Source organism: Ornithorhynchus anatinus, chromosome 1, assembly GCF_004115215.2.
Source record: "Ornithorhynchus anatinus isolate Pmale09 chromosome 1, mOrnAna1.pri.v4, whole genome shotgun sequence".
Classification (NCBI taxonomy): Eukaryota; Metazoa; Chordata; class Mammalia; order Monotremata; family Ornithorhynchidae; genus Ornithorhynchus; species Ornithorhynchus anatinus.
In genome coordinates, this window is record NC_041728.1 from 16,816 (window position 1) to 293,350 (window position 276,535).

General features: G+C 52.6%; 2 protein-coding genes and 1 non-coding gene across 5 annotated transcripts; 1 reads left to right on the forward strand and 2 right to left on the reverse strand.

Moving 5' to 3' along the window:
- Nucleotides 1-21,312: 21,312 nt before the first annotated feature.
- Nucleotides 21,313-64,927, reverse strand: RAB3C (RAB3C, member RAS oncogene family). Of its 2 annotated transcripts, none has more exons than XM_029072581.2 (5): nt 64,876-64,927; nt 51,742-51,969; nt 38,737-38,855; nt 25,393-25,517; nt 21,313-22,692 (listed from the first exon to the last, which is right to left on the reverse strand). In XM_029072581.2, the coding sequence occupies exons 1-5, from the start codon at nt 64,891-64,893 to the stop codon at nt 22,493-22,495; spliced, it is 690 nt and encodes a 229-aa protein (XP_028928414.1). In that variant the 5' UTR covers nt 64,894-64,927; the 3' UTR covers nt 21,313-22,492. The 2 variants fall into 2 exon arrangements, with proteins under 2 accessions (XP_028928414.1, XP_028928408.1); XM_029072575.2 differs by lacking the exon at nt 64,876-64,927 and adding an exon at nt 58,664-58,795.
- On the forward strand, nt 42,319-42,455 carry LOC114817436. The gene has a single exon (XR_003765297.1). It is a non-coding gene; the product is annotated as a small nucleolar RNA SNORA7 (small nucleolar RNA).
- Nucleotides 64,928-72,871: 7,944 nt separating the features above from the next.
- PDE4D (phosphodiesterase 4D) lies at nt 72,872-168,303 on the reverse strand. 2 transcript variants are annotated; one of them, XM_029058180.2, is made up of 15 exons: nt 168,164-168,303; nt 114,529-114,720; nt 112,818-112,854; nt 110,517-110,590; nt 107,745-107,794; nt 102,604-102,716; nt 101,129-101,222; nt 100,419-100,591; nt 99,090-99,188; nt 94,217-94,381; nt 92,831-92,930; nt 90,390-90,544; nt 87,432-87,554; nt 83,917-84,099; nt 72,872-77,969 (listed from the first exon to the last, which is right to left on the reverse strand). In XM_029058180.2, exons 1-15 carry the CDS (start codon nt 168,208-168,210, stop codon nt 77,484-77,486), a joined length of 2,091 nt encoding a protein of 696 aa, XP_028914013.1. In that variant the 5' UTR covers nt 168,211-168,303; the 3' UTR covers nt 72,872-77,483. The 2 variants fall into 2 exon arrangements, with proteins under 2 accessions (XP_028914013.1, XP_028914005.1); XM_029058172.2 differs by lacking the exon at nt 168,164-168,303 and adding an exon at nt 130,678-130,753.
- Between the last annotated feature and the right edge of the window lie 108,232 nt (nt 168,304-276,535).

Below are 276,535 nucleotides of genomic sequence, written 5' to 3' on the forward strand. Positions count from 1 at the left end.
CCCCTAGATGGGGACAGAGCGGTCGTCCTGACCTCCATCCACCAGATGGCGATAGAGAGGAAGTCGCTAGGCCAGGCGAGCCGTGCGCCCCAGATGGCAGCGCTATTGTGTTGCACCGGCTCAGCCTGACTGATCCCCGCCTGAGCAGGGAGAAAGGGTAAAGGGAGATGGGAGCAGGAGAAGCACCGTGGCCTACTGGAAAGACCACGCTCTACTCTATGAATGTTCTGGGTTCTAATTCTGCTGGGTGACCTTCGGCAAGTCATTTAACTCTTCTGTGCCTCAATCTCCTCAGATGGGAATTCAATACCTCTTCTCCCTCCTGCATAGACGGTGGGTCCCATGTGGGACAGGAACTGTTAATCTGTTATGATTAACTAACCAGGGCTTAGAACAGTGCCAGACACATCAATAGCACAAAACACAGTAATTTTAATAATAACAATAATACTATTATGAATAATAAGAATAACGTGAGCACAGCTGCAATAGTAGTGAGCCTTAAAGCCCTAGGGCCAATGGAGAACCATCCCTCTTCTCCTGGCAAGTCACTTTACACTTGCAGACCTCAAGCTGATTGAGGAGGAACTGATTGATAGGAAGATAATCCAGACAGCAGAGTGATGTATACACTGAAGCGGGGAGAGACAGGAGGTTGGGAGATCAGAAAGGATGCTGATGCAGTAATCCAGTCGGAATATGATGAGAGATTGTACCAACAAGGTAGTTGTTTGGATGGAGAGGAGAGGGCAGATCTTGGCGATGTTGTGAAGGTGAGACCAGCAGGTTTTGGTGACGGATTGGATGTGTGGGGTGAATGAGATGGCAGAGTCAAGGATGACGCCGAGGTTGCAGGTTTGTAAGACAGGAAGGATGGTAGTGCCGCCCACAGTGACGGGAAAGTCAGGGAGAGGACAGGGTTTCGGAGGAGGGAAGATAAGGAGCTCAGTCTTGGACATGTGGTGAGTGGACATCCAGGTGGAGGTGTCCTAAAGGCAGGAGGAGATACGAGCCTGGAGGGAGAGAGAGAGAACAGGGGAGGAGATGTAGATTTGGATGTCATCTGCGTAGAGATGATAGTTGAAGCCATGAAAGTGAATGAGTTCACCAAGGGAGTGAGTATAGATGAAGAATGGAAGGGGACCAAGAACTGACCTTTGAGGAACCCCTACAGTTAAGGGATGGAAGTGGAAGGAGGAGCCCAAGAAGGAGACTGAGAATGAACGGCCAGAGAGATAAGAGGAGAACCAGGAGAGGACGGAGCCCGTGAAGCCAAGGTTGGATAACCTGTTGAGGAGAAGGGGATGGTCGACAGTGTCAAAGGCAGCTGAGAGGTCGTGGAGAACTAAGATAGAGTAGGAGCCATTGGATTTGGCAAGTAGTAGGTCATTGGTGACCTTTGAGAGGGCAGTTTCGATGGAGTGGAGGGGACGGAAGCCAGATTGGAGGGGGTCCAGGAGAGAGTTGGAGGTGAGGAATTTGAGGCAACGAGTGTAGAAGACTCGGTCTATGAGTTTGGAAAGGAAGGGTAGGAGGGAGATGGGGCGATAAATGGAGGGGGCAGTGGAGTCAAGAGAGGATTAAGCCCCATTTTATAGAGGAGGGAACTGAGGCACAGAGAAGTTAAATGGCTTGCCCAAGGTCACACAGCAGACAAGTGGCGGAGCAGGGATTAAAACCCACATCATCTGACTCCCAACCCCATTCTCTTTCCACTAGGCCACACTGCTTCTCAGTGTTTCCCATGTGGGACTAGGGACCGTGTCCAATCCGATTTGCTTGGGCTCCCCCCAGAACTTGGCACATAGTAAACACTTTACAAATACCATAATTATTATTTATTATGATGATTATTATTAATTCTATTGCACTCTCCCAAGTGTACGTTAGCAGTGCTCAATACATACAGAAAGGACAACGTGATTGATCGATTGGTAACTTGATAAGCAGCTTTTGTGTGAAGCGTAACCTTCAGTGTGGCGTGGTCCAACTATCAACTAGGCCCCTGGGGGCCCGGACTTCCTGGCCCATCTCCTGGCTGCCCGTTGGTCCGAAACGGCCTCCCTCTCCAGCCTGGACCAGGGCAGCCTGCTGGGCCGTAACTAAGCATGGCCAGGCTGAGCTCACCGGCCTCAGGAGGGAAAGGCCCTGAGCTCACCACAGGCCACCCGCCCAATCGATCGATCGATCAGTTACATTACTTGAGTGCTTACTGTGCACCCACCAAGGCAGAGTCCAGGCCATCCACTAGCTGTGGCCAGGCAGAGGCCCGGGATCTTTAAAAACCACTGCCTCCGTGGGGGCTTCCCTGGTGAATCTCCAGCTCCTTGGCCGTGGCTTCCCATCAGCCATCCTTAATACTCCTGTGGAAGCCTTGTCTGACTGATTCTGGTGATAGTTCTTGCCTCATTTCACCTTTGTCTCTATGCTAGCAATTCATTTCTGCTTGTCTGCCCACTAGACTGTAACCTCAAGGGCAAGGACTGCACCTCTCACTTTTGACAAGTGTTTCAAATCTCTGGGATAGGTCCCCTGCACCCAATAAACCTGCCACTGCCGCCAGATAGAGACTGGACCAGAGTTTCCCAGTGGGACTCTGCTCTCTCTCTCAGGCTCCCTTCCAGAGATTCCCTCCTGCCAAATCCAGAAATCCAAGCCAGGGACCATATGGGCCAAATAACACATTTTTGCGAGGAGCTGTGCAAGCTGAAAAGGTCTCAAGCCACCAATCAATCGATTGGTGGTATTTATTGAGCACTTAATCAATCAATCAATCAATGGCATTTTTTGAGTATTTACTGTGTGCAGAACACTGTACAAAGAGCTTGGGAGAGTATAACAGAGTTGGTAGACACAGTCCCTGCCCACGAGAAGCTTCCAGTCGAAAGGGGAGACAGACATTAGTATAAATAAATAATTTATGGATATGTATATAACTGCTGTGGGATTGAGAATGGGGCGAATAAAGGATAGAGAACCAAGTGCATAGGTGATGCAGAAGGGAGAGAGAGTAGGGGAAATGAGAGCTTAGTCAGGGAAGGTTTCGGAGAAGACGGGATTTTTTACGGAGGCTTTGAAGGTGGGGTAAGCGGTGGTCCATCGGATAGCCTGGGGGTTATGTAACTTTCCCAGAGCAGAAAGGCCTGCTGCCACCTGAATGCCCTCAGGAGATCCCAGGAAGAGGTCAGCAGCTGGTCACCACAAAGTCTGACTGGCATCTGGCCAAGTGAAATCAGTGTGGAACTGACCGCAGAGCTTCCGAATGGCTTGGAGGGTTGTCCCGGACTGACCCCACTGAGAACCAACACACGTGGCTCTCCATTTGGATGGGTCTCCTTTGGGCATTAAATATTCGCTCTCTCGGTACTTATGTACAGATCTTGAAATTACAGATTATAAATTGTTTATTTATTGTAATGTCTGTCTCCCGCTCTAGACTGGAAGCTCACTGTGGTCAGGGAACCTAGTCTACCAAGTCTGTTCTATTGTGCTCTCTCAAGCGCTTAACACAGTGTTCTGCACATAGTAAGCCCTCAATATATACAACTGCTGATGAGGACAATGATGATGTCAAGGATGACGTGGACTTAGCTGGCAGTCGGGCTTTCATCTAGTTGCCCTGTGATCTCTAGGATCTGCCCTTTCCTTCCCGTCCAAACCGCCACCACTGCTGATCCAAGCACTGATTACATCTCACCTTAACTACTACTTCAGTCTCCTCGCTGACCTCCCTGCCTCCCGTCTCTCCCCTCTCCTATTCCTTACTTCGCTCTGCTGCCTGGATCATTTTTCTGTAAAAACATTTAATTCATGACTCCCCCCTCCTCAAGAATCTCCAGTGGTTGCCCATCCACCTCTGCATCAAACAGAAACTTCTTACCATCAGCTTTAGTATTATTAATAATAAAAATGGTATTTGTTAAGTGCTTAATATGTGCCAAGCACTGTACTAAGCGCTGGGGTAGACAGAAGATGATCAGGTTAGAAACAGTATGGCTTAGTGGAAAGAGAATGGGCCTGGGAGTCAGAGGTTGTGGGTTTTAAGCCCAGCTCCACCACTTGTCAGTTGTGTGACTTTGAGCAAGTCACTTAACTTCTCTGTGCCTCAGTGACCTCATCTGTAAAATGGGAATTAAGACTGTGAGCCCCACATGGGATAACTTGATAACCTTGTATCTACCCCAGCACTTAAAACAGTGCCCGGCACATAGAAAGCGCTTAGCAAATACCAAAAAAAAAAAGTCCCACATTGGCCTCATATTCCAAATAAGAGAACAAGGATTGAAACCCCATTTTGCAGATGAGGGAACTGAGGTCCAGATAAGCAAAGGGACTTGCTCAAGGTCACTCAGTAGACAAGTGTTGGAGCTGGGAGTAGAATCTAGGTCCTCTGACTCCCAGGCCCAGGCTCTTTCTACTAGGCCAGGATGCTTTAAGGCACTCAATCAGCTCTCCCTGTCCTATTTTATCTCAACGATCTACTACAACCCAGCCCCCACTCTTCACTTCTGTAACGTCAACGTACTCGTTGTACCTCGCTCTTGTCTATCCTTCCACTGGTCCCTAAACCTCTGACTCTCTGATCGATCGGTCTCATCAGGTATCACCCATTTGTCCTGTGCTCTGAGTGGAATGGTGCCTTCTTCCACCTAGGGTATCAACACACTGGCCCGATTGGTTTCGTCAACTCTCGCCTCGCTGCACCTCAAGTTTACAACACTATGTCCCAGTGCCTGTCCCCCGCTTGGCCCCCTCAGCCCCTCAGTTTTCATCAGAAAGCGGAATGAAGAAAAGTGGAAGTGCAGCAGCAGAGTGGCCAAGAGCACGGTCTCCCCGAGAGAGGTGCCCATGGGGATATCTGATTTGGGTGGCAATGGGGAAAGAACTGCCCTCAGTGGAGTACATGCTCGAGGGCAGACCCGCTCAACAGAAGGCCCTCGGCTTCACCCGAGCCACTCAGCGGGTCCAGCTCTTGCCGCCTCCCCGGGGTTCGGGGCTCTGCCGGGCCCCACCTGCCTCCTGAGCTTCAGGCGCGCACTCACAGCCTGTTAGCGCTCCTTTCTCGGAATGGGAGCTCTGAAGACACAATGGGATTTTCAGCCAGAATCGTGCTGACAGTATGGCATCTGTTACCTCAAGGGTGATGCTGGCCGGGAATATCGGTAGGACCCAGAGGAGTTTGCGTATCGTTACGGACAAGAAGTCCACACCGGGTCATTGGAGGGAGGGTTGGGAGTGGAAAGCCCAAGGTTAAGGATGTTATTCAGTTAATCATTTTATTGAGCACTTACTTTGCTCAGAGCACTGTACTAAGCAGTTGGGAGAGTACGATACAACAATAAAGCGTCATATTTCCTTTCCACAACGAGCTTACAGTCTAGGGGAGGGGGGAGACATAAATTAATCCAAATAAATAAAATAGCAGATATGTACATAAGTGCTGTGGGTCTGAGAGGGGGAGGAGCAAAGGGAGCAAGTCCAGGTGATGCAGAAAGGAGTGGGAGATGAGGAAAAGTGGGACTTAATCTGGGAGATGTGCCTTCATTAAGTCTTCGAAGGCAGTGTGGGGGAGAGTAATTGTTGGATTTGAGGAGGGAGGGTGTTCCAGGCCAGAGGCGGGATGTGGGCTAGGGGTTGGTAGTGAGACAGGCTAGATTGAGGCATAGTGTGAAGGTGAGAGGAATGAGTGGAGCCAATTGTGCGGGGACTGGGTTGTAGAAAGCACTTAGTACAGTGCTCTGCGCACAGTAAGCGCTCAATAAATATGATTGAATGAATGAAGGAGAGAAGCGAGGTGAGGTAGGGAGGAGCAAGGTGGTGAAGTGCTTTAAAGCCAATGGTGAAGAGTTTTTGTTTGAGGCAGAGGTGGATGAGCAACCACTGGAGTTTTTTGAGGAGCAGAGTGACATATCCTGAATGTTTCTGTAGAAAAATGATCCAGGAAGCAGAGTGACGCATGGACTCGCTTGGAGAGAGACAGGAGTCTGGGAGTTCAACAAGGAGGCTTATGCAGTAATGCAGGCAGGATAGGAGGAGCGATTGTACTGACATGGTAGTAGTTTGGACTGAGAGGAAAGGGAAGAGACAGAGAGGAGTCAAGGAAGACGCCAAGAATTAGAATGTGCATCCATTCCTGACTGTGAAGATGAGTGTCCAGGAGGCAGCTAGTGTCCTGTTGCTCCCAGCAGCTTGGGCTAGGTGGGCCGAGGGCAGGAGCAGGCTGCAGGACAGGGAGGGCTGAGGGGCTGGATGGGCTGAGGGGCTGGCTCCCTGACTCCTCTGTCCCTGCACTTGGTCACGGATGCTCTGCGGGGATATTTCCATCGAGCAGAAATGTCCTACTGAAAACGACTAAATGCAGAGGCTAAAGGGATGTTCTGCCAGGCTCTAAGTAGCCCTGTGAGGAAGGGGAACGAAGAGCTGATTGACCCTAAACTCATCCAGCCACGCCCAGACACTCCACTCACTCACCAAGAAGAAGCGCTGCCCAGTTGCCATCCAATTTTTGTCTTGGAGTTCTAGGAAAAGCTAGGAAAGAACACAACCAAGAGGAGGCCCACATCACATTCTCCTCCCTGTCTGCCCACCTGCCTGCCCACTTGACTGCCCGCCAGACTCCTGCCTGTTTAAGAAGAGTGCTACCTCCTTAATTTTTAAAGCCTGGAAGATAGTTGAATCCCTCCAAGTCTCACGTCAGGTCTGCCTGGGCTAGGGCCGGGACTTGAATGCCCAGAGAGTTAGGCTTCTGTCACTATTAATCCAAGGGTCCATTGGTTTCAAACCGCTATTATCACCTGACAGAATTGTCACTTCTCTCTTCTGACCCCACAGATGGTGACAGCTCTTATCTGCTTCCTGCCAAAGAGTGTTCACATCCAGCCAGAGGCTGCCCTCCTGCCTGCTGATTGGCTTTGGCCAGAGGGCGAATGACTGAGCACATTTAACAATCTAGAAGGATCTGATTAACACCTTCCCTCCGCCAGAGCTCTGGCAGTGTGCCAAAGAAAGAGCAGCAAATCGGGTTAACAATCTGAAAGAAGGAATTGTTTCTGGGAAAAGCAGAAGGAAAGAGAGAGCCCTGAGTCAAAGGCAGGCACAAATCGACTGAAAGAGGAGGAAGCCTCACAACAAAGAACCCAGATCTTGGTTGGCAGTTTAAAGACAGGTAAGACCACCTAAGTGGGGATGAGGAACGCGTAGGTGTGGCTGTGCACCTGTGTGCTGTAGAGGGGCTGGATAGCCGAAGATAGTAGGAAGAAAAAAGACAAATTCAATCACCAATAATAATTTCTTCTGTGAGTAGTAATGGAAGTAATAATCCTAGTAATAGAAGCTGGGCTCATTCTATTTGAGGATCCACTAGGTGCAATTCAAGGTACTAAGCACCTGGAAAGGACAAAATAAAAAGACACAAGGACCTTCCCCTCAAGAAGCTTACACTCTAATCGGGGAGACAGACAGAAAAATGTTCCTGAGTAATCAAAGGAAGCAACTGAATGTAGTAAGAGCATACAGAAAAGTGTCGAGGATGGGTATCAGTAAGTACATAAGGGGAGAGGGTGGCTGATGACTTCATACACTGGGGTGTTGGGAGTTAATAGGAGAAGGCTTGTTGGAGACTGTGAGGCTGTTGGGGGCTTTGAGATGAAGGGAGAGAGGCGGTCTGGAAGCCTCGAATGGGGACACTGTGGGCGGGGAAGGTGCCTGTTCATTGTTATATTGTGCTCTCCCAAGCTCTTAGTACAGTGCTCTACACACAGTAAGTGCTCGATAAAGAGGTCCAAACGAATGTTCCAGGCTGGCGGAACAGGATTCGGGAGGGGACGAAGGCGGGAGAGTTGAACGTGAGGTAGAGTTGAAAGGTGATCTTGGTAGAAGCCAAGAGAGTGGACGCGGGAGAAGCGGGTGGGGAGAGCAGATCTGAACGAAGAGGCAAATTGGTGGAGAGCCTTGAAGCCAAGTGAGAGGAGGTTTTGATGTGGAGAAACGTGGGGAGCCAGTGGAGGGTTTTGAGGAGAGGAGAGATGTAGACTTTGAAAAGATAAGCAGCACAGCAGGGTGTGGTAGTGACTGGAGTGGGGAGAGGCTGGAGGTATGAATAAAAACCAGCAGTGAGGAGGCTGATACCCAAGTCCAGCTGCAATGAGGCCAGGACATGGACCGGTTCGGTTCGGTACCGTCTGTGGGAAGAGGAAGGGGCGGATCCGCCAGACATCCTACGGAAAGACTGAGCAGCACTTGGCAGTAGATTGACTGTGAGTAGTAGAGAATAGCACCAAGGGTGCAGGCTTGTAGAGGAAGAGTAATAATAATAATAATAATGTTGGTGTTTGTTAAGTGCTTACTATGTGCCAAGCACTGTTCTAAGCACTGGGGTAGATACAAGGTAATCAGATTGTCCCACGTAGGGCTCACAGTCTTCATCCCCATTTTATAGATGAGGTCACTGAGGCACCGAGAAGCGAAGTGACTTGCCCAAGGTCGCACAGGTGACAAGCAGCGGAGCCGGGATTATAACCCATGACCTCTGACTCCCAAGCCCAGGCTCTTTCCACTAAGTCACGCTGCTTTGGGATTCTTCGGCATAAAGATGGTAGCCAAAGACCCGAGAGCGGGTGAGCTCCCCAAGACAGGGGACTGTAGACTGAGAAGAGGAGGAAACCCAGAGCTGAGCCTTGGGGTGGTGGGGGGAGGGAGGTCCACAGGGAACGGATGAGAGGCAGAAGAGGAGGTAAGAAGGGCAACTGAGAAGCAGCCATCAGGGAGGTATGAACCAGGTAGGAGCCCTGTTAGCACGACCCAGGCCTGATAGTGTTGGGAGGAGGAGGAGGAGGAGAAGGGGAGAAGGGGGACGTGGGAGAGGAGGAGGTGGGAGAGGAGGAGAAGGTGGGAGAGGAGGAGGAGGTGGGAGAGGAGGAGGAGGGAGACATTCAGAACACTTGGGCAAGCATCCTCAGAGCAAGATCTTGCAGAAACCAGTCTAGGGCACTGGGAATCGGGGCCAAGTCATGGAATTAAAAAAAAAATGTATGTGTTAAGCACTTAGCACATGTTGAACACTGTTCTGAGCCCTGGGATAGGTACAGTCCCTATCCCAGTAAGTAGGAGGGGAAACAGTTATTTAACCCCATTTTATAGTGGAAGAAATTTAGGCACATTGAAGTTAAATGACTTGCCCAATAATAGCAAAGTGACATGTGAAACTTTGCAGGAACAGGATGCATCTAAGTGCTTAGTACAGTGCTCCGAAGAGCAAGAGTTCAATAAACACGATTGAATGAACCAATCTTGTCAGCTTGTGATGGGCAGGGAATATGTCTACTATTTTTTAATGGCATTTTTTTAGTGCTTACTATGTGCCAAGCACTGCTCAAAGAACTGGGGTAGATACAAGATAATGAGGTTGGATGAGGTCCATGTCCCACATGGGGCTCATGGTCCTAATCCCCACCCCACAGATGAAGTAACTCAAATTCTGCCTCAAAATACCCAAGGAGCAATCCTGGCTCAGCCACATGACTGCTCCGTGACCTGGGGCAAGTCACTTCACTTCTCTGTGCCTCAGTCACCTCATCTGTAAAATGAATATTAAGATTGGGAGCTCCACATATCTGTGTGTCTATGTGATTGTGGCTGACCTCATTACCTTGTATCCACCCTAATGCTTAGAACAGTGCTTGGCACATAGTAAGCGCTTAACAAATACCATCACTCTCTGCTGTGGAAAGGCTCTGGAGGGGCTCCGTTCAGTACAAACTGAGAAATTAAAAAAAGGAACTGCCTTTAAATCCTAAAGAATTGACTCGCAAATATGGGAACCCATGGCCTGGCTCTTCCAGGTACCCGCCTCTCTGAGTTCCCCCTGGACCACGAACCTGGACCTTCTGGCCTACAGATCATCCCCCTGGTGCAAACACAGCTCATTGGACAGTGTGGCAGGCTCAGCCCCACTGAGGCAAGCACCACCCATCAGAGAGAGTGTGGTGGGCCCAGCACAAACCAGCCCAGCCCCACTGATGCTCTAAGGGAGCCTTCAGTCTAGCTGGGGAGACAGGCGCAAAACAATTGCACATGAAGGAGGAAAGAAAATGGAAAGACGGGTATGTGAAAGAGTAATTACTTAAAGAGTAGAATAATTAAAAGGGGGGGGGAAGGGCAGCAGTGGGGGAGGGAAGTAATGGGGAAGGAAGTAATGGGGGAGGGAAGTAGTGAGGAAGGGAAAAAGTGAAAGTGAGGGAGGGAAGAAGTGGGGAAGGGAAGCAGTAGGGGAAGGAAAGCAATGGGGAAAGAAGCAGTGGGGGAGCCAAACAGGAGTAATTAATGTTGGTATTTGTTAAGCGCTTACTATGTGCTGAGCACTGTTCTAAGCGCTGGGGTAGACATAGGGGAATCAGGTTGTCCCACGTGGGGCTCACAGTCTTAATCCCCATTTTACAGATGAGGGAACTGAGGCACAGAGAAGTTAAGTGACTTGCCCACAGTCACACAGCCGACAAGTGGCAGAGCTGGGATTTGAACTCATGAGCCCTGACTCCAAAGCCCGTGCTCTTTCCACTGCGCCACGCTAGCTTGGTGGGGCAGGGGGGGTGGGAAGAAGGAGTTGGGATGGAACGGATTGCGCTGAATGAACCTGAGCATCCAGCCTGGCTAGGATTCTCTGTTTCTGAGGAAAAACCAAATCCGAGGTCAAGCCAGAAGTCGAACCCAGGCTTAGGGACTCATTCATTCATTCTATTGTATTTATTGAGGCTTACTGTGTACAGAGCTTAACTGCTTCAGACCAGTGAGGTCTCATTCCTTTCAAAGAAGTTCATTATTTGGAATTCCATTCTCCCTGTACTACAAACAAGGCAGAAACCTCCCCGAGGGAGAAAATGGATTCTCCCGTCACAGATGCCTACTCACTGGGGCCACGGCTCCTCCAGCTGGGAGAGCCGCCCTCCTGGCTTTGCTCACCACGGCTCTCCGATGAGATGGGAGTCCCTCTGTCAGGGCTAGGAATCCCTAGATGGCAGGTCCCCAGCCCATGAGCTCTCGGAAGCCCCATAGTAATGATAATAATGATGCCATTTGTTAAGCCCTTACTATGTGCCAAGCACTATGCTAAACGCTGGGGTAGAAACAATATAATCAGGTTGTCCCAAGTAGGGCTCAGACTTAATCCCCATTTTACAGATGAGAGAACTGAGGCACAGATAAGTGGAGTGACTTGCCCAAAGTCACTCAGCTGATAAGTGGCAGAGCCAGGATGAGAATCCATGACCCCTGATTTCCAAACCCGGGCTCTTTCCACAAAGCCACGCTGCTTCTCTAGCCACCCCATCACTCCCAGCCCCAATCCCACCCTCATCCCCATCCCCTCGGGGCCTCAGTGAGGGATAGGCAGCTTCCTCTCCCTACCAACCTGGCTTGGCCTGGCCTAGGGTTGGCACCATGGCCCCATGGCAGAGCCAGTCTCACCCTGGCAGGGGGTGGCCAGGAGGGGCCGGGATCGACCTGGGGCCGGGCAGGCCAACGGGGGCTGCGGGTAGGCTTGCCCGGCTAGTGTCACCCCCCACCCCCTGCCCTCCTGTTGTGGGAGCCGGGGTAGCCACCTTGGAAACTCAGCTCCAGGGGAGAGATTTTTCTGCTCTCAGTCTGGCGAAACCCAGGTCAATGGGAGAATGGAGCAGGAACTCAGGGGGGATTTCCCCACACCTCACTATCAGAGAGGGCACTGCCACCACCTCCCCTCCCCCCTCACCACCCTCCAAACTGTCAGCTCCTTGTGGACAGGGACCACGACTGCCGACTCTGCTGTGTTGTGCTCTTCCAAGAGCTTAGTGCATTGCTCTTGACACAGTAAGCACTTAATATATACCATTGATTGGTTGGTAGATTAAATGATTGTTTTATCAAGCAATTAATCGAGAGCTCCCTGCAAGTCAGGCACAGTCCTACCTGATCAGGAGCAGTTCTCAAAGCTGGAACCTCATTCTGTGCCCCAAGAAGCTTATGGTCTAGCAGAGAAGAGCTCCAGGTGGAAGAGTAGAGAAACAGTGGAAACAACAGGGAAAGCTGATTCAGCTGGTGACAACCAAAGTCTGCAGAAGATGAGCCGACTGATGGATAGGTGGAATAAGTAAGGCCATGAACACAAAGAGCCAGGAACCTTGAAAGCCTCCTGGAGGTCATGTTTAGTTTAGGAGAACTCTGAAGGTGAGTGGCGTTTTGAAAAGAAAGGATTCCCGTGTGTCAGAGAAACTGCCCTCCTCCCTCACTCGCTTCATTTGGCAGAGGACCCCATCTTTGAGAGCAACAGGTTTGGAGAAGCTGCCTGGCCTAGTGGGTAGAGCATGGGCCTGGAAGTCAGAAGGACCTAGGTTCCAAACCCGGCTCTGCCCTCTGTCTGCTCGGTGATCTTGGGCAAGTCACTTCACTTCCCAGTCACCTATCTGTTCAATGAGGATCCAGACTGGGGGCCCCATGTAGGCTAGGGACTGGGTCCAATCCGATTTGCTTATATTCACTCCAGAACTTAGTATAGTGCCTGGCACATAGTAATCACTTAAAAAATACCGCAATTATTATCATGAAGAGGATCAGAGATTAGGTTCTTGTGCAAGGGAGGGAGGCAGTCGCGGGGAAATGCTAGCCTTGGGTCTTGGTGGCTGGGTGGGGCTTCGGGGTTGTGGTCAGGAGGGGGAGTCACCCCAACTCATCTGCTGGTCTTTCTCACCAGGGCTCATGGCCACCCAGGCAACTGTCCTGTGTGTCAGCTTTCTGCTGTGCCACTCTCCCCAGTCCCTCAGGGTTAAGAGCTGTGCATCCAAGATCCTGTGGGCAGAGGTGCCCTACCAAAAGAACATCTACCTCAACGAATGCGAGGTGCAGAAGAAGAGCCTCCCCAGCCTGCAGCGGTTCAACCTGTCCGCCGACCATCTGTGCACTCTGCCCGAGAGCTTCTTCCACCAAACCAACGACTGCATTCGTGTCTATCTGGAGGGGAATGGGATGACCAGGATCACAGGCTACTTCCTGGAAAAAGCCAACCTGAGTGCGGTGATTGTCAACTGCCAGTGCGAGTTCTCCAGGACCACGAAGAACTCCACATGTAAGGGGAAGCGGATGGGAGTCAGCCTCCGGACCTGCGGCCAAGACGCGGGCCCCTACATTGCCGGGGCCGGGACGCTGCTCCTGCTCTTGGCGCTGGGCGGACTGGGACTGGCCTGGTCCTGGAAGCACTGCCGCTCCGCCAGGCTCAACTTCCGGAGATTTCAGCGTGCTCCGGGGGGACCGGACACCCACACCAAGGCCCCGGACCCCGGCAACCCAGGGGGACACGCGGCTCCCACGGGGTCTGCCTCGGTGGCCTCTGGAGAGCAGGGGTGGCCCCCAGACCCCGAAGCCTCGGCCAACAGTTACGAGAACATCCAAGCTGGCCCTTTGAGACCCGAGGATGGGGTGGGCCCGGAGTTGTACGAGAACATCAGCCTGCCCAGTTGCTCCGACACCTTGTACAGCAATGTGGCCCAGTCGGACTACTGTTCCTTCCGGAAACCCCACACGGCTGGGCCGCCGCCATTGCCTGAGGACGAAATCTATATCCTCCCTGACTAGCCCTGCAGAAACACCTATCGCTTACCTTTCCACGAGGATGCAGGGATCAGCGCCGAGTGCCCCCCTTCTCTTCTTGACCTACCAGGAGACTCCACCCCATGGGGTCCTGGCCAGCATGGCAGAGAGGGCTAGCACACCCCTCCTAGAGCTGACAGCCAGAGCTTCTCACCGGGTGGCAGGGGGGCTCTTCTCACTGGGGCCTGGCTTGTTCTCAGTGTCTCTGGCCTCATCCCACTCCAGGCCACACTTTGCTCTGCAGCCTGTATCATTTTTCTAAAAAAACTGTTCCTTTGCAGGTCTCCCCCCTCCTCAAGGGCCTCCTATGGTTGCCCGTCAATCACCGCTTTCATTGGGAATTCCTCATCGTGGGATTCACGGCCCTCATTGAGCTCTCTCTCCCTCTTACTTGCCCCGGCTCCTGTCTCTCTACAGCCCGGCCCGCATACTTGGCTCCTCTAACACCAGCCTACTCACTGAGCCTCGCTCGCCTTACCTGCCATCGACCCCTCACTCACTCTCTCCTTCCCTCTGCTCCCGTCTGGAATTCCCTCTCCCTATATGTATGATAAATTGGCACTCTGCTCATTTGCAAAGCCACTCTGAAATCATATCTCCTCCAGGACACCCCTCTCCTGGCAAAGCTCTCATTCCCCTCCCCATCCCCACACCCTATTTTCCTCTCCTTTTCTTTCACCCCTGCACTTAGTCCCTCCCGCCTAAATCCTTAGGTCCTCCCTCCAATCCCACCCCCAGTGCATTTCTGAACAAATCCTCCTACTCAGTCTTTTTTTAATGGTATTTGTTAACCATTTACTATGCATCGGGCACTGTTCTAAGCACTGGGTTAGGTAAAAGATAATCAGGTTGGACCCAGTCCCTGTTCCACATGGAGCATTTTACAGATGAGGTAACTGAGGCCCAGAGAAATAAAGTGACTTGCTCAAGGTCACACAGCACTTGAGTGGTGGAGCGGGGATTAGAACCCAGGTTCTTTTGACTCCCAGGTCCATGCTTTATCCACTAAGCTATGCTGCTTATCCCGCTTTCTTCCTTTCCCTGTAATTTATTTTAATGTCTGTCTCCTCCATTTGTTTGTCAACTCCTTGAGTGCAGGAATCGAGTCTCCCAGCTGTATCATACACTCCCAAGCACTAAGCCCAGTGCTCTTCACAAAGTAAGCATTCAATAAATGCCATTGATTGGTTGCATTGATTGCACTGACTGAGGACATTGCAATTTATAGCCTACAGCTTGAACACCTACTCATCCACATCTTTGTAGCCTCTCTTTCGCAATAGAATCAGAGTCGTGAGGGGAAGCCCCAAGCGAGCGAGCCCACCATCACCCCAAAAACTAAGTTTTCACTGAACCAGTCAGCTCTGGGGGTCAGTTGGGCTGGGGCGGGGGCCACGGACAGCCCTAGGCTCCCCGCAGGATGGAGTGCGGACACTGGGAGCCTCGAACGGGGCCATGGTTTGGCCCAGGGCTCCCCGCAGGACCACGCGTGGACATTCAGAGGCCTGGACAGGAAGCAGGAGAGATGAGCTAGTCCCGGGTTCTCTGCAGGGTGGGGTATGGACCCTGCGAGGCCTGAGCAGGAAGCAGGGGAGATGAGCCAGTCCTGGGCTCTCTGCAGGGTGGGGTGTGGACTGGATTGGAGGCCTGGGGTTGTGATGAGTGGGATCGGGTTCATCCTGAAATCCCCCCAGGATAAAGCACGGAAACTGAGAATCCTGGGGCAAAGGGGGTGGTAGCGGTGGCTGGGGCCGGGTCAGTCCTGGAATCCCTGTAGGATGGAGTGTAGACACAGAGTCTTGGGTAGGGGTTGGAGGAGACAGGTCTGTTCTGGACTCCCTACAGGATGAAGCATGGACAGTGGGGGCCCTGGGGTGATGATAGAGGAGGCGGGTCAGTCTTGGACTCCCTGCAAGATGAAGTTTGGACACCGGGAGGCCTGGGGTAGTCAGAGATGGCAGATGACTACTGGGAAGCCACAGGGAGAGATCACCACCTGGAGACTTTCGAAGCTGCTGTCTTGCACCTCCTTCATTTGCTTCCTCCCATTTTCCACAGGGGGATTTTACTCCTGACTCTGAGCACATAAACCTGAACACATAATCCTCCCTGCCTGCCTGCCTGCCTGCCTGCCAGGAGGAAAAGAGTGGCAAGTGGAAAAACATCTCAGCGAGACAGAAAAATTCAGGAATATATATATATATTTATTTATTGTCATCTCAAAAATTCCCATGGAACAAAGAAGCCACTCACAAACCTACCACCCACTGAGGAACACGGTCTCACAGAGCTAAATTACACACAATTGAACTTCACACCTGAACAAAGCTGTGCAGTGTGCACATAGTCCTCTGCACCCACCCCCAAGCACAAGCCCCCAGGCACACACCCTGGAGCACACGCCCCGGGGACAGACACAGAGGAGCTGCCGCGGTGTTTCACACCCATCGGGATCGGCCGAACAATCAGAAGCAACGATGACGAGATGGGGGTCAGAGGAAGGGGATCCCGGATGTTTGCTCCCCCTGGCACTGGACAGGGACTCCAGAGAGCCATGTTTCAGGAGAGGTGGCATCTGGCACTGTTTTTCTCTTCTTTCCCTTCACGTTCACATGGAACCGGATCTGTGAGCCCCAGTCTCTGCCCCTGCCAGCTGGATGGCCGAATGACTCGCACAGCCAGGCTGAGCTCTCCCAGGACCATCTACTCCCCGTCTGGGTGGGGACGGAGTCTGGGGCAGAGCTCTCTCCTCTCATCTCGGGTATGGGGCTAAAGCTATCCCATTTCACCAACATCCCCGGTTTATCTGGGGACAGAAGGCAGAGTGACCATCTGCACCATGGCAGCATGGCCAGGCCCATGTCACTGGGCCGGGGCCCCCCCGCACCCTGCCACTGACGTTGAGATCAATGTTCTCGAGGCAAATGCCAGAAAGTAAAAGGTGTGAGGCATGGCCTCAGCTGTGGTGTGGGCCGACCTAGAGAAGAGTGTGTTGGGGACTAGTGGGCAGGGCAGGAAGATGACGGTGGCAGTGGGATGGCAGGTGGAAAGATGGTCGGGGGGATGGACGGGGTTGGTGGGCAGGATGATGACGGACGGGGGCAGCGAGGGTCAGAGGGGCATGTCTGAAATGATGAATATGCTTCCCCAAATTGGAATTTGGAAAAGAAAATGGAAGATTAATGAGCCTGATCCCCTTTGACTCTGAACCCATGATCCAAACAAACTTCCCGGAGAACTCCGGCCCCTGCTCCTGAGGAGGCAAACTGTTCAGGCACAGACCCAGGGCCAGGGCCACAACCCATAGGCAGACCCTCGCTTGTTGGCCCAGCCTAGGGCTTCAGAGCTGCTGGGATCGGGGGTGTTGACGAGTTTGGGCCACTCTTGGGCCACCCCCAGCCCCACCCCCTTGCCCACTGGTGCTCACCCAGAGTAGGTCCCGGAGGTGTGGGGAGCGGCGACCCTTTCCTGTGGTGGTCCCATCCACACACAGGCCCAGAGGGAGAGAATGTACTCACATCTGCCACGACCACGGGCTTGTCCCGAGCCTGCTGGCTGCTCTGTCTTCCGGCCCCGGGAGCCACTGTCCCGGAAGCCACTGCCCCAGTGCTCTGATCCAACAGGAGTGGGCCCAAGACCCCTTGGCCACCTGGAGGGTGGGGGAAGGAGGCCATCGTAGGCCCATCGTCATGGGGGTGGTACGGGCTAGCTGGGCCCCACCTAAAGGAGCACGGCCACAAATGGGGCCCCAAGCTGCTGGAGGAGGGAAGGGAGAAGGTGGCAGGGGGTGGGTGGCCTGAGGCAGCCATGGAGTCACTGAGGCTTGGGGAAAGAGTGGACTTCCCTCTGAGAAACCGGCCATCAGCCCCGACAGAGCAGGGTGGCAAGAACCCCGGTAGGCAGGGCCTGGCCACTGAGGAGAAGGGGGCCCAGACCCAGCTTTTTCTGGTGCCAGAACGAGGGGTCATCTGGAGCGCCACCCTTGAGGTCAGGGGACCGTGGGGACATCAGCCATTGCTCTGTTTCTCAGGCATGGACGTCTCCCCACCCCCACACCCACAACTCTCCTCGTGGAAGGAGGCTGTCCCGGCTGGGCCGGGGAGCGGGGCAACCGCTCCGACGCAACCGACCCCGATCGATACGCACAGACACGGGAGACGTCGGACCACATCATCTGACCCCCTCCTCGGCATCGCACACACTCACCGGAGAGGCGCTTTCATACTAGTTTATACACACTGAGAAAGTCATTAAATATTGCACTTATTGGCCCATGAACCCTCACTGTAGAGGTGTCGAAAAATAGAAAAGAAATCTATTTTTATAACATATTTCATGCAACATTTAAGACACTTCAGTTCCACAAACACCATTAAACAGCTGCACGTTCGGACACTCCCACCGTAGCACAGCACATCTGACAACAGCAACAACACAGTAGTAACAGGAACGACAGGGCTGACTGACAGCTTGGATTCGGCACTCTTAGGTCGGGGCAGAGGGGGCAGAGGGAAAATCAGTGAGCTTAAAATGCCAAAGAAATCTCAGATTTGATTTCCATGTGTCTTGATGGGGGAATGAAACCAAAAGAAACACAATCAGAACACACCGTCTGTCCCCCGCAATGGGGGGGAAGGGTGTGTGTGTGTGCGCACGCACGCGCATGTGCGCATGGCAGAACTGTGTACAGTATATCATCAGCTGTGTGTGTCCGGGTGGTGAACTTTAGGTTGTATGTGTGTGCGTACTGTACCATCAGCTCTGTGTGTACAACATTCCGTCAGCTCTGTATGCATGGGTACAGTAGTATCCGGAGTGTGTGCACGTGTGTACACAGTATACCATTCACTCTGTGCATGTGAATGGTTTCTCCTTATCTGCTGGAACAGTTCTCCTGGAGACCCTGACATGATCCTAGTAGATGCCACCTGGGTCTCCAATGAAGTCCCTCGGAGTATCTGGGGTGAGGGCCAGGGTAGGCTTGGTTTCTAGCAGCCTTGTCAGGGCCAGGTGAATGGGATTACGGATCCCAACAGGCCTCACCCCAGCTGCAGCACCAAAGTGGCACAGACCGGCCCTGCAGACCCCCACCCCAGAGGATGGCTCGAGACCCGCTCTCCCCTCCACCTTCCTCCGGGCTGACCTGGATGCTGATGGAAGACCTTCATGTCCCAGAATGTGTTGCAGAACCACACCCTTGGGATGTGGAAGGTTGAGAAACTCTGAACGGTTTAAGGGTGGGGAAGTGAGTGTGCCTTGGTGACTGAAGCCAGGTTTCCCAAAACCTCAGCCCCAAAGGCTGGGGCCAGATGAGGACGTGAAGAAGAGAACAGAGTTCCCGAGCTCTGGGCAGGTGTTGGGGACAGGTATGGCGCCAGGTCTTGGAATGAGGAAAACCATTTCTCCATAGGCATTGTCCCATAGCCAACTTGAAATCACACGAGGGTTGGGGGGGACGACCCTGAGAAAGGTAAACTGCGTAGATGCTACACTTCCAGGAAGTGACCGAATGACCTCCCAAGTCACCAGACTACCTGTCTCAAACAGCTGACCTTTGCCCATGGGAAATGAGACCTTGACTGACGCCCCCGGGACCTGGCGGACTGGGGTTGTCTCCAACAGCAGCACCAGGAGCATTCGAAGGAAGGGATTGTGTCTACCGACACTGCTCTATTGTACTTTCCCAAGTGCTTATTCAGTCCTCTAGACTGTAAGCTTGTGGCGGACAGGGAATTTGTCTGTTCTAATGGACTCACCCATGCACTTAGTAAAGTGCTCTGCACAAAGTAAGCACTCAATAAATACGATTGACTGCCCTGCACACAGTAAGAGCTCAATAAATGCCATTGATTGATTCATTGGAGGGAAGACATGCTGGTTGTCCTCATGGACACCGACCCAGCACAAAAATGGTGGAAATTGGGACGTGGCCCAAGATGGTCACCTCGAAGCCAATCGAAATGCCGCCACACCCTCCCCGGCAGCTGCTCCCCAAGAAAGGGCCGGGGGACCGCAGGCCTGCCGAGAGCCCCCCGAGGGTGGGGGAAAGGGGTCACCAGCAGCCTGCTGAGTCCTGGAGAGGGAGCTAGGGCCAGGGCTGGATGTCCCCCCACTTGCCTGATGGTCAACTGCTGTTGCTGCTATTGCAGCTGCTTCGGAACTGGGCCGAGTGGCCATGGCAGGGTGGGGGGAGGGAGGCGTGCAGTGCACACACCTTTCCAGCAGGCATGGAAGTTCCCGATCAGCTGTTCAGAAGCAATTCTCCACACTCCAGGGTGCCCTGTTTATCTAGAGCTTCTTTGATTCAGGGTCCCATTTACCAAAAGCCCTTGATTTATGTAACTCCTCCACCTGCTCCAGCCACCAGCTGGGGTGCAAGAGGCCATTCCGAGGGAGAAGAAGAGGGGAGAGAGGAATATGAGAGGAGATGAGGGGGAGAGAGGAGCGGAAGACAGGAGAGGGAGAGAGGAGAGTCTTATCCTCCACAGCCGCCTCCCTCCTTGGGAGCACTGAGTTCCCCAGTTTACAAACTCCACACCATCTCCAGCTGTCTCAACTATTCATGCTGCTACCAAACCAGAGAAACTTTCCAAATGGCAGGGGCTGTGATCTCGGCCATCACTCAACTCTCTTAAGCACTCAGTACAGTGCTCGGCACATAGTAGGTGCTCAATCAGTGCTATCATTTGGGAGTGTGATTTTCAAAACCAAAGGTTTATGGATACGATAAGACCCAGAACCCTAGCCCTTTGGGTGGCAATCCTATCAACCCAGTTTCTGGTGGTTTTTGGAGCCGATGTGGCTGTTTCCTTTTGCCCTCATGGGACTGGACTAGACAGGCCCGGACTGGGCAGGCCGGCCTGGACAAAAGCAGGCTGAGAGGAGATGGGCGTCTGCACGCAACAGCCGCTCCTCAGATCTCTCTCTCTCTCTTCTTTCTCTTCTCTCTCCCTCTGCCCCTCCCCTCCCACCCCTACCCACCAGCACAGAGACCTGGCAGAGGCACTATTAGGCAGGGGCCAGGGCCATTCAGAAATACCACCAGGACAGAACGGGAGCCCCTTTGGGACAAAGCAGGACTTCTGCTTCCCCGCTTCACTGTCTCCTCTCCCACTTGCAAAGGTGAAGTAAAGAAAGCAAGGCCTGGACCCAGGACACTAAAAAATCGCAACTCCGTGTGTGTGTGTGTGTGTGTGTGAGCACACGTTTGTGCATATGGGTGTGTGTGTGTGTGTGTGCGCGCGCACAAGCCTGCAATCTTCCTCCCCTTCCCTTCATGCCTGAGTACGGGGGCCGGGTGGTGCCAGTCCTTGCTTTCCATTTAGAGTGTGACCTCACAGAAGGCAGAAGCCCATCTCCATCAATGCAACCAGCCCCCACCCAGGCCCATGCTGCCACGACCAGGCAAGTGGATGGGGGTAGGCAGCGGAACAGGCCATCTGCTGTCACTTCCTCTGCCCTTTGCCCCATCCTATTTTCCAACGCGGGTCCAATTCTGGCTGCCCAGACCACTCCACACACACACACACACACACACACACACACACAGAGCCCCAGAGCGACCTTCCCTCGGGGCTGGCCCAGAGGTCGAGGGCTTTCCCTCACCTGATCATGGATAGTACAATTTCTCCCAGGGCCCCAGTGCGGGGATTCACATTTGACCAATAAACAGCACTGAAGGCAACTGAGAGGCGCACACAAAGTGAGACATGAATCTGGTCTAAAAACCAGTGACAGCTCTCCCTCCGGTGCTCCACTCCCACCCAGAATGATTTGGGAATGTATTTCCACGACCGCGTCTCCGGCCCCATCGGTGGCTTAGTCCTCTTCCCGAGAGACTCCTCTGGAACACAGCCCGTTCTCCTTCCGGTCGGGGAAAGGGAAAAGTCCAGCGTCTCTGGCGTGACACAGAATGACTCGGCGAGCTCTTCCCAGGTAGAACCTCAACATACTCCTGGAGGGGGTGGGGGGGGTTCAGATGGCGAAAACCCCAGAGGGACCAGCTCCAGAGAATCCATCCCACATGAACAAGCATCTGCTGGGGCGGACCGAGAGCTTGGCTGTCCGAGACCCGGTCGGGTGGCTGGCACATGCCAGGCGTTCCATCGCTCCCTCTGCAGACCTTCCTCCACAGAACTTCCTCACCAGAGCTTCCTCTAAACCCCGGTGCCAGTGGGACGCCAGACGTGGTTTTCCTTTTCTGGCTGCCTGTTGTTGGTCCCTCAGGAAAGAATTCTCTTCCTCCTGCTGCACCTTCTGTTGACGTGTGAAATTGGTTTCCCAACACCGAGTCACATGCTGAGTGAGAAGTGACTTTGGCCTTCCTGAGGGGTCAGTTCAAGTCCTGGAGGGGAAACAGGCTGGTCACACCGGAGGCATCTGGGAATCGGCCTTCAGCGTCGAGGGAAGCAAGTGGAGCATCTGGAAAGCCTTACTGTCCCAGGATTCCTTGAGGCCTGGGAGAGGTCGGCCACGTGAATAGGACCTGAGGACGTTGAAGCCAGAGCGGACTAGGCCAGGAGTGCTCTGTGGAGGCCCTGGCACCCACCGGACCGGTGGCACACACAACGGGGCAGAAGAACTGAAGCACGCTTAGTACAGTGCTCTGCACATAGTAAGCGCTCAATAAATACGATTGAATGAATGAATGAACGGAAGAGAGACTGAAAGAAAACTGCTGACCCGCACGTGCCCACCGCCGGGCACTGGATGAATCCAAGGTCACGAATCTTCGTACGCTGACAGAGGCATGGATGCAGCTGGCCAGAGGTGGACAAACAATGGGGTAGATCAACAAAACAGGCTGCTGGACCATTCACAGATGCTGTTTGGAGAGGACTGGGGGCGGGGCGGGGAGCGGGGGGAGCGGCCAGGGCCATTAGCAGCCGCAGCTGGAAGGCTGCGGGGGAGGGACGTCCTTTAGTCTCGTGCTCTGCTTCCCAGCGCCGGCGGCAGCAGCGATGGCGGGGTCGGCCTCCACGCTCTCGGACATCTTGTCGCAGATGATGTCCACCAGGCGCTCGAAAGTCTGCTTGACGTTGATGTTGTCCTTGGCGCTTGTTTCAAAAAACTCAAACCCTGAGGGGAAATAGATGCAGCTCGGTCACTCTTGGGCTCATCTGACACCCCTTACTCTCCTGTCTCCATCCCAGACTCTCCCCAGTGAGTGACCCAGCATGGACGTTCCTTCGTAGATCTGTTCAAACCCCTCAAGGACCTGCCTGTGCTTCCAGCTGCATAGTTCCCTGGGGCAATGGATTCCTGAAAGGTTTAGCCACCAACTTGCTTCCTGCAGTTTGTGCTGATCCTGTGTTCTTCATCCCCATTGAGGGCCCCTCACCCTGGGATGATATTAGGGAAGAGAACTGTGGGTTCGCCCTAACCCACCCCTTTTCTAGCTCTAAATTCAAAGTCTGCTCTAACTGAGCCTGTGTCAGCCCACCCTGGAGACCCCCGACTCTTCCAGTCGACCCTCGGGCAGAAGCTGCTCCTCCCCCTGAGCATTTTGCCGAAAGCTTCAGTCCTGGTTTCCAGGATTACATTTAGAAAGAAAAGTCGTAAAAATTCACAAATAATAATAATTATGGTATTTGTTAAGCACTTACTATGTGCCAAGCACTGTTCTGAGTGCTGAAGTAGATAGAGGGTAATCAGGCTGTCCCACGTGGGGTTCACAGTCTTAATCCCCATTTTACAGATGAGGTAACTGAGGCACAGAAAAGTTAAGTGACTTGCCCAAAGTCACACAGCTGACAAGTGGCAGAGCTGGGATTAGAACTCATGACCTCTTGGCTCCCAAGCCCGTGCTCTTTCCACTGAGCCACACTGCTTCTCTGTAAATGAATCCTGTAGCAACCACTAATAATGAGGGCAACACCAAATGAAATATCCAGGGACAATTCCAATTTAGTTGGTGCGCAGGCTCTCTAAGCCCCCCATTCTGGAACAACTGGGCTCTCTAGGCTCCTCCTTCTGGAACAAGTAGGATCTTTAGGCTTTCCCTTCTGGAACAACTGGGCTCTCTAAGCTTCCCCTCTGGAATGCTCACGCTCTCTAGACTCCCCTTCTGGAAGAGTTGGGCCCTCTAGGCCCCCTTTCTGCAACATCCAAATTTACTAAGCCCTCTTTTTGGAAAAACTGGAAACAGGATTGCCCGAAGTTTAACAAATGAGGAAAATTTTCTTCCAAAAATGACTTAAGATTCCCAAATGCTATTAGTACAATCAAAACTTGCATCTGCTTTGACCTTGATGATACTCTTACTGCTTTATTTTTCTATCACTGTAGGGGCGGGAAGAAAGAGCGCCTGAGTTTTACAGGAGACTTACTCCCCAGCACACAGTAAGCATTCAATAAATAGCACTGATCGATTGCTTGATTTCACCATTTCATGATCTCATCTTCAGCTTAGGAAGTTCCTAGCAGGCCCTGGGAGAATACTTCCCACCCATTTGGGAGATGAGCTGGACACTTTACTTTCAATTTTGAATATGCTGGGCTGGGCCTGAAGCTCTCTGTGGGAGGAACTGTGCTCCCACCTATGTGGATCTGAGCCTGAGCCTCTTGTCCACAGGTCAGATGAGGGTCTGAGCTCTGCCCATATCCCAGAAGGCCCACCCACCTGCCTGCTGGCCCGCCAATCCACCAGCTCGCCTGCCGGCCCAAAGCTCCACTCGTGCATTTTCTGCCTCCCACGCCCCAAGGACCACAGTCATCATCATCATTATCATCACCACCACATTGGACCAGGCACTGTGGTAGAGACAAGATTGTCAAATCAGGTATAGTCCTTAGCCCTTATGGGGCTCCCAATCTAAGAGGGAGGAAGAATAAGTATTTTATCCTCATTTTGCAGATGAGGTAACTGAGGTACAGAGGAATGGGGTGACTTGCCCAAGAACTCACAACAGACAAGTGGCCGAGCCAGGATTAGAACCCAGGTCCTCTGACTCCCAGGCCTAATCTCCTTCCACTAGGCTGTGCTGATTCTACGACATCTGCTCTCAGAGACAGATCCCGGGCAGTGGGGGGAAGCTTCTGTTGCAATCTGTGTCATAGACACCTTGGAGAGATTCCCCTCTACTTGTCCCCTCTTCATGGCTTTCGGAGAAGGTTGAGTGAGGGACCAGGGAAGAGCCAGACGAAGGGAATGGGGAAGAAGGCGCTCCCACCCGCTGGTTGCCATGACAAAGGCTGATGGTCCTGGAGCCAAAGAAATGCTCAGAAAAACACACCATCTACTCTGGATCCTGGGCCCTCTGGCAGACCAGGATGTCTCTGCCTCAGGCTCCCACCCACTGGCCAGAGACACATCCCCTTTCCTCCCACCAGGCAGAATCGCCAACTGTATGGAAATTGTATGGGCCACCCACACAAACGGCCCATCAGGCCTGAAGAAGATCTCAAGGCCCACGAACCCCGGCCGAACACCACCTCGGGGTAGTGCGGGGAAAAATCGAGATTGCTCCGCACACGGCCCAACGGCTTCAATGCCTGGAACCCGGCCCGCAGGGTGGTCGTGACTGCCACCCTGGGATAGCACTGGGAGAGATCTTGTTTGCTCCGCACACGACCCAGCGACTTCCCTGCGCGGAGCCCGGCCCCCGGGGACGCCACGGCATCGGGGGGAAACTAACAGATGACTCTATTTCCCAGAAGGGCGGGATCCAGGCCCTCGGCCCCTCGGCCCCACGGCCCAGGAGCCGCTCGACGAGCCTGGCCTCTGCTCCACGTCCCAGGAGGGGCCCGAGGCACCGCCGCCACCAGGGAGCTCCTCACCCAGCTGCTCGCCCAGGCGCCGGCCACGGTCGGAAGAGACCACCCGCTCCTCTTCCATGTCGCACTTGTTGCCGGCCAGGATGACTTGCGCATTGTCCCACGAGTATGTCTTGATCTGTGTTGACCTGGGGAGAGAAGGAAGAGGAAGGTGAAGGCAGCGGGTCACACACCAGCCTAAAGGTCCCGGAGCCCCGAGCGGAAGATAAGTGCAGGCCACAGCCCAGCCGTAGCCCCGGAGAGCAACACTCGGATGGCAGGGCGGCGGCGGTGGCAGAGACACCAGAGGCAGCTGCCTGGTTCCTCCACTCTGAGGCCCTTAGGTTGAGGGTGCCAGAAACTACTGCTTGACCAGGAGTGTCAGGACCCATTGTTTTGGTCAGGAGTACCACAGTCAATTGCTTTGGTCAGAAGAGCCACAGCCCATCGCTTTGGTCAGGAGAGCCATGGCCCATCGCTTTGGTCAGGAGAGCCACGGCCCATCTGTCCATCACTCGACCAGCTCTCCACCACCCACCTGGCCTCGCTGATCCCCTACTACAACCCAGCTTGCACTCTCCACTCCATTAATGCCAACCTACTCACTGGACCTCAAGCCTGCCTGTCTCTCCTCCGACCTCATGCTGGTGTCTGCCCTCTGTCCTAGAACTTCCTACCCCTCCTCACACCCATCAGACCACTGCTTTCCCCACCTTAAAACCCTTTCTAAAACCACATCTCCTCCAAAAGGCCTTCTCTGACAAAGCCTTCATTTCCCCACCCTATTCGCCGTCCCCTCTGCGTCGCCTGGGCTCTTGGGACTGTACCCCTTAAGCACTTGGATTCTCTCCCCAAACCCAGCCCCACATCCACCTTATGCCCTTTAATACTCACCCCACCCCAGCCCCACACCACATCTGTACATATCCTTATATTCTGCCGCTGTCCCTACCCCTACTTTATTTTAATACCTGTCTTCCCCTCTAGACTGTGAGCTCCTTGAGGGGAGGGATCATATTGTACTCTCCCAAGCACTTAGTACGGTGTTATGAATGCAGTAAGCATGCTATAAATACCACTGATTGACTGATCGGTCCTGGTACTCCTACCAGTCAATCGAGGACCAATCAATCAATCGGGAGCTCAGGGAGTGATCATCCAACCAGAAGCGCCGGGAACAATCGCCCGACCAGGAGCAGTGGGCGTGCTGCCATTTTCTTTGCACTTCCGTCCTGGAAGCGAGCAGCTCCCATTTCCCAAACCCACAGCTGGTTTTCACTGTTGGAAACCAGACAAAAATGACAGAGCCCTCCCAAGGCCCGGGTCATCCCAGCAGCACAGGGTCCACGGCTGGGACACTGACCCCATCCATCCCATCCCTCGGCGGCCCAGAGTTGGGGCTTGACAAATGCCACAGTGGTTTACATTCGTTAAGAGCGAGCTGGGCTAGAGGCTGGTTAGCTCCAGGGACAAACTCACTGCCTCAGCTTCAGCCTCGGGGGGATTCCCAGGCAAGCTGGTCATGGAGTGGTTTCCCAGACAACAGCCCGCCCCCGCCCCCCATGGGAGGGGCAGAGCAGAAGGGGTGGGAAGGGCAGCACCTGAGCCATCTGTTGCGGAGGCCCAGGACCCGTGGCAGAGAGGAGCCGGGATGCTGCCCTTCCTGGGCTTCTCCCGCCACTGATTTCCCAGTGAATTCCCTTCACTCAAACTCTGATTTCTCCCATTTGTCTCCTGTATCCCTGCTCCCCTGTGGGAAGACAGTGAGCATCATGCAGAGCTCAACTTCTCCTGCATCTGCCCTAGCAGAGCCCAACCCAGTCCAGCCCAGCTGAGCCCAACTCAGGGTAAACACTCCATGAATCTCTCAACTACAAACGTTTTTGACCCAGAGAGTCGATGGACATGCAGCATAGGCACTATCCTGGAGAAGCAGCAGACATATTGGACAGAGCACGGGCCTGGGAGTCAGAGGATCATGGCTTTTAATCCCAGCTCCGTCACTTGTCTGCTGTATGACTTTGGGTGAGTCACTTCACTTCTCTGTGCCTCAATTACCTCATCTGTAAAATGATAATTGAGACATGGGACAGGGACTGTCCAACACAATTTGCTTGTATCCACCCTAGTGCTTAGTACAGCACCTGGCACATATTTAGCGCTTAACAAATACCATCATTATTATCCCTGGCCACTGCTTTGGGGATGTGGTCTGGGTGAAGGGGGATGGCCTGGATGCTCTCTGGGCTGACCCATCCCTAGGAGACTCCCACTCTTGGCAGTGCTCTGTCCAGGCCCTTCCTCAGCCTCAGGTGCCCACAGTCTCCCCCAAATGCAAAGTCAGGGTTCCACACCCAGAGGCACCCCATAAAAACCAGTTGGGGTTGGGGGGCACTCTCAGGACTCCACACACAAAGGTATTCCATATAAAACAAATAGGGTTAGGGTTTAGGCAAAGTTGAGGCTCCACAGATAGAGGCATCCCACACATGCCACTGATCGGCTGTTGGGCATGAGGGTGGGGTAACACAGTCCCAGACTCCAATGCCTTCTCTGGAGCTACTAGAATCTTCATCCAAGGAAGCTCCATGCATGTACATGCATACACATGCACACTGCTTTATCCTAGCCATCAATCAGTACGTGCAGAGCACTGTACTGAGCGCTTGGGAGAGTTTGATGTAACAAAGTTGGTAGACACTTTCCGTGCCCACAAGGAGCTTCAGTCTAGCTTACACCATTTACTCACACCCAAACATGCATGCACACACTTTACCCTGAGTTGCTACCTACGTACACACAAACACACATAGCTTTGTCCTGTTACCACCCACACACATGCACACAAATATGTGGGCATATACAGGCACGAGCACACATATAGACACACATGCACACACCCTGCAGATACAATACTCTTCTATCTCCCCTCCTCCTTTCGCTGGCTGCCCCTGGATTTGCATTCTTTATTCCCTCACCCTCAGTCCCACAGCATTTATGTCCTTATCTGTAATTTTTTTCTATTAATGCCTGTCTCCCATTCTAGCCTGAAAAATGATAATAATAATAATAATAATAATAATGTTGGTATTTGTTAAGCGCTTACTATGTGCCGAGCACTGTTCTAAGCGCTGGGGTAGACACAGGGGAATCAGGTTGTCCCACGTGGGGCTCACAGTCTTAATCCCCATTTTACAGATGAGGTAACTGAGGCACCGAGAAGTTAAGTGACTTGCCCAAAGTCACACAGCTGACAAGTGGTAGAGCCGGGGTTCGAACCCATGACCTCTGACTCCAAAGCCCGTGCTCTTTCCAGTGAGCCACGCTGCTTCTCAATTATGGTATAGCGCTCACTATGTGCAAGGCATGGACTAAGCACACAGAGTGGATACAAGCAAATTGGGTAGGACACAGTGCCTGTCCTACGTGGGGCTCACAGTCTCTAAACTCCTCATGAGCAGGGAACCAACTCTGTTGTATTATACTCTCCCAAGTGCTTAGTACGGTGCTCTGCACACAGTATGCGCTCAATAAATACAATGGATTGATCGATTGATTGCCGCCTTCCCCGCCCCTGCCTTCCCCCAACCCCTGGTGCAGCCTGGGTGGACTTCGGGAGATCTGCAGGCCTGGCTGGAGGGGTCTGGAGTTAGTAAAACCATTCTGTTGTGTAGCCTGGGTGGGGTGTGACCACATCTCCCACACTGGAGACCGGCTGTTGTGCGGGTGATTCAGGGCGAATCACAATGACGTTAATGATGTCCGCTGTCACCATGGCAACCCCGCTCCTACCCCCTCAAGTCTGAGCGCACACAGCTTGGTGCAGGGTGGGGTGGGGCGGGTCATAGTGCTGCAGGGCAGGCAGCGACAGCAGCCTCCTTCAGACACACTGAACCCTGAGAGTGTTCAGAGGGGAGGAGGGCAGGCTTTCCTTAGGGGCCGGACCGGTTATCAGTAAAAGGACGACACACTCTGGGCATGCAGAGCCCTTAGAGAAGACGGAGGAAAAAGGAATCAAAGGCAATGACTCGTCCTCTTCCTCCTCATTCTCTTCCTTGGGGTGGTACCACCGGGGTTTACTGGCCAGCCTTGACGGCATTGCACTGTACTAGGCACTTGGCAGATACAACAAAAGCAGAAGGCTCGGGCTCGGACCACAAAGAGCTTCCATTTTTATATTCAGATCACGATCCTCATCCACCATATCATCATCCTGAGTGCAGAGAGCGGCAGCGGGCCCCCACCGTGTGCAGGGATTCTAGAAATCTCCAGAAAGCTGGGGTTAGGGAGAGAGAGAAGGCGAAACAGAAACTCTCCCCTGGACAACCATGGGGAGCTGCTCGCCCAGGCCCACACGTCCCCGCTCCGTGCAGCTACGTGGGGCCGGACTGGGCCAAGCTGCCGGGGGCTGAACTGGCCTGGAAAGGCAGGTTCCTTCTGCGCACTCCCATCAGCAATCCCCGATACCGTTTCGATCTCGTCGTCAACCCCTTGCTCACATCCTCCCTTCTCCTTCGTGTCCATCAGTCCACACTCTCCCCAACTTCAAAGCCCTCTTAAAAATCAAACCTCTTCCAAGAGGCTTCCCCCGACAGGGCTCTGATTTTTCCCATTCGCCCTCCATTTTACGTCACCTCTGCCCTTCCAACTGCACCCCTTTAGGGCTTGATATTCACCACATCCCCAGCCCTGCAGCACTGATGTGTGATATATACTCTCCCATTCCCCCATTAGCAATTTATTTCAATATCTCTCTTCCCAACTAGGTCTGGAGCTCCCTAAGGACAGAGAACATGTCTACCAACTCCATTGTAAAGTTCTCTCCCAAGTGCCTATTACAGTGGCCAGCACTCAGTAAGGGCTCAATAAATACCACTGATTGACGGATTGATCTAGACAAGCATCTGTTCAAGTGACAAATGGTTCACCTTGGAAGCCCAGAGTGCCGTTCTACTTGGAAAGATTTCTTCCCTATCTGGGGCGAAAAACGGGCCATTTCAGGGGCTGCTGGGACAGTGCTAACACAGTCCACATGACCCTGGACACAGGCCTCAGTCAGTGGACTCTTTCTCCCGCTCCAGCAGTCTCTGCCTTTCTCCTCACTGTTTAGCAGACAGGGGCCTGTAGGGGGTCTGTAAGGGATAGGGATATGGCAAAAGCAGGGGCCTGCCGGTGCTGCATTTTACCCCCAAGTGGAATCCATCAATCAATCAGTGGTATTTATTGAGTGGTTACTGTGTGCCGAGCATGGTATTAAGCGCTTGGGGGAGGACAAGACAGCAGAGATGGTAGACACGTGTCTTTCCCAGGAATCTTGTTCAGTGACGCTCTGGGCGAAAACAAGCAAACTGAATCTTTCACATCCTGAAGGAGGCTGGCAGGCAGGAGGCCAGGGTGCCGTGTTCTCCAGATCCATGTTCTTTCCCCAGGAATCCAGTGTGTCCTGAGGGAGGCTGGCGGGCGGGAGCCAGAATGCTGCATCCTCCGACTCCACGTCCTCTCTTTGGGAATCCACCGTGTCCTGAGGGAGGCCAGGTGCTGCATTCTCCAGCTCCATGTTCTCTGGCACCGTGTCTTCTGCCTGGGAATCCACTGTGTCCTTAGGATGGCTGCCAGGCAGGAGGCCGGGGCACTGGGTTCTCTGGCTCTGTGTTCTCTCCCTGGGAATCCACAGTGAACTGAGGGAGGACGATGGGCAGGAGGCTGAAGTGCTGCGATATCGAGCTCCATTTTCTCTCTCTCCAGGAATCCACCATGTCCTTAAGGAGGCTGGTGGGTGGGAGGCCAGGCCACTGCATTCTTCAGCTTCATGTGCTCCGGCTCTGTGTTCTCTCCTCGGGAATCCTCCGTGTCCCACGAGAGGCTTGGTGGGCAGGAGGCCGGGGCGCTACATCCTTCAGCGCTTTCCAGGCAAGGAGCCGAGTCTCGGGCCTGCCACAGGCACTGGCTCCTCTCCCTAGCAGCACTCCTGAGCTGAGCCTATCCTCCCACTCCAACCATCCACTCTCTGCCCCTGTAATTCCATACTAACTTACCTGTAACCAGAACAGAGAACCACAGAGGACAAGCCTTCAGATGTTCGCAGTGGGGGCTCAAGACAAATTTTCCCTTTGGCCCTGGAAGAGCAGCCTGCCTAAGCACCATGGAGTGTGCGCTGAATCTGAAATCCAGTCGTCTCCTGGTCGGGATCAAATTGAGAACATGGTGGTTTTGAAACACTGGAAACCAATCATTTAGGTTAGTTTCCAGTCCATGTCAAGGATGCGGTGACTCGCCATTTCCTTAGGCAGCCCAGGCGGGACTGAAACCAATCAATCAAGCCATTGTATTTACTGAGTGTTTAGGGTGTAGGGCACTGTCCTAAGCACCTGGGAGAATACAGTATAACAGAGTTGGTAGATACTTTCCCTGTCCACAGGGAGTTTACATTCTAGAGTGGGAGATGGTCATTAAAATGAATTATGGCTATGTATACCAATGCTGTGGGGCTGAGAGTGGGATGAATAAAGGGTGCAGAACCAAGTGCAAGAGAGACATGAGAGAGCGAGGGAGCAGGGGACACGGAGACTTGGTCGGGGAAGGCCTCTTGGAGGAGATGTGATTTTAATAAGGCTTTGAAGGTGGGGGAGAGTGACCGTCTGTAGTATGTGAAGGTGAAGGGAGTTACTGGCCAGAAGGAGGATGTGGGAGAAGGGGTTGGAGGCAAGATGGATAAGAACAAGATACAGTGAGTAGGTAGGCATTAGAGGAGTGAAGTGAGTGTGCTAGATTGTAGTAGGAAATCAAAGAGGTAAGATAAGAAGAGATCAGGAGATTGAGTGTTTTAAAGCTGATGGCAAGGAGTTTCTGTTTGATGCAGAGATGGATGGGCAATCCCTGGAGGTTTTTGAGGGGTGGGGAAACATGGATTGAACGGTTCCACAGAAAAATGAATCTTGCAGCAGAGTGACGTAAAGACTGGAGTGGGGAGAGACAAGAGGCAGGAAGATCAGCCAAGATTTTGATTCAGTAGTCAAGGTGGGATCAGATAAGTGCTTGGATCAATGTAGCAGCAGTTTGGATGGAGAGGAAAATGTGTATTTTAGCTATGTTGTGATGGTAGAGCAGGCAGAATTTGGTGACAGATCGACTATGAGAGAGACGAATTAAGGCTAATTTCAAGGTTACAGGCTTGTGAGGGAGGGAGAGTGGTGGTGCTGTCTAAAGTGATGGGAAAGTCATGGGGAAGACAGGGTTTGTGTGGGAATTTGAGTTGTTTTGAACATGTTAAGTTTGAGGTGTTAGTGGGACATCCAAGTAAAAATGTCCTGAAGGCAAATGAAAATGCAAGACTGCAGGAGAGGAGAAGGATCAGGGTTGGAAAGGTGGATTTGGGAATAATAATAATAATGATATTTGTTAAGTGCTTACTATGTGCCAAGCACTGTTCTAAGCACTGGGGTAGATACACGGTAATCAGGTTGTTCCTCGTGGGACACACAGTCTTAAACCCCATTTTACAGATGAGGTAATTGAGGCCCAGAGAAGTCAAAGTCACATAGCTGATAAGTGGCGGAGTCGGGATTGGAACCCATGACCTCTGACTCCCAACCCCGTGCTCGTTCCACTAAACCACACTGCTTAGAGGTGGTCGTTGAAGCCATGGGAGAGAATTAACTCTCCAACAAAGTGGGTGTAGAGAGAGAGAATAGAGGGGGACCTAGAACTGAGCCTCAAGGGACTCCCCACTGTTAGAGGGTGGGAGGCAGAGGAAGAACCTGTGAAAGAGATTGCAATGGTATGGCCAGAGAGATAGGAGGAATACCAGGAGAGGACAGGGTCAGTGAGGCCAAAGTTAGATAACGTTTCCAGGAGAAGAAAATGATCCACAATTTTGAAGGCAGCCGAGAGGCCGAGCTGATTAGGAAGGAATACAGGCCATTGGATTTGGCATAGAGGACATCATAGGTGACCTTAGGAGAGAGCAGTTTCTGTGAACTGGAGGTGGAGAGAGCCCAGACTGAAGGGGGTCAAGGAGTGAATTGAAGGAGAGGAAGTGGAGGCAGCAGGTGTACAAAACTTGCTCAAGAAGGTTGGCGAGGCATGGTAGGAGGAAGTTGGGGCAATAACTGGAGGGACCCATGGGATGAAGGGAGGGGTCTGTTTCAGAAAGGGGAGACATGAGCACGTTTGAAAGCAGGGGAGAAGAAGCCACTGGAGAGTGAATGGTTGAAGATGGAAATTGGTGAAGGAAGAAGGGAGGGGGCAAGTGTTTTGATAAGGGGCAAAGAGATGGTGTTGGAGGGACAGATGAAGGAGGTGGGAGAGGAGGTGGGAGATCTCCTCTTGAGATGCTGCTGGAAAAGACGGGAGACAAAGAAGGGGTAGGAGGAGAGAGGGAATAGAAAAGTGCAGGGGAGGAGCTGCCCCAAATCTACCTCCTGTTGGTTGGCAGGGCCAGGATCTTGTCAGTCAATCGTATTTATCGAATGCTTAATGCCGAGCACACAGCAAAGCCAGAATTAGAACCCAGGACCTTCTGATTTCCAGGCCCGTGCCCAAGCACTGTACTAAGCACTTGGGAGAGTACAATATAACAGTAAATACAGTCCTTGCCCTTAACGAGCTTACATTGGGTCAGCACACTGCAGGGTCAACCTCCCTGCTGTAGAGTGGGTGGAATAATAATAATAATGATGTCGGTATTCATTAAGCGCTTATTAGGTGCCGAGCACTGTTCTAAGCACTGGGGAAAATACAGGGTAATCGGGTTGTCCCACGTGGGGCTCACACACTTTTAATCCCCATTTTACAGATGAGGGAACTGAGGCACAGAGAAGTTAAGTGACTTGCCCACAGCTGACAAGTGGCGGAGCCGGGAGTCGAACTCATGACCTCTGACTCCGAAGCCCAGGCTCTTTCTACTGAGCCACGCTGTTGTGTCGCTAATCACAGTGGGCCACCGAGCTTCCCGGGGACTCCTACTCACTCGACCCGAGGGCCTTTCGGGGCTCACTTCGAAAACGCCAACGCTCCCTAAGGCTCTAAGCACTTTTCTGGACGCCCACTGTGTGCACGGAGCTGTCCTGAGTGCCCACGGTGCTGTCCTGGGTGCTGCTCTGAGCGCTGTCCTGGGTATCGTGAGGGGCACCTAAAGCGTGAAGGGTGTTGTCCCGGGCACGGTACTGAGAGCCCATTGGGCCTTTTCTCCGCTGAGTGCTGTGTCGGGTGCTTGGGATGCACACGAAGCATGACCCCTACCCTCTGGAAATCTACAGTCTAAAAGGGAAGGGGAGCAGACAGAAATTGAGGAACGTGTGGAGATGACAGCGTAAGAAGAAACATCGTAATGCACCGGCTAACAGACGCTGAATGTTGCTGAGGGGGCCGGAGGGAAGGCGTGTCTGAGATGACCAGAGCTTCCACAGCTGTTTCCATAGGAATTCCATGGGACTCCCAGTGGATTCCCTTTAGATTCTATGGGGTTCCTCCTCTGCCTAAGTTGGCATCCCCTAACTCCGCTCAGGCCTGGCTCCCCTTCTAGTCTCCATCTACACCCACTCCCTTGGAGAATTCATTCGCTCCCACTGCTTCAACTACCATCTCTAGGTAGATGATTTCCAAATCTTCAACTCCAGACCTGACCCCTCTCCTTCTCTGCAGGCTCACATTTCCTCATAATAATAGTAATAATAATAACGATGATATCTTAATAATGATGGTATTTGTTAAGCACTTACTAGGTGTCAAGCACTGTTTTAAGCGCTAGGGTAGATAGAAGCTAATCGGGTTGGACACAGCTGCTGTCTGTCATTGGACTCATACTCTTAATCCACATTTGACGGATGAGGTGACTGAGGCATTGAGAAGTGAAGTCACTTGCCCAAGACCATACAGAAGACAAGTGGCAGAGCCAGAATTAGAACCCAGGACCTTCTGATTTCCAGGCCCGTGCTCTATCCACTAGGCCACGCTGCCAAACCATCTTGACTACCACATCGGAATCCTTGCTTACCTCCCTGCCACCTGGGTCTCGCCACGCCGCTCCATACCTCATTCTGCTGCCTGCATAATTCTCTAAAAAAAAATGTTCACCATCTCTCCACTTGTCCAGAACTTCCAGTGGTTGTCCAACCACCTCTACCACTAGAAACTCCTTACTCTGAAGCACACAAACACCTTGTTCCCTCCTCTTGCCACAATGATTTCTACTACATTTCAGCCCGCTCTCTTCACTCTTCTAATGTTAACCTACTCACTGTTCCCCAATCTCACCTACCTCACTGCCGACCCTTTACCCTTATCCTGCCTCTGGCCTGGAACTCCCTTCTCCCCACTTTCAAAGCCTTCGTAAAATCACATCTCCTCCAAGAGGCCTTCCCCAACTAGGCTCTCATTTCCCCTACTGCCCTCTCCCTTCTGAGTCACCTTGCACTGGGATTTGTACCTTTTAAGCGCTTGATATTCACCCGTCTTCAGCCCCACAACACTTAGGTACATAGCCCTAATTTCCTAGTGGAAAAAGCAAGGCCCTGGGAGTCAGAGGCCTTGACTTCTAATTTCTGCTCCACCACTTTTGTCTGTTATGTGACCTTGGGTAAATTAACTTCTCTGTGCTTCAGTTAGCTAATCTGTAAAATGGGGATTAAAGCTGTGGGCCCCATGCGGGACATGGACTGTGTCCAACCTCAGTAGCTTGTATCTACCCCAGTGCTTAGCACAATGCTTAAAAAAAGGTTCTGCAAGATAAGCAAACCTCCTAACAGCAATCAAAACATTTGCTGTAGATAATGATCAGACACGCACACCACTAGCTGTGTTTTGGAAAGAACAAACTGGCGACTAGAACATCATGTACCTATAACACCAATTATTACCCACAATAAATAATTTAAGGTCAGGGACAATCAGCCATCTGCTGGGGAAAGGAGCCGCGGGTCAGGAAAGCAACGGCTTAGTTTGAGCCTGATGTAGCTTGGCTGTCTGTGGTGGGAAGCGTACAGAGTTACACCACCAAGCCCCGAGGATCAACAACACCGCTCTGTTTGAAGAGCAGATTTGCAGCAATTCATTCAGAGTCAACCCGCCTTCATTTCCTCCATAATCCATGCAGGGTTTCAGATATCATCAAAGACAGTGCCTCCCAAATCTGCTGCTACAATACCTGTAATTAACTCTCTAATTATTAGCCAACCCATACCCACTCCTGCTGCTGGTGGTTGCTGCTGCTGCTCCTGTCCGGGCTAAGAGAGAGCCAGGTAAGGCACGCAGCTCAAACTTCAGTGTCTCTGGTGGAAGCGAAAATGTCGAGCCCCCAGAGTGGCATCCAGTGAGAGATGGCAGCGATTACTAAAGGATGGGACTGGTCAGCTGGAAATGGAGTAGGCTTTTCTCATGAGGCAACAGCTCACTAAAGGCTGACTTGTTTGCCCGGCAACAGTTGATGGCCCAAAATGTAATCAACAAAATTTTTGCCAGAATTTCAAACTTGCATATCTTGAAGGTGGGGATTAGGAGTACTAAATCTATGGTATTCTCCCAAGTGCTCTGAACCAAGCTCTGCACAGAGTAAGTGCTCTGGCAATACTATTGACCAATTAGTTAACACTTCATTAGCTATAGAAGAGAGCACAGAAACAGTTTTTCCCTTTGAAGTGAATTCAACCCATGTGTGTGTGTGCATGTGTGCAGATGCACAGAGGTGAGAGAACTCAGGGGCCTTGGAACAACATTTGTGCTCCCATATCCTTTCCAAAAAGGCTTTCCAAGGGTGCTTTCCTCACGGGAGACACAGGAGCCTGCTTCTCATTTTAAGTCCAGGGCTCCCTCTCCCTCAGTTTCCCAGGTCAAAGGGCCTTCCTGACACGTCTGGACCATCTGAGCCTCAAGCAGGCACCAAAGTTAGAGCTCCAAATGTGTTATTTTTATAGACACCTTAAAAGTAACAACACATTAATTAGATAATCAAATAGAATAGAACACCAACCCACAACACCTTTCCACCTTCCCGAAAGGTTCCTTGTCCAGATGCTTTTCTGGCCCCATCCCCTCTTCTCTCAGTGAGTGCCTCATTCCAGCCGTACCCTCTCCAGAGTTACGGATGCCAGGGGTGGACCTGCTGTAGAGTCATGTGATCGTTTCTCCCCTTCAGGGATATGAGCTTCGCTCCTCTGGAACTCAACTCTGGAGCCAGAACCTCATGGGGGTCCTAACCCCCCAGGATTGCATCTCAGATCTCTCTCCGCACCCTGTGACCCCAGGGCACAACCCAGTGCCTGACACTGTCCGGGAGCCCATGGCGATCGACCTCAACCAGAGTCCATGGCGACCGACCGTAGCCGGGAGTCCGTGGCACTCCAACTCAGCCGGGGGCCCGCAGTGACTGACCTCTGCCAGAGCTCGGCTCACCCTCTCAAACCTACCTCTCCGCCAGAATTCCCTGCACCTGAGCTGAGAGAGGAACTGTCTGGAATCTGATAGTCAGAGACCACCAGCATCATCAAACACACTCGTTCTCCACTCCCATAGCAAACCAGATGTTTTAACTCCATATTCTGTGTTGGCCAAAGGGTTGTCGGCTGGGTCGGAGTTTCACCTCCCCAAGCCTGGAAAGTCCAGTTCCCCAAGACCAGGTCTAGATGCGTTCATCTCACTAGTCTAACCCAGGTGGCTCTGACGTCCTCTTGGTCCTAGTCCCAAATTCATCCATTCAATCAAATTTATTAAGCACTTAATGTGTGCAAAGCACTGTACTAAGTGTTTGGGAAAGAACAACACAACAATAGACAGTGACAATCCCTGCCCACAGTGAGCTCAAAGTCTAGAGGGGGGAGACAGATATCAATACAAATAAATAGAATTACAGATACATACATAAGTGCTATGGGGTGGGGAGCTGGGGGAAGAGCAAAGGGGGCAAGTTAGGGCAAAGCATAAGGGAGTGGGAGATAAGGAAAAGTGAGCTTAATTTGGGAAGGCCTCCTGGAGATGTGCCTTCAATAAGGCTCTGAAGAAGGGGGGAGTAATTGTCTGTTGGATTTGAGGAGGGAGGGTGTTCCAGGCCAGAGGCAGGACGTGGGCCAGGAGTCAGGGGTGAGACAAACGAGATGGAGGTACAGTGAGAAGGTTAGCACCAGAGGAGCAAAGTATGAGAGCTGGGTTGTAGAAGGAGAGAAGTGAGGTGAGGGGGCCTGGAAGTGGAGAAGCTGCCCAGAGAAGGGGTACTCATTTTCCCTCCTGGCCCAAAGCCAACCAGGATCTACTCTGGCGCCTCAGCTCTCGGGCTGGCCTGGCCCGTGCTGGGCAGACCTCGACACCTCACGGGGCATTGTTCCACAGTCACGAGTCTGCAGGAACAGGAAGGAAATGGGGGCAGGGCCCCTCACTCACCAGTCCTGCACGGCATTGAACGACTCCTCATTGGTGATGTCGTACATTAGGATGAAGCCCATGGCGCCGCGGTAATAGGCCGTAGTGATCGTTCTGTATCTCTCCTGCCCAGCCGTGTCCTACAAGGGAAAACCAGCCAGTCAGTCAGTCAGCCAAGTTTACTGAGGTCCCGGGGTTCCCAACATAGGACTTAGACAGCAGGGAGGGTGCAACAGATCCCTGCCCCCAACATACCGTACCCATCGGGTACGGGTACTTAGGACACCCGATGGGTACGGCATGGGCTGATGTGCTGGGAAATGTGCAACAGAGCCTATCGACAGGATCCCAACCCCCCAAAGGAATATACTGAGTGCCTCTAGTGTTCCCAGCACACGGAGAGCAGAGAAGCAGGCAATACTGTTGGTAGGCACGATCCCTGCCCCCATACCGCTCCCAGTCTAGTGGGGTAGACTGACCCAGAATACTCCACAGACAGGAAGAAGCCCTGGACAGGTGATGCTGTGCCCAGAGAGCAGGGCAGGTAACCCAGCACGGGCAGGAGGGGTACAGATGTGTGTTGCCTGTGGAGAAGCTTTAGGTAACTGGGATGAAAAAGACAGGAGAAGCTGTTGACCAGAGGGGGCTTTAGGGACAAGGTGGAGCATGCTTGGCCTTGGGGTGTTTTAAGGGAATTCTCTCCTGGTTTCGCGTCACTTCTTGGATGTTCCTCCCTGATGCTGGCATCACCAAGAAGAAAAACCCAACAATGCAAGCTGCACCCAACGTAGGGCCCTTTCCTGATGAGGGGAGAAACCGACCCCATCCTCACCAGGTCTGCCCAGTCTCAGCCCACCGCACTGCCTGGAGGTGAAGGAATGGAGGAAGGAGGGAAGGAGGGTTGAAGGAAGGGAGAGAGGGGCGGACAGAGAGAGGTTGCAGTGCACAGAGGGAAGGACAGGGGGAGGGTCTTGGCTCCAGCAGTCAGGGGAGCGGCTGAAGTCCCAGCCCAGTTGGTGTGACTGAGTGGGAAGAGCACGGGGGTTGGAGGTGGGAGATGCAGGTTTTTGTCCGAGCTCTTCCCTTGGCCCTGTGAGCGGTGGGCCTCTATAAACAGTGTAGCCGAGAGTCTCTCCCCATTTCCTGTCATTGGGCCTGGTGAAAGAGGGTCCCATTGATGACACTTTTTGCTTCCTGATTTCAGCTGAGACATGTCACATCTCAGAGTCTGAGGCAAGGATAAAGCTGGTCCTAGTAGTCCATGGCAATGTTGCCATGGTGACTCATCTTCCTGTAAATCAGAGCAGCCGCACCCAAAGAGCATTCAGTGGCCTCTTTCTCGTCCTCCTCCTCAGCCAGCGATACCCCCCACACCACCACCGACTACTCCACTGACAAAACTGAAACCATCAGGATTGAACCCGCCCCCCCGGCCCCCGCCGCCCCACCAAGCCCTCCACTTACCTCTCCAGGCTCACCCTCCTCCTGCCCTGCCCAACTCTCCCATCCTTCCTAGCTGTCTCCCAAGAAGAGATCTCCCACTTCCAAAATCTACACACTTCACCAGTGTCTCTGACCCCATTCCTTCTCACCCTATCCAGCCACTTGCCCCCTCCCTTCTCCCCTTCCTGATCTTGAACTGTTCACTTTCCAGTGCTCCTTCCCCGTGGTTTCAAACAGGCTCAGGGATCCCTATCCTAAAAAAGATCCTCCCTTACCTCCCCTCATCTCTCTCCTACCTTTCCTCTCCAAACTCCTGGAGCAAATTGTCTACATCTGCTGCCTGCACTTCATCTACTCCAATTCTCTCTCCTTGATGTCCTGCAAGCTGGCTTCCACTCTCTCCAAAGTCACCAATGACCTCCTCCTTGCCTACTCCAACAGACTCTACTCCTTGACCTCTCTCCTTGCCTTCGATATTCCAGATAAGCCCCTTCTCCTGGAAACACTATCCATCCTTGGTTTCACTGATGTTATCCTTTCCTGGTTCTCTTCCTATCTCTCTTAGTTAAGGGAGGGCATCCTCCTGAAGAAACCGTGATCCTCCCTGCTCCCAGCCACTCCCAGACTCTCCCTACAGCTGATGGGAAGATTGATGGAGAAAGCCTGTAGGGAATCCTACAACCCTCCGAAAAGGGGTTGGTCTACCTTCTGAATCCAGAGCTTCACCAGAGGCTGACAAGACTCCAAATCTCATCTCCACTGGCTTGAGGAGACACAAGGATAAAATTTGCTCTGGTTCTGAGATAACACGGGCTGTTTGTGGGGTAATGGAGGTTGCTGTCCCACTGGGTATCCAGGGGTCCATTCGTACACCAAGTAACAGGGGTTTTCCTCTTTCCCCCAGGAGATCAGGAGTCTCTCCTCTCTCCATCGGAAGGTGAGGTGTCACTGCTTTCTCTGCTGGTGGCCAAAGGGGTCTCTACCTCCACTAACTGCGCCATAGCTTTCAGAGGTGCAAGTTCTTCTCTGGGTCCCAGGGGAAGGCACCCAGAGTGGGAGCCGTGGTTTTGGAGCACTGTCTTAAGCACTTGGGAGAGTGAGCCGGTAGACAGTATCCCTCACCACAAGGAGCTTACGACTACAGGCGGGGAGATAGATGTTAAAATAAATTGTAGCTATGTCCATAAGTGCTGTGGGGCTGAGGATGGAGTGACTATCAAGTGCTTAAAAGGTACAGATCCAAGTGCAAGGGTGACACAGAAGGAATAGGGGAATTGAGGGCTTGGTTAGGGAAGGCCTCTTGGGGGAGTTGTGATTTTAATAAGGCTTTGAAGACAGCATTTGAGTGAGGGGGAGTTGTGTCCTGCATTCACCCTGTTCATCACTGCTCCCGCCATTCCAAGTGTGGGAGACCAGCTCTGTGTCTCCACAGTCTTCTTTCTCTACAATTACTGGATGGCAAAAGGAATCCCACAGTTCCTGGCTTTGCCAAGTGCTTCCCACCATGCTGAGCCCCACATGGTGCTGAGGCTTTTCTTCCTAAAAGGATGTTTATTCTACATGAACTTTCCGTGGTGGGGGTGAATGAGGGGTGTGGGGGTGGGAAGGGCTGTCATCTTGGATTTTCCTGCTGGGAGAAGCAAATACTTCCTTAAATCGAGGTGCCCCCTGAGCCCAGCTCTCCTACAGCAGGATGGCCTTGATGCCTTGCAGGCCAAATACCCACTGCTGCGGGGGATGCTTGGGCAGAAATGGGGGGCAGGGTCTCATCATCCCCAACGCCAAACCAGGGTGAGACCAGAGCAGCGGCAGCTACCAAATGCGGCAGAGGGGGCAAGTGGCATGTGGGCAGAGTGCCCAACGGACTAGGTGGGCATAGAGTCAGCCCCCACCCCACCCTAGCCTGAGCCACTCCCACGGCGCTGGCATGGGGAGTGAGAATGGCTCAGAGTCAATCGGTCAGAAAGGAAGGTGACGATGGGGATACTGAAAGAGATGGGGGCAGAGGTTGGTGGCCTGCTGCCTTTGGGCTCCAGGGGCCCTGGGAAGTACTGCATTCACTCTCTCTAGTCAAGCCAGACTCCATTCCTGACTGGGCCCACTAATTCTCATCCCCTGCCAGTGACTGCGGTACTAACTCCTTTGGTAAACGTGCTGAGACCCCTCTCGGGGTCACGCCTGGAGAGTTGCCAGTACTCTACCAGTGTCGGCTATGGGAGGGAGAGTCGAGCAGAGGCCTACCCGTTCCATTCCTAGCTTGGCCAGTGGCTAGCAAGTGGAAGGCACTCGCTACAAGTCAAAACTCACCCATGCTGGGCAGCAGCGGCACGGGAGAGAGTCAAGGGCAGAGACTCAAGTTTACTGCGCAGAAGGCAGCAATGGTAAACCACTTCCGCAATTTTACCAAGAAAACTCTATGGATCTACTACCAGAATGAATGCAGGTGGAGAGCAGGGCGTTCTGGGAGAGATGTGTCTGTGGTGTCGCTACGGGTCAGAAACGACTCGAGGAATAAGACAAGACAACCATGCTGAGAGCTAACTACGGTAACCTGGCTGGGCGCTCCTTTGGTAACCGCGCTAGGCTCTCCACTGTTAACCGCAATGGGAGCCTGGATGCTGAGAGCCTGGATGCTGATCACGCCAGTGGCCTCTCCACTAATCACACCAATGGTCCCTCTGGTGACCATGAGAGCGGGCCCAAAAGTGACCACCCCAGTGACTCTGTTACTGACCACATTGGCAGTCCCACTCATGACTGCACTCGTGACCACACTGGTGGCTTCTCTGGTGACCATGTTTATGGCCTCATCACTGACCACACCAGTGACCCATTGGTGACCTTGTTGGTGGCCTCATCACCGACCATACTAGTGGCCCAAGGCTTGTGGAGAACTATTTTCTGGGCAATGTGGGAGCCAATATGCCTGCTCCAACCCCCCGCTCCTCAGACTCCCAGCCCTGCACACACACCCTGTGCCTGTGGGCTCCAGCCCTGCCCTTCCACCAAAAACATCGGGGAACCGTTCCCCCATCCCATTGCTCTTCCTAAACAAGTCTGTCGGCTTTTGTCCAACCTGTGCCAAGGAGCCGCCAGGGAGAGGGAGGTGAGGTACAGTGGGAGCAGGACAGGGGTGTTGTAGGCTAGTGTTCGTGCAGGCATAAAGGCAGGGAATATCAAGCCACGAGCTGTGTCTCCAGACCGCATGATGCCTGTCCACACAGCAAGCGGCTGCTTTCAAATGTGTGTTCTCAGTGACAGCAAAGCGAATCCCTCCCAGGTCCTGCGGTTTGGACTTTCAAGGTCCTGTTTTTTCAATTGCTTTAGGCTTTGGCAAGAGGAGGAGAATCATGAATGCAAACGATATCACAAAATCTCAAGGAATGATCTAGTATCAAAATCTGTTTCCTAAACCTTTTTGGCCAATAAGGATTCTGTGGCACAAATGTCTTTTTGGGAAATAAAGTCTAACGGGAATCTAGAGAAAATGAAAACAACCTCCCTATTGTATGTGGGTGCCAGATGGTCAGCATGAAAACTGCTGTGTCTCATTACCCATTCCCTGCTCCCCAAGAAGAAATCAGGGCCGAGAATGCAGGCAGCTGTGGGCAGCATCAGAGGGGAAAGAAACAGAGACAAAAAGTGGAGAGAAAGAGACAAGCACACACATACAGAGAAGAGAGGCACAGAGAGAAGAGAAACAGAGAGGGAGAGGGAAGAGAGAAGAGTCAGAGGCAGGAGAGAGAAGAGAGGAGACAGACAAGAGAGGAAGAAGAGAGAAGGGAGAGAGAGAGAGAGAATCAGAGACAGGAGATTGATGAGAGAAAGAAGATAAGAGAGAGGAGAGAAAAGGGAGGTGGTAGGGAGGAAATGAGAAGGAAAGGGAAAGAGAGAAAAAGGGGGGGGGGAGAGAGAGAGAGAGAGAGAGAGAGCATGCACTCTCAAGGGAAAAGCAATCAGGGAAAAACATTTCTATCTGCAAAGCTCTCAACTCAAAATAACTCAGCCTTCCCTGCAAAGAGTCCAGGAAGGTAAGCAGGAGATGCTGATGAAAATTAGCATCTTTCCAGCCCCCACATGCCCTCATGGAGATGGTAAAAAAATGGATTGAGATAAGGCACCCTTGCCCCCCACCACACAATACCAGTGCCTGGGGCCAGCACTGCCCAGACACCCACATGGATGGAGACACCTGGCTGACCCTCCCACCAGCAACAAACCATGGAGAGTCATGAGGGAGAGGAAAAGGGTGCAACACCAGACCCCCAAGGGAAGGAGGAAGGAGCTGAGATCCGTGTCTTGGAGAAGGGAAGACTGAGATCAGATGAGAAGTCTTTACCATGACATAGTATCAAGCTGTCTTAACAATAGTAATAATACCTGTTAAGCACTCATTACGTACCAAGCGTAGTACTACACATCTCATCTATAAAATGAGGATTAAGACTGTGAGTCCCATGTGGGATACGGACTGTGTCCAACCTGATTAATGTGTATCTACCCCAGTGCTTACTACAGAGTCTTGCACATAGTAAATGCTTACATACCATTAAAACATACGTTAATATACATGTTAATCAGGCCAGACACAGAACCTGACCCCATGTGGGACTCTGAATCTAAGGGAGAGAAATGGGTATTGAATCTCCATTTTACAGATGAAGGAATTGAGGCACAGAGGGGTTAAGTGACTTGCCTAAAGTCACAAAGCAGACAAGTGGTGGAGCCAGGATTAGAACCAGGTCCTCTGATTCCCAGGCCCGTGCTCTCTCCACTAGGCAAAACTGCTTCTTGATTCTGTCTGATTCAGCTGAGGACAGTCCAAGAGGAACAGGCGTGACTTCCAGTGTGAGGGACTTGGGTTAGACTGAGGGAAAGCGGCAACTCTGAATCTGACTGTGAGGGAGGGTGGGAAGAGGCTTGCAGAGTTAGAGCTCTGTGAACACAGGCTGAGGGGGTAAAGGGCGCTCTGCCCAATGGACCTGGGAGTCAAAAGGTTGTGGGTTTTAATCCCCGCTCTGCCACTTGCCTGCTGTGTGACCTTGGGAAAACCATGTCACTTCTCTGTGCCTCAATTACTTCATGAGGAATGAGACCTTGAGCCCCATGTGGAACAGAGGCTGTATCCAACCCGATCTGCTTACATCCACCCCAGCTTAGTACATTGCCTGGCATACGGTAAGTGCCTAACTACCACAATTATTATCACTAAGCACTTGGGAGAGTACAATATGCAATGTAACAGACACATTCCCTGCCCACCATGAGCTCTCCGCACAGTTAAATGAAAATATTCATTTGTTTATTGAATAGTATTTATTGAGCACTTACCGTGTGCAGAGTACTGTACTAAGAGCTTGGAAGAGTACAATACAACAATCAACAGACATATTCCGTGCCCACAAGGAGCTCTGCGGCTTGACGCTACCTAACTCCAGCAAACTAAAGCAGGTGCCACTTTCTGAGGAGAATTCACCAAATCTAGGCCAAACGAGAAGTCCTGCAATGCGTCGGGGATACGGATCTGCCTTTCTGACCCTGCCGCGGTCATCATTGCCATCGCGGCTGTTACTCAGACCCCGCCACCAAGGCCGCTAATCAATAGATCAAAGTGCAAAAGTGAGCAGCAGTGCGGCTTAGTGGATAGAGCACGGGCCTGGGAGTCGGAAAGACTTGGGTTCTAAACCCAGCAGTGCCACTTGCCTACTGTGTGACCCTGGGCAAGTGACTTCACTTTTCTGGGCTTCAGTTGCCTCTTTTGTAAAATGGGAATTAAGAATGAGAGCCCCATATGGGACATGGTGGCGTCATCCTTGACTCCACTCTCTCATTCAACCCACATATTCAATCCGTCACCAAATCCTGTCAGTCACAACACCGCCAAGATCCGATCTTCCCTCTCCATCCAAACCGCTACCACGTTAGTACAATCGCGCATCCTATCCCGACTGGATTACTGCATCAGCCTCCTTTCTGACCTCTCAACCTCCTGCCTCTCCCTACTTCAGTCCATACTTCATTCCGCTGCCTAGTTTATCTTTCTACAGAAACGGTCAGGGCCTGTCACCGCCTTCCTCAAAAATCTCTAGTGGTTGCCTATCCAGCTCCGTATCAAACAAAAACTCCTCACTATTGGTTTTAAAGCTCTCCATCGCCTTGCCCCCTCCTACCTCACCTCCCTTCTCTTCTTCTCCATCCCAGCCCGCACACTCCACTCCTCTGCCGCCAACCTCCTCACTGTGCCTTGATCTCAACTGTCTCACGGCCAATCCCTGGCCCACAACCTTCCTCTGGCCTGGAACGCCCTCCCTCCTCAAATCCGCCAATCACTCTTCTCCCCTTCAAAGCCCTACTGAAGGCGCACCTCCTCCAGGAGGCCTTCCCAGACTAATACCCACTTTTCCTCAGCTCCCACTCCCTTCCACATCACCCTGACTCACTCCCCAGCTCACAGCACTGGTATATGAATGTATTTGTCTTTAATTCTATTTATTTATATTGATGCCTGTTTACTTACATTGTAGTCTGTCTCCCTGCTCTAGACTGTGAGCCTGCTGGGGGAACAGATGGTCTCTCTTTATTGCTGTATTGTTCTTTCCAAGCACTTAGTTCAGTGCTCTGCACACAGTAAGCGCTCAATAAATACGATTGAATGAATGAATGAACATGGACTGTGTCCAACCTGATTAGCTTGTATCTACCCCAGTGCATGAGAACTAATTCTCATGAAGTCACTGTCAGTGTGGGTGGACCGGGTACCTGCCCACTTAGTGATATTTGACAAATCAAAAGGGAAAGATAGTTGAGGAAAAGGAAGAAAAAAGGTCAAAAATGCAATTAAATCAGAAATCAGTCCATAAAGGAGCCCGAAGCAAGGGCCTCTCCCTCATTATCAGGAGGGAAGAGATCTGGCTGGAATGAGACGGTCCCTAGCTTTCCCCAAGGCCATTCCGCCCTGCGTCTGCCAGGGGAGGGGATGAGCGTCTGGAAACCTAAACCCTTTCACTCTCAGCTTTTCCTTGAAAGGAGAGGTTTCCTAGGCCCTGGGTTGCCTTGGCTGCTCCCGGCAGGGAACGGCTAGCTAAGGGCATGGAGCCCGCTGCTCAGCCTCCTGGCAGGGGCCGGTCAGTGGAGGGCAGGGGATAGGTCAGCCAGGGGCAGAGGGCCAGCCAGCCAGGACCTGGCTGCCGCTCAGTCTCAGGGGAATTGATCCACAGCACTGGGCTCAGGCGGAAACGAACCCATTTCCTCTCACGGTCTCTTCTTTTGTTCGCGGCTCTGCCGCCCTGCTCCGGCTAGAGGTTCAGAGGTCGTGGTCAGTACCAGAAACATCCGGCACAGATCCCAATGGCAGCCAGGCCCAGTCAGTCCCCCAGCCTGCAATCAGCAGCCCGGGTGGGCGGGGACATGAGCAAAGTCATCCAAGGCAGCAGCTCCACACACGGGTGCTTGGCCCCTCAACCCAGCCCCTCAGCCTGGCCCCTGGTCCTCCCCAGCAGCGAACCTGATTCAACCCAACAGGGTAGCTATCATGGCCCCTTCCCAGGTGCCCCATCCGAGCAGGGAAGGGTGGGGACAGCTTCCCTGGGGGCAGGACAGGCAGTGCGGCAGGACCGGATCCAAGGCCACCCCAAGCAGTCCGAAAACCACATCAGGTGGCCGGGCCGGCCGGGCCGACCCGGTCCACGCCAACCCAGGCTGGCCCAATGTCCCACAGCTCTGCCGGTCCTGACCCGAGCCGGGTTTCCAGGCCTGGGCTAATCCAGGCAGACGCTCGGTTGAGGTGGCGGCCTGCCAGGCCGGTCTGACTGATTAGCATCCAGCCTCCCTCCCCGCCGCAGGGAGGGAACACAGTTGCTTGGCAACGGCTGCTGAGAAACGGCTCTGGGGACCCGAGGCCCCTAGGTCTGCTCGAGCCGGAGCTGGATCGGAGGCAGCAACCTCACAGCCAGGCGAGGGGGTTGGGAGGGTGGGGGGAAGTGGGGCACGGCAGCATGCTGGGCAGGGAGCCAGCCAGCCCAAAGGAGATATGGTGGGGCCAAGCCGGCAGATGGGGGGTGGGGCATGAACCCACAGTGAAACAGTGCAGCTCTCAGGGCTAGGATAATGTTCATTCATTCAATCACATTTATTGAGTGCTGTGTGCAGAGCACTGTACTACACGCTTGGAAAGTATAATACAGCAAATAAAGAGAGACAATCCTTGCCTAAAAGGGGCTCACAGTCTAGAGGAGACAGACATCAACACAAGTAAACAGGCATCAATATAAATAGAATTATAGATATATACATATATACATAAGTGATGTGGGGTGGAGAGGGGGGGAAGAGCAAAGGGAGCAAGTCAGGGTGATGCGGAAGGGAGTGGGAGCTGAGGAAAAGTGGGGCTTAGTCTGGGAAGGCCTCCTGAAGAAGATGCGCCTTCAGTAGGCTTTGAAGCGGGGAAGAGTGATTGTCTGGCGGATTTGAGGCGGGAGGGTGTCCCAGGCCAGAGGAAGGATGTGGGCCAGGGGTCGGCGAGACAGAGGAGATCGAGGCACAGTGAGGAGGTTATCACCAGAGGAGCAGAGTGTACGGGCTGGGATGGAGGAGAGAAGGGAGGTGAGGGAGGAGGGGGCAGCAAAATCTCAGCTAGTGGCCCTCATCGGGGTTGGGGAGGAAGTGGGGAAGGCTGGGGGGAGGGGAAAGGGCTGCAGGCCTGGGACACCCAAATGGGGAGGACAGCTCAGATTGAGGTGGATCTAGGACGTCCCGCAGGTAAGATGAGCCAGCAATGGAAACAGGGACACAGAGATACAGAGAGCCAGGTGAACAAAGGAGAGCAAACCGCTATGCTCTAGATCATTCGCCAGGCAGAAGAATCATCACTTCCACTTACTGCCGGCTCAGGATCCGGTCGGCCCAGTGCCGGGTAGATTTGTCAGTGGAAAGATTCTGGCCCTTCGCTGCAGCTGCAGAATTTGCTCTTTTCTGGATTCATGGACATATCTGATGTAGTCGGTTTCCCTGGCAACTCTTTGCTCTTGCTCGATCTCTTTGTCCCCCTCCCTCCTTCCTTCCCTCTCTTAGGCAGGACAGGATTTCTTGAAGACCTGCCAAGGGTTGAGCACTATACTGAGCACTTGGGAAAGCATGAGCCACATTTCCTGCCCACAAGGCACTTCCACTCTAACAGGAGAGAGACTAAACTAGTTCAAACCCCATTTTCTCCTGCCTTTTCCCCAAGCGAAGCTCTCAGGCTTGCACGTGGCAGGCAGCATCTAATTTCCGCTGATCACATCTCGGCTCGGCCCTCTCTGTCAAACCTCCGTGGCTTTAAAAACGACCTGATAAGCTGCGCCTTGAGTACTTTCAGTTGTGACTTCTTCAAGCCATCTGTGTTACTCATTAAATCTTGATTTCAATTATTCTCGTTTGGGAGTGTGTTTCAGTTCTGGACACAACGGCCTCCCCAGAGTTCTCAAATGCAACCCAGTAGGAGATGTTAATCTCCTATCAGCCTTAGATCATTTTGAGCCCAGGAGGAGGCAGATCAGTCATTTTAGTGCTACAGCAAGCTCAATTTTGACCTCCTGAGGAGAAAGCCTCGGTGGGCCCTAAATGGAAAATAAACTTCCGCTAAAAGCCCCGGTGCACACAGTGAGGGTCTCGAGTCAGCTCTCCAGATCTCTTCCCTCATGGAATCACCAGGGTCCGGAGCACCCCCCGGGAGCCTCTCATGTTGAGAGTGGAGGCTCAGCTGGATCCCTGTACTGAGGTTCAGCAGTCTCCGCCCTGCCGCCCTTTCGCTCTAGGACACATGACCCCGGTGCAAGCCTGAGGCCCCGAGACTACCGCATTATTTGTTTTCCAAGAGGGCGCCCCGGGGCTCCAGGCGGTGGGAGCATAACAACCAATGGCACTGGAGCGGCGGGGGCCCACTAGCCAATCATGCCAGAGCCGCAGGGGCCTGCCAACCAATCGAGCCAGAGCGGTGGGGGCCCACGAGCCAGTGGAGTCCGAGCGGTGGGGGTCCGCCAACCAATCACGCCAGAGGCCTCCCGGGCAACCGCAATGCAGCCCCAACATGTTTCCTGCCCAGCTAAAGTCCTTTCCCCTAAGACCCCAGGGCTAACTGACCATTTCTGTTTGGTCGCCCCCGACAGACAGGGTGGGAACCATCAGACTTTATGACAGACGCCCTGGGCAGCCATCCCGATGACGGTGCCAGGGTTGGGCCCAGAAAGATGGATGAGGCAGAGTGACCACTGGAGAGCTCCAGCCATTAAGGATGGCCATTAGTCACCAGATCTGCATTAAGTCTTTATGTTGCAATTAAGTTATCATCTGTACCTATTTTATTAGTTACACTAATGCAGCACTCCCTTTTGGTTTTGCTTTCATCTCCTAAAAGAATTACTTTTTCATTCAGAGAAAAGCGGCACTTCTCCTCACTCCCATCCAACTCCCAGCATCTTGGACACTCTGTATTTCTTCCCAAGACCCTGTTACACTTTTGTACGCAATATTTATACTCTACTGGTTTCTCCAACCTGCAACTTATTTTACTGTCCACCTGACCTATCTGAAATTCAGCTCCCCTACCCGTCAGCTCCTTGAGGGCAAGCACCATGCCTACTAACACCACTATTCTCTCCCAAGCACTTTATATAATACTCTGCACATAAAGATACTCAATTAATGCTATTAATCCATTTAAGGTAAGGATGTACCATCCAACACCCTTGAGTCTTCCCTCTCTATCCCTGACTCCCTGCCAGTGACCCAGCATGGATCATCCAACACCTTTGACTTTCCCCTCTGCACCCCTAACTCTTCCTTTGGTAGCCCAGCACAGACCATCCAACACCCTGAACTCTTCTCTCTCATCTTTAATTCTCCCCCAGTGACTCGGCAGGGGCGTTTCAAACCCACTGACTCCTTCTCTATCCCTGACTGTCTCTCTACTGTGGGAATGTAGCAAATCTCTAATCAGGAGCGATTCCAAGAGACATGTTCTCATCATTTGGTTCTTTCCCAGGGAAATAGAAAATAGAATCAAGAAGACCAGCACCACCATCTCTGGCAGCCATGGCATCAGGCTCCAGACCGACACCAGATGGGGCTGGGAGGGTGACCCCTGCAATTACGACAGCATTTGTTGGGTGCAGGCTGGCTACCGGGCACAGGACACCCTATTTATCCCCCACCTATAATTCATTCCCTTATCTGTAATTGATTTAAAAGCCTTCCTCCCACTATAGTCTGTAAGCTTTCTGTGGACAGTGTGATTAGTTGGGGCAGGTAGGCTACCAACTACGTTATAATGTACTTTCCCAAGCACTGAGTACAGTGCTCTGCACACAGTAAATGCTCAATAAATACCACTGATTAACTGATTGATTGAACAGAACACAGAGACAGCAGGGAGTAGCCTCACACCCCCAACATGATCCCCATACTGCCTCATTGAGGAGTCCCACCAAAGCCCCCACACAAGCCCCACATCACCGAGAGCAGCTTCGACTTGGTTCCCAACAAAGCCCCAAAGTCGCCTGGGCCCCCACCCCCACCCAGCAAGGTGGACCTTTCCTCCAGACTCACCCAGATCTGGAGCTTGATTCTCTTCTCATTCTTGAAGACCGTCTTGACCTTGAAATCGATGCCCACGGTGCTGACAAATGCCGACGTGAAGGAGTCATCTGCGTAGCGAAACAGAAAAGAGGTCTTCCCCACGCTGCTGTTGCCGATGATGAGCAACTTGAACATGTAGTCGAAGTTCTGGTCTGATGCGTCTTTTTGGCCGAACCGGGAATCTTGGGCAGACGCCATCTGGGATGCAAATAATCAGTCGGTTGATCCGTCAAGGGTATTTATTGAGTCCTTACTGTGTGCAGAGTACTGTACAAAATGCTTGGGAGAGTATGGCACAAGAGAGTCAGTAGACACGATCCCTGCCCTCGAGGAGCTAACAGTCTAGTGGGGGAGTCGGATGCTAAAATTACAGATATAGGAAGAGACAGAATATATAAATCTGTACATAAGTGCCACGGGGGTGAGGTGAGTATCAAAGTGTTTAAAAGGTACAGATCTAAGTGAATAGGTGACCCAAAAGAGAGGGTGAATAGGGTAGGGAGAGGAGAGCTTAGTCAGACCAGGCTTCTTGAAGATGTGGTTGTCAGCCTCTGAAGATGGGGAAGAGTGATGATCTGTGAGATCTGAAGGAGAAGTGAACCCCAAGCAGGAGGGAGGTCATGGGCAAGGGGTTGACCGAGAGGAAGAGAGATGAGATCAAGGTATGAGATCAACACTACATAGTTGGTGTTAGAGTGAAGTGTTTGAGAGATGAACGAGGTGGAGGTAGGAGGGTGAAAACTGATTGAATGCCTTGAAGCAATGAGGAGGAGTTTCCATTTGACATGGAGATGGAAGGCAACTGCTGGAGATTTCTCAGGCATGGAGAGATCGGGCCCACACTGACCCCGATTCCAGCAGGGAATGGGGATGAAACTGTCCCAGCCCCAGGGGAATGGGGCTGACACTTTCCCAACCCCAAACTCTGCTCATGCTCTTCCCCTGCTGCCGGGCCCTGCTCGCCTCTGGTCAGTACTGGTCCCCAAGGAGGGTCGGGGACAAGAACTGACCCCAGTCATTTCCAGAGGACTTCATCAGCTGTATTGAGCAGGGCAGGTCTCAGTCCCAACAGGCTCCTTAAGGCAACGCTCGACCAGGATGGAGTGGTGGAGTGGTCAGAAATGACCCATCACTGAGAATGGCTTATTTCGTCTCAGAAAAAGACCATCTCCCAATGCAGAGCTAGACCCGTTGGCCTCCAGGGTGCTTGACCGGGGGCTCCACCTGCAAAAACGATGCTTGTTCACCAGTGTTCACTGGCATTCAAAATCGTTCATCAGTGCTCCCCAAGGTTCAACCCAGTGCTGCTGGTGGTGAGAGATCGGATGCACCCTCACAAGAAGGACACATAGAGCTCCAGCCACTGGACCCACGGGGGAGGTCGGGAGGAGAAGGGAGACGAGTCAGGCTCTCAGCTCCAAGGCAGCGGGAGCTTCCGTCCTGACACAGGGATGCAGGCTAAGCACCAAACTGCGAGAGACCCAGAGATCCCCGGGGTTCCCCGCACCCAGCCCAGCCGGAGCCAGGAGCTACAGCACAGTGACCGGGAGGCGGGAAAGGCTGGAGGGCAAGCCGAGGCCCCGCACATCTATGCACGTGCTGCTGAACATCTGCTACTACCAAAATGGGGTGAGGGAGCAAGGAGCCAACAGCACAGCGTCCCGATGCAAATGGCTAGAGAAGCAGCGGGGCTGAGTGGATCAAGCATGGGCCTGGGAGTCAGAAGGTCATGGGTTCTAATTCTGGCTCCACCAACTGTCTGCTGTGTGACCTTGGGCAAATCACTTCACTTCTCTGTACCTTAATTTCCTCATTTGTAAAATGGGAATTGAGACTGTGAGTCCCATGGGGGACAGGGACTGTGTCCAACCTGACTATCTTGTATCTAACCCAGCACTTAGTACAATGACTGGAACATAATAAGAGCTAAACAAGTACCAAAAAAAAAAAAAAAAACTAAACAGAAACTGCAGCAGTGAGGCAGGCAATGTATCAGAAACACTCTCAGCGCTTCATGGCTGCAACAAAATGGTGTCCTTCACTCCTTGCCTCGGGCCTAGACTGGACATTCCCTGAGGCCCGGGATTGAACCTACTAACTCCATTGTTCTTTCCCAGGCATTCGGTTTGATACTCTGCACACAATAGAAAATAAGTCCCTCAAGGGCTGGGATTGTGTCTATTGACTCTACTGTACTCTTCCAAGTGCTGGGTATAGCTCTACTGTTCACAGTAGATTGTAAATTCCTCAAGAGCAGGGATTATGCTTACTGACTCTGTTATTCTCTCCCATTCCCATAGTGTAGCTCTCTGAACCTCTTCTAATAATAATAATAATAATAATAATGTTGGTATTTGTTAAGCGCTTACTATGTGCCGAGCACTGTTCTAAGCGCTGGGGTAGACATAGGGGAATCAGGTTGTCCCACGTGGGGCTCACACACTTTTAATCCCCATTTTACAGATGAGGGAACTGAGGCACAGAGAAGTTAAGTGACTTGCCCACAGTCACACAGCCAACAAGTGGCAGAGCTGGGATTCGAACTCATGAGCCCTGACTCCAAAGCCCATGCTCTTTCCACTGAGCCACAAGAGCACTTGCTATTGATTGATCGATTGACTGACGTACAGTTCAGGCTAAGAAATACACATGGCCAGTGTCACGAGGAAGAGATCCAGGGATCTCCTATCCAACTAAGGACCCTAATCCACCCCCACGACCACCGCACCCCTGAATGTTGCAGGCAGGACCCCCTCATACCAACCGAAGATGAAATCTCATACAGATGGCAGGAGTGTCCCACCTGCTCCCCAACCACTGAACATCATCATCCCAGCCAACCACCACCAGCCACAGCCTGAATTTTGGAAGAAGCCAGCTCTGCTGCCATCAAAGCCACTGAAACAGAAAAGCAGCCAGACTCTTTGGCGATCTGGCAGGGATTGCCCAGGACATGGGGGCTCAGGGCTCAGAAGTCTGCATGGGCTTTTCCTCAGCAGGTGGAACCCGTGGGGAAGCCTCAAGCCTTCAGACAACTTCAGAATTACCAGCTTCAAAGGGAAGAGAAGAGCCAAATGGGGTAACACCCCAGCCCTCCACGCTCAACAAATACCACCAATTGATTGCTGGGAAGCAGCCATCTTTTTCTGCCATCGCCGCCAAAATCCTAGCCTGACTCGGGCAGCACCCAGGGCTCTGCTCCTCGGCCGCCCACCTACCCGCACCGAGCAATACGACGGGAGGAGCAGTGGCAATAGTGAGACCCTTTTGGGATGGGGGCTTTGCCTGATCTCGTAGTACCACCCCAACCCCGGGGCTTGGCACAGAGTAACTGCTGCACAGATCCCATCATTACGATCTTCATCTGCAACCTCCAGAACCCAGGGTCGTTACCCCGTTCCGCTACCTAGGCGATGGTTTCTGGCAGATGGACGGTGCGACCTCACACCGAGCCATAGGACAATGGGGCAGCTACGGGGTCTCCCCTCCTCTACGGCAGAGCAGGTGAGAGCTGCCTTTCTTCCTTCTCCAGGACATTCTCAGCTCAAGGAGGAGACACTGGACTCGGATAGCAAATATTTCCAGGCTGCAGCACTCAGGCCACACTCTGGGCTCTCCTTGTCGGGGGAACTTTTGCAGTCAGACTCAGCAGTTGCAAAAGAAAATGAGATCCCAGATGGCCGAGTCCCAGGAATCAATCGATGTTATTTACTGAGTGCTTAATATGCACAGAACTTCATTCAATCGTATTTATTAAGCACTTACTGTGGGCAGAGCACTGTCCTAGGTACTTGGAAAAGTACAATTAAAAAGTGACAATCCCTGCCCACAATGAGCTCACAGTCTGGGGGCGGGTAGGGGGAGGGGAGAAGGGCGGGGGAGGTAAAGACAGACATCTATAGAAATAAACAGATGTCAAAACAAATAAATACTATTAAAGATATATACATAAGTGCTGTGGGGCTGTGGGGGGAAAGAGCAAAGGGAGGAAGTCAAGGCGACGCAGAAGGAAGTGGGAGATGAGGAAAAGTGGGGGAAGACCTCTTGGAGGAGATGTGCCTTCAATAAGGCTTTGAAGCAGGGGAGAGTCGTCAAATTTGAGGAGGGAGGACATTCCAGGCCAGAGGCAGGACGTCGACCAGAGGTCAGTGGTGAGACAGGAGAGACAAGGCACAATGAGAAGGTTAGCACCAGAGGAGCAAGTGTGCGGGCTGGATTGTAGGAGAGAAGTGAGGTGAGGGAGGAGAGGGCAAGGTGATGGTGTTCTTTAAAGCCAATGGTGAGGAGTTTTTGTTTGATATGGAGGTGGATAGGCAATGCCTGGGGATTTTTGAGGAGGGGAGTGACATGTCCTGAATGTTTCTGTAGAAAGATGATCTGCGCAGCGGAGTGAAGTATGGACTGAAGTGGGGAGAGGCAGGAGGTTGGGAAGTCAGCAAGGAGGCTGACGACCCCCAGGAGGGATAGGATGAGTAACTGTATTAACGTGGTAGCAGTCTAGATGGAGAGAAAAGGGCAGATTTTAGCCTACCCTAATGCATCCTGGGAAGATCCGATCCCTGCCTTCAAGGTGCTCACAATCACGGGCCCGGTGGCCTTTGCCCTCGGGGTGGGAAAGGCAACAACTCGAGCATCTGGCACCTGGCATGGCCGGGGTGTGCGATCACCGTGGCCAAAAGGACCCCCGAGACGTTCCGGGAGGCAGGGACCCAGCCTCAGCCCCGGGTTCATCTCCCTAAACTGATTTATAATCAAGCCAGACCCCACCAGGAGCTCCCTGGGAGAAAACCGAAGAGCGGGCAGGGGTGAGGAGCGAGAAAGGGACGGTGGGGAGGCGGGTGGCTGCTGGGGGACAGGCCACACCTGGGGCAGGGCCTCCCAGGAGCCCCTCAGGCGGCCCCCGGAAGTCTTGCACTGGGCCGAGCGGCCTTCAGATGGGACAGAAAAGCCGATGTGACGCATTGCCCCGATTCCACTGGGCCATCCTGAATCTGGGACAAACAGCTCCATCGTGACGGTGGCGGGGTTTATGCGGAAGCGTCTCACCTGCCCCTCCATAAACCTTTGCTGAAAGCTCACTTCACACACTGCACTTTCCACCCCGACATCTTGCTGAGGGCCAACGTGAATTCACTGTAGCAGATTTTCCACTTAAAAATGACAGCGGTCAATCGTATTTATTGAGCGCTTACTGTGTGCACAGCATTGGACTAAGCGCTTGGGAGAGTACAATACAGCAGAATTAGCCGACCTCCCAATCCCGAATTTCGCCGAGTCCGAAATTCTACCTTTATATATCTGAGAGGGTATGCATTTTAAAAATTTCAAGTTCATGAGTCCAAGCATCCATAAACGACCCAATTCCGCGGGCCATCTTAAGACGAACTCATTTATTTCAATACTCAAGGGGCCGGCCGATTCCGCAGTTCTATTGTTTAAAAATATTCATGACTGTAGGCACGGAGTGAGAGGAAATTGGACAGCAACTGAAACCGTCCCTCCACAGTCAAGGATGTCTTGAAATGGGGCTTTAAAGCACCGCTCCTGCCTTGCTGCGGGCCCAAGCTCCCGCTGGGGGCTGGGCATCGGGGGCCTGCTCCAACGCAGTGCCCGCCGCAATGCCCCCCGCAATGCCCCCCGCAGCTCCCAGGTGCTCCAAGACAGAGGGATCTGAGCTTTCTTCCGATAATAATAATGATGATGGCATTTGTTAAGCGTTTACTACGTGCCAAGCACCAGGAGGTCTACTGAGAGCTCACCTCCTCCGGAAGGCCTTTCCAGCCTGAGCCCCCCCTTTCCCTCTGCACTGTGCTCATTCGTCTAGATCATTTATTCCCCTATTTATTTTGTGAATGAGGTGTACCTCTCCTTGATTCTATTTATCTTCAGGATGTTGTTTTATTTTGTTCTCTTGCGCTTTGCCGTCTCCCCCGTTTAGACGGCGAGCCCGTCATTGGGCAGGGACGGTCTCTATCTGGTGCCCAATTGTCCATTCCTAGCGCTTCGTCCAACGCTCTGCACATTCATTCATTCTTTCAATCGTATTTCTGGAGCGCTTACTATGTGCAGAGCACTGGACGACGCGCTTGAAATGGACAATTCGGCACCAGATAGAGACCCCCAGAGTAAGCGCTCCATAAATACGACTGAATGAATGAACGAGAGTCCATCCATCAATGCGGGAGCCAGAACTGAAGCCCCCCGGGCCCCCGGCGGAATCGGCCGACCCCATGAGTACTGAAATAAATGAGTTCGTCCTAAGATGGCCCGCGGAACTGTTGTCTTGGTAGCGTTATTAAGGGTCGTTTATGGATGCTTGGACTCATGAACTTGAAATTATTAAAATGCACACCCGTTCAGCTATAAAGGTAGAATTTCGGAGTCGGCCAAAATCGGGATTGGGAGGTCGGCTAAATCTGTTGTACTCTCCCAAGCGCTTAGTCCAATGCCGTGCATATAGTAAGCGCTCAATAACCGCACTCAAGCACCGCGGGCAGCGGGAGAGCCTGTGCCCACCGCCCAAACCTGGGCGCCATCGGTCTGCACGGACCGATCTGCGATGGACACCGTGATGGGCAGGGACTAATGAGCCATGGCGAAGCCCGCAGGGAGAGAGAGCTGGCCCCCCCAGGCCCTCCTCCGCCTTGCCCGCTGCTGGGAGCCGGGGAGCCGGGGAGCCGGGGAGCCGGGGAGCCGGGGAGCCGGGGAGCCGGGGAGCCGGTCCGCTGCACAGCTGCCCCGTTAGACTGGGAGCCCGTCATTAGGCAGGGATGGTCTCTATCGGTTGCCCGACTGTCCATCCCAAGCGCTCAGTGCAGTGCTCTGCACGTAGTAAGCGCTCAATAAATAGCCGGTCCCTCTGAGCCCTTCTGCCCCGCGCCGCCGGACCCACCTGCACGGGCGCTTCGTGCCGCATGGCCCCGGGCCTGGCTGTGGGCTGCAGGGCCGCGGGGCTGCCGATCGCTCGCCGCCAACGCGCTCGGCTCCCGCTCGGCTCCCCCTCGGCTCCGCTCGGCTCCCGCTCGTCGGGCGCGAGCACAGGCTTCGTCCCGCCCCGCGCGCGCGCACAGCCGGCCCCGGGACGCGCGCGCACTCCCTCCGCGCGGCCCCCCCCCCCCCGGGCGCGATCCCGCCGCAAGCGGCCGCGCATGCGCGCACCCAGGCATTTCCCCACTCTGCAACGAACGCGCGTTGCCCAGCCTCCTTCCTTCCTTCCCTTCCTCCCTTCCCTCCTTCCCTTCCTTCCCTCCTTTCCTTCCTTCCTTCCTTCATTCAGTAGTATTTATTGAGCGCTTACTATGTGCAGAGCAGTGGACTAAGCGCTTGGAATGAACAAGTCGGCATCAGATAGAGACGGTCCCTGCCGTTTGACGGGCTTACGGTCTAATCGGGGGAGACGGACAGACGAGAACGATGGCAATAAACAGCGTCGAGGGGAAGAACATCTCGTAAAAACAATGGCGACTAAATAGCATCGAGGCGATGTACATTTCATTAACAAAATAAATAGGGCGATGGAAATATATACAGTTGAGCGGACGAGTACAGTGCTGAGGGGATGGGAAGGGAGAGGGGGAGGAGCAGAGGGAAAGGGGGGAAAAGAGGGTTTAGCTGCGGAGAGGTGAAGGGGGGGGTGGCAGAGGGAGTAGAGGGAGACGAGGAGCTCAGTCTGGGAAGGCCTCTTGGAGGAGGTGAGTTTTAAGTAGGGTTTTGAAGAGGGGAAGAGAATTAGCCTGGCGGAGGTGAGGAGGGAGGGCGTGGCCCGGGGGTCGACGGCGGGATAGGCGAGACCGAGGGACGGCGAGGAGGTGGGCGGCGGAGGAGCGGAGCGTGCGGGGTGGGCGGTAGAAAGAGAGAAGGGAGGAGAGGTAGGAAGGGGCAAGGTGACGGAGAGCCTCGAAGCCTAGAGTGAGGAGTTTTTGTTTGCAGCGGAGGTCGATAGGCAACCACTGGAGGTGTTTAAGAAGGGGAGTGACATGCCCAGATCGTTTCTGCAGGAAGATGAGCCGGACGGCGGAGTGAAGAATAGACCGGAGCGGGGCGAGAGAGGAGGAAGGGAGGTCAGAGAGAAGGCCGACACGGTAGTCTAGCCGGGATATAACGAGAGCCCGTAACAGTAAGGTAGCCGTTTGGGTGGAGAGGGAAGGGCGGATCTTGGCGATATTGTAGAGGTGAAACCGGCAGGTCTCGGTAACGGATAGGATGTGTGGGGCGAACGAGAGAGACGAGTCAAGGACGACACCGAGATCGCGGGCCTGAGAGACGGGAAGGATGGTCGTGCCATCCACGGTGATAGAGAAGTCTCCCTCCCTCCCTCCCTCCCTCCCTCCCTCCCTCCCTCCCTCCCTCCCTCCCTCCCTCCCTCCCTCCCTTCCTCCCTTCCTTCCTTCCTTCCTTCCTTCCTTCCTTCCTTCCTTCCTTCCTTCCTTCCTTCCTTCCTTCCTTCCTTCCTTCCTTCCTTCCTTCCTTCCCTCCCTCCCTCCCTCCCTCCTGCGCTCCCTCCCTCCTTCCCTCCCTCCCTCCTTCCTTCCCTCCCTCATTCATTCAATAGTATTTATTGAGCGCTTACTATGTGCAGAGCACGGGACTAATAATGTTGGTATTTGTTAAGCACTTACTATGTAAAGAGCACTGTTCTAAGCGCTGGGGTAGATACAGGGTAATCAGGTTGTCCCACGTGGGAGCTCACAGTCTTCATCCCCATTTTACAGATGAGGGAACTGAGGCCCAGAGAAGTGAAGTGACTTTCCCACAGTCACACAGCTGACAAGTGGTGAAGCCGGAATTAGAACCCATGACCTCTGACTCCTAAGCCCGGGCTCTTTCCACTGAGCCACGACACTTCTCCGACTAAGCGCTTGGAATGTACAATTCAGCAACAGATAGAGACCATCCCTGCCCAATGATGGGCTCACAGTCTAATCGGGGTGGGGGGGGGGGGACAGATGGCCAAAAACAAGACAACACGATAAATAGAATCAAGGGGATGTACACCTCATGAACAAAATAAATAGGGTCATAAAAAATATACAAATGAGCACAGTGCTAAGGGGAGGGGAATAAAAATAATAATGTTGGTAGTTGTTAAGCGCTTACTATGTGCAGAGCACTGTTCTAAGCTCTGAGGTAAATACAGGGTAATCAGGTTGTCCTGCTTGGGGCTCACAGTCTTAATTCCCATTTTACAGATGAGGTCACTGAGGCCCAGAGAAGTGAAGTGACTTGCCCACGGTCACACAGCTGACAAGTGGCAGAGCTGGGATTCAAACCCATTACTTCTGACTCCCAAGCCCAGGCTCTTTCCACTGAGCCACGCTGCTTCTCATGAGCCACGCTGGAAGGGAGAGGGGAAGGAACAGAGGGAAAGGGGGCTTAGCTGAGGGGAGGTGAAGGGGGGAAGGGGAGGGAGCAGAGGGCAAAGGGGAAACTAGGTCTGGGAAGGCCTCATGAAGGAGGTGAGCTCTCGGTAGGGCCTTGAAGTGGGGAAGAGAGTGAGTTTGGCGGAGGTGAGGAGGGAGGGCATTCGAGGACAGTGGGGATACGTGGGCCAAGGGTCGAAGGCGGGATAGGAGTGAACGGGAGACGGTGAGGAGGTGAGCGTGCGGGGTGGGCAGGAGAAAGAGAGAAGGGAGTTGAGGTAGGAGGGGGCAAGGTGATGGAGAGCCTTGAAGCCCCGGCTGAGGAGTTTTTGTTTCTTGCGGAGGTTGATATATATTTTCAACTGTACTCAACTCAACTCAACTATATTTTCAACTCAACTGTATATATTTTCTCAACTGTATATATTTTCTCAACTGTATATATTTTCTCAACTGTATATATTTTCGTTACTCTATTTATTTTGTTAATGAATTGTACATCGCCTCGATTCTATTTAGTTGCCATTGTTTTTACGAGATGTTCTTCCCCTTGACTCTGTTTATTGCCATTGTTCTTGTCTGTCCGTCTCTCCCGATTAGACTGTAAGCCCGTCAAACGGCAGGGACTGTCTCTATCTGTTGCCGACTTGTTCATCCCAAGCGCTTAGTACAGTGCTCTGCACATAGTAAGCGCTCAATAAATACTATTGAATTATAAAAATTATTAAGTTGATAGGCAACCACTGGAGGTTTTTAAGAAGGGGAGTGACAAGGCTCAGCGGGGTCAGCTCCGTCTCCGGTCCCTCCCTCCCTATCCGTTCCTACCCTCAGCGACACAAGTAATAATAAAAACGGTGGTATTTGTTGAGCCCTTACTATGTGCCAAGCGCTGCTCTAAGCGCTGGAGTAGAAACAAGGTCATCAGGTTGTCCCCCGTGGAGCTCACAGTCTCAATGCCCATTTTACAGATGAAGTCACTGAGGCCCAAGGAAGTGAAGTGACTTTTTATTATTAAAAAGCTACGGAACAGAGCAAAAAGAAGGCCTTACATCTGACTGTCAAGAAAACAAAGATCATGACAACCGGAAGCTTTAACACATTAGTAGTGCATTATTAGTCCATTCACAAAGTCACACAGCTGGCAAGCAGCGGAGGCAGGATTAGAACTCCTGACCTCTGACTCCCAAGGCCAAGCTCTTTCCACTGAGCAACACTGCTTCTCTAAGTACTATTATCAAGTACCGTCCGGTCGTTTCCAATTCATAGCGACTGCATGGATAGACTTTCTCAATAACGTCCTATCTTCTGCCAGAATCCGCAACCTTTCTAACAGTTCTTCTGCTATGGTTAGGATGGTCTCTAGCCATTTAGCTGCCGGCCGGCCTCCTCCGCGTTTTCCCTGGACTTTTCCTAGCATCAGTGTCTTCTCCAGAGAATTAGTCCTCCTGATTATGTGTCCAAAATATGCTTATCTAAGTCGAGTCATTTGGCCTTCTGAAGACCGCTTCACTTTAATTTGGTCTAAAACCCATTTATTTGTCTTTCGGGCAGTCTGTGTTTTTCGCAAAAGCCTTCTCCCTCTCCACATTTCCAAAGGAGCAATGGAAAGAGCACGGGCTTGGGAGTCAGGGGACGTGGGTTCTAATTCCATCTCTGCCACTTGTCTGCTGTGAGACCTTGGGCAAGCCAGTGAACTTCTCTGGGCCTCAGTTCCCACCTCTATAAAATGGGAACTAAGACTGCGAGCCCCACGTGGGACAACCTGATTATCTTGTATTTACCCCAGCGCTTGGGACATAGTAAGCACTTAACAAATACCATTATGATTATTATTATTATCCCGTTTTTTTCACTCTCTAGCTTTCGGATCCATACATTGCCACAGGAAAGACCATAGAGTTGATGGTTGATGATTTGTATTTTTGTGGCAAGTTACATCAGCACATTTCATGACTTTTTCCAGGCTCTTCATAGCAAGTCTTTCTACCATTAATCTTCGGCGTATTTCTTGGCTGCTAGATCCTTTATTATTGACTATCGATCCCAGGAGAGAAAAATTGTCAACTGTTTCAATCTTCTCTCCATCCACTACTAATGTGTTAAAACTTCCAGTTGTCATGATCTTTCTTTTCTTGACACTCAGATGTTGGCCCATCTTTTTGTTCTGTTCCTTAGCTTTTTAATAATAAGCCCTTTGAATCTTCTTCACTTTCTGCTAGTAGGGTTGTATCATCAGCGTAAGGAATGTTGTTTATATCCTTCCTCCAATCTTTACTTCATCTTATCTGGCTTCTCTCATTAGGAATTCGGTGTAAAGTATGAAAAGATAAGGCGATAAGATACATCCTTGTCTTGCCCCAAGTACCACAGAAAATAAAGAAAAAAGGCGCCGACCAGGGTGGGCCAGGACGGATGTGAGGGCTGGGCCGGCGTGTCTCAAGGACAGGCCCACGGTCTGTCTTCCAGCTACTTCTCCCTCTGGCCAAGTCACCTTCTCTGGGCCTCAGTTTGCTTCTATGAACCGACTCCTTATCGTGGCAGGAGAGTTTGCGTACGCTGACGCCCTATAGGGCTACTTATAATGGAAAGGTCTAAGCCGAAGCGTCGGACAAAGTCGATTCACCTCTGCTGGACAGCAGGCGCATGGGAAAGAGTGAAAGGTGGATGATCAAGTGATCGAAACGCCGAGCAGAGACAACGGCAGAGACTCAAGTTTTGACTGCGCAAAGAAGGCAGTGGTAAACCACTTCCCATCTTTACCAAGGAAACTAGGGATAGAGACGCCAGAACCGATCCGTGACAGAGGATGGGATGCTCTGAAGAGGGTGCGTCCAAGGAGTCGCTATGAGTCGGAAACGACTCGACGGCATCGGAAGAGAAAACGGGAGCCTACTCCTGGCTCCCGGGATGTGGCGAGGGCGAAATGAGGTGACTCCCGGGAGAGCGCTTTGCGGGGAGGTGTCGAACGCAAACCAAGGCAGCCTCACGATTACCGTGACTGTTGTGTATGTTGTTGTTGTTGACCCCCGCTCCCCCAGGAGGAGCGCACTAAACCGAAGTGGCGGTGGTGGCAAATACCGAGGTGGGGCGGTGCTAGGGAGGCCGGGGGCCAGGAGGGGTGGATGGGGCTAAGGGAGGCAGGCTTGGGTCGGTCGGTGCAGCGTGGCTCAGTGGAAAGAGCCGGGCTTGGGAGGCAGAGGTCAGGGGTTCTAATCCCTCCTCCAGCGCTTGTCAGCTGGATGACCTTGGGCGAGTCACTTCACTTCTCTGTGCCTCAGTTACCCCATCTGTCAAATGGGGAGGAAGACTGTGAGCCCTACGTGGGACAACCCGATTGCCTTGTATCTACCCCAGCGCCTAGAGCAGTGCTTGGCGCATAGTAAACGCTTGACGAATACCAACATTATTTGGGTTATTATTAGGCGGGGCTAGGAGAGGCGGGCTTGGGTTGGTCGGTGCTGGGGAGGGCGGGGCTGGGAGAGGCGGAGCAGCCGGGGCGTCCCCCGAGGGCTCCCCGATATTCCCCGACAGACCCCCACCCCCGCACCGGAGCCTCCCATGGAGAGGAGAGGCAGAACCCCCCGGCCCGGCCCCGACAGCTGCGCCGGACGCCTCTCTCCTCCGGGGCCCAGCTGTCCGCCTGCTCGCTCGGTCGGGGTGAGTCGGGGTGGGTCGGGGTGGGGTCGGGGTGGGTCGGGGTGGGGTCGGGGTGGGTCGGGGTGGGTCGGGGTGGGTGGGTCCTCACCTTCCCGTAAAGCTCCATGGCAGGCGGGCGCGGGGAGCGGGGCCGGGGCGGGGCGGGGCGGGGCGGGCCGCTGCAGGAAGAGGTGGCCGGGCCAGGAGGCGGTGTTGGGCCGTGTGGTGGCCCAGCCCGGCTAACAACGGCAGCGGCCGACGAAGACAGCGAGCGGAGGGCGGAGGGCGGAGGGCGGAGGGCGGCCCGGCCCCCCTTGCAGCCACCGGGACCTCAGCCCAGTCCCCGCCCACGCCCAGGACCCTCCCCTCTCCCCTCCCCCTCTTCCCTTCTCCCCCCGGCCCGTCTCTCCACCCCGCCGGCCTATGGCCGTCCCTCCCTTCCCCATCCACCCCTCCCTCCCTTCCCCATCCACCCCTCCCTCCCTTCCCCACCCACCTCTCCCTCCCTTCCCAGCGTGGCTCAGTGGAAAGAGCCCGGGCTTGGGAGTCAGAGGTCATGGGATCCGAATCCCGGCTCTGCCACTTGTCAGCTGGGTGACTGTGGGCAAGTCACTTCACTTCTCTGGGCCTCAGTTACCTCATCTGGAAAATGGGCCGAAGACTGTGAGCCTCATGTGGGACAACATGATTACCCTCTATCTCCCCCAGCGCTTAGAACAGTGCTCTGCACATAGTAAGCGCTTAACAAATACCAACATTATTATTATTATTTTTATTCCCCACCCCACCCCTCCTTCCCTTTCCCACCCCTCTCTCCCTTCCCCACCCACCCTTCCCTTCCCCTCCCCACCCATCTCTCCCCCCATCTGCCCGATCTCTGAGGAGAGGAGCTGTGTGGTTGGGGTCCCCCGTCCATCGGGGAACTCTTCGCGGGACTCTTTGCACCCACCACGAGACCTCCACTGTGGCCCGGGGGCAAAAAGGCAATCGATCAATCAGTCACATTGATCACTTGCTACCTGCAGAATCGGAGGTGTTGACTGCACGGAGGGCTGGACTAAATGCTCGTATCTACTCATATCCTTACACTCTGCCGCTTCTCCTAACCGAAATTTGTTTTACTGTCCGTCTCCCCTTCTAGACTGTAAGGCCAGAGGTACTATTAATAGTAATTGTGGTCCTGGTTAAACTCTTACTATGTGCCAGGCACTGTCCTAATCGCTTATTGGGCACAGAGCACTGTACTAAGCACTTGGGAGAGCACAATGAAATGGAGGATTTTTATGGTACTTGTTAAGGGCTTATTGGTGCGAAGCACCATACTAAGCGCTGGGGTAGATTATAATCAGGTTGGACACAGTCCCTGTCAGGGGGCCCGTAGTCTAATCGGGGGCGGGGGGGGGGGAGGACAGGTATCAAATCCCCATTTTATAGATGAGGAAACTGAGGCACAGAGAAGTGAAGTGCCTTACCCGAGGTCACACAGCAAGTAAGTGGCACAATCGAAGCCAGGTCCTCTGACTCTCAGGCCTGTGTCCTTTCCAATAGATCGTGCTGCTTCCCCACTTCCTTTCCTCCAACTTCCTTCTTGATCCTCTACAATCCAGTATACACCCCCTTCAGTCCCCTGAGGCCACCCTCTCCCAGGTCATCAGGGACCTTTTTTCTGTCGAATCAAGTGGCCTCTCCTCTGCCCTAATCCTCCTCCTCCTCTCAACAGCCCCTTCTCCTGGAAACACTCTCACTTGGCTTAGCTCGACACCATCCTCCCCTGGTTCTCCTCCTCCCTCTCTGGCCCCTCCTTCCCCGGCTCTTTGGCCGGATCTTCCTCTGGCCCGCCCTCCGCTAACCACAGACATCCCTCAGGGCTCCATCCTGGGTCCCCAAGGCTTTGCACTTGCAGTTACTTCCTTGGGGATCTCTTCTGGTCCCACAGCCTCAGCTACCATCTCTCAGCAGACGCTTCCCCAATCTCCCCCTTCGGCTCTGACCTCTCTCCTTCTCTGCAGTCTCGCGTTTCCCCCTACCTTCAGGACATCTCCGTATGGATGTCCGGCCGGCTCCTCCAACTCGACGTCGAAAATTGAACTCATCTTTCCACCAGAATCCCATCCTCCACCAAGTTTTCTTGTAAGCCTTGACAGCTCCACTATCTTCCCCATTTCTGAAACCTGCCACCTTGGCGATCTGTTTGAGTCTGAGAGGGAGGAGTGGGTTTGTTACCAAACCCTGGTGATTTTTCCTCCATGCCATTTCTAGGACCCACCCTTCCTCTCCATCCGAGGGCACCCTCACTGATCCAAGCATTGGTCATAGTCCGACTTTGCTACTGCATGAGTCTCCACTTTGTATCCGTCCCACTTCCAGCCCAGCTCTTCGATGCCACGAACATACTTGTGTACTCCACAACATCCCATAGCACTTCTATTCATACTTTATTACCTGCCCCGTTATCTAACACTAACTTGTACTCATGCACCTTTCCAACCCCTCCCTCCTCCTGCCCCTTATTCGACTCTCCCATCTTTCCCAGCAGTATCTCGAAAGAGGATCTCCTGCCTCCTCTCAACATCAATCCCCTCCACCGGTGTCCCTGACACCTTCCTTTGCACCTTATCAAAACACTCAGCCCCTCTCTTCTTCCCTCCCTGATCATTATTTTCAACCATTCCTCTCCAATGGGCTTCTTCCCCACTGCTTTCAAACATACTCAAGTCTCCTCATCACCGCCCCCCCAAAAAAGACCCCTCCCTTGATGCCATGGTTCCTTCCCATTATCTCCCCTTCTCTCTCCTACCATTTCTCTCCAAACTCCTTGATCAAGCTGTCTACACCTGTTGATACCACTTCCCTCCAATTTTCTCCTTAACCTTCTTCGATCTGTCTGCCACTCCCTTCACTCCATGGAATCTGCCCTCTCAAAGGTCACTGATGATCTTCTTGCCCAATCCAGTGGCCTCTGCTCCATCCTAACTCCTTGATCTCTCAACTGCCTATGACACTGTCGACATGCCTTTCTGGAAACATTACTCAACCTCAGCTTCCTCTCCTGGTTCTCCCCCATCTCTCTGGCTGCTCATTCTCTGTCTCTTTTGTGGGCTCCTCCACTGCCTTCCAACCCCTGTGGGAGTCCCTCAAGGCTCAGTTCTGGGTCCCCTTCTACCTCCAGTTATACCCACTCCCTTGAAGAACTCATTCATTCCCATGGCTTTCACTTCCATTGCCACCTGGGTAATTCCCAAATCTACATTTACATCTTTCTTCTTCTCTGTAGTCTGGTATTTCCCCCTGCCTTCCAGACACCTGTACTTGGATGGGAAGCAGCGTGGCTCAGTGGAAAAGAGCCTGGGCTTCGGAGTCAGAGGTCATGAGTTCGACTCCCGGCTCTGCCACTTGTCAGCTGTGTGACTGTGGGCAAGTCACTTAACTTCTCTGTGCCTCAGTTACCTCATCTGTAAAAGGGGATTAACTGTGAGCCCCACGTGGGACAACCTGATTACCCTATATCTACCCCAGCGCTTAGAACAGTGCTCTGCACATAGTAAGCGCTTAACAAATACATTATGTCCCGCTGACGCCGCAAACTAAATTTGTCCACAACAGAACTCCCTCATCTTCCCACTCAAACCCTGTCCTTCCCACGACTCTTCCATCTCTGTAGACGGCACACGCATCCTCCCTGTGTCACAAGTCCATAAATTGACATTATCCTTGACTCAGCTCTCTCATTCAACTGGCATATTCAGTGTCCCCAAATCCTGTTGGTTCAAACTTCACAACATCGCTAAAATCTGACCTTTCCTCTCCATCCAAACTGCTACTTGGTTGATCCAAGCACTTGCCCTATCCCACCTTAACTTCTGCCTCAGTCTCCTCGCCGATCTCCGGACCGCTCCTGACTCCAGTCTACACTTTATGCTCCTGCCTGGATTTTTCTACAAAACCATTCGATTCTATGTCTTCCTGCTCCTCGAGAACCTCCGGTGGTTGCCCATCCACCTCCGCATCCAACAGAAACTCTCTCTTCCATAGGCTTTAGAGCACTCAATCATCTTATCCCCCTTACCTCACATCCCTGATTTCCTACTATAACCCAGCCCACCCACTTTGCTCCTCTAACTCCCAGCTTCTCACAGTCCCTCAATCTCATCTATCTTGCTGCTGACTTCTTGCTCGCTTCCCCTCCTGGCCTGGAACTCGCTCCCCCTTCATGTACACCTAACCACCACTCTCCACACCTTCAAAGCCTTATTATAATCACACCTCCTCCAAAAGGCCTTTCCCAAGTAAATCCTCATTTTCCCTACTCCCCCTCCCTTCTGTTTCACCCTCACACTTGATTCGTAACCTTTATTCACCCTACCCTCAGCCCCACAGCACTTTGGTACATATCCATGGTCATGGGTTCAAATCCCAGCTCTGCCACTTGTCAGCTGTGTGACTGTGGGCAAGTCACTTAACTTCTCTATGCCTCAGTTACCTCATCTGTAAAAATGGGGATTAAGACTGTGAGCCTCACGTGGGACAACCTGATTACCCTGTATCCACCCCAGCTCTTAGAACAGTGCTCTGCACATAGTAAGCGCTTAACAAATACCAACATTATTATCCATAATTTATCTTAATGTCCATTTCTCCTCTACACTCTAAGGTCGTTGTGGGCAGGGAATGTGTCCATTTATTATTAGCATTATACTCTCCCAAGTGCTTAGTACAGTGCTTTGCCCACAGTAAGCGCTCAATAAATACAATTGAATGAATGAATGAATGAATGAATGAATATGCTCCTTGTGGGCAGGGAACATGTCTACCAACTCTGTTCTATTCCACTCTATTTTACTCTCTTAAGTGCTCTGCACATAGTAAGGGCTCAATAAATTATTTATTCATATCCCAGTTTCTTTCTTCCATCTGTATTTTATTTTAGTGTCTGTTGCCCTCCCTGCTAGACTGTAAGCTCCTCAAGGGCAGGGACCATGTCCACCGACTCTATTACACTCTGCCGAGCACACAGTACAGGGCTCTGCCCACAGTAAGTAAAATACTCTTGACTGAGTGTCAAGAGCATTGACTGATGATGAATAGTTCCCTGTTTTGTAGGACTCAAAACTCTGCAGGGAAATTTCCTTCCTGTTTTCAATATGGCCTTCAGGAGCACCAGCTGAACCACACAGAGGGTTGAGGTAGGAAGCAATCCCAGTGACTTTCAGATCCATTACTTCTGGATGACTCAGACTCGGTTCTGGGGGTGCACGTGCGACGCACACGCGTGCACACAATTGTTGGGACTCAGCAAATACGTTGAGTGGAATTAGCCAACACAGCTGTGGGATATTGAAACGAGAGAGCAAACAAGCAAAAAGAAACCAAGCGCTAAACCAAACAGAGCATGTGCAGGCCAGGGCAGCGGGCACCTATCCGTTGGTTTAGAGCCACAGGGAGGGAGGACTCTGTCAACACTCTCTGGGCCCTGGGAAGCCTCATTTCATGATAAAACGCCTTTGTGCAAACTGGCCACAGATCTAACCACTTCCCTTCTAGCCTCAACAGCTGCCCCATCGCACAAGGAGCCCCCCTCTTCCAGCTCCCCCGTCGCCCGAGGAACCAACCGCGTGAGACCAGGGAGCGGAAAGCGGGGCTCGTTGGATTCACCGGCGCCCCTACGCCGTCCCCCAGCATCTCGTTGAAGGGCAGGTGATGTCCCACTCCAGGCTGGGAAAGCTCACGGGGCAGAGGTGATCCCAGTGTGCTCCCCTCCGCCCCTCTGAACCTGGCAGGAGCCCAGGGCCAAGCAGATGCCGGTGAACTGTTTTGGCGGGAGGAGGCAGGCACCACGGTCCTGGGAGGACCTCGAAGAGAGAGGTTGGCGCAGGGCAGAGTCCCGAAGGGCCCAGAGCTGCGTGAGGTGACTCTAAAGCTCGAGAGGTTGTGGGAGGTCCATGTGATCCCTATGTTCAAGGGAGTGGCTCTCGTGACCCCCCAGCTCAGAGATGTGCCCTCCAGAAGGCCCAGCTCAGAGGCGTGCCCCCCACCATGACCTCCTGGCAGCTCAGAGGGGTGGCAGAGCTCTCCTGCACCACCCAAAGGGCCTGGGGGTCCCGCCTCGGGAGATCCGAGCCCTCCAGCCCCCAGGGGTCCAACCACTACCGCCGCCACCACCTTCTGGTTGAGGTTGGCTCCGCCGCTCCAGATCTCTATTTTTTGCAACCCTGGGATGTCATTTGACTCTGTTTCCTTGGCTTCCCGCGGGTGCCGTGTTGTCACCCAGAGTCGGGACCCTGCTCCGAGTCTCCCGGACCCTGAGTCCATGGCACGGCAAGGAGGGGAGGCGGTCCCCCACGGCCACGACTCTTTAGGGTATTTTTCCCGCCCCATCACCTGGTAAGCGAACGGCTCCCAACCCATCCACTCACATACCCAGTTGCTCAAGCAGCATGGCATAGCGGATAGAGCATGGGCCTGTGGGGCAGAAGGTCATGGGTTCTAATCCCGGCCCCTCCATTCGTCTGCTCTGTGACCTTGAGCAAGTCACTTCTCTGTGCCTCAGTTACCTCATCTGTAAAATGGGGATTAAGACTGTGAGCCCCACGTAGGACAAACTGATGACCTTATATCCACCCCTCCATCCAGTGCTTAGAACAGTGCTCGCTCGGCACATGGTAAGCGCTTAACAGATACTATCGTCATCATCATCATCATTTGCTTGTATCCTCCCCAGTGCTTAGTACAGTGCTTGGTACATAGTAAGCACTTGGCAAGTACCACGAGCCCGGGCTCACGGACAGATCCACGTTTCTTCCACCTACCTGTAATTGCCATTAGCGTTGGTCTCCATCCGCTGGACTGGAAAGTCGAGGGCAGGAATTGAGACTACCAACTCTATTGCATTGTACTCTCTCAAACGCTCAGTACAGTGCTCTGCACAGAGACTTTCACTAAATATCACAGCCTGACCGATGACTTGATTCCCTTTCACAGGGAAAGGATCTGGAGTTCTTTCATAAATACTGAATTCCCATCAGGCAAAATTGCTGTTTTCTCTTTTGTTTGGATTCCCCCCTGCCTCCGCAAGGATTACAGAACTTCAAGCTCTACCCGCTCCTGTGCCTGCAAGGATCGGGCTGCCCAGGAGGGACCAGAGAGAGGGACAAGGATCCAGATTGAGATCTGGAATGCGCCACCCTCCCCCGAGTCCTCCCAGCCCCCCGCCCAGAGCAGGGGTATATATGGTTTAGGGCTGAAGAAAGGAGACCATCCCTGGACCTCGCTATCGGTGCTAGGGGGAGCGTTTCCTGGTTAGATTGAAACTGCACGCTCCACTCCAGACATGTTTACTAGAAATGGACTCCCTTGACTTGGTGATCTTGATTTAGCAGGGATTGTCTCTATCTGTTGCCAAATTGTACATTCCAAGCGCTTAGTACAGTGCTCTGCACATAGTAAGCGCTCAATAAATACTACTGAATGAATGAAGCAGCGTGGCTCAGTGGAAAGAGCACGGGCTTTCGAGTCAGAGGTCATGGGTTCAAATCCCGGCTCGGCCATTTGTCAGCTGGGTGACTTTGGGCAAGTCACTTAACCTCTCGGTGCCTCAATTACCTCATCTGGAAAATGGGGATTAAGACTGTGAGCCCCACGTGGGACAACCTTATTCCCTTGTGTCTACCCCAGCGCTTAGAACAGTGCTTGGCACATAGTAAGCGCTTAACAAATACCAACATTATTAATGATTTCCTGGGTGAGAAAAGAATTACCAGACTGGCAGACAGTCATGCTCCCGCAACCTGCACCGGGCACCTTCTCTCATCTACTCAGCTCCTTCTCCCCCTCCCTCCCATGCAACCACTGCACATCACGGCAGTTGACACGACCGCCACCGACGCAACCGTGGCAGCTCGCGACAGCCTCCGTGACCGACTGTTGCAGCAAATCCAGTCTTTTGGAGTCTCGCTTCCAAGAGAGCAGGCGAGCTCTGAGCTGCGGGGCCACCAAAGGCTCAGTTTCCGTCTCCATTCGGACCCCCGTTTCTGTCCAGTCGCGGCTGGTCTGAGTGCTCAGGGTCGCTCGGGCAAACGTATCGAGAAAAGCAGTCACGTGGACAGAGGCAGAATCAACCCATGCTTTTATTTCATTGCATATAAAAAAATCTCAGAGGAAGGTTACGGTGGTGGGCCCGGGGCCCGGGGGCTGGAGGAGAGACTGGGATCAGCATCTGCAGGGTCCACACAAGTCGCCACTCCACAGATAACCCAAGGGAAAACAAAATTAAAAACACGAACAATGTTCAGGTATTTGGTGGCTGTTACAGTGTCCCTTTCCTACCGTTTAAAACCACAGTAATTAAATTCCTTTGGGCCAGGGCTGCTAAGATCTACAGTTTGTGTCAAAAAAGGGAGATTATGTTTTTCCTTGAAAGAGAGCCTCCCCTCCCACCGACCAGTGCCCCTTCCCACAGGTGGACGGGTGGGCACTGGAGGAATGGGGACGGAGTGCCTGCCTGACTGCCCTCCTGCCCGCCGGTCCACGCTTCCCTTGCAGCGGCCCACGCCTCACCCCTATGTGCCCCCACACGCTGCCTAGGCCGCACGTGCCAGCGGAGGAAAGAGCTCGTCAGTACGACCGGTCCTATCTGATGGGTGTCTCCGGCCGCGGGCGCGGATGTCCGGCTCTGCGCGGGCACCAGGGAGTTGGTGAGCCCCAGGCACGGATGTCTGGCTGGGCGTGGGCACCCCCGGGAGTGGACGGACCTCGGGTGTGGATATCCGGCTGTGCGTGGCCACGCCAAGGAGTGGACGGGCTCTGGGCGTGAACGCCCTGCCGTGTATGGCCACTACAGGGAGGGGACGGGCTCCGGGCAAAGGCGTCCTGTTGTCCACGGACACCGGAGGGACGCAGAAAACGCCTCTGCCTCCCCGACTCCTACCATTCGGCTACCCAGTTGGTGAGCTGGAAACGGGAGTGCCTGGGGCTTTCCGTCCCGTGTGCTTATGGGAGTCAGGGCGGTGGAGCCCGCTGGCACAACCCCACGGCGCTGGCCCCGACCATGACCACTGGGGCGATTCCCGCCCGAGGGGGGCAGGGGTGGAGCTTGGGCTACGGGCAGACGGCTCCCGCCGGTCACCCGCTGGGTCAGAAACCGCCCGTCGGACGGCCCGGACCCCTGCTCCCACCTCCAAATGCAGCAAAAGAGAAGTAAATCGAGTCTAGAATTAAGGCACAGCCCTGGGACCAAAGCCCTGCCGCTTTGCGATCCATCTCGTCTCGTCGAACCTTCCATCCTCGAGCTCTAAAGGTGACGTCGTAGAATATCTAGTGCAGCAGCAGGAAAAAATTTCCAAGGAGTAAGTGTTCGCACGATTCATTCTCTCACCAAGAGTTTCCAAATATCTCCACACCACCCCGTCACGGGCGATGACTTATGAGAACTCAAAATTTACAATTAACATTACAGTATGTACATTACAATAAATACGTGGTTGTAAACAGACAAACGGGACTGTATTACAGATAAGGTCATTTGGTGAGAAGTCACACACTGCACAAAATAAATAATGCATTAAAAAATGATCACAAAGCCTTCTGCAAAATCCATTTCATTCAAGTTTTTCTGGCGGCATCTGCTCTGTCTACACGGTCATGTCACAGATTTGAGCAATGACACAAAGGAAACCGGCGCGGACGACCCAGTGCCGCCATGCTCGGGGACCGCACGGCTAACGCGCCTGGTGCAGGGAGACGGGGACGGGGTCGGGGACGACCGTTCTCTGCAGACCCGGATTTCTGCCCCTTCCGTTCTATAGGGCCCCCGTGTTGCATTTTCTTGCAGCAAAGGTTTTTTTTTTGTGAAGTCCTTTGTAGAGGATACCCTTTGGGGGAGAGGATGGGAGGGCAGGGGTACCCTTTGGGAATCCGTGCATGGAGCTGCGCCCTGAGGCTGCTGGGGGGTGGGGGGTGTGTGTGGGAGGGGGTTGGGCTGAGCCCCGTGGCTGCTGGGGGGGGGAATGGGGAAGTGGGGAGTGATGACCCAAGCCTTGAGGCTGCTGGAGGGTGGGGGAGGGAGCGTTGGCCGCGCCCAGAGGCCGCTGGGGGGAATGGAGAGGATGGTGCCCCCTGGCTGTGGGGGGAGGGGGTGGGGGGGCTGTACAGTGCATTTGATGCCCCCAGGCTCTTGGGGAGGGGGGTGGAGTAGTCACTGGCTCGCTGTGAAGCGATGCGTGCGCAGGATCGGTCTCCCGTTAGTGCAGGTCTAACCCGTTCGAGTGTCTGGTTTAGGGACGGCTATTGCTTTTTTCATTATTAAGATTCCAGGCACTCGGCAGGGCCTCTACAGGCTAAAGGGGTGGGGAAGCGGGGGTGGGGGGAAGGGGAAAAGGGGGCGGGCAGAGATCTCCTGGGAGAAGGGGAGCGGAGAAGAGCCGCGGCCCTAACGACAGCGCGGCAGCATCCCCGTCTCACCTCTCCCCAGGGTGGCGACCTCTTCTGCCAGATCAAGACCGAAAAAATCAAACCGCAGGCTGGACGGCAGCCAATCCCCGCTCCACTCCCCATCCCCGCCCCCGGCCCTGGCCCTGCCCATCCGGCCCGGCGCCTCGAAGCTCCCGTTTTCACTGGACAGACCGGGCTCCTCGCAACCTAGGGATCTGACCCCCAGCCGACCCCTGCTCCTGGACAGGAGCTGCGGCCACCCCAACTCCCGCCGGTCAGTCGCGGCCAAAGCTGGGGCGTCCCTCGCACGGAGGTAGACAGCAGGTGTGCTGACCTCCTCCCCCCACCCCTTCCTCCACCCACCGCCCAGGTTCTTCCAGGCAGATGCTACATTGTAAAAAGACCCATTTTTCCGGGCCCACCGTCTTCTCTCCTCTCCCCTAGCTAGTCCCCATCCGATCCCAGATGGGGACAAGGACGGACTCCGACCCCGACTCATGGCGGTGCCTACGGGGGCAGAACCCAGGCGGAATGAGACAGCGGAAGCCCCGGGACCCAGTCGATTCCATTTACAAACTGGGTGGGACTGGTGCGAGGCCACCAGTCAAGTCCGGTCCGAGCCGGGCTTGCTTTCTGGAGCCATCTGACCCCTCCGCCCCTTGGCACCCCGACCACGGCCGCCGTACAAGCGGTTTCTCCCAGAAGAGAGGCTGGATGAGTCAGCCGTGTCTGGTCGGGGACGCTGGCTCGTCCGGGGGGCACAGATTCCCCGCTGCCCATCCCAGGCCAGCGTGGGGCTCCCGAATAGCCTCTGGCAGTGGCTGGCCAGGCCGGGGTTGGGGTCCCAGTTCGTTCTCCTACATTACGGGCCAGCTTGGGCGTGAGCTGAAACGGTGGAAGGGCCAGGGCCCTGGGATCACCGGCAGTAGAAGCACTCATGTGGCTCCGGGCCCTCCGTTGCGCACCCACCCCCCCGCCCAAAACCGGATCGAGCACGACAAACATCCCGGTCAGAGCGGTCCTTCCGGCATATGACCCAACTGAGCCTCAGAAGAGACCGGCGGGAAAATCCCTGCCACCCCAGTGCTCCCTGGAAACCCGCCTCCCCACCCGCAACAATGCCCAGGGTGAGCCATGCGTTCCCGAGACCCTCCTGACCGCGAGTCAGATGGGCAGCAGAGGCTCCGGGAACCAGAAAGATGGGCGGACAGACAGATGGACAGATAGGTGGAGCTGGTCTAGAAGGATGAAACGGAAGCCAGGTCACCTGGCTCCTCTCGAAAGGCTTCCGACCGGCTGCCGCCCCCACGGAGGTCACCCGGATACCAAACGCAAATCGCTACAGGTCGGTTATTTGCTGTGAAAATCTAAGGTGCAAAAAAAATTCTAAAATTAGAAATATAATCCAGTGTAGCACAGATCTGTCTTCAAAGCTCGCCAGTCACTCCATGGAAAAGACAACCGGTGGCCGACGAAGGTTCTGTATGTACCCTGTCTGTCTATTCTACAGAATCGCCCCTCCATCCGCCTCGCTACAGAAGGCCTCGGTCCTTGGATGCGGCCCCGAGGAGCGGCGGGCCCCGCATCCCCGGGGCGGGTGGGCAGGCGGGCAGGTGGGCGTCAGGAAGACTTGGAGTGAGAAAATGCCTCTGTCTCTGCAGCTCATCATCTTCTTCCGACTGGCAGCGGGTGAGCAAAAGCCCAGGTGGGTGGCGAGGCCCCACCTCCGACACCCTCCCGCTGCGGTCCTGCGTCCGGTCGGAACGCTCCTGCTCGGAACGCCCCTGTTAGCTGCTCCCCTTTGTGTAGCTCCTGGGACTTAAAAACAAACTCAAAGATAAAGTAAAAGAGCCGCCGGGTAGGGCACATTGAGCTCTCCGGACGGCACCGAGGAGTGACCTGTGCCTGCCTGCCTGACCAGACCCCTTAGCCGCCGGCTGGTCAGAGGGCTGCCGCGGGCACAGTGGCCACCGCGGGCACAGCGGCCATCGCGGGCAAGCGGCCACCGCGGGCATGCCCCCCCTCGCCACTCGCTCCGCTGCCTGCCACAGGGGTGAAGATTGCGGATACAATATTCCTGAGTGCCAAACTGAGGGATCAAGGTCAGGGTTGCTCAACAAGCTTCCCGGCAGGTGACACTAAGGCGTGACCACGGCGGGGGGCAGGGGGGAGGGTGGCCACGGCGGGGACATGGAGATATGTCTGATTTAAAAAGACAGAAAGAGGGGGATGGGGGCAGGGCGGGGGAACAACGAGGGGACAGAGGAGGAGACAGGGTCAATCTTCACACTGTTACGTGTCAGGGCAACCATCTCGTTCTAACACACAAGGTTCCATCTGATCCTGCTCCTCCTCCTCCACCTCTTCCTCCTCCTCCTCTTCCTTCTTCTCTTTCTCCTGCTCCTGCTCCTGCTCCTCCCGGCCCTCGGCCTCCTCGCCCACCTGTTCGTCCAATGGGTTCTCAGTGGATTCTGAGTCCTGGGTACAGAGAGTCTTGGAGTCGCTGCAGCTGGTGTCTTCTTCCACCTGGCTCCCACTGTCCTTCTCCGTGTCCGTCTCACCATCCTCCTCCAGGGCCAGCTCGAATTGGAATTTCTCCGCTGGGCCCTGCAAACCCTCTTCCAGGTCATCGGGGGCTGGAGAGGGGCTCTGCGGGATTGTGCTCTGGTACCATTCGCGATTGTCCTCGAGGGTGTCCAAGATATCCTGGGCATCGGGGTGGACCAGATCGGCCCAGGTCTCCCAGAGAGGATGAACTATGTAGTCTATGAACCCCACCTGTCCCAGGGCAGAGGCAAAACAGGATGGTGAGACACGGAAAACAAGGACCAGATCACAGACTGGGTCACCCCATCTCGCAAACGGTACAATCGGGATGGGAGACAAGGAAAACATGGACTGAGTCATGGTCCCACTCCACTTTTTTTTTCAAGTATTTGTTAAGCACTTACTACGTGTCAAACGCCATTCTAAGTATTGGGGTAGATTTAAACTAATCATGTCAGACACAGTCTATGTCCCACATGGGGTTCACAGTCTTAATCTCCATTTTAGGGATGAGGTAACCGAGGCCCAGAGAAGTTAAATGACTTGCCCAACATCACACAGCAGACAAGTGGCGGAGCTGGGATTAGAACCCAAGTCCTCTGACTCCCAGGCCTGTACTGTGCTCTCTCCACTAGGCCATGCTGCTTCTATCTGTGAAAAAGTCAGTGAAGGTCAGGAGAAGTAGCTTGGCCAAGTGGAAAGAGCACGAGCCTGGCAGAGGACCTGGGTTCTAATCCCACCTCTGCCACTTGCCTGCTGTGTGAGCTTGGGCACGTCGCTTCACTTTTCTGGGCTTCAGTTTCCTCTGTGAAATGGGGATTCAACACTTGTTCTCCTCCTATTTAGTCCGTGAGCCCAAGGACGGATAGGGAAGGTGCCCGACCTGATGACCTTGTACCTACCCCAGAACTTAGCTGTGACAACCACTTCCACACTTGGGAGAGGGAGGAGGAAGCCAGGAGTGCCCCTCCCTGAAGGAGAAGCAGTGTGGCCTAGTAGAGCATGAGCCTGGGAGTCAGAAGGACCTGGGTTCTAAAGCTGTCTCTGCCACTAGTCTGCTGTGTGACCTTGGGCAAGTCACTTCACTTCTGTGGGCCTCAGTTACCTCATCTGTGAAATGGGGATTGAGACTGTGAGTCCCAGGTGGGAAATGGACTGTGCCCCACCTAATTAGCTTGTATCTATCCCATCGCTTAGTACAGTGCCTGGCACATAGTAAGTGCTTAACAAATGCTATTAAAAAAAGTAACCCAACCAATCAGAGGGAGGGATTGGGGAGGAAAAAGAGGGGCAGATTGGGCAGCACAAGGAGAACCTTGACCTTCTTGGGACAAAGGAATCGTTACTGGGCAGGGATTGTCTCTATCTGTTGCTGAATTGTACATTCCAAGCACTTAGTACAGTGCTCTGCATATAGTAAGCGCTCTATAAATATGATTGAATGAATGAACTGTGTGTCTGGGAAAGCAGGACACAGGAAAAACTCATGCTGTGGACCCTGGATGGACCCAAGGCAAGGGGAAGGGATAGGAGAGGATCCTTGGAGGACCCAGGACTCCAGAGAAGGAAGGCTCCTGCCCTGAGAGGGAGAAGAGGAGTTCAGGACACCTGTACAGAAGTAACAGATCCAGGGAGAGGCAGTGTAAACTGGATTTGTTTGGGTTGTTACCTCATTAAGACTATATTAAATATTGTGACGATCTCAGATCTTGGTGTCTGCCTGTGGTGGTGGGGAAGCAGCGGCTGCCCGAGAGACATGTGACCTCTCCCAAGCACATAGTGCAGTGCTCTGCACCCAGTCAGCACTCAATAAATGACTGAATGAGCGAATGGCTGAATAAATGAATGAATGAGACGTGGGCGGGAGCACTTTGTCTGCAGGCTTCTGCAGCCAGGCCCTAGATACGCTAGTCCCCGATGACCTCTACAGCACCATGAGTCACCTTCTGCCATAGAATCATAATAGCAAGAGGGGCACAGGGGACTTAGGGGGCAATGAGTAGGATGCCCCAACCCAGCAGAAGAACGAGAAATCCGGACGGCTTTAGGGTCCCGTGGAGGTGGACCGGGGTCCAGGTGCCGCTGCAGTGATTCCAGGGGTTCTTTAGGCTAGGATTTAGGGCTGAAAACCCCAGGGGAACGTCACATGTAGTCTCCAGTGACGAGGAGCGAATCATGTGGCGCTGACCTGGGGGTTTGTGAAAGTTTCAGACTTCCCGAAATGGGGAAAGGGAGGTTGGAAGCTCTGATTTCTCCAGAGACAAAGAGAAGGTCAGCGACTATACCGCAAACAATCACTGGGGGCAACAGAGCCGGAGGGGGGCGGTGCACGGTTAGGGGCGGGGAGAAACTGCAAAATTTTACCTTCACGAAAGACGTTCATCATCCAGTGGGGAACCTCAAGGTTTTTCAAGTGCACAGATAATTTTTCTTAATTGGCTAACAAAGCTTTTTGAGGTCTGGTTTCTCGTTGTGGGCAGGATATGTGTCTGTTTATTGTTATACTGTACTCTCCCAAGCACTTAGAACAGTGCTCTACACACAGTAAGCGCTTGATAAATGAATTGAATGAATCAAGTGAATTCAATCGACTGAATGAATGGGATTCCACTAGAGGACAGCCTAATCAGAATGGAAGAATAAGGGCAGGTGGATTAGACTAGAGCCAGCATCTTAGCAGTGAAAAGAAATGCCCTCCTGGGAAGATGCCAGGAGACAGGTATCTCAGCTAGTACCTGGGGGTCAGACCTCCTAAAGGTGATCATTGTTGCAGAACTCAAATCTGTATGCCCAAAACATATACAGCGGCAAGACCTCTGGATTGTAGAGGGACGACTTGAGAGTGGGAGATACAAAAAGAAAAGCGTGAGGAAGCAGAGTTCTGGGGACAAACCGAGCGGGACACGGTTCAGGAATGCACCCGCTGGCCAAGGCAGAGTGACTTTATAGGGTTGGTGATGATCTCCAGACTGGTCTAGCAACATTCAAGCAAACAGCCTGCTCAAAGAGACTGCCTGAAGCTGACTCCATGGCATTCATTACAATTCTCCGTCAGGGAATGATGATAGAAGTCAATGCAATGATGGCACAGGAAGCTGTGAAGGATTATGGTAAATTCAAGGTGACTGGGTTCAGAAGAGTCCAGTAAGCCCCAACTGCCTTACGTAGCAGTTTAGGAGTCGGAGGCTGCAGCCAGGCCAGACAGGGCTGGACTGTGCTGGATAGAGCTGGACCTGGATAGGAAGTGGCTGAAAATAACAGATGTGGGGGACATGGAAATAGTCCAGGTAAAGAGGAGCGTGGGAGGGGGAGTTGGGGGGGTGGGAGCGGGAAATTATACAAATGGAAGGCTAATGATAGCAGCCTGTAACTGATGGAAAACAGCTTACTTAAAAAAGGCTGGTCCTGTCCCAGGGAGCCGGTGGAAGTTGAAGTGCAATTGCCCCTACCAGTTAATACAAAAGGGCCCCAGAATCAAAGCCCTGAGAAACCTGACTCCCAAGTGTACATCGTTGGGTGGGGGGGCTGCAAAAGGGGCTGCCCAAGGGGCTGAGTCAGGATGAGACCCTCCTGGGGTTGTAGCTGGCACTGGAAAGGTGAACATGGATTGGATAGGCCCTTTTCACTCCCCAGACTCTGGTAGAGGTGCCCCTCACCCACATGGCTGGTGGGCAGAGAGGAGAGAAAAGAGTAAATGGGGGGAGGATTTTTAAGAATTTTCCCCAGGCAGTTCTTGGGCCTCAGAGCAGCAGACATCCGATGACTGAGGGGGTGACAAGCAGCAAGAGGAGCAGCTTGCAAGTAAGACCTGCAGGGAATGAGCTGATGCTGAGGGTTGAGCTTTAGCTGGGAAAGGGGGCAGCAAGGTTACTGGAGTGAACACTGAGGCTATACCCAGTGAGTACTCTGCCCGGATCTCTCAGATCCCTTGGGAACCCCAAAACAGTGCTCGTCCCTGTGGCAGCCTTCAAGGGATGGGGATGGCCTCGGGCTCAGCTCTGGCTGAGAAGAGAGGGTCAGCTCCTGCTGACTCCAACAGGAAGTTCAGCCTCTGTCACTGTCAGATCTTTGTGGGCGGGGAACACATCTACCAACTCTGTTCTAGTGGACTCTCCCAAGTGCTTAGTACAGTAAATGTTCAGTAAATACGATTGACCGATTGCAAGACAAGGTTTAAGAGGTTCCGGCAGCAGTGAAGACACTCTGAGGTGAGAGAGAGCTTTGTTCCCGACAACGCTGGAAACCAGTTTGGAGTGGTCAACTCCCTTGGGTTCGGAGAAGGTAACTGCCCCAGCACGATGTGCCTGGAGGTCTCAGAGATATGAGGGAGGTGCCTGGATTGGGCTTCTGGGAAACACTAAGACTGTTCTTTTTTCAGAGGTATTTGTTAAGCTCTTATTCCGTGCAGGCATCATACTAAGTGCTGGGGTAAAGACAAGATTGGACACAATTGGGTTGGACACTGTCCCTGTTCCACATAAGGCTCACAGTCTTAATCCCCATTTTACAGACTGGGTAACTGAGGCACAGAGACTAATAACAACAACAATAATAATAATTGTGGTATTTGTTAAGCGCTTACTACGTGCCAGGCACTGTACTAAGCGCTGGGGTGCATAAAAGCAAATTGGGTGGGAGCCAGTTCCTGTCCCATGTGGGACTCACAGTCTCAATCCCCATTTCACAGATGAGGTAACTGAGGCCCAGAGAAGTGAAGGTCACACAGCAGACAAGTGGTGGAGCCAGGATGGCATAGTGGGAGTCAGAAGGTCAAGGGTTCTAATCTCACTCTGCCACTTGTCCGCTGTGTGACCTTGGGAAAGCCACTTCACTTTTCTGAGAGCGGACACAGGGAAAGCTCATGCTGTGGACCCTGGGAGGAAACAGGGCACAGGAAGGTGTAGGAGAAGAATCTCTGTAGGTTTGTAGTCCAGTGGCTAGAACTCCAGAGGAGTAAGTCTCCTGCCCCTGAGAGGGAGAACCCAAGTCCAGGAAAGTACAGAAGGTACTGGGGGGGGGGGGGGAATACTAGGTCCAGGGATTTTACCTTAATTTAAATATATTAAATATTATAAAGATCTTAGATCTTGGTGTTTGCCTGCAGTGAGGACTGGGGGAAAAACGCCAGATGTCAGGAAGGCCCGTGACCTGGGGAGACGTGGGTGGAAACGCTGTAAACTTTGGGCTTTCTGCAGCCAGTCCTGAGGAGGAGGTGACAGGTTAGTCCCCAGTAACCTCTAGGCTTTGGGGAGATGCCTTTAGTAGCACCAAGAGGGACTTTGGGCGCAGTGAGTCAGATGCCCTAACCCTACGGTAGAAGATTGAGAAATCTGGAGGGCTTTAGGATCCAGGGAAAGGTGACTGGGGTCCAGGTGCTCCTACAGTGACACTGGGGGCTCTTTCGGCTTGGATTTACGGATGAAAACCTCCAGTAACATCACATGCTTGATCCATACTAAGTGGTTAACAAATACTATTCTTCTTCTTCTTACCAGTATTATTATTATTATTAATAATGCCACCTGAACCCCCTCTGTTCACCACAATCAAGAACGGTATTTATTGAGCGCTTTCTGCATGCAGAGCACCGTACCAAGCGCTTGGGAGAGTACAATACAATAGAGTTGGTAGACCCAATCCCTACCCACAAAGACTTTAGAGTCTAAGCAGGGGAAACAGACATTAAGATAAACTACCAGCATGGAAAACCCAGACTGGATCCCCGACATCCTGGGAAAGAGCTGCTCATTCGCTAAGCTCCTCCCAAAGTATCTAGGCTCAGTTTTAACAGTCAGCAGGAAGCAGGGTCTGAGTGATACTTGGTGCTGAGGAGCCATAACCCTCAGGCTAGGAATGCCTCTCTCAAGGTAGGCCAAGGTGGGGATTTTTGCTCAGATTTGACTTTCCCAGCATGCTCATGAATGAGGGGAGAGAATCACTCTGGCTTCTATGCTTTCGAGGACAGAATTCTCTGACTCATGTGCAACTTTGGATTTCGACAACGGCCCAGCAACTGCTGAAACAAGGATCATTCTTTCGGAGGAAGGGAAGGGAGGAGAGTGGAGGCCAGAAAAGGGGAGAAAGAGAAGGGGAGGGAAGGAGCAGCCCACATACAGGGCAGTAGGTCCGCTCTGTGTGATGGGCGGCCGAGTCCCCACCCGGAGGTCAGGGGGATTACCTGGGACTTCTCCACTGACGCGTTGTGCTTGTCACACATAGGGCTGATCTCCATGCCCCGCTCCCGCTCACGGTCTCCCTGCCGGAAAAACTCTTCCATGATGCGGTCTGTCCACTGCCGATACAGCTGCAGGGGTTTGGTTGGGTTGCTCAGATCTGCGCAGTGTACCATGTTCTGGAGGACCTGAAACCGGCATGCACAGCCTTCGCTCAGGGTCAATCCGTCAATCAATCAGTGGCATTTACTGAGCGCTTACTGTGGCAGAGCACTATATTATGTGCTTAATGACTGTCTCCCCCTCTAGACTGTAAGCGCATTATGGGCAGAGAATGAGTCTGCTAATTCTGTTATACTGTCAGTCAGTCAATCGTATTTATTGAATGCCTACTGTGTGCAGAACATTGTACTAAGGGCTTGGGAGAGTACACGAGAACAATAAACAGACATTCCCTGTGCACAACGAGCTCTCCTAAACACTTAGTACAGTGCTATGCACATAGTAAACACTCAATTAATAAGAATGACTGATTGAATGATTGGGAAGGTACAATACAATTGAGTTAGTAGACCAGTTCCCTACCCACAAGAAGTTTACAGTCTAGAGGGGAAGACAACATTAAAATAAATTACAGAAAAGAATCTAACTGCTGTGGGGTTGAGGGTGGGATGAAAACAAGTACTTAAAGAGTACGGATTAAAGAGCATAGGTGACACCTAAGGGAAAGGGAGTAGGGGAAATGAGGGCTTAGTCAGGGAAGGCCTCTTGGAGGAGATGCAATTTTAGTAAGGGTTTGAAGGTGGGGAGAGTGGTGGTCTGTCAAATATGAAGGAGGGAGTTTAAGGGAGGAGGAAGGAGGATGGGGACAAGAGGCTGGAGATGAGAAAAGATGAGCTTGAGGTACAGCGAGTAGGTTGACATTAAAGGAGCAGAGTATGTGGATCGGATTGTAGTAGGAAACCAAGAAGGCAAGGTAGTAGGGGGAGAGCTGATTGAGTGCTTTAAAACCAATCGTAATCGTAAGGAGTTTCTGTTTTCATTCATTCAATAGTATTTATTGAGCGCTTACTATGTACAGAGCACTGTACTAAGTACTTGGAATGTACAAATCGGCAACAGATAGAGACAGTCCCTGCCCATTGAAGGGTTTTGATATTGAGGTGGATGGGAAACCACTGGAGGTTCTTGAAGAGTGGGGAGACATGGACTGAACAGTTTCTTAGAAAAATGATCCGGGCAGTAGAGTGAAGTATGGACTGGAGTGGGGAGAAATAGGAGGCAAAGAGGTCAGTGACAAGGCTGAAGCAGTAGACGAGGTGGGATATGCTAAGTGATCGGATAAGCAGAGCAACAATTTGGATGGAGAGGAAAGGATGGATTTTTAGAGATTCTGTGGCTGTAGAACCAACAAGATTTGGTGACAAACTGAATATGGGGGTTGCAACAGAGACATGAGTTGAGGATAATCCCAAGGTTATGGACTTGTGAGACAGAGAGGGTTGTGGTGCTATCTGCAACGAAAGGAAAAGCAGAGGGAGGAAAGGGTTTAGGTGGGAAGATGAGAGTTCTGCTTTGGACATGTTTAGTTTGAGGAGTCAGCAGGATGTCCAAATAGAGATGTTCTGAAGGCAGGAGGAAATACAAGACTGCAGGGAAAGAGAGACACAAGGGCTGGAGCTGCAGATTTAGGAATCATCCACTTAGAGACTTTTAGTTGTGGAAAAGAATGAGTTCTCTGAGGGTATGGGTTTAGATGGAGAATAGAAGGGGACCCAGAACTGAGCCTTAAGGGACTGCCAGTTAGGGGGTGTGAGGCAGAGAAGGAGCTGTGAAAGAGACTTATGTGGAGTGGCCAGAGAGATAAGAGAAGAACTAGGAGAGGACAGTGTCAGTGAAGCTGACGTTTGTTTCCAGGAGAAGGGAGTGGTCCACAGGGACACAAGCAGCTGAGAGATCAAGGAGGATTAGAAATAGAGTAGAGGCCATTGGATTTGGCAAGGAGAAGATCACCGGTGACCTAGCTAGTGGACAGGGAATGTGTCTGTTTAATGTTGTCCTCTCCCAAGTCATGAGTACAGTGCTCTGGCACACAGTGAGCACTCAATAAATACAAGTGAATTATATCCATATCTGCAGTTTACTGCTATTAACGTTTGCCTCCCCCTCTAGACTGTAAGTTCACTGTAGGCAGGGAATGTATCTGAAAATTGTTATATTGTACTCGCCCAAGTGCTTAGTACATTGCTCTGCACAAAATAAATATGATTGACTGATCTTAGAGAGGGTCATTTTGGTGGACTGAAGAGGGCAGAAGTCAAACTGGAGGGGGTCCAGGAGAGAACTGGAGAAGAGGAGGTAGAGCCAGCTTTTGTAGTAGACAACGATAGGAGAAAGATGGAGTGATAACCGGACAGAGCCTTGGGATCAAATGAGGGTTTTTGGTTTTTTTAGGACGGGGAGACAGGAGCATGTTTGAAAGCAGTAGGGAAGGAGCCATTGGAAAGGTTGAAGATGACAATCAGGGAAGGAAGAAGGGAAGGGGCAAGTGTTTCAATAAGATGTGAAGGGATACGGTCAGAGGAGCAGGTAGAAGTGGTAGGTTTTGAGAGTAAGAAGGCGATCTCCTCTTGAGATACTACTGGGAAAGATGGGAGAGTCAAAGGGTGGGCAGGAGGAGGGAGGGACTGGAGAAGCAAGAGAGATTCTGGGAAGATCGTGCCTGATGGTTTCAATTTTATCAATAAAATACGTGGTCAGGTCATTAGAGGTAAGAGATGGGGAGGTAGGGGGATGAGGGTTTGCAGAGGGAGTTAAAACTCTGAACCAGCTGGCTTAAAACTCTGAACCAGCTGGCCACGGACGTGGGAGTCAATACTGATGGAGAAGTAATGTTGCTGGGCAGAAGAGAGAGTAGAGCTAAAAAGCAGATGAGGGTAAGTTTGAGGTGGGCCAGGTCGGCCTGATATCTGGATTTCCACCAGCAGTGCTCCGCAGCTTATGCACAGGAGCAGAGGAAGTGAACTGTGGAGGTGATCCAGGTGAGTGGCATGAGATCAGCGGAGGGACAGGGGAGTGAGGGAGTTGAGTTTGGTGGAGAGGGTGGTGTTGAGAGTGTGTATTTGTGCATCAAGAAAAAGTAAGTTGGGCATGGAAGCCAAAGGGGCATGATGAAAATTGTAAATCTGTCACTCCCTCAGGGCCCCGGAGATCTGACCCGCTCCCTTGGGATTCTGGAGGTCAGACCTCTTCCCTCAGGATCCCGGAGGATGGAGCGAGCCCAAGGCCCTGACCTTTGCCCTCGTGCCCTGGAAGACCGGAAGATTTCTGCCCCCATTTACAACTGGAAAGCTGTGAAACAACCTCCTGAAATCCACTGAGTTCAAGGTTTCTCTCAGCGGAGTAGGAGCTTCCCCACCTCGCACTGTCAATTGGCAGTCCCTGGGGGAGGAGAACCGTCCCGAGCGCTGACCGGGGTCCGAGAACAGACCCCCAGGGACAGCTCCAGGCTCTGCCTTACCTGAATCCGGTCTGAGTAGTTATCCAGGAGGAGAACGCCCGAGCTTGTCACCTTCTTAGTCTCGACCATCGTTTTCAAGTCAGCCAAAAGGTTCATGTGTTTGGACATGTCTGTGGCCAGCACCTGGAGGGAAAGGACATGCCCTGCCTCAGTTTGTGCGGAGGGAGGAGAGCCAGTTTGGGGTGGGGTGCCCTAGCTGGGAGCCTTGATACCAACAGCAACCCAAGACTGGGAAGAACAATGGCCAACAGCACCGAGACCAGGGCGCATGAAGGAACGTGGCTCAGTGGAAAGAGCATGGGCTTTGGAGTCAGGGCTCATGAGTTCGAATCCCAGCTCTGCCACTTGTCGGCTGTGTGACTGTGGGCAAGTCACTTAACTTCTCTGTGCCTCAGTTCCCTCATCTGTAAAATGGGGATTAAGACTGTGAGCCCCACGAGGGACAACCTGATTCCCCTATGTCTACCCCAGCGCTTAGAACAGTGCTCGGCACATAGTAAGCGCTTAACAAATACCAACATTATTAACGTGGCTCACTTTGTTATTCGTGCTCCCTGACCACCTAATACAATGTACCTCACCAAGCAGGCGCGTGACAAATGCTACTAGTAGCGGCAGTAAGAGGAGTCGTGTCACGGCCAGTAATACCAGTACCGGAGGACCGAGGCCAGAGGACGATTCCAGACTTGCTTGGACGGGATGACACAACGGTCCAGAGACAGAGCCCCTCACGCTCAGGGGAGGGGAGAGGAGGCCTCCGGGATCCTCCAGCTCTGCCAAGGGAACATGGGAGCATGGAACCAGTCAACCCACCCAGCCATGCCCAGTACGGCTCCTGGAGAAGTTCTGAGACTCATGCTGCTCCTCTCCTGTCCCCGCCCGTTTCTAGAGGTCGGGGGTCATTGAGGAAAGCACCACAAACTTGCAGAGGTCACATGCACGGAGCGGAGGCCTGTCCAAAGACAAAAGGCTGCCTGCTCCCTCTTGGCATTGCCTACCGACCTCTGAGTTGTCATTGTACCAAGGATGGCGTCCTGAAAGCGGCCAGCCAGTGCTGAACTCAAGGCCGCTCCCATTTGTGGAAGAAGCAGGAGCTAATACCCTCCGGGTGTGGACGGGGTCGGGAGCCCTTCACGATACCAGCTCCCCGGGGGTGGCCTGGGTATAACAGAACCTCCAGTGGGAGCCGCCTGCTACCCCTCCTGCCATCCTGTGCCCCTCGCACCCTCCCTCCCCTTCTCTCCTCTGTCCCAGACCTCCCTGCCTCCCGCCTCTCCCCACTCTGGTGGTCCACACTTCAGTCTGCTGCCTGGATCATATTTCCGAAAAAGCATTTAGTCCAGATCTCTCCTGACTCCTAAAGAACCTCCAGTCGTTGCCGATCCACCTCTGCATCCAACAGAAACTCCTCATCATCGACTTCAAAGCACTCAATCAGCTCTCCCCAGCCAACTTTGCTTTACTAATATCTTACTACAACCCAGTCGGCACACCTCACGCCCCTAAGGCTAACCTACTCTGTACCTCAATCTCATCTTGCCCGTGACTTCCCTCTGGCCTGGCAACCCCTCCCTCTTCATATACAACAGACCACCACTCTCCCCACCTTCAAAGCCTTTTTGAAATCATATCTCCCCTAAGAGGCCTTCTCCGACCAAGCCCTCATTTCCCCTTCTGCACCATCTGTGCACTTGGATCTGTACTGTTTAATCACTTGATATTCACCCCACCTTCAGCTACACAGCACTTATGTACATATCTGCAATATATTTTAATGTGCATCTCCCCTTCTAGACAAAAAACTTCTTGTGAGCAGGGGACATGTCTACCCACTCTATTGTATTATTCTCTCTCAAGTCCTTAATAGAGTGCTCTGCACTTAGTGAGTACTTAATAATAATAATACTAATAATTATGGCATTTGTTTAGCATTTACTATGTGCCAAGCACTGTTCCAAGCGCTGGGGTAGATACAAGATAATCAGGTTGAATACGGTCCCTGTCCTACATTAGGCTCACACTCTTAATCCCCATTTTCCAGATGAGGTAACTGAGGCACAGAGAAGTGAAGTGACTTTCCCAAGGTCACAGAGCAGAGAAGTGGTGGAGCCAGGATTAGAACACATGACCTCTGACTCCCAAGCCCATGCTCTTGCCACTAGGCCTAAGGAGCTTCCCTATGCTATTCCCTTATTCTCAATAAATACCATTGATTGATTAAGATGAACATAGGAAATGCCTCATCAGCATGGCCTAGTGGAAAAAGAATGGGCCCGGGAGTCAGAAGGACCTGGGCTCTAGTCACGGCTCCGCCACTTGTCTGCTGTGTGACCTTGGACAGGTCACTTCACTTCTCTGTGCCTCAGTTACCTCATCTATAAAATCAGGATTAAGACTGTGAGGCTCATGTGGGACATGCACGGTGTCCAACTTCATTAGCTTGTATCTACCTACCTCAGCGCTTAGAATGGTGAATGACACATAGTAAGCGCTTAATAAATACCATAAAAACAAAAAAAAAACCCAAACCAAAACCATATAAACAGAAAAAACCCACATCCAAGACCCCAGCACATAGAGCAGCTTTGAAATCTGTCCACGTGGGGCATGGTGTCAATGCCCGGGACCTGTTCACTACTGACACTTGGGGCCCAGGACCTTCCCTGCCACCCAGGGCCCAAGACTTGCCCTTTCCATCCAGGGTCCCTTCCATGCTGCCCACCTGTGGCCCAGGATCTGCCCTGCTCTGTCCACCCGGGGCCACACTCTCCTGTCACCCTGGGTCCTGAGACCAGTCCTGCCCACTCAAGTCCCCCCTTACCCACCTGAAGCTTCGGCCCCCACCTCTCTCCCAAGGAACCCACAGCAGAGTTGTCTGTTTTTTGGTGCCTCCTAAGGGATTTCAACAGCCACACTTACATCAGTGATGATGTCACAAAATGACAGTGTCACACTTACAATGTCAATGACCATTTTCCTTAGTGATTGTCTTTGCTTCTTGGTCAGATTCTGAAAAATGTCACAATTTTCCTCTTGCAGCAGCTTAAAGCCCACAGCCAAATGGTGGTTCTCCAGGACTGACGAATCATTGTACATCAGGGCAAGTTCAGAGTCTGCAAGAGAACCAGGTTAGCTAGCCCAGCCCTTCCCTGCCCTGCCTGGCCCTGTCCGGGCCCGTCCCCTCCCCATCAGGACGTCCGGGGGCCCAGAAGGGCACTCCCCTCTGGGACCTATGGCTTCAGGTATCCATGGCCACTCCACCCAAAATTGCAAGGCGCTGGGGGCCACAGTGTGATGAGGAGGGCCCAGTCACTAGTGCCTTGGGTGCAAGAACTGGCGAAGGGGGGCCGGACGGGGCAAAGGGTGCCAGGAACAGAGTAAGGAAAGCTGGTATGGTCTGGGGGGTCAGCACTCCTGGGTTCAGGTACCCGCTGTGCCATCTGACTTGGAGCAAGTCTCTGAATTTTATTGCACCTCAGTTTCCTCATCAGTTTAATGGGGTGTTTTTCACCTGCTCACCCACCTGAACAGAAAGTCACAAGAAGCAAATGAGACAAGGAACATTGGACAAAGCACTGGGGTTAATACAAGATAATCAATTCAGGCACAGTCCTTGTCCCACATGGGGCTTCCAGCCAAAGGAGGAGGGAAAACAGGTTTCCCCCCCTGCCATTTTACAGATAAGGAAACTGAGGACCAGAGAAGTGAAGTGACTCCCAGGCCCGGGTCTCTCCATTAGGCCACGCTGCCGATGGGGAAGGACTTTGTGAAAACCAAAGTGTAATCCTAGTGCAATGGTGAGAATACTAACACTAAAATCTGGCTACCAGGCCAGCACTGAACAGAGCCCGAGGTCTGAGATGGGCACAGGCCAAGGGAAGAGAGCGAGCAGGGAGACGTGGGGCAGCGGAGCAGGGCGGAAGAGGAGGCAGTGACAGTCTCGGGCTTTGAGCCTGTCCTGGAGGAGCAGAGCAGCCTGACCGAACTCAGCTGGAGCCGGGACCGGGACCCGCCCCAGGCGCACAGGCTCTGCAGACCTTACAGGCTCCGTAGCCTCCAGGCAGAATGCTGGCGAGCCTAGCTTTATGTGTACCTGACTGGGGGCAAGTTTCCAAGCTTTTGCCCTCCTGCTCTGGGAGGACTAGGTGGGCCTAGAAGCCTCTGAGTCCAGGTCAGGGACCGGGATCCGAGAGCAGACCGTCAGCAGTGAGCACTGACCCCAGCAACCTAACTGGCCGCAGAGCCCATCCATGATGGAGGAAGAGGAGGCTCACGCTCCTCGTTCCGCCCCAGCTGGACACACATGTTCGTGCTTTCGCTTTCTTTCTCCCATCCTCTGGGGTCCAACCTCAAATCCCTCCAAAACCTCACCCCAAATCTTATATTCTCTTCAATTGCCTCTTGCATTTATTTACATATTTATGTCCTTTTAGTGAATTAAGCACATCCTTCACACTTTATTGGGGTGTGTAAATAGCTCTGTGGTTGTGTATATACACACCTAATAATAATAACAATGATAACGTTGGTGTTTGTTAAGTGCTTACTATGTGCCAAGCACTGATCTAAGCACTGGGATAGACACAAGGTTATTAGGTTGTCCCACTTGGGGCTCACAGCCTTGATCCCCATTTTACAGATGTGGTCACTGCGGCACAGAGAAGTTAAGTGACTTGCCCAAAGTCACTCAGCTGACAAGTAGCGGAGCTGGGATTGGAACCCACAACCTCTGACTCCCAAGCCCGGGGTCTTTCCACTAAGCCACGCTGCTTCTGTGTGCATACAAATAGAGACATATATCCAATAGGTAGATGTGTTCACTGAGCAGAAAGCTTCTGTTGTGTTTTCCAGGATGTCTAACACAGAGCCCAGCCCTCAGAGGGGACTCAGTAAATGTCATTATTATTCCAGCTGGCTACCAGTCCAGCAGTGAACAAAGCCCAGTGTCCGAGCAGGGAGAAGCCCAAGTGATAAGAGTGTAAAGTGTGTCCTGGGGTGAGCACTGGGACTGGGAGTCAGGACATCTGGATTTGAGTCTTGGTTTCGCCACTAGCCTGCTAGGCAACCTTAGGCAAGTTACTTAACCTCTCTGGGCCTCATTTTCCTCTTCTGCCAACGGGGATTAGACCCCTGCTCTTCCTCTTTCTCAAACTGTGAGGCCCCTGAGGGGGAAGGACTATGTGCAATCTGTTGATATTGGATCCACCCCAGTGCTGAGCAAAGTGCTTGGCACATGGTAAGTGCTAACTGACTGACTTTTCAGGGTTATAGATCGAAGCGTCTGAGGGGCGGCCGGCAGAATGGGGAAGGGAGCCTCCCGCCATCCCGAACTGGGCATCCCGCACCCCTGCCTCCCCGCCCCTCCACCACACCCTGTCCCCCCTCATTTCCGCACTCACTGGTGTTGATCAGGAACTGGTTTGACACACCAGGATGATCCACGTCATGGATCGCACTGGCAAAGATTGCAGCGAGAATCTCCAGGTCCGTGAACACGGCCTGGAAAATCCCCAAACAAAAACGGCGTCACCAACGAGCATGTCCGTAACAGCAAGAGAAGATATTCCAAAATGACTTCTCTCTCATCAGGAAGTGCTGCTGAGTAACTGTCACGGACAGTGACGGTCCACTGGCTCTACCCCTAGACTGTAAGCTCCTTGAGGGTGGGGGCTGGACCTACTGACATTACTGTACTCTCTCAAGGGCCCAGTGCAGTGCTCAGCCCACAATAGCACTCAGGATAGTCTGTAAACTCCTCGTGGGCAGGAACCGTGCCTACCGACTCCTCTGTGTTGTTCTCTCCTGAGTGCTTAGTACAGTGCTGTACTCACAGTAAGCGCTCAATAAATACCGTTGATCGATTGTTTGCGACTGACTGATCGCAAGGCAAAGTTCTTTGCAGACACTAAAATGGACATAAGGTCTCCAAAGGGGTTCGGAGGAGAAAGCCTTGTTTTCAAGCCCGGCTAAGATCCAAGGAGTTCTGGGAATTTTCCTAGGGGTGAACCAGCCCAGTGGCGACACACCTGGGACATTTTCTGGATTCCCACACTGAGTCTGAGGGGCCATGTCCTCCACTGACTCATACACGGCAGTACAGGATTAGAGGCCAAAGCAACATCTGAAAATAATCCTCCCAATCTTAAAATAGCATTAGAAGTAAAACTGACACTGGCTTTGATAAATCGCCTAGCAGCCGCACACTGTTTATTGAACACTTGGCGACTGAGTTTCAAGGCACAGTCAGCTGCCTAGGGCGGGTCCCCCCACCCCCTCCAGAACTGAAGCAAAGCAGGAACGTGTGCGTTGAGGCTTGACTCAGCTCCAGGGAGGCCAGTGAGACCACACAGAGTCCGGCCTGAAGCCGGTCCGGCCCCTTGACAGAGGGGCGCTTTGAGCAGGGATTGGCGGGTTGTCTGCCTGTGGGGCTATATGGGAGACGCTCAAGTCAGTCAATTGTACTGACTGAGTGTTTACCGTGTGCAGAGCACAACTTGGAGAGTACAGTAGAAAAATATAACAGCCACATTCCCTGCCCACACTGAGTTTACAGTCTAGAGCTTACAGTCAAGTGTCTCAAGTGGCTGTGTTCAAAGGGCATGGGCCTTTGAAGGTTCTTGACTTTCGAGTGCCGACAGTGGCCTCCTGGCCAGAGTCCCTTCCTGTCTCCTGCTTTGTTTTTCCAGGGAGGTGGACGGAGATGGGCCCATCCTGAGGGGCATCCATGGAGGGGGTTGTAGTCTGGACCAGAACCCCCCACCTGCCCGCCTGGGAAGAGGGGTCACCTCCAAGGCCGGAGTGGACAGCAGCACATGGGTGGACTGCACGACGTCGGCCGCATGGATGTTGTTGTGGTACGCTACATCGCCGTGGTAATGGTCTTCGAGCGTCATCAGGTACGTAACCAAGGTGTCCACGGGAATCTGAAATGTTTTCAGCAGATCCCGCTCCTGGAAAATGAAGTTATATCAGCACTCTTCGGTCTCTTTTTTTCCCCCTCCTTTACATTGTAGAACAAAAAGGATAAAAGACAGAAACAGACAACATGCAGCCTGCAGCTAATGTGGGGATGGGTGACACCCTCAACCCTGGCCTGACACAAACTAGGGAGGACGAACAAGGAGCCGGAGAAATGGGGCAGGAGGAGAAAAGAGCCCAGGCCTGGCAGTAAGAGGACCTGGCTTCTAATCCCAGCTCTGCCACTTCACAGCTGTATGATCTTGAGGAAGTCATTTCACTTCTCTGGACCTCAACTTCCTCATTGGTAAAATGGGGATTCAAATCCCATTCTCTCTCTTCCTTAGACTGTGAGCCCTGGGTGGAACATAGACTATGTCTGATGTCATTATCTTGTTTCTAACCCTGGCACTTAGTTCAGTGCTTGGCACATAGAAAGTGGATAACAAATATTGCAATTATTATTATTATTGTTAGAGAAACTGGGTGGGATAAACAGGGCTCGCCCAGAAGCCCCATCCAATCCACTGAGAATAACAGGAAGAGAAAAGGACACCACTTTGGCCAGGGATCTGAGCTGAGCCCTTCGGCCTGGGTGGGTCCACTCCAAGCAGTGGCTGAGGGGTGCGGGGGCAGAGTGAGGGCTATCAGGTATGGGCCAGCTGGCGAGGGGAGAGCAAGCTACTTTATCCCATATCAGGTACCAGGACAGTCCTAGACTTGTGGAAAGAAGTGCCCCTGAGAAACCTCACATCTCCCCTCCCTCCCTCCAGCTGCCACTTCAGCCCTTCTGCACCACCTCAGCCCTGGCCATTCTCTCCCACCTTCACTGCCCCGGACCCCTTCTGTCCAGAGTTTACACTCTGTGGCTCCCTCCTACCTGAAAATGTTCATTCATTCATTCATTCAATAGTATTTATTGAGCACTTACTATGTGCAGAGCACTGTACTAAGCGCTTGGAATGAACAAGTCGGCAACAGATAGAGACGGTCCCTGCCGTTTGACGGGCTTACAGTCTAATCGGGGGAGACAGACAGACAAGAACAATGGCAATAAATAGAGTCAAGGGGAAGAACATCTCATAAAAACATTGGGAACTAAACAGAATCAAGATGTATTTTGAAAATGTATTTTAGTGGCTGTCTTCTTCACTAGACTGGAAGCTTCATGAGGGCGGGGACCATGTCCACTGACTCTAATGGACTCTCCCAAGCCCTCATCCATCATCTTGATTGGCTGCTCCCTGGGTTTGGAATTTTACACTCCCAGCCTGGCCCCCAGCCCGAGACACCTCTACCAGCCCTAGGGTGGGTGCAGGACGGGGGTGGGGGAGAGGCCAGTGTGGTTGTCTCTCAGGGAAGAATGGAGTGACGTGGGAAGAGAAGACTCGATGGGTGGTGAGTCTGGGGGCAGCAGCACGGATCCTTTGGGGAGAGGACTATAGTGCTTATTTTTCAGGGCTAGTTCTGGTTGGCTCAAATAACTGGAGCAAGCAATCAATCAGTGGTACTTACTAAGCGCTTACCGTGTGCAGAGCCCTGTACTAAGTGTGGGAGAGTACAATGCAACAGAATTGGTGGAAATATTACCTGCCCAAAAGAAGCTTACAGTCTAGCGGGAGAGACAGACATTGAAATAAATTACGGATATGTACACAAGTGCTGTGCAGCTGGGCGGGGGATGGGTAGTGAATATCAAGTGCTTAAAGATACAGAACTAAGAGCATATGTGACACAGAAGGAAGAGGAAGTAGAGGAAATGAGGGCTTATTCAGGGAAGGCCTCTTGGAGGAGAAGTGATATTAATAAGGCTTTGAAGGTGGGGAGAGTAGTGGTCTGTTGACTAGGAAGGGAAAGGGTGTTCTAGGCCAAAGGGAGGAAGGACCATGGCAAGGGGTCAGTGGTGAGATAGATGAGCTTGAGGTACAGTTGGCATTAGAGGAGCAAAGCATGCAGGCTGGGTTCTTGAAAAAATCAGTGAGAAGTAGGAGGGGGTGAACTGATTGAGTGCTTTAAGGCCAATGGAAAGTAGTTTCTGTTGGATGTGGAGGTGGGTGGGCAACCACTGGAGATTCTTGAAAAATGGAGATATGGGCTGAATTTTTTTTAGCAAAATGACACAGGCAGCAGAGTGAAGTATGGACAAGAGTGGGGAAAGGCAGGAGGTAGGGAGGTCAGCAAGGAGGCTGATTACAGTAAACAAGGCAGGATAAGGTAAGTGATGTAACAACTTGGTAGCATTTTGAATGACAAGGAAAGGGAGGATTTAGTAATGTTGTGATGGTAGAACCAACACGATCTGCTGACAGATAATAATAATAATAATGATGATGATAATGGTATTTGTTAAGCACTTACTATATGCCAAGCACTGTTTTAAGCACTGGGGGAGATACAAGGTTATCAGGTTGTCCCAGATGGGGCTTACAGTCTTAACGTCAATTTTACAGATGAGGTAACTGAGGCACCAAGAAGTTAAGTGACTTGCCCAAAGCCACCCAGCTGTCAAGTGGAGGAGCCAAGATTAGAACCTACAACCTCTGAATCCCAATATGTGGGTGGAATGACAGTGATGCCTCGAGAATAATGCCAGGGTTATGGCCTTGTGAGACAGGGAATGTGGTGGTGCTGTCTACAGTGATGGAAAAGTCAGGGGAGGACATGATTTGGATGAGAAGAGGAGTCCTGGTTTGGAAATGTTTAATTTGAGGTGCCGCTGGGATGTCGGCGGGAGGAAATGCAATACTGCAGAGATGGAGAGAGGTAGATTTGGGAATCGTCCACATGGAGATGGTAGTTGAAGCTGTGGGAGCGAATAAGTTCTCCAAGGGAGTGAATGTAGATGGAAAATAGAAGATGACCCAGAACTGAACCTTGAGGGATCCCCACTGTCAGGAGTGGGAGGCAGAGGAGGAGCCAGCCAGAGAGCAGCCAGAGAGATAGAGAACCAAGAGGGGTCAGTATCACTGAAGCCCCGGTGGATGTTTCCTGGGGAAGGGTGTGGTCCAGTGTGGAAGGCAGCTGAGAGGTCGAGGAGGACAGTGATGGAATAGAGACTACTGGATTGGGCAAAATGGAGATTCATTGGTGACCTTAGAAAAGGTAGTTTCCATGGAGTGGAGGGGACAGAAGTCAGATTGGAAGTGGATTAGGAGAGGACTGGAAGAGAGGAAGCAGAAACATAGGGTATAGAAAATCGCTCATGGAATTTGGAGAGGAATGGTAGGAAGAGATGGGGTATTAGCCATAGGGAGCCACGGGATGATGGGAAATTTTTTTAGGATAAGGGGATAGACAAGCATGTTTGAAAGCAGTGGGGAAGAAGTCTTTGGACAATGAACAGTTAAAGATGGCAGGCAGAGAAGGAAGAAGGGATGGGGCAATGTTTGGATAAGATGCAAAGGAATGAGGTTGGAGGTCAGGTAGAGGGGGTATATTTTGAGAGGAGGTGGGAGATCTCTTGAGATACTGCTGGGAAAGAAGGGAGACAAAGAATGAGCAGGAGGAGGGAGGGACTGCAAAGGAGCACGGGAGAATTTAGAGAGATCACATCAGATGACTTCAGTGATCAGGTCATTAGGGGCAAGAGATGGGGGCGGTTAGGAGGGGGCTTGAGGAGGGAGTTAAATGTCTGAAAAGGCTGGGGCAGGCAATGGGCATGGGAGTCAATAAGGATAGATAAATAATGTTGCCGGGTGGAAGAGAGGGCAGTATTAAAGAAGGCGAAGATGAATTTCGGGTGGGCAAGTTTGGCCCAGTGTCTGGATTTCCACCAGCAGCGCTCTGAAGATCAAGCACATGGGCAGAGGAAGCATTCTATGGTGACCCAGGGCTGCAGGTTTAGTGGTATGAGATTAGCAGAGGGATGGGGGTGCAGTGGAGAGGGTGATGTTGAGAGCATCCCTTTGTGCATCAAGATAAGGTAGTTGGGTTATGGAGAATGAATGGGGCATAATGACTTTAAAAAAATCAGACTTTATGATTGCAGGTCTATGTGGGGGAAGAGGACAGATTTGTGGGGAGTAATAATAATACTAATAATGACAAAAACAGTGGTTTTTGTTAAGTGATCACTATGTGCTAAGCACTGTACTAAGTGCTGGGATAGGTACAAGATAATCAGATCTCACATGGGCTATGCAGTCTAAGTAGGAGGGAGAACAAGTACTGATTCTCCATTTTTGCAAATGGGGGAAATGAGGCACCGAGAAGTTAAATGACTAGCTCAAGGTCACACAGCCGACAAGTGGCCGAGCTCGGATTAGAACCTAAATTCTCTAACTTTCAGATCCGTGCTCTTTCGACTAGGCCACGATACCAGCCTAGAAGGTGTGTGGGAGAGAAGGCAGGTGGAGAGGTTGTGGACAGATAGAGGGATTTCAGAGTTGGTGAGGGTAAGGATTTTATGTACAGTGACTAAAGATGATGAGACTTGGGCGTGTCTGAGTCGGTGAGTGGGAGAAGTGGGGTTGAGCAAGAGGTGAGTGGAGCTGAGGAGTGAGAGGAAGCGGGTAGCAGAAGAGTGATGGGCAACACTCACACAGATGTTGAAGTCCCCAAAGATCAACAGAGGGAATTGAGTGTAACTTAGGCTCATTCCTGTTCAAAAACTTCACCCCAAAATACATTCCACGTTCTCCCCTGCTAAAGAGCCGGCAAAATCCCCAGATAACATAGCTCATCAATAACCAATACTCTCACCTGGAAAATGGTGTGCATGATGACTGTCAAAGGCCGGTTCCCAGAAAACTCCGCTATTCTGAAAACGTGAAGGCCCCATTTGTCCACATCTTCCAGTTCCTAAAAGGAAGTGAGACCCCATCAAATGAGAGAAAGAGAAGAGGAAGAAAGAGGCTCCATTCCAAGACACCTCTTATTGTCATCAGCATCTGCTTTTGAAGAACTAGCTTTCCCAGAAATGCCCCATAATTCAGAAAAAAGGCTTAGTTTCTAAACGAACCCCTGTCCTTTGAAGGCCAAAGCTGCTCGGGCAAGACCACCTTAAATTACTGAGTAGAAGGTTTGTGTTTCCATAGAGGCCTAATCTGACCAAGCCCCTCCCTTCCTCTTCTCCCACTCCCTTCTGCACTGCCCTACTCCCTTTGTTCTTCCTCCCATCCCAGCCCCAGAGCACTTATGCACTTATCTGTAATTTATTTATTTATATTAATGTCTGTCTCCCCCGCAAGACTGTAAACTCACTGTGGGCAGGAAATGTGTCTGCTTATTGTTACATTCTACTGTCCCAAGCACCTACTACAGTGCTCTGCACACAGTAAGTGCTCAATAAGTATGACTGACTAGTGGTAGGAGCCCAAGGCTAAGAGTCAGGGGCTCTGGGTGCTAGTGTCGACTCTACCTGCCACTGGTCTGCTGGATGATCTGCTCTACGTCTTTACTTTACTTCTCTGCATCCCGATTTCCCCATCTAAAAAATGGGAGGGAAGATCCCTTCTTTTGGACTGAGAAGTCTCCTGAAGGTCAGGGCCGGCATCCCATCTGATTAGTCCACAGAGCTTGGCACTGCCCCACGCCTGGCACAAATCATCGCTCCCGCCATCAGGTCCCCATCAGCCCCCAGCCCCCTAGGACTGGTGAAAAATCTCACATGGTGGCAGGACAGAATGCAGGCCACGTTTCACAACACCAAAATTATTCATGCCAACTCAAACAGCAAATTGGCCATCTATTTAATGAAGGCCTCTAGAACAGTGAGTCAGGGTTGTCCACGTTCATGAGTCTCCTGATGCTGTGCTTGGTCCCAGACACCCAGGGAGTGTTTCACAGAGGGCAGCGAGGATCAGGGCCCGCAGAGGGGAGGCACTCAGGGCGGGACCAGGTAGTGCTCAGCCAGGGAGGGGCCTCCAGGGAGCAGGCGCTCCGTACATCCCATTGCCGCTCTGACCAAATGCAGCACTCCCCTGTTCCCAGATCCACGCACTGTGGCAACCGTGGCTACTGGGCAGTCTCGGAGGCCCAAAGGTCCAGAGACCCGGAGACCCGTCGCCCTCAGTGGAGGCTCCCGCTCACCCTGGCCAGAGGGTCCTCTTGCTCAGTCTTCACGCCGAACCTGGGGATGCTGGAGTGGGTGAGGCTGGAGCTGTGCGTCAGCTTCTTCACCCCGCTGATCTGGGACATCGGCCTCTTCTTTTTCTCCTTCTCCTTCTGGGTCGGGGAGGGGATTTCCACCTCGTGCTGCTTGTCTAGAATGAGAAAGAGCCCCCGGGGTGGCCGGTCATCTTCTCACTTGCTCGCTTCTGCCTGGGGCCCCTTCCCGGTCCACCGTGCACTGAGAAGCTCCCACGGCTGCTCCGTACCCTGGCAGTCGAGCCTCTTTCGCCTCACGCTGGCAGAGAGCCCAGAGCTGGGGCTCGCCCACCTGCCACAGCTTGGCAGACCCCTATCCCTTAGAAACGATCTCTCTATCCCCAAACTCTGGCTTGGAGACCAGCATGATGACCCCATCCCTTTCTCGGCCAGGCAGTCACTGAGCCCACTGGGTGAAACTCTAGACTGTAAGCTCATTGTGGACAGGAAATGTGTCTGTTATATTGTTACGCTGCACTCTCCCAAACGCTTAGTACAGTGCTCTGCCCACAGTAAACATGATTGACCGACTGACTGACTGGGAGGGGGGAGCTGGATAACAGGCACCTCCACCTGGCCCCAGGACTAGGATCAGGCCTGGGGTGGGGCGGGGACAGGGGCCTGGCAGGACGCACCCTACGGTGCCAACTTACCCAAAAAGGTGTTGGATATGTACTCGGAGACCTGGTTGCCCGAGCGGCTCATCTCGGAGAGGTGGCTCAGTTCCCGGTTCAGCATCCTCTTAAACTACAGAACCAAAGCAGGGGCCAAAGTGAGCCCAGAGGGCACCAGACCCTCCCATGTCACCGTGGCTCCCTCCACGGGCCGGCCAGCCCCAAGAGGGCCCCGCCAGGGTTTCTTTTCAAAACATCCCATGCCACGTCCAACCTTGCACGCCTGCCCCAGCACTCCTGTGCACTCCCCATGCCGGGACGACTCTCGGGAGGGCCAGGCAAAGCCAATGCCAGCTCCCCTGCTGTTGTGCCCATAATCCCAGTGGGGCTGTTTGTTGGTTCCCAAGCAGGCATGCCTTCCACGACACAGGCCTTCTCTTGATCCCTACTTCTTGGATTACAAGTCAAAATCGACCAAGGGACTGAGAAGCAGTGAGACCTGGTGGAAAGAGCCCGGGCCTGGGAGTCAGAGGTCCTGGGTTCTAATTCTGGCCCTGCCAAAGAGCTACTGTGTGACACTGGGCAAGTCACCTCCTCTAGGCCTCAGTTCCCTTCTTGGCAAAATGGGGATGCAATACCCTCCTACTTTGACTGTGAGCCCCATGTGGGACCTGATGATCTTGCATCTACAAGAGTAAGCAATTACTAAATACCATGACTATTACCGTTATCACTGTCAGAATTTTTTAACCCTTAGCCAGAAGAATGCAGCAGTACAAAGAACAAGTATAAAAGATTAATTTAGGAATGACTCTTCTTCACAAGCCCCTTCTTGGGCATGAATTGTCTTGAAGTCTCTGGTACTCTTGGCCATCTGAACCCGTGTATATGACCTGCATGCTTGTGCCCTGCCAATCCCCCAGAGCACTGCTGCCCACACCTTGCACACTCTGGGACTGAAGCACTAACTCCTGAACAGACCCCCTTCCTCCCCTCTGTAAACCATTTTAGTTCCAGTCTGCCCCACCCTGTAAGACCGTCAGTTCATAGAGGGCGGGGACCATGTCTACTAGCACTAATGTCCTCTCTCAAACACTCATTAAAGTGCTCCGTACACAACTGGCACTCAATAAATCCTGCTGATTGACTGAATAAGGCCCAACTGGAAAGTCAGAGCCAAAGATATGTGGGCTGAACCCGCCACCCCACACTGGGGACTGACCAGAAGGCAGCCCTCTCCTCCCACCGCCCTCTACCCTGGAGTTGCCAGACTGGGAGGGTGGGGAACTCCACGGATCTCAATCGGCCAATCTGCCGATGGAAGGGAGTCTGGCCTAGGCAAGCTAAGGCATGGTTTGGTTTGCAACCCAAGAGCTGTAGGGGTAGCGGGCAGGCGAGGTGCAGGTGGGGGTGAGTGAAGGGAGACCGGTCGGGGGAGCAGGAGAGGGTGACCAGGGTGTGAGGACTGAGTGGCACGTAGGGATGTGGGGAGGCCCAAGCCAATGCAGCCTTACCTTGTTGGAGGCCATCTCGCTGACGGAGTGGCGAGTCTGGAGGGTCTCTAGCTGGTCCAGGCACCAGTCCAGCTCCTCCAGGGTCTCGCTGGCCAGCTTCTGGTAGCCCTCCTCTGAGGAGACAGACAGGGAGAGTGGGGATGGGTATTGCAGGTCAGGGCATCTGGGCCAGGCTGGCCACCTCAGAGGCTCCTTCATGCTGGGACCCCCGGCCCAGGGATGGGCAGGCGGGCAAGCAGGGAGTGTGAGTGGGCGAGTGGTCTCTGCAACCCCGTGGTCTGCCAAAGGTCAGTCTCTTCCCCTGAAAATTTGCCCAGAAAATGCAGGCAAAGGGAGAGGGAAGTCTCAGTCCCCAGCCCCAGATCACCGACTGTGATCTGCCAGTTCAGATCTGACTTGGCCTGGCCAAGCTGTGGTTCCACCACTGACTGGCCCTTGGCAGCCCCAGGAGGCTCCAGGGTGCTTGGTGGGGTGTCTAGGGGATGAAATGATCCCTGACAATGAACCCTACCCCCTTGTCCTGGCAGGGCCAAACCAAAGCCTCCAGAAAGGGGAATGGGAATGCATGGAGCAAGGTGGGAAACCCAGCCTGTATCTCTTGGGCTCCGGAGGCAGTGACTAATGGGCTTACCCAGGAAACTAACGCTCGCTCTCTCTCACTCTCATATACAGACACACACACACACACTTTCACTTAAAACAAATCTAGGCCTACTCAGAGCAAGGATACCCTTAAATGAGCATGCACACATACACACAGGACATAATTACCCAAAGGGGCCATATCATCCAACCACCCCACCAAGCCTCACCTCCATCTCTTGCCACTTCACCTCTCTACTGTCCACTCCCAGGATCAAGACTTTTCACTGGCTTAGTAAACATCATTGAGAGAATGAATGATTGATTGACTGACCGACTGACTGATCGACTTCAATGGTTTGGTTCCCTCTTAGAAAATAATAGCCAAAAATTAATCAATCAAGTGCATTTATTGGGACCTGGTGTTTACAGCACTTTGTATTATGAACTGTGCCACAGAGAAAACGCCCAATACCCAATCCCCGCCCATAACAGGGGAGACAGGCACAAAATAACCTGCACATAGAAAGAAGCAGCAGCGTGGCCGAGTGGAATGAACACAGGTCTGGGAATCAAAGGATACAGAGTCTAATCCCAACTGTGCCATGTAACTGCTCTGTGATTTTGGGGAAGTCACTTGACTTCTCTAAGGCTCAGTTCTCCCTCCTACTTAGACTGCACAGCTCATGTGGGGCAGGCACCGATTGAAACAATCAATCAGTCAGTCCTAACTATTGATTGTTGACTGTGTGCAGAATGCTTTAAGCTTATTGTGGGCAGTGAATATGTTTACCAACTCTTTTATACTGTAGTCTCCCGAACGCTCAGTACAGTGCCAATAAATACTATTGAATGAATGAATGTTCTGCAGATAGTAATATTTAAAAAATACCATTGATTTGGGAGAGTAAGGTATAACAGATTTGGTAGACATGTTCCCTGCACACAAGGAGTTTATAATCTAGAGGGGGAGTCAGACATTAAAATAAATTACATATATGTACATACGTGCTGTGGAGATGTGGGTGGAGTGAATAGAAGATACAGATCCAAGTGCAAGAGTGACACAGATGAGAGAGGGAGTAGGAGAAATGAGGACTTAGGGATGGGCCTCTTGGAAGAGATATGTTTTTAATAAGGCTTTACAGGTGGGGAAGGTGGTGGTCTGTCGGATATGAACCGGGGGGAGTTCCAGACCAGAGGCACGATGTAAGCAAGGTGTCAGCGGCGAGATTTTATCTACCCCAGTGCTTAGAACAGTGTTTGACATAGAGTAAGCACTTAAATTTGACAAATCCAAATAACAAAAGTGAAGGCTTAAGTGTTGATGAGGGGCAACAGTGTTGAGAAGATTGGGAGGATTGGGAGGACTTTATGTGGGACGATAAAAAAGTGAACAGGGAAAGGCCCCCAGAGGGGTTTTGAAGAGGGAGGAGTGTGGTGTCTGCCAGATGAGGAGGGGGAGGGAGTACCGGGTAGGAGGATGGGAGGTGTTAGCCAGAAGTCACAGGGTCTGGGGGGCCAGGAGGGGTCAAGAATGAGGCCTAGTGAGTAGCTGGCTTGAGAGGAAAGAAGTGTTGAGCTGAGGTGTAATAGGAGATAAGCAAGGATAAATCACAGGGGAAGAATAATAATAATAGTATTTGTTAAGCACTTACTATGTGCCAAGCACTGATCTGAGTGGCTTAAAGCTGAGTTTCTGTTTGAAGCAGAAAGGAATGGGTTACCATTGGAGGATTTTGAGGAGGGGGCAGACACTCGTCAAACGAGGTTTGAGAATGATGATCTGAGCAGCAGAGTGAAGTATGGACTGGAGAAGGCAGAGCCTGGAGGCAAGGAGGTCAACGAGGAGGCGGATGCAGTAGTCAAGGCGGGATATGACAAGTGCCTAGACCAATGTCAGTCAGGCAATCAAATTTATTGAGCACGTACTGTGTGCAGAGCACTGTATTAAGTGCTTGGGAGAGTATAATATGGCAGGCTGCCCACAAGGAGCCTACAGTCTAGAGGACACTGTGGTGGTGGATCTTTGGGTGGAGAGGATGGAGCGGATTGAGGATTACTATTTTGTCACCGCCAGCAGGTGCCCGGTTCTGGGAGCTGGGGGTCTCTCCTTGCAGTACAGGGCTCTGCTCCCAACTTAGATCCCTGGGCTGGAACTGGGTCAAGAAACGCGGGCAGCTCAGGCCTGTAGCGAGTTGGCTCCGGAAGTGTGAAAAAAGGTCTGGGCCTCCTAGATCAGCATCCAGGTCACATGGTCAACTTGTCCTTCCCCAGGGCCAGAGGCAATACCCAACCCCTCAAACAATTAATCAATCACTAATCAACCAACCAGTCAATTGTATAGGTGAGAGCCCGCCTTTGGGTGATCTGATTGACTCCATTCCCCGCTGTGGTGAGATCTTCCCCCAAGCCTGGCCCGGTGGCGCTGCAGAATGGTTGCGGCTCTCTGGGGACTCTCGGTGCCAAAAGCTGTTTGGGCACTGGTTCTTTGGGGGCTGCTCCCTTGGTGGGGGCCCCTGAAAACTGAGAACCAGTGATTCTCTGGGAGACGTTTCCCGTCACGGTTCGAAGATTGCTCTCTGCGCATGTGCCAGCTCCAGCTCAGAGAACGAGAGTGGAAACTGCTCAGCTGAGAACTCATTAGGAACATGGTTCCAGGCCAGTCCGTCTTCCTCCCAGCCCATTCGGAGTTGGTCTCCTCGGCCTGGCTTGCAGCGAAGGGCCGATGGCTCAGTGGCAGCGCGTAAGGCTGGGAATCGAGGGACCTGGGTTCTGACCCAGCTCTGCCACTGGGCTGCTGGGTGATCCCGGGAAAGCCACAGAATCTCTCTGGGCTTCAGTTTCTTCAGCCGTTCATCAGACAGAAGACCCTGCCTCTCGTGGCCCCCTGGGGCCTGTGGTGACAGTGGGATGAGCTTATGGATATGGAAGCTCTCGGGGAGGAAAATCCGGGGTTCAGAAAACCGTCCCACCCCACCCGGAGTCCAACCTGCAGGGCAGGGTAGTGGCTGCCTGCATTCTGAGGTGGGGCCAGCCCCGCTCCTCCTCGCTGAGCCAAGACAGCAGTTTCACTAGTTTCACTAGGCCCGGCCCTATTGCAGCCAATCTATTTCTCTTCCCCGCCACTCCAAACACACTCGTACATGTGCACATGTACTCATCCCCAACACACATCCACCCACCCACCCATGCACACACACACACACACACACACACACGTATGGCACACCCAGAAATGTCACAGAGCAGGACAAAGTGTCAGCTAATTAGCACAACCGTCATTCTCTTCCCAGAGGTTCATTCATTCATTCAATCGTATTTATTGAGCACTTACGTGTGCAGAGCACTGTACTAAGTGCTTAGAAAGTACAATTCAGCAATAAAGAGAGACAATCCCTGCCCAGACCGAGCTTACAGTCTAGAAGGGGTGAGACAGACATCAAAACAAGTAAGCAGGCATCAATAGAAATAGAATTATAGATATGTACAAATATGCACAAGTGCTGTGGGGCGGGGGGGCGGGTAGAGCAAAGAAGTCAGGGTGATGTGGAGGGGAGGGGAAGCTGAGGGAAAAGGGGGAGGTTTAGTCTGGGAAGGCCTCTTGGAGGGGGTTAGCCTTCAGTACGGCTGTGAAGGGGGGAAGTGTGATGATTGTGTGGCAGATTTGAGGAGGGAGGGCATTCAAGACCAGAGGTAGGACATGGCCAGGATTTGACGGTGGGACAGGCGAGAACGAGGCACAGTGAGAAGTTTAGCACGTGAGGAGCAGAGTGTGTGGCCTGAGATTCAGAAGAAGGGAGATGAGGTAAAAAGGGGCAAGGTGATGGAGGGCTTTGAAGGCAACAGTGAGGAGTTTTTGTTTGATAAGGATGCCTAAAGGCAACCACTGGAGATTTTTGAGGAGGGGGGTGACATGCCCAGAATGTTTCTGTAGAAAGACAATCCAGGCAGCAGAGTGAAGTATGGACTGAAATGGCAAGACAGGAGGTTCGGAGGTCATAAAAGAGGCTGATGCAGTGATCCAGTTGGGGAGGCTGATGTAGTAATCCAGTCGGGATGGGGTGAGTGAATGTACTAACGTGGTAGCGGTTTGGATGGAGAGGAAAGGTCGGATCTTAGCGATGTTTTGAAGGTGAGACCGGCATGCTTTGGTGACAGATTGGCTATGTGGGGTGAATGAGAGAGGAGAGTTAAGGATGACACCAAGGTTGCAGGCTTGTAAGGAAGGATGGCCGTGCCGTCCAGAGCGATGGGAGTCAGGGAGAGGACAGGGACAGAGAAGTAGTTGCCCAGATCCCCTTTACACCCAACAATTCGCCAAGTCTAATAAAGTCAATGTGGAAATGTTGAAAATGTGGAAAAGGGCCACCTTTTTCCCAGGAGGCTGCTGGAATCCGGTTCCAGGCTTCCCAGTGTTGGGGACCGCTCTGATTCCTTCTCACGCTTGTACCCACCCCCAACCCCAAGTTCTGAACATGCCCATTTGCACAAGCTGTTCCCTACCCTCCCCGCAGCCTGCCAAGCACACACATCTGCATCTGTACAAGTCTCCATACCTGTAATGGTCGCCTTGCTGATGGACGGCTGGCTGCACATCGCTGACCGCCTGAGGAAGGAAGACAATTTCAGGCCTTTGACCCTTCCCTGACCCCTCTAGGAATCCGGGACAGGTATTTTTCTCAGAAGGATGTGCCCGGTTGGCTCCCATGGAGATGGGAGTCTCTGTCCTTAGCTGTCATTATTTTGGCACTCTGGGCACGGCTCCAGCCTTAATAATAATGTTGGTATTTGTTAAGTGCTTACTATGTGCCGAGCACTGTTCTAAGCGCTGGGGTAGACACAGGGGAATCTGGTTGTCCCACATGGGGCTCACAGTCTTAATCCCCATTTTACAGATGAGGGAACTGAGGCACCGAGAAGTGAAGTGACTTGCCCAAAGTCACACAGCTGACAAGTGGCCGAGCTGGGATTTGAACCCCTGGGATTTGAACCCGTGACCTCTGACTCCAAAGCCCGTGCTCTTTCCACTGAGCCACGCTGCTTGGTAGGCCACAGGAACAAATGAGAGTCCATGAACTCCGGTTCGTGGCCTGGTTCCCCATGGCATCTAAAAAGGCAAATCTGCTTCCCAGGAGGCTGTGGGTATGGGGACAGGAGATAGGGGATGACCAGGATAGTCAGGGGAATTAAATTAGGATGGAGCAGGGCAAAGGGGATGGTCGGGGGATGGAGCTGGAATAGAGTAGGCTGGTTGGGTAGAGGTGGCGGGCTGGGGGGTGAGCAGGGACAGAACGGGGGCATCCAGGATGGTCAGGGGAGGGAGCAGTTCCTTTACAAGGACGGACTGGAAGGGTCGGGATTCTGCAGTGTGGACAGATACAGTCTGCACATCATTCCCATTTCTCATTTTTAATAAGTTTTTTTTTTCCAAAATCAGCATTTAAATGATGGAACTAAAACATGGTCTCTGGATACAAACACATTTCATTATTCACCACTGAATGCTTAGTGTCTCCTGGGAAATGTATTATCATGGAGCAGCGTGGCTTAGTGGAAAAAGCCCGGGCTTGGGAGTCAGAGGACATGGGTTCTAATCCCGGCTCCGCCACCTGTCTGCTGCGTGAGTTTGGGCAGGACACTTAACTTCTCTGTGCCTCAGTTACTTCATCTGTAAAACGGGGATTAAGACTGTGAGCCCCACGTGGGACAAGCTGATTATCTTGTATCTACCTCAGTGCTTAGAACAGTGCTTGGCACATAGTAAACACTTAATAAATACCATTATTGTTAGTATTTTTATTACCAAAAGAGTCCATCAAATGGAAAGAATCTCGCCTCTTCTACCAATCCATCCATCCATGCATCAATGGAATTTATTGAGCACTGTACTAAGCAATTGGGAGAGTACAATACAAAGTCTGTAGACAAGCTCTCTGCCCATAAGAAGCTTACAGTCTAGTGAGGGAAATAGACATTAATAGAAATAAATTATGGATAGGCATATTATAATAATAATGGTATTTGGTAAGCACTTACTTTGTGCCAAGCAAAGTACTAAGCACCGAGGTGAATATAAGGAAATCGGGTTGGACACAGTCCCTGTCCCATGTAGGGCTCACCATCTCCCCATTTTACAGATGAAGTAACTGAGGCCTAGAGAAGTGAAGTGGCTTACCCAAGGCCACACAGCAGACAAGTGGCAGAGGCGGTACTAGAACCCACAACTTTCTGACTCCCAGGCCTGTGTTCTATCCACTATGCCATGCGGCACCTAAGTGCTGTGGGGCTGGGGAAGGGATGACTAAAAGGTGACAATTCAAGTACAACAGCGACGTTAGAAATATGTACCTATGTAAGAATATGTACATAAGTGTGTAAGTTCTGTGGGTCTGAGGGTGGAGTGAATATCAAGGGCTTAAACTGTACAGATTCAAGGGCCTAGGTGACACAGAAGGGAGAGGGAGGAGGGGAAATGACAGCTTAGTTGGGGAAGGCAAACTACCATTTATTAAAATAACAATAATAAGCCATTGTTTCTGGGGTTAATTTTCATCGAGCTCTTTCCCATCGATAGATGCATCGAGTTTCCTCCACAGCCTTGGTGGAAGAAAGAGGCAGAGATGGTGTGTACCAACTCTATTGGACTTTCCAAGCGTTTAGTCCAGTGCTTGGCACACAGAAGGCGTTCAGTAAATACTGCTGATTGACTGAGGGCAAGATCGACAAATGGCTGTTGCTCATACGTAGGCTGAAAATGTAAAGACCCAGGGCTGGGAAAGCCAAGTGGTCACCGCTGGCCAAAGGCACCTGGAGTCCAGTGACCGTATGGTTGCCTCTTGCCAGGAGTCGGCCATGCTGGGGACTTAGGGTGCAGGGGCTGACCGATGTGAGACTCTGTCTGGTGGATGGAGTCCATATGTGCTCTACTCCCAACAGGATTCTCAGAGAAGCACGTCTAGTCCATAACAATGAAGAAAAGTCCTCTCCCCAATCCCTGCAACTCACACCTGGTCTAAACCAATGAAATAATACCCCTTCACCCCAATCCTTGCAACTCACACCTCACCAAACCGATGATGAAACATTCCCCCCACCACCCGCCCTAATCCCTACAACTCATGCCTGGTCCAAACGAATGAAGAACACCCCGGCCCCCAACCCCGCACAGCCGCAGTACCACCAGCACCACCCCAATTCCCTGCAACTCACACCTGACCCAAACCGATGAGGAAGAACCCCTCAGATTCCCATCAAGGTATGCCTGACCCAAACCAATGAGGAAACCAATGACTGAAACACCCCCACCCCAAGGGTGAACCACAACTCACTTGCTGGGTGCCCGGTCCTGCATGTTGGTCAGCGCAGCAAAGTTGTTCCGGACCGTCCTCAGGCTGGCCAAGACCTGCAGAAGGGCAGATTTCCAGCATCACCTCGGCGGGGATCCATTTCCGCTGCCCCAACCCAAACCCAGATGTGAGAGATTCAGTTCAGGAGGCTTAGGGGGACTGGCTAGCTGGAGAATGCTGATCTCCAGTTCCCGGCTCTCTCCTGGCCTGAGGGCAAGCATCTCTCTGCCTCCTGGCTGGGTGCCCAGGGCAGAGGCTGGGCCCGGGAGTCGGAGCCACCTCGGCCCACAGGCCCTGGGGCAGCAGAAGGTGCTGGGATGAGTCTTGGGCAGGGGGTTGGTCACTGCAAGGGAGAGGGGATGGGTCTGGAGCAGGCGGAGAGAGACTAGGATGGTCTCGCGACGCCTCTGATTAGTCGTTCAGCCATCCCACATCTGCCCTGCCCACTCCCTCCTCGTTGGGCCAACTGTCATCTTGACTCCTCTCTGCCTGCACCTGGCTGGACTGCAGAGCCTGGACCCGTTGGTCCATTTATTATTATTATCATTATTATTATTATGGTATTTGGTATAATGGTGTTTGTTAAACACTTACTATGTGCCAGGCACTGTACTAAGCACTAGGGTGGACACAAGCAAATCAGGTTGTATACAGTCCCTTGTCCCATGTGGGGCTCCCAGTCTTAATCCCCATTTTCATTCATTCATTCATTCATTCATTCATTCAATAGTATTTATTGAGCGCTTACTATGTGCAGGGCACTGTACTAAGCGCTTGGAATGCACAATTCGGCAACAGATAGAGATAATCCCTGCCCATTGATGGGTTTACAGTCTAATCGGGGGAGGCAGAGACAAAAACAATAGCAATAAACAGAATCAAGGGGATGTACATTTCATTAAAACAATAGCAATCAATAGAATCAAGGGGATGTACATCTCATTAACAAAATAAATAGGGTAATAAAAATATATACAAATGAGCGGACGGGCACAGTGCTGAGGGGAGGGGAAGGGAGAGGGGGAGGAGCAGAGGGAAGGGGGGGAAGGGGGCTTAGCTGAGGGGAGGTGAAGTGGGGGGCAGAGCAGCAGCAGAGGGAGCAGAGGGAAAAGGGGAAGCTCAGTCTGAGATTTTTCACAGTCATTTTCACAGATGAGGCAACTGAGGCACAGAGAAGTGAAGTGACTTGCCCAAAGCCGCACAGCAGATGAGGAGCAGATCTGGGATGCAGAATGTCTCCCTTACCCGGATCATCCAGGTGGCCACCCCTCCCCTCCCCCTCCCCCATGAACTGGCTTTTTCCCAGGCAGCAGCCGGTGACTCCAAGCACCGCCTGGGCCCAGCATAGGAGGACAGGGGAGGCTTTCTGCACCAGCACCAGCCTCACCTTCCCCGGACAGGAGAAGCAGCGTTGCTTAGCAGAAAGAGCAAGGGCTTGGGAGTCAGAGGTCATGGGTTTGAATCCCTGCTCTGCCATTTGTCAGCTGTGTGACTTTGGGCAAATCACTTCACTTCTCTGGGCCTCAGTTACCTCATCTGGAAAATGGGGATTAAGACTCTGAGCCCCGTGTGGGACAACCTGATTACCTTGTATCCACCCCCAGTGCTTAGAACAGTGCTTGGCACATACTAAGCGTTTAGCAAATACCAGCATTATTATTATGAACAGTTGGACTCTCCCTTTGTCACCTCAGCCTCTCACAGCTACAGTAGTCCCCCATTTATGAGATGAGGAGACTGAGATCCAGTGAGAGGGAGAAACCGGCGTCAAGGGCAGGGGTCGAGCAGGGAACAGAATCCAGGTCTCCCGCCTCCTGGGCTCGAGGACTTCCAAAGGCCGCCCAGCCTCCGGGCTGATCCGGGTAATGCCACACTAAAGGAGAGGCCCTAAACCCAGCTCCCCTGGTGGCTCCTCTGAGATAGGGTGACCACTCGGCTGAGAAGAGTCTGAGACCACACTCAGGGGAGGGAGGGGACAGCAGCACTATGGGGGCATTCCAGAGAAGGGGGAGCAATGTGGGGTGCCCTGGGAATTGGGGGAGCTCATGGAGGTGTCTTGGAAAGAGCAGTGCAAGGTGTCCCGGGGAGAAGCATCGAAGGTCCGTGCTTGCCTTTGAGCACTGAGCGGGGAGCAGAGCAAGATGAGGCTGCACTCGTGGCACCTCGGAGTTCCCCGGGCTGTCCTCCGCCAACAAGAGCAGAAGGAAGGACTATCCAGACCCCAGGAAGAACTGAGGCCAGAGTGGCAGTGCAGAGGCTGGGGAGTGCTGACCAGAGCCCTACCTGAGCAAACGGGGTCACGATCAGGTCATCTCCATGTCTGAAAGAGAAATCGTGGTCTGTGAGGGAGCTGCCGGTCATTCGGGGCGCTCGGCTTTCTGCGCCAGCGCCAGCCTCACCCTCCCGGGGAAATTCCACCCTGTTCCCTCTGGCTCCCCTCCACCATCAACCTCCTCTCATCCTCCAGCATTGCTCCCTCCTCCTGCTTTGGCCACAGAGATCCCAATAGACTGGAAGCGCCTCGTGGATCGGATTGGGTTCTGCACGCAACACATGCTCAATAAATACTACTGATGGGTTGAAGGGACATGGGGTCAGTGTGGTCGATCTGGAGCAGAACCAGGACCAGTGACAGGATGAGGGCCAGCCAGGGCCAGAGAATAGGTCAGGGCTAGCATCTCCCAGCTCAGCGTTTAGGCCAGGGCCAGGATCAGCCCAGGGCTGGGGTCAGGGTTGGCATCGCCAGGTTCAGTGCCTGAATCAGGGCTGGGATCAGGGTTAGCGTCACCAAGGTCAGCACTTGGGTCAGGATCGGCACGGCACCGTAACTAAAAGCTGGAGAGAGTACGATAGAGTTAGTAGACACAAATTGCAATAATAGTAAACCGTGGTATTTGTTAGACACTTACTATGTGCCAAGCACTTTACTAAATATTGGGGGTTGGTACTGTATAAGCAGATCAGACACAATTCCTGCCCCATGTGGGGCTCAGTAGTAGGGCCAACAGTTTTCCCAGATGGGGTAACTGAGGCTAAGTGACTTGCCCAGGGTCACACAGGAAGCCAGTATTCCGTCCTGGGCTATTTTCAGCAGCCCTCACGGACCTGATGAAGCGTGTCTGCCTAAAGAGAGCGCGTCACGGTGCTGGAAGAAAGAGAATGGTCCGAGAGCCCGCTGCACTTGGCATTGGCCCCGAGGGACCTCCTCCGGGGTCAAATACCCCCCAGCACAGGGGCGGGACAGGCAGGCAACCCTTGAAAAAGGGGACCCTCCTTCAATCTTCTTAAATTTTCCATGGAGCGGTGATCTGCCCATGTACAATTGTAAATTATTTACTGATATTGATGCCTGTCTCCCCCTCCAGAATGTAAGCAAGCTTGTTGTGGGCAGAGAAAGTATCTACCAACTCTGCTGCATGGTACTCTCCCAAACACCTAATATGGTGCTCTGCATAAGTAAGTGCTCAGTAAACACCAATGACTGCAATCCAAGCTCCTGCCAAAGGTAACAGTGGAAGCTTTGGGAGTTCACTGGGAACACAGGCAAGATGGACTTCACAAGCGAGGTTCGGGGATGGAATGCAGTAGGGCCCCCCACGCCTCTGACGGCGGGATATGGTGAAACCGCATTCTAACCACAAGGTGAAGCAACTGAATCTAACTGCTAAGTGATGCTGGAAGAGGCCCAGGGAGGCCCCAGCGAGGGCCTCAGGCATCGCAGAAGCAGGAGGTCTCTGGGGTATCATCCCATCCCCCAATAGGGCTGTGGAAGGGTACAGAGCCGCCCTGTGCCAAGGCAGGAGGCTGCCACTGGTTTGAACCAGCCTGAAGGGACCCAATCCTCCCCCCTCCCTTTAGGGGCACACCGCCAGACTCCAGAGGAAGGCTCCAGTCCCCCAGGCCCCACACCACTCCCCTGGCCCCACACCGCCCCCCGGCCCCGCACGGTACCCCCTCTGCCCCCACACCTCCCTCGGCCCCCTGCAGCACTCACATGTCGCTGGCGATGGAGGAGTTCCTGGACACGGACTTCGGGGAGAGGTCATAGTCGCTGTCGGAGCGGTACAGGAAGGACTCTCTGCGCTGGCCATGGACGAAATTGGCCTGGAGGACGAGCCCGGAGCCCGGGCTGGTCATGGGATCTAAGGGACTCCGTCCCGCGGACGGACCATTATCCACATCGAAGCTGGAACGGAAGGAGAAGCATGAGGAGCCAGGGTCCCAACACTCGACTACGCACCATCCAACCGACTGGCTACCTGCAGGGGCGTGAAAAGACCGGCAGCTCCCTGGGGCCAGCGCCCTGTCCCTCTGAGCCCGGCCACAGCCTCAGCCGGCACCCTACCCTTCTGAGCCACGGCCAGAGCCCTGTCCTTCTGAACTGTGGCCACGGCCAGTATCCAGTCCCTCTGAGTCATGTCCAGAGGCCCATCCCTCTGAGCCACCGTGAGAGTCCTGTTCCTGAGAAACAGCCAGAGTCCCATCCTTCTAAGCCATTCATTCATTCGATCAATCATATTTATTAAGCGCTTACTGTGTGCAGAGCAATGTACTAAGCACTTGGGAAAGTAGAATACGTTAACAATAATAATAATATAGTATTTGTGGAGCACTTACTATGTGCCACGCATTGTTCTAAGAGCTGGGGTACAAACAAGGTAATCAGGGTGTTTCAGGTGGGGCTCCCAGTTTTAATCCCCATTTTACAGATGAGATAACTGAGGCTCAGAGAAGTTAAGTGTCTTGCCCAAGGTCACACAGCAGATAAGTGGCAAAGCCGGGATTAGAACCTCTGTCCTCTGACTCCCAAGCCTGTGTGCTTTCCACTAAGCCACGCTGCTTCAACAATACTGCTACAAAAATAAAGAGTGACAATCCCTGCCCACAACGATCTCACAGTCTAAGGGGACGAACGGGATGCTAGAGTCTAGAGAGACCACAGCCACAGCCAGCACCCCGCCCAACTGAGCCACAGCCAGAGCCCCAACCTTCTGAGCCACGGCCACAGCCAGCACCCTGCCCCTCCGAGCCATGGCCACGGCCACAACCAGCACCCTGCCCCTCTGAGACACAGCCATGGGCATGGCCAGCACCCTGCCCTTTCTGAGCCACGGCCACGGCCACCGTCCTGCCCAATGAGCCACAGCCAGAGACCCGTTCCTCTCGACTGCAGCCATCACCAGCACCCTGCCCCTCTCAACCACAGCTTGCGCCCCACCCCTCTATGCCACGGCCACAGCCGGCATCCTGTCCGCCTCTCTGGGGAACTGCCAGGACCCTGGCCGCCCCTCTGGGCCACAACCAGCAACCCGTTCAACCCTCTGGGTAACGGCAAGCACCACGGCCATCTCTCTGGGCCACAGCCAGCACGCCATCCGTCCCTCTGGGTCATGGCCAGCACCCCGCCCGTCCCTCTGGCCATGGTAGCGCCCCATCCATCCCTTTGGGCCACAGCCAGCAACCCGTCTATCCCTTTGGGCCAAGGCCAGCACCCCGTCTGTCCCTCTGGGCAAAGGCCAGCAACACGCCCATTCCCCTGGGCAATGGCCAGCACCACGTCCCACTGAGCCATGGTCAGCACTTCATTCTTCCCTCTGAACCACAACTAGCACTCCACTCTTCCCTCAGGACTACAGAGAAGGTCAGCATTCCATCCCTGTGAGCCACAGACATAGACAAACACCCCATCCATCCCTCTGGGCCACGACCAGAACCCTGTCTGTCCTTCTGGACCACGGCCAGAAACCAGCCCATCCCTCTGGGTCATGGCCAGGACCCTATCCATCCCCCTGAGCCATGGCTAGCACCACGTCCAATCCCCTGGGCAATGGTCAGTGCCTCATCTGCCCCTCCGGGTCACGGCCACGACCAGCATCCCATCTGTCCCTCAGAGGCCTCGGATACAGGCCAGCACCCCTTCCCTCTGGGCCAGGATTTGGGCTAGCACCAGGGAGGCTCCCGATGTGCAGCAGTTGGAGGGAAACGACGGGACTGACGGCCATCCCTGGCCTGCCACCGCCCCCACCCTCTGCTGCTCTGCCCAGAGCAACGGCTCCTCTATGCTGCTGGAACAAACGGTGCCGCTCCAGGGACGAGTGGCACTGCTCCGACTGACGCCCGCCGGATCCCCTCTACTGTTGGAACGAGTGGCGCTGCTCTGGCCGACGGCACAGTCTCCCCTCACTGCTGGAACGAGCGGCACTGCTCCGACTGATGGCATGGGCTCTCCTCCCTGCTGGCATGAGCGGCACTTCTTCAGATGATGGCACCGGCTGCCCTTCAATGCTGGCTTCATCAGTGCTGCTCCTGCTGAGGACACCGGCTCCCCCACTGCTGGTGTGAGCGGCACTGCTCCTACCGATGGCACCGGCTCCCCTCAGACCTAAGAACTCGGCAGACAGAGCCCAGGCCTCCCAGCTCCCAGAAAAGCCTGCCAGGCACTTGGCACTCTCAGACCCCAGGGGCTGCTGAGTGAATTGCTGCTCCAGGCCCAGTGTCTGGGGCTGCTGCCCATGCCTGGCATGTGGGGTTGCTGCCCATGTCCGATGTCTGCGGCTGCTGCTCCTCACTCTCCCCACAAGGCCTAGGGCTGCTCCTGGATCATTCTGCTTCCCAGATCATTTTTCTACAGAAAAGTTCAGGCCATGTTTCCCCACGCCTCAAGAAACTCCAACGGTTGCCCATCCACCTCCACATCAAACAGAAACTCCTCACTGGAAGCAGAGTGGCTTAGTGGACAAAACAGGGGGCTAGGAGTCAGAAGGATCTGGGTTCTAATCCCGGCTCTGCCACATGGCTGCGTGTGACCGTGGGCAAGTCACTTAACTTCTCTGGGCCTCAGTTACTTCATCTGCAAAATGGGGATTAAGAGTATGACCCTCTGTGGGAGAGGGATTGGGTCCAACATGATTCGCCTGTATCCACCCCAGCGCTTACTAAAATGCCTGGCACACAGTAAGTGCTTAACAATGCCACAATTATTATTATTATTTATTAATGCTATTATGAAAGCATTCAGTCACCTTGCCCCCCTTACCTCACCTCACTACTCTCCTACTAAAACCCAGCCCGCACACTTCATAACTCTAATGCCAGCCTTCTCACTGTACCTCGATCTCGTCTCTCTTACCGCCCCCTTGCCCACATCCCACCTCTGGAAGGCTCTCCCTCCTTGAATCCGACAAGCAATAACTCTCTCCCCCTTCAAAGCCTTAGCGAAGAAGGCTCACCTCCTCCAAGAGGCTTTCCCTGACTAAGCCCTCCTTTCTCTTCTCCCTCTCCCTTCTGTGTCATCCTGACTCGCTCCCTTCATTCATCCCCCCACAGCACTAGTGCTGAAATTTATCCATTTTTATTAATGTCTGTCTCCTCTTCTAGATTGTAAGCTCTTCGTGGGAAGGCAATGCGTCTGTTTGTTATGGTGTACTCTCCCAAGCGCTTAGCGCAGTGCCCTGCACACAGTAAGTACTCAACAAATACGACTGAAAGAATGAATGAATGCTCAGGACGATGGTAGGGCTGCAATACCAGATGTCATCCACCAGGTGGGGGCCCTCGTCAGGGACAAACTGGGACCCGGTTTATATCAATCAATTATATTTACTGAGCCCTAACTATATGCAGAGCACTGTGCTAAGCACTTGGGAGAGTAATAATAATAATGTTGGTATTTGTTAAGCGCTTACTATGTGCCGAGCACTGTTCTAAGCGCTGGGGTAGACACAGGGGAATCGGGTTGTCCCACGTGGGGCTCACAGTCTTAATCCCCATTTTACAGATGAGGTAACTGAGGCACCGAGAAGTTAAGTGACTTGCCCACAGTCACACAGCTGACAAGTGGCCGAACCGGGATTCGAACCCATGACCTCTGACTCCAAAGCCCGGGCTCTTTCCACTGAGCCAAGCTGAGAGTACAATAAAACAGAATCAGCGGACACGTTCCCTGTCCAAAACGATCTGACATCTCCAGGGCCTGTGCCCGGCAGGCCCCACCGGAAGGACAGGGTGGATGTCTGGCCATCTTTCCAGCTGACCACCAAGTTCTAGGCCGCAGGGCAGATCGGTCTCTGCCCATTCTGCCCCCGCCCACAATGCCCGCTGCTGAGATCTGAGGCTCGGACCCGGTGTCCTTGTCCACAGGGAGACCCAGTTGTGCAGCGGGAGGGGACGTGCCTGCAGAAAGATCCCCGCCCCCACTCCTGCCCCCAGACTCTGTAGCTTGTCACCGGTGCACCGGATAACACGATATAGCACGTCATGTGATGGACCTGACTGCCAGATCAGCCCAGGGGCTCCAGTGGACACGAGAATGCCCCCTGCCGAGGCCCCGGCTGCCACACCCCAGGATACACAAAGATTCCAGAGTGCACTGCCATGGTCTGGATCTGTTCACACCCGTGGTACACATTGCCAACACACTTTCCCTACTCTCCACCTACGGAAACTCAGGGCATGGAGCCGGAAGCCTGGATCCCAGAACCAGGAATACGGAGCACAGATTCCGGAGCATAGAGGACGGACACCAGAGCGTGGCACACCAAGCCCGGAGCGTGGAGGACAGAGTCCATGGGCATTCTGGGAGTGTTTGACCGGCTCAGCAGTGAGTTTCCAGAGCATTCAGGGGCCACAGGTGTCCTGGAGCCAGTCCCAAGTGCGTCTTTCCAGGCGGCTGGACCCACTCTGGAGTTGGGAGGAAGTGGGAGGTGCAGAGCCTGGCAGGTCAAGCGGGAGCAGTCGGGCATGATCAGATAAGCGATCGGATGGAGATCAGGTCCAACCTGGCAGGGTCAATCTGCGGGCATTGCCTGCTGCCAGAGTGGACTCAAACTCTCCACTCGGCAGGCACCCCGTTCTGAGCTCTGCACCCAACGGATGCCCAGTCTGGCATCCTGCACCCAGTCCAGTGCTCTACCCTCAGCAGGTGCCCAATCTAACATCCTGGACCCAGTCCAGCGCTCTATACCCAGTCTGTGCTCTGCACCCAGTGGGAACCCAATCCATGCTCTGAAACCAGTTTGGCGCCCTGCACCCAAAGGGCACCCAGTCTGTGCTCTGGGCCAATCCGTGCCCTGTGTCCAGAGGGCAACCAAGCCAGATGTGTCCCAGAGCGGAGGCTCTGATTTCTCCTCCCAGAGACAGGCTGGACCTTGGCCCAGCCAACCATGCACCAGCCTCGGGGAGGCTTTCTTGTGGGCACAACACAATCTGGCATTCCTGCCCAAACAAGGGAGACGAGGGACCCAGGGCCCAGGGGCAGCGTCGGAGTGAGGCCAGTCCTTGGGGCAAATATGGACCGCCACCCGCTACCCTGAAAGTCAATGCCACTGCTGGCTCCCTCCCTGAGCCAGGCCTGACCGTGCACCCAGATGTGATTCCCAGCTGCTGGGAAAGGGAGGCTCTCGGACCCCGGCCCTGCCACCGTCCCCATGGGGAACGTTTCCAGGATACAGCGGAACCGTGGAACCCAGAATATCGGCAGCCACTCGGGACTTTGAGGGACCAGGCCTCGGCTCATGGGGGTGCCAGGGAGGGGCGACAAGGGGGCTGGCAGGGTGTGGTGTGGTGGCGGAGGGGGGAGCTGGGAGGGCAAGAGAGTCTGACGCGTTGCTGTGGCTCGAGGCCCAGCAGCCAGCCACTGCCCAACCCTGAGCAAAGCAGAGAGCTGAGCCGCCTTCTAAAGATGGCACGTGGCCAGAGCCGGGCATAGGCGGGGAAGAGGGGAGGGCTGGGATGGGGCGGGGCACGGTGGACAGGCCACGTCAGCTCCCACCAGACACAGCTTTTGTCCAGTCACACGACTCTACACCAGGTTCAGACCAGCACACCCCGGCCCGCCCTGCCTCACCCCCTCCCTGGCCCAGTGCGTCCCCCACGCCAGCTCCAGGGCACTGGGAGGACAGCGTGGCCGTCTCTCTCCTGGTCACTCTGGCTGCCTGACAGCACACTATCCCAGTCGTCCTGCTGGACTTCCCGGTGGCTGGAAAGGACAAGTCTTCCTGCCCCAATTGGACACCCAGGCTTGCAATTGGGCTCTGGCTTCCTTTAATGAAGTCCTTTAGCCACCAAAGAGAGCTAGTCTTCACTGAAACCCTCGAGCCCGTTAGCCGGCCCGAGATTCCCAAAAGAGAAATATTCACACAGTGGGTCTTGGCCGCCACGGCCGGTGATGCCAGCTCCGTCTGCTGACGTGGGGTGGGGCGGGGATGGGCCGGGGCTGGGCCGGGTGGATGTATCGCCACTTGACAGAAGGCAGGGATGAACCCAAGCCGACACCCTCGGAGCTAAGTTATTCCCATGATGCAAGTTCTGGTGTGAGACTCTTTTACAAACACCCTCACTGTTTGCTTCACACACCACTTCCCCTCGGACAAAACAAATTACAAAGCAGACTACCCCCAACGAGTGCCCAGAATGGTGTCCTGCCTACAGCGGGCATCCAGTGCAGTGGCCTGCCCTCAGTGAGCAACCAACACGGCGCCCTGCCCTCAGCAGGTGCCAAATGCAGCAGGGTAGAGTCGCAGTGGGGGCGGTCAGACCACGGGCCTCGGCACGGGGGGGCAGAATCCTCGGCAGCGGGTGGACTGGGACACAGATCATTCACTCATTCATTCAGTCGCATTTATTGAGCACTTACTGCACGCAAAGCTTGGGAGAGTGTAATGTAACAACAGACACATACCCTGACCACGACAAGCTTACGGCCCCCGTCACTGACCAGTAGGACTGGCCCAGGCCGGAGCCAAACTAGCAGCTGGCAGAGGTCTCATGGAAGACTCAGCTTTCCGGTGGCACAGCATCTCTGGGCAGACCCCAGGGCGACATGGTTAAGTCACCTGACGTCAGGCCCCCCCAGAGCAGGATCAGCATGGAGATGCTGAGAGGAGCATGGAGCACGTGGATGGCATCACAAGGTGCCGGTGTAGTTTAGGCCCAGCTGGGAATGCAGTGATTTAAACTGGTTGGACTGGCACACCCAGGGAAACCCTCCTGGGAATAGCCGTGGCTGCTGTTTCCCTTCAATCCTCAGTTCTCTGGAGGCAGGAAACATGCATGTTTCTTCTGGTGTACTTCCCCAGGCACCTAGTACAGTGCTCAGCACACAGGAGGCACTCAATAAATGTCTTGGTTGATTGGCCTGTTGACCATCGTAAATAAATAAACACAATTCCAATTTGCCCTTCTTGGTTCATTTTCCTCCCTCCTCTTTAGACTGTGAGCTCCATGTGGGATCTAATAATCTTTTTATCCATTCATTCAATAGTATTTATTGAGCGCTTACTACATGCACAGCACTGTACTAAGCGCTTGGAACATACCCCAGTGCTTAATAAAGTATTTGACCCCTAGTAAGGATTTAACGAATACCACATTTACTACTGTGATTACTGTTGCTGTTATTAATTAAGAACGTAACAACCATTAAACCTCTTAATTATCAACAGCCTTTATGGAGCACTTACTACCTTCAGAACACTGTTCTGGGCACCTAATGAACGCAGAGTGCCTTGCTGGGCACCTGTTTGCACAACACCGTAGCGGGTGTCTTCTGTGTTTAAAGCCCTGAATTAGGTGCCTGCTGTGTGCCGAACAGTGTATTGAGCACCTACTAGGAGTACAGCACTGTACTGGATGCTTGGAAACATGCAAAGCCCGCAAACAAGGCAGTCCCTGCCTCAGAGGAGGTCAGACTCGAGTGGTTGGCGGTATCCGGAGTTCTGAGTCCGCTCTCTGGGCAGGGCGGGTCAGCCAGTCCCCGCTAACCTCCAGTAGCAGCTGCAGGGCGCTGCCAAGGGCTGGCCCCAAGGGGGATCCCCGGGGCCCAGGGAGGTAATTCATTCATTCAATCATTTATTGAGCGCTTACTGTGTGCAAAGCACTGAATCAAGAGCTTGGGAGAGTACAGTGTAACAAGAAACAGACACATTCCCTGCTCACAGGGAGCTTACAGTCTAGAGGAATAATAATCACAATAATTGAGGTATTTGTTTAGCGCTTATTATGTGCTAAGCACTGTTTTAAGCCCTAGGGTAGATACAAGGTAATCAGGATGGACACAGTTCCTGTCCCACATGGGGCTCACAGCCATAATCTCCATTTTACAGATGAGGTAACAGACCCAGAGAAGTGAAGTGACTCGCCCGAGATCACACACGGCAGACATGTGGCAGAACCGGGATCAGAACCTACGTCCTCTGACTCCCAGCCCCGTGCTCTATCCATTAAACATGCCATGGTCTCGGCAGCAAAGGCGGTCCAGGATCCGGCTCTGGAGGAGCCGGGGAAGTTTTGGCGGGCTCCTGGCTCCCAGGTCAGGGCCTGGGGCTGGCCTATGCAGCCGGTGCTTTAAATGCTTGGGGATAGGAACAGGATGGGTAGGGGCGGGGTGGGGTGGGGCCATCGGACTTGAACCCCGTACGGGCTAAAGGCCAACTCCAAACTGCTCCCCAGATTAGCTGCCAGCACAGAGGAGAGACCCTGGGGGAGATTCAGGTTGACGCTAGGAGAGACGTAGACTGAGACAGAGGACCCAAGCGTGGAGAGACAGATGTGGGAGAGATGTCTCAGGGTCCAGAAACCAAGGCACTACTAGAAGGACCGATCCCAAATGAGGATTCCTATCCTCGGGAACCAAAGAGAGGTTGTCAAGGTGATGGGCAGGGAGAAACTTGGGGGTATCTCAGGGACTCCTGTGACCTTGCTGCCCTTCAACCTGCCCATCCCCCTCCTCCCTTCCTGCCCACACTGCCCTCTCTCCCCACGCCTATGCCATCCCTTCAGCCCCCACTGCATCCGGGCATTGCCCCTTCCCCTTCCACACTGTCCCCCCAGCACTGACTGTTCCCCGAAAAATGCTCCGCTCCATCCCTGAACTGGGTACCTTGACTGCTCCTACCAATCAGGGCACAGACAGCAAACCTGGAGGAAGGGAGGGATGGAGGGAAGGAGAGAGGAAGAGAGGGAGGGAGAGAGAAAGAGAGAGAAAGGAGGGAGGGTGAAGGAGAGGAAGCGAGGGAGAGAAAGAGAGAGGGAGGGAGGAAAACAGAGAGAGGGAGGGAGAGGAATAGGGAGAAGGGAAGGGAGAGAAGGGGAAGGAAGAGGAAGGCGAGACGAGGGGGAGGGAGAGAAGTGAGGGGAGAGAGGGAGGAGGATGAGAGGAGGTTGTGGGGGAGTGAGGGACGAGTGCTGGGTACAGGCCAGCCTTTGGGCACCTGGGCTTTCTGACAAAATCAAAATGGCCGATCCCCTCCCCCTGCCCTTCCCTCCCGCCCCCGGCGTGTCCTGTTTCATTCACGCCAACCCTCAAGGTGACCGGCCTGGTTTTCAACCGTGAGGCCAGAGGAAGCTAACACTGCAGCCTTTCAGTCCAGACGGGAGCTGAGGCGGAGCCATGTGAGAACCCTGATGCTGAGGAGGAGGCACGGGGAAGGCAACGGGATTTCCAGTTCTGCCCAGGCTCCCAGGCTTCTGCCCTGTTTAGGGGAGACCCCATGGCCAGTCGGGGGGAAACTGTGGTCAGTGGAGAGACCCCGTGGCTGAGGGGTGAAGAAAGACCACCCTCTGAAACTTTGGACATGCTACTTCACCTCTCCGGGCCTCAGTTTCCCCATTTGTACAAGGGAAATGGGATCCCTTCTCTCCCAGGACTGGTGTGAGGGCAAAATCGGATCCCAGTGGGAAATCACCAAAACAATACTTGTGGACAAAGTCACTGTGATCGCAGAGAGCACAGTGACTTCTTCTGAGGTGGAAAATCACTTCTTCACATGGGTGAGCTCAGGGAATCCGTTCCCTTGCAGAGCTGTGCAGCTACAAACATCAGCAGGTCTGGAGGGGTTGGGACAGGTTCCTGGGTTAGCATCTGTTATACATCACTGGGGGAGAGTCAGGGGTGTGAGACAGCTCATGCTGGGTCACTGGGGGAAGAGTCAGGGCTGTTGGATGGCGTGTGCCGGGTCACGGATGAAGATTCAGAGATGGAGAGGGAAGAATCAGAGCTGTCGGATGGTCCGGGCTGAGTCACCACGGGGACAATCACAGTCAGGGTTGTTGGACGGTCTATTCTGGGTCACTGAAGCAGAGTCAAACATGGAGAGGGGAGAGTCAAGGGTATTGGAAGGTTCATGCTGGGTTGCTGGGGGAGAGTCAAGAATGGAGAAGGAACTGTCAGGGATGCAGAGGAGAGATAGTGCTGAAGAGAGGAGAGTCAGGGTTTTTGAACAGTCAACAAACAGCTTGTTTCCCCAAGCATACTCCCACTCCTGCTGGAGTCAAAACCACCAGTATTCACTGAGCACATACTACATGTATGATGCTGACCTGGATGCTTACTGGGTGCAGGGCACTGTAGTGGATGCCTCCCGAGGATAGAGCACTGTGCTCTGAGCTTGGTCATTCCCCATCCTGGTCCCTCAGTGTTGTTTGGTCAGTGCCTGTTTTCTGCAAAAATGTTCAGCCCATGTTCCCCACTCCTCAAGACACTCCAGTGGTTGCCCATCCATCTTCACATCAAACAGAAACTCCTATCATTAGCTCTAAAGCCCTCAATCACCTTGCCCCCTCGTACCTCACTTCACTACCCTCCTACTACAACCCAGCCCGCACACTTTGTTCCTCTAACGCTAACCTTCTCACTCTGCCTCGATCTGGCCTATCTCGCCTCCGACCCCTCACCCTCGTCCTCTGGCCCGGAATGCCCTCCCTCCTATCTGACAGACAACATCTCTTCTCCCCACCTCGGCTTCAAAGCCTTATTGAACGCATATCTCCTCCAAAAGGACTTCCCTAAGCCCTCCATTTCTCTTGCCCCACTCCCTTCTGTGACTTGCTTCCTTTATTCATCTCCCCTTCCAGCCCTACAGCACTTATGTCCATAGAGAAGCAGTGAAGCCTAATGGACACAGCATGGGCCTGAGAGTCAGAAGGACCTGGGTTCTAATCCTGGCTCTGCCACTTGTCTGCTGTGTGACTGTGGGCAAGTCAATTCACTTCTCCGTGCCTCAGTTAACTCATCTGTGAAATGGGGATTAAGACTGTGAGCTCCATGAGGGACAGGGACTGCTTCAACCCAAATTGCTTGTATCCACCCCAGTGCTTAGGACAGGGCCTGGCTCTTAGTAAGCACTTACCAAATACCACAGTCATTATCATTATCATATCTCTAATTTATTTATTTATAGTCATGTCTGCCTCCCCCTCTAGACTGCAAGCTCACTGTGGCAGGGAATATGTCCATTATATTGTACTCTCCTAAGCACTTAGTATAGTGTGCTGTACAAAGTAAGCACTCGATAAATTCGATTGACTGACTGACTGACTTTTGATTTCAGTGACCGTGATGCCGGGGGAGACCAGGGACCCTGGTTTATAAAGTCTGAAGTGCACCTGCTCTCAGGAACTGGGCCCTCACCAGGTAAAGACATGTCCTGGGAATAGTCGGGACTCCAAAACTCCAAACAGCAGTACAGCCCAGTACAAGTCCAAGGGGTCTTCCCCGACTAGGCCCTTGTTTCCTCTTCTCCCACTCCCTTCTGCATCACCCTGCACTTGGATTTGCCCCCTTTATTCACCCCTCAACCCCACAGCATTTACGAACTTATTATCATGAACATATCTGTAATTTACTGATTTCTAATGATGTCTCCCCGTCTAGACCACAAGCTCATTGTGGGCAGGGACCGTGTCTACTAATTCCGTTACATTGTACTCTCTGACGCACTTAGTACAATGCTCTGCACACAGTAAGCACTCAATAAATTTGAATGATTGACTGACAGAAGCAAGGGCCTGAGAATTCAAAGACCTGGGTTTCTAATCCCAGCACTGCCAATTTTCAGCTGTGTGACCTAGGACAAGTCACCTAACTTCTCTTTGCCTAAATTTCATCATCTATAAAATGGGGATTCGATACCTGTCCACCCTCTTATTTAGACTATCAACCCCATTTGGCACAGGGATTGTGTTTTACATGAATTAACTCATATGCCCCGAGCTTAGAATAGTACTTGACACAAAGTTAGCAGTTAACAAATACCACTTAGAAAAAAAAGAGGAGCTGAAGAAAGTACCGGTGTTTGTGTGACAGTGTTGTCAGCCTGCGGATTGTGGCTAAATGTTTCTCACCTCGTTTCAGGCGGTATGGATCAACCCCTTCTCTGGGATACACTATATAACCTTGGTGTCAACAACACTGTCCTCTTGTGGGTCTCCTCCTATGTCTCTGGCCACTCCTCCTCCAACTCTCACCCTCTAACTGGGGGAGTCCCACAAGACTGAGCTCTGGGTCCCCTTCTATTCTCCCTCTACACCCACTCTCTTGGAGAACTCATTCGCTCTCACGAATCATCAACTATGCTGACAATTCCCAAATCTACCTCTCTGGTCCCGACCTCTCTCTGTCTCTGCAGTCTCTCATTTTCTCTTGCCCCCAAGCCAACAATTCCTAAATCTACCTCTCTGGCCCCGACCTCTCTCAGTCTCTGCAGTCTCTCATTTCTTCTTGCCCCTATGCCAACCTCCCAGCTATCCCTGTTTCGACTTAGTCCTCTCGCTAACACTGTTCCCTGGTCTGGGAACTCCCTCCCTCCCTACATCTGAGAGATCACAGTTCTCCCCTTGTTCAAAGCTCTCCTCCAACTGCCCCTCCCCCAGCAGGCCTTGCCCAGGATCTGCCAACACCCAGAGCCAGCAGGCACCCCCTAGAACTCTGGAGCCTATTTCAGGCCATTCTCAGCACTCGTGCTAGCAGGCACGCTCCAAGCTACAGTCACCCCACAATACTGACCACCCGGGGGGTACAGCTGTTGGGCTTACAGACTCACCCCAAATTGTGGCCACGCCCTTAGACATTAACTCACTCATTATGGTACTTTCAGCCTGCAGATTGTGGCAAAATGTTCTCACCTCTTTTCAGGTGCTATGGACAACCCCTTCTCCGTGATACACTACGTAACCTTGGTCTCAACAACACTGTCCTCTTGTGGGTGTTCTCCTATGTCTCTGGCCACTCCTTCTCCACTTCTCACCCTCTGTGGGAGCCCCTCGAGGCTCAGCTCTGGGTCCCCTTCTATTCTCCCTCTACATCCACTCTCTTGGAGAACTCATTCGCTCCCACGAATCATCAACTACGCTGATGCGACCACTCATTACAGCCAACCCACGAGATGCACAACCCAAGGATACAGCCGCTCTGGTTGGATGCCTTAACCCGGGTTACATCCCTCCTAGGATACAGCCTTTAGGGTGTCACCTTTCAACCCCGGTCCCAGCCCCTCCATGAGATCTACAACCCAGAGATCCAGCCACTAGGGTTAACAATAATAATAAAAAGAATTATGGTATTTGTTAAGCACTTACCAAGTGCCAAACACTGTTCTAAGGACTGGGGTAGATACAAGGTGATCAGACTGGACACAGTCCCTGTCCCATATGGGGCTCACAGTCTTCATCCCCATTTTACAAATGAGGAAACTGAGGCACAGAGAAGCTAAGTGACTTGCCCAAGGTCACACAACAGACAAGTGGCAGAGCCAGGATTCAGACCCACGACTTCTGACTCCCAAGCCCATGCTCTTGCCACTGGAATGTGCTGCTTCTTGGAGTTAGACAATCCCCTGCATCATTGTCAGATACCCAAACAGAAGAAGTTCGGTTTGGGAATACGAAGTTTTCCATCATGTTGAAAGAAAACAAGTGAATTTATAAAAAAATGATTGCATAAGCCCCTGGTGGGGGAAAAGGAGTTGAGAGGTGTGCCGGGGCCAACGCCGTGAAGCGCAGAAGGGCTTGGCCCGCCTCCCGGCACTGTCTGAAGACAAGAAGAAGGCTGTTGTTCAGTCTAAATTGGGCAAATTCTTCACTAAAGTTGTAAAACCGCCACCACCGCAGTCAGCAGAGCTTGGTGCTCCTGCACAGACTCATAACCGTCCCACACCTCCTCGTTTGGTTAATGTTTGATGTGACGCTTCCAATTACTTGTACGAAGATTAAACAATAGCTTAGTGATGCTTAATGTAACGATCTGCAGCCCATAAAGGAATTCCTTATTACTTTTCCCCAAGTTCGGGGGCGGACCCTAGTCCAAGACAGGTAGGCTTCCAGGTAAACGTAGCCCTCGACCTGTTGGGGGGGGGGGGGGCGGGCATCCAGGAACGGCCGGGGAGGGAGGCCGGGAGGCCGACCCGCAGACAGTGACCAAGTCCCTCGAGGCTCAGGGGTGGAGGGTGTTTGTGTGTCTGTGTGTGTGTTAGTGTGTGTGTGTGTTGGGGACACACGCACACACAGACACACACCCAGACTAAGCTGCGGATCTCCCCAAACTCAGGTAGGTGTGTGTGTTGGGGGGAAACACACACGCAGACACACACACACACACCCGGATTAAGCTACCGATCTCACCAGGTTCAGGGGGGTGGGGGTGGAGGGGGTGTGTGTGTTTTGGAGGGAGCGATACACACCCTCGGACTAAACTGAGGATCTCCCCAGGCTCGAGGTGGGTCATTCATTCAATCGCCTACTGTGTGCAGAGCACTGGAATGTGCCATTCGGCACCAGAGAGAGACCATAATAATAATAATGTTGGTATTTGTTAAGCACTTACTATGTGCAGAGCACTGTTCTAAGCGCTGGGGTAGATACAGGGTAATCAGGTTGCCCCACATGAGACTCACAGTCTTAATCCCCATTTTACAGATGAGGGAACTGAGGCACAGTGAAGTGAAGTGACTTGCCCATAGCCCCATAGCTGACAAGCAACGGAGCCGGGATTTGAACCCATGACCTCTAACTCCCAAGCCCCTGCTCTTTCCACTGAGCCACGCTGCTTCTCTGCCCAGCAACAGACACACAGTCTAGAAGCAGGGCGGAGGGGGAGACAGCAAAGCAAAACAAGTAGTCAGGCGTCAATAACATCAAAATAGATAAATAGAATCATAGATAATAATAATAATGTTGGTATTTGTTAAGCGCTTACTATGCGTAGAGCACTGTTCTAAGCGCTGGGGTAGATACAGGGTAATCAGGTTGTCCCACATGAGGCTCACAGTGTTTATCCCCATTTTACAGATGAGGTAACTGAGGTACAGAGAAGTTATGTGACTTGCCCACAGTCACACAGCAAATGGCATTCATAGAAAAATATATACAAATATACACAAGTGGTGTGGGAAGGGAGAATGGGGAGGGGGGAAGGGGCTCAATCTGGGGAGGCCTCCTGGAGGAGGTGAGCTCTCAGAGAAGCAGCGTGGCTCAGTGGAAAGAGCCCCGGCTTGGGAGTCAGAGGTCATCGGTTCGAATCCCAGCTCTGCCACTTGGCAGCTGTGTGACTGTGGGCAAGTCACTTCACTTCTCTGGGCCTCAGTTACGTCATCTGGAAAATGGGGATGAAGACCGTGAGTCTCCGGTGGGACCATCTGATTACCCTGTATCTCCCCCAGCGCTCAGAACAGTGCCCTGCACATAGTAAGTGCTTAACAAATACCAACATTATTATTAGTAGTAGTAGTAGGGCTTGGAAGAGGGGGTGAGGGTGGGGGGAGACAGAGACAGAGAGTCCCACGGAGTAAGGTGGAGAGGGGGCCAGGGCCGCACAGGCCCCCACAGAGCCCCAGCCCGACTAGGGTGCGGATGTCTGTCTCCCCCGATTAGACTGTGAGCCCATCAATGGGCAGGGACTATCTGTTGCCGAATTGTGCATTCCAAGCGCTTAGTACAGTGCTCTGCACATAGTAAGTGCTTAACAAATACCAACATTATAATTATTAGTAGTAGGGCTTGGAAGAGGGGGTGGGGGGAGACAGAGAGTCTCACGGAGTAAGGTGGAGAGGGGGCCAGGCCCGCACAGGCCCCCATAGAACCCCAGCCGGACTAGGGCGCGGATGTCTGTCTCCCCCCCGTTAGACTGTGAGCCCATCACTATCTCTGTTGCCGAAGTGTGCATTCCAAGCGCTTAGTACAGTGTTCTGCACCTAGTAAGCGCTCAATCAATACTACTGAATTGCACGAATGAACGTCCCCGGGGCGGCGGGGTCCCGTCCCGTCCCACGCCTCGTCGCCCCGCTCCGCCCTCGCCCGCAGCCTGGCCCGCGACGCGCCCGGAGCCACGGCGCTTTCCCGGGGTGCGGGGGGAGGAAAGCTTGGCTCACGTTACCCCGGAGGCTCCGCCGTCCTCAGGGAGCTGGTGGAGCGAGACCTCGGCTTCACGACCAGGCTCATGGTGGGAGCGTCCCCGGTCCCCGGTCCCCGGTCCCCGGTCCCCGGCCCCCGGCCACCGGCTGCGCGCTGGGCCCGGCCGCCCCCGGCCCCGGTGGCCGCTCCGCATCACGTGGGGCCCCGGCACAACCTCCCTCCTTCTTCTTCCTCCTCCTCCTCCTCGCTCCTCCCCCTCTTCCTTCTCTTCCTCCTTTCCCCTCTCGATAATAATAAACGATGGCATTTGTTAAGCGCTGACTCCGTGCCCAGCACCGCTCCGACCGCCGGGGGAGACGGAAGGTCATGGGGTGGCCCCGCCTGGGGCTCACCGTCTTCATCGGTGATGAGGTGGGCATCCCCCCCTTGATTCTATTTATGGCTATTGTTTTGGTCCGTCCGTTCCCCCGATTAGACTGTGAACCCGTCAATGGGCAGGGACGGTCTCTATCTGTGGCCGAATTGTCCATCCCAAGCGCCTACTCCAGTGCTCTGCACATAGTAAGCGCTCAATAAATACTATTGAATACTACTGAATCAAGCAGCGGGGCTCAGTGGCAAGAGCCCGGGCTTGGGAGCCACAGGTCGCGGGCTCTAATCCCCAATCCACCACTTGGCAGCTGGGTGACTTGGGGAGAGTCACTTGACTTCTCTGGGCCTCAGTTCCCTCATCTGGAAAATGGGGATGAAGACGGTGAGCCCCACGTGGGACAACCTGATGACCTTCTATCTCCCCCCACCCCCAGCGCTTAGAACTGTGCTTGGCACATAGTAAGCGCTTAACAAATACCAACATTTTTATTATTTATCCCCATTTTACAGACGAGGGAGCTGAGGCCCAGAGAAGGAAAGTGACTTTGCCCAAAGTCACACAGCCGACGAGCGGCGGAGTCGGAATTTGAACCTATGACAAGAGTAGTTTTGGGGGACAGGACTTGACATAATCATTCTTGCCAAAGTATTTGGCAAGAGCCCGGGCCTGGGAGTTCGAGGACTTGGGTTCTAATGATGCCTCCGCCACTCCTCTGCTGTGTGACCTAGGGCAAGTCACTTCCCTTCTCTGGGCTGGGAGCCCGTTGGGGGCAGGGATTGGTTCTATTTGTTGCCGAATTTCCAGACGCTTAGATCAGTGCTCTGCACACATTAGGCGCTCAATAAATATGATCGAATGAAGGCATGACATGGGGATTAAGACTGTGAGCCCCAAGTGGGACAACCTGATTACTTGCATCTACCCCAGCGTTTAGAACAGTGGTAGGCACATAGCGCTTAACAAATACCATTATTGTTATCATTATTATTATTAATTTTATTATTTACTGAGTACTTCCTGCATACGGAGCACTGTACTGAGCGCTCGGGAGGACACAACACCACAGAGTTGGTCTCTCCTCCCCTCCTCTCTTCCCCCTACTCGGGATGTGCGGGTTGGGGAGGCCGGAGACGGGCATCTGAGACCCCTCAAGGGATGCCCCCAACCCCAACTCACCACCCCGGGGGGAAGCCTGCTTGGGTTGCCCGTTGGAAGACTCCCCCTTTATCCTCCAGGACAGGAGGAGGCCTGGTGGTCACGATGGGCATTTGGATGCGCCTCGCCATGGGAGTGTGGGGAGCTGGGGGGAGCTGGGGGGAAGCTGGGGGAAGCTGGGGGGCGGATAGGAGGGAGCTCGGGGGAAGCTGGGGGGAAATGGGGGGAAGCTGGGGAGAGTTGAGGAAAACTGGAGGGAGCTGGGGGGAGCTCAAAGCTGGGGGGAGCTGAGGGAAGCTGGGGGAAATTGGAAGGAGCTGGGGGGAGCTGAAGGAAGCTGGGGGAAACCGGAGGGAGCTGGGGGAAGCTGGGGGGGAGCTCATGGCAAGCTGAGTGGGAAGCTTGGGGAAACTAGAGGGAGGTGGGGGGAGCTGAGGGAAGCTGTGGGGAAACTGGAAGGAGCTGGGGGGAGCTGAGGGAAGCTCAGGGCAAGCTGGGGGGGGGGAAGTTACGGGGAACTGAGGGAAGCTGGGGGAAACTGGAGGGAGCTGGGAGAAGCTTGGGGGAGCAAGGGGAAAGCTGGGGGTGAACTGGGGGGAGTTGGAGGGAAGCTGGGGTGAGCGTGGGAGGCAGGGAGGGAAGGAAGAACGAGCAGCCTGGACCCTGCCACCAGACCCGACCACCTCTCCCACCCCAACACCACCTTCATCCCCCTAAAAGGATGGTTTGCCTTCTCGGCCCCCCAGCGAGGCCCTCTCTTCTCCCACCACCATCCCCTCCCCTGCCCTCACGAGTCCCCCCCAGACTCCCCCCAACACCCCCTCGAGGGCCTGAATGAATTATCTTTGCAGAGAGCTATTCCCAGAGGGTTGGCCGCTGGCCAACCCCCAGCGTGTCGGTCGGGCCCAATCAGGCGGGCAAGAAACCGGCCTCCTTGCCAACATAAAATAAAACCCAACCCCCCACCACAGTCCCAAATCCAAAGCGCCCGGAAAACTGTGGGCCAGAAACGCCCCGGCGGGTGGGGGGAGGGGAGGGGGGCCGCTGAGCCAGACCGGCGCCACAGGACTGCCCGGCCCCTCCTTCCCATCCCACGGCCCCACGCCCTCCGGCCAACCGGCCAACCGGCCCGCCCTCCCCCTTCTGCAGAACTGTCCACACATGGCCACAACACTGCCCAGAAAACTCTGCCCCTCCAAAGCCGATTCTGACCTCTGGCCTAGGGCATCCAGGACCCTGGAGTGCGGATGAAGAGCCAGGTGGCCCTCCCCTCCTGGCCCCAGGAGCAAGGCCTGTCCCACAGGAGACTCCAGCCTTCCCACATGGAATGTCCCGGGGCTAGAGGGTGGATGGGAAAACCACCTAATCCTCCCTTCCCCTGCTCTTCTCTGGGCTTTCCGAGCTCAAAGGGCAAGTGGGCCGGATCCCAGTCGGGCCAGATGTCCAGCTGGGGCTATAGCAGTGCGGGCCGGGTGCCTGTCACCGTCCAGACCTGAGCCCGGAGAGGGCCCCCGCGGCCTGGGCTCCAGGCCCAGTCGGCCCCCGTCACCCCTTGCCAACTTTAAACTCCTCCACAATGGCCTCCTTGTGTCCACCTTCTCCAGGAACTCCACAGTAGCTCAAAGAGAGTGGAGGACTCAGGACCATGGACGGTTTCCAGACCTGGGCACCCAGCCACCAGTGGAAAACTCAGGGCCCACTAGGTACACAGTGGTGTATCAGATGTCTACTCTACCAGATGTCTACCATGGGTAAGACATTGTACCAGACATCTACCACATACAGAGCGCTGTGCTGAACTCCTACTGCATGTGGAGCACTGTACTGGGCACCTTATTGTTGTGGTCCTGGATGCTGGGGGTACAGGAACTGTGTCCGATCAAATGGTCTCGACGCTACCTCGGAGCTCAGCAGCGTGCTCGGCACAGAGTGACACTTGGCACAGAGTGATTGTGGGATCACCACCATTATTAGCAGCAGGTGCTGAGGTCCCAGGAACAAGGAGCAGAGGCAATCCCAAGGTTGCAGAAGGATAATAATAATAATAATTATTATTATTGTATTTGTTAAGCGCTTACTATGTGCAGAGCACTGTTCTAAGCACTGGGGTAAATACAGGGTAATCACACTATCCCACGTGGGGCTCACATTTTTTAATCCCCATTTTTACAGATGAGGTAACTGACACAGAGAAGTTAAGTGACTTGCCCAAGGTCACACAGCAGACAAGTGGCGGAGCCGGGATTAGAACCCACGACCTCTGACTCCCAAGCCCGGGCTCTTTCCACTAAGCCACGCTGCTTCTTGATGCAGCCTCCAACACACCTGGCTGTGAGCCTAGGCCTGACCCGTAGTGGATAACTACTGGTATGGAGCAGGGGCACTTCCTGTGAGGGCCCCCTCTTGAAGAGCAGCCCTGGGGCTCCACGTTGCCAGGTCCGGGCACAAAACCACCTGCCGCCATCCAAGTCAACAAATCCACTCATGGCAGGTCCTCTTCGGACAGTGGCCTGCAACCACTTTGGAGCCATCACTTCACAGACGTTAGGAGGTGGCTCTGAATCAATCGTACTTATTGAGTGCTTACTGTGTCCAGAGCACTGCACTAAGTGTTTGGGAGAGTATGAGACTTGACAGACACGTTCCCTGTCCACAAAGAGTTTACAGTCCAAGCGAAGGCAGGGGGCAGCCCAAATCAGTCTGGGACCCATTAAATGCTCAACCTCAACGTTTTCTTTCTCTGCGCCTATGCCTAGTCCTGGGTGCCCTGACAGAGGGCATCAGCCATGTGACTCCAGAGGCAGTTTAGGCTATAAGGAGGGCTGGTGGTGCCAGGGTAACATGAGGGGTAAACCGTGAAACAGAGCCTGGTTCCCGGTGCCGCCTGCCTGAATCTTAGCCCAGTCTTCACGCCTCTCTCGGAAACCCAAACCGAAGGCTGCTCCCCATCCGCTAGCCCTAAGCCAGTCCCGCCTGGCCAAACTGGCACGGCCTGGGACCATCGTCCGTTTGGTGGCAGAGGGGTGGGGAGGCAGCCAGGGTGTCGATGTCTCATGCCTCAGGGCTCCTACAATCAAAGAGGGAGACAGGTGCCCACTACAGTCAAAAGGGCAGACAAGCCAAAAGTGTCCACTGAGGTTGAATGGGGAGATAAGCACCCACTATGGTTGAATGGGAAAACAAGCCAACAAGCAACCACTACAGTCAAATGGGGGTGTAATAATAATAATGGTAATTGTTAAATGCTTACTATGTGCCAAACACTGTTCATTCATTCATTCTTTTAATTGTATTTATTGAGCTCTTGCTGTGTGCAGAGCACTGTACTAAGTGCTTGGAATGTACAATCTGGCAACAGATAGAGACAATCCCTGCCCACCGATGGGCTCACAGTCTAAAAGAATCTTAGAATCCTTAGAATCCTTAGAATCCTTGATTCTATTTATTTGCTATTGTTTTAATGAGATGTTCATCCCCTTGATTCTATTTATTGCTATTGTTCTTGTCTGTCCGTCTCCCCCGATTAGACTGTAAGCCCGTCAAAGGGCAGGGACTGTCTCTGTTACCGATTTGTACATTCCAAGCGCTTAGTCCAGTGCTCTGCACATAGTAAGTGCTCAATAAATACTATTGAATGAATGAATAAAAGGGGTAGACAGCAGCATAACAAGTAGTCAGGCAGTCTAGGCACTGGGGTAGATACAAGTTAATTAGGTTGGACAAAGTCCCTGTCCCACATGGGACTCACACTCTTATCCCCATTTCACAGATGAGATAACTGAGGCATAGAGAAGAAGTAACTTGCCCGAGGTCACCCAGCAGATACGTGACGGATCCGGGATTAGAACCCAGGTCCTTCTGACTCCCAGGTTCATGCTCTATCCATTAAGTCATGCTGCTTTCAACAAGCATATACTACCGTCAAATAGGAGAGACAAGAATCCATGTTAGTACTATGATAGCGACCCCACTGTCCTGACTCTTTGAAGCACAGCTACTCCTCCCCCCTACCCTGCCACACACACGTTCACATGTGTGAACAAATCTGTTCCTGGCATTTGTCTGATGGGTAGGATTCAGACAGAGACAAGGCGGCAGGAGTCATACCTCAGGCAGGCCGGGGGAGGGGCCGTTCTGCTCGGGGGCACCGACGCAGGGGCAAAACATTCCACAGGAACCTTATCACAAATGCTGCTGAGGTCCTATCTCGGTCCCTAGTGGCTGCTGGGGCTATTTCCGACGATTTTAAAGGTCGATTGGCTGCTCCTGTTGGGGCCGGGGAGGCTGTTGGCAGGGGAGGAGGAGCCCTGGTTGATGCAGGGGTTATGCTGCGGAGCGGGGTCTGCCTGTGGCCAGTGGATCTGCAGTGGGGTGGCCAAGTCTCCCCTGTTTCACGGCCAGGGGAAGGGAGACCCTCCTGTTGGGGCATGAGACTGCGTGGTGAACAGGGCTTTGGCACGAGAGTGCAGCTGGTAGGTTGTTCTATCTGTCGGCCCACCAGGCTGGGAGTCGGGAATGGCTCCCAACGCCCCAGAGGACTTTTTTTTTTTTAAAACAAGACTGAAATCTCAGGTCACAAAACGGCATTTATGGCCCAAAGATCTGGCTGTCAATGAGGCAATTCATTCATTCATTCAATAGTATTTATTGAGCGCTTACTATGTGCAGAGCACTGTACTAAGCTCTTGGGATGAACAGGTCGGCACCAGATAGAGACAGTCCCTGCCGTTTGACGGGCTTACAGTCTAATCGGGGGAGATGGACAGACAAGAACAATGGCAATAAATAGAGTCGAGGGGAAGAACATCTCATAAAAACAATGGCAACTAAATAGAATCAAGGCAATGTACAATTCATTAACAAGGAGGGAAGGCGGCAAATGGACAGCCAACCCAGCTCCCAGGGCTGACACTGACGGCACTCAGAGAGGTCGCCGCTGAGCTCGGCCCCTGGGGTGATGGAAAACAACACCCTGAGGTCCCACACTCACACTGGTCTGGCCCCGGGATGCTCCAGAGGCTCTTGCACTCAAGCAAGTGTCACTGGTCACTGGGTCCTAGCCAAGTAGGGTGGGAAAGAGGGTGGGAGGGTAAAGTCTCCACCTTGCCTCCCGTCTCCCAAAGGAACAGAACCTTGTGGGGACTGAAGGGTCCCGAGAAGTGGCAGATATCTTGGTTTAGGCATCCCAAGGAGGGAAGTTCCGGGTCAGCAACATCCAGGTGTTTGACTGTCCTCTAGAATGTTAGCTCATTGTAGGCAGGGAATGTGTCTGTTAATTGTGACATGGTACTCTCCCAAGCGCTTAGTATAGTGCTCTGCACACAGTGAGTGCTCAATAAATATGACTGATTGGTTGACTGAGGCCCAGATCTGCTCTGCTGTGATGTGGGTTCCCCTATCAGGTCTCGGATAGGTCAGGCAGACTCTGCCACTTGCTCACTGGGTGACGTTGAGCAAGTCGTTTGACCTTTCTGTGCCTCTGTGGGACAGGAACTGTGTCCAATCAGGTTATGCTCTATCTCTCCGGGTGCTTAGTACAGTGCTTGGCCCATTGTAAATGCTTAACAAATGTAACACTTGTCTATCTCCATCATTTCTGGGAACTTTGCTGGCTTTGGGGAAGACGCAGAGGAATGTCTACCTGCCTACCTCAGGTCTCTGGCTGTAGTTCTCTCTGCCTGCCTCTGCCTTCCTCTGCCTACAAGCTTGCTTCTGTCTCTACCTGTCTGCTTCTAGATCTGCCTGTCTCTGTTTCTACCTGTATTTCTTTCTCCCCGTCTCTTCCACCTGCCATGTCGGTACCTGGGCTGCCTGTCCCTGCTCCTGGGGAGGAGGGAAGGTGGGAAGCCTAAATGTGCAGCGAGAGGATCCAATTTCACCAGGGGCAGCAGGGAGGGCAGCCAGGAGGCAGTGGGGAGGTGGCAGCCAGAAGGGCACCTGGGACTTGGGGATGGGGGCTGGGGGGCGGGTTAGAAGGGGGCAGGAGGAGCATTGGAGGGGAGACGGTCAGGAGACACTTGGGAAGGAATGCAACTAGGAGGGCCGCTGGGGGCAAGGGGCAGTCAGGAGGGGCAGTCAGCTGGGGGCAGGGGAGGAGGGGAGAAGCCAGGAATGGGGCTAGGCATTTGCTCTTCCCCAGACTTTCCTATTCCCTCCCAGATGAGCATTTCCTGACCCAGAGTTGTTGCTGGGCTACCAGGGTCCCATGGTCAGTGCTGACCGGTTCTATCTACCCAGACTGGAACCCGGTTACTGCCCGAGCCCTTCCACTGGACCAGCAAACACTTGGCCCGGACCTCCCCACCCTGGGGCCTCCGCCACCACTGCCACTGGCATCCGCCCAGCCCACTCCAAATCCTGCTCCCTCTCCGGGCCCGGCCAGGCACCCAGCGGCCTGGCGGGAACCCAAGTTTGTCCAAGTTTCTCCCCACGGTCTCTCCCCACTCCAGTCCATACTCTATTCTGCTGCCTGAATCATTTTCCTTCAAAAACATTCAGACCATGTTTCCCCACTCCTCAAGAAGTTTCCCCACTCCTCAAGCCACGAAAGCCTTGGCTGGGACCGCACGACACCCGCTGGACTGTGCTGTGGAAATTCAGTGATAGTGCGCCACTTTGCCATCTTATCTCTGACAAACCCCAGAGCCCTGCTTGCGGCAATTTTATCTGCCCGCCATCCCTCCAGCCAGCCTCAGTCCCCTCCCCTGCACCCCCACACCCAACTCAGCCTGCTGCCATATAGGAATCACTGACTCTTCCCAGAACCAAAGCGCCTGCCCATGCATTTTAAATAACCTTATTTGGGCTGGAGATTTCACATTACTACATTTCTGTGTTTCTCTCTGGACGTTATTTAAAGTTGTGTATGGCGTCCCCCACCCGACGCTCCCTCAATGACCCGCACAGACCATTCAACACTCCCGACTCTCCCCTCTCCATCCCTGACTCCCCCTATCCCACAGTGACCCAGCATGGACCATCCAACACTCCTCTCTCCTCCATCCCTGACTCTTCCCCATTCATTCAATCATATTTATTAAGCGCTTACTGTGTACAGAGCAATGTACTAAGCGCTTGAGAGTACAAAATAACAACAAACACATTCCTGCCCACAACGAGCTCACAGTCTAGGGGAAATAGATGTTAATATAAATAGACTGATAAATAAATAAATTACAGATATACACAGATATACACATTTGTGCTGTGGGAATACAATGGATGAATGAAAGAGCTAGTAAGAGCGATACAGAAGGAAGTGGGAGAAGAGGAAGAGTGCTTAGTCAGGGAAGGCTTCTTGGAGGAGATGTGCCTTCGATAAGGCTTTGAAGCAGGGGAGAGCAGTTATCTGTATGATATGAGGCAGCGAGACAGACGAGATCGAGGTACAATTAAAAGGTGAGTATTAGAGGAACGAAGTGTGTGGGCCGGGTTGTAGTAACAGAGTGGTGAGGTGAGGTAGGAGGGACAAGATGATTAAGTGCTTTAAAGCCAATAGTGAGGAGCTTTTGTTTGATGCAGAGGTGAATGGGCAACCACTTAAGTTTCTTGAGGAGTGGGGAAACATGGTCTGAACGTTTTTGAAGGAAAATGATTCAGGCAGCAGAATGAAATATGGACTGGAGTGGAGAGAGACAGGAGGCAGGGAAGTCAGCACGGAGGCTGATAACGATAATCAAGGTGGGATAGGATGATAATAATAATAATAATGTTGGTATTTGTTAAGCGCTTACTATGTGCCGAGCACTGTTCTAAGCGCTGGGGTAGACACAGGGGAATGAGGATGTCCCACGTGGGGCTCACAGTCTTAATCCCCATTTTACAGATGAGGGAACTGAGGCACAGAGAAGTTAAGTGACTTGCCCACAGTCACACAGCTGACAAGTGGCAGAGCAGGGATTCGAACTCTTGAGCTCTGACTCCAAAGCCCGTGCTCTTTCCACTGAGCCACGCTGCTTCATGAGTGCTTGCATGAATGTGGTGGCAGTTTGGGTGGAGAGGAAGGGGTGGGTTTTGGTGACGTTGTGAAGGTAGAAGTGACAGGATTTACTGACAGCATGAACATGTGGGTATCAGTGACCCAGCATGGGCACTGGTCCATCAATCAAAACAAGCAATTGTATTTATTGAGTGCTTATTGTGTGCAGATCACTGTACTAGGGACCTGAGAGAGTACCCTCTGACCTGGGAGTCAGAAGGTCATGGGTTCTTATCCCAGTTCTGCCACTAGTCTGCTGTGACCTCCGGCAAGTCCCTTCACTTCTCTGAGCCTCAGTTTCCTCATCTGTAAGACGAGGATGGAGACTGTGACCTCCATGTGGGACAGGGACTGTGTCCAACCCGATTTGCTTGTATCCACTCTAGTACTTAGTACAGTGCCTGGCACATAGTAAGAACTTAACAAATAACCTAATTGTCATTACTATTACAATATAACAAATTGGGTAGTCCAAACCACTCTGGACCTGTTGGTGACACTGATGGCACTGCTCCTTTTGGGATCAGATTCCCTGAGTCCCCCCCTGCTGGGGTGAGGCTTCCCAAGGCAGTGGGAGACATTCTGACTGCAACTACCTGCTTGAGGCCCCCAATACCGCCCAAGGGTCCTGGAGGAAAAGGGAAGGCTGAGGGCTGAGGGGAGGTCCTGGCCGAGAGGCACTGCTTATAGAGGACACTGACCAATGAGAGGAGGTGGCACCAGAGGAGAGGTCAGTGGGCCCTGGGGTGACATCTCATCAGATTTAGAGGGGTGGGCCCAGGGTTGGGAGCGAGGCTGTGGACTCTCAGCTTGTAAACAGAACGATGGACAGAACAGACAGAAATTGGTCCAGAAGGCTTTAGGCTGGGTCTGCCTAGAGGCCCAGGTGACCAACTCTACCCGGCTCTTGCCAGGGGAAACCTCCAGTCTAAGAGTTTCCACGACGCCCGCAAGAATTCAGCATCCGGAAAGTTGCCAAGGTGCCAGACTCTCCACCCTCGGACACATGCCTCCCAACCTCCAGGGGCAGTCTCCCCACCTGGTGCCACTTCCTGAGCCTCACCTGTCCAGCTGTGGCCTCGGCCCTCCCCACCATGCCTTTCCCTTTGCCCCTGAGAGTGAGGTTCTCAGTAAGGCCACGCTGGCTTGGATGGGGTTTTGTCTCCAGCTGAGGAAATCAGCAAGTTGAGTCTTCTGGGAACAGGCAGCCTACAATTTTCCTATCTCCCTCCTCTATCTACCTGACTCCTATCAGCCTATCTAATATCTACTAATCGATCTACTATTTTTCTTACTGGCCTACTGATCTACTACTTACCAACTTAGCCTATTTACCTAACCATCCATATCTATTGTTGAACTTTTCTGCCTCTTTTCTCCCTTAATTTATATAGTTGACCCCTTTGAAGGTCAGGGTCTGTGTCTAATTCCCACCTGTGTATCAATCAATTAATAGTATTTACTGTATTTACTGTATTAAGCTCTTGTGAGAGTCCAATATAACAGAGTTGATCGATACATTCCCTGCCCACAACGAGCTTACAGTCTAGAAGGGGGGAGACAGATATTTATATAAATAAGTAAATTACGGATATGTATGTAATAATAATAATTATGGTATTTGTTAAGTGCTATGTGCCAAGCACCGTTCAAAGAGCTGGGGTAGATACAAGGTAATCAGGTTGTCCCACGTGGAGCTCACAGTCTTAATCCCCATTTTACATCTGAGGCCGAGGCACAGAGAAGTGAAGTGACTTGCCTAAGGTCACACAGCAGATAAGTGCAGAACCAAGATCAGAACCCATGTCCTCTGACTCCCAAGCCCATGCTCTTGCCACTAGGCCATGCTGCTTCTCCTAAGTGCCATGGGGCTGAGGCAGAGGTAATTAAAAGGAGCAAATCCAAATTCAAGGGCAAAGCAGAAGGAAGTTGGAAAAGAGCAAATGAGGGCTTAGTCGGGGAGGGCCTCTTGGAGGAGATGTGCTCTTAATAAGGCTCTGAAGCTGGGGACAGTGATTGTCCAGTATGAAAAGGGAGGTCATTCCATAGCAGAGGCAGGCCGTGGGCAAGGGGTCAGCAGTAAGACAGAGAAAGTAGAGGTACAGTGAGTAGGCTGGCATTAGAGGAGCATGAATGTATGTATTCTTTCTCAGCCTTTAGTACAGTCCTCTACTCACAATAAGCGCTTAATAAACACTACTCCTGCTAATACTGCTGCTGCTGTCTACTATCCACGTACTAGCTTTCTACTAACTACTGTCTAGCTCTAGCTCTCTGTCTGTACTAACTACTGTCTAGCTCTATCTAATGTATCTGCTATCTAGCTGTGTACCAGCACAACCAGCAAGGAGCAGTAGAAAGAGCCCAGGCCTGGGAGTCAGCAGATTTGGTCCCAAACCCGGCTCTATCACTTGGTTGCTGTGTAAGACTCTGGGACAGTAACTTGACTCCTCTCTGCTTCACTTTCCTCACCTGTAAAATGGGGAATCAATACCTGTTCTCCGTCCAGTTAGACTGTTAGTCCCAGAGGGAACAGGAGCTGTGTCGAAACTGATTACCTTGATTCTACCCCAGCACTTAGCACAATGATTGGCTCAAAGTAAGCGCTTTAACAAATACACAATTATTACTGCTCTTATTATTAGCTAGTACTCTGCTATATTTCCCAGCCCCGTAAGCCAGAGGAAATGCAAAAGTGTCCTTGAGACAAACCAGCTCCCGAAGAACCCCCTGACTACGTGCCCCATGGCACATGCCCCCTTCCCTCCCCACACACACATACACACACACTCACACACACACACTCTGAGTCACACCCAGTCCACAGCGGCCCAGAGGTTAGTAAGAAACAGCTTCTGGCAGGAAGGCGACTGATTCTAGAATAGTTCAAAGGGCCACTTACGCATTCAAGATAAAGATAAAAACCGCATTTATTAGGGAAGGCGAGATTTCCTCATTGTCATTTCCTTTCCATACCAAGCATGTGCGTATTCAAGCTTTAACAGTAGAAAGAACCCAGGCCTGGGAGTCAGGAGATTAATTCCGGCTCAGCTACTTGGCTGCTGTGGGATCTTGGGCCAGGCACTCCACTTCTGTTTCCTCAGCTTCCTCACCTAGAAAATGGGGATTCAGTTCCTGATCTCCCTCCTACTTAGACTCTGAGCCCTAAGAGGGACAAGCACTGCATCTGAGCTGATGAACTTGTATCTACCCCAGCACTTAGTACAGTGCTTGGCACACAGGAAGCATTTAAATATCACAATTTATTACTATCATTATTATTACCGAGCAGCAACTTCCCTTGGGGAGAAGGGCCTTTTCGAAGGCCGGCACCAACTGGGTGGTCTCTTGGTCGATGGGGCGCCGGGACACCTCAAGTCTCGCTATGAGCCCAAGCTATGGCCAATGGGGTGATATTCATGCCTCCTCCATGGGTAAGACAAGCAGAGCCCAGACCCCTGGACCCCCACCTTTCCCCCCACCCAGCTTCCAGACTCATTAGAGGCACTCTGACCCTTGTCTTTCCCCGGCCCTGACCCTTGTCTGTCCCTGGCCAGCAAGTCAGCAGGCGGGGACTCACTCATCAGTGACAGGGAGACACAAACACACACACACTTTAGAAGCAGGAATCTGGTTCAGCGAGGGACCCTGCCCTCGGGCCACACCCCAATTGTCCACTCCATTCATCCACTTGCAGCATTTCTGCCACATAATGATCAGCCCTTTCAGCCCCCCTCCCCTGCATTGGGGCCAAAACTAGTGCAGGCAAGTGGTGGGGAGCAGTGCTGGTGGGGAATAGGGGCAGTGGGGGCCTGGGGTGATCAGTGGGGACAGGGAGGGTGGGGGTTGGGGTTTGGGTCTTTTTTGTTGTTTTTACGGTATTTGTTAAGCGCTTACCACGCGTCAGGCAATGTACTAAGCACTGGGGTAGCTACATGCTAATCAGGTTGGGCCTAGTCTGTGTCCCACGTGGGGCTCACACGTATTAATCCACATTTTACAAATGAGGTAACTGAGGTATAGAGAAGACTTGGCCAAGGTCTCACAGCAGACAAGTGGGGGAGTCAGAATTAGAATCCAGGTCCTTCTGACTCCCAGGCCCATGCTCTATCCTCTAGGCCATGCTGCTTTTCATAGGGAGATTGGAGGGGGTAAGGACGGTGGGGGCAGGGGTGATCGGTGGGGACAGGGCCGGTAGGGGGTAGGGGTGATTGCTGGGGGCCAGGGGCAGTGGGGCCTGGAGAGGGCACTATAAGTACTGGATAGGACTGGGTGGAAATGAAATAGCAGTCCAAGATCTGACCCAGTGATTTCTGGAATTCTTGAAAACACCCAGTTCTGGTGAATCAAAGCATCTCTCAGGGGTCAGAGCTGAAAGTAGTGACAACAGGCCTGACTTACGCCTCAACCGGGCTGTCCTCAGCAGTGGAAAATCCACTCCATCCTGCCCCCACCCCATCCTGAATCTCGCACTGAGTGCAAACAATAATAATAATTGTGGTATTTGCTAAGCACTTACTATGTGCCAGGCACAGTACTAAGTGCTGGGGTAGATAGACGATAATCAGGTTGGACACAGGTCTTGTTTCACCTAGGGCTGCCAAGTATCCATCTCCATTTTACAAATGAGGTAACTGAGGCACAGAAAAGTTAAGTGAATAACCCAAGTTCACAAATCAGATAAGTGGCAGATCCGGCATTAGAATCCAGGTCCTTCTGACTTCCAGGCCTGTAAATCCTCCCACCCCACCAAAGCCTGGTTCCGCCAACCTGGCCCTTTCTCTGGCCGGGCTTCCCCAAGCCAAGAACAGAACGGGAGAGTCGGGCCTGTGCCCTCAACTACACTTCACTCTCCGAATTCAAAATTCCAATCTTTTCCACTTGAAAGGTGACCGTTATTGCCTTTATCTAATACTAATCACTGTTGTATTTGCTAAGGGCTTATGGGTGACAAGCACTGCACTAAGCACTGGGGTAGATACAAGATAATCAGGTCCCAGATGGGACTCACAGTCTAAGTATGAGGGAGAATGGGGAGTTAAATCCCCACTCTGCAGATGAAGGAACTGAGCCCCACAGAAGTGAAGTGACTTGCTCAAGGTCACATGGCAGATGAGTGGTAGAGCTGGTATTATGCCTATGCTCTTTCCACTAGGCCATGCTGCTGCTTCCCACCCCCACCCACTCCGAGGGCAGGGCAGGACTCAGACCCCCTCCTCCCCAAGCACTATATCCCTTTGACAGTGTGGGGTTCGGACCCCCTCTCTTCCCCTTTGACCCCCCTCTGGGTCTCTGACCTCCCCTACTGGCAAGACAGGGCTCTTATCTGTCCCTCCAGTCCCCCCAACCCCTCCTGTGGATTTGGGGCTCTAACTCCTTTGTTCCCGTTCCCCTCTCCCCTCCCCAGCAGTGGGGGGCTCTGACCGCCCCCACCCCATTTGACCCCGAAAGTGTGGAACTCTGACTTTGCTCTGACCTCCCCCTGGTGAACCCCAGCCCCATCCAGGGGGAGCTCAGACCTTCTCCTCCAGACTGTTCGTCCCCTGGCTCCCCCTGACACTCTGGAGCTCAGACAGACCCCTCCCCCTCCAGTCTGGGCCCCCCAGATGACATTGCGGTGCTCTGAGCTGAGCTCCTCTCCCGCCCTGGGCCCCCGACCCCCTGCCCCCAGGGCAGGTGGGGCCTGGGGGGAGTCTGGAGGTGGGTGGGGGGGCCGCCGCTCAGGCCCCTGGAGGAGCTGAGCAGCCTCCGGGTGGGCTGGGCTCCGGGGGCGGCAGGAGTAAGGGTGAGGGGCAGCATGGGGTTTGTCCCGAAAGCATTGTTTTGCTGTGTGTCTCCCCCGTATAATAACAATAATAATAATAATAATTTTGGTATTTGTTAAGTGCTTACTACATGTCAAGCACTGTTCTAAGCGCTGGGTAGATACAGGGTAATTAGGTTGTCCCACGTGGGGCTCACAGTCTTCATCCCCATTTTACAGATGAGGTAACTAAGGCCCAGAAAAGTTAAGTGACTTGCCCAAAGTCACACAGCTGACAAGTGGCAGAGCTAGGATTAGAACCCATGACTTTTGACTCCCAAGCCTGTGCTCTTTCCACTGAGCCAGGCTGCTTCCCTTAGTGAGTAAGCGCTTAACATATACCAGCATGATTATTATTATTATTATGTATTTGTTAAGCACTTACAACGTGCCAGGCACTATACTAAGCACTGGGGTGAATACAAGCAAATCGGGTTGGACACAGTCCCTGTCCCCACTTGGGGCTCACAGTCTCAATCCCCGTTTTACAGATCAATTAACCGAGGACCAGCGAAGTGACTTGGCCAAGGTCACGCAGCAAACAAGTGGTGGAGGCGGGACTAGAACCCATGACTTTCTGACTCCCAGACCTGGTCTCTAGCCACTAGAGAACTCTCCCAAGCGCTCAGCACTGGAAACTCGAGGGCAGATATCACTTCTACGAACTCTAGTGAACTGTCCTAAGTGCTCAACAGAGTCTCCTCTCCCTCCCCGGGCTCCTTCCCTCTTTGCTCCCGATGCCCACCCTCCGCCCCTGCCATGGGAAGCTCCAGCCAGTTAAGCCGCAGAGGGCCAGCTGCTTCCCTAATCCAAGGCCTGCCCTGCGGCTGATCCGCAGCCTGGGCAAGACAGCCTGTCTCGGAGGGGCAGCGGAGCTAGGTGGTCCCAGACGGCTTTGGACCAGCGTGCTGCTGTCCTGGCCTCGAGGCCAGCAGGGCCAGAACTGAGGACCAGCAGGGCCAGGACTGAGGACCAGCAGGGCCAGGACTGAGGACCAACTGGGCCAGGACTGAGGAACAGCAGGGCCGGGCACCGCCCTCCCAACCAGCCGGCGCTTGCCACATGAAAGCCCATCTCCACGAGACCAAATTCCTGCCTAACCTCAGACAACCAGGCGGCATCCGACAGGACCCCCACCCTCTCGACCCTCTTCCCCTTCCCCCGGGGAACCTGCCCATCTCTCCCTCCTCCCCCTCGCTCCTGCACTCCTCTCCTTCCTTAGGCATCCTCCCTCTTCCCACCTCCTCCTTGCATTCCCCCCATCCCTGCCCCCCACCTGTTCCCTATCCCTTCCCACCCTCCTCTCCCAACCTCCCTCTTCCAGCTCCATCTTTAGTCTTGTACTGCCCTCCCTCGGGGCTGGGCAGGGCTGGACAGAGCTGGGCTGGGCAGAGCTGGGCTGGGCAGAGCTGGGCTGGGCATCGGCCAAAAAAGACACCGCGCAGGTCACCGGGCTGGCAGCAGTCAGACACTATCGACTTCCTCACACAACCTTGGGGCTCCGAGCCCACGGCTCCGGGCTTGGCATTTGGCTTGGCAAGAGGCAACAGGTTGTCGAGGCCCTTTCCTCAACCCTGTCCCCTCTGGCCTAGCCCCTCCCCTGCATCCCACTGTACTCTGCCAAACCCCCACCCCTCCCTGCTGCCCTCCCTGCTTCCTCCTGCCCGCACCCCATCTCCCCCTGCCACCCTCTGCCTGCCTGCCCTCACCCTGCCGGCACTCTGCCCGTCCCTTCTGTTCTTTGTCACCTCCTGTCCACACCCCATTGTGACAAAGAGGCCCTATGCTGCACCTGTGCCTACCTAACAATAGTGATAATGATAATAATAAGCACTTACTTTGAGTCAAGCACTGTTCTACGCACTGGGGTAGATATTGGCTAATCAGGTTGGACACAGGCCCTGCCCCACATGGGGCTCAGAATCTTAATCCCCATTTCACAGATGAAGTAACTGAGGGCCAGAGAAGTTAAGTGATTTGCCCTAGGTCATATGGCAGACAAGTAGCAGAGGCAGAATTTGAACCCAGGTCTTTCTGAGTCCCAGGCCTGGGTTCTAGCCACTAAGCCATGCCGTTTCCCTACCTGCACCAGGACACTTCCTGTTAGGCCACAGCCATGTCCACTCCCTGTCCAGTTACAGCCGTGTCCACTATCCATTCGGCCACAGCCATGTCCATTCCCTGCCCAGTCACAGCCGTGTCCACTACCCATCCGGCCACAGCCATATCTGTGCCAGGACACTGCCTGCCCGGCCAGAGCCACATCCACCAACTGTCCGGTCATAGACATACCCATGCAAAAACACTGACCATCCAGCTAAAGCCATATCCACTGCCCAGCCAGCCAGGTCCACCAGGTGGTCCAGCTATAGCCCGATCAGTTCCAGGACACTGCCTGATCGGGCTATAGCTTCCTGATCGGGTGGAGGAAAGGGCCTGATCGGGGATGGTCTAGGTGGTTTGGAGTGGGGTCAGTCCCCTCCAACAGGGCTGACCTGTCTTCTCTAGACTGTAAGCTCATTGTGGGCAAGAAATGGATCTGTGACCTTGTACTCTCCCAAGAGCTTAGTATAGTGCTCTGCACACATTCAGCACTTAATAAATATGTTTGACTGGCTATTACCACCCAATACATTGCCTAGCACCCTGCCCAGAACACCACCCGGCCTACTGCTCAGTAATAAAAATAATAATAATAATAGTATTTGTTAAACACTTACTATGTGCCAGGCACTGTACCAGCCACTAGGGTGGACACAAGCAAATCAGGTCGGACACAGTCCCTATACCATGTGGGGTTCACAGGCTCAATCCCCACTTTATAGATGGGGTAACTGAGCCCCAGAGAAGTGAAGTGACTTGCCCAAGGTCACACAGCAGACAAGTGGCAGAGCTGGTATTAGGACCCACGACCTTCTGATTCCACCCCTGCTTAATTTGCTGGAGAAGGGCGGGGGAGACAGCACGGCATAGTGGAAAGAACACGGGCCTGTGAGTCAGAGGACTTGGGTTCTAATCTCAGCTCCACCACTTGCCTGATGTGAGACCTTGGGCAAGTCACTTCACTTCTCTGTGCTACGGTTTCCTCATCTGTAAAATGGGGATTAATGCCTGTTCTCCCTTCCACTTAGACTATGAGCCCCATGTGAGACAGGGACTCTGTCTTGCCTGATTATCTTATATCTATCCCTGTGCTTAGTTCAGTGCTTAGTACATAGTAAGCACTTTAAAAATACTATTATTATTACTATCATTATTATTATTAGGTGCAAGACGTAACACTCTGCCCAGCTCTGCCACTTGCTGGTATTTGTTAAGCGCTTACTATGTGCCGAGCACTGTTCTAAGCACTGGGGTAATAATAATAATAATGTTGGTATTTGTTAAGCGCTTACTATGTGCAGAGCACTGTTCTAAGCGCTGGGGTAGACAAAGGGGAATCAGGTTGTCCCACGTGGGGCTCACAGTCTTCATCCCCATTTTACAGATGAGGTAACTGAGGCACCGAGAAGTTAAGTGACTTGTCAGCTGTGTGACTGTGGGCAAGTCACTTAACTTGTCTGTGCCTCAGTTACCTCATCTGTAAAATGGGGATTAAGACTGTGAGCCCCACGTGGGACAACCTGATTCCCCTGTGTCTATCCCAGTGCTTAGAACAGTGCTCGGCACATAGTAAGCGCTTAACAAATACCAACATTATTAGAAGCAGCGTGGCTCAGTGGAAAAGAGCCTGGGCTTCGGAGTCAGAGGTCATGAGTTCGACTCCAGGCTCTGCCACTTGTCAGCTGTGTGACTGTGGGCAAGTCACTTCACTTCTCTGTGCCTCAGTTCCCTCATCTGTAAAACGGGGATTAACTGTGAGCCTCACGTGGGACAACCTGATTACCCTGTATCTCCCCCAGTGCTTAGAACAGTGCTCTGCACATAGTAAGTGCTTAACAAATACCAACATTATTATTATTATCATTATTATTATTATTATTATTATTAACACAAGGAGAAACCCTGCTTCATCCAGCACATACTAATCATATATACATTTTGTCCCCGGCAGGGGGAGCTGTGATGTCGGAAAAAAACAGCAGTTCCATTGAGGTTTGGCCAGAACCAGGGATGATTGTCCATGCTGGCTCACCTTGGGCAAGTCACTTCACTTCTCTGTGCCTCAGTTACCTCACCTGTAAAATGGGGATAGAGACTGTGAGCCCCACGTGGGACAGGGACTGTGTTCGACCCAATTTGCTTGTATCCACTCCAGTGCTTAGTACAGTGCCTGGCACACAGTAAGCGCTTTACAAATACCATCATCATCATTATTAATAATTGTATCATTAGAGCACTATACTAAGCACTTGGGAGTGTACGATATAACAGAGTTGGTAGACATGTTCCCTGCCTGCAACGAGCTCTGTCGGATGGTCCGCGCTGGGTCACTGGGAGAGAGTTGGGGATGGAGAGGGTGAGGGTCGGGGTGTCGTCGGATGGTCCGTGCTGCATCACTGGAGGAAGTTAGGGTTGTTTGATGGTCTGTACGTGGTCACTGAGGAAGAGTTAGGCATGGAGGGGTGAGAGTCAGGGATGCTGAATGGCCCATTCCTGACCTTGATGTCCCTCCACAGTCACCCGGCACCAACCATCCAACACCCCGGACTCTTTCCTTCCAATCCCTGTATGTCCCAGGGACGTCGATGATCTGCAGCTAACTCCACGGCCAGGTCATTCGGCAGCCGGGAGAGCCTAAACCGGGAGTCTGTCCGAAGCAGAGCGTGTGCCAAGCTCTATGCCCAGAACTGTGCCAAGCAGCAGGCGGCCTCCAGGGGCACGATGGTGGATGGTGGATGCGATACCTGCCCTGGAGGAGCCTGCAATCTAGTCCTCAGCCAAGCGTGGGTCAGGAGGCCGAGGGGTAGGGCAAGGGGAGAAGCTTGGGGATTGAGAACTTTCCCTTTCCGTGGTGTGATTCTGGGGGCTGGGCAAAGGCGGGGCTGCTTCAGGTTCAAGAAAGATGATTTCCAGGGACGCAAATGTGGATGCACCTTTCCAACCCTGAATCCAGCCTCTGGCAGTCCACCCCCAAGCAAACCCACGGTCTCCAGAAACCTCCTAAGATTCCTGTAACCAGGCATGGGTGGTCCTCTGGACAAGTCCCAGGGCCCAGCTCCAGGACAGTGGGAAGACAGTCTAGAGCATCCAGAAACACCGAAGCTATTGGTGACAATGTACACTATTCGACCCTTTACTGATTCCTGGGCAACAAATACAGGGTTCCCAACTGGAAGGCTGGCATGCTGGGGGCTGAAAGATGATCTAGTCATTGGAATTCTTAGCTGAGGCGGGGGGAGGGGGCTGGCCCCACCCCTTCCCCAAGCCTCCACCCAAAACATTGCTCTGCTCACCTGCCCCTTCCAGCCCCACTCCTTCTCACCCCTGCCACCCTGGGCCAGTTCCCAGCCCTGCCCGGCTGCCCGGGACTCCGGAGGCCACTCGATTTCCCATCATTCCTATCTCCTCGCTTCCAGGCCTTCTTCTTCTAGAGGAAAAAAGCGACCTACTCCTGGCTATTTCCTCAGCATCCAGCATCCTGAACCCTGGCCAGCTAATTAACAATGCAATTAACTGGATCTGCTCAATCGTTTTCTAATTAGGCAACCATCAGGCCCTGCTGTAGCTAGGACAGTCCTGACCTCCCACCCAGGGCTGACCCATTCAGCTGGCACCCAGGAGGGCTCAGCGTGGGGAAGGGTCTTTCTGAATTGTGCTCCCCATGCCATGGCCCCACTACCAGGGAGACTTTCCCCCTGCAATCACAATTCCCTGGGTGCAGGCATGGTATTTTTCCCTTAATGCCCCAGGTGAAGGGTTATTTTGCAACTGTGCAGACATGGTATTTTTCCCACAACACTCTGAGTGCAGCGTTCATCTGTGGCCATGCAGATACGGTCTTTTCATCAGGGCACCCCGACTGCAGAGCTCATCTGCAGCCGTGCAGACATGGTCTTCTCCCGACGACCATTCTCGGGATGCAGGATTCGTCTGTGGCCATGCAGACGTGGTATCTTCCCTACCACTTTTTGGCCTGAATGCCAACTGGTCATGGGGATAAACCTACAGGTGAGACCACACCTTGACTCATCTTTCTTATTCAACCCATACTTTCACTCTGTCACCAACTGCTGTTGGTTTCACCTTCCCAACAACTCCCAAATCTGCCCTTTCCTCTCCATCCAAATTACTACCATGCTGGTCCAAGGACTTCGCCTATCCCCCTCTCTGACTAATAATGTTGGTATTTGTTAAGCGCTTACTATGTGCCGAGCACTGTTCTAAGCGCTGGGGTAGACACAGGGGAAGCAGGTTGTCCCACGTGGGGCTCACAGTCTTCATCCCCATTTTACAGATGAGGTAACTGAGGCACCGAGAAGTTAAGTGACTTGCCCAAAGTCACACAGCTGACAAGTGGCCGAGCCGGGATTCGAACCCATGACCTCTGACTCCAAAGCCCGTGCTCTTTCCGCTGAGCCACGCTGCTTCTCATCCTTGCTACTACTTGCTTGCTTCTCATCCTTGCTGACTACTGCATCAGCATCCTTGCTGACCTCACTGTCTCCTGTCTTTTCCTACTCCAGTTCATATTTCACCCTCCTCCCTGGATTTTTTTGAAAAACCATTCAGTCCAAGTCTCCCCAGTTCTCAAAAAGCCTCCAGTGACTGTTCATCCCTGTCTCCATCCCCCTTCATACCTGACAGTCACACCTCCCCACCTTCAAAACCTTATTAAAATCACATCTCCCAAGTCCTCATTTATTCTTCTCCCACTCCCTTCAGCATCACCTTTCCACTTGGCTTTGCACCCGTTACTCATCCCACCATCAGTCCCACAGTACTTATGCACATACCTGTAATTCATTTATTTATATTGATTTTTAATGGTGTTCATTAAATGCTTACTACGGTGCCAGGCACCGTACTAAATACTGGGGTAGATTCGAGATAATCAGGTTGGTCACAATCCTTGTCCCACAAAGGACTCCCAGTCTTAATCCCCAATTTAAAGATGAGGTAACCGAGCCACAAAGAAGTGAAGTGTCTTGCCCAAGGTCACACAACAAGTGATGGAGTCAGGATTAATAAAAATAATAATAATGGTATTGGTAAAGTGCTTACTATGTGCAAAGCACTGTTCTAAGCACTGGGGGGGTACAAGGTGATCAGGTGGTCCCACGTGGGGCTCACAGTCTTCATCCCCATTTTTTAGATGAGTCACTGAGGCACAGAGAAGTGAAGTGACTTGGTCAAAGTCACACAGCTGACAAGCGGCAGAGCCAGGATGAAAACCCATGACCTCAGACTCTCAAGCCCAGGCCCTTTCCACTAAGCCACGCTGCTTCTATTAGCCACGCTGCTTCTCTTAGGATTAGAACCCAGGTCCTCTGATTCCCAGGCCCGTGCTCTAACCACTAGGCCATGCTGCTTCTTAATGTCTGCCTTCCCCTCTAGACAGTAAGTTAAGCTTCTTGTGGGCAGTGGAAGTGTCTACGAACTATCACACTACTTTCCCACACCCTCGATAACGTAAACTCCTTGTGTGTAGGGTTGGTGTCTACCGACTGTTTATTTTATTCTCTCATGCGCTTACTACTGTGCTCTGCACATAGTAAGCGCTCAATAAATATGATCGACTGATCTACCTCCACATTCAACAGAAACTCGTCACCATCAGCACTCAATCAGCTCTCTCCCTCCTGGCTAACCTCGCTGATCTCCTACAACCCAATCCATAAACTCTGCTCCTCTAATGCCAACCTACTCCCAATACCTCAATCTCATCTGTCCTGCTGCCAACCTCTCACCTACATTCATTCATTCAATCATATTTATTGAGCACTTACTGTGTTCAGAGCACTGTACTAAGCATCTGGGAGATTACAACACAACAGTAAGCAGAGAAGTTCCCTGTCCACAATGAGCTTACAGTCTGGGGTCAAGGAGGAAGGGAGACAAACATTAATATAAATAAATAAATTACAGATCTAGACATAAGTGGGACTGGGAGGTGGGGATGAACAAAGGGAGCAAGTCAGGGTGACGCAGAAGGAAGTGGGAGAGGAAAAAAGGGGTTTAGTCAAGAAAGGCCTCTTGGAGGAGACGTGCCTTCTGTAAGGCTTTGAAGGGTCGGGGGGGAAGAGTAACAGATCTGAGTTGTCTGTCAGATCTGACGAGGGAGGGCGTTCCAAGACAGAGTCAGGATGTGGGCAAGGGGTTGGTGGCGCGATAGATGAGATCGAGGTAAGTGAGAAGGTTAGTATTAGAGGAGCGAAATATAAAGGCTGAGTTTTGGTAGGAGAGTAGTGAGGTGACGTAGGAGGGGGAAAGGTGATCGAGTGTTTTAAAGCCAAGGTAAGGCATTTTTGTTTGATGCGGAGATGGATGGGCAACCATTGAAGGTCCTTGCGGAGTGGGGAAACATGTCCTGGGTGTTTTTCTACAACTGAATAATAATTTATTATTATTCACTGAATAATAATAATAATGTTGGTATTTGTTAAGCGCTTACTAGTGCAGAGCACTGTTCTAAGTGCTGGGGCAGATACAGGGTAATCAGGTTGTCCCACGTGAAGCTCACAGTTTTAATCTCCATTTTACAGATGAGGTAACTGAGGCACAGAGAAGTTAAGTGACTTGCCCACAGTCACACAGCTGACAAGTGGTAGAGCCAGGATTCAAACCCATGAAGTATGGACTGGAGTGGGGAGGAGGTTCCCCAGGAACTGGAGGGACAGCAAGGAGGCTGGTGTGGTAATCAGAGCACCCTAAACTTCTGCCAACCTCCAATCCCTTGCTTAAAAGCACTTGACAATCCAAACTCCTGCCTTGTCCAGGACCCTGCCTCAAGGCACCTTCTTCCCCTCCTCCCCGCCCAACACCTACCAGCTTCAAAAGCCCTGTTCGCTGGCTCTAAACAAGGCCCATATCCTCTAGAATGGGTGAGAGACCCCATGGGACCCCCTCAGCAGCTCCCAATTGGATCTTCTACTATGGGTGTGCCACCCCAAGGGACAGGGCCTCCCCTCCCGCCCCCACTCGGCAGCTTCCAACCAGACTCAGATACTACTACTAGTAATAATAATGATAATACTTGTGCAATTTGCTAAACGCTTCCTATACCTCTGCCAAGCACCAGGGTAGACACAAGATAATCAGGACCCAAATGGGGTTCACAATTCAAGTATTAAGCCCCCTTTTTTGGCAGAGGAGGGAACTGAGGCCCAGAGAAGTGAAGTGACTTGCCCAAGGTCACACAGCAGGCAAATGACAGCTGAAAATTAGAACCCAGGTCCTGACTCCCAGGCCCACACTCTTTCAACTAGGCAGAGGTGGGGCAACCTTGGACCCCGCTCAGCACCTCCCAACCAGATGCAGATCTTCCAAAACAGTTGTGAGACCCCCAAAAGGCCCCATCAGTGGCTCCCAACCAGACATTTATCTGGACTTCTCTATCTACAAGGACTTCTAGGCCTGTCTCCCTCCTGGAGTGTCAGCTTCATTCCTATTTATAATCTATTATAGGGATAGTATCAATCATTTATTGAGCACTTAAGCACTTGGGAGTCACTCAAACATATTTGTTGAGCGCTTACCGTGTGCCGAGCACTGTACCGAGTGCTTGGGAGAGTTCAGTATAACAATAAAACAGAGTTTGTAGACGTGTTTTCTGCTCACAAGGAGTTTAGAGTCTAGAGGAGGGTCTTACAATCTAGATTATGTTAAATAGTTGTCAGAAGGAATCACATCTACCAACCTTATTGCACTGTACTTTCCCAAGGGCTTACTATAGTGCTCTACCCACAGTAAGCACTCACTGACTGATTGACTGACCCAGATCCTCTTGACAGGTGTGAGACCCCTCAGGGCCTCTCTCCACAACTGCCAACCAGACACAGATCCTCCAGACTCTAATGTTAACCTTCTCACTGTACCTCCATCTCATCTACCTCGTCGCCGACCTCTCGCCCACATCCTGCTTCTGGCCTGGAATGCCCTGCCTCCTCATATCCAACAGACGGTTACTTTCCCAACCCCACTTCAAAGCCTTATTGAAGGCACATCTCCTCCAAGAGGCCTTCCCTGACTAAGCCCTCCTCTCCCCTTCTCTCATCCCTTCTGCGTCGCCCTGACTTGCTCCCTTCATTCATTCCCCCTCCCAGCCCCACAGCACTTATGTCCATATCTGGTTTATTCATTTATTTATGTTAATGTCTGTCTCCCCCTCTAGACTGTGAGCTTGTTTGGGGCAGGGAATGTATCTATTTATTGCTATAATGTACTTTCCCAAGGGTTTAGTAGAGTGCTATGTGCCCATTAAATGCTCAATAAATAGGACTGAATGAATGAACAAGCGTGCCACCCTGAGGGCTCGGCTCAGCGGCTCCAGATTGCCGATCCCAGACACCCCCAGCCCACCCCAAGGACTCCACTCAGGGGCTCCAGCCAGCACATTGCAGAACCCAGATGCCCCCAGCCCTGCAATCTGAACCCAGATGCCCCCAGCCCACCCCGAGGGCCCCACTCAAGGGCTCCAGCCAGCAGACTCCTGACCCCAGATGACCCCAGCCCACCCTCACCAACTCTGGTCATGCGTCAGCATGCAGGAAAGCATATGCAAGACCACAATCTTGCCCGTTGTCCCAGGGCCCAAGGGGCACTGCCCAGTGTGGTTAGTTCTACACCACTGAAAAGCTAGCCAGTAGTCCACAGGCAAGGCCTAATGAGAGGCCGGACAGAGATTCACCCCTGAGCCAGTGGCCAGGAGACCATTGTCTGGGGGGGTTGCAGCACTGGGGCAGCCTGGGTAGCAGTCCTTGGGTGGCCACCATTGAGAGATGCCTGAGGGAAGAGACCCTTACTCTTCTCCCTATCTCTCTCTTCCCCACCCCCAGCCACAGTCCACACCTGCACAGCCTTCCTGGAGGCCTTGCAGAGGCACAGAGACTCTGGGAGAGGAGCTCTCAGCACTAAGTCTCTTAAAGAGTTACTCCTTCTGGCAAGCAGCCTGAACCTGAGCCCTCCACCTCCCTGCTTCCCCCCTCCCGGGAGAAAGAAGAGCTTGTGGGAGAGGGGGATTGGAACTGTGGGGTTGAGTGGCTAGGGAAGAAGGGGAAGAGTTTCAGCTGCAGGTTCTCCCCACCCCGGAGAAAAGCCAGATATTTGGGGTGGGGGTTCAACAGCAGCCCCTCTGCTGGGAGAGAGGCGGAGCAGATGGGGGATTCGGCTGTAGCCCCCTCCCCTGGGAAAGAAGCCAGGCAGATGAGAGGTTCAGCTGCCGCTCCTTCCAGGGGAGAGTGGCTGAACAGATGGGGGGGGTTCAGCTGTAGCCCCCTCCCCCGGGAAAGAAGCTGGACAGATGGGGTGTTCAGCTGCTGCTCTTGCCCGGGGAGAATAGCCAAACAGATTGGGAGTTCAGCTATAGCCCCCTCCCCCAGGAGAGGCTGAGCGGAGTGGGGTGGGGTTCAGCTGCTGCTCCTCCCGGCTGTTCTGGTACACAAGAGCCCCATGACCCCCTGAGAGTTTAGGGGCACCGCAGGTCCCCAGGCAGCAGGGCAGCGACCCCAGTCCTTGGGGAGCTACTGGAGACTGAACGGCGAGGAACGGGCCTTGGGAAAGGCCGCCTCGGGCCCGGCCCTCGGGCTCAGGCCAGTGGGCGGCGGGTGAGATTCGAGGCATGGCCGGAGCCCATACGATGGGGGCCGGGACCAGGGGGGCCGGGAGACATTAAAATGCAGAAAGCCATTCGGGGACCTGGCCAAACAATGAGCCTTTCACCCTGATCCCACGGGGCAAGAGGGGCCACTGTGGGGCACCAAGGGGCATATAATAATGACAATTAAAATAATCATCATATCAGTTGTGGTAATTGTTGAAAACTTACTTTGTTCCAAGGACTGTACTAAGCACTGGGGTAGATACAAGATCATCAGGAAGGACCCTGTCCATCCTGGGGCTCATAGCCTCAGAAGGGAAAATGAATAGTGAACCCCCATTTTACAGATGAGGAAACTGAGGCCTAGTGATGGGAAATGACTTGCCCAAGGTCCCACAGCAAGTTTCATTTCAATAGCGTCTGGTTCGTCAGTAACTTGGGAGCCCCTATCACGCCTGCGGTCAAACTGAGATTATTTTAAAAAAACAAAAAGACTATTTTGGGTTCCTGGGAGAATGCCAATCATTCATTCAAACGTATTTATTGAGCGCTTACTGTGTGCAAAGCACTCTTCTGAGCGCTTGGGAGAGTAGACTATAACAATATACAGACACATTCCCTGCCCAAAACGAGCTCACAAGTCTAGAGGGGAGACAGACATTAATATAAATAAACTGCAGATTTGGACATAAATCCTTTGGGGCTGGGATGGGGGATGAATGAAGGGAACAAGTCAGGGTGACACAGGAGGGAATGGGAGAAGAGGAAAGGAAGGCTTAGTCAGGGAAGGCCTCTTGGAGGAGATGCGCCTTCAAAAAGCCTGCCTGGCTTAGTGGAAAGAGCACGGGTTTGGAAGTCAGAGGTCATGGGTTCTGATCCCAGCTCTGCCACTTATCAGCTGGGTGACTTTGGACAAGACGCTTCACTTCTCTGTACCTCAGTTACCTCATCTGTAAAATGGGGATTAAGACTGTATGCCTCACATGGGACAACCTGATTACCTTGTATCAACCCCAGCGTTTAGAACAGTGCTTTGCACATAGTAAGTGCTTAAGAAATACCATAATAATAATTAATTAATAATTAAGCCTTTGAAACAGGGTTGGAAGATAGAAACTAACAGAGATGAGGAGGGAGGGCGTTCCAAGCCAGAGGCAGGATGTGGGTGAGCGGCCAGCGACAAGATAGACGAGATGGAGGGACAGTGAGAAGGTTAACATTAGAGGAGGGAAGTGTATAGGCTGGGTTGTAGCAGGAGAGTAAGTGAGGTGAGGTAGGAGGGGGCAAGCTGATGGACCGTTTTTAAGCTAAACCCAGAAGCTCCCACTTGACCAGTCACACAGTGAGACTGACTGGGCACCTTCTGAGGAGACAGGGCCATGCTGGCCCCCCACTGCGGGCACAGTGCTGTTTGGGGTGTCTGTTAATAGTAATAACAACAACAACAGCAACAATAATAATAACAACAGTGGTGTTTGTTAAGCACTTACTCTGTGTCAAACAACTCTTCTGAAGGTTGGGGTAGACACATGTTAATTAGATGGGATGCGGTCTCCATTTCACAGGGGATCACCATCTAAGTAGTGGGTAGCAAGCAGCAGTAGTAATGCTTTTCATAAGGGACTTAATATATGCAAAGCACTGTATCGAGTGCAGGAAAAGGAATACGTGTATGAAGTATAGACAGTCCCTGGCCCCTACAGACCAGCATTCGCCCCACCTTCAAAGCTCTACTAAAATACTTTTTCCTCCAAGAAGCCCTCCCCGACTAACCACTCATCTCCCATTCTATTCTGCATCGCCTACGCACTCGGGTCTGAATGCAAGCACCCCTAAGCACTTCAATACTAGTCCTACTACTTATGTACATATTCTAATACTAGGTTGCGGCTTCCCCTACCTGTAATTTATTTTAATGTCTCTGCCCTGCTAGAGTCTAAGTTCCTTGAGGGTATGGATCATGCCTACCAGCTTTACTGCACACTCCCAAGCCCTTAGTACAGCGCTCTGCCCAAAGTAAGGGCTCAATAAATTAGAGAGGAGGAAGAGTCGGTGTCTTGGCCCCATTTTAGATGAGGAGACTGGGGCCCAAAGAGGTTGAGGGATTTGAGAAGCAGCATGGTCTAGTGGAAAGAGCCTGGGCCTGGGAGTCAGAGGACCTGGGTTCCAATCCAAGCCCCGCTAATTGCCTACTGTGTAACCTTGAGCAAGTAACTTAGCTTCTCTGTGCCTCAGTTTCCTCATCTATAAAATGGGAATTAAAAGCCTGTTTTTCCTTCTAGTTAGACTGTGAGCTCCATGTGGGACAGGGATTGTGCCCAATCTGATACAAGTTAATCAGGGTGGACGCAGTCCCTGCCCCACATGGAACTCACACTTTTGATCCCCATTTTACAGATGAGATAGCTGAAGCCCAGAGAAGTGGAGTGACTTGCCCAAGGTGACAGAGTAGACACAAGGTGGAGCCGCGATTGGAACCCAGTCCTTCTGACTCCCAGCCTCATGCTCTATCTGCTAAGCCATGCCGGTTTTCCTCTGTACAAGAGCCAGCTAGCGTGGAATCCTTTCTGAAGAACTACAGCTCCACAGCACATATGTACATATCTGTAATTTATTTATATTCATGTCTGTCTCCCCCTCTAGACTGGAAGCTCATTGAGGGCAGGGGATGTGTCTGTTTATTGTTCTACTGGACTCTCCCAAGCACTTAGTACAGTGCTCTGCAAACAGTAAGCTTCACGGGCTCCTCCTCTGCCTCCCAACCCCTAACCGTGGGGGTCCCTCAAGGTTCAGTTCTTGGTCCCCTTCTATTCTCCATCTACACTCACACCCTTGGAGAACTCATTTGCTCCCAGGCCTTCAACTACCATCTCTATGCAGATGATTCCCATATCTACATCTCCTCCCCTGTTCTCTCTCCCTTTCTCCAGGTTCATATTTCCTCCTGCCTTCAGGACATCTCCACTTGGATGTCCTCCCATCACCTCAAACTCAACATGTCCAAAACAGAGTTCCCTATCTTCCCTCCCAAACCCCGTCCTCTCCCAAATTTTCCTGTCACTGTAGATGGCACAACCATCTTTCTAGTTTCACAAGCCTGTAACCCTGGTGTCACCCTTGACTCCACTCTCTCATTCAACCCACTTATCCAATCCATCACCAAATCCTGTCGGTCTTACCTTCACAACATTGCCAAGATCCGCCCTTTCTTCTCCATCCAAACCACTACCACGTTAGTATAATCACTCATCCTATCCTGCCTAGATTACTGCATCAACCTCTTTTCTGACCTCCCAACCTCCTGCCATTCCAATAATTCATTCATTCATTCAATAGCATTTATTGAGTGCTTACTATGTGCAGAGCACTGTACTAGGCGCTTGGAATGTACAAATCGGTAACAGATAGAGACAGTCCCTGCCCTTTGACAGGCTTACAGTCTAATCGGGGGAGACGGACAGACAAGAACAATAGCAATAAATAGAATCTAGGGGATGAACATCTGATTAAAACAATAGCAAATAAATAGAATTAAGGTGATGTACAATCCATACTTCACTCTGCGGCCCGGATTACCTTTCTACAGAAAAGGTCAGGGCATGTCACCACCCTCTCCTTGAAAATCTCCAGTGGTTGCCTATCCCCTCGGTATCAACAAAAACTCCCCACTATTGGCTTTAAAGCTCTCCATCACCTTGCCCCCCGTTTACCTCACCTCTCTTCTCTCCTTCTCCATCCCAGCCAGCACACTCCGCTCCCTTGGTGCCACTAACCTTTTCACTGTGCCTCCATCTTGCCTGCCTCACCACTGAACTCTGGCCTATGTCCTCCCACCGGCTTGGAATGCCCTCCCTCCTCAAATCTGCCAATCACTCTCCCCCCTCTTCAAAGCCCTACTGAAGGCACACCTCCTCCAAGAGGCCTTCCCAGACTAAGCCCCACTTTCCCTCAGCTCCCACTCCCTTCCGTGTCATCCTGACTTGTTCCCTTTGTTCTTCTCCCCCCAACCCCCATGCTCCACGGCACTTATTTATAGATCTATAATTTGACTTATTTATATTGATGCCTGTGTACTTGTACTGATGTCTGTCTCCCTCCTCTAGATTGTGACTCGTTGTGGTCAGGTATTCTCTCTCTTTATGGTTGTATTGTACTTTCCATAAAGTATGGAGCTCTGCACACAGTAAGTGCTCAATAAATACTACTGAGTGAATGAAAGTAAACGCTCAGTAAATGTGATTGAATGAATGAATGATTACCTTACATCTACTTCGGCACTTAGAATAGGGCTTGACACATAGCAAGCACTTAACAAATATCATTAATAGTAATAGTAATTGACTTTAATGTCCGACTCCCCTTCCAGACTGTAAACTTCTTATGAGGATGGAATGCATTTACCAACTCTGTGGTACTGGATTCTCAAGTGCTTAGTACAGTGCTTTGAACACAGTAAGTGCTCAATAAATACTTTTGTTTGATTAATTAAATATCAATCAATGGTATGAGGATATATTCATAAGTGCTGGAGCAAGGGGTGGGGTGAGGATCAGAGTGCTTAAGGGGTACAGACCAACGGAACATAGGCAATGAGGAAGAGAGGATTCAGGGGATTCAGGGGAAGACAGAAATCAGGGGATTGGGAGACTATTGAGTTCAAAGTGTCGTACTAATCACTTGGGAGAATACAATAGAGGAAATCAATAATAGAATGGCATTTACTGAGTGCTTACTAAGTGCAGAGTACTGTACTAAACACTTGGGAAGGTACGGACTAGACTATACCTAGATTGGGTCTAACGTGTAAGCCCGTTGTAGACTGGGAACATGTCTACCAATTGTTATAGTGTACTCATAATGATGGCATTTGTTAAGCGCTTACTATGTGCCAAGCACTGTTCTAAGCGCTGTACTCTCCCCCGTGCTTAATACAGTCCTCTGCACACAGTAAGTGCTCAATAAATATGACTAGGTTGACCACAATAGAGTTGGTAGACACAATCCCTGCCCACAAGGAGCCTGCAGTCTAGGAGGGAAGGCAGACATTTAGATAAATTACAAACAGGGGAAATGGCAGAATGCATGGATATGCACAGAAGTCCTATGGGGCCAGCAGTGGGGTGATTATCAAGGGCTTAAGGGGTACTGATTCCAGTGCATAGGCCACGCTGAATGGAAGGCAAAAGGAGATCAGGGAAGGCCTCTTGGAGGGCCTGTGATTTGGGGAGAACTTTAAAGGTGGGGTGAGCAGGGATTCCTATCTTCACATCGCTTGAAACTGAATCCCTCTTATATTGGACACACACACATTCACTGGCCAGCCTCCTGCAGGCTGAAGAAGAGGCCCAGAATGCATTCACCAACTCTGTTATTCTTTGCACGCCCAAGTGCTCTGCGCACGGTAAGCGCTCAATAAATGCCACTGCATTCATTCATTCATTCATCCAATTGTATTTATTGAGCCCTTACTATGTGCAGAGCACTGTACTAAGCCCTTGGAATGTACAATTTAGCAACAGATAGAGACAGTCCCTGCCCGACAATGGGCTCACAGTCTAAATGGGGGGGACAAACAACACAACAAAACAAAACAAGTAGTCTGGTATCAATATCATCAAGATAAATAGAATTATAGATATATACATATCATTAACAAAACAGAGTAATAAATAATACATGCAAATATGCACAAGTGCTGTGGGGAGGGGAAAGGGGAAGAGCAGAGGGAGGGAGTAGGGGAAATGGAGAGAGGAGGAGCAGAGGGAAAAGGAGGGCTCAGTCTGGGAAGGCCTCCTGGAGGAGGTGAGCTCTCAGTAGGGCTCTGAAGAGGGGAAGAGAGTTTGGCAGATGTGAGGAGGGAGGGCATTCCAGGTTAGTGGTAGGACGTGGGCCAGGGATTGATGGCGGGACAGGCGAGAACGAGGGAGCGTGAGGAGGTGAGCGGCGGCAGAGGAGCGGAATGTACGGGGTGGGCTGTAGAGGGAGAGAAGGGAGGTGAGGTAGGACAGAGCCAGGTGATGGAGAGCTTTGAAGCCAAGAGTGAGGAGTTTTTGTTTCATGTGAAGGTTGATAAGCAACCACTGGAGGTTTTTGAGGAGGGGAGTGACATGCCCAGAGCGTTTCTATAGAAAGATAATCCAGGCAGCGGAATGAAGAATAGACTGGAGCGGGGAGAGAAAGGAGGATGGGAGATCAGAGAGGAGGCTGACGCAATGATCCAGTCGGGATATGATGAGAAATTGTACCAAAAAGGTAACTATTTGGATGGAGAGGAAAAAGTGGATCTTGGCGATATTGTGAAGGTGAGACCGCAGGTTTTGGGGACAGACTGGATGTGCGGGGTGAATGAGAGAGCAGAGTCAAGGATGACACAGAGGTTGCAGGCCTGTGAAGGGGAAGGATGGTAGTGATGGGGAAGTGGGGCAGAGGACAAGGTTTGGGAGGGAAGACAAGGAGCTCTGTCTTGGACATGTTGAATTTTAGGTGGCGGGCAGACATCCTGGTGGAGACCTCCTGAAGGCAGGAGGAGATACGAGCCTGGAGAGAGGGGGAGAGGACAGGGGAGGAGATGTAGAGTTGGGTTTCATCTGCACAGAGAGGATAGTTGAAGCTGTGGGAGCGAATGAGTTCACGGAGGGAGTGAATATAGATGGAGAACGGAAGGGGGCCAAGACCTGACCCTCGAGGAACCCCTACTATTAGTGGATGGGAGGGGAAGGAGGAGCCCGCGAAGGAGACCGAGGATGAACAGCCAGAGAGATAAGAGGAGAATCAGGAGAGGATGGAGTCCGTGAAGCCAAGGTTGGATAATGTGTTGAGGAGAAGGGGATGGTCGACTATGTTAAAGGCCGAATGATTTCCCAGTTCAAGGCCAATGGGCAGCGGCGTGGCCATGGGGGCCTGGGGCTCTGCTGAGGTGCGGTGAGGCCTGACCGCTGGTGGATAGCGCAGGACCACCCCAGCAAACATGACCAGAGTGGAGGCAGGGCCACGCCCCAGGGAGCATTGATCACGCATACGGCCAAGCCTCTGGAATCACTGACCATGACCTCCACCCTGACAGGGGTCACTGACCTCGCCCCCGAATCACAGGCCACGCCAGGGGATCACTGACCATGCCCTCGGCCACACCCCCAGGATCACCAGCCAAGCCCCAGAAATCACTGGCCATGTCCCTGAGGTGATGACCACGTCCTCTGCCATGCCCAAGACGGCAGGACAGGGCCCAGGGCCCTCGGCCGTGCCCCCACGGAATGACCGGCCCCTCCTTCCACCCCGCCCCCAGGAATCATTGGCCACGCCCTGGGCCAGGCCCCTGGACCACAGAGCCCCATCATTGAGAAGCAGCGTGGCTCAGCGGAAAGAGCCCGGGCTGGGGAGTCGGAGGTCATGGGTTCTAATCCCACCTCTGCCGCTGGCCAGCTGTGTGACTTTGGGCAAGTCACTTCATTTCTCGGTGACTCAGTGGCCTCATCTGTAAAATGGGGATTAAAACTGAGCCCCACGTGGGACAACCTGATCACCTTCTATCCCCCCAGCGCTTAGAACAGTGCTCTGCACATAGTAAGTGCTTAACAAATACCACTATCATTATTATTATTATTATTGGCCACGCCCTCATGGAATCACTCGACCCCGGCCCGGAGAGCCTTGGCCATGCCCCCGGACCACAGAGAAGCAGCGTGGCTCAGTGGAGAGAGCTCGGGCTTGGGAGTCAGAGGTCATGGGTTCGAATCCCGGCTCTGCCACTTGTCAGCTGGGTGACTGTGGGCAAGTCACTTCACTTCTCTGGGCCTCAGATGCCTCATCTGCAAAATGGGGATTAAGGCTGTGAGCCTCAGGAGGGACAACCTGATGACCCTGGATCTCCCCCAGCGCTCAGAATAGTGCTCTGCACATAGTAAGCGCTTAACAAATACCAACATTAGAAGCACCGAAGCCTGCCGTTGGCCCCGCCCCCGGTGACCACTGACCCCGCCCAGGGCCCCCGTCCCCGAGGCGGCTGCAGGGGCGGGACAGACGCCGCTGCGCGCAGGAAGGTGCCTTTTCTGGGTGGTGACTGCGGGCGGAAACATTTTCGCGGCAATTCTTCTCTTCTCCCAAACCGCAGGCAGCCGGTTTCCACAACAAACGTCGCTCCTCCACCCGATGCGTCTACCTGCCTTTGTTGGATTGCGCATCGACAGTTTCCCCGCCCCCCGGGGCCGCTCCCCTCCCACTCGGCCTGGGCACCCGCGAGCGTTCATTCATTCATCCAATAGTCTTTACTGAGCGCTTACTAGGTGCACAGCACTGTACTAAGCGCATGAGCACCTCGGAGCACTTCGGGAGCACCTCCGGAACGCTCCGACGAGGGCTCCTGGGCCCCTACGACATCCCAAGCGCCTAGTACAGTGCTCTGCACCTAGTAAGCGCTCAATAAAGACTACTGGATGAATGAATGCCACCGACCACCCCGCCCCCTGCCCACCCCGTGACCTCTGCTTTAAGGTCAAGGAGGCGAAATGGAGGGAAGCCCAGAGCGCTTACCTAAGGAGCCGGGCCTAGCAGGGCCCCTCCCTGCCCGTCTTCTACTACTAATAATAATGTTGGTATTTGTTAAGCGCTTACTATGTGCCAAGCACCGTTCTAAGCACTGGGGGAGAGAGAAGGTCATCGGGTTGTCCCACGTGAGGCTCACAGCCTTCATACCCCCCTTTTACAGATGAGGTAACTGAGGCCCAGAGAAGTGAAGTGACTGGCCCAAGGTCGCACAGCTGACAAGCGGCGGATCCGGGATTAGAACCCACGACCTCTGACTCCCAAGCCCGGGCTCTTGCCACGAAGCCATGCTGCTTCTACTAATAACGCTGGTATCTGCTGAGTGCTTACTAGGTGCCAGGCACTGTGTTAAGCGCAGGGGTGGATACAAGCAAATCGGGTTGGACACAGTCCCTTGTCCCATGTGGAGCTCACAGTTTCAATCCCCATTTTACTGAAGAGGTATGGAGCTGTACAGTGACTTGCCCAAGGTCATACAGCAGACACGTGGCAGAGCTGGAATTAGAACCCATAACCTCTGACTCCCAGGCCAGCACTCTATCCACTACGCCACAATAATAATGTTGGTATTTGTTAAGCGCTTACTATGTGCCGAGCACTGTTCTAAGCACTGGTGTAGATACAGGGTAGTCAGGTTGTCCCATGTGAGGCTCACAGTGTTGCCTCACATGTTGCTATCTGTCTCCCTGCCCATCTCTGCCACTGGTACACGAAAGCTTTGGGCAGGGATTGCCTCTCTTTATTACTGCATTGTACTTTCCCAAACGCTTAGTCCAGTGCTCTGCACACAGTCAGCGTTCAACAGATATGACCAAATGAACTGAACGGGTGAGAAGAAATGTGCAGCTCGCCGGCCCCCATTCATTCAGTAGTATTTACTGAGTGCTTACTATGTGCAGAGCACTGTACTAAGTGCTTGGAATGGACAATTCAGCCACAGATAGAGACCGTCCCTGCCCATTGATGGGCTCACAGTCTAAATGAGGCCTCCTCCTCCTCCTCCTCCTCTCGGGTCAAGTGTCCTCTCGGGCTATTTGTGAACTGGACCCGGGCCTGAGAATGTGTTTGTCGCCCAGACCCGCTGCTGGCAGGGGGGGGAGGGGGGAAGAGGTCTCCCCGCCTTTCTCGACTGGAAGCCCGGCATGGGCAGGGATTGCCTCGCTAAATGGCGCTTTCCAAGTGCTTAGTACGGTGCTCTACCCACAGTGAGGGCTCAAAAAGCAGCGTGGCTCAGTGGAAAGAGTCCGCGCTTCGGAGTCAGAGGTCAGGGGTTCTAATCCCCATCTGCCAATTGTCAGCTGTGTGACTTTGGGCAAGTGGCTTCACTTCTCTGTGCCTCAGTTACCTCATCTGTAAAATGGGGATGAAGACTGGGAGCCCATGTGGGACAGCCTGATGACCTTGTAGCCCCCCCCCCCCTCAGCGCTTGGCACATAGTAAGCGCTTAACAAATGCCATTATGATTTTTTTTGTTTAGACCGTGAGCCTGTTGTCGGGCAGGGACTGTCTCTAGCCGTTGTCCAGTTGTCCATTCCAAGCGCTCCGTTCAGTGCTCTGCACATAGTAAGTGCTCGATAACTACTACTGAATGCCAAATCGCCTGGAGAAGCGGCGTGGCTCAGTGGCAAGAGCCCGGGCTTGGGAGTCCGAGGTCGTGGGTTCTAATCCCCCACGACCCTCCGCCCCTCGCCAGCTGGGTGGCCTTCCAGGTGACAGTCCCCTCATCTGTCAAAGGGGGATGAAGACGGGGAGCCCCACGTGGGGCAAGCCGATCACCTCGCCTCCCCCCGCCCCGGGGCGTTGGGACCAGCGCTTGGCACAGAGTAAGCGCTTGGCCAATCCCGTTATTACGAGGCCGCCGGCCGTCTGGATGGGGTGGGGAGGTCGCTGTCGAAGGAAGGCCCCTTCCCCCGCCCTCCCCGAGGCCGGACCCCCCGAGGCCGGGCCCCCCGGCTCTCACCAGATCCAGGAGTGCCTCCGGAAGGGGAAGCTGTTGACGTGCATCATGCTGGCGGCTGTCCCGGGCCGCCCCTCCTCCGGCCCCGGCCGCCGCTCACCGCAACAAGTGTGGGAGGGCTGGGGCCCGGGCGCACCGGGCCGGCGGCTGGGCCTGGGGCTGGGGCTGGGGCTGGGGCTGGGGCTGGGGCTGGGACTGGGACTGGGACTGGGACTGGGACTGGGACTGGGGCGGGGGCTGGGCGGGGGCCCATGGACGCCCCCGGGCTGCGCCGGCCCCCAGCGGCCGCATGGGCCCGGCGGTGGCCGCCCTCTGCACGCCCCCGGAGGCTACGGCATCGGGGCCCGGGCGGGGGGCGGGCGGGGGGCTGAGCTGCGGGGGCTGCGCCGGGCGGGGGGCGGGAGCCGATCCGGCCTGGCCCTCCTCCTCCGGAGACACATAATCATCCTAATCATCTCCGGCGGCGGCGGCGGCGGCGGCGGGGGGTCGGGGGTCGGGGGTCGGGGGTCGGTCCTAGGCCCCGGCGGGGCAGTGCGGGCTGCGGGCGTCCATCCCGGCCGCTCCCCGGGGCGGGGGCGGGGGCGGGGGCTGCCCACGCTCCCACGCGCGATGGCGGGCCCCGCAGCTCCGCCCCGCCGGCCCGGCTCCCGTCCGGTCCTTCTCCCGGCGCGGGGACTGCAGCAGGATGGTGTGGGGCTGCGGCGCCGGCCACCCGCACACACCACACACACACACGCACAAAAACACACACACACACACACACCCAGACGGCGGCGGTGGCGTCACGGGGCCCCTCCAGGGGGGTGCGGGACCGGCGGCCCACGCCCGCCCTATAGGCCCGGCGCCCGGACGCCTCATCTCGGGGGAGAAAGGATGAAATGCAAAGACGATGAAAACGATGAACTAGAAAGGATGAAAAGGATGGCGGTCCGAAAGGGTGGGATTCGAACCCGCGTCTCGCCCTCCCCCAGGCAAGCCCTCTTCACCCGACGCCACCGCCCACACGGTGCCGCAGACCCTGCCCAGGAAAAAAAGGATCGTTTCTTTTCATCCTACTTCATCCATTCCCCCCTCCTGGACAAGGGCTTTCTAGCCACTTGACTTCTATCCACCCCAGCGCTTAGTACGACGTGGTTCAGTGGAAAGAGCCCGGGCTTGGGAGTCCGAGATCATGGGTTCGAATTCCGGCTCTGCCACTTGTCGGCTGTGGGACTGTGGGCAAGTCACTGCGCTTCTCTGGGCCTCAGTGACCTCATCTGTCAAATGGGGATGAAGACAGGGAGCCTCACGTGGGACAACCTGATGACCCTGTATCTATCCCAGCGCTTCGAACAGTGCTCTGTACATAGTAAGCACTTAACAAATACCAACATTATTATTATTAAGAATATTTATTCATTCATTCGATAGTATTTATTGAGCGCTTACTATGTGCAGAGCACTGTACTAAGCACTTGGAATGTACAAAGGGGTAACAGATAGAGACAGTCTCTGCCCTTTGACGGGCTTACAGTCTAATCGGGGGAGACGGACAGACAAGAACAATGGCAATAAATAGAATCAAGGGGATTCTAGAATCAAGATTATTATTAGTGCTTGGCACATAGTAAGTGTTTAATAAATACCATCAATACCATTATTAACCAGAAATAAGGAGGCCATGAGGAAGGAAGGGGAGTTTCTCCAGAAGTTGTCCAACCATCTCCACATCACGCAGAAACGCCTCACCCTCCTCTCTGGAGCACTCCCGTCACTGCACCTCGATGCTATCACACTACACCCCACCCTCAACACTTCGCTCCTCTGACGCCTACCTACTCACTGTGCCCCAAATCAATCGATCAGTGATATTGATTGAGCACTACCTGTGTGCAGAACACTACTAAGCTCTTGGATGAGTACTCATTCATTCATTCAGTTGTATTTCTTGAGTGCTTACTGTGTGCAGATCACTGTACTAAGCCCTTGGAATGGACAATTCGGCAACAAATAGAGACAATCCCTGCCCAACAACGGGCTCTACAGTCTAAAAGGGAGACAGAGAGCAAAACAAAACAAGTAGACAAGCATTAATGCCGTCAAAATAGATAAATAGAATCATAAGTGTATATACACATCATTAATAAAATAGAGTAATAATATATACAAAATATACACAAATGTTGTGGGGAGGGGAAGGGGGTAGAATAGAGGGAGGGAGGAGGGGCAATAGGGAGGGGAGGAAGGGCAGAGGGAAAGGGAGGACTCAGTCTGGGAGGGCCTCCTGGAGGAGGTGAGCTCTCAGTAGAGCTTTGAAGAGGGCAAGAGACTCAGTTTGGCAGATGTGAGGAGGGAGGGCATTCCAGGTCAGCGGTAGGATGTGGGTCAGGGGTCGATGGCAGGACAGGCGAATGAGGCATCGTGAGGAGTTGAGCGGAAGAAGAGGAGTTGGGGGTATGGGGTGGGCTGGAGAAGGTGAGAAAGGCGACATAGGAGGGGGCCAGGTGATGGAGACCTTTGAAGCCAAGAGTGAGGAGTTTTTGCTTTGTGTGTAGGTTGACAGGCAACCACTGGAGGTTTTTGAGGAGGGGGAGTGACATGCCCAAAACGGGCAGCAGAGTGAAGTATAGACTGAAGCGGGGAGAGACAGGAGAGGAGGATGGGAGATCGGAGAGGAGGCTGATGCAATAATCCAGTCGGGATATGATGATAGATTGTACCAGCCAGGTAGCAGTTTGGATGGAGAGGAAAGGGGGGATCTTGGTGAGGTTGTGAAAGTGAGACCGGCAGGTTTTGGGGACAGATTGGATGTGTGGGGTGAATGAGAGAGCAGAGTCAAGGATGACACTAAGGTTATGGGCCTGTGAGATGGGAAGGATGGTAGTGCCGTCTACAGTGACGGGGAAGTCAGGGAGAGGACAGGGTTTGGGAGGGGAAGATAAGGAGCTCAGTCTTGGACATGTTGAGTTTTAGGTGGTGGGCAGACATCCAGGTGGAGACGTCCTGGAGGTGGGAGGAGATATGAGCCTGGAGGGAGGGAGAGAGAACAGGGGAGGAGATGTAGAGTTGGGTGTCATTTGAGTAGAGAAGATAGTTGAAGCCGTAGGAGTAAATGAGTTCACCGAGGGAGTGAGTATAGATGGAGAACAGCAGGGGACCAAGAACCGACCCCTGAGGAACCCCCCCACTTAGGGGATGAGAGGGGGAGGAGGAGCCCTCGAAGGAGACCGAGAATGAACGGCCAGAGAGATGAGAGGAGAACCAGGAGAAGACGGAGTCTGTGAAGCCAAAGTTGGATAATGTGTTGAGGAGAAGGGGATGGTCAACAGTGTCAAAGGCAGCTGAGAGGTCGAGGAGGATTAGGATAGAGTAGGAGCCATTGGATTTGACCAGAAGGAGGTCATTGGTGACCTCTGAGAGGGCAGTTGGTAGACCTGATCCCTGCCCACAAGGAGCTTTCAGACTACAGGTGTAGACGGTCAAATAAATAAATTAGCGAAAATAGTAGAGTATGAGAATATTTCCAGCTCTCAACTGTCTCACCCAAAGCAAGTGCTCAATAAATGCCATTGAGTGAGAGGAAGGGGAGGAGAGGAGGAGGACAGAAGAAAGGAAGTTGGGGGGATGGAAGGGAAGCAAGGCCCCTGGACAACTGCTGCCTGGGATATTTAGGAAACATTGTCTGAAGGGTCTGACCTTCCTCCTTGTCTTTAGTTGGAATTGCACCAATGGCCTATGATGATATTTTAGCACGGGCAATTGCAAACACCCCTCTCCTTTCTCTCTCTCTTCCCCACTGCCCCCCCCCCCCGCCCACACACAAACAATTCCATTTATTTATATTAGCTAATGGATGAATTTCCCAAATGCCCAACCCTCAGCACAGCATCCAGCACCCATTGTTGGGTAGAGATTGTTTCTATCCGTTGCCAAATTGTACTTTCCAAGTGCTTAGTACAGTGCCCTGCACACAGTAAGCACTCAGTATGATTGAATGAATGATATATGCATATATGCATAATTATAATAATCATAACAATCAATCCAGATGATAACAGTGAACCAATCCCTGGATTCAGGCCCCCTCACCCAGCACCCCCACTGGGTACTCAGCCACCTCGGGGAGCAGCCGACGGGAAGACAGGTAGCCTGGCTCTCCTCCCCAGAGGGCGAGTCCACTGAGCAGCTCGGGAACAGTCCCAGGTCGGGGCCAGAGGCCATAGCGGGGCACCAATAGACACCCCTTTGGGGAAGGGCTGGGCAGGGTCTGCAGCATCATGTGGGTGATGGCGTCGGGTGAGAAGGGCAGGTCTGGGGGGGAGACCTGGGTTCGAGTCCCACCTCTTCAGGCCGCCAGCTTGCTGTATGACTTAGGGCGAGACGCTGGATGGACCTCTCTGTGCCTGTTCCCTCTTCTGTGAAATGGGAATTGCCCAAGCCTCAGTGGGGGTGTTGCAATGATAAAACGTTCGTGTTTTGTGAGAAAGGATGCGATACGTAACTCAAGGGATTTTACTGAGATGGAGCTCTGGAAGAACCCCTCAGTTGAAATCACATGCTGATTAGAATAAATTATCCTTCCTTGCATGGGTCAAGCAATTCTATCTCCCCGTGGGAGTCATCCTCCTTACCCTCCCCATTTTACAGAGGTGGAAATGGAGGGTCAGGGAAGTGCAGTGATTTGCCACGGTCACACAGTAGGCCAGTGGCAGAGCTGGACTAGAACCCACATCTCCTGACTCTCAGTCCCATGGTCTTTCCACTTGCCCAAGCTGTTTCTACGCTCTTGTCAAGCATAACATAACCTCTGGACTGTAAGCTCGTGCTCGCGACTGTAAGCCCGTCCTCTAGACTGTAAGCTCATTGTGGGCAGGGGGCGTGTCTGCTAATTCTGCAGTACTGTGCTCTCCCAAGGATTTAGTACAGTGTTCTGCAAATAGCAAGCGCTCAAGAAATACCATTGGTCGATTGATCGGTGGCTTAAGCGCTCTCACTGGGCACCGGCTGCTGACAGAGTCCTGTAGGGGGCCCCTGCTGTGGACGAAGAGCTTTACGGGGCACTGTCAGAGTTCAGAGGGCTAAACTGAGTGCTTGGTAGATTACAATAAAACTAAAAAGGGGCGCTCCCCGTTTTCAAGGAGCTTTCGGTCCAGAGAGGGAGAAACAAATCCTTCCTAAAGACCCACAGGCCAAGCTGCTTTTGGGACAGAGCAAAACTGTCCCCCAAGTGATGGCAAAACCCCATCCGGTCAGGGCAGGCCGAGCGCACCTTGGGGTGGGGGCCAACGGGCCACGGAGCTACAACCTAGAGGAAGATGATGGAGAAATGTCTCCTCTCACTACTTCTGCACTCCATCATTCCGCAGGGACCTGCTTGGCCCTATCTCTGCCTCTTCAACCCCTCCAGAAGACAGCCTCCTCCCTCTCTCCAACCTACCCCCACAGCCTCCTTCCCCTAGGGATGTTTCCCACGCCTCAGGGCCTCACTCCCCTCCAGACTCCCTGCCACGACCTCCTTCCCCTAGGGTCTCTTGCCTCCCCACAGGGCCTCTCTCCCCTCATTCATTCATTCATTCAACCGAATTTATTGAGCACCTACTGTGTGCGGAGCACCCAGGGGCTCCATCCCTCAGGGCTTCCCCCAGAGTCTCCTTCCCCTCTGGGCTCTCCCCTCCCTTCAGGGCCTCCTTCCCTCAGGGGTTCCCCTCTCTCCCCCCAGGGCCTCTCTACCTTCATTCATGCATTCAATCATATTTATTCATTTATTCAACATATTTATTGAACACTTAATAATAATGTTGGTATTTGTTAAGTGCTTACTATGTGCAGAACACTGTTCTAAGCACTGGGGTAGATACAAGGTAATCAGGTTGTCCCACGTGAGACTCACAGTTAATCCCCATTTTACAGATGAGGTAACTGAGGCACAGAGAAGTCAAATGACTCGCCCACAGTCACACAGCTGACAAGTGGCAGAGCGGGGAGTCGAACCCATGACCTCTGACTCCGAAGCCCAGGCTCTTTCCACTGAGCCACGCTGCTTTCCATGTGTGCAGAACACTGTACTAAGCACTTGGAATGTACAATTGAGCACTTACTTTGTGCAGAGCACCCAGGGCCTCTTCCCTCGGGGCTCCCCCAGGGCCTCTTTCCCCTCGTGGCTCCTTCCTCCCCCCCAGGGTCTCTTTCCACCTCTGGGCTCCCCTCTAGGTTTCCTCCTGGTTCTCTGGGGCCCACTGCTCCAAACTGTAGAGTGGCTGTCCTATTTAACGCTCAATAAATATTTATTAACAATCATCCCATTTGTCTGGGGGCAGGGCTAATTAACTAATAAAACTCATCAATAAATCATAACTGTAGAATGTGCCGAGCAGTAAAGTGCAATAAAACACTAGTTAATATGCAGGGAAGTGGGAGAACTTTGGAACTGCCACCCGCCAGAGTTAAAGTTAGAGTTCAAATTGAAAGGAAAGATCTTCCGTATTTTCTGGTTTTGAATGACATTCCCCAGGGAAACTGAAAGGTGGGGGGGAGGGTACAGTTATCCCAAGACGGAGATGAAAGGCAGTACCCTCTAGAAGCGGGGAAGAGCCCAAACTCCAAGGCTGAGAGCTAAAAATGGAGTTGAGCATAGACCTGACGCCCCAGGAGTGGTGAGAGTGGAGCTGGCTGAGAGATACTGGGAATGGGTCAGGCGGGGAGCCTCAGAAAGGGGCCACCATGGCCTGCCCACCCCTCCCCCGGGGCAAGCAGCAGATGGCCCCTTACCCCCCAACCTGCTCCCCCCACTCGCAATGCCTGATCGGCTGGTGGGTCCATGGAGGATTTGAACAGAGCAGATGGCAACAGAGTCTGAGAAATGGCCCAGGTCCAAAGCACTGCAGACGTCATGTCCGGCTACTCGAGTCAGGGTCCCTGCCCTCGGGTGCTGCAGTTGCTAATGGTCAAGCATTGTGGCCTGGCAAGGAGTTTGGGCTGGACACAGTTCACACATGTCTGGGTGAGGGTAAAGTGCTTCCATCTGTATGCCTGTCTGGGAGGGTGGATGGAGACCCAGGAACCGACCATCAGCTTTATGCCCTCAATCAGCTTCCTCCTCCCTTCCTAGCCACTGTCTTCTCCCACTCCAGCCCAGCTTCCACTCTTCCTGACTCCCAGACCAATGACTCCTTGTGCTTCCTTCTTATCTCTACCCCCTCTGGCCCCTTGCTCCACCCTCCCTGACCTGGAACTCCCTCACCCATCACATCAGATCACTGCTCTCTCCATATTACCTCTCTCCTCATCTTTAAAGCCCTTCTATTATTATTATTAATAGTATTTATTAATACTGACTTATTAATAGTATTTATTAAGCACTTACTATGTGTCAAGCACCATTTTAAGCATTGGGGTAGATACAAGCTAATCAGGTTGAATATAGTCCTTGTCCCACATGGGACTCACAATCTTCATCCCCATTTTATAGATACGAAAACTGAGGCACAGAGAAGTGAAGTGACTTGCCCTAGGTCACACAGCAGATAAGTGGCAGAGCCAGGATCACATCCAGGAGGCCTTCCCTGAATCATCTCCTATCCTCCCAATCCCATTCTCCCCCTTCCTGCCACTCCAGTATCTCTGTACCACTGGAGCACTTGTGAACCCTCAACCTGCTGCCACACTTTTGCACAAATCAGTAATATTTATTGAGCATTGATTCTGTGCAGAGCACCATAGTCTCTGTGGATGATTCCCAAATCTACCACTCCAGCCTTGACCTCTCTCCTCTGCAGTCACACATTTCTTCCTGCCTGCAAAATATCTCTACTCACTCCCTCGGTGAACTCATTCGCTCTCACGGCTTTGACTACCATCTCTACACAGATGACACGCAGATCTACATCTCCGCCCCGTCCTCTCTCCCTCCCTTCGGGCTCGCATCTCCTCCCGCCTCCGGGACGTCTCCACCTGGATGTCGGCCCGCCGCCTAAAACTCAACATGAGCGAGACCGAGCTCCTCATCTTCCCTCCCAAACCCGGTCCTCTCCCAGACTTCTCTATCACCGTGGATGGCACGACCATCCTTCCCGTCTCTCGGGCCCGCGATCTCGGTGTCGTCCTTGACTCGTTTCTCTCGTTCACCCCACGCATCCTATCCGTTACCGAGACCTGCCGGTTTCACCTTTACAATATCGCCAAGATCCACCCTTTCCTCTCCATCCAAACGGCTACCTTACTGCTACGGGCTCTCGTTATATCCCGGCTAGACTACCGTGTCAGCCTTCTCTCTGACCTCCCTTCCTCCTCTCTCGCCCCGCTCCAGTCTATTCTTCACTCCACTGCCCGGCTCATCTTCCTGCAGAAACGATCTGGGCGTGTCACTCCCCTTCTTAAACAACTCCAGTGGTTGCCTATCAACCTCCGCTCCAAACAAAAACTCCTCACTCTAGGCTTCGAGGCTCTACATCACCTTGCCCCTTCCTACCTCTCCTCCCTTCTCTCTTTCTACCGCCCACCCCACACGCTCTGCTCCTCCGCCGCCCACCTCCTCACCGTCCCTCGGTCTCGCCTATCCCGCCGTCGACCCCCGGGCCACGTCCTCCCGCGGTCCCGGAACGCCCTCCCTCCTCACCTCCGCCAAACTGATTCTCTTCCCCTCTTCAAAACCCTACTTAAAACTCACCTCCTCCGAGAGGCCTTCCCAGACTGAGCTCCTCTTCTCCCTCGACTCCCTCTACCACCCCCCCTTCACCTCTCCGCAGCTAAACCCTCTTTTCCCCCTTTCCCTCTGCTCCTCCCCCTCTCCCTTCCCATCCCCTCAGCACTGTACTCCTCCGCTCAACTGTATATATTTCCATTACCCTATTTATTTTGTTAATGAATTGTACATTGCCTTGATTCTATTTAGTTGCCATTATTTTTACGAGATGTTCTTCCCCTTGACTCTATTTATTGCCATTGTTCTTGTCTGTCCGTCCAATTAGACCGTAAGCCCATCAAACGGCAGGGACTGTATCTGTTGCCGACTTGTTCATTTCAAGCGCTTAGTACAGTACTCTGCACATAGTAAGCGCTCAATAAATACTATTGAATGAATGAATGAATGAATCTAGCACTTAGAATAGTGCTTGGCACATAATAAGCTTGTAATAAATACCATAATAATAATAATGTTCCAACACCTCAATCTTAACATGTCCAAAAACAGAACTTCTCATGTTCCCACCCAAACCCTGTCCTCCCCATCTCTGCCATTACAGCAGACAGCACCACCAAGCTCCCTGACCCCCAAACCCCCAAACTTGGCATTATCCTCAGTTCATCGCTCTCATTTAACCCATATATTCAATCTGTCACCAAATCCTGTCAGTTCCACCTACCCACCATCACCAAATTCCTTCCTCTCCTCTCCATCCACACTGTTACCACATTAATCCAAGCATTTGTCCTATCCCGCCTTTATTATTGCATCAGACTGCTGAATGACCTCCCCACCTCTGGCCTCTCCACACTCCACTCTGCTGCCTAGATCATTTTTCTAAAAAAAACACTCAGTCCATGTTTCCCCACTCCTCAAGATCCTCCAGTGGCTGCCCATCCACTTCCACATCAAACAGAAACTTCTTACCATTGGCTTTAAAGCATTTGATCGGCTCACCCTTTATATTTTAGTTCATCGAGTTCCTAATAATAATAATAATGTTGGTATTTGTTAAGCGCTTACTATGTGCAGAGCACTGTTCTAAGCGCTGGGGTAGACACAGGGGAATCAGGTTGTCCCACGTGGGGCTCACAGTCTTAATCCCCATTTTACAGATGAGGTAACTGAGGCACAGAGAAGTTAAGTGACTTGCCCACAGTCACACAGCTGACAAGTGGCAACACTTACTACAACTACTGCAACTACTACAACTACTACAACTACTACCTACTACAACACAATCAGTACGCTCCACTCTTCTAATACCAACTTACTCACTGTACCTCAGTCTTGGCTATATTGCCATGGACTCCTCATCCACGTCCTCTCTCTGGCCTGTAACTCCCTCCCTCTTCACAAAAGGGGGACGACCACCACTCTCTCCACCTCTAAAGCCTTATTGAAAGCACATCCCCTCCAAGAGGGCCTTCCTAGATTAAGCCCTCATCCGCCCTACTCTCCCTTCTGTGTCGCCTATGGACACTTAAGCACTTGATATTCACCCTGCCCAGCTCCACTTATGTCTCTATCCATAATTTATTTTAATGTCTGTTTCCCCATCTAGACTGTAAGCTCCTTAGGGGCACAGAACATATCAGCCAACTCTGTTGTATCGTATTCTCCCAAGCGCTCAGTACGGTGCTCTGCAAACGGTAAGCACTCAATACAAACCACTGTCGATTGGTCTGCACACAGTAAGCACTCATAAAATAATCAGTGTTTAATTCATTAAAACTAAGCACCTGGGAGAGCCTCACAGCATTAGTAGATGCCATCCCTGCCCTCAAAGAGCTTTCGGTCTAGCGGTCACACTGGAAACACCGTTTACAGCGGCCCCGGCCAGCCGAGCCGAACACTGGGCAGCAGTTCTGGGACTGACCAGGGAGGATTAAATGAGTTTGCTCCAAAGGACAAATCAACTGCAACATGTAATTTGGATGATCTGCAGGGGCTGGCGTGGAGAGCTGTAAGCCCACCAATAATAATAATAATAATAATGATGGTATTTGTTAAGCACTTACTATGTGCCAGACACTGTACTAAGCACTGGGGTGGATACAACCAAATTGAGTTGGACACAGTCCCTTATCCCATATGGAGCTCACAGTCTCAACCCCCGTTTTACAAATGAGAGAACTGAGGCCCAGAGGAAGTGAAGTGATTTGCTCAAGGTCACACAGCAGACAAGTGGAGGAGTGGGGATTAGAATCCATGACCTCCTGACTCCCAGGCCCGTGTTCTATCCAATAGGCCATGCTGCTTCTCCGAAATGAACCCCACAAACTGGGAAATGACACCAAATTCACCAGAGTTCGACAAGAAGGAGGCTGAGACAGACAAAAACCCTGGGGAACTAGAAGTGCTTCAAGTTGGAGCAGTAGAAGTTCGGTGGATGCCGTTTCCCCCAGCCTACAAATATGGTGGAAAAGCAAAATATCCCTAATCTCCTCAGTGGAGCAGAAGCAAAGGAGAAGAATTCACCCAGAGGCCAGGCCACTGAAGCCCATGACTGCGAAGGGAACCTCAAGAGGCATTCTTGGGTCCCGCAGCTGCGGGAAGCAAAACCGCCCCACCGAGCCCTCCTGAATGGATGTCAGGAGGGTCTAAAGCCTAAAGCCTTTCCTAAGGTAGATTTGTGCAGACCCAGAGGAGCCTGGAGCTCTAGGCTGAGGCACACTGGCCGTCCCCCAAGACCCAGAGCTGACCCCAGTGTGCTGGCCATCCACGGTCGTGCCACCACAGTCCAGGGGTTGGGAATGGCCAAGGAGAAGGTCACGGGAGAACATCCGGTTAGGAAAAATCGGAAAGCCATGTTGGATTTGAAGACGGCGGTGTGGCCTCTTCCCCGCCAGTGTCTGTTATATTACTATATTGCACTCTCCCAAGCACTTAGTACAGTGCTCTGCATAGAGTAAGCGCTCAATAAATACCACTGTTTGATTGATCCAAGTGTCAGATTCCAGGGTCAAGGGAGGGCCGAGGGCTCAGGAGAGCTGCCTGATGTGCCACATCCCTTTTGGGAACGTGCTGTGCCATTCAGACGTCGATGGTCATCTTACTAAAAAGTTGTTGGAGTTGTCATTTGGGAACCCTACCCTCTGGGGTCTTTAGGACAGTTTGTCTAATGGGGTGCTCCAGCCAGTGGGACACTAAAAATAATAATACCACTACTAATAATTGTGGTACTAAGCATTGGGGTAGATACAAGATAGTCAGGTCGATATGGGGATCACAGTCTAAGTAGGAGGGTGAACAGGTATCAAATCCCCATTTTGCAGATGAAGAAACTAGGCCCAGAAAAATGAAGTGATTTGCCCAAGGTCACACAGTAGACAAAGTGACGGGGCCAGCTTAACCCAGGTCCTTTCACGCTTGGGCCCATGCTCCTTCCACTAGGCCACACTGTTTCTCTGCCCCAAAGATCTGGGGATTCGTGAGTGAAGCACCTACACCATTGCAGACACTCCAAAACATTCCTCTTGGAATATAAAAGTTTATCTTTCAAGCCGCTTTATTTGAATAAATTTAGAGGAATGATTATTTTCTTGGCTCAAGTCCATTCTGTCACATGGAGGCTTGAGGCTGCCGCTGGACCCTAGAATGACGTCCTTGGACAATATACGACTTTGGTGGCCAACAGTGATACAACAATGTGGCAACATGCTGAAAGACATCTCCCCTCCCCACCCCATGAAGAGTTACGAACAAGATGGACCGTCTGGAATAAATTAGAGTGGTAGGGTCGGGTGAGAAAGGTCTGCCTGGGGTCTTGGTGAAACATGCAGCAAGTGTCCATTCATCAAATTAGACAATGGCAGAGTTCATCCAAATGGACTGCAAGCTCCTCATGGGCAGGGAGTGGAAGCAGAGTGGAAAGGTGAAAAGAATACGAGCCTGGAAGTCGAAGGACTTGGGTTCTAATCCTGGCCCTATCACTTATCTGCTGTGTAATTTTGGGCAAGTCACTTCGCTTCTCTGTGCCTCAGTTCCTTCATCTGCAGAATGGGGAGTGAATATCCATTCTCTCTCCTACTTAGATTGTGAAACCGATGAGGGGCCTGATTATCTTGTATCCGACCCACCACTTGGCACATAACCGCTTAACAAATACCACTCTATCATGATCATCATCATTATCATAATTATGGCATCTGTAAGCATCTCTGTTGTATTATATTCTCCAAGCGGTTATAACAATGGTCTGCACACAGTAAGCACTCAATACGCGATCAACTGATTGACTGATTGGTACCTTAGAGATCCTACTGCCTGACCACTAATGCACATCCAGATCCCCTTCTTCTCCCTGCTGCCTAGAGCTTAGATTCGTGTGGGTTTTCCTGCCTCAAGCATAGGCTTGAACTATTGCAGTCTGTTTCAGTGTCCTGCTCTCTCCTGTTCTCCTCCCATGCCAGTCCCCAGCCTGGCTGGGTTGAGGTGACAAACTATCTGGTATCTACCCCAGTGCTTAGGACAGTCAGTGCGTGGCATACGACAAGTGCTTAAAGGCCACAGTTATTATTATCTGATATGGTTCTCACTGAATATTTGGAAATACCAGGCCGGTGGCCCCCACATCTCCACCCTAACAAGCTGCCTGCAGCTCTGCCCCACCCCCACCGCTCCTCCCCCAGGCTCATTTCCCAGCACCCCTTGGGCCGTGATGGTTCAATGGCTCTTAGGGGTCGAGACCTAACTCCTCTCCACATTCCAATGCCTCCATCACCCATCTCCTCCTGCGCCCGGGACGGATGCATGGATTCCCCCCAAGATGGAGCCAGAGATTCCTCTCCCTCCCCGGGGCAGAGAAGCAGCGTGGCTCAGTGGAAAGAGCCCGGGCTTGGGAGTCAGAGGTCATGGGTTCGAATCCCGGCTCTGCTGTTCGTAATCTGTGTGACTTTGGGCAAGTCACTTAACTCCTCTGTGCCTCAGTTACCTCATCTGTAAAATGGGGATTAAAACTGTGAGCCCCACTTGGGACATCCTGATCAGCTTGTATCCCCCAGCGCTTAGAACAGTGCTTTGCACATAGTAAGTGCTTAAATACCACATTATTATTATTATTAACAAATACCAACATTATTAGTATACCCAGATCCCCCCTGGGTCTCTCCGGTGGAGGCCCCTGGCCTCTCAGCTTGTGCCCATCTTTGCTCTCATTGCCATTGTCATTGGTTGTTCCATCTTTCCCTACGCGCCTCTAGTCACCTCCCCATCCTCCAACTCCCTTCTTCCCCTGCCACGACCCCTCCCTCTCCCCCCTCAACCCATTGGTAGACTATGCATCTCTGGGGGGGCTGGGTTTATACTCTTCATCTCGCACTCCCAGTGCTCGGTCTACTGTCCCACACAAGGTTGTGCCCCAGGCTAGAATTGCTCTCCACCAGGGAGGTACAGCCGCTCCTAAGCTTCAATCCAGGTGACGGCCCCCTCCAAATGGTGCCAGCAGGGGCAGTGACAGGACCACACCCTCCCTGCAGCGTGACCAGAGTAGCAGCAAGGTCAGTGACAGGATCACCCTCTCCCCACAGCAGTGACCGGAGCAGGGGCGGTGAGAGGACTCTTGATTCTATTTATTGCCATTGTTCTTGTCTGTCTCCCCCTATTAGACTGTAAGCCCATCAAAGGGCAGGGACTGTCTCTATCTGTTACCAATTTGTACATTCCAAGCGCTTAGTACAGTGCTCTGCATATAGTAAGCACTCAATAAATACTATTGAATGAATAACCACCCCCTCCCTGCAGAGGTGACCAGAGCAGCATCAGAGGCAGTGATGGACCCCGTTCCTTTTGCTTTTTCTAACTACAGGATGAAGGAGAGCACGGCAGAGAGGATAAGGGAGAGCCAGACATGCTCTCTCCTCCTCCCCTCCCCACCAGCTCACACACTATCAGGAAATACAGCCTGGCCCCCAGCAGCCCAGGTAGGTTAGGGTGAAGCAGAAAAGACAGGGACACAGCGAGAACACTGTTATTATTATTATGGCAATTGTTAAGTGCTTACTATGTGCCAAGCACTGTTCTAAGCTCTGGAGTAGATACAAGGTAAGCAGGTTGTCCCACGTGGGGCTCACAGTCTTAATCCCCATTTTACGGATGAGGTAACTGAGGCCCAGAGAGAAGTGAAGTAGCTTGCCCTAGGTCACACAACAGACAAGTGGCGGAGCTGGGATTAGAACCCATGAACATGGTACAGGCCCCAGCCCTTAGCGGGGCCCTGAGCATTATCTAAACAGAATCATGCTCAACCTCTGGTCCTCCTCCACAAATGAATAAGCTTTTGAACTTGAGCTGAGCCACCCTGCAAGGAAATTCTAATTATCATCATCATCACCATCATCAATGATTGTAGTATTTGTTAAGCGCCTAGGTTCCAACCGTTGTGCCAAGTGCTGGGGTAGACCCAATACAAACCAAGACTGACTCTGGTGCTTTTGAAACAAATCAAGACAGAAAATTCTTTTTTTAAAAAAATGGTATTTGCTAAGAGCTTACTATGTACCAGGAACTGTACTAAGCGCTGGGATAGATACAAGCTTAATTGGGTTGGACACAACCCAATTACAGACGAGTTAACAGGCACAGAGAAGTGAAGGGACTTGCCCAAGTTCACACAGCACACACGAGGTGGAGCCAGAATCATAGCCCAAGTCCTCCTGATTCCCAGGCCTGTGCTATATCCACTAGGCTACGCTGCTTCAGGCTGGGCAGGGAACATACCTATCAACTCTGTTGATTTGTACTCTCATTCATTCATTCATTCATTCAATCGTATTTATTGAGCACTTACTGTGTGCAGAGCTTACTGTACGGAGAGTACCATACAACAGTAAACAGACACGTTCCCCGCCCACCACGATGTTACAGTCTAGCGGAGGAGAGACATACAACAATACAAATAAATAAAATGACAGATATGTACATAAGTGCTGTGGAGTTGGGAGCGGGGAAGAGCAGAGGGAGCAAGTCAGGGTGACGCACAAGGGAGTGGGAGATGAGAAAAGGTGGGGTCTAGTCTGGGAAGGCCTCTTGGAAGAGAAGTGCCTTCAATATGACTTTGAAGGTGGGGAGAGTGGTTGTCTGTTGGAATTGAGGAGAGAGGGCGTTCCAGGCCAGAGGTAGGACGGGGGCCAGAAATCGGTGGCGAGGTAGACGAGATCAAGGTACAGTGAGAAGGTTAGCACTAGAGGAGCGAAATATGCGGGCTGGGTTGTAGAAGGAGAGTGCTCAATAAATACCACTGATTGACTGAGTTCTCAAAACGGTGACGGTAAAATGCAACAGTAACACAAGCTCTTTCAATCGATCAATGGTATTTATTGAGCATTTGCTTTATGCAAGAGCACTGTACTAAGCACTTGAGAAAGAATACTACAAGAGTTAGTAGACATGATCCCTGCATGCAAGAAGCTTTCGGCCTATAGGAGAATGCAGACATTACAGTAGATTTTGGATGGGGAAATTGTAAAGCAACAGTTTCCTCTCACAGATCAATTTCCCCAGATTAGGGTTTACTGAAGCTCAACAGTAGAGTGTGGCAGGAGAATAAGAGGGGCCCAAGAAGCATTCAGCTGGTGGAGCTGGGAGCCACGGCTCTACCCTCCGCCCATTAGCCTGGCAAGGAGTTGAGGGCCACGTCCTCTACCCTCCATCCAGTAGCCCAACGAGGAGCCAGCAGCCACAGCCTCCGCCCAGCACCCCTTAGTCCAGAGAGGAGCTGAAAGCCTCAGTATCCTCCCTCTGCCCAGTAGCCCCAGGGAAGAGCCAGGAGCCATGGCTTCTCTCCAGTGCCCAGAAGTCCAGCAAGGAGCCAAAAGTCATTTAGACTGTGAGCCCTTGTTGGGCAGGGATTGTCTCTATCTGTTGCTGAATTGTAAATTCCAAGTGCTTAGTCCAGTTCTCTGCACACAGTAAGTGCTCAATAAATACGATTGAATGAATGAATGAAAAGCCAAAGTCTCCACTTTCTTAATAATAATAATAATGTTGGCATTTGTTAAGCGCTTACTATGTGCCGAGCACTGTTCTAAGCGCTGGGGGAGATTCAGGGGAATCAGGTTGTCCCACGTGGGGCTCACAGTCTTAATCCCCATTTTACAGATGAGGGAACTGAGGCACAGAGAAGTGAAGTGACTTGCCCACAGTCACACAGCCGACAAGTGGCAGAGCTGAGATTCGAACTCATGAGCCCTGACTCCAAAGCCCGTGCTCTTTCCACTGAGCCACGCTGCTTCTCACGCTGCTGCTTCCCAGTAGCCTGGTGAGGAGCCCACCCTAGTCGCCAGAGAGAACGCCATCCTCTGGGCAACTGCCCCTCTGTATCATGTGTTCCACTCGTTTGCCAGTGAGCGAGTCCTCCACCCTTCACCTTGGGGCTGGACACTCATGTAAAATGGCTCCTTGGGGGTCTGGTCTGGGAGAGGGCCAAGAACACTGAGGACACACCACCACTGACAGAAAAGGCTGACTCAAATCCACCCAACACTCTCCATTACAAAAAGATGTGACTAGGCAACAGCAGGGGTCGGGGGCAGAGGGAGGCAGAGAGGACAGGGGTGGGCAAAGTGGTGAAGCTATGATAAAAATAATAATAATAATAACAATTATGGTAATTGTTAAGCACGTTCTATGTGCTAGGCACTGTACTAAGTGCTGGGGTTGATACAAGTAAGCCCCTTCTAGACTGTAAGCCAGGTGTGGGCAGGGATTGTCTCTATTGCTGAATTGTACTTTCCAAGCACATAGTATAGTGTTCTGCACACAGTAAGCACTCAATAAATACAACTGAATGAATGAAAACAAGCAAATCGAGTTGGACACAGTCCCTGTCCCATGTGGGGCTCACAGTCTCAATCTCCATTTTAAAGATGAGGCAACTGAGGCCCAGAGAAGTGAAGTGACTTGCCCAAGGTCACATAGCAGACAAGCAGCGGAGCTGGGATTAAAACCCATGACCTTCTGACTCCCCGGCCAGTGCTCTATCCACTAGGCCTTGCTGCTTCTCTATGTTCACAGGTAGAGGCAGGACAGTGGGCAAGGGTAGGGCAGGAGAGTAGGTGGGGTGGGGCAGGGCAGGACAGAAGGCAGGGCTGTGAAGCCATGGTGAAGGGTAGAGGCAGGGCAGGTGGAGGGCAGGGCGGTGGGCCAGGGTGGGGCCCGAAGGCATGAAAGTGGGAAGATCCGGTGTGTCTGCTAACGGTCTTCTGTTGTTGACCATTCTGCTGTGTCACAAGCACAAGGCCCGCCCCGGTGGCTTTCTGCATCAAGCTCACGGAGGTTGCACAACGAACGGCCCCTCCACCTTGGCCTGGGGCTGCACGAGTCAACGCAAGTGAGGCCACGGCTTGGGCTCCAATGGCCAAAAAGGCAGGGAGAATGGTGCTCCTCCCAGTGACCGCTCTCGGGGCCCCTCCCAGTGACCACTCCCCGCGGGCCCCTCCCAGGCACGGAGCTGGGACTCGAGTCCAGATATCTTGGCTCCTGGCTCCGAGCTCATACCTCCTCCTGTTCGTGCGGTTTCCATCCACCCTGGATAAAAGAGATTCAGCGCTGGGTGTTTCTGGGATCCAACGGGGGCGTTGGGAGACCCGGGCTAAGCCACAGATCCACTGCAAACCCGTACATCACAGAGACTGAGACCGGGGCGGGGAGGGAGTGGGGGTCTCAACGGGGCTGGAGATACTGGGGGTCAGGGAGTTTCGGTCCAAATTCCATTTCTGGTCTCCGCTGGCTGCCGACACTAGCCCTGAGCCAGTGGCGCCTACAGGAGAGCACTCAGGACTAGGAGCCCAGTCACCTGGTCACCTAAACTCTCCAGGCCTCGGCACGATGAACTGCCCACCCCAATCACTCAGGATTTCCATCCCAGCAGCTATCTTGCTTTGCCCACTCTGAGGGGCTGTCCTCTGGAGGGGTGGGAGGGAGAGGGAGGGCACCAACTGCTGAACCAGGATGGCCCCAGGCCCCTACCTGCCCTCCCGCTGTTGGGGCCGTGTTGCCATGCACATGAGATCCTGGAGCAGAAGGGGTGGGAAGGGCGGGCCACAAGGATGGCCGCTGGCCAGGTTTGATCCCGGGCCGCCCATTCAGCTGGTGTTCCCGGGCTGGCAGTGGGTTTGGCAGGGAGGAGCCTGGCGGGTGTCTGACGCATAGACTCCCCCGGAGGTTGAAGGGCCCCACTGGACCAGATTCTAGGAGTCCTTGGGGGTCTTCAGCAGAGGACTGTGGATGGGGAGGGAGAGAGGGGAAGGGGAAGCGGTGTGTGGGAGCCAGTGAGGGAGAGCGGGGAAGGGGAAGTAGTGTGTGGAAGCCAGTCCTCTGAGGCTCTTCCCATTCCCCCTGGATCCACTTGGCGGGGCCCTACCCACTCTTCCAATGGAGACACCCAAGTTGGCTCCTGGGGGCAGACCGCCCCCCACCTGCCTCTGGTGCTGGGGCACACAGTGCTTGCTTCCACACCGACACCCACCCAGCCACCCTCCTCCCTGGGGCATGAATTAAAAGCGGGGTAGAAGCCCCCCGGGGAGCAGGCGGGTCTCTCTCCAGCCAGGGCCCGTAGGCTGGCGTTACCTTTCCATAAATACCCAGTTCCCTTGACCACCCTGATTTAGTAGCCAGCCCAATTCAAACCAGCTGTAGCCCAGAACTCACCACGACCCTGCCCCACCCTCATCACTCCCCCTCCCCTCTAGCATCACATTTCCCACCCCGCCTGAGCAGACACTTACCCAATCATAGAGGGTGCATAAATGGTACTTACCTATAAGAGAAAAGAAAAGGAAATATCAGAAGCCAAGCATGGACTTAGCAGAACACAATCCAATTTCTTTACATCTGAATGAACAACAGGTAGCTCTTTAACAAACCCGGCTGCTCCTCATCCTTTTATTCTCTTCCTCCTCTCCCTCCCCACTGGAAAGCATCATTTAAAAAGAGATTTGAAACCTTTATACAAAACCCTGTCAGGTTCTTGAAGACAAGCTCTCAATTAGTCAATGAATAGTATGTACTGAACATTTAAAGGAGTACATTACTTGAACATGATCCCTGCCCTCCAGGCCTTTCACACTACTGTGTGCAGAGCACAGTAGTAAGAACTTGAGAGTATAAAAGTTAAAAGACACAATCCCCGCCCACAAGGAGCATGCAGTCTCTGTGCAGAGCACTGTACTAAGCATTTGGGAGAGTACAATAGTGTTAGAACACACAATACCTACTCACAAAGAGTTTACAATCTGCAGCATGTAGAGTGCTGCACTAAGCAACTGGGAGAGTACCTCTGAGTTAGTAGACACATTCTTTGCCCACAAGCAACTTGCCATCAAGCAGGAGGGACAGAGAGAAAATAATGACAGGTAGGAGGAATAAGGGAAGAGAAAGGTGATTATGTGGTGAGCGGGTGTATAAATCAACACTGACAGAAGTATATAGTTGGTACAAATGTGAGGAGCTGAGTGGGAGGAGGGAGTGACTTGGGAAGAAGAAAATAAAGCAGGGAAGGCCTCCTGGAGGAGGTGAGGCTTTGTGAGGGCTCTAAAGATAGGGAAAGTAGAGGACTGTGAGGTGAGGGCGAGAGAATTCCAGGCAGGAGAGAGGACAGGAGCAAGAGGACAGCAGCAGGAGACAGGAGGACAAAGCACAGTGAGTAGGAAGCAACATGGCATAATGGCTAGCGCCCAGGGGTGGGAGTCAGAAGGTCATGGGTCATGGGTTCTGCACATAGTAAGGGCTCAATAAATACTATTGAATGAATGAATGAATGGGTTCTAATCCCAGCTTCGCCACTTGTCTGCTGTGTGACCTCGGGCAAGTCACTTCACTTCTCTATGCCTCTGTGACCTCATCTGTAAAATGACTGTGAGCCCCATGTGGGACAGGTATGGTGTCCAACCAGATTTGCTTGTATCCACCCCAGCACTTAGTACAGTGTCTGGCAGTAAGTGCTTAACAAATGCTATGATTATCATTGTTATTATTATTAGGTTGGCATTAGAGGGGTGAAGTGTGCGGGCTGAGTTGTAGTGAGAGTGGAGAGAGGTTAGGGAGAAGCTGGTGGAGTGCCTTAAGGAGTTTCTGTTTGATGTGGAGATGGATGGGCAGTGATTGGAGGCTTTTGAAGAATAAGGAGACGTGTAGAACAGTTTTTTAGAAAAATGAGCTAGGCAGCATAGTGAAGTATAGACTGGAGGGGCCAGAGGATGGAAGTAGGAAGGGCAACCGAGAGAATGATGCAGTAGTCAAGGCGGGATGGAACAAGTGCTTGAACCGGCATGGTGGCAGTTTGGATTGAGAGGAAAGGACTGATGAATTCTAGAGATGTTGTGGAGATGGAATCGACAGGGTCTGGGGACAGACCGAATATGTGGGTTGACGAAAGAGAAAGAGGAGTCAAGAACAATGTCAAGATTGTAGGCTTAAGAGACAGAGAGGATGGAAGTTGTGATGGTGGTGTATTCAGAGATGGAAAGATTGGAGGGAGAAGTGGGTTTGGGAGAGAATTTACAGACACATCAGAGGATGGTTCTCACAACCCTAGAGCAGATCCAGGCTCCCTTCAGTTCTGAGGTCTCCTCATGCTGCTGGTCCACACTGAGTGATGGCCAATGGGGGCCAGGCACTGTACCGAGCACTCGGAAAATACAAGAGGGGTCCAAGATGCAGTCCCTACAGATGAAACTGGATTGGGAGATTGCGGTGGAGATGGGTGGCGGTGTGGGGGAAGAGTTGGGGGCTGACGGGCGGGGGTGGCAGCAGATGGAGTGTAGCAGCGGCCAGGGCTGAAAGTTGAAGATCATCAGCTCTGGGCATATCACTCCCCTCCTCAAAAACCTCCAGTGGTTCCTTATCAACCTTCGCATGAAACAAAAACTCCTCACTCTTGGCTTCAAAGCTCTCCATCACCTAGCCCCCTCCTACCTCACCTCCCTTCCCTCCTTCTGCAGCCCACCCCTTACACTCCGCTCCTCTGCCACTAACCTCCTCTCGGTGCCTCGTTCTCCCCTGTCCCTCCGTCAACCCACATCCTATCACTGACCTGGAATGCTCTCCCTCCTCAAATCCTCCAAACTAACTCTCTTCCCTTCTTCAAAGCCCTACTGAGAGCTCACCTCCTCCAGGAGGCCTTCCCAGACTGAGCCCTTTTTTCCCTCCGCCCCTCCTCCCCTCTCCATTCCCCCTTACTCCCTCCCTCTGCTCTTCCCCCTTCCCCTCCCCACAGCACTTGTGCATATTTGTATATATTATTTATTACTCTATTTTATTAATGATGTGTATATATCTATCATTCTGTTTATCTTGATGGTATTGAGGCCTGACTACTTGTTTTGTTTTGCTGTCTATCTCCCCCTTTTAGACTCTGAGCCTGATGTTGGGCAGGGATTGTCTCTATCTGTTGCCGAATTATACATTCCAAGCACTTAGTACAGTGCTCTGCACACAGTAAGCACTCAATAAATACGATTGAAGGAATGAATCAATCAATCAGCTGAGTTGGGGAAGGTGGGGCCTCCGGGAAGCTCCTGAATGCTGAGTGACTTCCAGACCGAGCCAGTGACCCTGGGCACTGCTAGCCTGGTCCAAAAAGGCCACTGGCCAGCCACATCCAACCCCAGAGGGGAGGAAAAAACAAATTTATTTTCCTTCTGACTGTCCCCATGTGTCCCCATGTGATCCACACAGATCTGCTCTGCTGGTGAGAACCCACGCATGGGAAGTTATCACCACCAGCACAGTCACCTCCATCAGCACCACAACTAGCACCGTCACCGCCACCGTCACTATCACCATCCCCACCGCTTTACCATCGTCACCATGGCTGTCAGCGTCACTAGCCCCTCCTCCACCACCGTCACCACAACTAGCACATTACCACCATCCCCACCACCACCACTTCCTTCACCACCATCACGTCATCATGGATAGGACCGTCATTATCACCACCTCCATGACTAGCACCATTGCCTCTATCGTCACTGTCACCATCCCTATCACTAATAATGATGGTGGTATTTGTTAAGCGCTTACTATGTGCAGAGCACTGTTCTAAGTGATGGGGGGATACAAGGTGATCAGGTTGTCCCACGTGGGTCTCACAGTTTTGATCCCCAGTTTACAGATGAGATAACTGAGGCACAGAGAAGCTAAGTGACTTGCCCGAAGTCATACAGCTGGCAAGTGGCGGAGCCGGGATTAGAACCCACGACCTTCACCTTACTGCTACAGGCTCTCATAATATCCCAGCTAGATTACTGTGTCAGCCTTCTCTCTGATCTCCCTTCCTCCTCTCTCTCCCTGCTCCAGTTTATTCTTCACTTCACTGCCCGGCTCATCTTCCTGCAGAAACGCTCTGGGCCTGTCACTCCCCTTCTTAAAAACCTCCAGTGGTTGCCTATCAACCTCCACACAAAACAAAAACTTCTCACTCTAGGCTTCAAGGCTGTCCATCACCTTGCCCCTTCCTACCTCTCCTCCCTTCTCTCTTTCCACGGCCCACCCCGCACGCTCCGCTCCTCTGCCGCCCACCTCCTCACCGTCCCCCATTCTCGCCTATCCCGCCGTCGACCCCCGGGCCACGTCCTCCCGCGGTGCTGGAATGCCCTCCCTCCTCACCTCCGCCAAACTAATTCTCTTCCCCTCTTCAAAACCCTACTTAGAGCTCACCTCCTCCAAGAGGCCTTCCCAGACTGAGCTCTCCTTTTCCCTCTACTCCCTCTACCGCCCCCTTCACCTCTCTGCAGCTAAACCCTCTTATCCCCCCTTTCCCTCTGCTCCTCCCCCTCTCCCTTCCCATCCCCTCAGCACTGTACTCGTCCGCTCAACTGTATATATCTTCATTACCCTATTTATTTTGTTAATGAGATGTACATCACCCTGATTCTATTTATTTGCTATTGCTTTAATGAGATGTTCTTCCCCTCGATTCTATTTATTGCCATTGTTCTTGTCTGTCCGTCTCCCCCGATTAGACTGTAAGCCCGTCAAATGGCAGGGACTGTCTCTGTTGCCGACTTGGTCATTCCAAGCGCTTAGTACAGTGCTCTGCACATAGTAAGCGCTCAATAAATATTATTGAGTGAACAACCGTCACCGTGGTTAGCACTGTCACTATCACCATCTCCACCACCATCAATCGTATTTATTGAGAGCTTACTGTGAGCAGAGCACTGTACTAAGCGCTTGGGAGAGCACAATATAACGGAGTTGGTAGACACGTACCCTGCCCCCAAAGAACTTACGATTTAGAGGAGATGGATAAAGTGCTGTGGGGGCTGGGGGAGGGATGAGTATCAAAGTACTTATGGGGTACTCAGCCAAATGCAGAGGTGATGCAGAAGGGAGGCCAGATGGGGAAATGGGGGCTTAGTCAGGTAAGGCCTCTTGGAGGAGATGTAATTTTAGGAGGGCTTTGAAGATAGGGAGAGTGGTGGGCTGTCCTCCGACTCCCAGGACACGGCTGTACCAGAAGTGTGACGAGAGGTTGAGAAGGAAATCGAAAAGGAGGGACTTCTTTTTTTATGGAATTTGCTAAGTGCTTACTATGTTCCAGGCCCATAGTCACCGTCTCTACCACCATCACCACAACTAGCACCATCCCCACCTTTATCGCTTCTGTCATTACCACTCTCACCATCCACCTCCATCACCACCACGACTGCTATGTCCCCAAAAGGCAGGGGCAGGTTCATGCTCCTGCTCCATCACTTACCCTGCTGGAACTTACCCACCGCGAGGGACCCTTCCCCCCTAAGGGAACACTTTACTGCCGAGGTCGAGGCAACACCTTGACTGTGCAGAATAAATTTCTTTCACTTCCCCAAAATGTTCTCATGTCGGTCCTCCCGTCAACATGCCCCCGCAGCAGGGGGTGGACAGTTCTTCCTCCCATTGTATAGAGGAAGAAACTGAGGCTCTGGGAGGTTCAGTCACTTGCTCGGTGTCACTCAGCAGGTCCAGAGCAGTGCTGGACCTAGGGCCTGAACGTCCCGACTCCCAGGCCCGTGGTCTTTCCCTGGGCCACGGGCAGGTGGAGGGCAAGAGACAGGCAGCCGGCGGAGGTGTCTGAAGTTTGAGGAGCAGAGAGGTGTTTTAGTTTGATTGTGTGAGCATGATACACAAAGGAGCTGAAAACCAACCTCCAGCCCCTTGGTGTATCCTTGCACTTGTCTTCCAGATACCCACACAATGCTCTGCCTGCAGCTAGAGCTCAGAGAATGCCCTGGATTGATCACTACTCAGTGGGCTGTCTAGGGAACAGATTCAGTGATCGTCAGGACTCTGCGTTGCCGATTGAGTTCGCAGGCTGGGGGATGGCTGGCAAGGGGAAGCCCCGTACCTCATCCTGATGGTCTTTACGCTCAGTACAGGCTTCTGCATGTAGTAAGCAGTGTGGTCTACTGGATAGAACACAGGCCTGGGAATCAGAAAGACCTCGAGTAACTCCAGCTCTGCCACTTGTCCGCTGTGTAATTTTGGGAAAGTCACTTCACTTTTCTGGGCCTCGGGTACTTCATCTGGAAACTGGGGATAAAGACTGGGAGCAACACTTGGGAAAGGGACTGTGTCCAACCTGATTATCTTGTATATACCCCAGTGCTCAGTACAGTGCCTGGCACATAGTAAGAGCTTAACAAATATCATTAAAATACAAATACCACTGATTGACTAACTGACCATCAGTCATAGCCCAAGTAGGCACAAGTCCAGACGCATATGGGGTCTTGGCCCAGGTGGGCTCCAGAGGGAGGGTCTCGGTCCAGGTCCTGGGGCGGCCTGGCAGTGGTAGCAGAGCCCAAGTCCAGCCCTCAGTCGGGCCTGAGGCTCAGGCGCCAGCCCCCTGCAGGCACCCTGTGCCTGCCGGCGCTGGTTCCAAGCGTAAGCTACTCCCGTGTCCAGAAAAGTGGAGCACGTGTTTCCGGGGGAGAATGTTCTCCTGGGCTATAAATATGACCTAGCTAAACAGCCGGCCCCACACGGCAGCCCGGCCCCAGCGGAAGAACTGAAAAAGCAGGAATGTTTACCAAACATCCACTGCGATTCTGTTTACTCTTGTCTGCTATGAACTCATCCTGGGAGGCCACTGCTGTTCCTCTACGCTCAGAGCCCCGGGCACTGCCGGGCCGCCTCTCTGGGCCCAGAGCCCCGGGCACCGCCAGATTGCCGCTCCGGGCTCTGAGCCCCGGGCACTGCCAGACTACCGCTCCGGGCTCAGAATCCCAGGTACCCTCAGGCCATCATTGCTTTTCTGGGTCCAGAGCTCCAGGCACCACCACGCTGCCACCACTGGTCCAGGCGCAAGGCTCCGGGAACTGCTGGGTCTCCACTCTGGGCTCAGAGCTCTGGGCACCACCAGGTCACTGCTCCGGGCTAAGAGCTCTAGGCACTGCCGGGTCACCGCTCTGGGCACCATCAGGTCGCCGCTTTGGGCTCAGAGCTCTGGGAGCTGCCGGGTTGCTGCTCCGGGCTCAGAGCTCCAGAGCTCCATCAATGAACGCAGATTCTCGTGTGGGACCAAAGACACGCAGGGACTGGCAGCTGCCCAGTATGTGGGGAAGGAGCAGCTGGAGGCTTTTCCCTGGGAGTAGGCAGGACAACAACCAGGATAGGGAAGGATACAACCTGTAGGCATGTCTGTCCATTGACCATTTGGCCTCACGAAAACATTAATGCATCTGTGTCCATTTCCTCTCCACCCTCCTCTCCCACCTTCTCATCCCCTGCATCCTCCTCTGGCCCGGGCCAGTTACCACACCAGGTGACCGGCTACTGGCCCCTGGTCCCTCATAACTGTGGTATTTGTTGAGCACTTACCATACACTAACTGTTTTGATTTGTTGTCTGACTCCCCCGTTTAGCCTGTGAGCCCCTTGTTGGGCAGGGATTGTCTCTATCTGTTGCTGAATTGTACATTCCAAGTGCTTAGTACAGTGCTCTGCACATAGTAAGCGCTCAATAAATATGACTGAATGAATGAATAAGGAATCTATAAAATGCTGGGGTTGATATAAGCAGATCGAACACAATCCCTGTCCCATGCCAAACTCGAACTAAGACGGAGGGAGAACAAATGTTTTATCTCAATTTTCAGATGAGGTAACTGAGGCACAGAGAAATCAAGTAACTTATCCAATGTCACCCAGCAGGTAAATGGCAGAGCCAGAATTGGAACCCAGGTTCTCTGTCTCCCAGGCCTGGGCTCTTCCCACTAGACCGCTCTATTTCTCAAGGCTGGAAATCTGACTTGTGTTTCTTTCTCTCCAGTAGCATTTCTCCCCAGTAGAAGCCTTCCCTGACTAACCTCTTGTTTCCACCCTAGTCTTCCTCCCTCCTGCACCACCTATGCATTTAGTCGGTACCCTCTCAGCACTTTGATACTCACCCCGCAACCCGCAGCACTTATCAATCAGTGAATGGCATTTATTGGGCATATTGTATGCAGAACACTGTACTGAGTACTTGGGAAAGTACAATGCAACAGAGTTGGTAGACACTTTCCCTGCCCATAAGGAGCTTACAGTATAGAGGGGTACTTACTTAGGCACAGTTAGAGAAGCAGCGTGGCTCAGTGGAAAGAGCGCAGGTTTGGGAGTCAGAGGTCACGAGTTCTAATCCTGGCTCCACCACTTGCCAACTGTGTGACTTTGGGCAAATCACTTAACTTCTCTATGCCTCAGTTACCTCATCTGTAAAATGGGGATTAAAACTGTGAGCCCCACATGGAACAACCTGCATCACCTTGTATCCTCCAGCGCTTAGAACAGTGCTTTGCACATAGTAAGCGCTTAAATACCACAATTTTTATTTATTTATTCACACAGGCTTGTCTTACGTGTAATTTATTTTAACGTTTATCTCACCAGCTAAACTCCTTGAGAGTAGAGCTAACTACGACACTCTCCAAAGTGCTTAGTACAGTGTTCTGCACACAGTAGACTGTAAACTCCATTAGGTCAGGGATTATGTCTACTTACTGCATTGTACTCTCTCAAGAGCTTAATATAGTGCTTTGCATAGAGTTAGTATTCAATAAACACCATTGATATATTGTTAATAATAATAATAATAATGATGGTATTTGTTAAGTGCTTACTACGTGCAAAGCACTATTCTAAGTGCTGGGGAGGATACAAGGTGATCAGGTTGTCCCATGTGAGGCTCACAGTCTTAATGGCCATTTTACAGATGAGGTAACTGAGGCCCACAGAAGTTGAGACTTACCCAATCACACAGCTGACAAATGGAAAAATGGGGATTTGAACCCGTGACCTCTGACTCTCCAGCCCGTGCTCTTTCCACTGAGCCACACTGCTTCTTGATTAGGGTTCATTCATTCATTCAATCATATTTATTGAGCGCTTACTATGTGCAGAGCACTGTACTAAGTGCTTGGAATGTACAATTCGGCAATAGGTAATTCGACAATTTGGCAATGTACAATAGGGTTGACCGCTGGCATCAAGGAAATGCAGCTGCAGATATCAGAGGGCAACTGCCAGGCACGAAGCAGCATGCCGGGTGCCGGGCACCATGAACATGCAATAGCAGGACAGATTTGGGCCCAGCTCCTGAGGAGCCCCCAGTCTCACGGGACAGAAGGCAGATGGTCAGACACAAGTTCAGAAACACAAGGAATAGAGACAGCCCCCATCCTGCAAACCTGCCCCCGGGGTTGCTACGGTCACCCAGGATGGCTAGCCAGAGGGTTAGAAGGAGGTGGGAGGGGGAGAGGTCACGCTGACTTTGAGTAACCCCAATAGCACTCACCTCACTGGGAGTTGAAAGCAGGAAGAGAACATAACACTAACCCTCGATCCCTCACTTCTGTGGCTCTCCTCTCGAGACCCTCTCCACCAATGTTCTCTCACACATACACATTTGAACACATATGCACACACACGTGCACACTAATCGTGGGTAATTACTCAACTGCAGCGTCCCTGGGCTCCAGGTCACTTCCTGAAACGACTTCTCAGAAAACCACCACAGCTTCCCCTGAGGGAGACTACCAGCACTGTCTGACAACTCTGAGCTGCTGCCGCTGCTGCTGCTGGTGACGGAATGGATATTATGGTACTGGGACCAAACCGTGAGCGTCACAGCATCCTCAGAAGGGCCATCATCCTGGTTCCGCCACTTATTAGCTGTGTGATTTTGGGCAAGTCGCTTAACTTCTCTGTGCCTCAGGTACCTCATCTGTAAAATGGGGATTAAGACTGTGAGCCCCACGTGGGACAACCTGACTACCTCGTATTCTCCCCAGTGCTTAAAACAGTGCTTGGCACGTAGTATGCACTTAACAAATAACCATTTTTATTATTATTATTAAGTAGGGATCCCAAATGTCAATGAGTGTTGGACAAAGCTGACAGGAATCACAGACTTGGGGAATGGGCACTTCTCTGGGACTGGCCCAGGAGTCATCTGTCATGTCCTACCTACACTCTCATGGGCCAAGAAATCCATTGGCTGCAAGGCATTTGGGGAATAGTTTTCCTTTGAGGTCAAACGGCAAAATTAACTTCAACACCCAACTGTATGCTCCTGGAGGGCAGGGCTGTACTCTTCCTTTTGTTATATGTTCTCTGTGTAGAAAGTGCATCTCTGCCTATTGCCCATGGGAGCCTCTGTCTCGCTGATCCCGGGAGGAAGCTAGGGTAAGGGAGAGGAGAGAGGAGTCCAGCCCTGTTCCTCACCCCACCCCACAGCCTGACCTTGCCCAGCTGCACCCTGGAAACCCGACTCAACAGGGCCACCAGGACACTGGGAGGAACTGAATGCCGGTCACTCTCCCAAACCCTCATGGTCAGAGTTGGACACCCTTGATATTTCCTTCTCCATCTCTGACTCTCCCTCAGTTACCCAGCATGGGCAATCCAACATGCCTGACCTTCTCCCAGTGACCCAGCATGGATCACCCAAAATCCCTGACTCTCTTCTCTCCATCCCTGAATCTCCACCAGTGACCCAACATGGACCATCCAATATCTCTGACTCTCCCCCAGTGACTTAGCGTGGACCAACCAACATCCTTGATTCTCTCCTCTCCATCCCTGACTCTACCCCATTGACCCAGCATGGACCTTCCAATGGCCCTGACTCTCCCATCTCCACCCCGACTCTGTCATGGTGACCCAGCATGGACCATCCAATCTCTGACTCTTCCCCAATGACCCAGGCTGGACAGGTGGGAACCTGGTCCAGCAGGTATCCCAATGATGACCCCTAATCAGTTGACCCTGCCTAGACAGTGAAGTGATTTTTCCGGCCTCAACGCTGGGTTTCTGCTCTGGCGGTAGAGATTCCTCCAGCACAACAGTTCGGGACAACTGTGCCAAGGCCAAGACCACTGCAACACTGCCCAGACTGCCTCTGGGCCCACCAGATCACCACCTGGATCCCGGAGGCACCAACACTGCTGGACCACTGCCAAGACCACTGACCCTAAATACCAGGGACTGATTGAAACCCCTATCAGGAAACCGCCACTGAGATCACTGCCAGAAAACTGTCATTAGGACCGCTGGACTGCTGCCAGGACCACTACTAAGACCACAGGGCCACCGCTGTGACCAGTACTGCCACTAAGGCCACCACCAGGACTGCCACTGGGACTGGGATCGCTGGAACACTGCTGGAATTGGGACCACTGGATCAACACTGGGAGCACTGGGCTACTGCCATGACCACTTCCAGGACATTGGACCACCGCTAGGACCACTACCAAGTGGCGTGGAAGTGGAAAGAGCCCGGGATTGGGAGTCAGAGGTCATGGGTTAGAATCCCAGCTCTGCCACTTGTCAGCTGTGTGACTGTGGGCAAGTCACTTCACTTCTCTGTGCCTCAGTTACCTCATGGGTAAAATGGGGATGAAGACTATGAGCCCCACGTGGAACAACCTGATTACCCTGTATCTACCCCAGCATTTAGAACAGTGCTTTGCACATAGCAAGCACTTTACCAACATCATTATTATTATGATTACCATAAACACCATTGAGGCCACTACCCGGTCCATCACCAGGACAACCTCCGGGACTGCTGCTGAGACTGCCGCCGGGACTGCTGTATCCTTGTTTCCCTGGATCATGTTGGGGCAGGCTGCACGCTTCCGGTCTGGGACCAACACCGAGGAAACAGGGCCTCTCAGCTGTCCATGACCCATCCTTCCGTCTCTTCCCCCACCAAAACCTGCCGTCCATGACCCATCCCTCCTCCCCCACCTCGAATCTGCCATCTACGAGAAGCAGCGTGGCTCAGTGGAAAGACCACGGTTTAGGAGTCAGAGGTTGTGGGTTCTAATCCCAGTGCCGCCACCTGTCAGCTGTGTGACTTTGGGCAAGTCACTTCACTTCTCGGTGACTCAGTTACCTCATCTGTAAAATGGGGATTAAGACTGTGAGTCTCATGTGGGACAACCTGATGACCCTGCATCTACTCCAGAGCCTAGAACACTGCTCAGCACATAGTAAGTGCTTAACAAATACCAACATTATTATTATTATTATTATTATTATTGCAACCCATCTCTCCTCCTCCCCACCAAACCTGCCATCCACAACTCATCCCTCCTTCTCCCTCACAAATCCTCCTCCCAGCCCAGCTCTCCGAAGCAGCGTGGCTTAGTGGAAGGAGCATGGGCTTGGGAGTCAGAGGTCGTGGGTTCTAATCCCGACTCCACCACTTGTCTGCTGTGTGACCTTGGGCAAGTCACTTAACTTCTCTGTGCCTCAGTTACCTCATCTGTAAAAATGGGGATTAAAAAAATGTGAGCCCCACGTGTGACAGTCTGGTTACCCTGTATCTACCCCAGCGCTTAGAACAGTGCTCTGCATATAGTAAGCGCTTAACAAATTACAAAATTATTATTATTATTATCCCCTGCACCTGGGCACCGATGCCCAGCTGGTGCTGTCAAGTTGAAGCCTAGGTGGGTTGTGAGGCTGGAACACTCCAAATGTGGGTGAGGCAGGAGGGCAGCCGGGCTACCAAGCACCTGTGCCCCCCGTGTGGCTCCCCAGTTAGGCCGAGCACCCCAACGCCTGCGGAGAAGAGTCCCAGGAGCCCAAGGGCCCGGCAGGGGTCTAGCCTCAGAGTCTCCCTTGGTGTGGGGGAGTGGGTGCAGGAAGTGCTGTCCTGTGCAGATCACTGCTTAATTAACTGTTCTGAAGGTTACTTAGGCCTCTTTTCCCCCCAGGCCCCACCCAGCCTCCCCTTCTGCTTGAACCACGTAAAAACACAGACACCCCGCCTCTCTGAGGTTAAACCCGATCTGCCCTCACAGAGGCACGCACGCACTCCCTCAATCCAAACAAACACTCACATTTCGCTTCCTTTCCGGGTCTTTGGGAGGGCGGGAAAGATGGTGGGAAAACAAGGAAGCAGAAAGATACAAGAACACTCGCGTCCGGTCGCACATGGAAAGATAGACCTGTGCAGCATATATTTGGCCCAGAGAGAGAGACGAACACATAACCCTGACCCTTCTCCCCTAACCCTCCCCTTCCAGACTGGGAGCCTCGGATGGGGGAGGCCTGGGTTCAAACTGACAATCTCGACTGAGCATGGCGCTCAACCAGTACTGTAATTACAGATAAGACACTCCGTGAATGCCCTGATAACCAAGAAAACACTCAGTGAAGAAGAATAATAATAATTGTAGTAGTTGTTAAACACTATGGGCTAGGTACTGTACTAAGCGCTGGGGTGTAAAGGAAATAAGATTGAACACAGCCCCTCCCTGTCCCATGTGGGGCTCATAGTCTCAATCTCCATTTTACACATGAGGTAACTGAGGGCCAGAGAAGTGGAGTGACTTGCCCAAGGTCACAGAACAGCCACGTAGCAGATCCGGGATTAAAACCCATGAACTTCCTACTCCCAGGCTCGTCCTTTATCCACTATGCCATGCTGCTTCCGTGAATGCCCTCATAACCGAGTGAGCACTCAGTGAATGGGATCCTTATAACCAAGTAAGCACTCAGTAAATGCCCTTAGAACCGAGTACACACTCAGTGAATGTTACCCTAATAACCAAGTAAGCACTCAGTAAATGCCCTTAGAACAGAGTAAGCACTCAGTGAATGTTACCCTAATAATCGAGAAAGCGCCCAGTGAACGGTAACCTAAGGATGATGATAGTTGTTAAGCGCTTACTACATGCCAGAAACAGTACTGAGCACCGGGGTGCGTACGAGTAAATAGTCCCTGTCCCACACAGGGGTCACGGCTCAATCCCCATTTTCCAGATGAGGGAACTGAGGCCCAGAGAAGTGAAGCAGCGTGGCTCGGTGTAAAGAGCCCGGGCTTGGGAGTCAGAGGTCATGGGTTCGAATTCCGGCTCTGCCACTTGTCAGCTGGGTGACTGTGGGCAAGTCATTTCACTTCTCTGTGCCCCAGTTCCTTCATCTGGAAAATGGGGATGAAGACCGTGAGCCTCACGTGGGACAACCTGATGACCCTGTATCTACCCCAGCGCTTATGACAGTGCTCTGCACATAGTAAGCGCTTAACAAACACCAACATTATTATTTCCAATGCTACTGTGTTGAACTCAGCCAAGCGAGGGCTTAATGATCGGCACACGGTAAGCGCTCAATAAATACCACTGATTAATTGCTTTTACTTCCACTGGATTACGCTCACCCCTTCTGCGTGCAAAATGCAACTTGAGCCTCTGTTAGGCTCCGGCAGACCAGTGGCGGAGGTGGGAGGGGAACCCAGGTCCTTCGGACCCCTAGGCCCGGGCTCTGGCCATTATGCCACGCTACTTCTTCAGGGGCGCACCTAGTCACTGCCCACTGCCCCCCACCCCTGGGCTCCCCCACCCTCCCCACCCCCATCCCCGCAGCCCCTACCAGGTGTGCGCCACGGTGAACCGCCTCCGCTTGTGGACGTGGGCGCTGCCCACCAGCAACCTCCGCAGCTGGCGAGGGGATGGCACGGGGTAGGGTCTCCCGAGGGGCGGCGGGGGCGGGGGCGGGGGCGAGGCCGGTCCTTCCCGTCCCAGGTGGTCAGTGGGGCTCCCCGCCCGCTGCGCCATGCTGCCCCCCGATGATGCCCCCCGATGATGCCCCCCGATGATGCCCACCGCCTCTCCGGGCGGTGCGGGCAGGTGCCGGGTCCTGTGCCCCTTCGGGCCCGGGGAGCGCAGAGCCCAAGCCGGGCTGGACCCAGGCCCGGGGGGCGGCCCCCTGCCCGAAGCCCCCAGCCAGTTGGAGCGGGGGGGACGCCCCTGGGCGCTCAGCACACACAGACACACACAGGCGACACACACACCCTGGCTGGGGGCGGGACTGGGGGAAAGGAAAAGGGGGGCGGGGAGAGGGGGAGGGTGTAGGGGAGGAGTCGAGACGGGGGCAGGAGGTGGGAGACCAGGGGCATTCACTCACTCACTCAATTGTATTTATTGAGCGCTGACTACGTGCACAGCAGAGACTAGGGAGTCCGTTTTCGGGATGGTCCCTCTCTGTTGCCCAATTGTAATAATGTTGGTTTTTGTTAAGCGCTTACTATGTGCCGAGCACCGTTCTAAGCGCTGGGGTAGACACAGGGGAATCAGGTTGTCCCACGTGGGGCTCACAGTCTTCATCCCTTTTTACAGATGAGGTAACTGAGGCACCGAGAAGTTAAGTGACTTGCCCAAAGTCACCCAGCTGACAAGTGGTTGAGCCGGAATTCGAACCCATGACCTCTGACTCCAAAGCCCGTGCTCTTTCCGCTGAGCCACGCTGCTTCCATTCCAAGCGCTCAGTCCAGTGTTCTGCACATAGCGTTCAGTAAATACGATTGAATGAATGGAGAAACAGCGTGGCCCAGTGGAAAGACCACGGGTTTAGGAGTCAGAGATCATGGATTCTAATCCCTGCTCCCGCACTCGTCAGCTGCGTGACCTTGGACAAGCCACTTCACTTCTCTGGGCCTCAGTTCCCTCCTCTGTAAAATGGGGATGAAGACTGTGAGCCTCACGTGGGACAACCTGATTACCCTGTAACTATCCCAGTGCTTAGACGAGTGCTCGGCACATAGTAAGCGCTTAAAAAATACCAACATTGTTGTTATGATTATTACTAAGAGCTTGGAACATACAGTTGGGTAACAAAGAGAGACCACCCCTGCCCAACGACGGACTCACAATCTAAATGGGGGAGACACACAACAAAACAAGTAGCCTGGCGTCAATATCATCAAGATAAATAGAATCATAGATCTATACACATCATTAGTAAAACAGAGTAATAAATAATATATACAAAAATGCACAAGTGCTGTGGGGAGGGGAAGGGGGTTGAGCAGAGGGAGAGAAGAAGGGGAATGGGGAGGGGAAGAGGGGCAGAGGGAAGGGGGGCTCAGTCTGGAAGGCCTCCTGGAGGAGGTGAGCTCTCAGTAGGGCTTTGAAGAAGGGAAGAGAGTTAGTTTGGCGTCTGTGAGGCAGGCGGGCATTTACTGCTATTGTTTTTGTCTGTCCGTCTACCCCAGTTAGACTGTAAACCCGTCAATGGGCAGGGATTGTCTCGATCTGTTGCCGAATTGTACATTCCAAGTGCTTAGTACAGTGCTCTGCACATAGTAAGCACTCAATAAATACTACTGAATAAATACTATTGAATTCCAGGTCAGTGGTAGGAAGTGGGCCAGGGGCCAGGGCCGGGGAGGGCCGGAGGGGCCCGAGAGGGGAGTTGGGGCGGGTCGTTGGGCAGGGGTGGGTACGGCAGGGACCAAGAGACCCACCACCCTTCAAAGCCTTTCCGTTTAGACTGTGAGCCCGTTATTCAGCAGGGATTGTCTCTATCTGTTGTCCAATTGTACATTCCAAGCATTTAGTACAGTGCTCTGCACACAGTAAGTGCTCAATAAATACAATTGAATGAATGAATGAAAGCCCCTCTCCTCCAAGAGGCCTTCCCAGCCCAAGCTCCACTTTTCCTCATCTCCCTCTCCCTTCAGCGTCACCTGACTCTCATTCCTTTTGCTTTTCCCCCCCTTCCCGCCCCATACCACTTATTCATTCATTCATTGAATCTTACTTATTGAGTGCTTACTATGTGCAGAGCACTGTACTAAGCACTTGGAATGTACACTTCCTGCCCAACAACAGGCTCACACTCTAAATCGGTCATTTTATTTACTTATATTGATGTCTGTCTCCACCCCCCCCACCCCCACCCCTTAGACTAACAGCTCGTTGTGGGCAGCGACTGCCTCTCTTTATTGCTGTATTGTACTTTCCCAAGTGCTTAGTACAGTGCTCTGCACACAGTAAGCGCTCAATAAATATGATTGAATGAATGAACTGACAAACTACTTGTTTTGTTTTGTTCTGTTTTGTTGGCTGTCTCCCCAGTTTAGACTGTGAGCCTGCTGTTGGGCAGGGATTGTCTCTATCTGTTGCTGAATTGTACATTCCAAGAGCTTAGCACAGTGCTCTACACATAACAAGTGCTCAATAAATACGATTGAATGAATGAATAATAATATTAATAATGATGGTATTTGTTAAACACTTACTATGTACCCAGCATTGTCCTAAGTGCTGGGGTAGATTCAAGGTAATCAGGTTGTACCACATGGGGCTCACAGTCTCAACCCCCATTTTCCAGATGAGGGAACTGAGGAACAGAGAATAATAATAATAATTGTCCATTCCAACCGCTTAGTACAGTGCCCTGCACATAGTAAGCAGCGTGGCCCAATGGAAAGAGCCCGGGCTTAGGAGTCAGGGGTCATGGGTTCTAATCCCGGCTCCGCCACCTGTCAGCTGTGCGACCTTGGGCAAGTCATTTCACTTCTCTGGGCCTAAGTGACCTCATCTGTCAAATGGGGATGAAGACTGTGAGCCCCATGTGGAACAAGCTGATTTCTCTGTATCTCCCCTGGAACTTAGAACAGTGCTCGGCACATGGTAAGTGCTTAACAAATACCGACATTATTATTATTATTTATTGGGTGATGGGGTGGGGCAGGGGCGGGTGGGACCCCGCTTAAGGTGGAAGGGAGCTGGCAACCCTTCTCCTTCGTTGCTTCCCACGGGTAGCGCTATCTGACCAAAAGGGCCTAGTTCTCCCCCAGCAGCCTCGGTGGGTGGGTTGCAGGGTGCAGTGTGGGGCGGCATGACCACTTTGTCCAATGGAACAGTTTTGTAGTTTCCCCGGCGTTTCAATCACTCACTGACACTTATCGAGCGCTTACTCTAGCCTCTAAGCTTGTCGTGGGCAGGGAATGGGCCTGTTATATTGTACTCTCCTTCATTCAATTGTATTTACTGAGCGCTTCTTGGGTGCAGAACACTGTCCTGAGCACTTGGGAAAGGACAATGCGGTAATAATAATAATAATAATGGTATTTGTTAAGCGCTTACTATGTGCCAAGCACTGTTCTAAGCTCTGGAAAAGAGAGAAGCAGCATGGCTCAGTGGAAAGAGCACAGGCTTGGGAGTCAGAGGTCATGGGTTCGAATTCCGGCTCTGCCACTTGTCAGCTATGTGACTGTGGGCAAGTCACTTCACTTCTTGGTGCCTCAGTTACCTGTAAAATGGGGATTAAGACTGTGAGCCTCACGTGGGACAATCTGATGACCCTGTATCTATCCCAGCGCTTAGAACAGTGCTCTGCACATAGTAAGTGCTTAACAAATACCAACATTATTATTATTATCATTATTATATATCTATGATTCTATTTATCTTGATGATATTGACACCAGACTACTTGTTTTGTTTTGTTCAGTTTCGTTTTGGTGTCTCTCTCCCCTGTTTAGACTGTGAGACCACTGTTACGCAGCGATTGTCTCTATCTGTTACCTAATTGTACATTCCAAGCGCTTAGTACAGTGTTGTGCATATAGTAAGCGCTCAGTAAATACGATTGAATGAATGAATGGCCACAACGAGCTTATTGTATAGCAGAACACTGTACTAAGTGCTTGGGAAAGTACAATACAGTAATAATAATAATGATAATTACTATGGGCCACTCACTGTTCTAAGCGCTGGAAAAGAGAGACAATCCCTGACCACAGCAAACTCACAGTCTAGAGCAGGGGAGACAGACATTAGTACAAATAAACAGACAACAATATAAATAAATGAGATTACAGATATATACATAAGTACTGTGGGATGTGGCGAGGGGAAGAACAAAGGGGGGAAGAGAGCAAGTCAGGGTGACGCAGAAGGGAGTGGGGGATGAGGAAAAGTAGGGCTTAGTCTGGGAAGGCCTCTTGGAGATGTGCCTTCAGTAAGGTTTTTGAAGCGCTTGGTACGGTGCTGTGTACATAGTAAGCGCTCAATAAATGCCACTGATTAATTAGCACGGCACTAAGTACTTGGGAGAGTACAGTATGATAGATTTGGTATATGCAATACCTGACCATTTTTTATGGTATTTGTTAAACACTTCCTATGTGCCAAGCTCTGTTCTAAGCACTGGAGTAGATGCAAGGTAATCAAGTGGGACAGAGTCCATGTCCCACATGGAGCGCACAGTCTTACTCCTCATTTTACAGATGAGGTCACTGAGGCACAGAGAAATGAACTAACTTTCCCAAGGTCACACAACAAACAAGCAACGGAGCCAGGATTAGAAACCAGGTCCTTCTGACTCCCTGCCTTGAAACAGTAGTATGGTCTAACCCAAGAAACAGACATGAAAATAATTACAGAGAGGGGAAATGGCAGAATGTAAAGGACCTGGACATAAGTGTTGTGGGGCTGGGGATGGGGTTGGGGGGGAGTATCAAAGTAGAGAAGCAGCGTAGCTCAGTGGAAAGAGCACGGGCTTGAGAGTCAGAGGTCATGGATTCGAATCCCCGCTCTGCCACTTGGCAGCTGTGTGACTGTGGGCAAGTCACAACTTCTCTGTGCCTCAGTTACCTCATTTGTAAAATAGGGATTAAGACTGTGAGCCTCACGTGGGACAACCTGATTATTCTGTATCTACCCCAGCACATAGAACAGTGCTCTGCACGTAGTAAGCGCTTAACAAATACCAACAATATTATTATTATTAATAAGGGGCACAGATTCGAGAATGTGGGTGACACAGAAAGGGGGAATAGGGTGAGGACATGAGAGCTCTGTCAGGTAAAGGGCTTCCTGAAGAAGATGTGATTTTAGGAGGGCTCTGAAGATGTGCAGAGTTGGTGGTCTGTTGGAGGTGAAAGTAGAAGGGAGTTCTGGGCCAGGGCCAGGATATGGGCAACTGTTGGTGGAGAGAGTCAAGATCAAGGTACAGAAAGTAGGTCTGCTAGTAGAGGAGCAAAGCGTCCAGGCTGGGTTGTAGTGGGAGAGGAGTGAGGAGAGAGGTAGGAAGGGGCAAGCTGATTGAACTCCTTAAAACTTGTGGGGGAGAGTTTCGGCTCCCTCTGTAAAACCTCTCAGTCAATCATATTTATTGAGCGCTTACTGTGTGCAGAGCACTGTTCTGAGTGCTTCAAAGAGTAGAATATAACAATATAACAGATATTTTCTGCCCACAGTGAGCTTACAGTCCAGAGGAGGAGACAGACATTAATATGAATAAATGACAGTTATGTATGTAAGTGCTGTGGGCTGGGAAGGGGGATGAATAACGGGAACAACCGCCCCCTTGCCCCCCATGTCTTGGAGAGATTATTAATACCTGGGCCATGGTGGAATTTGATCGCACAAAAGCCATCTCTCTCCCACTGGTGCACGGTTCACCCTTCGTCCTTTGAGAGTGACTGATTCTGACTTTTATTTCCTACTGCAAATCTGAACTGACCATGTCTTGCCCTGCTCCTGCCCCAGCTGGCAGTTCTCTGTCCACTGACCTGGTAGTAATAATAATCACAATAATAACAATAATAGTATTTGTTAAGCATTTAGTATTTGCCAAGAACTGTAGTAGGCGTTGTGGTAGATGCAAGATAATCAGGTCCCATATGGGGCTCACAGTCTAAGTAGGAGGGAGAACAGAGATTGAATCCCCATTTTACAGATGAGGGAACTGAGGCACAGAGAAGTGAAGCGATTTGCCCAAGGACGCACAGCAGACAAGTGACGGAGCGGCATTAGAACCCAGGTCCGGACCCTCTTCACTTAGCCCTGTTGCTGCTCTAGAAGCAGTAGACATAGAAGCAGCCTCTTCCCCATGCAACACCTCAGCTTCCAGCCTGGGGTGGGGCCAGACGCCACCCTCCCCCTGGACTGACCCCTGGCCAACTCCTCTTTCTGACTCAGAGGATGGAATCCCCCATGTCTGATACACCTGGCACAGTGTCCCGTAGGTAATAATAATATTAATGGAGGCATTTGTTAAGTGCTTAATAATAATAATAATAATAATGTTGGTATTTGTTAAGCGCTTACTATGTGCCGAGCACTGTTCTAAGCGCTGGGGTAGACACAGGGGAATCGGGTTGTCCCACGTGGGGCTCACAGTCTGAATCCCCATTTTACAGATGAGGGAACTGAGGCACCGAGAAGTTAAGTGACTTGCCCAAAGTCACACAGTTGACAAGTGACCGAGCCGGGATTCGAACCCATGACCTCTGACTCCAAAGCCCGGGCTCTTTCCTCTGAGCCACGCTGCTCCTCTGCTTACTATATGTCAAGTACATATGTCAAGCACAGTGCTAAGCACTGGGGTAGATACAAGATAATCAGATCCCTCATGGGACTCACAGTCTGAGGCACTGAGTCCCTATTTTAAGGATGAGGAAAGTGAGGCCCAGAGAAGTTAAATGACTTGTCCATGGTCACACAGCAGGCACGTGGTGGAGCCGGCATTAGAATCCGGGTCCTGGACTAACTCCACTAGGCCAGACTGCTGCTTGCACAGGTCCGACACAGGGTCTGACATGGGGTCCGGCGGGTCCGACACGGAGTCCAAGGGATCTGACAAGCAGGAATCCTGGGCGTGTCTTTAGGACCGCCTGGCAGATCCTAGAGGCATGTTTACTCTAGAGGCTGGGAAAACCCTCCCATCCGGCTCACACAGGCACCCCCCCTCCCCCAACCAGCACATTCTCCTGCAAGTCAGGAACCGCCAAGAACACTGCCGTGACGTTGGCCCGGGACCCTGAGGCCTCTCTCCTCATCTCACCCACACCCAGCTCTGCTGAGCCAAGGCCAGGCTCTGCCCTGTGCCAGCTGGGCTGCGTGAGTTCACCTTGGGAAGCCTGGAAGCGCCACAACCCCCGTCCCCACAGCCAGAAGCAGAGGCACCAGCCACCTCAACCCTACGGCCAGAACCCAGGGTACCATCACTCCCACAGCTGGGGTCCGGGGGCACCGGTCCTGTCGCCCCCCTAACTGGGATCCAGGTCTGTGCCAGGCCAGAAGGAACAGCCCACTGACCTGGGGTCTTTGGAGCGGGAGGTGCAGACCCAAACCATGTAGAGCTCAAGAACTTCCTGCCTGGGCCTTGGCCAGTTTCCCTTCCCCAGGGGAATGAGGAGGGGCCCCATCTCTGCCAGTTCTACCCAGGGGCCGGTGAGACGGGACAGGTCTGCTCCTGATCACAGAGAAGCCCACACTGTAAAGACACAGAGAAATGCTTTCTCCCAAACTAAGACCCCCTCAAGCTTCCTGGGACTGGAAACCACTCCGTCACTCAATAGTAGCACCTGCTACGTGCACGGCACTGTGCTGGGGAAAATATAATGGAGTGGGTTAACCTCAGGGAGCTTTTAGTCTACCTAGAGTAACAGACACTAAAATAAATTATGACTGGGAGAAAGCAATGGAGTTTAAAGATATGGACATAACTGTTCCCCGACTAAGCCCTCACTTCTCTTTTCCCACTCCCTCCTGCCTCACCCTTGCACTTGGATTCGCACCTTTATTCCCCCCTTCCTCAGCCCCACAGCACTTATGTACATATCCGTCATTTATTTATTTATTTCATCCATCCCCCCTCTAGACTGTAAGCTTCTTGGGGGCAGGGGACTGTAAGCTTCTGTGGGCAGGGGATGTGTCTGCAAACTCTCCCAAGGGCTTAGTACAGTGCCCTGCACCCAATAAGCATGCACTCAATAAATATGATTGATTGATTGATTGACTGTTGGTGGGGGAGGGGGAGAAGGGGAGGGGACTGTCCCGACGGTGGAAGTGATGCTGAAGTGTCAGTTACAGGAAGAGATGAGAGATAAGGAGGAGATGAGAGATAAACCAGCGAAGTAAGATGTAAGAAGACCCTCAACCTGATCCATTCTCTAGGGGTAGCTCTGCCCCTGGCCTCTTGTGCGGCCTCTGGAAGAGGAGTCGGCAAACCCCTGTGAGCCTCAGTTTCCTCTCCAATCGAATAGGGAGATGAACCGCTGCTCCTCCCTGACCTGCGTGCCCGCTGGGAATGCAGGGAGGGAGCTGATGTGGACTCAATCGACATGGTAAAATCGATGCGGTACAAAAGCTCTGAGCCAGCCAAGGTGCTGGATGCACTTTAGGAGTTAAAACATTAAAAATAACAACCACAATAATAAACAACTTTAGAACTCCAGGAAGGCCTTCAAAGACATCCACCTTGGCTTCAAGGCCAATGTTCCTTGGAGAGCCAGGGAGGGCAAGACCTTTACTGAAGGGCTGGGGTCAGGAGGGATAATAATAAAAATTAGGGTACTTGTTAAACACTAACTATGTGCTAAGCACTGCTCTAAGCACTGGGGTAGGTATAAGTTAATGAGGTTGGACACAGTCCACATGGAGTTCACATTCTTAATCCCCATTTTACTGACAAGGTAACTGAGGCCCAGAGAAGTTAAGTGACTTGCCCAAGGTCACAGAGCAAACGTGGTGGCACTAGGATTAGAACCCAGGTCCTTCTGACTCCCAGGCCCGTGCTCTATCCACTAAGCCATGACGGGTCTGGGGGCTGGAGGAGTCCGGGCTAGAGGGGACCAGGGCTGGGAGGGGGCCGGGACAGGTCCAGGGATGGGGGGGGCCGGAGATGGGAGGGGGCCAGAGATGGAGGGGTTAGGGTTAGGGGGTTAGGGGGCTGGGGCTGGAGGGGGTGGGTTGCACAGAGCCCACTGTGCCAGGGGCCCCCATTTCTGGACATAGAGCTGGATTGAGTGAGGGTGGGGGCCAGGCTGTCACAGCCATGGGGGGACTGTCTCTGTTGCCGAACTGTACATTCCAAGCACTTAGTACAGTGCTCTGCACATAGTAAGTGCTCAATGAATACTATTGAATGAATGAATGAATGAATGACTGTCACCTCCACCCTTCAGCGGGAGCCCTGATATCCTGCTGAATCAGACCCAGGATGGGTCTCTCCTTGTGACTTCCAACTGGGACTGTAAATAATAATAATAATAATGATAATGGGTATTTATTAAAAATTTACTATGTGCCAAGCACTATTCTAAGCACTGGGGTAGATACAAGGTAATCATGTTGTCCCACGTGGGGCTCACAGTCTGAATCCCCATTTTACAGATGAGGTAACTGAGGCACAGAGACGTTAAGTGGCTTGTCCAAGGTCACACAGCGGACAGGTGGAGAGCCTGGATTAGAACTCATATCCTCTGACTCCCAAGCCCGTGTTCTTTTCAATAAGCCATGCTCCTTCTCTGTAGGCGTCGTCCAAAGTGGGAGGGCTTGACTCTCTGTTTTCCCTGAAGGCAGTTAATTCAGGACCCACCACCCCATCGTTTCCCTCCTCTCCCCTTTCCCGAGGGTTGGGGGAGGCTGCTGTGCTTTGTGAGGGGACAAGCAGTCATTTGGAAGCGTAAGGAGCACAAATACGGCCAAAAAAATAAGAGTGGCATTAGCATCCATGCAAACATACACATGTACCTCAATCAATCAATCATTCAATCAATGCAACAGGGATGGTAATAATAATAAATGTGGAATTTGTTAAGCATTTACTACATGCCAAACAATGTATTCATTCATTCAATAGTATTTATTGAGCGCTTACTATGTGCAGAGCACTGTACTATGTAGAGAAGCAGCATGGCATAGTGGATAAGGCATGGGCGTGGGAGGCAGAAGGTCATGGGTTCTAATCCGGTTCCGCCTTGTGTCTATATGACCTTGGGCAAGTCATTTCACTTCTCTGTGCCTCAGTTACCTCATCTGTAAAATGGGGATTGAGACTGTGAGACCCACATGGGACAGGGATTGGGTCCAACTCATTTTGCTCATATCCACCCCGGTGCTTAGTACAGTGCCTGGCACATGGTAAGCGCTTAACAAATACCATCATTATTCTTTCCCCCTTCTAGACTGTAAACCCACTGTGGGTAGGGATTATATGTCTTTGTTGCTGAATTGTACTTTCAAAGTGCTTAGTACAGTGCTCTGCACACAGTAAGCACTCAATAAATATGATTGAATGAATGAATAAATAAATGAATTAGTGCTATAGTAGATACAAGATAATCAAGTCCCCCTGGGGCTCACAGTCTAACTAGGAGGGAGAACAGGTATTGAATCTTCATTTTACAGGTGCGGGAACTGATGTAAAGAGAAGTTAAGTGACTTGTTCAAGGTCACACAGCAGGCATGTGGCTGGATTAGAATTCAGATCCTCTGACTCCCAGGCCCAGGCTCTTTCCCTTATAGGCCACGCTGCTTCCCTTTATTGAGCACTTCCTGCCTAGAGAGCACCCTATCAAGTGTGTGGGAGAGTACAAAACAATGGAGTTGGTAGACCGGATTCCTTCCCTGAAGGAGCTTACAGTCTAGTGGGGGATAGAAACACATAAACCCGCATACGTACAAACATAAACCACATTGAGCAGGTCTGGGCTAAAGTGACTGCTGGGAGGACCAGCCCAGGCAGGCTGGGATTAATCAGGAATGGCCTCTGATCCGAGATAACTGATCCCGGATCTCAGTCACAGACCCCAGAGCTGTGTCAGGAATCCCTGGGCACAGCAGGAGGTAGGGAAGTGTGAACGTGCCTTGATGGGTGGGGGGGAAGGGGGAGGCAGATCAGGAGGAGCCGGTAAGTGGGGAGGGGAGGGTGTTGAGAATCCCCCCCTCCCTGCCAAGGTTTTATGCAGAGCTGTGGGCCTGGTTCTCCAGGTGTGTTTGTGTGTTTTTGGGGGGTAGGGGTGGGGGCCACAGGGCCTCCTGACAAAGGACATGACAGAGGGGAGAGTGTTTGGATCAATCACACCCAATCAGCCTGGGGCTTTAGAAAAAGCAAAACAAAACCAAAGTACTGAGGAGCCTGGACTGCACTGAGTGAGTGAGTGAGTGAGTGAGTGAGTGAGTGAGTGAGTGAGTGAGACAGCGAGAGAAAGAGAGAGTGTGTGTGTGTTGGAGGGGGGTGGCAGGGGACGTTGGAGGTGGCTCTTCTGATCCAATTTACTTCTGATTTCCCAGGGAGCTTTCACCTCAGTTGACTCATTTCATTCTCACAACAGCCCGAGAGGGGCAAATGGAAGCCCAGAGAGGGGAAGTGACTTACCCAGGGTCACACAGCAGGCAGAGTGGAGGGTGAGGAGGACGTGCCACTAGCATGTGTGTGGAGTGAGAGAAGCAGCATGGCTCAGTGGAAAGAGCACGGGCTTGGGAGTCAGAGGTCATGAGTTCGAATCCCGGCTCTGCCACTTGTCAGCTGTGTGACTGTGGGCAACTCACTTAACTTCTCTGTGCCTCAGTTACCTCATCTGTAAAATGGGGATTATCTGTGAGCCTCATGTGGGACAACCTGATTACCCTGTATCTACCCCAGCGCTTAGAACAGTGCTCGGAACATAGTAAGCGATTAACAAATACCAACATTATTATTATTAACAAATACTATAATAATAATAATTACTATTATTATTATTACAATGATTATTCTTGGCGGGAGTTGGCGGCGGGCGGAGGCTGCCCTCTGCTGGGCGAGAGGAGAATCGCACGGCTGTGGGCCGGGCCTGGGGAGAGGGCGAAGGGTGCCCCAAAGAAGTGGGGCCCGGCGAGGACAAACTCCCACGACATGGCGCGACACGGCACGATAAAGTGACCACGTAGTCGAAGTCGCCCTCCCCGACCGCCCCCCACCCCCAGCCTTAAATTTCAACTGCCCGAATTCCCCTTCTCTTCCCCTACCCAGGGCTCACTACCCTCATTCATTCACTAAATTGTATTTAGTGAGCACTTACTCTGTGCAGAGCACTGTACTGTAGCAGAGAAGCAGCCTGCCGTAGTTGATAAAGCACGGGCCTGGGAGTCAGAAGGTCATGGGTTCTAATCCCGGCTCCGCCACTTGTCAGCTGTGTATCTGTGGGCAAGTCACTTCACTTCTCTGTGCTTCAGTTCCCTCATCTGTAAAATGGGGATGAAGACTGTGAGCCCTACGTGGGACAACCTGATATCCTTGTACCTATCCCAGCGCTTAGAACAGTGCTTGACACATAGTAACCTACTGAGAGCTCACCTCCAGGAGGCCTTCCCAGACTGAGCCCCCCCTTTACCTCTGCTCCTGCTTCCCTCCCCTCCGTCTCCCACCCTCTGCTCTTCCCCCTTCCCCTCCCCTCAGCACTGTGCTCATTGGTATATATTATTTATTACCCTTTTTGTTAATGAGGTGTATATCTCCTTGATTCTATTTATCTTGATGATGTTGTCTTGCTCTGTTTTGTTCTGTTTTGCTTTGCTGTCTCCCCCGTTCAGACTGTGAGCCCGTTATTGGGCAGGGATGGTCTCTATCTGTTGCTGGATTGTACATTCCAAGCGCTTAGAACAGTGCCCTGCACAGTGTAAGCACTCAATAAATACTACTGAATGAATGAATGAACAAATACCAACATTATTACTTAGTGCTTGGGAGAGTACAATACAACAATACAGATACACAGACACATTCCCTGCCTGCAATGAACTTACAATCTAGAGAGGGGGAGAGATATCAATAGAAATAAATAAAATGACAGATACATACATAAGTGCTGTGGGGCTGGGAAGAACAAAGGGAGCAAGTCAGGGCGATGCAGAAGGGAGTGAGAGATGGGGCTTAGTCTGAGAAGGTTTCTTGGAGGAGATGTGGCTTTGAAGCAGGGGAAAGTAATTGTTGGATTTGAGGGGGGAGGTTGTCTCAGGCCAAAGGCAGGATGTTGGCTAGGGGTCAATGGCAACATAGGTGAGATGGAGACACAGTGACAAAGTTAGCATTAGAGGAGTGAAGTGTGCAGGCTGGGTTGTAGGAGAGTAGCGAGATGAGGTAGGAGGGGACCAGGTGGCAGAGTGCTTTAAAGCCAATGGTGAGGAGTTTTGTTTGCTGCAGAGTTGGATGGGCAACCGTGGAAGTTTTTTGATGAGCAGGGTGACATGTCCTGAACATTTTTGTAGAAAAATGATCTGGCCAAAAGAGTAAAGTTTGGACTGGAGAGGGGAGACAGAAGGCTGGGAGGTTAGCAAGGAGGCTGATACAGTAAACCAGGTGGGTTACGATGAATGATTGTATTAACGTGGTAACACTTTGGATGGAGAGGAAAGGGCAGATTTTAGCGATGTCGTGAAGGTGGGGCCCGCAGGATTTAGTGATGGACTGAATATGTGGGTTGAATGAGATAGAGGAGTCAAGAATAGCACCGAGTTTAAGGGCTTGTGAGACAGGAAGGATGGTGGTGATGTCCATGATGATGGGAAATTCGGAGAAGGACAGGTTTTGAGTGGGAAGCTAAGGAGTTCTGTTTTGGACATGTGAAGCTTGAGATGATGGAAGGACACCCAGGTAGAGATGTCTTGAAGGCAAGAGGAAAGGCGAGACTGCAGAGAGGGAGAGAGATCACGATTGAAAATACAGATTTGGGTATCATCTGCATAGCGGTGGTAGTTGAAGCCATGGGAGCAAATGAGTTCTCCAAGGAAGAGGGTGTAGATGGAGAATAGAAGGGGACCCAGAACTGAACCCTGAGGGACCCCCAGTGTTAGGGGTCCAACATTCGACACCCAGAGGCCACCCGGTAGATGTTCATGTCAGAACTCTACACCCAGGAGACACACAGCACGGTGCTTTGCACCCAGTGGGCACACAATACTCTGCACATAGTGGTTGCTCAGTAGCCCTCAGTAGGTGTTCAGTTGCACATTCTGTAGAATGGGCACCCGTTACATAGTCTGACAAGTTCTCTCGGGTATTCAGGGGGAAATGATCTAGGCCCTCTGTTTATACTCCTCCTTCTCAATGTCTTTCTTGCCATCAAATCCATCCACCAACCCATCAGTGTATTTATTAATAATAATAATAATTGCTTAATATGTGCTTACTATGTGCCAGGCACTGTACTAAGCGCTGGGGCAGATACAAAGTCATCAGATTGTACACAGCCCCTGTCCCACATAGGATTTACAGTCTTAGTCCCCAATTTACAGATAAGGTAACTGAAACAGAGAGAAGTTAAGTGACTTGCCCATGGTCACACAGCAGATACGTGATGGAGGCGGCATTAGAACCCAGGTCCTCCTGACTTTCAGGTCCGCTGCTTCTCTTGAGCACCTATTGATGTTGAACTGTGACAAGCATTTGGAAGACTGCAGCATTCTTATTTATCCTTCACTCTACTCTTCCCTGGTGTTTATTACAGTTTTTTCTACATAGGAGAGGCTCAATAAATACCAAAGGAAAAATGAATGAATGAATAATGGGAGATGGGGGAGCAGAGGCAGGGGTTCCCCTTAGTGCTGCCTCAGGTTAACATCCTAGCAGCACTTTGCTTTGTTCATTCTCTCCCCCTATTTAATTGGTCCTGCAGCTGCCGATCAATAAATCTGGGATATTTATTGAGCAATTCATTCAATCATATTTTTTGAGGGCTTTCTCTGTGCAGAGCATTGTACTAAATGCTTGGGAGAGTGCAATATAACAATAATCAGACATGTTCCCCACCCACAGTGAGCTTACAGTCTAGAGGGGGAGTTTACAGACTAGAGGGAGAAATAATATGTGCAGAAAACTGTACAGGGCACTTACTCTGTACAAAGCACAGTCCTTGACCCTCCAAACTCTATCCCCCATCTCCTTGTGTATCAAATTCTCCCCAGAATATTACCCAGCACTAATTCAAATTCTTCCAGGAATATTAGTGGGCATGAGTTCAAATTCTCCTAGAAATACTGCTAGGTGTGAGTTCAAATCCTTCCGGGAATATTGATGGACACAAGTTCAAATTTTCCCAGGAATACTGCCAGGCCCATGTTAAAATTCTCCCAGGAATACAGTGGGTGTCAGATCAAATTTCCTTGTGATTATTGCCAAGTACTAGATCAAAATCTCTTTGGACTATTGCCAGGCGCTAGATCAAATTCTCCAGGGAATACTGTTGACCACTAGACCAATATCTCTTGGGAATATTGCCAGGTGCTGGATGAAATTCTCTTGAGAATATTGCCAGGTGCTAGATCAAATTTTCCTGGGAATACTGCCAGGAACTAGATCAAATTCTGGTAATACTGCCGGGAGCTAGATCGAGTTCTCCTGGGAATACTGCCGGATGCTAGATCAAGTTCTCCGGGAATACCGCCAGATGCTAGTTCAAATTCTCTTGGGACTATTGCCAGGCACTGGTTCAAATTCTCCTGGGAATATTGCTGGGCACTAGATCACATTTTCCCGGGAATATTGCCGGGCACTTGTCCAGGTTACATACCTGGAAGTCATGTGGTCACTCAATCACTGTTGGCAGTGACCGTGGTGCCAGGTAACTCCCTGCCCAGGGTGACCAGAGTATGTCGGTCTGTGGTGAATGCTAATTAGTTTGACCGTAAAGGCAGTGCGGTCTAGCAGAAAGAGGGTGGAACTGGGAGAGAGGAGACCCAAATTCTAGTCCTGGCTCTGCCAATGCCCTGTAGCATGACCTCAGGCAGGTCATCGAACCTCTCTGCACCTCAGTTACTTCATCTATGAAGTGGGGAGTCCTGCTTCCCAGGACCCTTGTGAAATGAGGTGGAGGCTGAGGGCAGAGGCCTTGGGGTGGAGGCCACAGGGCAGGAGTTGGGAGGTCGCGGACAGGAGGGGGAAAGGAAACAGGAGGAGAATTTGAGAGGAGGAGGAAGCAGTGTGACCCAGTGGAAAGAACCAGGGCCTTTCCTGTCGGAAGACCAGAGTTATAATCCTGGTGCTGCCACTTGCCTGCTGTGTGAACTTGGGCAAGTTACTTAACTTCTCTGGGCCTGAGTCTACTCATCTGTAAAATCAATCGATGGTGTTTATTGAGTGCTTACTATGTGCAGAGGACTATACTAAGCACTTGGGAGAGTATGGTCTAACATGGGGATGAAGTACCTGTTCTCCCTCCTACTTAGACTGGGAGCTCCACATGGGACAGAGACTGTGTCCAAAGTGATTATCTTGTATTCATTCATTTAATCATATTTATTGAGTGCTTACTGTGTGAAGAGCACTGTACTAAGCACTTGGAAAGTATAATTCGGCAACAATTAGAGACCATCCCTACCCAACAACGGGCTCACAGTCTAGAGGGGGAAAAAGACAACAAAACAAGTAGACAGGCATCAATAGCATCAAAATAGATAAATAGAATTATAGATACATCACATCATTAATAAAATATATAGAATAATAAATAAGTACAAATATACGCAAGTGCTGTGGGGCGGGGGGGGGGTAGAGCAAGGGGAGGGAGTAGGGGTGATGGGAAGGGGAGGAGGGGTAGAGGAAAAGGGGGGCTCAGTCTGGGAAGGCCTCCTGGAGGAGGTGAGCTTTCAGTAGGGCTTTGAAGGGGGGAAGAGAGCTAGCTTGACGGATGTGAGGAGAGAGGGCATTCCAGGCCAGTGGTAGGATGTGGGCCTGGGGTTGACAGCGGGACAGGCACGAATGAGGCCCAGTGAGGTTAGCGGCAGAGGAGCGGAGTGTACGGGGTGGGCTGGAGAAGGAGAGAAGGGAGGTGAGGTAGGAGGGGGCCAGGTGATGGACAGCTTTGAAGCCAATAGTGAGGAATTTTTGCTTGATACGAAGGCTGATGGGCAACCAATGGAGATTTTTGAGGAGGAGGGTGACATGCCCAGAGCATTTCTGTAGAAAGATAATCCAGGCAGCAGAGTGAAGTATCTATTCCAGTGCTTAGTTTAGTGCATGGCACTGAGCATGTGCTTAACAAATATTATTATAATAAGAGATAGGGAAGAACAGTGGGATTGATTCCCTGCATGACTTCAGGGAATTTAATTTAATAATGATTTAATTTGAAATTAAATTAAAATAACATAATTTAACAATTTAACAAAAATTTATTTTAATAATTTTAAATAATTTAATAATACTCAAATTTAATAATTTGCTTCACTCATCTCTGAAGCAAACGCTTCTCTCTGGAGCCTGAAACCAGATACTCCTCTCTCTCTTCAGCTCCCAGCCCTTCCGGCAGTCTTCCCCAACCACGGAGCGGGTGCCAGGGGCCCCTAGTCACAGAAACCTCTGGGTCACAGACCTTGAGTCCTCACTTGCAAACTCCATCTCAATCAATGGTGTTTATTGAGCACTTACTATGGGCAGAGCACTCTGCTGTGCCCTTGGGACGGTATAGTACAACAGAGTTGGTAGATATGTTCCCTGTCCACAGTCATTCGTATTTATTTAGCACTTACTGTGTAGAGCACTCTACTAAGCGCTTGGGAGAGTACAGTACAAAAGAATTAGCAGACAAATTCCCTGCCATAACAAGTTTACCGTCTAGATGGGGAGCCAGACATTGGTATGAATACTTTAGTAATTTATAATATATAATTTAAAGATATATTTACAAGGGCCATGGGGTTGGGGGCAAATATGAAGTGTTCAAAGGTCACAGAAGTGTACAGTCTAGATGGGATAAAAATCCTGCAGAAACGCTCTGGGCATGTCACTCCCCTTCTTAAACACCTCCAGTGGTTGCCTATCAACCTCTGCACAAAACAAAAACTTCTCACTCTAGGCTTCAAGGCTCTCCATCACCTTGCCCCCTCCTACCTCTCCTCCCTTCTCTCTTTCCACTGCCCACCCTGCACGCTCCACTCCTCTGCCGCCCACCTCCTCGTCATCCCCCGTTCTCGCCTATCCCGCCGTCGACCCCTGGGCCACATCCTCCCACGGTCCCGGAATGCCCTCCCTCCTCATCTCCGCCAAACTAATTCTCTTCCCCTCTTCAAAACCCTACTTAAAGCTCACCTCCTTCAAGAGGCCTTCCCAGACTGAGCTCCCCTTTTCCCTCTACTCCCTCTACCCCCCCTGCAGCTAAACCCTCTTCTCCCCCCATTTCCCTCTGCTCCTCCCCCTCTCCCTTCCCATCCCCTCAGCACTGTACTTGTCCGCTCAACTGTATATATTTTCATTACCCTATTTATTTTGTTAATGAAATGTACATCGCCTCGATTCTATTTATTTGCTATTGTTTTAATGAGATGTTCATCCTCTTGATTCTATTTATTGCTATTGTTCTTGTCTGTCCGTCTCCCCCGATTAGACTGTAAGCCCGTCAAAGGGCAGGGACTGTCTCTATCTGCTACCGATTTGGATATTCCAAGCGCTTAGTACAGTGCTCTACACATAGTAAGCGCTCAATAAATATTATTGAATGAATGAATCATGGTCTTAGTTAAGTGCTTACTATGTGCCAAGCACTGTTCTAAACACTGGGACAGATACAAGGTAACCAGGTTGGACACAGTCCCTGTCCCATATGGGGCTCACAGACTTAATCCCCATTTTATAAATGAGGTTACTGAGGCCCAGAGAAGTGAAGTGACTTGCTCAAAGTCACACAGCAGATAAGTGGCAGACCAGGGATTAGAACCCATGACCTTCTGGCTCCCAGTCCCGTGCTCTATTATGGATATGTACATAAGTTCTGTGGGGCTGAGAATAGTGCTTAAAGAGCAATGGTGACACAGAAGAGAGAGGGAGTAGGAGAAATGAGGTCTTAGTCGGGGAAGGCCTCTTGGAGGAGAGATGATTTTAATAAGGCTTTGAAGCAGGAGAGAGTGGTGGTCTGTCAAACGTGAAGGGGAGGAAGTTCTAGGCCAGAAAGAGAACGTGAGCAAGGGGACGGTGGCGAGCCAGAGTAGTTTGGTGTCAGAGGAGCAAAATGTGCAGGCGATGTGTGTAGAAAATCGGTGAGGTAAGTTAGGAGAGAGCAAGCTGATCGAGTGCTTTAAAGTCGACAGTAAGGAGTGTCTGTTTGATGTGGAGGTGGATGGGATAACCACTAGAGGTTCTCGAGGAGTGGCGAGCCTTGGCTGTACAATTTTTTTAGAAAAACGATCCGGGCAACAGAATCCGGAGAGGAGGTAGGGAGGTCAGCAAAGAGGCTGATGCTCTAGTCGAGGAGGGAAAGGATAAGTGTTTGGATCGGCGTGATAGCATTTTGGATGGAGAGGAGAGGGCGGATTTTAGCAATGTTGTAAAGGTCAAACCGCCAGGATTTGTTGACAGATTGAATATGTGGGTTGAATGAGCGCGATGAGTCGAGGATAATGCCACGGTTACAGGCTTGTGAGACAGGGAAGATGGTGGTCTACAGTGATGGGGATGTCAGGGGAGGACAGGGCTTGGGTGGGAAGACCAGTTCTATTTTGAACGTGTCCCGCTTGATTATACGGTATCTCCCCCCGACGTTTAGCACAGTGCTTGAGTAAGAGCGGCTCTTGGACTGTGCTCTGAGCGCCAATCCCCTGCAGTCCCAGAGGCCGCCGGCAGAGGGGGCGCACGTCACGCGCAGATATACAAATCCACAGAGGAGGGTAAACGGGGGCGCAGCACGAGCACACAAACATTCATCCATTAATTAATTAATTAATTAATTAATTAATGATGGCATTTGTTAAGCGCTTACTATGTGCAAAGCACTGTTCTAAGCGCTGGGGAGGATACAAGGTGATCAGGTTGTCCCACGTGGGGCTCACAGTCTTAATGCCCATTTTACAGATGAGGTCACTGAGGCCCAGAGAAGTGAAGTGACTTGCCCAAAGTCACACAGCTGACGAGTGGCTTGGCCGGGATTAGAACCCATGACCTTCTGACTCCCTAACCCGTGCTCTTTCCACTGAGCCACGCTGCTTCCCTATGCATGCAGACATACATGCAGGCATATATGAGCATGCACACACGCACACACAGAGGACACAGGCACACCCGACTTCATCGCCCGCTGCCTAGGCCTGGTGGTCCCACTGAGACAAGATGAGCAGCCTGGGGTGGGGTCCCTTCTCCTTACTCCTCCTCCCTTCCCCCTCAGGTCCAATCGTGGCTGGGCTCCTGTGCCAGCCTCTTTGCCAGCATTCCTGCTCCAGCCTCAACCCCTCCAATGTACTTTCCAAGCATCCGTGGGGATCATCAGAGAAGCAGCGTGGCTCAGTGGAAAGAGCACGGGCTGGCGAGTCAGAGGTCATGGGTTCAAATCCCATCTCCGCCGCTTGTCAGCTGTGCGACCATGGATGTCACCCAACTTCTCTGCATCTTACTTCCCTCACCTGTAAAATGGGGATTAAAAAAAATAATAATAATAATAATAATAATGATGTTGGTATTTGTTAAGCGCTTACTGTGTGCAGAGCACTGTTCTAAGCGCTGGGGTAGATACAGGGTAATCAGGTTGTCCCAAGTGAGGTTCACAGTTAATCCCCATTTTAATAATAATAATAATGTTGGTATTTGTTAAGCACTTACTATGTGCAGAGCACTGTTCTAAGCGCTGGGTAAACACAGGGGAATCAGGTTGTCCCACATGGGGCTCACAGTCTTAATCCCCATTTTACAGATGAGGTAACTGAGGCACGAGAAGTTAAGTGACTTGCCCACAGTAACACACCTGACAAGTGGCAGAGCCGGGAGTCGAACCCATGACCTCTGACTCCAAAGCCCAGGCTCTTTCCACTGAGCCACACTGCTTCCCCAATTCCCCAATCCAGATTAACACTGTAAACCCCACATGGGACCACCTGATCACCTTGTATCCTCCCCAGAGCTTAGAACAGTGTTTTGCACATAGTAAGCGCTTAACAAATGCCATTATTATTATTATCTTCCCAAAGCATGGCTCGGCCCACCTCTCTCCTCCAACCGAAACGAAACCCTCTGCAGTCTCCCCGTGTCTCTCACATCAAACATCTCACCAGCAGCTTTGAGGGTCCCCGCCCTCTGGTCCCCCTGACCTGTCTGCTCTCTTTTCCCACTCTTCCCAAATCGTTGCCTCCGCTCCTCCTGAGCCCATCTGCTAGCCACACCTCAGTCTTGTCTCTCCCATCTCCGTCCCCTCGCTCACACTGTTCCCTGGCCTTGAACTCCCTCCCTCTCCACGTTGGGCAGACCCCAGCTCTCCCCACCTTTAAATTCCTCCTACAATCACATCTCCTCCAACAGCCTTCCCTGATTCATCTCTCAAACCCTGAATCATATCACCCCGACTGCCAAACCTGGCCCTTGTGGACTTATTAATTTCAGTCTCAGCCCTTGGGTTCATATGAATAGTAAATTGTTCCTGGTATTCACCCTCATCCCACAAGCAGACTGTCATCTCTCCCATCAGAGTGGAAGCTCCTGGCGGGCAGAGACTGTGGCTCCTGCTCCCGCTGTCCTTCCCCAAGCGCTCAGGACAGTGCACGGCCCCTTTGGGCTCTGCTCAGCTAATGCCATCGGGCACCACCACTGAGGGTGAATGATGATGTTGGTATTTGTTAAGCGCTTACTATGTGCAGAGCACTGTTCTAAGCGCTGGGGTAGACACAGGGGAATCAGGTTGTCCCACGTGGGGCTCACAGTCTTAATCCCCATTTTACAGATGAGGTAACTGAGGCCCAGAGAAGTTAAGTGACTTGCCCACAGTTGGAGAGCGCTGGTGGGGGCAAGGAGGGTCCGAGAAGCGGAGGAGCCACTCTGGCTGGAACGAGTGGCAGAGAGCGGCAGAGAGGAGCAAGGAGGGTGCCCAGGGGAGGGAGTAGGTTTCCCGTCAAACTCCGAGCAGCGTTCTGGAAAACGTGCACTCGGCCGATTACCCAATTATGGCTCTTTCTTCCCACTGCTGGTGCTCGGAAGCCTGGGATCCAGCTGGGCAGCTGCCAGCCAACTCAAGGCAGCCTGTCCGCCCACCCGATATCCCCCATCCCCAGCCTCCAGCCCCATTGGGATTATGTCAGTTGATTGTTATATTGTACTCTCCCGAGCGCTTAGTACAGTACAGTAAGAGCTCGGTAAATACAAATGAATGAATGAGCAACCCACTGTCTGCCCAAAGCGGAAAGCCCTAGTAGGAAGGAAGGTGAGACCCCCCCCAGTGCTGAGTGGGTGTGGGGCAGGAGAGCACACAGGCGCACCACATAATGACCACACCACACACTCACACAGAGACTCCTTCACAATACGCCCAAAGAGAAAAGAACATAAAGCAAGAGACCAGTCTCCACAAAAGGCTGCAGGTTCTCTCTGGGGTTCACACACAGCGGCTCTTGGAACGTTTTCGCTGGAAATATCCTGACTCCAAAATTCTTGCTTCTCCCCAGCCCGGTTCCTCTCCATTCCGCACCACCTTCCTGTTAGAGGTAGAACGAGGGTACAGATCTGTCCCATCCCAGCCCCAGATTGGAGATCCAGCAGTCAAGAGGAGTGTTTTCCAGCTCTCCTCCTTTTGATCATCTAAAATCCAGGATTTCTGAGTTCTTTCACTGACTGTTGACTCCCGCTCCCCAACAGACCTCAACTGCTTCCCTCTTCAAGGACACAAGCAAGGGGCTCAGCCATGTCCGGGAAAAGGCCGAGAGGGTAAAGAGGGTCCCAAAGAACCTTCCAAAAGTCAGGTTCTCCTCACTGACAGGTGCATGCACCCACCCTCTGACCATTGGCCCAGAGAGGAGACTCAAATTCTGCATTGGGGGACCGTGCTGGACCCAGGCTGGGCGGCCAGAGCCACCACCATCATCAGTCAGCTGCCTCGGAAGCAGGGCAGTGCCCCATGCTCAGCCCTGCTTCATCCCATTCCATCCATTCCATCCAGGATGGAACAGAGCCACCAGGATGGTCAGTTGAGCGTCAGGATGGAACAGGACCAACAGGAAGGTTGGGGGAGGAAGCTGGGATGGAGCAGGGCCAATAGGATGGTCGGGGAAGGAACTGGGATGGAGAAGAATCACCAGGATGGTTGGGGGAGGGAACTGGGACAGAGCAGGGTCTCCAGGATTATTTAGAGGAGGGAGCTAAACTGGAGCAGAGCCACTTAGAGGTCAGGTAAAAGAGCTGGGACAGAGCAGAGAAGTAGCATGGTTTAGTGGAAAGGGTACAGGCTTGGGAGTCAGAGGACATGGGTTCTAGTGATCGCTCCACCACTTGTCAGCTGGGTGACACTGGACAAGTCACTTAACTTCTCTGGGGCTCAATTACATCAACTGTAAAATGGGGATTAGGACTGTGAGCCCCACGTGGGACATGCTGATTACCTTGTACCTACCCCGGTGCTTAGAACAGTTCTTGGCACATAATAAGTGCTTAATAAATAATAATAATAATGATGGTATTTGTTAAGCACTTACTCTGTGCAAAGCACTGTTCTAGGTGCTGGGGTAAATACAAGGTAATCAGGTTGTCCCATGTGGGGCTCACATTCTTAATCCCCATTTTACAGATGAGGTCACAGAAGTTTAGTGACCTGCCCAAAGTCTGCCCAAAGATAACTGGCAGAGCTGGGATTAGAACCCACAAACTCTGACTCCCTCGCCCGTGCTCTTCCACTAAGCCACGCTGCTTCTCTAAATACCATAATGATTATTATTATATCAGGCCACCAGGATGGTGGAGGAGGGAGTTGGGACAGAGCAGAGCCACTAGGATGGTCAGGGGAGGGAGATGGGTCAGAGCAGGGCCACCAGGATGATCAGGGGAGGGAGCCAGGCCTTGAGGATGATTGTGGGAGGGAGCCGGGATGGAGCGGGCCACCAGGATGATCGGGGGAGGGAGACAGATGGGACTGGGCCATCAAGAAGGTCAGAGGATGGAGCGGGGACAGAGCAGAGCCACCAGGATGGGTGGAGGAGAGATCTTGGACAGAGCGGGGCCGCCAGGATGGTCGGGGGAAGGGAGCTGGGATTGGAGACGGGCCACCAGGATGATCGGGGGAGGGAGCCAGGACAGAGCAGGACCACCAGAATGGTTGAGAGAGGGAGCCGGGATAGAACAGGGCCACCAGGATGGGTGGAGGAGAGAGCCAGGCTAGAACAGTGTCACCAGGATGGTTGGGGGAAGAAGCTGGGATGGAGAAGGACCACCAGGATGGTTGGAGGAGGGAGCCAGGATGGAGCAGGGCCACCAGGATGGTTGGGGAAGGGAGACAGATGGGACAGGGACATCAAGAAGGTTAGGGGAAGGAGCTGGGACAGAGCAGAGCCACCATGATGGGTGGAGGAGAGAGCTGGGACAGAGCGGGGCCACCAGGATAATCGGGGGAGGGAGCTGGGATGGAGGAGGGCCACCAGGATGATAACAATAATAATAATAATAATAATAATAACAGTAATAATAATAATGGTATTTGTTAAGCACTTACTCTTTGCTAAGCACTGTACTAAGTGCAAGGGTAGATACAAGCAAATCGGTTTGGATACAGTCCCTGTCCCGCATAGGGCTCATGGTCTTATTCCCCATTTTACAGATGAGGTAACTGAGCCACAGAGAAGTGAAGTGACTTGCCTAAGGTCACAGAGCAGACACGTGGCAGAAGCAGGATTAGAGCCCATGACCTTCTGACTCTCAAGCCTGTGCTCTCTCCACTACGCCCACGCTGATAGGGGGAAGGAACCAAGACAGAGCAGGACCATCAGAATGGTGGAGAGAGGGAGCCGGGATGGAACAGGGTCACCAGCATGGTTGGGGGAGGGAGCTGGGATGGAGAAGGACCACCAGGATGGTCAGGGGAAGGAGCTGGGATGAAGAATGACCACCAGGATGGTCAGGGGAGGGAGCCGGGACAGAGCAGGGCCACCAGGATGTTCAGGGGAGGGAGCTGGGATGGAACAAGATCACCGGGAAGGTTGGAGATGGGAGCCAGGACAGAGCAGAGCCTCCAGGGATGCCCAAGGGGGTGGAGCAGCTTCTGTTCCAGGATGGACTGGAAGGGTCAGGACTCCTGCAGTGTGGGCAAGCTCAGGCTAAGAGGGGCAGGGTTGGAGTTTACAGATCCAAGAAAAGGGGTGGGCAAGATGAACACAGAGCTGCTCTACCCCAACTCCCCCTCCACCAGGGTGAGGGGCCCCCAGAGCTGGAGGGCAGCAGGTTCAAACCAAGAGCGGGACACTTCTTCCCCCAGCGTGGAGGAACCCAGAGAAGCCGTCCCCTCAGGGAGCTGTGCAGCAGGCACGCTGTCAGTGATGCTTACGGCAAAGATGGGATGAAAAGGCCCTCGACACTGCATGAAGCAGCTCGTCAAAATTCTGCCTGGCGCCAAGTACTCCACCATTGAGAAAATTGTCCCCTCTGGCAATTTTCTTCGAATTCACCACCAGCTTGGATTGGCCAGCCAGAACAACGCCTTTCAGGCTGGGGCTGGTGAGGGGTGGGGCGAGATACACTGGACCTGAATTAAGAACTGGAGGAAGGGGAGCCCGGGGAGCCCACTCACTGCCTCCCTCCATGCTGTGCCCATTCCAGAGGGAGAGGGCAGGACTGGGAAACAGCAAATAATAATAGTAATAATGTTGGTATTCGTTAAGCGCTTACTATGTGCAGACCACTGTTCTAAGCGCTGGTGTAGATACAAGCAAAGCCAGAGAGGGGCAGAAGGAGATGTGGGATCTGGGGCAGGGCCCGGGATGCCCCTCTTCCTCAAGCTGGCATCTGCACAGACCCCTGCTGAAGAACGGCAACATCCAGATTTCAGAGTTCTTGTAATGATAATAATCATTATTAACAATAATAGTAATAATTGTGGTCTTTGTTAAGTACTATGTGCCAGGCAGCGTACAAAGCGCTGGAGTGGGTACAAGAAAATCGGGTTGAACACAGTCTCTGTCCCAAGTAGGGCTCACAGTCTCAATCCCCATTTGACAGATAAGGTAACAGCCCCAGAATAGTGAAGTGACTTGCCCAAGGTCACACGGAAGACAAGTGGCAGAGCTGGAACTAGAACCCACGAACTTCTCACTTCCAGGCCTGTCCTCTAGCCATTAGTCTAAAACCGGGCTGCATCAAACACCTGCATCCTCTTATCACCAAGGGAGGCTTGGTGCAGCTCCATCGCTCAAAGCAACCGTCTCTGAACCAAACAAGAGTTTCTCCTCTAGCCTTGAACCCTCCAGTGGTTGCCCTCTCCACATCAACCAGGCAGCTTTAAGGCTTTAAGCTCCCAATCAGCTCGCCCCTTCCTACCAATCTTCACTCCTCTCTCACTACACCCCAGCTCACACACTGCTCTTCTAACACCAACCTACTCACTATGCCTCCTTCTCATCTCCTGCCTGTGACCTCTTGCTCACATCCTCCCTTTTGCCCGGAACTCCCTTTCTCCATCACATCCGGCAGGTCATTTTGTTTCCGAAAATCAAAACCTTCTTGAAATCACAACTCCTCTAGGAGACCTTCCATGACTAATCTCTTATCAGCTCATCCTATTTCCCCTCCAACTACCACTTCAGGACTTCCCGTCACCAAAGCCCACGTGTACTCATACCCTCTGCTTCCACCACTGTACTTGGCCTCTATACTCTGTTGCTTCCCCTACCTGTAATTGATTTTAGCTTCTTTCTCCCTTCCTAGGCTAAGAACTCCCTGAGGGTAAGAATCATGCCTATTCATGCTATTGTCCTCTCCCAAGCGCTCAGTGTAGTGATGATAATAACAGTAATAATAATGATGGTATTTGTTAAGCGCATACCATGTGCCAGACACTGTACTAAGCGCTGGGTTGGATACAAGCTAATAAATAAATAATAAAGGAATAATTATGGCATTTAAGTGCTTATTATGTACCAAACACTGTTCTAAGCGCTAGGATAAATACAAGGTAAGCGTGGCTCAGTGGAAAGAGCATGGGCTTTGGAGTCAGGGCTCATGAGTTCGAATCCCAGCTCTGCCACTTGTCGGCTGTGTGACTGTGGGCAAGTCACTTAACTTCTCTGTGCCTCAGTTCCCTCATCTGTAAAATGGGGATTAAGACTGTGAGCCCCACGTGGGACAACCTGATTCCCCTATGTCTACCCCAGCGCTTAGAACAGTGCTCGGCACATAGTAAGCGCTTAACAAATACCAACATTATTATTATTATTATAGGTTGGACACAGTCCCTGTCCCATGTAGGGCTCACAATCTCAATCCCCATTTTACAGATGAAGTAACTGAGGCCCAGAAAGGGCAAAGACTTGCCCAAGGTCCCACAGCAGACAAATGGAGGAGCCAGGATTAGAACCATGAACTTCTGACTCCCTATCCCATGCTCTATCCACTGCACCATGCTGCTTCTCTACAGGGCTCTGCACACAGTAGCCTGGAAGCTCCTCAAGGGCCCAGTTATTGTCCGCTGCCTCTAGTGAATTCTGCCAAGCTTCCAGTATCATACTCTATCCACATTAGGTGTTCAGTAAACGGTGGTGATTGGTTCCCCTGGTAGGCCCAGAGCACGATTCAGGCCTCCGGCCGAGTCCTCCCCACCGCCACTGGGAACCGATCTCGCCTCAGCAGAGGCTTGATCCAGGAGACGACATATGGCGAGGGAGCTGACGGATGCATGAGTCAGACCTTTCCTGCCTTGACGACTACACAGCTGCCAGGGAGTTAAAGTTCGCTGGGCCTGTCCGCCCCCCATCCCTCCCCACCGTGCCACCCCCAAGGCCGGGTGGGGTGTGTCAGCTGCTTGCAGGGGTCAGGGGCCCTGGAGTAGCAGGGCCACAGGTTCAGAAAAAAGAGCAGGAAATATTTCTTTCTCCGCTAGAGATGGGAGAGGACAGGGGTAAACACAGGGAGTCCATTCTCACAGAGAGACCTGGTGCGGCCAGAAACATCGGCAAATCCAGAGGGGTTGGGACCGGCAGACCCATCAGGGAATGTCTGAGCTGGGTCTCGGAGGGAGAGTCGGGGGTGGAGGGGGAAGAGTAAGGGTGCTGGATGGGCCATGGTGGGTCACTAGAGAGAGTCAGAGATAATATTAATTATGGCACTCAAGTGCTTATTATATGCCAAGCACTGTTCTAAGCACTGGAGTAGAGGCAAGTTAATCAGGTTGGACGCAGTCTTAATCCCCATTTTACAGATGAGGTAACTGAGGGGCAGAGAAGTTAAGTGACTTCCCCCAGGTCACACATCAGACTCGTGGAGGAGTCGTGATTAGAACCGACATCCTTCTACCCCCAGGCCCCTGGCCACTGGGTTTTGGATGGTCCATGCAAGGTCACTAGGGAGAGTCAGGGACGGAAAGTGGCAAATTAGGAGTGTTGGATGGTCCGTGCTAGGTCACTAGGGAGGATCAGAAATGGAAAGGGGAGAGTAGGGGGTGTTGGATGGTCCATGCTGGGTTACTGGGGAGAGTCAGGGGTGTTGGATGATCCATCTTGGATCACTGGGGGAGAGTCAGAAAAGGATGGTCCATCTTGGATCACTGGGGAAGAGTCAGAGGTGTTGGATGGTCTGTTCTGGGTCCCTGGGGGAGAGTTAGGAATGGTAAAGGGAGTCAGGGGTGTGAATGGTCCATGCTGGGTCACTGGGGAGAATCAGAAATGGAGAGGGGAATCGGGATGTTGGATGGTCCATGCTGGGTCACTGGGGAAGAGTCAGGGATGGACAGAGGAGAGTCAGGTGTTGGATGGTTCATGCTGAGTGACTGGGGGAAGTCAGGGATGAAAATAATAATAATAATTATATTTGCTAAGTGCTTACTATGTGCCAGACACTGTACTAAGCGCTGGGGTGGACACAAGCAAATTGGGTTGGACACAGTCCCTGTCCCACATGGGGCTCACAGTCTCAATCCTCATTGTCCAGATGAGCTGAGACATAGAGAAATGATTTACCCAAGGCCACACAGAAGATAAGTGGCAGAGTTGGGATTAGAAACCATGACCTTCTGACTCCCAGGCCCATGTGCTCTATCCACTATGCTATGCTGCTTCTCTGTATGTTCTGTGGTGGGTCAGTGTGGGAAAGTTACGAATGGAGAGGGGAGAGTCAGGAATGTTGGATGGTCTATGCTGGGTCCCTGGGGAAGAGTCAAGGGTGAAGAGAGGAGAGTTAGGGTTTTGGATAATCCATGCTGGGTCTCTGGGGCGGGGGCAGAGTTAGGAATGGGGAGGGGAGTCGGGGTGTGGGATGGTCTGTGCTGGGTCACTAGGGAGAGTCAGAAATGGAAAGGGGAGGGTTCGGGATGTTGGATGATCCATGCTGGGTCACTGAGGAAGAGTCGGGGTGTTGGATGGCCCTTGCTGGGTCATTGGGGAAGAGACAGGGATGGAAAATGGAGAGTAAGGGGTGATGGATGGTTCATGCTGGGTCACTGGGGGAGATGAGGAATGGAGAGGGGAGATTCAGGGGTGTTGTAAATTCTGTTCCGGTTCATAGGGGAAGAGTCAGGGATGGAGAGGAGAGAGTCAGGTGCATTGGATGGTCCATACTGGGTTACTGGAGGAGGGTCAGGGATAGAGAAGGGAGAGTCAGGAGTGTTGGATGGTCTATGCTGGGTCTCTGGGGGAGAGTCAGGGGTGTTAGGTGGTTTGTGCTGGGTCACTGTGGAGTTAGGAATGGAGATGAGAGAGTCAGGGGTGTTGGTTGGTACAAGTTGGGCCACTGGGGGAGAGTCAGGGATGGGGAGGAGTCAGAGGTGCCCTGCAAACAGTAGGTGCCCTGTACTGAAGGGAAAAGAAAGCGGAGCAGGTAGAGCAGCAAACGTGTTCACAACCTTCCACCTTTAGCACCTTTCTGCAGCATCTCTCTCTAGAGAGTCTAAAGCCCCAGTGCAGAGACACTGGGGCAGCAAATCAGTCACCCCTTAGTCCACAAGTACCATCCAAGCAGCGAGACCCTCAGTGGGGCACCCGGGGCCCGTGGGGGCGGGCAGGGAGCGGGGCCCACCCCCAGAAGGGACTGGAGCATAGCATGGGGGCAGGAGGACCCCTCACTGGAGGCGGAGTCCCCCCCACTGGTCTCTGCCGCCGGTCTCCACGGCTCATCCCCACCGCTGGACTCGGCAGGTGGTCTCCCCACCCTCCACTGGCTCCAGCCGTTCGTCCCCCTCCACTGGTCTCCGCGTTTCCAGAGGGTGCAGCGGGGGTTAATAGAACTGAGATGCGTGTCCAATGAAGAAGCGTGACATTTTATCATCCTGGAGCTATTTCTATTTTTAATTCCCCTTTTTGAGAACGAAGCATTGGGTGGCTGGTGGTTGGAATTCCGATGTCCTTTTGTTCTCTGGAGATCTCAGCGGGCTCAGAGCGGGGGCACTGGGACGGGACGGGCTGTGGGGGACCTGGGGAGCCCGGCTCCAGATATACCTGACCTCACTGTATGGCTGAAATTTTCAGAGAACTTGACACCTTTGAGAGGCTCTCAGGGAGGAATCCAGGAAAGGAGGAGTCCGGGGGAGGATGGGCCCTGGGGAGAAGGGGTCACAGAGTCATTCTGCAGGGAAGGCTGTCGGGGGAAGGCGTGAGTCCAGAGGAGCCATGACTTCACCAACGTGACCATCTCAACTCCCCTTGGGGCAGTGGCCGCCCCCACAACCATATTTCCAGAGAAAGTTTTCCCAGCAGATGTTTCCATCTTGACCTGAACCCACATCTAGGATCTGGGAATAATTCGGGGAGTCAGAGGGGCTGGATCGGGACAGATTTTTTTGTGTGTGAGTGTGACCGTGTATGTATGTGGGGGGAGGAGGGGGCGGTGCAGTGTTGATGCAGCCTGGGCCTCGCCTGTCTATTATCTGTCCACAGGGGTTCAATCTGCCTTCCCAGACCTCAGCTCATACCTGTGGAAAAACCCTGTCATGTTAAGGGGCGCTACAAAGCATAGAGGGGGGAAGGGTAGTCTGTTTGTTTGCAGTCTATTATCCAGAGTGCCTGTGAACACCCTACTGTATACATCTTGGTAATAAAGACCTCCTATCTATCTCTAAATTTATGTATCCATCTATCATCTATGTATCCATCTAGCACCCATGTATCCATTATCTATCCTAAGCACTTAGCACAGTGCTCTGCACACAGTAAGCACTCAATAAATACAATTGATTGATATATCTCTCATCTAAGTATATATGTATTCATCTAGCTATCATCTAAGTTTCTATCATCCACTTAGCTATCATGTACGCGTCTACCTTATCTAGGTGTCTACTTCCCTCCCTAGCTCTCAGTCCTCCCCTCTCTGTAAAAACTCTGACCGGCACTGGATCTGACCGGCAGCCCTGCCCGGCCTAGGCACTGTCCATCCGACCGCCCCACCCACATGCCGCTGAACTTCCTGGGCTGTTGGCCCTGGGACTGGGTTTCTGTCCCATTCACCCGGCAGGGTCACATTCCCCTGTGCTGGACCACGGGGCCTTCCATGGTCCAGAAGAATCTCTCCTCGCACTGTGGGAAATCCCACCCTACAACTCTCACCTTGACCCATGCCGGGCATGTGGTGCTCATACCACCCCTTCTTCCTGCGCCAAGTCTGTCCACGCCAGCCTGAGGGCCACGTACTAGAAGATGCCCATCATTGACGGAGGGGTCTCTGGTTGGTCGACAGTCACAAAAACCCAGGAAAGGGCAGAACAGACTGTGGTCCTGTGTTAGCTTGACTTGCCTGTGAGATGGAAGCTCCTCAAGGGCAGAAACCGGGCCTTCTAGTTTTACCAGATTCTCTCCGGGACCCATTGTGGTGCCCACTACATTGTTCGCCAAGCCCCCAGTACAGTGCTCTCAGCATGGTGGTCTGGACCTAGGGGGTGTTCAGTAAATACTGAAGAATGAGTGGCTTGGGGCTGCTTAGGCTCCCAGCCCCCACCCTCATCTAGGGGTCCATCTGGGAAAAGCAAAGGTTACAGGGGAGAGATGGAAGGTTAACCTCCTCAAAGCTTGTTGTGGCCACCAGCTGGCTCAGGGGAATCTCCCCCAGCATGGCTGGTCTGTTTTGGCTGAATCCTGGCTACCTAATTATAATGAAGTGCCCCCTCCCCCGCAACACTACAGCCCAATGCCCCCTCCCCCGCAGCACTACAGCCCAACGTTTCAGGAAACACGGCTTCAGCCCAAGGCAGGCCTCGAATCCCACCCACCCCGCCTGCCCCCTGCCTCCCCTACACTGTGACGTGCTTCCGGCCACGTGGCCTGTTGGATCCCATCCAAGACCCCAGTGCCATCAAAGCCACCCACAGAGCAAACCAGCCCCTCAGCGACCCATTCCCCTCCACCCCTTTGAGTCCCCTCTACCTTCATCTACTCCCATGCTCCCCCATGCCCCTTCTCCCTCTCCCTGTTCTCCCATGCCCTGCTTTACCCTCACTGTCCCTGCTTTGAGTTCCCCTCACCCCCACATCCCCCACAACTCCCCAACCCTCCCTCACTCCCCTGCTCCCCCATACTCTCTCCACACATACCCCATTTCAGCCGCCAGCCCCACTGCCCTCCCCAACTCCTGGAGCAGAGAAGTATAAAACCTGTCCCAGAAACAGCCGAGCAGAGGGAAGAGAAGACCCTCTCCCTTCCCCCCGCCCAACTCCGGGCACTGGCCCAGGCTGGGCTCGTCCCGACTCTGCCATGGCGGTGGCCCTGGTGAATGGTGCAGGGGTAGACGTGAACATTCCCCCAGATCCCTCAGTCCCTCATTTCTGTCCCTGCCCGGGGGACACCCAGGGGAGCAAGACGGATACCAGAGACAGCAGGCACCCGGGGGAGCGAGACCGATCCCAAAGACAGAGGAGAGATGCCCAGGGGAGTGAGACCGATCCCAGAGACAGAGGACAGATGCCCAGGGAGAGAGACGAATCCCAGAGATGGCAGACAGACGTCCATGGCCCGAACACAAACATCAGCCTTGCCCTCTCGATCCAAAGTGAGACGCATCGGGTTGAACACCTTTGATGTACAGCGTACTCTCCTGGATGCCAGTCTAGGGCAGAGTACTATACTGGGTGCCTCCCATGGGCAGAGCACTGTACTGGGCACCTTCCATGGGCAGTACACTGTATCTGATACCTACTATGGGCTCCACACTGTACCGGGCACTTTCCGTGAGACCAGAAAGAGCCTCTCCCCTCCCCGCAGGCTCCCCAGCTCACCGCCAAACCCTGCCCAGACCTGGATGCTGCACTGAGTACAGCAGAGTCTATTTGCTTTGAGTCACAGGGATCCGACAGAGAGAAAAGTGACTTGAGCACTTGCCACCATGTCATCTCAGGTCATCTTGAACAAGGCAGCCTCGGGAGGGTGACACTGCCGGAGCAGAGAATGGGACGGTCCTGCCGCATCTCAGGGAGCAGAGCCCTGCCTAAGCTCTGTCTCCTCTCCCCATAATCCCTCAAATCCCTGGGAGACCCTGCCCGACAGCCTTGCCAGACAACCTCTGAATGACCCTGAACAATGCCCTCATTGGGTGACCTGGCCAGATGACCAACCTTGTCCAATCATCATCTCATTGGGTGACCTCATCAACGACCTCATCGTCCGACCTTGCCGAACGACCTCACCGGATGACCTTGCCAGACGACCTCGCTGGACGACCTTGTCCGATGACCTCATTGGGCAACCTCGCCCGATGACGTCACCGGACAGCCTTGTCCAATCACCTCATTGGGCAACCTCCCAGATGACCTTGCCAGATAACCTCACAGGACAACCTTGCCGAACGACCTCATCCAATGAACTCATTGGGCGACCATGGCCAACAACCTAGGGAAAGCTCCTTGCTCCCACTGGCCTGGCGGCAGAAGGGTTCTTGGCCTCAGGCTGGGGCAGCTGGGACTGCGGACGACAGAACTGAGGCACAGACGGCAGAGTCCGGCTGGGGACTGGTGCTGCTCGGGGCTTTTCTGCCAACCCTGAAATCAGATGCATCCGGCAGGAGCAGGGTCCGAGGCTGAGCGGGGCAATGGCCAGGCCCATAACCAGCTTCCCACTCATCTCTCCCCTATCTGCTCTCCCTCAATTCCTTTTCTCTTTTTCTCCTCTCTCTCTCTCTCTCTCTTTTCCCTTCCCCTCCTCCTCCTTTTCCTTTCCTCTCCCCATCCCCGCTCCCAGCCGGCACTGCCCCGGGTTTTGCTCATACAAACACTTCCTCCCCCACAGCGCCATCGGGAACACGACGAAGCTCTCCCCGGCCCTCTCCCTCTCCGGGAAGGGGGCGGGAATCGGAGCCAGGAGAATTCTAAATGGCTTCCGAGGAGAACGCCAAGCAAATCTTCTCTTAACGGGCTGACAGAGTGTGGGTAACAACCCCAAGACCCATCAGCGATGGCATATTTATGGGAGAAAACACGCAAACCCATATTTCCCTCTCTGTCTCCTCAGCTCTCTCCCGCCCCTCCAGCGGGAAGTTGGCGGCTCCACGGCGCCCCGGGCGCATCCCCCTCCTTACCGAGACGACCTGCCGTGCTGAGCTCGGTCTGTCTGAGTCATCAGCCGGCTCCAACGCTTCGGAACATTGCACACTCGTGCACGTGCCCAGTCAGTGGCTCATTCAATTATTTATTTTGGTTTCTGTAGTTGTAAATATTTCTGGGTCCGTCTCCTCCATTTAAGCATAAGTTACTTGTGGTCAGGGAATGTATCACTTCTTTAGTCTGCACTTCCTAAGTGCCCAGCACAATGCTTCATACCAATGGGCACTCAGTACATTCCACTTCAGCTGCTCTTGTGCCGGGCCAGCTCTTTCCCAGAGGAGTTGGTTGTGGCCGTGGATAAGAGGGGGGTGGGGATGGCTGTAGACAAGACAGGGAGGGGTGGCCGTGGATAGGAGGTGGGAGGCAATGGTGGCTGTGAACAGGAGGGGATGGGGATGGCCGTGGACAGTGTCCCTCGGTGCCCCAGCCCCAGCCACTTCAGTCGCCTTGGATCCCCATCCCAGCTCTCCCGGAGATCCTGTGCTGTGGTGGACCACAAGGCTTGTGGCCCCTTACACTCTGGCAGTGGCTCACAGCTCAAGGAGACACAGTCAGCAGAGAAGCCCTCAGCCTTCTTCTCTTGGGCTCCAGGCAGGATATTCTGATGGGTCCCCAGCCGGTCCAAGAAGCCATCGGGCTATCGTCTGCAGCTCCAGACACTCGGCTCCCAGCCTCCAGCGGGTCATGCCCGGGGCCCTCTCTCCCTCTGGGAGAGATAAAGAACAGCTGCACGTGGCCTCCGGCCCTCTCAGAAACAATCATTTGTCAACTGGAGTCCCAGAGATGCTCCTACTTCTCTCTTAGACCACCCAAATTCCTTTATCCCTCTCTACAATTCCCTCTTTCTGATCCTTCAGTCACCACGACTTTACTTGTCGAACCTGGGGCCGGGGCAGATGGGCAGCCTTGATAAGTTGTGGGGCTCGGGGAGGGAGGCAGGAGGGGGAAGAGTGTAGAGTGCTATTCTGGGCACCTTCAGTGTGCACACGCACTTGAAGGCACCCATCTTCCTCACCTTCAAAGCCTTATTAAAATCTCATCTCCTCCAAGAGACCTTTCCCAACTAAGCCCTCATTTCCACTTCTCCCACTCCCTTCTGTGTTGCTGATGCACTCGGTCTGTACCCTTTAAGCACTTGATACTCATCCCATCCTCAGCCCCACAACACTTCTGTGCATATCCTTAAGTTATTTATTTACATTCATGACTGTCTCTCCCGCTCTAGCCTGTAAGCGTGCTGTGGACAGGGAATGTAACTGCTAACTCTGTTGTATTTCGCTCTCCCAAGTCCCCAGTTCAATGCTCTAAGCACTCGATAAGTACCATTAATTCACTGATTGACTGCTGGACTGGGCAATTTCTGTGAGAAGAGAACTACGCTAAGTGCTTGGGAGAGTAAAATACAACCAAGTTAGTAGACATGATCCCAGCCCTCAAGAAGCTTATATAGTCTAGCAGGGTGGTATTTGTTAAGCGCTTACTACGTGCAAAGCACTGTTCTAAGTGCTGGGGGGATACAAGGTGATCAGGTGGTCCCACATGGGGCTCACAGTTTTAATCCCCATTTTCCAGATGAGGGAACTGAGGCACCGAGAAGTGAAGTGACTTGCCCAAAGTCACACAGCTGGAAAGCGGCGGAGTCGGGATTAGAACCCATGACTTCTGACTCCCAACCCCGGGCTCTTTCCACTGAGCCACGCTGCTTCTTCAGATCGACTCGAAGTTAACAAGTAGGGGAGGCAATAGAGGATAAAGTTATGTTCATTAGTTCTGTGCGGGGCTGAGAGTTCTTGTGTGCTTAGGTGGAGTGGGTGTGCTGAAATGGCATTCGGGAGATATAAAGAAGGAAGATTAGAAAATCAATCGGAGAAGGCTTCCTGAAGGAGATGAGCTCTCAGAAGAGCACTGAAGATGGGGAGGGCAGTGATCTGCCCGATGTGAAAGGGGAGAGAGTTCTGGGCAGGAAGGAGGGTGTGAGCTAGGGGTCTATGGGGAGAGAGATGACAGCGAGGTACAGTGAGCAGGCTGGTGCTATAGGAGCCGAGTGTATGGGCCAGCATGTAGTCGGAGAAGAATTAAGACGAGTAGCGGGGAGAAAGTCGATGGAGAACCACTGGAAGTTTGCGAGGAGTGGGGAAGTGTGCGCAGAACGATGTTTTAGAAAGGTGGTTCGGATAACAGATTGAAGAACGGGCCAGAGAGTGGAGAGGGAAGAGGTTGGGGGCGGGGAGGTGAGCAGGGAGACGGATGTGATAGTTAAGATGGGTTACGAACAGTGCCTGCTCCAGCGTGATGGCAGTTTGGATGGAGAGAAAGATAGTGAAGGGGTGGAGGAGGGATTCTGGAGATGGCTGTGAAGCACTGTGCCGGACACCCTTTGCGTGCAAAGCACTGTATTGGGCACCTCGGCATCCTCTGCTCCAGGAAGCCAGCCACTCTTCCTCCCCGGGGAAGGGGTACCAGCTCCCCTCTTCCCCATCGAGGGGATGCCATCTCACCCTCCCTTCCCACACTGCGGCAGGACAGGGAACAGCACCCGCTGCACGAGGCCTCGTACAACCTCCGGAAGGCTGGGGGTAAGTGGTCCTTGGTCTCTGAGCCAGAAGGAGCCTAAAATTGTAGCCACAGCTCCTACTGATTTTGTTTTTATTGCGTCTATTTGTCCTTGTGTTTTCTCCTTTCTCGGTGTTTTATTGTTTCATCATTCCCAATGTGTCTGTCTCCAGTCCATTTCTCCCGACTTATACTTTTATACCGTGAGCCCCCAAGGGACGAGGACTGTGTATAATGCCAATCGATGGGAAGCAGCATGGCCTAGTGGATAGACCAAGGGTCCAGGAGTCAGAGGACCCGGGTTCTAATTCCGGCTCCACTACTTGTCTGCTGTGTGAGCTTGCGAAAGTCACTTCATTTCTCTGAGCCTCAGGTACCTCATCTGCAAAATGGGGATTACACCTCTTGAGCCCATATTGGACACAGACTGAGTTCAACCTGATTAGCTTGCATCTTCCTCCCTCCCAGTGTTCAGTATGTCGCTCTGCACATAAAGCTTAATAAATACTATTGACACAGCTACTAAACACTGGCATTAATTCCAAGCTCACTGAGTGCAGAGCACTGTACTAAGAGTTTGGGCAAATACAATGGACTATAATAGTTGGATACAATCCCTCCCCATAAAGAGTTTTACGGACTAGACAGTCATTAAGTTATTGATGAGTACGCACATAAGTGCTATGAGTTGGGCAGTGAAAATCCAAGTGCTTAAAGGGTACAGACCCAACTGCACAGGAGAGGCAGAATGGAGGGAGAAGAGGGAAAGTGAGGTCTTAAGGAATGCGTCTTAGAGGTTGTATGATTTTAGTTTGGGCTTTGAAGATGGGGAGTGTGGTGGTCTGGAAATGAACGTAGAAGGAGTTCCAGGCCAGGGGGAGGATGTAAGCAAGGGGTCATGGTGGGAAAGATTAGACCGAGGTGAAGAGAGAAGGCTGGCATTAGAGGAGCAAAGTGTGTGGGTCATATTGTAATAGGAAATCAGAGAGCTAAGGTAGGATTGGGGGAGCTAATTAAGTTCCTCAAAGTCAATGGAAAGGAGTTACTCTGTGATCCAGCAGTGGATGGGAAACCACTGGAGGTTTTTGAGGAGTGGGGGGAATGTTTTGGGGGTTTTTTGAGAAAAATGAACGAGCAACAGAGTGAAGTAGGACTGAAGAGGGGAGAGGCAAGAGGCAGGGAGGTCAGCCAGGAGGCTGATGAAGTAATCAAAGTGGTGTACGATGAGGGCTTGGATCAGTTTGGTAGCAGCAGGGACAGACAGAAAGGGGACGGTTCCAGAGATGTTGTGAAGGTGGAACCAACAGGAGTTGGTGACGATGATGACTACTACTTTTATTATGACTATTACAGGTCATTCATAATCCACTAGGTCACTAGGGCATCTTTTCTTGTATGAAAACATCTAATTCAAATGACTTTGCTTTTTCCTTTCCATTCCCCACATGCAGAAACCCTTGCCCATTTTTGGCAGAGTGAGAAGGGTCAGCCGGCAGAGCCCGGTGGCCACAGCCCCTCCCGATGACAAAGACCGTGCCAGTCCTCCCTAGCATCCAAGGCCACGGGCTCCAGGGAGTGTCCAAACCAGCTTCCGGTGGCCGGTTCCCCTCCCACGCTTCCTGCTGCCACCCTGAACCCCAAGGGGCCCCGGCTCCCGGGCACGGCCCGGGCACAGCCAGTAGCCCACGAGGGTGATCGCTGGCCCGTGGAAGGTCACTCCTCCGATGGCGGGCAGAGAGCGGGCTGGGCTCCCTTGTGCCAGGTCACCACCGGCTCCTGCCGGGCCCAAGATTCACTCGATTATTGTTCCCCATTGAACACCCACCGGGCATCAGGCCCTGGGGAAGCGTCCACAGGCCCCAGCAAACCCAGGGTGATGAGGTCAGGTGTTCTCAGACCCAGCAGCCCCACCATGAATACAGCCCGGTGATGATAGGGGCGATGAGCTACCTTTCCTTTTTCCGAGGTCAGGGAGAGCGGAGCAACTCCTGCCCGCTCAAGAGCTCCCTGGCGGCGGGCAGGGTCTTTGCTGGTGAGCCTGTGCTCTGGACTAGAGCTGCTCGGGGGCAGCAGGGTCAACGCCCCAGAAGCAGTGGAGTCGGTGGCCCGGTCACAGGTAGCCTCCGTCTGGGAAATAAATACTCCGTGGGCCATAGGCAGGGGCACCATGGGCACTGCCATGCTTTGGAGGGGAGGCAACACCCAGCACATTTACTCACATAGCCCAGGGTAATAGTCACTGGACAGGGGCACAGGGTGACCTCCCCCCACGTCCCACACTGCGGTGACCTCCCCCTACCTCCCACACTGCAACGCACTCACTGCATTGGGGGAGGGCCGCACCCTGCACTGCCAATCAATCAATGATATTTACCATCAGCCAGTCAATCCTATTTATTGAGTGCTTACGTTTATGCAGAGCTCTGTATTAAGATCTTGGGAGAGTACAATATATCCACATAACAGACACATTCCCTGCCCATTATGAGTTTACAGTCTAAAAGGGGAGACAGACATTAATATAAATAAATGACAGATATGGGCATAAATGGTGTGGGGCTGAGAGGGGGGAATGAATAATGGGAACAAGCCAGAGCGACACAGAAGGGAGTGGGGGAAGAAGAAAGGAAAGTTTAGTCAGGAAAAGCCTCTTGGAGGAGATGTGCCTTCAGTAAGGCTTTGAAGTGGGAAGGTATGTTGGAATTATCGAGTGCTTACTGTGTGCAGAGCACTATGCTAAGCACTTGGGAGAGTCCAGTGAATTAAAGCAGTAGACATGATCCCTGCCCACAAGGAGCACACAGTCTAGAGGGGGAAAAAGAGAGATATTGAAATAAATTACAGATAGGTTCAGACCAGAATATAGAGCTATGTACTTAAGTGCACTGCAAGAGTCACTGCACAGTGTGGGGCTGCACCCTTCACTGTTACACCATCACTGTACTGGGAGAGGACACCTCTTGCATTGCACTGCAGCTGTCATGCCACAAGGGCAGGGGAGATGCTGCACCCTACACTGTAACACAGTCACTGCACTGGGGGGCACCCCGCCCTGCCATACAATCACTACAATAATCACAGCATCAGGGGTCACCCACACCCCTCACATCCCACTGAAATACAGTCACTGTGTAGTTGAGGAAGCCCCCACATCCTGCACATCCTTCTCCAATATCATCACTGCATGGGGAGCTTGCCCCCCTCCCCCAACTGCAATTCTGTCATTGCTCAAAGGAAGACCCGCACACCACAAATCTCACTGCAAAGTTGTCACTGTGCCGGCCGGGTTTGGGGAGGGTGGGGGTGGCCTGTACATTACACACCCCACTTCAACCATAATTGAATGGGGGAGACCTGCACACCTTGTCCTACAACACCATCACTGGAAAGGGGAGACCCACACTCCACACATCTCACCACGACACCGGCAGGGAGGATGGTCTGAACATTCATTCAATAGTATTTATTGAGCGCTTACTATGTGCAGAGCACTGTACTAGGCGCTTGGAATGAACAAGTCAGCAACAGATAGAGACAGTCCCTGCCCTTTGACGGGCTTACAGAACATGAGAAGCTGTGTGGCCTGTGGAAAGAACCTGGGCCTGGGGGGGGGGGGGTCAGAACACCCGGGTTCTAATCCCAGCTCTGCCACTTGCCTGCTGTGTCACTGGGCAGCTCAATTCACTTCTCTGTGCCTCAGTTTCCTCATCGGAAAATAGGGAGTTCAATATTTGTTCTCCCTCCTATTTGGATTGTGAGCCCCATGTGGGTCAGGGACCAAATCTGGCCTGATTATCCTCTGGCACATAGTTAGCACTTAACAAATAGCACGGTTATTATTATTTATGACACCCCACTGCAACAGTCAATGCATGGCAGTGACCCATATCTCACCCTGCAACACCATCATTGCAGGAGGATGTGTGTGACCTGTACTCATGCCCCACATCGCAACATCATCGCTGCCAGAGGGTCCTGCAACCTAACAGTCACTGCATGAGGAGTTGGGGGGGGGGTGATACATGCACCACCGTCCCATTGCAACACTGCTACTGCACCAGTGGGGTGGGGATGAGGGGAGAAGACAAGCTGACTGTCACACAGCGTGACTTAGTGGAAAGAGCACGGGCTTGGGAGATGGAGGCGGTGGGTTCTAATCCTGGCTCCGCCACTCATCAGCTGTGTGACTTTGGGCAAGTCACTTGACTGCTCTGTGCCTCAGTTACCTCATCTGTAAAATGGAGATTGAGACTGTGAGCCCCACGTGGGACAACCTCATTACCTCGTATCTACTCCAGCACTTAGAACAGTACTTGGCACATAGTAATCGCTTAACAAATACCATAATTATTACACATCTCACTTAACAGTCCCTGCACGGGGGCCACCTGCAACCCCAATCCTCCACAGGAAGGTGCAACCGAAATCCAACACGGTGGCCGTTCTGGGGGGACCAGCACAACACACATCTCACTGCAAGTCACTGCATGGGGGCAGGGGGCTGCACACCCCACATTGCCATCACCGCCAGGAGGTTGAAGCCAGAATCAAGCCGAGTCCAGAGAGAGCCCCCATCCCAAAGAGGGGGCGCCGGTCTGTCTGGAGGTGAACCCGATGGTGAGAATAGTCCGAGACCGGCTCTCTCCATCGGACCCGAACCCACCCAGGAGATTCTGCCGCAGCCCCCGACCTTCCCTGCCCACCTCCGCAGGCCCCAGGGCCGGCCCTCAGCGTCCACCATCAAGGCCCCTCTATGTTAACACTTTGCTTCCCCCCGCCCGCTCCGAAGCGGATCTTTGTCTGGTGCTCTTCATATCCCCGGGAGGAGTTGGGCCATAGAGGCGGCTGCTGCTGCTCCGCCATCACTATCATATGAGGGTCTGAACGCAGGTTCAAAGGGCAAAGTCAAATCCGCTCACACCCACGTAAGCACCCACGGCCCAACGCACATGCCCACATTCATTCAATCGTATTTATTGAGCACTTAATGTGTGCAGAGCACTGTACTAAGCGCTTGATGTGCGCCCATGGTTAAATACACACCCCTACATGTCCAAACACACCCCTACATGTGCGTCCATGGTTAAATACACGCACACACACGCACACGTGCCCACAGTCCAACAAACACACCCCTACATGTGTGTCCACGGTTGAATACACACACCCGCACAACCTCATGTGTGCCCATGCTCCAACGTGCACACTCTCATGTGTGCCCACGGTCGAATACACAAGCATGCACACCTACACATGTGCCCGTGGTCCAACATGCACACCCGCACGTGCGTCCACAGTTGAATACACATACAAGCACACCTGCATATGCACCCACAGTCCAACACATGCACATACATCTGCATATGCATCCATTGTCAAACACACACACACACCCCTGCCTGTGTATCCATAGTCCAATACACGCATGCGAACACACACACGCACACACACACCCTTGCCTGTGTATCCACAGTGCAATATACACATGCAAACACACACACAGAAACACACACCTGCATGTACACCAATGGTCAAACACACACACACACCCCTGCCTGTGTATCCATAGTCCAATATACGCATGCGAACACACACACGCACACACACACCCTTGCCTGTGTATCCACAGTGCAATATACACATGCAAACACACACACAGAAACACACACCCGCATGTACACCAATGGTCAAACACACACTCGCACATCTGCATGGACAACCATGGTCAAACACCCACAGGCACACCTGAATGTGTAACCTTAGTCAAACACACTCACATGCATACAGGCGTGTGTACCCCCAATCGAACGCACGCACATGCATACCTGATGGTGTAACCCGGGTGAAACGCTGTTTAGAAACCCACAAACACACACACACACACAGTTACGTGTACACCCCCAGTCCGACACACACAGCCCCATGATTTCTGCAGCTTCGACGACAGTACAACTCAGTCCATGGGAATCCACTAGGTGCCCCACCCGGCCCTCTAATCCAGTTTCTTTGGCGAGGGCATCTTCCGTACTCGATGCGGGGGCCAGCGGAGCCCACGAACCCTCGACGCTCAGGTCTCCGAAGCCCTCGAGCGCCAAGTTCGGGTACCTCACACCTCCAGCCCTTCCGGGGGGAGCCCGGGGTGGGAGCCGGGAGGGAGACCCCGGCCCCGTCCGGCCCTAGGGGGGCTGAGGAGGACCGGGCTCCTGGATGCCGCGGTCCGGGGAGGGTAGACGGGGAAGTCTTCGGGGGGGGACCGGTCCGGTGCCGACCCGTTGGGCCCAAGGGTTCCGGGCCGGGGATGGGTCGTGGACAGGGCTGGACCCGGGGGAGAGGTGAGCTGGGTCCGGGGTCCCCCGGAGGGGGTCGGGGCGAGGCCTCGGGGTGCCTCGGGGTCGGGTCGGGGGTCCGGCCTGGCCGGCCGCCGCTGGGCACTCACCGCCTGAGCCCCTGGAAGGAGGCCGGCCAGGACATCCTGGAGTTCTTCAGGCCGGGCCGCCGGCCGCTGTCCGCCTTCGCGTAGGAGGCGCGGTCCGGGGCCCGGCCGCCCAGGTAGCGCTCCGTGTCCGAGTAGCCGCGGGGCCGGGGCCGGAGCCGGCTCGGACCGCTCGCTGACCCCGACCCCGACCCGGACCCGGACCCCGACCCCGCCGGGAGGCCCCGGGGGGCAGGCCCGGGGGCCGGGCCGGGGGCCGGGCCGGGGGGGGTCGGGGGGAGCTGCTGCTGCTGCTGCTGCTGCTGCTGCTGGTGCAGCTGGTGCAGCTGGTGCAGCTGGTGCTGCTGGTGCTGCTGGTGCTGGTGGTGGCGCCGCCGGTGCCGTTGCTGCTCGTGCTTCCATAGATGCTTGGGGGGCCTCAGCGTGGCGCCCCCGCAGCCCCCGGCCCCGCCGCCGCCCCCGGCCCCGGCCTCCTGCATCCTCCTGCCCGGACGGGTCTCTCCTGGCACCGGCGGCCGCACCGGCGGCGAGCAGAGGGAGGAGCCGGAGGGAGGAGGGGCCACCGGGCCGGGCCGGGCCGGGCCGGGGCGGGGTCAGACCGGAGGGGGCGGGGGCGGGGACCGGGAGGCCGCTCCCGCTCCCTCTGCCCCGACCCCTGACCTCTGACCCCACCGCTCCCGGTGACCCACAGACAGAATGACTGACTGCCCAGGGACGGGTGGGGGGCACCGGGGGGGCTGTGCCAGGGGCGGGCCGCGGGAGGCAGGGAGAAGCGGCGAGGCTCTGTGGAAAGACCCCGGGCTTGGGAGTCAGAGATCATGGGTTCGAATCCCGCCTACGCCACCTGTCAGCTGGGTAACTCTGGGCAAGACACTTCAATTCTCTGGGCCTCAGTTCCCTCATCTGGAAAATGGGGATGAAGACTGTGAGGCCCACCTGGGACAACCTGATCACCCTGTATCCCCCCAGCGCTTGGAACAGTGCTTGGCACGTAATAAGCGCTTAACAAATACCATCATCATCATGAGAAGCGCTCTGGGGGCGGGGCCGTGCCAGGGGCGGGGGCGCGGGAGGGAGGGACAAGCAGCGTGGCTCAGTGGAAAGAGGCCGGTCTTGGGACTCAGAGGTCATGGGTTCTAATCCCAGCTCCGCCGCTTGTCCACTGGATGACTTTGGGCAAGTCACTTCACTTCTCTGGGCCCCAGTGACTTCATCTGCAAAATGGGGATGAAGACCTTGAGCCCCACGTGGGACAACCTGATCACCTTATATCCCCCAGCGCTTAGAACAGTGTTTGGGCACATCGTAAGCGCTTAACAAATACCAGCATCATCACGATCAGAAGCGCTCTGGGGGCGGGGTGTGGGAGGGAGAGGGTGGGCTGTGCCAGGGGCGGAGCGCGGGAGGGAGGGGAAGGGGCTCTGGGGCGGGATCCCGGGGTCGGGGCGGGGTTTATTCATTCATTCAATGGTATTTATTGAGCCCTTACTGTGTGCAGAGCTTGGAATGGACAACTGGGCACCAGAGACAGACAATCCCTGCCCGATAAAGGGCTCTCAGTCTAGAAAGGAGGAGACAGACAGCCAAACAAAACAAGTAGGCAGGCAACAATACCATCAAGATAAATAGAATCATAGATAGATGCACATCATTAATAAAATAGAGTAATAAATAATATATAAAATGCACAAGTGCCGTGGGGAGGGGAAGGGGGAAGAGCAGAGGGAGGGAGTGGGGGAATGGGGAGGGGAGGAGGGACAGAGGCGAAAAGAGGGCTCAGTCTGGGGAGGCCTCCTGAGGAGGTGAGCTCTCAGGAGGGCTTTGAAGAGGGGAAGAGAGTTAGTTTGGCCGAGGTGAGGAGGGAAGGCATTCCAGGTCAGTGGTAGGGCGTGGGCCAGGGGTCGACGGTGGGACAGGCGAGGTGGAGGCCCAGTGAGGAGGTGAGCGGAGGCAGAGAAGTGGAGTGTGTGGGCCAGGCTGGAGAAGGAGAGAAGGGAGGTGAGGTAGGAGGGGGCTAGGCGATGGAGAGCTTTGAAGCCAAGAGTGAGGAGTTTTTGTTTCATGCAAAGGTTGACAGGCAACCACTGGAGGTTTTTGAGGAGGGGAGTGACATGTCCAGAGCCTTTCTATAGAAACGTGGCTGTTCGTGGGTGCGGGGTCGAGGTCCCTTCCCGCTACGCAGGCTCGGACCCCGCAGGTTCGACTCCGGGAGCCGAGCCGAGGTCTGGGCCGAAGGTGCGGAGAAGCGGGGCACCTGAGAATCCCGGGCCCGGGCCCCACACCCCGCATCACCATGGAAAAATCGGACAGCGCCGACTGAGCGGGAGGCTGCAGTCAGCCCAGGCCTGCTCACCGCCCCCGAGTCCCCTCACCCCTGTTCCCTTCACCCCTGCCTCCCCATCTCGCAGATACCATCCTCCAGAGAAAACCCGATGCAACCCAGAGTGTGTGTGTCTCGGTGAGTGTCTCTGTGTGTCTGTGTGTGTGTGTCCGTGGGTCGGCCAGGGGGTGCATCTGCAGGTCACAGGGATTTGTCTGATACAAATATAGCTACAACAGAACCCAATTGTCTTGTAGCCACCCCACTGCTTAGAACAGTGCCTGCCCCATAGTAAATGCTTAACTGTTGCTGAAATATACATTCCAAGTGCTTAGTACAGTGCTCTGCACATAGTAAGTGCTCAATAAATACTATTGAATGAATGAATGAATTAATTAATTATTAACGTATTCCATAATTATTATTGTCTGGGTCTGTGTGAGGGTGGGCCTGAGCTGGGTAGTGAGTCTCAGTGGGTCTCAGGGAGAAGGTGGGGTTATGTGTGTGTGTGTGTAGTCCTTGTGTCTCTGTGAATGTATGTTGTGTGCACACTCAAGGTCGTTGTGCCTCTAAGGTTGTTTGTGTGTGTCTGGACGTTGTGGTTATGGAGTTTTGTGTGTGTGTGTGTGCGCATGCTTGGTCATTGTGGCTGTGGGGTGTGTTGGTGTGTCTGGTCGTTGTGGCTCTGTGTGTACACAAGTGGTCGTTGTGGTTGTGGAGTTGTGTGTTTGTGTGTCTGGTCCTTGTGGCTTTGTGTGTGTTTTGTGTGTGTGTGCATGAGAGGTCGTTGTGCCTGTGAGGTTGTGTGTCTGGACGTTGTGACTGTGCGTGTGTAGATGCGCAGTCGCTGTGGCTGTGGAGTTGTGTGTTTGTGTGCCTGGTTGTTGTGGCTGTGGAGTTGTGTGTGTGTGCGCGCGCATGCTTGGTCGTTGTGGCTGAGGGGTTGTGTTTTTGTGTGTCTGGTTGTTATGGCTCTATGTGTGTTTGTGTGTGTTGTGTGTGGGAACATGCTGTGATTGTGGCTCTGGAGTGCGAGTTCGTGGCCACCGAAGGCAGAACCACCCCAAGCTTTTAGCTTTCCCCGTTGCCCCATTTTCCATCCCATTAACATTTCTGCAGCACTTGTCCAGAGCCTCTCCAAAGCCTCCTCAGGGTACTGTGCTTCTAACGGCCCTGGGCCTGGGAGCCGGGACACTCAGATCCCAATCCTGGCTGTGCCCCAGGCCTGCTGGGTGAGCGTGGGCAAGTCTCCTCTCTGGGCCTCAGGGTCCTCCTCTGGAACAGGGAGAGAACGACCCTCCCTCCCAGGGCGGCTCAGGGCCGGCGCGACGTCGGAGGGAGTCACGGATGGCAAAGCACAGTGCACAACCCTAATTTGTTACTGAGGGGCGGGCCCGGGGCCTCCAACAAGGCGCTGACCAGGGTAGACCAGAGTGGGGGTGTGGGTCAGCGTCTGCTCAGTGCCTGAATCCAGAGTCCAGCATGTGCTGCTCGTGCTCAGAGTCCAGCTCCCGGTGTCCATGTCCAGAATCCAGTGCCCACTACCCACGCACGGAATCCAGGGCCTGGTCTGTACCCAGGGGCCAGTGCTCAGTACCTGCATCCAGAGTCCAGGACTCAGTGCCCATTCCCAGAATCCAGTGCTCAATGCCCACACCTAGACTCTAGAAACTGGTATCTGTGCTCAGAGTCCAGTGCCTGAATCCAGAATCCAAAGTGGTGCCCATGTTCAGGGACCAGCACTCGGCGCCAAGGCCTAGAGTTCAATACTCAGTGCCAGTGCCCGGAATCCAGTCAGTGCCCAGGGCCCACACCCAGAGCCCAGTGTCTAGTGCCTGCATACCTGGCTCCTGCTGCTCCAACCCCACCCTGGGAGGTTTTCCATCCCAGCCTAACCCGGCCAGCCCACTGCCAACTTCTAGCCCAAGGGGATCCCCATTTCCTTTTCTACTCTACAGTCTGGGGGTGTCAGCGGCCAGAAGCTCAAGGGATTACAACTCTGAGGTTCAGAGAGGTTAAGGGACTTGCCCAAGTTCACACAACAGATCCAGGGCACAGGGTGGACAAGAGAGAAGGGATGAGACAGAGAATGTTCAACTGAAGCCCTGATTAATCGGTTGATTGACTGAGTTCATAGAACATTTCCAGACCGCCCACAGTCCAGGGCAGGGGCGGCGGCAGGTAAAGAGAAGAGGCAGAAATCCAGGATCTGGGGTTGGCTGGTGGGAGGCAGCGACTGCAGCCTGGCTTGGGGCATGTGGCCATTCGGAGTCTCTCCCTTCACCCCTGGCTCCCCCCTAGACTCCCAGACCAGTTCCCTTGCCTACCCCATGCCCCATTTCACCCCCATTTACCCCCACCACAGGCACAACAGAGGGGAGGTTTCTAAGCAGAGAAAAGATAGTCATCTCGGGGACGGATGAGGCCAGGGGAGAATACACAATGCTGGAATTCAGACACACATACACACATATCAATACAAGCACACGGATTAGAACCCTCGACTTCTGACTCCCAAGCCTGGCTCTTTCCACTATGCCACGCTGCTTCTCTAATGTACACATGCACACCCGCCCAGACAGCACACATGCCCATATGCACACAGACAAGCACACGTGCACGCTCACTCCTCCAAACACACACGTACACACAGACAAGCACACACGCACAAACATGGGCCCTTATTCAGGCGAGGGCGTTGGTTGGCAGGTTGCCCCTTCTAAGGGTGCAGATTTTCCAGCGTTCCAGCACGAACCACAAAAGGAAACGCCCTGCAGGGTTGAGGCGGGCTGCCCCCAGCCGACAATGGAGAACTCTCTGGGCTCAAAAGAAGGCAAGCCCACCCGGCTGGCCCTTCTGGTGCAAGGCCTCTAGACCCTCTTCTAGACCTTCTCCTAGAAGGACAGGTGGACCGCACTCACTGGAGGGTCCCCACACCTTCCCGACTCAATCAATCAATCAATCAATGGTATTTATTGAGCATTTTCTGTTGTATAGAGTACGGTACTAAGTCCTTGTGAGAGTACAATATAAAAGAGTTGGAAGACATGTTCACCTGCCTGCAACGAGCTCACAGTCTAGAGGACAAGCTTACAGTCTCCAAGGCTCAGTGACCTTCGCGACTCCTCGGTCTGGAGGACCTTCCCAGCCACTGCCTCCTCCACCTCTCAGTCCAGGAGACGGCCATCCTCAGATGAGCCCGATCCCCATGCTGCAGGCCCGCCCCAGTTCCACACGCTGGCCACTTCACACTATGGTTGCCGTAGATGGACGGGGAGGATTGTTGAAGAGAATTTTTCCTACAGAAAATTGGGCCTAGTGCGGACCCCAGGGCTTGATACAATCGCACGCACAGAGAGGGCTGCTCAGGGGAGGGTGAGTGGGATCACCCTCCTGGGGTGCCATGCTTTCAGGAACTCTTCCTCTACCCGCTCAAGCGGCAGACCCATCAGGTTTGGGAAAACCGTCTGTCCGGGATAAGTGGGTGCTGGCGGCCGCTGAACAGTAACGTCCAGTCCCCCCGGACCTACCCCGCTCCCGGTTGGGTTGGGATGAAAGTAACAATTCACGGGGGAGATTTTCAGCAGATGGTCAACCTGATGAAGTCCTTCTTTCCCCAGGGGGATGGGTAAACCTGAATCTCCCTTCACATCCCTGCGTGCTGCTGCCCCAGGGAGATGAGCGGGGCCCGTGTCCCCCTGCTGCCAGTCTTCACTGTCCCCTCCCAAACCTCTCTCCTGAGCCCTGAGCCACCAAGGGGACAGTCACAATGGTGTGTGCACACAGACAGAAGCGGTGTGGGCAGGGGCCATGTAGTCAATACGCACCGAGTGGAGCCTGAAGCTGTGGGGATGAACCTTGATGGTGGCAGTGACAGTGGACTTAAGGCAATTTCAGACTTCACAGCCCATAACCCACTGCTCCCAGCCCACAGCTAATAATAATGATAATTTTGGTATATGTTAGTGTTTACTATTTGCCAGGCACTGTACTAAGCACTGGTGTGGACACAAGCAAATTGGGATGGACACAGTCCCCGTCCCATGTGGGGCTCCCAGTCTCAATCCCCATTTTACAGATGAGGTCACTGAGGCCCAGAGAAGTGAAGTGACTTGCCCAAGGTCACAGCAGACAAGTAGTGGATCTGGGATTAGAACCATGATCACAGCTCCCAGCTCCCAGCTCCCAGCCTCCAGATCTCAGCTCCCAGACCACAGCTTAGAGCTAACAACTCAGCCTCAGCTTACAATCCACAGTCCACAGTTCACAGCTCCCAGCCCTCAGCTCCCAGCCCACCAGCTCCCAGTTCCCAGACCACAGCTTACAGCTCACAGCCCTCAGTTTACAGCTCACAGCCCTCAGCACCGAGGCCATTATCTCCCAGCTCCCAGATGACAGCTTAAAGCTCACAACTCACAGCCCTCACCTTACAGTCCACAGTCCACAATTCACAGCCTTCAATTTACAGCTCACAACCCTCAGTTTACAGCTCACAGCCCTCAGCTCACAGGCCAACATCTCCCAGCTCCCAGACCAGTTTACAGCTCACAACTCACAGCCTTCAGCTTACAGCCCACAGCTTACAACTCACAGCCCTCAGTTTACAGTCCTCAGTCCACAGCTTACAGTTCTCAGCTCTCAATTTACAGTTCACAGCCCTCATCTTACAGGTCTCAGCCCTCAGCTCACAGATCACAGTTTGCAGCCCACGGCTCCCAGACCAGAGGTTACAGTTCACAGCCCACAGCCCATCAGCTCGCAGTTGTCCACAGCTCACAGACCACAGCTCCCAAGTCCCAGTCCACAGCCCCTCAGCTCACAGCCCACAGCTCACGGACCTCAGATCAGAGACCACAACTCCCAGCTCCCAGTTCACAACCCCTCAGTTCCCAGACCACATTCCACAGTCCCTCAGCTCCCAGACCACGTTCCACAACCCCTCTGCTCACAACCCTCAGCCCACAGCCCACAACTCACAGCTCCCAGCCCTCAGCTCCCAGCCATGGACCACAGCCCACAGCCCAGCTCCCAGTTTCCAGGCCACAGTCCCGAGACCACAACTCCCAGCTCCCAGCCCACAGTTCACCACTCACAGCCTCCAGCCCACAGTTCACAGCTCACATCACAGTCCACGGTCCACAGTCCACAGACCACATTCACAGCCTCCAGTCCAGCACGGCTCCTACGGCTCAGACCATAGCTCTCTTGCTTGACATACTGTGGCTTTGAGAATGGATTTCACCTCAGACCATAGCTCTCTTGCTTGCCACACTGTGGCTTTGAGAATGGATTTCACTTCATGTCCCTTGAGTGGCTGATTCCCATCTGCCACATCTTCCTGGGCCCCCGTTCCGTAGCCCTCCCCATACACCTGTGCCAATTGGCTGGCACATCACCACCGGGAAGGGGCAGAGCAGGAAGATCTAATCCCCATGTTACAGAGGAGGAGACTGAGGGGCAGAGAGGTTCAGCGACTTGCCCCAAGTCACACAACAGGCCATGGATAGATTCCAGACCAGATCGGAACCCGGACCTCTGGATTCTCAACTCCGTGTCTTCTTCACCACCACACGAGGCACCTCGCCTTATTCCTCCCTGCAAAAGTTCTACGGATGGTGGTTCGGATATTGCCTCGGCAGGAGGGTGTGGGGTCAGTGAAGGGAGCAGCAGCTGTTGGGTTGGGACAGAGGCAGCGGCGGGTGGAGGAGCAGGAGAGGAGAGGAGGTGGCAGTGGAGAAGACGTCAGTGGAGGAGGCGGCGATGGAGGAGGAGGAGGCAGTGGAGAAGGAGGCAGCGATAGAGGAGGCGGCAGTGCAGGAGGAGGCAGTGATAGAGGAAGTGGCAGTGAAAGAGGCAGCGGTGCAGGAGTTGGCTCTTCCTCTCAATTTCCCAGAGCTGTGAAAACCCAGGGCAGTTAGCTGAGCTCCGGCTCATCCCCTCTACTCTCTGAACCCCCACCGGAGCCGCTAATTAGCCGGGTGGGAAAGCGTGGCCATGCCGGGAGCAGGACTGGCCGGGGAGAGGAGCGATTTAAGCAGGAAAATTTGCAGAAGCAAATGACACAGGTTCAGTTACCAAGAAACGTCTCCTGCAGCCATCTGGCTTCCCCAGGCCCTGTGTCTGTGTCTCCCAGACCGAGGACATCCTCCCATTCTGGGTTTTTATGGGCTGGGAAAAGGTCAGTTTCCACACTGGAGCCCGGTGAGGCAGAGACAGCACCAGGCCATGCTGCTCCCCATCACTACCTTCTCCCTCTCCTGTCCCATCTTCCCTTACTTCTGTCCTATCTTCCCCTCTCCTATCCTTGACTTCCCTTCTCCTCTCATTTCCCATCTCATCCCCAAACTCCATAGGGCTTCCTTCCTTGAGTTGTGGCCCAATTCCTGTGAGGAAGGCAGAGATAGCCCAGTTTCCCAGACTCCTCCTGGGCCGTGATCGAGATCCTCAGGGCCCTGAAAGATTCTCGCAGTCTCCCTCCCCTGCTTCCCGACTCCCCTGTCCAAACAGTCGGTGGTTCTCCATGGCTGCCCCCACCTGCCTGCCTGCCTGCTACGCACCCGGCTCACACCTCGCCAGGCCCTCAGTGATCAATTGTCCTTGGTGTCTACTGCAGGCCCCTGGGGTACGGACCACTGCACCAAACTTTTGGGAGAGTCCAATAGAGTCCACATCATTAGTTGAAAGAAGTCACCCGAGACAGATGGTCATTGTGACCACCCCCCACCTCTGCCTTCTCCAGCAGATTTCCCTGTTCCCCCCACCCACCCCACCACATGCTTGGGAGCTGATTTTGGCTCATGGCTGCCTAGCCCTTACGTGGCCCCGCAGCTGGGAGCCGGGCCTCGATCCTCGCCGATGACCGCAGGAGAGAAACTGTCTTTTCCCCGCAACACCTGGCCCAGGGCGCCTGGTCCAGAATGTTTGACCCGGAGCGACCATCCCGGAGAAGCCATCCCAGAGCAGCTGTCCCCCAGCAACTGCTCTAGATCGCCTGGCTTGTCCGGGGACCTGGCCCGGGGACACGGCATCACCCTTTCACACGTACCTGCAGGAGTCGGCGGCCGTGATGGCGATGAGTGGCAGGGCCTTCAGCGGGAGGCTGTTGGGCCGCCCGCCACTCTCGGGGTCGCTTCTCCAGTCAGACAACTCCAGCTGCCGGAAGGCCAGCGGTGGAAGCTGGACGCTGCGGCCTGAAAGTCTGCGAACCCAGAACTGTCCCGGCCCATTCGAAGGGTCCTGCTGCTCTTCTTCCTGCCACTCTTCCTCCTCCTGCTGCTCCTCCTGCTGCTCCTCCTCCTGCTGCTCCTCCCGCTGCTCCTCCTGCTGCTCCTGCTCCTCCTCCCGCTCTTCCTGTTGCTCCTCCTCCCACTCTTCCTGTTGCTCCTCCTGATGCTCCTCCTGTTGCTGCTCCTGCTCCTCCCGCTGCTCCTCCTCTTGCTTCTCCTGTTGCTCCAGGACCTGGCCAAAAGCAATGGAGAAGAAGACAACACTGTTAGTATCCACTGCCCCAGCCAACACCCCTGTGCAGAGAAAGAAAGGGCATGAAACTGGGTAACCAAACTACATCCACCCATGTGCCACCTTCTCCAATCAGTCCCTCTCCTTCCCAGTCCAGGTCCCCATCCTCCTATTCCAACCACACACTCCTGCACCCCCAGTGCCTACATCAGCCATGTGGTCCTGCCCATGCATCACCCATGCCAAACGCACACAGCTGCACAGCCCGTGCCTGCACCAAACACATAGTCCTGCACATGTATGGATACAAACTAACTGAGTTGGATACAGTCCCTGGCCCATGTAGGGATCACAGTCACAATCCCCATTTTACAGATGAGGTAACAGAGGTAGAGAGAAATGAATTGATTTGCCCAAAGTCATACAACAGACAAGTGGTAGAGCCGGGATTAGAACCCATGACCTTCTGACTCCCAGGCCCTTGCTCTATCCACTTTGCCATACTGCTTCTCCACACCTATCACACACTCCTGCACATGCTGTGCTAACACCAGTCACGTCCTGCACCGGCAGCACCCACACCAATCAAGCAATCCTGCACCCGCTGCGCCACCACTGTACAACTCACAACCGCTCCGCCTGGAGCTTCCCCAGCTACACACCCATCACTCCTTTCTCCTCTTCTCTCTGAAATATATTTCAGCCTCTGCCTTTTCCAGTGTACTATAAACTCCTTGAGGGCAGAGATCACATCTACTGACTCTACTGAAGTCACTCAGGAGCTCAGATACAGTGCTCTGCACACAATAGACAGGAATCTCCTCGAGGGCTGGGCCCATATCTACTACCTTTATAGTTCCCTCCCAAACACTTAAAACACAACTTGAAATAATAATAATAATAATGTTTACTACATGCTAAATACTGTACTGAGGTAAATACAAGATAATTCCCTGTCCTACGTGGACTCACAGTCTAAGGGAGAAAAAGAGGGCCAGTATTTCATCCCCATTTTACAGATGGTGAAACTTAGGCACAGAGAACTTAAATGGCTTGCTCAAGATCACAAGGCAGGCAAGTGATGGAAACGGGATGAGAACCCAGGTCTCCTGAATTCCAGCCCCATGTTCTGTCCGCTGGGTCCTGCTGCTTCTCAGGCACTCAAAATTACCACTGATGGGCTGTAGATGTAGTGTTGGTGGGGCTTCCAAGGGAGTGGGGAAAGCAGTCCAAGAATGAAGAGAGAAAGAAGCAAGGGATAGAGACTTATAGACAGACAGACAGGGGCAGAGAGAGCAGTCCAGAGGCAGAAACAGAGTGAGAAACAAACCTGGGGCAACAGGCACCCAGAAACAGGGGACCAGGAAAGAAGTGAAGCGAGGCAACAGAAAGGAGAGAAAATGGACATAGGAAAATGTGGAGTAATGACTGGAAGGAGAAAGAGAAAGGCAAACTGGGAGACGGAGGAGAGAGAAAACACAAAAATTGCCTGAATTATTCTTGGGTCCCAGACAACAAGAGCCCATTCAACACTGGTGATAAACTTGGGGACCGATGTGAGCACTGGGGAACTCTCAGGATCTGGCATCAGGGAAGCTAACTGGCAACAGGAAACTCGATGCCCACACAGAATTCTGTTACCTAGGCAGCGCTCTGCCCTATAATGCAACATAGACAAGGAAGTGGGAAACTGAGTCGAGAAAGCTGGCACATCCTCTGGGAGATGGCCAAACAGAGGATGGCAGCTGTGGGGATAGGGGTCCGGACCCAACTTGATGTGGACAGACCTGTGGCACTGTCCCGCCTTCTCTATGGCTTTGAGGTCAGGGCACCCTGCAGGTGCCACATCCAGCTCCTTGGGCAGTCCTGTCGGTGGCACTGACGGACCAGGACCCAGATCAGATGGCCAGACTGGATAATGGACACTGATGTTCTGGAACATCGTCCATCTAAGGCATTGAAGCTCTGCTCACTTCAACACAGCTACACCGGGGGGACGCATGAGAAGAACAAACGTCAGCAGGAGACCCAAACAGCTGCTGTCTGGAGAGCTGACATTGAGAAACCGAAAGCATGGAGGGCAGATGAAGCGTTCCAGAGATGCACTAAAACCAACCTCGGTTCATCGGAGCAAACACAGACTTTTGCCACATTCATCTCTGGTCTTCTGGAAGGAGGGGGCTGGATGGGGATGCCCGAGTGACTGCAGGCAAGCAGCTGGCCAGGGTCACCGGTCACAGGGAGAGAGGCAGCCACTGAAGCTTCAAACACCGGCTCTGAGATGGTGAGTAAATAGTGTCCCAAGCACCACTGGTGCGTCCCTGGTCCAGCTCGGCTGATGTGGCCCGGAGAAATGTGGGGTTCAGGAACCTGGTGTTCAGATGATGGACATGACTGAGCCCCAAGGCCCCAGGTCACTCCACCACACTGATTTCATTTCTCTTCAATTTTATTTGCCCATCTGGAGAATGGATGCGATAGGCCTCTCCATGGCTGGCTGTGGAGACTGACTGAAGGCTGAACAGCACAAAGGGTTCAGAAGATTCCCGAGGTGGCCGGACTCCTCCTTTCTCTCTGGCCACTTGTACTCAGTTTCTTTCTTGGGCTCTTCCTCTGCCTCCCACCTCCTAACTGTGGGAGTCCCTCAAGGTTCAGTTAATAATAATGATGGTACTTGTTAGGTGCTTACTATGTGCCAAGCACTGTTCTAAGCGGTGGGGTAGATACCAGGTAATCAGGTTGTCCCACTTGGTGCTCACAATCTTAATCCCCATTTTACAGTTGAGCTGAGGCAGAGAAGCTAAGTGACTTGCCCAAAGTCACACAGCTGACAAGAGGCAGAGTCAGGATTAGAACCTACTATCTCTGACTCCCAAGCCCGTGCTCTTTCCACTAAGCCAGGCTGCTTCTCTGGCTGGGTCAGTTCTGGGTCCCCTTCTATTCTCCATCTACATCCATTCCCTTGGAGAACTAATTTGCTCCCATGGCATCAACTACTACCTCTATGCAGATGATTCCCAAATCTACATCTCCAGCCCTGATCTCTTTCCCTCTCTACAATCTCACATTTCCTCCTGCCTTCAAGACATCTCTACTTGGAAGTCCCGCCAGCACCTCAAAGTTAACACTCATTGTACCTCGATCTCATCTACCTTGCTGCTGACCTCTCACCCACATCCTGCCTCTGACCTGGAATGCTCTCCTTCTTCGTATCTGACAATTACTCTCCTCACCGTCAAAGCCTTATTGAAGGCACATCTATTCCACGAGGCCTTCCCTAAGCCCTCCTTTTCTCCTCTCACTCCCTTCTGCATCTCCTTGACTTACTCCCTTTATTCATGCCCTCCTTCCAGCCCCACAGCACTTGTGTACATATCTGCAATTTTATTTTTTGATATTGATGTCTGTCTCCCCCTCTAGACTGTAAGCTTGCTATGGGCAGGGAATGCACACGAGCGACTGACTGGTTGACCCACATGAGATGTCACTGACCCTTTCCTCATTGGGGATTGACTGTGCTCCATCAGGTGCCACGACCACTGTCTGCATAATAAAGTGGTGACCAGCACCCCTTCTCCTTACCCTCTACTGTGGTGTAGATACCAACCACCCGACTTTTTCCTCTCCTCTGTCTCTGAGTCCAACGTTTTCCTCTCCAACTGATTCCCCTCCCTTCGTCCATTCTCCCCGTCCTATCACCCTTCCCTGGTCAGTCATCCCTGATCAATCCACTCACCCTGGTCCATCCTTCTGACTGGTCCCCCCACTGCCCTGGTTCAGTCGTTCTTGACCGATCCATCCTTCCTGACCAATCCCCCCACTGTGATCTGTCCTCCCTGACTAATCTTCCTCTGCCTCAGTCCATCCTACCCGACCGATCCCCGTCTGCCCTGGTCCGTCTTCCCTGACCAATCCCCTTTGCTCTGGTCTGCCTCTTCTCCTGCTTTTTCTCCCACACACCTCCTCCTGGCAAGCCTGTGCTGTTCCCCCACAGAGACCTCCCATCTTTTGACTCCATTCAATTTTCTCAGCTCATCATGCCCCATTTAGCTATTGTAATAATAATAATAATAATAATGTTGGTATTAATGTTGGTATTTGTCAAGCACTTACTGTGTGCCAAGCACTGTTCTAAGCGCTGGGGTAGACACAGGGTAATCAGGTTGTCCCACACGAGGCTCACAGTCTTAATCCCCATTTTACAGATGAGGTAACTGAGCCACCGAGAAATTAAGTGACTTGCCCAAAGTCACACAGCTGACAGGTGGTGGAGCCAGGATGAGAATCCATGACCCCGACTCCTAAGCCAAGGCACTTTCCACTGAGCCACGTACTGTACCCAAACTACCTTCCCTTAATGACCAAATTCACCACCCTCTCTAATGAACTCAACTCATTAATTCCCCTAGTCCTTTGTCAATCTTGCACCACTAGCCAACAGCTCTGGATCACCTGCACAGTATTCTTCCTTTGCTCTTGTGCATGAGTTGCAGAGCACCACTGGTAAAAATGTAGATATCAAGCCAGTTTCATCCACTTCAAGTTTATTCTTGTGTGATTTAACTCTGCCCTCTTCTCTGCCTGGTAAAATTATTTCTCCAACTTTATTGACACCCATGTCCATCACTCTCACCAGTTGTTTCAGATGTTTAACTCCCTCAAAACCCCTGTCCCTCTGCCTCCCCTATCCCTTGCCCCTAATGACCTGGCCACCTCCTTTATTGAGAAAATTGACACTATCAAATGTGATCTCCCTAAAGTCTCCCCTGCCCCTCCCCAGTCCCTCCCCACTTCTGCCCATTCTTCTCAGCAGAATTTCTAGAGGAGATCTCCTGCCTTTTCTCAAAATCCACCCACTCCACCTGCACATCCGACCCCATTCCTTCTCATCTTATCAAAACATCTGCCTCCTCCCTAACTGCCATCTTCAACTGTTTGCTCTCCAATGGCTCTTCTCCTCTGCTTTCAAAGATGCCCATGTCTTCCCTATCCTAAAAAACCCCTCCTCTGTCCCCACAGCTCCCTCCAGGCATCACCCCATCTCCCTCCTAACATTCCTCTCCAAACTCCTTAAGCGAGTCATCTATACCCACTCTCTCAAGTTCCTCTCCTCCATTTCTCTCTTTGACCCCTTCCAATCTGACTTCTGTCCATTCGCTCCACAGAAACTGCCCTCTCAAAGGTCATCAATGATCTTCTTCTTGCCAAATCATTCATTCATTCATTCAATAGTATTTATTGAGCACTTACTATGGGCAGAGCACTGTACTAAGCGCTTGGAATGTACAAATCGGTAACAGATAGAGACAGTCCCTGCCCTTTGACAGGCTTACAGTCTAACTGGGGGAGACAGACAGACAAAAATAATAGCAATAAATAGAATCAAGGGTGTCTACTCCATCCTAATCCTCCTCGACCTCTCATTTGCCTTCAACATTGTTGACCACCCTTGTCTCCTGGAAACATGACTCAGTGGAAAGAGTCCGGACTTGGGAGTCAGAGGTCATGGGTTTGAATCCCTGCTCTGCCATTTGTCAGCTGTGTGACTATAGGCAAGTCACTTAACTTCTCTGTGCCTCAGTTACCTCATCTGTAAAATGGGGATTAACTGTGAGCCTCACGTGGGACAACCTGATTACCCTGTATCTACCCCAGCGCTTAGAACAGTGCTCTGCAAATAGTAAGCACAACCTCTCACTCCGAAGCCCAGGCTCTTTCCACTGAGCCATGCTGCTTCCAACATTATTATTATTATTATTACCCAACCTTGGTTTTACTGACCTTATCCTCTCCTGGTTCTCCTATCTCTCTGGCCACTCATTCTTAGTCTCTTTGGCAGACTTCTCCTCTGCCCCCACCCCTAACTGTGGGGATTCCCTCAAGGTTCAGTTCTGGGTCCCTTTCTATTCTCCATGCACAGCTACTCCCTTGGAGAACTCATTTAATCACAAGGCTTCAACTATCACCTCTATGTGATGATTCCCAGGTCTACAACTTCAGTCCTGATCTCTCTCCCTCTCTGCAGTCTCACATCTCCTCCTGCTCCAGACATCTATCTCTACTTGGATGTCCTCCCGTCACCTCAAACTTAACGTGTCTAAAACAGAACTTCTTATCTTCCCACCCAAACCCTGTCCTCCCCATGACTTTCCTATCACTGTAGACAGCACCACCATCCTTCCTGTCTCATAAGCCTGTAACCTTGGTGTCATCCTTAATTCTTCTCCTTCATTTGACCCACATATTCAGTCCATCACTAAATCCTGTCAGTTCCACCTTCACAGCATTGTTAAAATCTGCTCTTTCCTTTCCATCCAAACTACTACCACATTAAACCAAGAACTTGTCCTATCCTACCTTGATTACTGTATCAGCCTCCTTACTGAACTTCCTGCCTCCTGTCTCTCCCCACTTCATTTATTCATTAAATCACATTTATTGAGCACTTACTTTGTGCAGAGCACTTCACTCTGATGCCAAGATTACTTTTCTACAAAAATCTTTACGATACTTTTTCCCACTCCTCAAGAACCTCCAGTAGTTGCCCATCCACATCCACATCAAATAGAAACTCCTCACCACTGCTTTTAAAGCACTCAATCACCTTTCCTTCTCCTACCTCACCTCACTACTCTCCTACAACCCAGCCCCTACACTTTGCTCCTATAATGCTAACCTTCTCACTGTTCCTCAGGCTCATCTATCTCACCACTGACCTTTCACCCATGTCCTCCCTCTGGTCTGGAATCCCCTTCCTCCTCAAATCCAACAATTACTCTTCCTCACTTCAAAGACTTATCGAAGGCACATCTCCATCAAGAGGCTTTCCCTGACTAAGCCCTTCTTTCCTCTTCTCCCTCTTACTTTTGTGTCACCCTTACAGGCTCCCTTCACTCATTCCCCATCCCAATCCCAGAGCACATATTTACCTATCTGTAATTTATTTATTTAATGTATGTCTTTCCCTCTAGGCTGTAAGCTCATGGTGGGCAAGGAATGGGTCTGTAATATTGTTATACTGTACTCTCCCAAGCACTTAGTACAGTGCTCTGCACACAGTAAGCATTCAAATACATTTGACTGACTTACTGAACTCCCTGACTAATCCCTTCTGCCCTGGTCCATCCTCCCTGACTGTTCTCCCCATTCCCTGGTCTGTCCTCCCTGACCAATCACCTCACCCTGTTCAGTCCTCACTGACTAATTCCCCCACTCCCTGGTCCTTCCTCCCTGTCTGGTCTCCCCTTGCCCTGGTCCATGTTCCCTGACTGATTCCCCCTTGCCCTGTTCAATCCTCACTGACTGAACACGCCCATCCCCTGGTCCATCCTCCCTTACTGGGCTCCCCTTGCCCTGGCCCATCCTCCCTGAATGATCCTCCTTTGCCTTGCTCCATCCACACTGACCCATCCCCCTCTGCCCTGGTCCACGCTCCAGGACCAATCCCCCTCTGCCCTGGTCCATCCTCCAATCACCCCCTGCCCTGGTCCATCCTCCCTGACGGACCCCCTCTGCCACCCTGGTCCAACCTCTCTGACCAATCCCCCTTGCCCTGGTCAGTCCTCCTTGACCAATCCCCATCTGCCCTGGTTCGTTCACCCTGACCGATCCCCCCCTGCCCTGTTCAGTCTTCACTGATTATCCCCCGACCCTCTGGGCCATCCTCTCTGACCAATTTTTCCCACCCAGTCAATCAATCAAGGCTACACAGTGCCTAGCCTGTGAACTTCTTGGGGACAAGGAACGTGCCTACCAACCCTGTTGGATTGTACTATTCCAAGCACTTGGTACAGTGCTCTGCACACAGTAAGCACCCAGTACCTCTGATTGATTAATTGCAAACAATCAATAAATCAGCCAAGACTGCCCTCAGTCATTCCATCTTCAGAAGCTTCCCAGTGACAGAGCTTAAATGTCAGCTCTTCCGAACCTGGAATTCTGTGGCTTCTGGAACCTCATTCAAGAGGGTCACTGTTCTCCAACTCTCCATCCTAGCCAGCCTCTTCCCCTCCAAAGGTCGGGATAGGCCAGGCCATCCACCCAGGGGCAGGCAGGGAAGAGCTCCATCCCCAAGGAATAAGGGCAGGGGTGCGGGCTGGATGGTGGATGGACTGGGATCCGGGTGGGGAGAGCCAAATGCCAAGGATGGAGAAGGAGTCTGGGAAGACTGAACAGGTGAATTCCAGCCCAGAGCCAGGCAGACTTGGGAGATGGGGCCTGGTGACCAGATTAATGGTGACAAAGTTCTGAGCACGTGAACTAATGCCGGCTGGTTCCATGGCTTGGGTGGCCTATGATGTCACCGGACCCCCAGTGACCACACAGTGGAGGGCAGGATGCTCAGCCTGGAGGACACTGTCCTGCCAGCTGGAGCTCACGTGTCTGGGTTCAGGAGGACGGAGTCCAGCCCAACCACAGTCGCTCGCTCAGACTGTGGAGGTTCAAGCCGAGGGGGACCTGTGGGGAGGGCAAGATGGGTCAGGGGATGCAGTAATTATAATAATAACAATAATGGTATTTGTTAAGTGCTTACTATGTGTCAAGTACTGTTCTAAGCACTGAGGTAGATACAAGATAATCAAATTGGACCCAGTCCCTGTCCCACGTGGGGCTCACAGTCTTAATCCCCATTTTACAGATGAGGTAACTGAGGCACAGAGAAGTTAAATGACTTGCCCAACATCACACAGCAGACAAGTGGCAGAAGGCTGAGGAGAGCTGAGGGGCCAAGAGAGCTGAGGCAGGGGTCTTTCCAGGCCTGTTCTGTAACTTATGGTCTGCTCAGAGACCAGGTAGAGCAAGGTCAGGGTGCAATCTAAATAGTTGTGGACCCCGGGAACACTGACCCTATCACCCTCAATTAATCAATCAGTGGTATTTATTGAGCACTCACTGTGTGCAGAGCACTACACAAAACACCTAGGAGAGTTCAGAAGAATAGAGTTATTAGACACATTCCCTGCTGGCAAGGAGATTACAGTATAAAGGAGGAGACAGAAATGAAAATAAATTACAGATAGGGACATGAGTGCCGTAGGGCTCAGAGTGGGGTGAGTATCAAGCATTTATAGGGTAACAGGTCCAAAGGCAATGCAGAAGGGAGGAGTAGAGGAAATGAGGACTTAGTGGGGGAAGGTCTCTTGGAGGAGATGTGATTTTAATGAGGCTTTAAAGGTGCAGAGCGTGGGGGCGTCTGTCGGATATGAAGTGGGAGAGAGTTCCCAGTCAGAGGGTGGAAATGGGCAATAGGTTGGCAGTGAGATAGACGTGATTGAGGTACAGAGAGTAGGTTGGCATTAGAGGAGCAAAGTGTACAAACTGGGTTGTAGTAGAAAATTAGCAAGGTGAGGTAGGAGAAGGCAGGTTGATGGAGTACTTTAAAGCCACTAGTAAGGAGATTCTGTCTGAGGCAGAGGTGGATGGACACCACTGGAGGTTCTCTGAGGAGTGGGGAGACGTAATCTGAACAGTTTGTTAGAAAAATGATCCATGCAGCAGAGTGAAGTATGAAGGCAGGGAGATCAGTGAGGAGGTTGATGCAGTAGTCAAGGCAGGATACGATAAGTGCTTGGATCAGGGTGGTAGTGATTTGGATGGAGAGGAAAGGGCGGATTTTGGAAATGTGGTGAAAATAGAACCAACAGGATTTGGTGACAGATTGAATATGTGGGTTGAATGAGAGAGATGAGTCAAGGAAAATGCCAAGGTTAAGGGCTTGTGAGACAAGGAGGGTGGTGGTGCAGTCTACAGTTATGGGAAAGTCAGGGAAGGACAGGATTTGGGTGGGAAGATGAGGAATTCTGTTTTTGGACATGTTAACTTTGAGGTGTCGGAGGGACATCCTACCAACGGCTTCAAATCCCTCAATCACCTTGCCCCCTCCTACCTCACCTCCCTGATTTCCTGCTGCAACCCAGCCTGCATACTTTGCTCCTCTAACACCAACCTACTCATTGTACCTCAATCTCGTCTGTTTCTCCTCCGAACCCAGCCCACGTCATGCCTCTGCCCTGGAATGCCCTCCCCCTTCATATCAAACAGACCATCATTCTCCCCACCTTCAAAGCCTTATTAAAATCACATCTCCTCCAAAAGACCTTCCCCGACTAAGCCCTCGATTCCTCTTAGCCCACTCCCTTCTGAACTGATCTTGCGCTTGGATTTGCACCATGTATTCCTCAGGCCCATAGCAGTTATATATATATCCATAATGTATTTATTTATATTAATGTGTGTCTGCCCCTTTAGACAGTGAAGGAGTCTAGACTATAAGCTTCTGTGACTCTGTGGGCAGAGAACGTGTCTACCAACTCTGTTATATTGTACTCTCCCTAAGCGCTTAGTACGGTGCTCTACACACATGAATGTTCAATAAACATTTGTTCATTCAATCGTATTTATTGAGCGCTTACTGTGTGCAGAGCACTATATTAAGCGCTTGGAAAGTACAATTGGGCAACAGATAGAGATAATCCCTACCCAACAACGGGCTCACAGTCTAGAAGATAATGGCATTTGTTAAGCATTTCCTATATGCCAGGCACTGTACTAAGCACTGGGGCAGATGCAAGTGAATTGGGTCAGACACAGTCTCTGCCCCAGGTGGGGCTCACAGCCTCAATTCCCCAGATGAGGTAACTGAAGCACAGAAAAGTGAAGCGACTTGGCCAAGGTCACATAGCAGACAAGTGGCAGAGCTGGGATTAGACCTTCTGACTCTTAGGCCTGTGCTCTATCCACCATGCCAAAGATTGATTTAAGGCAGGAAGAAATGGAAGCTTATGAGGAGAGAGATCAGAGCTCAAGAGGGAGATTTGGGAATCATCCTTATAGAATGCCCAATGGGGCATTCAGTATTGTGCACTAAACCTCGACGGTTGTTCCATACAGTGCACTAAACCCCAGGTAGCTGCTCAGTATAGTCTACTGGACTCCTAGTGGGAGCTCAAAGCTGTGGGAGTGAATGACTTCTCCAAAGGCGTGGGTGAAGGTGGAGAATAGAAGGGGACCCAGAACTGAGCCTCCCACAGTTAGAGGGCGGGAGGCAGAGGAGGACCCCGCAAAAGAAACTGAGAATGAGTGGCCAGAAAGATGGGAGAGGAACCAGGAAAAGACAGTGTCGACGAAGCCAAAGTTGGATAATGTTTCCAGGAGAAGGGGGTGATTCACGGTATCAAAGGCAAGCTGAGAGGGTGAGGAGGATTATGATGGAGTAGAGGCTGTTGGGTTTGGCAAGGAGATCACTGACCTTAGAGAGGACAGTTTCCATGATGTGAAGAGGGTGGAAGCTAGATTGGAGGTGGTCTAGGAGAGTATTAGATGAGAGGAAGTGGAGGCAGTGGGTGTAGACATCTCGTTCAAAGAGCTTGGAGAGGGATGCTAGGAGAGAGATGGGGCAATAACTGGAGAGAACCATGGGGAACAAGGGAGGGTTGTTTTTAGGACAGGGAAACATGAGCATGTCTGAAAGCAGTAGGGAAGAAGCCATTTGAAAATGAGTGGTGAAACATAGTGGTCAGGGAGGAAAGTGAGGGAGCAAGTGTTTTGATAAGGTGTGAAGTTTGGACATGCCAGAGCCCAGTGGTGCCAAGACACCAGGACACCAGAGTCAGGGGGACAGGAACGTGTTGTTTTGGGGGGTGAGTCAATGGGCAGGCCACGGGGTACCGCAAGGGGCAGGCCTTGGGGCGGGTCATGGGAGCGGTCACAGGGTGGGCTATGGTGGGGGGGTTGGTGTCACAGGGACAGTCAGAGGGTGGGCCATGTGGCAGGTCATGAGGATGGTACTAGGGTGGGCCATGGGGGAGGTCACAGGCGAGTCATGGGGTGGGTCACTGGGACAGTCACAAGGTAGACTATGAGGCAGGTTGTGGGGGCGATCAAAGAATAGCCATGGAGTAGGTCATGGGGGCAGTCACGTGTCGGGCCATGTCAACTCACAGGGGCTGTCACAGGATGGGCCACTGGGTGATCTCAGGAGGGGCCGAGGGCAGGTCATGGGGGTGGTCACAGAGTGGGCCTTTGGGACAGGGCCAAGGGCGAGTCATTGGGCAGGGCTTGGGGCAGGTCCCAAGGTGGGTCACTGGCTGACTGGACCCTCAGCAACCACCAACGGGAGGTGGGGATGTGGGGAGGAGAGGGTGTTACTACAGTTTCAAACCCGGATGAGGTGGGAAAGCAGAGATCCTGGGTGCAGCTCCAACAAGGGCGGAGGATGGACATGGGGCTCTCAGACTGGCTAATCATCTGGCCACCCAGCCACCACACTCTCTCCTCTCAGCCAACTATTCACTCTCTGGGGGCCAAATCTGTTTGCAAACTACCATAGACCTTAGTTCCCCCCTTCAGAAAATGAGTGCATTGTGTTGTAAATGGAGAACTGGGTGGGTGGTAGTGCTGGGACAGGGCTAGAGGGGGAAGGAGGGATAGGAGGAGTGGGCCTTGGCAAGAAGAGGGCAGGAAGTGACTACTCCCTTTAGAGTGGAAGTTCCTTAGGAATAGGAAACATCCCTCCTGCTCCTGCTGCACCCGCCCAAGGACTCGGTACAGTGTTCTGCACCCAATGGGGCATTCGGTATTGTGCACTAAACCTCGATGGCTGTTCCATATAGTGCACTAAACCCCAGGTAAGTGCTCAGTATAGTCTACTGCACTCCTAGTGGGAGCTCAGGACAGTACACTGCATACAGTAGGCATTCGGTGCAGTGCACTGCCCCCCCAGTAAGTGCCCAAGGAGAGTGCACTACATCCCTCAGCAAGCACTCAGTACAGTGTACCGCCCCCCTCAGTGTTAGTGGACATTCAATGCTGCATGCTGCCTTCAGTGGGTGACCAGAACAGTGCACTGCACGTCTAGCAGGCCCTCAGTGTACTGCGCCACACCCCCAGTGGGCCACTGAGTTGTGCAGTTCATCCCATCTCCCACGGGCACTCAGTTCATATCACTTCTGCCTCTGCCTCATTTAGCCACTGAAATGGATGGGAATCACTGCCTGGTCTAGTGCACCCAGCAGCCAACAGCAGCCAGGCATCCCTGAGACCAAGGCCTCCAACGTCAAAGCCCATTCCAACTTCATCCCCGCACCTCTGCCTCCCTTCAGGCCAGGGGCCAGGGAAGCAATCCACAGGAGCCCCAACTCCAAATGGACAGGCAGACACACACACACACACACATTCACTCTTGAATTGCCCTGGGGGAGAGGCAACACCAGAGCTGGCTGTGCAAGAATAGATGCCCATCCGTCAGTAGTGCCCTCTCTCCCAAGAAGGGTGCCACAAGTTCTGGGACTCAGGGCATCAGTGAGGGGGTGATGCTGACAGCCAGGAAGAGGCGAGAGGAGGGACAACTGCCTGAGGTCCCCGGTGTCCCCAGGAGGAGATGGGGCACACTCCTGACCCAGATGCCAGCAGAGAGACGGAGGGAAAGCTTTCCCCAGGAAGTCAAGGCCCTCCACATTTCTTCCAGTTCGAACTCCAGTGGAGTGGACACAACGCCATCTCCAGGGGAGCGCAGGGCCTTCTCATGAGCAAGACAGCTGCCCAGAGACGGCCCAGGCCCTGTAGAGGAGTCACAGAAATCCAGGCTCAAAGATACTGCAATTTCATCAGACCAATAAAACCACAAACAGAACAATACCAGCACTGAAAAAAGACCGGGCATCTGTCATGAGCTGGGTCACTGGGTGGGGGGCGGAGTCACGGACAGAGAGGGCAGAGTCAAGGCCGTTGGATGGTCCGTGCTGGGTCACTTGGGGGGAATCGGGGATGGAGAGGGGAGAGTCAGGGATGGAGAGGGGAGAGTCAGGGGTGTCAGACTGTCTTCCCTAATCATGAGGGTAGATGAGCAGGAGGATAACCAGTTAGTGCACAGCAGCTTCAGGGGTCCAGGTGCCCACATTGCAAGGAGACCCCTGGGCCGGACTAACCGTAGCACAGAACCATGGGGGGCATCGCTCAGGAGCAGAGGGGAGGCGGGGTGCTTGTCGGGGCAAACGGCTCACATGACTTACGCAGTTATCGTAGTCGAGCCCAGGACTGTGGCATCTCTCCATCGTGCAGCTCTTGGGCTTCCTCAAGCTGGGCTCAGCCACTGCCGCTACCTCCTCCTCCTCCTCTTCCGGTCCATTCAGGTTCCACCTGCCAAGTCAGGGAGGTGGGTAGATCAGTCAGCGGTTTATACTGAGTGCCTACTGTGGGCAGAATGCTGTAATGGGTGTCTACTGTGTGCAGAGTGTCGTACTGGGCACCTACAGTGTGCAGGATGCCGTATTGGGCACTTTCAGTTTGCCAAATACCATATGGGGGAAACTTGAGACACCTGAAGGCAGAGGGAAAGAGCCATCAGAGAGTGATTGGTTGAAGATGGCAGTCAGGAAGGGTAGAAGGGTGTTTAGAAGTCAGAAGTTCCACCCCAAGTCCTCCCACGAAGCTCCATCTGGGATATCCCACACAAGCTCCATCCCCCAGACCTTCCACTCAAGCTTCATCCCCAACTCTCCCACACGAGCTCCACCCACCCCCCCCGACCACCCGCCCACACAAGCAGAGCACCGCTCTCAACCGCACAAACTGCCTTTTGTGCACCCCAAGGACGTTTATTTAAAAAGCGGAAACAAAAGGCCGTATACATTAAGGAGCAGAAAGGCCAGCAGCCAGAGAAAATGAGATCAGGAACTGCAGGCTTCAGTGATCAGACTACAAAGCCTTTTAGAAATGAAGTCAAAATAGCCTGGAACGGGAAAGAAAGAGATAACAAAGCCCTAGAATCGTTTCCCAAATGATTAGTGAATATCAGTCTGCTCCTTCCCTCGCTCCCTCCCTTTCTTCCTGTGTCCGGCCGCCCATCCCTGTGTCCAAGGGCCCATAACAACCTCCAGAACGCAGCAGGTGATGACATGGCACAGCACAGCAGAGCACAGGGCTCCCAGGACCCTGTTCTACAGACAGAAGGGGTCCCCGTCTGTGGGGAGCCAGGCCAGCAGCACCCTGCACAGCACGGGCACCATGGGGCCATGCTTTACACCCAGAAGGCATCTGGGACAGTGCTCTGCACACAGTAGGTGCTCAGTCAACGACACACCGATCCTGATACTGAGAAGCGTTGATGGACAATCACTGCAGGTCCACTAGGGGAAGAGCTTACTGCTGGAAGTCAGCTGGCCCAGATTCCAGTCTCAGTTCAGCCCCTGACCTGCTGCTTGACCTTCAGCAAGTCACTTCCTCTTCTGTAAGATAAGGAGAAGATCCCTAGAATTCCTCGATGAATTGACACATTTTTCACTGTGACACATTAACTGGGTGAAATCCTTCAAGATGATCCGATAAATGAGCTGTTTCTAGCGGCTCCTGATCGACTGCCTTCATAGTGTAAATTACAAGGACTGTAAGCTTCTGTGGGCAGATAATGTGACTGTTTATTGTTGTATGGTACTCTTCCAAATAGTACAGTGCTCTGCACACAGTAAGCGCTCAGTAAATATGACTCAAGAAGCAGCATGGTGTAGTGGATAAAGCATGGGCCTGGAAGTCAAATGTCATGGGTTCTAATCCCTGTTCACCACTTCTCTGCTGTGTGACCTTGGGCAACTCACTTAATGTCTCTGGGCCTGTGTTACCTCATCTGTAAAATGGGGATTAAGATCGTGAGTCCCATCTGGGACAATCTGATTACCTTGTATCTACCACAGCACTTAAAACGGCTTGACACATAGTAAGTGCTTAATAAAAGCACTTGAGAAGCAGCGTGGCTCAGTGGTAAGAGCACGGGCTTTGGAGTCAGAGGTCATGAGTTCGAATCCCAGCTCTGCCACTTGTCTGCTGTGTGACCTTGGGCAAGTCACTTCACTTCTCTGGGCCTCAGTTCCCTCATCTGTAAAATGGGGATGAAGACTGTGAGCCCCACGTGGGACAACCTGATTCCCCTGTGTCTACCCCAGCGCTTAGAACAGTGCTCTGCACATAGTAAGCGCTTAACAAATACCAACATTATTATTAAATACCATTATTATTATTATGCCGGTGCTTAGTACAGTGCCTGGTTTAACATCTTAAGCCCTTAACAAATACCATGGAAGCAGCGTGGCTCAGTGGAAAGAGCACAGGCTTCGGAGTCAGATGTCATGGGTTTGACTCCCGGGCTCTGCCACTTGTCAGCTGTGTGACTGTGGGCAAGTCACTTAACTTCTCTGTGTCTCAGTTACCTCATCTGTAAAATGGGGATTAACTGTGAGCCTCACGTGGGACAACCTGATTACCCTGTATCTACCCCAGTGCTTAGAACAGTGCTCTGCACATAGTAAGCGCTTAACAAATACCAACATTATTATTATTATTATTATTAATGAGTGAGAGTTTTCCTGATCATCTGACCGGGGGAAGTGCCAGAGCAGAGGGAGGCTGGACTTCCCGTGAAGGTCCAGAGAAAAGAGAACCAGGCCAGAGGTAGGCACATGGGCCGGGGACAACTCCAAAGCTTCGAGCACTTAGTGCAATGTTTTGCACAGAGTAAGCGCTCAATAAATACCATTGAATGAATGAATGCCCAGGGAGCAGACTCCACCAGGGTCACGCTCATGTAGTTCCTCTGGAGCAGACCGGCGGCCATTCCATATCCAGAGGGGCTGGGAGCATGGGGAGCTGATTAACCACCAGGGACATATCATCTCAAAATCGCAAAATCCACCCTCCCCCTCCATCCAAACTGCTGCCACGTTAATACGATCACATATCCTCTCCTGCTTTGAACATTGTATCAGCCTCCTTGCTGACCTTCCCGCCTCCAGTCTCTCTCCACTCCAGTCCATATTTCACTCTGCTGCCCAGATCATTTTTCTACAAAAATGTTTAGCCATGTATTCCCTGTCGTCAAAAGCCTCCAGTGGTTGCCCATCCACCTCCGCATCAAACAAAAACTCCTCACAATTGGCTTTAAAGCAGTCAATCATCTTGCTCCTTCTTACCTCACCTCGCTACTCTCCCATTACAACCCAGCCTGCACACTTCACTCCTCTAATGCCAACCTTCTCACTGTACCTAGATCTCATTTTTCTCACCAGTGACCTCTCGCCCACACCCTGCCCCTGGCCTGGAACACCCTCCCTCCTCATATCCAACAGACAATTACTCTCCCTGCCTTTAGAGTTTTATTGAAGGCACAACTCCTCCTAGGAGCCTCCCTGACTAATCCCTCCATTCCTCTTCTCCCATTCCCTTTTGCATTTCCCTCCCAGCCTCCCTCCCAACCTCACAGCATTTATGTACATACCTGTAATTTATTTATTTATATTAATTTCTATTTCCCCCTCTAGACTGTAAGCTCAATGTGGGCAGGGAATGTGTCTGCTTACTGTTATATCATACTCTCCCAAGTGCTTAGTACAGTGCTCTGTCCACAGTAAGCGCTCAATAAATGCTACTGAGTGAATGAATACATTTAAAAATAACTAAAAAATGAATCCCCCTCGTGCTGGGAAGCACAGCTTCTATCCGTCCCATGTCCTCACTCCACCTCCTCTCTGACCCTCTATGACCCCAGGAGCTGAGGTGGCTGTGGGTGCCCCCGGGGTCCCACCCCACCTTCAGCAGGGGCAATGGGGCAGGGGACGGGGAAGGAGCCAATCAGAGAAAGCGGTTCATGTCGGCAGGAACAAATTCATTCATTCAAATCAGAGAAGGAGGCTCATAACCTGGGCCCTAAATTAATTTCTTAAACCAAGTGATGGAAGATCAGATAGGGGCACCCAGGGACAGCCGTAATAATAATAATAATAATGTTGGTATTTGTTAAGCACTTACTATGTGCAGAGCACTGTTCTAAGCACTGGGGTAGATACAGGGTAATCAGGTTGTCCCACGTGAGGCTCACAGTTAATCTCCATTTTACAGATGAGGTAACTGAGGCACAGAGAAGTTAAGTGACTTGCCCACAGTCACACAGCTGACAAGTGGAAGAGCCGGGATTCGAACCCATGACCTCCGACTCCCAAGCCCGGGCTCTTTCCACTGAGCCACGCTGATCCTCAATCCGTAATCCAATCAGATGTGGTTGGCACCCATGTCATGTACCAGATCCCTTTTCTTTTCTCTTTCTTCCTTTCTTTCTCTCTCTTTCTCTCCTTCTTCCTCCCTCCCTCCGAGCACTGTAAGGGACAGGGACTGTGCCTGGTCTGATTGTCTTGTATCTCTCACAGCACCTGGCTCCTAGCTAAGGACTCATAAACAGCTCCATGATTATGCAGGGCATGTTTTAATTAGAGCAGCATATGTGCCGCTCCAACCCAAAGAGATCATCAGGGAGGAGGAAAGTGGCTGGGACTGAGCAGTTTCATTCTAGGGAAGGAAAGCCTTTGATTATGATGCAGGATTTTGGCCTCAAATTAAACATTTCATTCCTGGGGTGGGCCTCTTGCTGGTTATTGGATGCAGGGGCTGTGCCTGATGGACATAGGGGCTTTGGTGGATTGACCCAGGGGCTACACTGGACAGACACGGGGACTCCACTTGATGAATGCAGGGGTTCTGCCAAAGAGACACAGGGACTCCACCAGATGGACACAGGGGTGCCCCTGACAGACTTTCATTCATTCATTCAATTGCATTTATTGAGCCCTTACTGTGTGCAGAGCACTGAACTAAGCGCTCGGGAGAATACTGCAATAAACAGACACATTCCCTGCCCACAGAGAGCTTACAGTCTAAAGGACAGACATGGAGTGTCCACCTGGTGGATGCAGGGGCTCTTCCACGCAGCATGGGCTCTGAGAAGCAGGGGCTCTGAGAAGCAGCACGGCGTATAGTGGATAGAGCCCGGGCCTGGGAGCCCAAAGGTCATGGGTTTGAATCCCAGCTCTGCTACTTGTCAGCTGTGTGACTGTGGGCATCACTTCACTTCCCTGTGCCTCAGTTGCCTCATCTGTAAAATGGGGATTAACTGTGAGCCCCATGTGGAACAGGGACTGTGTCCAACCTGATTTACTTGTATCCACCCCAGGGCTTAGTACAGTGCCTGGCACATAGTAAGTGCTTAACAAATACCACAGATTATTATTGTTAGTAATACTCTGCCGGAAGGACATGGAAGCTACCAGTGGCTGACAGAAACACGAGCAGTACAGGCCATTTGGAGGCAAGTGGGTCTGGCCCCAGGGACCCCACATCTGGGTTGTGACTGTATTGGTTCCCGCTCTCTTGTTGTGTCTGCAGCAGGGGAAGATTTCTCTGCCCGCTGGGCTGAAGGACGGTGGGGCTTAGCACGAAGCCCGGCTTGTCAGACCAGGAGCGGCGTCGGGGATGTCCTGCAGATCCTTAACCGATTCCTGTGGGATCCTGACCCAGCTGGGAGACCCACTGGGCCGGCAGAGACCCAGGCCCCACCGAGGAGCAGCAGAGACCAAGGCCCCTCAGTGGGGGCATGAGGTCAGAGGCCATCCCCAAAGTACACCCCCTCAGGAAGCCCGACCTCCCTGACTCCTGCCTCACCCCTCTCAATCAATCCATCAATGGCATTTATTGAGCACTTACTGTGAACTCTGCACAAGTAACTGACAGAGTACAATATATTGGCATGGCTAGACATGACCGCTGGCCCCCGAGGAGTTTACAGTCCCATCACCCATCCACACTTCACTCTGCTGCCTGGTTGACACTTCGAAAACATGCCTTTATGCACAACTCCCCACTCCTCTAAAACCTCCCAGGGCTACCGGTCCATCTCGGCAGGTAGCATAAGATGGGTCCGTCGGCTCTCTCCCTCCTACCTATTCTCACTCCTCTCCCACTACACTTCAGCTTCCGGGGCACAGGGAAAAGGGAAGGGTCTTTAGACCCCCAACCTACTGGTAATGCTTCAGAGTGGACAGTCGGGATCATCAACCAGAGCCCAGGGGTCCCCAAAGTGGAGCTCCCGACACAACCCTGACAGGGCGGATGAACCTCTTCCTTCTAATGACCCCCAGCCCTTCCCTCCTCAGCCTCTGAACCCCAGTCTCCAGCCCAGCAGCCTCAGTGGGCCATAGGAACGGTCAGCGGGTAGAAACTGCGGCTTGCGAAAAGGGAGTGTTTATGCTAAATCGTGATCCTTTTCCCCATATCCCTAGTCTCCTCTGTTTCTCCATCTCTCGGATGATGTCGCTGCCCGGTTGGACCTCAGCAGCTGCCCCGGGGACAACCCGCCCCCGGCCGAGCAGGTGGACATGAACTGACGGCTTGAGCAAGGCCCCCATCCTCGACTGCCGCTCCGCAGTGAGCGCTTCCGCCTCAGGCTCGCAGCTGAAATCTCCCACAGAGAATACACTTCATAATTACAGCCCGGAAACTAAATCTGGATCCGTAATTGGTGACTAATTATTTTGAAAATGCAATTGCACACCCAAATAGATCATCACTAACTCTCAGCACCTTCCCCTCCCACTCTTCTTCCATGCCTCCTTCCCCTCCATCGCACCAAGCTTCTCCTACCCGTTCTTTTGATTCAGAGGGGGCTGGGGGGACTGGAGGATGGCTCAGAGGGGTCCCCGACTTGAGTTTATCATCATCGTCATCATGGTCATCATTACTACTTGTGAAGCACCCGTTGGGTGCCATACTATGCTCCTGGGGAGAACAAAACAAAAGAAGGGGACACAGCCCCTGACCTAAAGAGCTGTCAGTCTACCGGGGAGACAGGCAGAAGCAGATCATGCATGGTGATAGCTGTCTAGGTCAAAGATGAATAAATGCTTAAATATAGAACATCGAACTAGCAGCCGTGGAGTTGGAGAGAGGCTGATGGATGGAATGGCCAGGGTGGGGAAGGGTAGCGGGGGAGGAAGGGCAGGTGAGAGATTAATGGGGAAGGCCACCTGCAGGAGGAAGGGGAGATTAATCAGGGAAGGCCTCCTGGAGGGGGCAAGGGATCTTAATCAGGGCAGGCCTCTTGGAGAATGGAGGGCAAATTGGGGGTGGTCATCGCAGAGTGCCAGCCCATTCATGCTCTGCGCACCAGCCTGGCCTCAGTTCCTTGTAGATAAGACTTGCTCCAGCTTCATCCCTCAGGCCTTTCAGTGAGCCCTAGTACTGCCATACCAATCCCCTCCAGCCTGGGACACAGTAGCAGAGTGGCCACCAGTGAAGAATGGGGCAGTAAGGCATTTTCTCCCTGAGGGCAGGTGAGGCACTGAGCAAGCACCCCTCAGGGAGTCCAGCCACCACTGCTAGAGTTAGAATGGGTCTGGGGTAGAGTCCAAGTGGCAGACACATTCAGAGCAGGAGGCTGAAGGCCTGGTGCTGACTCATGGAGCACCATCTGCCCCCGGCCTGAAGGCTCGGTGCTGACTGACGGAGTATGTTCTGCCCCTTGACAGAGCACCATCTTCCCCCAACCTGAAAGCCCAGGGCTGACAGAGCACCAAGTGCCCCTGAATGAGCACTTCTGCCCTGCTCCCCCCAGGCTTGATGGCCTGATGCTGACTCATGGAGCATGATCCACCCTGCCTGGTAAACCAGTCTCGCCTAGTGGAAAGAACATAGCCCGGGCCTGGGAGTTAG

Excerpts from the sequence above, each read along its gene's own strand:
- RAB3C (XM_029072575.2), bottom strand. The coding sequence starts at position 58,687 with ATGCGGCACGAAGCGCCCGTGCAG. Across the intron at positions 38,856-51,741 it reads GAATCAAGCTCCAGATCTGG|GACACGGCTGGGCAGGAGAG; the intron begins GTGAGTCTGGAG and ends TTTCCCTTGTAG. Across the intron at positions 22,693-25,392 it reads GCGCCTGGGCGAGCAGCTGG|GGTTTGAGTTTTTTGAAACA; the intron begins GTGAGGAGCTCC and ends ATTTCCCCTCAG.
- PDE4D (XM_029058172.2), bottom strand. The coding sequence starts at position 130,742 with ATGAGCCTGGTCGTGAAGCCGAGGTCTCGCTCCACCAGCTCCCTGAGG. Across the intron at positions 94,382-99,089 it reads TCATGCACACCATTTTCCAG|GAGCGGGATCTGCTGAAAAC; the intron begins GTGAGAGTATTG and ends TTCATTTTCCAG. Across the intron at positions 87,555-90,389 it reads GGAAAATGGTCATTGACATT|GTGCTGGCCACAGACATGTC; the intron begins GTAAGTGTGACA and ends CTTTCCCTCCAG.